We start from the raw sequence: 273179 nt of genomic DNA, 5'->3' as shown, positions 1-273179 counted from the left end.
TAAATAGTTAGCCCCAACCTCAATAATAAACTAGGCAGCTACGTAGTTATCCCCAAACTCAATATGAAGTTAGCAAGATAAATAGTTAGCCCCAACCTCAATAATAAACTAGGCAGCTACGTAGTTATCCCCAAACTCAATATGAAGTTAGCAAGATAAATAGTTAGCCCCAACCTCAATAATAAACTAGGCAGCTACGTAGTTATCCCCAAACTCAATATGAAGTGAGCCAGCTAAATAAATAGCCCCAAACTAAATAGTAAGCTAGCTAGCTACATAGTTAGCTTCAAACAATATTAGTTTGGAGCTACATATTTTGTTTTCATAATATGAAATTCAGCCAGCTAATTAAATATTAATTTGAATATGAATGAATAACATGGTGAAAATGACTGAAAAATGAACCGCGATTTTTTTTTCTCTTATGACAGGCTGAATAATCTGAATTATTGCTGTAAATCCCCAAAATAACGAGGTACTGTTCACATTGAAACATGGAACTATACTGGTCTGCAGCACAAATTATAGCACTGTGGTTTATTTTATCATCAACAGCAAGCAGGTATTGTTTGGACTTCCGGTACTTTGAGACATCTGGACATTTCAGCCAGCTGCAGTACTTCCAGTGAACTGTGATTGTATCTGTGCAAAATATAAACTGTTAACTCAACCACTAACAAGCTTTGGTACAAAATCTGTGAACTAGCTACTCAAATTTATGCCAAACCCTTTATGCCAAATCCACCTTGAGACTCTACCCATGCATGGCTGTGCTACTATTACACCACAAGTTATTTTGACAGAAAACAGATCTCTTGCTCACACAAATGCGATGCTGCACACACATACATTACCATAACTGTCCAGACTTGGCTTGTAAAGGAGGTAAGTGAAGAAGGCAGCAAAGGTGAATCCCAAACTTCTGTCTCAATGTCAGACCCTCAATCTGTTGGCATAACAGGTGATTTTCTTCCCGGAGAGAGAGATTTTCTTCCAACACCAAATCATTGCAGGATCAGGTTCCAGTGCGTAGCTATGTGCATATGAACGTCATATCTTGCCTGGTCCGCTGTATCCTCCCCATCAACAATATTTTCTTTCTCCCCCAAACCGCCAGTCTTAATGGAGGAAGGAAAAGCATTCTGTAAGTCTACGGTCAAAGAATACTCACTAAGTTTAGTTGACCAATCCCTCACCTCACCCCTAACCTCATCACTCTCCTCTGTCTAACCAATCCTCTTCATCTCTCCTTCACACCCACTTATTATGTTTTCCTTCTACTAACTGTCATTCCTCTTTGCTCCGGAGAACACCTCCACTTCTCCAGCCTCTCTTCTATACACATCACAATGTCATCTGCAAACATGACTTCCTCTGTCAACCTTTCCAACAATATTGCAAACAGACTTAAATACCAAGAGAAATCGTACAATTAGATGAGTCTAAACAAATCTGTTCAGCAAATTCTTACCCACTCTTTGCTATTTTACTCGTTCCTACCTCCTTTTCGTACCCATGTCAGATCCCGTATGCATTTTAAGTTTTTGAAGTTCACTTTCAATCGGAGTTGGCCAGATTATCCTTCTGAAATAAGATAAGACTACAGAGCAGATCAAAATAATTTTGAGTGGTCATAGTTATTTCTTGGACCATGAGTTGATTATACGAAATCACTAAACTTTGGATACCATGTGACTTACATGGTAAGTGCTGAGACATGCAGGGTTTGACTCCTGATCCTGGACAACTTTAGGAATGTCTTACCCCTCTCTCTCTCTGCTCCCTTTCCTGTCAGGTTACTAACAACCTACTAGAGGCAGAAAATCTTTAGGAAAGTTTATAAAGAAATAGACGTCAAAGTGGGTAACAGAATTTCCCTAAACTAAGTAGGAACTGACGAATAGTCGGCACAAAATGACAAAAGTGCAAAGGTTTGACCAATGTTCAAATTAAACTAACCTTAACAGAAGGTTTCTATTCTAGTATGTTTGTGAAATGGATTTCCAGGACTAATATTTACTTTTGTCTGAAAGGCAGTGATCTCCTTGGCAACCATGGGTAACCCTGGTTGTTGGTTATTATTGTAAACGGCTTGTTTTAGTTTCAGTCCTGATGGACAGACACCGTCAATCAGTTCTACAACATACCAGGCATGAAGAAATATCCCCCAAATAGTCAAACCTTCAGTTCAACTGTGTGTGTTAGAAATGAAAGGTTTAGATTATTTTAAATCATGGCACTCAGTCATGTACCTTAATACTGATCCGAGCTTGAAGGATCCATCTGTCACCAAACTCAACGCAACCTAAACTTTTGGGATGATTTAACCTTGTTTGTGGGATCTCTAATTTTTTAACATCATTTGTACTTGTCTTTTGATAATTGTATAAAATCAGCTCCTCTCTTGGCTGACAGCAAAACTCAAAAGATAGTCCCTCCATAATGCTTCAGTTTGTCACGGTTCTTTCGACCTCACTTTAGGAAAAAACAGAAACATTCACATGGTGGTTTTTAAGCATTGCTAAAACACACAAACAGTCGTTTAAAGGTGTTTTTATTCCTGATAGTCCGGTAGACTCGGTTCGATTAAGGACCGAAACTGCAACATTTGTTACATTTTCATCTGCTGCGGTTCGCTTTCACACTGCATTGTGTCAAACAAACCAAACACTTTGAAAAACCTGTTCCTCCCGTGGCCTGTGGTGGCGCTGCACCAAGAACTCCTCTGAAGACAACACTGAGCACAACTTCCTTCTTAACGAATTGTAAACAAAATAAAGTGGTGTCAGATTTTAGCAGCTGTAGGGTTTCTCTTTTGTCTTTGGTAAAGAAAAAAAAAAAGCACCATTTCTCCCGCTAGTACGGAAGAGGATTAGAGCCACCAAAAAAAGAAAAAGAAAAAAAAATTCTGAGCTTAAACTCAGAGTTCTTTATTTACTGTATTTATTTATTTTTTCGGTGGCCCTAATCCTCTTCAGTACGCTAGCGCTAGACTCACACATTTGTTTTGGTTTTATTTACCCAGAATGCCCTGCAGTCTCTGATCTGCTTGGCATTCACATGCATTTGAGTCGCACTGGAGTTCACTTCAACCAGAAACCCAGGCTTTTGGCGAACTAGTGTTTGCATCAGAGTTTGATTCACAAATCCACAAACGAACTGGACTCTGTAGACAAACCAGTTTGGTTAAAGTGGACTAAACAGGTTTGGTGTGAATGCACCCTAAACGCCACATTCCACTTTTACATATGCTGTAAAGTGATATTTCTTGTGCTGTGGACCAGTATAAGAAACATCTTTTGAGGAGAAAAGATTAGAACAGTAATTAAACACACAGCTTATGTTGGCAGATGTTAACAGACTCCTCTAAAAAAAGATATTCAACTTAATTAGGGACATGTAAGACGAAGGCACACAGCGATGAGTCAGGCAGGTGAATAAAAATACGTTTGGTAGGCAAATGAAACACCCATTCCAGAAGCAGCAAATATGTTTTCACTTATAAAAGGGTTCTTCTCTCTTTTGCTCGACTTCCAGCATCATCTTTCTTCTAAGGTTTCCCCTTAGGGGGGAATTAGTCAAGCTAACCTTACCAGAGTACCTCCGAGCCAGCTCACACACATGCAGTACGACACTTTAGATAAAACTAATGTACGTCATTTGCTCATAAAGTCCTTTCACAGTGTATTTTTCTATTCAGCTATTCGAAGGCGTCACAGCATGTGTAGAACTGTGTTCTTGTTGTGCAATGTTCTGTTTCATCAGTTGAAAAGTCGGGACTTTATATTTTTCTAAATACTATCGCTTTAGAAGGTTTCTATGTATTTGAATATTGTTTATTTTAATGTATCCTGCGCTGTCAGTGGAAGCGACTGCAGTGGCTTTGTGGTGTTTGAGCATGTTTGCAGACTTGTACCTTCACACACGTCGTGAAAAAAACCCCCAATAAACTTTGCTTGTTAAGTTTATTCTGTCTCTGTCTTTAAAAGTCAACATCAGCTTAGAGTAAATGGTTAATATCGATTATTCCAGATGTATAAATGTAGCAGAAGTACTTTATTATGTTAAAACCAAATGGGTTCCTGATTTTTAATCTTTTATTTTTACTAGTAAAAATTTAACTCCCTTTACACTGATAATAGATCAAATCCAGTGCAATTAACTAGCCACATATATTCTTATCTTTTCACCCAACAAATTAAAAAAAATCAGCTTTTTGCCACTTCCATACTAAATTGGACCAATACTTTTCAAAGCATCAAAGTTGAAAGAGGTGGATGGAGGAAACATGCAGTTTTAAAGTGGTAAAAGTCGATAATTTGATTTTAAAGCTAATGATAATTTTTCAGTTTTTCCTATAAAAAGCACATATTTCTAATATGTTAAAGTTAGAGTATACCTCCTAATTGTTCTAGCAAACAAATACACCTTTTGGACATTTATTTATAAATAACTAATATTTACTTTGTGACTAAATAAATACAATTCATTGAAGAGGGCTGGTAAAATGTGATAGAATGTGAACAATTTTGAGGTGTGTGAATACGTTGCAAAGCGCTGTACTTTCATTCAGATATCACATTACAAAAAAAGAAAACTTAAGTAATTAGCACCTGACTTCTGTGACCAAGTCAGAGCGTTCAATTTCCCTTCTGACTGCTCTGCCTACAAAAAAACCCCAAAAACATTGCATCCACGTCATATCGCCTGGACAAAATACATATGCAGCTGTAGGTTTCAGGGTGTGCAAGCGTAGAATTGAAATAAAGTTCTTGATTGGGAAAAAAGAAAGAAAGAAAAAATGCTGCTGCAATCAGACCAAGACTTGGTGTTATTCTCTTGACCTAAACCACAAGTGTAAATCAGAATAGTTGTGCAAACTTATAAAACTCAAAATACAAGCTAATATTTCCATTTTGACCGTAATTCAAGCAGTTTTAAAGGTTACCAGATAATCAAGAAAGAAAAATAAAATTTCATGAGATCAAATTAGCTTTTTTATTTTATTTGGCTACTCTCTTTTTTAATCAAAATGTAAAATATTATCTTACCTTTATGCATACATGAAATCCATGCATCTACCCGTTGCCGTCGCTTTGTTGTAAAAGATTAACTTCATTGTTAATTGTGGTCGAGTCAATGGAAATGACCGCCAATGAGGATTTTTCCGGTCGAAATCTTTTCAATTCGTAGAAGAAAAGCTTCCGGTACTCCGCACTGCCCCCTATCAGTGCGGAGTGGTACTTTCGGCCTCACATTGTACTTTTCCCCGCGCATTTATGGTCGATCAGAAATATCACTCCCTCACCTTATCCTTTTTCCAAGCAATAATTAAATTCAGCAAGTTTGAGCATAAAAATGTTATGTTGAAATCTTACAGAAAACAAATTAATAAAACAGTAAAGGTGACTGTTGGAGGAAAACACATTGTAGGGAAATCTTTTCAAGAAAAGATAAAGAATTTATTCTGCATTTTAAGATGGACCGCCTGTGAAGTTTTGCTTTTATCACAGAGAAATCATTGCTTGGATAAAAATAACTCTGGCTGATAGTTTTGCTATGTAAATTATGCAGAAACATGAAGCAAATAGTATGTTTTTGAAAATGCATTTTCTGTGATGTTCTCCTTCAGGGGAAGACTCAGTACAATTTATTTCTGAAGGTTCAGTTGACCCCAGTCCCATAATTAATCTAAAAAAATCAATATAAAAAACAAATGAGCTGGGATGAGTTTTGTGAAATAAATGATTATTTTTAAAATTAAGTAGATTAAGTACAAAATACTATTTAAGTACTATAATTTACAATGCAGACAAGAGCAGCAGCCACTCAAGGCATGAATATTACATTAATTTTTGCACTTTAAAGATGCATTTCAGCCACTGTTTTTCTAGGGTGGAATGATAATACAACTTCAATAACATTTTTAAAAAACTAGAAATGAGAGCACAAGTTTGTATTCACTGTGATGGACTACAGAAAAATTTACAAACACTCAGAATTATGCACACAGGCTCATATAGATTAATTAATCCCTGGTAATATTTAGCTGAAGGCTCCCCAGAAAGTTATACCTTAATTACATTTTTCATCACCATCAACAACCTTCTGACATAATTCTGGCTGGCATTGTGGACATTGCTAACTAAACCGTTATTTGCGCTAACCCTAAAGCACTGATTATAAACATTTGTTTAAGTGCTATACCAACATAGTGTGTAATAGAAGCCAATGCTAAAGTCCTATAAAACATAGTATTTAGCAGAAGCCAATGCTAAAGCAATATAGTATCATATTTAGCAGAAGCTAGAGATAAAGTACTCTACCAACATGGTATGCAGTGGAACCTAACACTAAAGTGCTATAAAACCCAGTATTTAGCAGAAGCTAATGCTAAAACAATGTAGGAACATGATATTTAGCAAAGGCTAATAAAGCACTCCATGTCATTATGGTATTTAGTGGAAGCTAATGCTAAACCCAGTATTTAGCAGAAAGTAATGGTGAAGCACTACACCAACATGGTATTTAGAAGTAGCTAATGCTAAAGCACCATGCTAACATGGTGTTTAGTGGAAGCCAATGATAAAACACTATGCCAAAATGGTATTTAGCATATAATGAAGAACTATACTGGATACCTACCATGTGTCAATGACTTGTTGCAACATTGTATATCGCCCTCTACAGGATGAAAGCATGTACTGACCACCTACCTGTATGGTTTGCGCTTCAGGAAGTGATTCTTTGGAACTACCTTTAAAGATGTTCAAAAAAAAATATGTGGCTAAAAAAAATCTTGTGATTCTGGCATTTAGCAAAGAGAAGTGAATAAGGTAACCCTAACTGACCGGAAACCGGAACGGTTTGGTGCGATTTTCTGTCTTTCTATAGATACATTTTATGTGTGTATTAAAGCTTCTGGTTTCAACTGTATGTCGATGATGAATGCATGAAAATGTCAGATCACAACAGGTTTAGAGATGGCAAATATATGGCCATTTTTTATATACTTCACAGAGATGTTGTCCAAATATAAATGCAAATACTCTAAAGTCAAGATTATATATATATATATATATATATATATATATATATATATATATATATATATATAACACTTCACTTCCACCACATTAAATTACCATTAATATGATTATAGCTGATAAAATAATGTAATTTAGTAACACAGGATAAAGTAAAAACAATAATATGTATTATTTTACTGAAATATTGTAAGTATTGGGTAGAATCTACTTGCATTTAGTTGCTTCAGAAATCAAAATTTTACATAACTATTATGGGTCACAGCTGAGGAGGGTAAAAAGTGAAGACAAAAGTAAAAATGCAAATATACAGAAGAAAGTTTCAGAGCGTGATTTAGACAGTGTTAGAGTCGCGGCTGCTTCGTCATGGTCTGCTGAACAGCTCAGAACATCGCAGGAGATCAAGAATGAGGTTTTACCCGGAGCCAGTCAGCCTTTGATAAACCACAAGCATTTCAAAATCAATTTTCTGGCCTCCTGTGAAGCTGCAGCACCGATCTGTAAACGTCCTGCATTGCTCTAATGGCACACACTCATCACAATGGCTGTTATTTTTTATCTCTTGATGTTAAAAAGATTCTGCTTTCTGACTACAAACAAAATGTTTTCTATCTTTCCAGTCACATACTGCTCTTAAAATCTAATTTCCTCAGCCAAACGTGAACTTGACCCAGATAACCCAGCTCAGCACGTCTCCAGTCTGCTTCTGCTCGGCTTAGACACTCTGTGTAGCAGCCCCGCTGATTCGAGAAGAAATAATTAAAAGGAACGAGATGTAAATGTTCTTAATCAATGATTAATGGTTGTCTGTTCGCCGCTTGACGCTTCAGGCGAGACTTTTTCTGGGGCTCCAGTGGGAGGTTCACGCAGGGAAGAAGACACAGTAATTTATTCACAAACTTTAATACCAAGCGCTGGAGAAACTCGTGGTTTAGTCTGAGCAGGGTGGTAGTTTGAAGTCCTGATAAAGAAAATAAAACATGTTTTGGTTAATCTGTTGTAGTTGGGCTGAAAATGTCTCTATCATCTGCTGTGAATCAAAGCAACGCTGCAGAAATCAATGTTACTTCTCCGGGGCCTGGCGTGATAATAGAAACCAAGCGAAACAGGTAAACAACATCACGAGGTTCAGAAAACAGAGGGTTGATACGACGTGTCACCATGGCGACACATTTTCTCACTGCGACTTATTGTCATTTTCAGGATGCAGCTGCATGATGCCCAAACACACCTGAACAAGCTCAAACATTTAAAGTCAGCTGAGGATGGTGGCACATCAGGGTGGACCTTCCCTCCAACAGGAAGATGGGGTTTGTTTAGAAAGGAGAGAATAATCCTGAAAAAAAACTTGTCACCTGGCAACCTCTCAGCCAATAAAATGTAAGTGCTGTATGTACTGCTTTCAGATTGAAAATGTATGCTCTCGAATTATGGCACAAAAATTTCCCCATACATTTTCCTTACCACATCAGAGTTCATTACAGCCGAACCCATACCTAGATTTGTAAGGGACTAGAGTTTGTTTTTTTGGTCCGTTAAGACGTTCACGCCTTCCCAAACAAACTTTCTAAACAAACAAACTCAAATTTAATTACAGCGGACTAAACGGGGCTGGTGTGAATGTACCTTTAATACACAGAAACTCTCCACACAATTTGACTGACTGACTTCTTTTACAAAGATAGATTGGTAAAAGGTTTTGCTATCCAGTGCTCAGCTGATGGAGACAGACCACAACAGAGGTATAACTGTAATGGCAGCCATAGATGATTCTATTTTTCACATTTCTCATTGAAAATTCTGCTTTTTCTTTCCTCTTCACAGTACGATCTACTTTGTGTTGGTCTATCACATAAAAATCAAACAAAATATGTCAAAGTTTGCATTGTCAAGTGTGAAAAATCTCATTTTAGAAAGGCTGTACTCTCCATCTCCTGTCTCTCCACTGATTGTAAATGAACTTTCCATAATAAAAATTGTGTATAAATTCCCTCACTGATTGGTTTTTGTGAGCAGGTGCTGAGGGTTTCTGCGAATCGCCAGGTGTTCTAGATATAATCTGACACAAATGATTATAAATTACCTCTGTGTGTCTCAGCCTGTTTATTACAGCTGGTTATGAAGCTCCCACAGACTAACATCGAATGTATGATGCTGGTAATCAGCGAGGCGTCCTCAAAGCTGTGCAAATTTAAAGTTTAACTAGTTTCACTAAAGTGAAATCCAGAGGAAACAATCTAAATAGTCTGCTGCAGCTGTTTTTACACATTTTGTGTATTTTGTCTCCTCCTGTTTACCTGTTTCTCTTTACAAGCTTTGTGATCAAACAGGCAGGTTCTCATCTCAGTCCAAAAGCACCGCATGCCGTCAGTGTGCTGTGACCAACGTAAACATCGGTCAGACGCTGAATAAGCAGAAGCACAAACTAATGGAGTAAACAAAGTAGGATGAGGTTTTTGGATCGTGTCAAGATCCGAGTATTTCATAAAACACTTTTTTCCATCATATGAGTCACACGATCAGCAACTGAAGGATGAAGGAGGATCATGGCACTGCATTTTTTTATATAGAAAGAAACAAGCTGATTTAATGCATAATTATTTTCATATGTAATTAATTAATCTTACATTAGCAGAGTACCAACAAAGTTTTTCCCATATTTGTAAAGCAAATGCAGCTACTATGTCACCTAGATGTATATTTTCTATGTAATGTAATTAATTTTATAACGTTGTGCCTTCAGTCATGACGGACTGAACTACAGGAAGATGGCATAAGTACTATTAATCCCACAATGCACTGGGTTAATTCTTTGACCCCGCTCCTAAACTTTTGTTGCTCATTCCTGAGTTTGACTCCAGTTAGAGGTTGTGTCTGGGCAGAGATAAATTAGCTAAAGATAAACAACTACAACATTGTTTGTTTATTTCACTGCGTTTCGATTTGTTCTGTAGGATTTTAATCCTTCAAAAATCCTACCAAACAATACTATAAACAATATTTTATAAATATATTTACCAGTAAAGGGCAGGGTCGGATTTAGGAGGGTGTGGACCCCTGGGCTTGAGCCAAGGTGTGGGCCCTACTTAATCATGGTTACAGTTGCACATAAACATGCACACACACACACACACACACACACACACACACACACACACACACACACACACACACACACACACACACACATATTTCCATCCCTTTGGGTAGTTGGCGCTTGGACGTGACTTACTTGTGGAATTGATCCTATCCACCAACCTCATCTACCTACAATGTCACAAAAATCAGCCATTGTCCACCATGAGAGGGCTGATGGACAGTCACCAGGTCGTCGTCTCCCCATGGAAGTGTTACATCAGCTGGAATCCGCTCAATTCTTCTTCTTCTTCTTCTTCTTCTTCTTAATGATTGCTTCTTAATTACTACACTGTAAAACATTTGAAGTTGGTTTAACTTGAAAATGAAAGTCCACCTGCTGCCTTGAAAATGCAATTTAAGTCGACAAGAAAATTGTTTTGGTTTTAACTCAGAAATTAAAGTTCATTGAGTTGATTTAACAACAAGAGACAAGTTGTCTAAACATTGACTTTTAAGTTCATTAATCTTGAATTGTGAGTTTTTACTTAATGCTACAATTTAAAACAATCATTTCACAAAATGTAAGAAAAAAAACTGTCTTTGCCTGGTTAAAGAGCCACATTTCTCTATTATTTCACTCACAATATCAAGTTAAAATAACTTATTTCACTTTAGAATAATTTAAATTCTTGTTTCAAATTGCATGAACAAAACTTATGATCTGATAATAAATTTAATTAAACATCACAATGAATTCAGCTCAGAAACATTTAGTGTGAACAGGACATTATCCTCAAGCTTTAAAATAAACCTTTGCCTTAATAAAACACAAGAGTCAGATCAATGTAACGCTCTTCCATCTCAGGATACAGAAACAAGCCGCTGAGCATTCTGGGAAATAGTTCCCACTCCTATCTTTTTCTTCTTTCAGTTTTTTTTAAGTGTTAACCTAAAAACTCCAGTTTATTAAACTCTTGGAGGTTTGACAAAATTAATAAAAAGTTAACACAACTTACTGCTGTAAGTTTATCTTTCACAAACACATTTAAAATCTAAAACTGGATAAATTTATTTGACTTTAAGAGTAGAATATAGTAAACACAACTAAATGCAGCTCTAGTGTTTTACAGTGACCCTTTAGATCAGCAGCATCATAGTTATGGAAAGACACCAAACATTTCTTGGCCGACGCATTTCGATGTTTTTCACGCAGGATCACAACACATCCTGTTTAGGCGACAGTCTGCGCAGCAGCAGATTGTTTCTGTTTCTTCTCGTTGACAGTCTTTTCTTATTTTCATTACTCAGTAAGCCAGTTAAACCTTTTTTACACTTCCAAATCCACTTTGATGACCTCTGAACGGGAACAAACACCCTGACAGCATAATCAGGATGGCTATAAATACTCACACATCAGATCTTTACCCGTCCTGTTGGACTCGGGTTATATTTCTTCTGGGCAGCGAGACGTGGATCCTCTGAAATCCGTCACGACGTTAGTCAGCGAATCTGCACAGCGCATACAGACAGACACTCACATGGAGGGCTTCAGGGAATGTCAAGTTGCAGCGATGTGGCTGTGCATCTCATCTGCAGCTTTGGGAAAAACTCATGCCACCTAATTGGAAAAATCTCCAATTATTCAAACTTTGTGTCAGTGGAGAGACACTAAGAGATTCCTGACAATTAGGGCTGAAGCTTCACAGAGCCGGTGTTTTATAAAAACCAATGGCTCAAAGCAATAAGTGAGTAATTCTGAGTTTCTGCATAAAGTTTAAAGTGATGCGAAAATATATTTGTTCTATAAAACAATTCTTTGGTTTTTGTGAAATGTTTAAAATTGAACAAACTTGAAGAACATATTTTTAATTCAGTTTAAACCTGCCTGACACTGTGAAAAGCTAAACTGTGTTTATCCTTATATTTTGGTTCAATGCCACTCCTCAGATCAAACAACATGAAATAAACTACGAGATCTCAAAAAGCAACACATTGCAGCCACATCTGAAGAAATTCAAAAACAAAGGAATTAACATCTATAAACATGGAAAGGATTATGCCAGTACCAATACCGAAATACAAAATCTCACCATTTTCAGTCTAGTTTACAGTGTAAATATCTTATTGCACTAGAAATAAGACAAAACTAACTTACAGGTAACTTCTCAGCAAGATACAGCATATTGTTTTAAGTCAATAATTTCTTAATATTGATGAAAATTACTAGTTCCATTGGTAAATTATTTCACTAAAACATGGGGAAAGTATCTTGTAATAAGTGAAATGATCTACCAGTGGAACAAGCACTTTTTAAAATCAATATAAAGGAATTATTGACTTTAACAAGCTCTTATATCTTGCTGAAAAGTTACTTGTTAGTTAGTTTTGTCTTATTACAAGTGTACCAAGATATTTGCACTGTAAACTCGACCAAAACTATGTGGTAAGATTTTGTGAAGCATCTAGAAATGGAGAGAATATGGAGCAAAATTACTAAAAGATCAGATCAAAATTTCACAAATGACTCCAAATTAACAAATATTTTCAATATGTTAAGATATCGTGTTATCGTGGGGGCAATTTCAAGTTGGTCTGCGAGTGTTTATTTAAAACAGAAAAATTATTAGTTTATTACTTTTACAAAGTGTGGAGTACGTATTACTTAAGGCCAACGTTCAGCTTTATGCTTTTAATACAAGCAAGACCCAGAACAACTCCTGTTAGTTTACAAATCTAGAACCAACTTAGAAAATATTTAACAACCCAGAACATGCATCAGACCCGGAGAACCAAAAGTTAGTTTAATCAGAACAAGAATCCAACTTCTATTTATTTGATATTTGAATTGAGGTTGGAATATAAGTGCTAAGATTTTTCTTATTTTTAAATTATGAGGATGAAGTCACAACATCACATGAATAAAGTAGTAATGTCTTGAGAATGTCAACACAAAAAACGAACCAAAAAAACTATCCAAGTTTTGTTTTCATTAAAACAGCTTTTTTGTATTTTATAAATTATGGACTATTATTCTTAGTAAACAAGGGGAACCAATATGTAGCTTTATTCTTTTACCTTTTTGTCTCTGGTTTTGTTGTTTTGTATTTCCTTCTAAGTCATGCAAAGCACGTTAAACTGCCTTGTTGCTGAAAATGTGCTACATAAATAAAATACCTTACTTTAAGTGGTCCTAGGCATTAAAAGGTTTGAGGAAACTGTCTGTGATATTCACTAACCTTTCCTGCACCACATTTGCCCAAAAAGTCTCATAAAATCCTTAACAGAAGAAGTTGTGAACACATGAAATCAGGATGAACATCTTGAACTAAACATGTGGGTTGGCTGAGTCAGAGCAGTAGGCGGCTCATTACTGTAACAAGGTGCAATCACAGTGAAGATGTTGATTAAAGACTCTGAACATGCAAACTGTGAGTGATGGATGCTCACACACCACACAGTAGCTTAGGCTGAATAATCTGCTAATCCTGCTGTGCTGCTGATCCAAGCAGCAGGACAGAGGAAAGACAAACACCTGCTGGCAGGAACAGTCGTCATCTCTGCAGTTTGGATTGTTTGCAGCATGGATGGTTTGTGTTGAAGCTGCTGTGTTTTTGGAGAGTTTTGAGAACCATGTGCACCACCATCATGGTTCTCTCCACTTTGGCCTTTTTACTGCGCCAGCGTCTCTTCAGCCGAGGCAAAACGTGAGTGGCTGCTTGGTTTTTGGTAGCAAATCTTAAAATTTTTATTCAAGTTGCACATTAATTATGTTTTTCAATCAACCAAAATCACAATTCAACATGGTGTTAGCCTACAACCAGGTCTTGGCGATGCGACTTAAAAATAATATCTCCAATTATCTCCAGATCTGATTTCTGATTTAAATCGATTTTTTTTCTTGTCTTTTACTTCAATCGTCCTTTCTGAGAGTTTTACGGCAGAGTATGAGGGCGAGACTGTAAAGTTTTTTGTTTAATTACAGAAATATAGTTGTAAAATAAGCAGAATAAAGACAATTTTATCAGAAGAAAGTCCTAAAATTAAAAGAAAAAAGTTGTTTCAATGAGAACAAAGCTTGGATAGTTTTTTTATTTCTTGTGTTAAAGTTCTCATAACATTACTGCTTTATTCATGTAATATTGTGACTTTATCCCCATAATTTAAAAATAAGAAAAATCTTAGCCTAAATTTGACCTCAATCCAAATTCCAAATAAATAAAAGTTGTAAAAAATAAATGGTAGTTGTAAAATACGCTTGTCATTTAAAATGGCCGCCTTGTGTGTTCTGATATCACTCTGTACTACAAAACCCAATGAGTGAATTGTAGAAAAAAAAAATCCATATTGTCCATAAATTAAATCTTCAAAACCCCCAAATTCTATAAAATTATAAATTATAGTCATAAAATCAACTCATCTCAGAGTCCTACCTAAAACCCCTTTATTGGACGTAAACAGGAACTATGACTTGTGTTTATAACCGTTAACGTTACCGTATTTTCCGGACTATAGAGCGCACCTTACTATAAGCCGCACCAAGCTGCATCATGTGAACGTCTTCTTGGGGTTTCCATGATGAGTTTGAAGAAATTTATCCGTCGTGCCTGCTGCTAGCATGTCCTTGTTCTAAATGAAAATTAGAGCTTTCTTCTTTGATTTCCAATTTTGACTTCCAATGAATCACTTCCTGCTAAAGAGCCCCCTGGTGGCTGAAGAAAAATCTGCTGAAAAGCCGCACCGGGCTGTAAGCCGCATGGTTCAAACCGTGGGATAAAAGTGGCGGCTTGTAGTCCAAAAAATACAGTAAATATTTTTATTAACTAATTTACAAAGTCAAGACAAAGTAGGGTATGGGATAAAATTACATCTCTGTGCTGATGCAGATTAAACACGTTCAAACGAAGCATCAGAGGAAAACTGACCTTCGTTTACAGCAGGGGTGTCCAAATCATCACGTCCAAATTGCAAAATAGCAACTAAGCACAAGAAAATAAAGTAGACAGATTTATTTAATTTTGTAGAAAAGAGTCTTATTCTAACTAGGATTTTACACATTTTCTATACTACAAGAAAATAATGTAGTTTTCACATTATTTTGTCCTCGTTTGAACAAATGTATTCTTAGTTATAAAAACAGAATTTGGGTCACTTTCTTTCAAAACGCTTGTTATTTTTTTTGCCAAGTTAAATAACTCAAAAAGAAATTCAGTAAAAGTCTCAGGATAGTCCTGGTTCTACTCATTACAAACGTTTGGTTGAAAAATGACAAATACTTTGTGCTGTACTTAACATTTTCCATTGCATCAAAACCACAGGAGTGACAATTTTACTCTGATTTAAAATAAATCAGATGGGAGCCACAAGAAATCAGCCCAAGGGCAACAAATGGCCCCTGGACCGCACTTTGGACACCTCTGATTTGGAAAAGAAAAACAAATCCAATAGTCAAAAACTAAATGTGTCTGACCTGGTCAAGGACAAAATATGAATAAAATCTGAAACCCAAAAGTAAGAAGATTACCTGCTTCACAAAAAGAAAGCAAATCTCTTTTTATGTTTCATAATTTCTACAAACCAAAGCAGCTCAAAGTATTTCACTCAGAAAACACATAACAGGAACATCAGGCTGTTCATAAAGTAAATCAAGAAAAAAAAATCACAAAGAAATAAAACACGTTAATTTCTCCTTTTCTACAGATAGTGGTTCACATCCAGAGGTTAATGAACAGAACTGAATAAATTAACGTTGTAATTAGGATTTATCCTTATCGTGTAAAATGGATCGGGCCCACTTCAGGCGACAGAGTAAAACACAGCTCTGTCTGAGAAAACAAAGAAATGAAACGATATCTAAAATAAAACAGCGTATGAACTCTGTAAAGCATTTTCACAAGTTTGGGATTAAAGGAAATGTGTGTAGAGGTTTAGAGAATCCAAACATTTTACTCAGAAATGTCCATCCAGAAAATTACTCAAGAATAAAAAAGTATTTGGTAGAAAGGCTAGTTGAGTAATTGATCAAAACATTTCATATTTTAAAAGTACATCATCATTAGGACTAAAATATAAAGTTATGTGGAAATTTTCATATTTTAAAGACCAAAATGAAAATAATTAATAGAAAAAAAACATAATTACAGAATAAAGTCGGGCAAAAGAAACAAAATCTGCAGGTTTCTGGTGAATTTTTGGTTGAAACAAATTTGTTCTTCGTTCGGTGAAGTAAAGCACAGTGAGCAGAGAGTCCAGAAATTAAGAGCAGTGATGTTCAGGGCCGGCCCAAGACTTTTTGGGGCCCTGAGCACATTTTAATACCAACAAGTCGACACCAGACGTGTTAACATTTCTAGGCTAAACTATGTAACAGAACAGAATATACTTAATAGATCCCCAAAGGGGGGAGGTGTTAAACATTAATAATACAAATATAACCATAAGAGATAAAGTTAATAATATATATGTAAACCTGAGAGTGATGCAAGTAATTCAGTATAACTGAATATATAAAAAATACAAATAATTAAAAAAAAACATTTAATAAATATGCATTAACATGCAAATATGTTAATTTATAAAGGAATGCAAAGAGAAAATTAGACTTAAGTTACTCAGACTTGGGGATTGTAAAGTCTAATGTCTACAGGCAGAAATTATTATTATTATTAGGCTACATACTTATTATTATCGTTGTTTGTGTTTAGTTTATATCATACCGGTGTTATTACAGCTGCTGATTTCAACCTTACAGGAGAAGCAAACAAGCAGACATGCTCTACTTAATTCCCATTTTGAAATGCAGAGTGCTGTTTAAGTGTGGCATATTAATTTAACTATTTGAAAATATGAGCTGCAGACAAACATTTAATTTACAGTAAACGAGTTAGCAAGTTTGATATCTTTTTTTTAATTTTATTTGGAAGAGATGTGTAAAACATGCAAAACCTGCAATCTATCACTACAAAATAAAATACATTTTATTCCTGAGGGGCTAATTTTGGTGCTGGGTCCCTAATCAGCCACTTAGCTCGCACATGCCTTGGACCGGCTCTGGTTATACTTCATAATAAAGTTACTCAAGTAAAAGTAAAAAGTACAGCATAGTAAAAATACTCCTAAAAGTAAATTTTTCCCAAGAAATTACTCAAGTAAAGGTAATTTGTATCAAACTCTGTGTGTAAATAACATTCTGTCCAGTTTGAACACAGAGAGCCTGAAAGCTTTCGCTCACGTGTCAAACTCAAGGCCCAGGGGCCAAATCCGGCCCGCCATAGCGACCTATGGCAGGCCATAGTGCATTTTGACACTATGCAAAAAACTGATTTGATTTTTATGGCGTTCCAAAGCAGGGGTGCCCAAAGCGCGGCCTGGGGGCCATTTGGGGCCCTTAGTCTGTGTGGCCCTAAAAGCAGTTTGAGAATGATAGAAGTTTGGCTTAGTTGACTTTTTATTTTTAAATCAGGATGAAATTATTACCATCGGTTATAAATAGAACTGTCAAGATAACAGTGTGCTTAAATATTATTTTATCAATGAAATCAAAGCAGTTTTTAATCTGTTTACGGTCAAATTACATCAATCAGTCGCTCCACTTTCTTGCAAATTATCGTGGAAATTCACGCAAAATCAACAAATCCAGCACTTTTTCACACTAATGCATAATTACATATTTTACTGCAGATTTTTGGCAAAAATGGTGAAAAATTTTGGATCCAGGTTGGATCTTTTGTTTCTTACTTTTACAAAACAGCTACCTCGGCCTAACATGATGTCAAGTTATAATCCATAATAACGAGTAATAAAAAGACACATTGCCCATCATACATAAGTGCAAATATTTCTTAATTAGTACCACAAACACTTAGATTTTTATCGCATTAAATCCCAAAAACAATCGGAAAATCCTGGAGGGACTGAAAAGATGTTCAATACTATTTAATTTTAAGAATTGATTTATATTTCAACAGTCCGTTAACGGTTTTTTAACAGTTTCTGGCACAACCGGCCCTTTAAGAGCATTCATGATCTTTATTTGGCCCAAAATGAAATTGAGCTCAACTCATCTGCTGCTTTAGCTCCTTCCTGAGCTTAAACTGTCATGATGTGGTTTGGCGGACACAAAAGCAGCAGGTAAAAATGTAGTGAATATTTAATTAACAAAAACAGAGTTCAACTTACAAAAAAAAAAAGAACATCCAAGGGGAACACAAAACAATCCAAAGTAAATCCAAAACAGAGACACAAGGAGATTCTAAGGAGCATAAGGGACATGACAGGCAGGGTAACAAGACAGACTGGCCAGTTGTGACTGGGATAGAGGAGCTTAAATACTGGGAGGTGCAAATGGAACAATGGACCTAACTAGATGAGATGATTGATTGCAGGTGAGAGTAGCTGGCGGGGAGAAGATGGCGCAGGGAAGCTAAGGAGAAATACTGCGGAAAACAAGAGGGAGGAAACACCAGGGAGCTGGAAATCCTTCTAAAAGTAAAGAAACACTAATATTAAAGAAAATCTGATAAACTAGAAGAGAAAAAGACATGAGGGAAAGACAAACAAACCTAAACAGAAACCAGGCAGATCTAACAACAATAATAGACGGGCTTGAATGCAGACATAACAGAACTCAACCTAAAGTAACCAGACAAGAAAAGATAGAAACTTTACGGCGGGAGATAGAAGGACTAAATAACTTAACTGGAACTACTAGAAAGGTATATCTAAACTTAGACATGTAATAAATAACTGAACCTAGAGTGATGAAATAACTAAGAAATAAACATTACTAGAAATACTACAGGGAGACTGAAATAAGGGATCACTAGAAGGACCAAAGAATTGACTTAGCTAGAATCAATGAAGAAAGAGATACATAAACTCAGACATCTAAGAAGAACTGAAACTAGGATGAAAAGTAAACATAGCTAGAAATACTACAGGGGGACTGAAAAGAGGAAAGCAAGTTACATCCAAATAATAACTAAAAGGACCATGAAGGGCTAAGCTAACGTGAACTAAAACACAATGCTAAAGAAGATCAAAACCAAACCCAAAAACCCAGAGTCCTGATATAAACTGGTTTGACCTTCCCCAATCTGTTGATCTTTTCCTTTTCAAAGTCGGCTGCAGCTTTGGTCATCCTCAGGTGGTCGCATATTTTACGTGCAGATCTGTTTATGTCAGCGCGTGATGAGATAACAGCATGAGTCATTTTCTAAGAGCTCCTATTACCTCACACACACACCCTGATCCCCCCAGGCCGACTCTGACCCCGGATCGTTACCTCAGTGCATCTTTGGAGCAACAAAGCAATTATGAGACGTGAAAAACACCCCCGTCTAGGACCTGAACTGGATCCAAGATCACTGTGTGTATTTTTAAAAAACAGGCCTTGATTCCAGCTAAATGTTTTGGATGTTCTACATTAATGAGCCTCATTGTGTTTTGGTGCTTGGAGAACATGATGCTATTCTTAACCAACTAGAAGGTGGCAAATACTAAACACTGATGCGACGCTCTCCTGCCTGCAGCTGCAGAACGACTGACTCAGATTGATAACGTTGGGTTCCTGTTTTTATCAGCTTTAAAGGGCCAGGCGATACATAAAGCGATTTCCATAACAACGACTTTTATCGAGCTATAAATGTCATTTCTGTTGTCAGATACGAGCAGAGTTTGGTAGAAACTAGTTACATTTACTTGAGTAACTGGGTTGAAAAAAATATTTTTACTACAATGTACTATTACTTGAGTAATTTTATTATGAAGTACTTCTACTCTTACTTTAGTAATACTTCAGGATTTTCTACTCACTGAATGAATAAACATGTTTTAACCAAAAGTACACCAGACACAGACACACACATGCAGCTTTTGTTAAAGTTTCCCAAGTTTTTTATTGAAAGAAAATGATTTTGAAAATTTTTATTTTGCCTGGATTTGATATATTTTGTTACTTATATGAATTATTGTCATTTTTGTTCTTAAAATACCAAGATTTCGACTTAGCGTTATATTTTGGTCCGTCTGATGACATAATTTTTAAATATTAAATGATTAATTATTTAATCAGTTACTCAGTACTCAGTAAACGTTTTACCAAATACTTTTCTACTTTTACTTATGTAATTTCTTGGACAGCTACTTTTTACTTTCACTTGAGTAAAAATAAGTTAAAGATGCTACTCTAATTTTTTGAGTACTTTACCCTCATCTAAATATGAGACGTTCAGTAAAGAAATTATTACCAAGAAATTTAACTACAGTGATCTGAAATTAAATCAGGTTTAACTGGAGGAATAAAAAGCACATGTACGGGTTTTGGTTTGTAATGTTTCATGTTTACCTAAAAACTCCCAGAGTCAAGTTTTGATTTTTTTTTTTTTTTTTTGCATTGATGTGTAAATTGTTTTTACATTTTTGAAGGTTTCATCTGGTGCAGAAAATGCTTCTTATGGAGCAGCAGAAATAAGTTGTGCACCACGTATTTATGGGCAAAAATAGAAAATGATTTAAAAATGGAGCAAGAGCTGGAAACCAGTAGCTAATTAGAAAAACGTCAATCACACGTTGACCTTTACGAGTCATTTTCACTGTGCAGCCTAATGAAGGTTTCATCTCAGACAGTTTTAAAAAAATAATAACAGCAGTAACTAAAATCAGTGGAACCTTGTAAACACCAGTAACTACCAGCCAGGATTATGCTGAGACGCAAAGTTGTTGTTTTACTTTTCCAGGAATACGTTTGCTCTTCTGGTGGAAGCTCATTTTGCGAAACGATGCGAGGACATTTCTCGGTCCAGAGATCCTCCTCCGCTTTGTTTCTTTGTGTTCTTTGAAGAAGGAACATGTCCATTTCTGTACCTGAAGAATTAACCTCTGGGTTAAATCAATTTTCCCAGGAAATGTAATCTCATCCTTGTGTTGCTGATGAAACCGAGACAGAGCGACTCTGCAGCAAGCAGAGGAACCGATGCTGCAGCAGAAACAACGTTTACCCAAACCTTTGAGCCTCAGCAGAGAGGAGAGGTTGTTGGTTTCCCTCGCTAACTGGAAACAGATCGCTGTCTTTCAGTGTAAACACCTGGAAGGTGAATTTAAAAACGTAGGGATGTTTTAGTTATGGCAAAATGTATTGATACAACTACCTTTCAACAAACTGCCTTAGCTTTCTCAACATATGATGAGTAGGTCTTAAAATCACATATTTAACATATTTTCACATTGTAATTTGACACTATGCAAAAACTGACTAGATTTTTATGGCGTTCCAAAGCAGGGGTGCCCAAAGTGCGGCCTGGGGGCCATTTGTGGCCCTTGGTCTGTGTTTGTGTGGCCCTAAAAGCAGTTTGAGAATGATGGAAATTTGGCCAAGTTGACTTTTTATTTTTAAATCAGGATGAAATTATTTCCATCATTTTCTCATAATGGGAAAAATTAGTTATAATACAAAGTGTTTTTTTTAATAACCAAGCTTTTATTATAAGTAGATTCTTGTTTAACAGAGATTTTTACTGACTTTGCTGAAACACAATAAATTTCTCTTTAATTCACTAAAATTGGCTATAAACAGCGAGCATTTCAAAAGGAAGTGGCCCTAAAGTCTGCTCTTATCACTGATAATAAATGTGTTATACTGAGCACAAAAGAATGTGAAAACAAGATGCCTTTCTTTTAATTTAGCAAACATGCGAAACCTTTTTTATTTAGAAAAAAATTGGACTACTTTATTTGCTTGATTTTAATTTTCATTCTCTTATTTTTGGGTGATGACCAAAAATCATGATGACAAAAAGTTTCGACACCCCTGCCCTAGAGCCTTGAGGGCCACATAAATAGTTGCGGTGGTCCGGATGTGGCCCGCGGGCCTCGAGTTTGATACGTGTTTTACATCTGTTGTCTATCAGCTTAGCTGACCCGTTCATGTTTTAACTGAGTTTGCTCCTTCATCTCCTTCTGTTTCTAAGATTTCCTAAAAACGTGGATGGAAAAGAGCCGCCCGCAGTGCAGAGCCAAGATCCTAAATGAAACGGCGCCACCAGGTGACACACCGATTACATATTATTTAACGATCACGTCATGATTTCAGTAGCGCGACCAGCAGCGTTATTAATGAGCTGCAGCTGGACGACTGACGTTGGCAGACCTGTGAACACACTGTTGGGTTTGACATCTTAAATGTCCAAAAATAAACAAACAAAACAACCAAAAGAAATAAAATGGACCCTGAACTCTGTGTTAGCAAAACTGTCCTTCAGATAACAGGCTAGCTGGAAGAAAACAACCAATAATGCAAAGAGAACGCATCGAGTTTGTTTTATTTTATCATGTGGTTAATTGATTTATTGCAACAGGCCTACTTATAAGCCCATATTTTATTTTTATTTATGCTTAAAATACTCAAATACAGGGCGTGCTGTGGTGGCGCAGGGGGTTAGCACGCACCACGTTTGGAGGCCTTAGTCCTCGACGCGGAAGTTGTGGGTTCGACCCCCGGTCCCGGCGACCTCTGCTGCATGTCTGCCTACTGTCACAAAAAATACGAGCCACTAGCGCCGCAAAAACTCTTCGGAGAAATAAATGGAATAAATTCTGAAGATAAAATTTTTTGGGACCAAGATGGAGTCCTGTCAGATGGGATGTTTTGAAACCTGCTGATGTTGTACACCTTAATATCATATCATATCATATCATATCATATCATAGTGAAATGCTTTTTCTTTGGGACCAAAACTGGCTCTAGCCCAGGGGCCCTTATCATTCTAAATCCGGCTCTGGCTGCTGTAATTAATTAAACTAAAGATGAACACATAAATGAATTTCTACACTGTAAAACATTTGAGTTGCATTTAGTTGTGTTTTCTATCTCCTACTGTTTAAGTCAAATAAATTGATCCAGTTTAATATTTTGAAGCTAAATGTGAGTTTGTAAAAGACAAACTTACAGCAATAAGTTGTTTTAACTTTCTATTCATTTTGTCAAACCTCCAAGAGTTGAATAAACTGGAGTTTTTAGGTTAGCACTTTAAAAACTGAAAGAAGAAAAAGACAGGAGTGGGAACTATTTCCCAGAATGCTTAGCGGCTTGTTTCTGTATCCTGAGATGAAAGAGCGTTACATTGATCTGACTCTTGTGTTTTATTAAGACAAATGTTTATTTTAAAGCTTGAGGATAATGTCCTGTTCACACTAAATGTTTCTGAGCTGAATTCATTGTGATGTTTAATAAAATTCATTACAGATCAGAAATTTTGTTCATGCAATTTGAAAAAAGAATTTAAATTATTCTAAAGTAAAATAAGTTGTTATTTTAACTTGATATTGTGAGTAAAATAATAGAGAAATGTGGCTCTTTAGTTTTTTTTCCAAATAATTATTGTGAAATAATTATTTGGTTTAAATTGCAGCATTAAGTTAAAACTCACAATTCAAGATGAATGAACTTAAAAGTCAATGTTTAGACAACTTGTCTCTTGTTGTTAAATCAACTTAATGAACTTTAATTTCTGAGTTAAAACCAAAACAATTTTCTTGTTGACTTAAATTAAATTTTTCAGGGAGCAGGTGGACTTTCATTTTCAAGTTAAACCAACTTCAGATGTTTTACAGTGTAAAGATCCTGCTGGAACATTAGTTTTTTAATCCTGGAAATGTTCCTCAGGTGATAGAAGGCTGATTTTGTAATTATCTTTATGTGACTCTGAAGGTTCAGGTCTGAGTTCATCACTACATCCAGAAGAAGCTGTGCCTGACTCTCTTTGTTTACAACCATGTTTATTTTTCTATTTGCGTTGCCCGGGTGTGATGTCATCAGCCACAGAGCGGATTACTAAACATGTCATGTTGTCATAGAAAAAGGTCAAGAAGGATCGATTATTCTTTCAGTCGCTGTAAAATAAGGTTTCATAGGAGAGTAGAGAAAAACAGGAATCAGCTGGATGAAGACTTCAAGACCATAACAGACCTAAATAAACAATTTATTACAACAGATTTATATGAATTACTATTTTATTTCATTTCAGACCATTTCATGTAAAATGGTCTGAAAAGGTTTGGAGATTTTATGACATAGAAGAAAATGCAGACTATGGTTTTACAGAACAACATAAACATGTTGTGGTTGCATTTACCAGGAGAAAAATGTTTCTGCTTTGTATTTTTCTTTCTCAGTGCTGTCAATGCAAACTCATTTAGACGGTCGGTTGTGTAATTGGACAGGTAATTGAGCAGAAGATCAATCACTGCTACACTTTCTGTCTCTAAGGAACAAACCCTTTACACTCAGGAAGAAATATATGGATAATCTTAATTTGCTTTTATGAGCTTTATACTTGAATATCTTCTGAAAGATGAAGCCTTTAAGAAACTTTAAGAAATACTTAGAAGTAACTGAATTGGTTACTTTAGAGAACAAAACAAAAACAATTTTTTTTTTTTTGAATATTGAAAAGAATAGTTAATCAAAGCATGATTTAGTTAAGATAATTCAATGGCAGCTTAACAGGATTAAAGTTTGAACTGTGACTAGACTGCTACAAAATCTTTATTTATTTATTTTTTTAATTCTGAAATGCTCCTTTGATTTTTCTTGAGCTGCAACAGGATGAAGAAAATATTTTTAAAATCTTGGGAATCATCAAAATGTGTGTTTTTAAAAAACTTTTTGTTATTCTTGACCAGCTGTGATTTTCCCCTGCGATATTAGATGCCATTTTAGTTTGTCGTTTGTTGGATAACAAACGTTGGTCTCAACTGAAGTGCCTGTTTTTAATTTTCTTAAAATAAAAACTTGTCGTGTTGCTTTTTGAGATTTTTTTTAATTTACTTTGTGTTGTCAGTTTCTGTTTAGGAGAAATTTTAATTGCAAAAAGTTTTGAAGTTATTATTTTTTTACTCAGTTTGACGGCCTCCAAATCAGAAAGGCAAGTATTTTCCAATCGGACCAGGTTGGTTTGGGTAGCTTTATTTTACCTTTATAAATTGAATCATCATTTTAAAATGTTTTTTGTATTCAATATAGTAATTTTTTATTTAATCATTTAAAACATTACAACGTGCCAAAAAGCAAAAGCAGAAGTCTGAACGGAGGCTAAAGGTTTTTATCACGCTGTAAAGTCTTTTAGTAGCAAAACAGAGACTTTGTGATTGCCAATATAACACCAATTAATAAGTTAATTAGCTTTGATAATTATCTAATGAAACTGTCTAACAAAGCTGACCATACACAGCAGGTTGTGGTTAAAACTAATGAAGGAGAACTCAGCCCCTCGGCAAAGACATGCGTCCTGCTGCGTGTAAAAGATTATTAATGATGTGGATAATAATGTATAAAAAAAACCTTCATCCATTGAGAAACAAACAAGCTAAATTTTAATTATAAGTTGTCAAACGTTTCAAAAATATTACAAATTATATCGGCTGATATGTTACTGGGTCACTGTTTGAGAATAGTCTGAATTTTAGGTTTTCACTGATGGCAGGACATTAAAATATTTAAATGTTAAAATGGAAAATGTGTTGTGCAACACAAAGTATTCATCCAGGTTTTGCTTTCAATTCAATGTAATTTATTAATAATAGCTGCCAAAAAATATCCAGTGGCTTTTACTGAAATTTCGACCATTTAATGAACTTAGAAGAAATCAAACAAAATTGGACAAAATCTAGAAAAATATGATCAGTCTTAAAGTATAAGATATGGTTTATTGTTTACTTTTAAATTTGGCAAACCTGCAAAACGCTTTTTTGTTCAAACTCTACAATAATTACATAATTCTGATTGCTTTGCTTATTTCATTAAAATACTGTACTGTGAGTTGAGTTTATCGTTTATAGAGCATGTAAAAAAAATAAATAAATACAATAGTTTCTCCAATCATAATTAAATAAAAACATACCAGTAATTGTGTAGTTTCAACCTGACATTTATGACCGGTGTTACAGAAAGTTTGGACACCCCTGAGCGCTCAATATTTTATCAAAAATCAGAAGCAGACCTGTCTGCTCTGAACTGACTCTGTAGCAATCAAAAGCAGCAAGAACAAGAAAAATCACTGCAATATTTCTCTGTAAATGATGAAACTCTTCATCTGCAGCACCCTGTTTTTCCTTCTCTCTCTCTCTCTCCTTAGAGAGATGAAACAGGTGAGTTGATAAAATGCGGGATATCTGCGATACAGGAACTATGAATAATACTTCTGCTCCGCCAGGAGCGTTTTTAAATAATGTATTTTATATGGTAATGTTGGTGGGGAAGTGTCAGTCTGAATTATCCTCCTCAGTTTCCAGAAAGCCTCTCTGTGCTCCGAAAGTGGAACCAGCTGAGCCGCAGCACCTTTCACGCCCTGCCAACACGCTGATCTGGAGGGAAGACCGTCAGCATGCTCTGCTGAAAAGCCTTTCCTCCAGAACCAGGAGAGGAACGGAGAGGACATCCTGGCTGATCTCGTCTCGGAGAGAAGCCAGTGTTGGTGTGATGCACGTTCACGGCCTGCTGCGTCTCCATTTGAGGGGAAATCCACTCCCACGCTCTCTGCAGCTCCTAAACACGATGCTCGGATTGTCGTGTTGTGTCACCGGAGATTTCTCCCTTTGCGTTGTTTCTCATGCACATCTCCAGCGATGACTAAAATGTTTACAGTAACAATTGAGCTCCTGTGCAATTAAAGCTGTTTCCAATCTCGTTTTACGAGCCGAGTCATTTCCGTTTGCCTGTTTCCTGCCTGAATGAGCAAATGAGTGACTCAAAGTTTACCCTGAGGTTTTAATATGATTCAAAATTCACTTTTGGAATATTTTACAACATGCTGGGGAAAAAAAATATTCCCAACATAGTGAAATCTCCTGATCTGTTACAGGAGAAATAAAAATCACTGAGTCTTACTGATTAAAGGGGACCCTATAAAGCAAAATGAACTTTTTTGCTTTAAAAGCAGCTTAAGCGCTTAAAAAACAAAAACAAAGCAGTTTTCTGGCATGAAGGTAATTAAAAAAAAAATCTCATTTGGTGTCTGGAAAATGACTTGTTCTCACATTTGACGGGCACTGCACCGTCACCTAGCAACCCCAGTGAGTCCAGCCCGTTACCTAGCAACCCAAGTGGAGTTCCAGTACATTTGTTGAGCTGGTTTTACTGTCATACGTGCTTTACAATGGCTGCTGGAAAAGACAAGTGTTTTGGTGTTGACTTACTATCCAGAAACCACTTGCTGCATTCTTGTTGCTTGCGCAGGAGGCCCCACTTCTGCTTTTCAAAGCTGGTACAATTTTATCATTGTGCATCTTCTGCAGACATTTTCACAGTGCAAATGTTGAGTTGGTTGCTCATTTGGATTTAAAGTGAAAAGAGGCCCTAAAACGGCTCATTCTGAAATGAGCACAAAATATTAATTAAAATCTCATTATCTGAGGATAAAAAATGTTATGAACATCTTTTGTATCGGCCATAGACTAATAGGTCACTTTTAATATAAAATTTTTTCCTGTTTGTGGTCTCAGTGAGCAGACCGTGTCTGGGTGTCGTTCATCCTCCCTGTTAGCGGCTCGGCTAGCGTTTCTCTTTGTCTCCTGACGACTATCAGATCCCTCCACCTGCAGGAGGCTGGAGCCTAATGAGCGTGATTCGTTCCCATGACCATCGGCTCTGCCAGGCATGCACTCTATCTGCTTGTGTAATCAAGGCGTTGGAGGACACAAATATCTGCCGATAGCAGCAGCAGCACTCTCCCGTCTCGCTGTTGTCTCCTGCCCCGATGAGCCTGTCTGACTCAAATTACTAGGTGAGAGCGGGGTTTCTGTGCACTCGGCACAGCGGAGCAGCTCGGGTAATAACACTCTGGCAGACCATGGGAGTTAATCCAATGACGGGGGACAGAGCTCTGGTTCCTAATGGGCACACAGAGATGCAGAAAGAGAGGGCACTCATGGCGACTCTAATACGCCGTCCTCTTTTCTCTGTGCCGATCGTGTCTGTAGTTTGAGATCAAGGCCAACAGAAAAACCAAGAGGGCAGACATGAAAAGGGCTGCTGACAGCGGGGCTGTTAACTGCACTGGAAACACGCTGTGCAGTTAGACATCAATAATCTGGCCTGTTTTTAGGTTCTCATGCATCTCACACACGTCGCCTGCAGACATTGTTTGCTGCATGATTGTGTGTCGTTGTACATGGGAAGGAGGACATTTTTCAGTCATACTTCAGTACTGAAGCAGATTTCACTGACTGTTGCTGTTTTAAAAATCAGGTAGGATTAGGATTAGGATTAGATAATTTCTTATAAGAATGTGTTTGTTGCTTTTTTCCAAATTTGTAAATTTACATAAAGGTTGTATTATGTATTTAGAGGCCAAACACTCAAATTCACCATGTTAAAGCTGAAGTATGTAACTTTTATTTAAAAAAAATATTTTTACATGCACTGCAAAACATTTGAAGTTGGCTTTACTTGAAAATGAAAGTCCACCTGCTGTATTGAAAATGCAATTTAAGTCGACAAGAAAATTGTTTTGAACTCAGAAATTAAAGTTTATTCAACAACAAGAGACAAGTTGTCTAAACATTGTTTTTTAAGTTCATTAATCTTGAATTGTGAGTTTTAACTTAATTCTGCAACGTAAGCCAAGTAATTATTTCACAATATGCAAGGAAATAACTAAAGAGCCACATTTCTCTATTATTTTACTCACAATATCAAGTTTAAATAACAACTTATTTTACTTTACAAATTCTTTTTTCAAAATGCATGAACAAAATTTCTGATCTGATGATGAATTTTATTAAACATCACAATGAATTCAGCTCCGAAACATTTAGTGTGAACAGGACATTATCCTCAAGCTTTAAAATAAACATTTGCCTTAACAAAACACAAGAGTCAGATCAATGTACAGGATACAGAAACAAGCTGCTAAGCATTTTGGGAAATAGTTCCCACTTCTGTCTTTTTCTTCTTTCAATTTTTTAAGTGCTAACCTAAAAACTTCAGTTTCTTCAACTCTTGGAGGTTTGACAAACTGAATAGAAAGTTAACACAACTTACTGCTGTAAGTTTATCTTTCATAAACTCACATTTAGCTTCAAAATATTAAACTCACTACATTGATTTGAGTTGCATTTAGTTGTGTCTAAATGCAACTCAAATGTTTTACAGTATATTTGTTAAAACTGTCACAATTTTGTGAGACAAATAATCTAATTGTGTTTTCCTCGAATTCAATTTCTTGACTTCAGAAGAAAAGCTGCTCTTGACGAATTATCCGGATCAATGACTTGTTAAAAATTTTTCAAAATATTATTATCACATCGATCCAAATGCACAGAAAGAAAATCGTATGATGGCATTTCATCATTTTTAACCAACCAACACTTCATTTTTTATTTTGTTCAGAACATCTACAATTTAAAGGTCTCCTGCTGGATTTTAAATAACCTTTAAAAAAGCAGCAGAAAGTTGTGACTCCCTTCTATCAAAGCCAAACTCTGACAGGATGTCACTCAGCCGCCCACATGCAGACGCTCACCAGCTCTCCGCTGCGCCGGGCCTTAATGGGTTGTAGTTTTGTCGGAGGGACTGAGTGTGTTGAAGAGGTTTTGAGATTCCTGACGTGTCCTCTCCAGCAGCATGATATGTTTGTTCTCTGCTTTCAACACCAGCAGGACGCCTCTTGAGAAAATGAGCAGGAATCCACAGAGGAGCTCTTCCTCATGTTGTCTAAGTGTGGTGAGAGTTGACCCTGCGGTTGACTCTATAATGGAGGAAATTAGATGATGGGAAACCATAACAATGTTCTGTGAGAAATCATTTCTAAGAATAGCTGCTGCGGCCTGATAATGACTGGGACAACGACAGATGAAGATGAGTTAAGTCTCAATTAGTAAGATAATTTCCCAATGATTTATTTAAATGCTCAATTGTAAAAGTTTTCAAAGTTAAAGAAAGTGCAACAAAAACCACCATCATTGGCATGTGATTATTGAACATAGGAGTCAACATCAATCTGACCAATCAGTGTCTACACTGTACAACATTTGTGCTGCATTTAGTTGTGTCTACTATCTGTTACTCTTTAAGTCGAATAGATTTAAAGTTTTATATTTTGAACCTAAATGTGAGTTTGTGAAAGATAAACTTAGTTCTGTTAACTTTTTTATTAATTTTGTCAAACCTCCAAGAGTTGAATAAACTAGAGTTTTTAGGTTAGCACTTTAAAAAACTGAAAGAAGAAAAAGACAGGAGTGGGAACTATTTCCCAGAATGCTTAGCGGCTTGTTTCTGTATCCTGAGATGGAAGAGCGTTACATTGATCTGACTCTTGTGTTATTAACCAAATGTTTATTTAAAAGATTGAGAATAATGTCCTGTTCACACTAAATGTTTCTGAGCTGAATTCATTCTGATGTTTAATAAAATTTATTATCATATCAGAAATTTTGTTCATGCAGTTTTAAACAAGAATTTAAATTATTCTATAGTAAAATAAGTTGTTATTTTGACTTGATAATATGAGTAAAATAATAGAGAAATGCGTCTCTTTAACTAGGTGAGGACAGTTTTTTCTTGCATATTGTGAAATAATTACTTTGTTAAAATTGCAGATACATTTTGTGTATTTTCTCTGTCTTCTCAAACCACCAGTCGGTGGAGGCAGATGGCAGCTTGCATTTAGTCAGGTTCAGTTTCTCCTCTCCACTGTCGCCATGTTCAGTACACAGTCCTGCATACTGAACTGAACTGTATACTGCTTTAAAATCAACAACACATCTGCTAATCCTTACACAGAAACATTTTGAACTACTTTGAATAATTAACCAAGCTTACTGTACTGTTTGATAACTCGGACCAATTGAAACGTATGTGTGATTGAATTGAAATTATTTCTGTAAAGTGCCTTGAGATAAAATTTGCTGTGAACTGGTGCTATATAAAAAAAACCGAATTGAGTTGCTTTGAAAGTAACGTCCTGGGGAGCTCTACTTGGGTTGCTAGGTTACGGGCTGGGCTTCACTGGGGTTGCTAGGTAACGGAAAGTGCTTGCTGATTTGTGACGTTACACTTTGGAGGTTTTTGATCTATTGCCAAAACAAAAGTTTTGATGTCTTTTTAAGAGTTTGGGTTGTTTTTAGAAGCAGTAGAAAGCCAAATGGAAGTACAAAAAATTAGAATTTTGTATAAAAAGTCCATTTGAAATTATTTTAACAAATTGGTTCCTGGACTGTCGTTTTTTTCCCCCCAAATCCACGTGAAGTCACTAAAACACTGCAATGTGTGGACAGAAATTGAAAATAAAAAACTATCTTGGTTATGAATTGTATCATTTTAAGATGGGTCTGATTTGGTGGCAATAACTGCTTCATTATGTAAAGGTCATGCATGCGGCCTGGAGAAATTTCAGTCTATTTCACAAGCAGAACTTAATCTAGCTCCGTTAGAGATAATGGTGAGAGGCAGGGAGTATTTACTTGCATAACACACCATGGATAATCTGGTACTATAAATGCATAATTCACTCCAAGACTCCTTTTGACAGTTTTTAATTATGATTTTTAAGTTGTTACCATGAAAATATGCGTTGAAGTCATAGCATATTTCAAATGGTCAGGAATGTGTTGTCAAGGTTGGTAGTATAAAAATGGTATCATCTGTCCATTTTTCAACTTTTGTTGTTTTTAACCCTATATTTTGCACTCTTTATCTTAGCTACAGAACAAAACGTTTAAAAATGACAGGAAATAAACTAACCAGCTGATTTCTTCCCAATATGTGATGAAGGATAAAACCGTCATCTCAGGCATTAAAACGATGTATTCCCTTTGCATTCTGAAGTCAAAATTTACGAGTTTTCAACTTGTTAAAATCATCAGTGCAGATCAGCCATCATTAATGGACGCTATAAATTTGGTGAAATCTGAATCAGTGTAATTCGGTGGCTGAATTTTATTTAGTGTCATCAGTTTAATCAGGGTTAAATACAACTGTAAGCAACGCTTTACTGTTTAAAACCATGTACCACTTTACTTTTACACACTACTCTCTGTTGGTTTATTATATAAATCCCATTAAATATGCCAAATATGATCAAATGTTTAAATGTTTAAGAGGGGTGGGTGGCATAATTTTGCAAAGCAGAGCAGTTTTGTGCTTCTGTCTCATCACTTTGTAATTTAAAATGATCTTTGTCAGTATATTTATCTTTATGCGCTTATCTTTGCTTCCCAAAGCCACTTGTTTCTTAATCTGGGTATGCTAAATGTGAATTACAGACATTGTTTTTCTTAAAATCATTTTCATTTCATTGGTTTTGATCACATACGTTTCAGTATTTTCTGTTTAAATGATATGCAGTGCTTTATTTTACGTCTTGTTTGAGTTGTTATGCAGATTCTAAGTCATCTTTAATGCATAACGTTGCTGCCCGTTTGCATTCATCATACTGTCTGGCGTCGCTGGCCACAATCAACCCTGCAAATTAGCAGTCTGATGTAACATCAGAGACGTAAGACAGTCTTTAACCACGGCATCATCACAACATCGAGCTGCAAACTGTCCTCAGATGACTGATTGCTAAAGTCTAGAGCCATTTGCCCATTTTCCAAAAGAGCAAAAACAGATTGGATGAAATAATCCTTTTCAGTTCTGCATGATTTCAATCCCTAATTTGAAAATGATTGGATTTTAGTGAATGAACATCAGCTTTCTCTTTTTTTGTTTTTACAAACCACCAGGTTCAGTTTGGAAAGGATTTAGTGTTTATTTTCTCCGGTGTTCAGGGAGAGAGGAGAGCAAAAAAAGGACAGGCAATCCGACCAAGCAGAGCAAGAGGTACGAAGTGAGAAAATGGCTTTTCAGATTGTATGTTTTTTTTACGGTGTTGCAGAGAAAAAGCAGAATACAGGAGGTGAAGGGAAGGGAACCGGATCAGTTGTAAGGAGAAAACAGCGAGGTGAGGGAGAGAGGACAGCACAGAAATGAAAATATGTGGGCAGAAAGTCGCAGAGAATCTGAAGGTGAGAAAAAAGTGTAACAATATGCAATATGTCTGACTCAAGAGTATTTATTATTCACTCGGCAGCTTGAAATTGATCACAGTGTTTTGTAAATGCATTCATACTGCTTGAACTGTTCCACATTTTTCAATCTTTCCATCTGATAATTGTTGAATGCATTTTCACATATCCCTCTTTATTCTGATACAACCAAAATAAAACCCAAAATCCAATCTGCCACTCAATGAATACCTAAAATGCAGAAAATAAATAATCTTCTCATGACTAGCTTGAGGCCAGAGGAGGACAAAGAACCCAAAAACTGTACTCAAGTATGACTAGCACTACTTCAACATATTTTTTTAAAAATTACTCAAGTAGCAATAAAAATGTATTTGGTAAAAAGGCGAATCAAGTACTGAGTAACTGATCAAAACATCAATCGTTTAATATTTTAAAATTACATAATCAGACAAATCAAATTATAAGGTTACGTGGAAATTTGGTGAAAAAAATGAAAAAAATTCATACAAATAACTTATGAGACTAAGATAAACTGTGTGCATGTCCAAATACATGTCTGTATTTGGTGAAATTTTGGCAAAAACCAGTTTGTTCATGATTCAGTGAAGCTACTCACACTGGGTAAATGACCCAGAAATCATAGTACCATAACATTACTCAAGTTAAAGTAAAAGGTACAAGATTGCAAAAATAAAGAAGAAAAATACTCAAAAAGTTATTCATCTAGAATAAGCAGTTTGGAGGAGTTACAAAGAAAATGTGGAGACTTATATGGAGCTAAATTTGGGCCATAAAGTTTGTTCAAAAGAAAGAAAAAATTTACTGAAAAAAATATATACATTTGAAACTGAAAAATTATTTTCAACTGAAAAAATATTTGAAACTGAACATTTTTTTAGAAACTGAAAAAATATTTGAAAAAGAAAACAATATTTTGAAACTGAAAAAAAAAAACAGAATTTGAAACTGAATAAAACTTTTTAAACTGAAAATAAAACAGTGTGAAACAGATTTCTTTTTCCAGGACTACTTTTTAGATTTAATGGTGGGATTGTTCCAATTTCGTTTTATTCTTTTAACAAAATTTATGGCCCCAATTTAGCTCCATAGACTTGGCTTCACTCCGCCTACCATCTGGCTCGCCCATCACATTTCAGTGACGCTTCCTGACCAGAATATCGCTGCCATTTAAGAGTTTAATATTGCACAGAAACAATTTAGCTCTTTCTCGGTGTCGAACATTTAATTTCTTTTCCGCTACTCAATCAGCTGTCCCTGATTGTTTGCTCTTCCCCCCATCCGGGGAGCCTTTCAAAAATAAAACATTTTACATTTTCATAACTCCAATTTTCACTCTTACGATAACATCAAGTGTCTGTGCCGGTGTCACAGCCCAGAAACCAGGCTGTAAAAATGGAGGTGACCCACAAAAGCCCCCAACATGTAACAAGGAGTGATTCCCCCAGCCCGCCTCCCGGGGCAGAGAGGGAGGCCTGGGCTTTCCCCCGTCTCTTCCTCTTGGCATAACTTCAGCTCAGTGGGTGAATCAGGCCTGTGGATGTCCCAAAGCTGCTGGGTTGCAGCTGCACCAGAGCTGGACTAAAATCGCTCCCGATTATGTCCAAGTCAAGGGAACCTCAGAGAAAGCAGGTGAAAGACACATGGGGTTGAAAATGTTGCGATTTTTGTTCTCAATCAAGCAGTTTACTGGACTATGAGGTGTAAAAACACCAATAGATTGTTGTTTTTGTGTTTTAGGAATGCTTAAATGTCTAAAACCATGTAAATGTTTTAGAATGGATTGTGAAAAGGTGAAGAATTATGGAGTTTGAATTCATCTCTGCTTCCAGTCCAGAGAAGAGCTAATTTTATTAAAATTAAAAAACAAGTGATTGGAGAGAGCAACCGCTAAAGTCTGATGCCACTGCATTTTTGTTTACGCTTTGTGAACGAGAAAGTTGCGCTCAGTGTCTTCTTTAGAGGTTTTTGTGTTGTTTCCATCAGCAGTTCTTGGTGCAGCGCCACCACAGGTGAGGAGGGTAAATAAGTTTGTCAAAGTGTTCGGTTCATTTTATGCCATGCAGCTTGAAAGCGAACCGCAGCAGCTGAACCGGACTGGAGACAGTTTTTTTTTTGCATTTGTTCAGCATTATCAGAGTAAAATAAAGGATAAAGAAAGTGCATGTCATGCTTTTCAGGTTTTTTGTTTTTAAGAACTTTTAAAAATCGCACATCCTTCGCTCCCTGCTTCACCACAATGCACTTCTTTGAGTTGATTTATCACACAACATCCACCAAAATATGTTGACGTTTGAGAAAGAAAAAAAAAAAACAGTATTTGAAACTGAAAAATTGTCACTGTGGTGACAAAATGTACAAAACTTCCAGGAGTTGTGAATAATTTCTGCACAATGTTAGTGTGCAGAAATTAACATTCAGCTCAGACCCGACTTCGGCTTCACGTCGCCGCTGCATAATACAGAAACATATGAGCCTCGGAGATCCTCCCCCAACCGTGACAACTTTATTAGTTTTAAATGATAAATTTCACAAAGCGTAGGCGAACATTTCTCACTGCTGTCACTGTGTAAAGTATCGTCTCAAAGCAAGACATTCCTCACTGTCTGCCAGCTAAATAAAGGTTTATGTAAGTCTTATATAATTATGGCAGCGCCTTGACAAAGAGTTGGAGTTGGGGTGGAGAGTAGGGGAGCATCTGAAGAAACAGAGCAGAATTAAGGGGCAACTGAAGGAGAGCCAAGCAGACAGGCGAAACCTCCCTGCAAGCCGTCAGTGCTAAGCGACCCAGACGGGGAATCTTTCATGTTCCATGCCAATGCGGACAAAATGCTGAGGTATATGACATTTCTTCCTCCCACTCGGTTTTCTGTCAGCGTGTGGGGTGCTGATGGGGCACAAACAGGATTATTGAGCTCTGTTACATAAGCAGTAATGAGGTTAATGTGTCGACTCCACTGATTTGACATCTGAATTTCCCTAAGAACAGCCGATTATTGGACATTATGAGTCAGTAATGTCAAGATATGGTCACAAAAAGTAGAACATAAAGAAAATCTGGTTGTTTTTTTTATCAATCTTTTAAATCTGCCTTTTAAAACACCATGCAGCGAGCAGTAGAGCTCCCAGCTGGAGAACATAAAAATGAGATTCCTCTGTCTCCATTCATGGCTCCTCTGCCGTTCCTCAGCTGCACCACTTCCAATCAATAGCTTTTAGGAAATCGGCGAGTACCCTGCAGTTTGGAGTGAAAGGACTCTTTTGTCAAGAAGTGATGATCTCAAGCTGAAGAAAAGTGTACGTATTTCAGAGGCCTTTCCGCCCGTTGCAGCAAATTACATAATATGCTAAAAAAACAAAAAAGGAAGATAGAGTGAACCCTGAATGTGCTGGGGAAAGATGCATTGCTATCTTTGGTGTTAAGTAGATGGAAAAAAAGCAATTTCACAAGCATCAGACTTGCATGTGAATAAGATGTTTCTTCCCCTCTGGCTTCAGGTATTTACTGGGACCAATAGTTCCCATCTGCATACCAAGTCGCCTCCTCCTTTTCTCCTCTCAGTTGATCATATATCATCGCCTGGAGCCAAACTAGTGAGTAGGGATGACTTTGATGTCAACAAAGGAGAAGTCAGGACACTTCTCGCTGATTTCTCAAAAACATCGTCTTTGCAAGGACATAAAGAATTAAGATCAGAACCACTGGAGTAATGGTTCTGATTGTTTTATGCACAAACTAGGAATCTCTAGTGAAGAATGAATCTTTACTGGTTTGTCATCAAGGAAAAACATGCTGTAGAATGCATATTAAAGTAAAAATTATAAATGTTCCACTCTTTAAAAGGCAAATTGCAATGAAAACATTTGACTAAATTATCAACAAGAGGAAAAGAGCCATGAAACAAAGTAATCAGAGGGATTTTACAGACATCTGGTTTGAAATGTGGTGATATAGAGGTGGTCTAAGCTGAGACTGCCATCTGCTGGTTCCTTTGACAAGACAAACATTTGGTTTCATTAGCAGAAAATGAGAAGCAGAAGGAAAATCAGATGAAACAGTTCAAGAAACCATTTCTATGAATTAAATTAAGAGGATCACATTAGAGAGATCCATTCAAGAGAAGCTTAAAGACACAAGTTGAGACTGAAACGCCATTATCTTCTGTTTGTTTTGAAGTCAAAGCCTCACGTTCAAATGTATTTGTACAAGACATTTTAGCAACAAGGAAGTGCTTTACATCATGAAAACATAAAAACATAATAAACATTTAGAAAACCAATAGCAGACATTAAAATGATCAATACACATCAAATATGTTTGTGCCTGGGAAAGATCCAAAACGTTCAAACTGAGTGGCTTTAACCATTTCTGGTTCAGTGGGAGTGGAGGGTGTGACTGACAGCCTGCGGTAGTGGGGCCTCCTTCAGGTGAAGCTTCCTGAGAAAAACAATAAATAAATGGAGGAAATTTCACAATAACCAGAAGCAGCTTCTCTGGAAAACAAACCACAACCAACAATCCCTGATCACCTGGTTTAGATGTTCATTCAAATCCTGTTGTTTGAATATTTACAGTTTCATCAGAGCTACAGATTTTTGATTTATTATCTGAATTTTCTAAACAAACTGATTTTGTCCCATCATATTTAGCTGTGGATCCTGGAGGCCTGAGGACAGAACCTCTTCTGTTCAGCTCCACAGGTTCTGTTCTGAGTGAGCAGGAAAGAACCCGGTTGTCCTGCAGGATGAAACTCTGTCATGGTTCTACTCGGGAAACACCAGGCAGTTCAGAAAGACTATTTAAATGGAGGAGCTCCAGGTAATGAAATTAAATCAGACTTATATAGTGTCTCAAAGGCATCATTACCAGCATAGCTTACGATTTTGAAATTGTTGTCCAACCAGAGCCAATATATTAACAACTTAATCCTCATTATAGTCCGCCATGGCTGTTGTTTTCCTTCCGGTTGCACATATCAGCAGAATAGTGCCGTTTGTCGAGTATCACCAGTGTAGATCAGCCATCATTAATGGACTCTATGAATTCTGTGGAATCTGAATCAGTGTAATTCGATGGCTGAGTTTTATTTAGCATTATCAGTTTAATCAGGGCTAAATACAACTGCAAGCAACGCTTTACTGTTTAAAACCATAAACCACTTTACTTTTACACACTACTCTCTGTTGGTTTTTAATATAAATCCCATTAAATATGCCAAATATGATCAAATGTTGAAATGTTTAAGAAGGGGAGGAGGGTAGCATAATTTTGCAAAGCAGAGCAGTTTTGTGCTTCTGTCTCATCACTTTGTAATTTAAAATAATCAGTAGGTTTATCTTTATGCGCTTATCTTTGCTTCCCAAAGCTAGGCGGGATGAGTGCGACCTGGCCGTTCAGATTCAGGACACATTTGAATCGGACACGTATCGGATACCCAAGAGGCCTGGGTCGCATTCGAAAAGAATCCAACCTGTGCTGTTCAGACTGACATGAAAAGATCAGATACAAGTCGCATTAAGGCAAAGAAATCGGAATTGGGTCACTTCAGGCTGCGGTGTGAACAGAGCCTTAGACTTAGCAATAAAACAACGTAGAGGGTTTAAAAGTGCAGAATAGCTGTACTTTTAAACATAGAAGTGAGTAAAACAGTATGTAATCTGGCAGAAAGTAGTAAAATGCAATAAGAGCAGGAACCAAGAAGAGATCAGATAATAAATGTGAATCTATTCTATTCTATTCTATATCACCCCTACTTTTCTCAACAGTTAGTCAAACTACATGATTATAAATTTTCATCAGATTTATAATCAGAACAGAGCTGGTGTGTATAAACTCTTTCATTCAGGTAAACGACAGCGTCAGGATATTTCGCTGGTGACTTTCTGAGGCTCTTTTCGGTGGTACTGGATCCGTTAAACATATTTCTACCAAACAATCCAGTTTCTGTGGAAATACACTTGCAGGGTGTGGAGATGTCAAAGATTACATCAACATAGAACAATGTGGGCTTTTCTTTCAGTTCCTGGTAATTATCCTACACTGTAACTGCAAACATTGTATTTAATTATTAATAATGAATCAGTTTAATCAAATTCCTAACAACACTCACTTTTAATAAGTTACTTGGTCTTTGTGGATGAAAAGTCTCACCAACTCACTACTCAGGTTAATTTAGAAAGAGCACGCCTTTGATGATTGTGCGTCTTTTTGTCTTGGAATGTATCTTAAGAATACTATATCCACGTAAAAAGAGCTTTACTTGAAGTTTTTTCCTCTTTGTGTTACTTTCTACTTCTCCCCTCACTAAATTTCAGAGGACAACATTGAACACTTTGCATCTCTGCGACATTTCAGTTTAACAAAATTGTTTTCCATGGAAAAGTCTGGACCTTATTCACTCATAACTTACAATGCCAAGATGTCTTTGCTATTTGCTTTATGTACAGATAAACAAAATATATCAAGTTATTTTAGGTTTGTAATACTTAAATCGCACAATATAACTTTATTATTTTAAGACGAAAACACAGACTCCAAGCCTTCTTCTATCCAACCAGTTAATCAAGAATGAAACTTTTCAGAGCACTTATTCGCTAGTTTTTAGCATTTACATTTGCGTGAAACTGCACCATGAGTGAGATTTATGTTCGTTTTCATGACCACCACTCTGCTTGATGGTATATTTATACATGACAGCGAGCCATCCTGTCCTTCCAAACAGACTCCATGGATGCTGCTTGGAAGAACGGGACGGCTCCGAACTTTGTATGGAGTTACCCTGGTCCTGCTCAACTTTTAAACATACAGAGATTTTTGTTTCAATATTCTTGTTCTTATCTTCTTTTAATTTAATTGAGGATTTGTATTTATTAAAAGAAAAGTAAAAACTTCTGTTTAACTGTACAATGCCATGTTTTAAAAATTGTCCCAAGCAACAATAAAATATTTCAAAAAACAAACAAAGGAAAGACCTGTCATGGATGGTGGCTCATGGGATCCTCCCGGTCAGAGCCGCTATGCTGTCCCGCGGCATGTCGGCGACGTCCATCTGCCCCCGACCCGGTTGTGGTGTGCCGGAATCGGTGAGGCGCCTGCTGTAGGAGTGCAGCAGTCCCAGCAGTGGCGGCCTGGCTCTCTGGATGAGGCAGGTGGGAAGGACGGGATCCCCTCTGAGCACCAGCGCTGCTTGGAAGTACCGGACGGCTCCGAACTTCGTAAGAAGTCATCCCGGTCCTACTCAACTTTTAAACACACAGAAACTTTTAAAAATGTAATTTTCTTATCTTCCTTTAGCTTAATTGAACTAATTGTTTTTATTAAGAAAAAAGTGATCATGAAGAAAAGAATTTCTGTATAATATTGCAATACCATGCTTCAAATGTTTTAAGTATCAAACTGTTTTCAATATTTTCTGTCAAAGTTTGAGCAGAGAAGCAAATAAAAAACAGAAGCCATGAAATGTTTCAATCAAGTAATTTCTTATTATATAAGCAGTTTTAGTAAACAAAAGCTAGGCTTTGGTTGTTGATTAAGTAATTACAATATACTCAGATTTATTAAGTTAACTTAAGTTATGGTCACTGAAATTTCACAAGTTAATGGAACTCAAAATTATAAACTTGTTGGGGTTTTTTAGGCCGTGAGTTTGCATATTTTTAAGTAAGGTGAACTAATTAGATTTTACAGTGTATCTCTGGACCTGAGATGCTACTCACACATAGAACCTGGACTTCCTGCAACAACTCAAGAAGTCTGACCTTCCACTGTCCAGCCTGTCCTGTGTTCATCCATCACTATGTGGTCTGGATCATCCACAGACGAAGATAGGTTCACACTGCAGGGAACAGTCAGTTCTTTAGAGAGGATTATCAGGGCTCAACTTCTCTAGGACTTGTAGAGGTCTAGATGGGAAGAAGGTCAGGCTATTGGCCCTACGTCACTAATCATTCAAAGCGTCATGACGGACGTCGGAAGTGAGGATCTGGAGTGTTGAACTGAGCGACTGAAGTTGATTTTGTCAGTCTATTCCTGGCTTCTTCTTGTTCGAGTTGAGTTCATTTGTCTTTGCGCGTAACACACCTGGTTGGGGCTCATAAATGGAGGTATTTACAGAAGCGTGAAACAGCTAGCTACCTCCTCCCTCCTGACGTGTTGACCAAATTACCGACTTTGACTGAATTCACACCAAATGATTTATATCACTATGTCATAAACAGCGGTTCCCTTTACACCGGAGCAGCATTAAAAACGTACAGAAGACGCTAACCAGTTTTTTTTCTTCGTACATGCTAGGCTACAGGACGGTGGGGGACTGTTTCCATGGTTACTGACGGTTAGACGCGTGCCTTCTCCATAATGCGATAGTTGATATCTTTCTAAGCATACATACATATAAAGTATATGGAGGTTAATCTCCTTACCTTGTAAAAATAAAAAATAAAAATCCCCGGTTACACTGCCTGCCAACATGACCATAATGGTCAAGTTTTTTTTTTTGACCGTAGTGGTCAGGTTGGCTCCTATCCATCGCCGCCGCATCTTTCCTTGTTAAAAGTTATGAAATAAAATGACAAGTTTGTTTTTCACCCCTGTCTTTTTGTGCAGCCGACCGCGCAGCACCCTGTGACCATTTTTACTTCGAAATCAACTAAATAACAGCGATGTTAGGCTACCAGATGTGCGGGGTTTAAGGCAACGCATTGATAGTTTTGACGTCCGTTATGGCGGAGCGGGCAGAGTTTCGAAGAGAGTGACGTCACGTGTAAAGGGTCAATAGAAAAATAAATAAAAAGGAACAGAAGTCAGTGCAAAAGCCTTGGGAAGATAGAAAGACATACTGTGTGTAGAAGGATTCCATGCTGGTCTGCCTGAACTTGGCCCATAAAGCCATTTCGGATCATTTCTCTTGAACTCATTTCTGTACATCATAAAATCTTTGCTTAATCAGCAGGAAGCAGTTTAACTCCCGAGTTATGTTTTTAGTAACTCAAAAGTTCCTGCTCTCACAGAAAGTCCAGTAAGAGGATGTTGGATAAATTGTATTTTTAGTAATTATCAAATATTCGTTGTATCATGTAGCCTTGTAGGAGCGGTTGGAGATTTGTAACTGAAAGCATATCTCCGTCTGCTCTCCTCGCGAGAACAAAGAATTTAACTCTCTTGTCTTTCCTATGTTTGTTTAAATTGTTTTAATAGGTATTTAGACCTGACAGAGGACCTCACTGGACCCAGCTAAGAGTAGGTTTTATGTCTCTGTCAGTTTGACCTCGTTTTCCTTGTTCTCACCCGCTGTGATGCCACAAGGTTAATTTTGCTGATTTTACTCGTGTGTTTGAAGAGGAAAATACAAATTTCCACAGCGCTCCAATGTAAAGATGTAAAACAAAAATTTATTCCACAGTTTTTTGCGCCATCCTTTGCAAGAGCAAAATTCCAAAATAACCTCCACAAAACAAACTATGGTTGGAAAACCGTGTGGCTCTGTCGATTTTACTTGCAGCGCCTTTCCTTCTCTCTGCTACCCTCTTACCGTCGTTAAGGCACACCTCATTTACATAAATTGCAAAATGGCCAATTAAGTTATAAAGCATACAAACTTAAAATTAAACACTTATTCACAATAAAACATTATGAAATTAGCTACATGCAATATAATACTGATACCTAAACCTCAACAAATGCACTTATTAAATTACTAATTAAACAAATAAGTTTTGACAGTAACTGAATTTTTTGAACATTAACTTGGCCTCCACACCCGCATTGCCCCATCCAAGCTATATGCTGAGGAAGGAGTGATCCAGTCAAACCAGCTTCTGTTGAGCAAATGTTCTGAAGAATGAAATTTCAGTTGAGTGGGAGTTATGTGTACATTTCTGGGGTATTTCAGTTGACGTTTTTATTAGTAACTATTGGCCAATATGACTGTTTCAACCAGACCAACCCCACAGTAACTGAGAGTATAAAAAGGCTGATCCACTACCTGGTCTTATATCAGCTACATCAGCTCAAGCAGGACTTCAGAAAATCATCTTGGTCAAGTTGAGGCAAGTAAGAATTATCTGTTGAACAAACAGGTTTGTATTGATGCAAGCCATAATTTCTCCTGAGATTAATGTTGGTTCTTGGTTGTTTCTCTGTCTGGTTTCATCTGTTCTCTAGGAAAACATGGTGGACTACTCAGTAACCGTCTACACTGGAGATGCTGCTCATTACAGCACTTTCCATAGTTTCTACATCACATTGGTGGGGACAGATGGTGAGAGTGACTGCCAGAAGCTCAGCACCTGGGTCCCATCCTTTACACACAATGTAAGGCTGAAAACTCTTTCTCCTCATCTTCAAACTCTACACTTTTCATTTTGCTTTCAGTGATTTAAACCCTGACCACTCTCTGATATGCTCAGCCAAAGCAGGCTCTTTCATAAGTTTGGTTCACTCCACTGAGGTTTCTCCTCAACCACTGGGATAAGTTAGTTGAATCTTGGGGAATTCATTTGAGATGTTTTCCTTGTTTTTTCAGCCGTATACTCATAAGGTGGAATGCACCAAGCCACTTGGTGACCTTTTAGCAATCATCATTCAGAAGGAATACCATATCGTGTTCTCCAAAGGCCCGTGGTTTGTTGCTAAGGTGGAGGTGAAATCTCCAATGGGAGACATCTACCAGTTCCCGATCTACAAATGGATCACTGACTGCAAGGATCACTATTACCAGGAGGGATCAGGTTGGTTCACGTTGAGCACCTTGCAGAGAAGGAATACACTGACAATGTGAGGAAGAAAAAGCTCCAACAAATTTTATTAAATAACACTTTTCCTTCTTTAGCCAAGTTTTTCAGTCAAGAAAAGCAGAACATCACCAAATTATGTTGGACAAAAGATCTTGAAGAACAGCGGGCCCTCTATTGGTAAGAACCATCCAACCCTTTAATCCTTTATACCTGCTTATCCAGCCTGCCCCATCAGCAAGGGTTAATAAACCCTCTGAAAGGGGAAACATTTCTATAAATGTAGCTCTATTACTGAACATCATCAGTCATCCTGAAAACATGACGTTGATTTCTCCTTTTCTAAAACCAGTTGTCTCTTTTCTGTTTGTCTTAGCTGGGATCAGCTTAAAGATGGATTACCACACAACATGAAAGCAGAGTCCTATAGTTCACTGCCTCTTGATGTGAGTTTCTACAAGATCAAGGAAATAGAGATGGAGTACACTGGAGCTAAAGCGTAAGATTTCCTTCCCTGGTTTTCCTCCCATCTTAAATGGGTTTTAATTGTTGAACTTAATGATTATTTCCATTGTTTAGGCTTCTTCAGCTAAAACTGGCAGAATGGGCTGAGCACAAGACGAAGTGGACTAATATTGAAGATATAAAACATCTGTACTGCTGCCATCGCACTGAAATATCTGGTACTACGTCATCACTAAGCATGTTTCTGGTTCTGGTAGACACTTCATCATTCACAAATTCACAAATACTGATTCCAGTTTCAGGAATGGCATTCTGTACTTTGACCCAAGGGTCTTTGCAGTTTGGTCAGATTTAGACAGCAGTGAAGGATGTTTGTTAAAACATGAAATCTTTTTCAGATTATGTCTGTCAGAAATGGCAGGAGGACTCCTTCTTCGGCTACCAGTTTCTGAACGGAGTAAACCCGATGATGATCCAGTGCTGTAAAACTCTGCCTGAGAACTTTCAAGTGACTGATGAGATGGTCTTCAAGGATGGGAATCAGAGTCTGACAGATGAGATGCAGGTGGTTATCTGATGGTGAGTCATGTTTTTAGACTGTTAAGCCTCCTGGTAACTAACTTTCTGCTGAAATTTACAAACAGAAAGGCAACATCTTCTTGTGTGACTACAAGATGTTGGATGGAGTGAAGGCAAACATCATCGATGGGGAGCAGCAGTATCTGGTGGCTCCTCTTGTTTTGCTGCACAAAACTCCTGATGACAAACTGATGCCGATTGCAATTCAGGTGAGGTATTCGTCCAAACTTAGGTGATAGATTAGATAGCCCTCATTTGCTATCAGCGTAGCTCTAAGTCAGGGAACTTTGCTCAACATTTTCAAAACTCTCCGATATGCTCAAAAAAGTAAAGTACAAGTCAGAAAAGTCAGTTAAATTAATTTCTTAGAAGTTTCAGTAAGAGATTCTGCAGTATACATAAAAAGGTATTTCAAGTTTAAGTCATGCATCATTAGTATATAGGTGGGGGAACTGCTGTATATCTGACAACTGAAGTTCTTTCTTAAGTCTGCATCAATGACAGTTTGTGAGATGAAACTCATTTCCCTGGACTTAAGGTGTATATGCATTGCTACCTGGATCTGCCTTAGATCCGTTTTACATTTTGTACTGGTTCATTAGCATAGATCACTTTGGGTCATCAAGTGGACCAGAATGATTGTGGATCATTTTCTGTGCTCATCCTGCAGCTGAAGCAGATTCCAGCAGAGGACAACCCTGTATTCCTCCCCACTGACTCACGGTGGGACTGGTTGTTGGCAAAGACGTTTGTGAGAAATGCAGATTTTAACATGCATGAACTCAGTTCTCACCTGCTGCGCACCCACCTGCTGGCTGAGGTGTTCGCAGTGGCTCTCCTGCGCCAAATACCCATGATGCATCCTCTCTACAAGGTATTGGGAGCTCGTTGGTTGATCATTAGTTTGAATGTTTTCACACAAAGGTAACTCTGGTGGCGTTGCTAATAAATGATCTATTCCAGCTTCTTATGCCTCACACTCGCTACACGCCGATGATTAACTTCTTGGCACGGAAACTTCTCATATCTGATGATGGTGTTTTCACCAAGGTAAGTAAGGGAAATCACTGAGTCAGAAACTATGTCCACACCTACATCACTAAGTTACAGACACTCTCTCCCCGTAGTTTGCCTCTTCTGGTGGTGAAGGGATGTTCACCATTCTGCGGAAGGCGCTCTCCTCCATGACCTACAGATCCCTCTGTTTACCGGACGACATCTCTGACCGCGGGCTGGAGGATGTGCCCAACTTCTTCTACAGAGACGATGGACTGAAGCTGTGGAACATCATCTACAGGTACAGACCGTTTGCTTTTAACCCTGAGGTAAAAAACAACAATCAACTGAAAGTTCTGGTCTAGAACAAGAATTTAAATTATTCTAAAGTGAAATAAGTTGTTATTTTCACTTGATACTGTGAGTAAAAAAATGGAGAAATGTGGCTCTTTGACTAGGTAAGGACAGTTTTTTTTTCTTGCATAATGTGAAATAATTATTTGGTTTAAATTGCAGCATTAAGTTAAAACTCAATTCAAGATCAATGAGCTTATAAAACAATGTTTAGACAACTTGTCTGTTGTTTTTAAATCAACTTCATGAACTTTAATTTCTGAGTTGAAACCAAAACAATTTTCTTGTCGACTTAAACTGCATTTTCAAGGCAGCAGGTGGACTTTCATTTTCTAGTTAAACCACCTTCACATGTTTTAGAGTGTATTTATAAAGTCCCTCTGTGATCTATTGAGGCTTATTTTTGGAGAAAACTGCACCTATAATTCAACCTCAAAGCAGGCAACCACTGTAAAAAAAAAAGGAAATATGATGAAGCTGCCATAGTCCTTGGGTTTACTGTGAATACAAAATGTTAAACCCTTTTCATTTCTTCTTATAAGTTAGAATATAAGCAAGTGTTGACAATTTTGCTCAAAAAATGATAAAAAGTTATATACATTTTGAAAAGTATTTTGGAAAATGTTTATCTTTCTTTTATAAAACATCAGCCTGGCTTTGGGCTGATGTGCTGAGTGTGAACTGCAGCAGGACTGAATCCTGAATGTTCCTACAGCTTTGTGAAGGGAACCCTCCAGTATTACTACAAGAGCGATCAGATGGTCCAGGAAGACCAGGCCCTGCAGCAGTGGATCGGTGATATATATTCACATGGGTTCCTTTCTGAGAAAAACACAGGTCGGTAAATGTTTTCATCCTGGCTTGAACAGTCGGCTTTCTTTCAATACTGAACATGACTTTAACTAATTTCCAGGTATTCCAATAAGATTCGACACAGTAGGCGAATTGGTGAAGTTTGTCACCATGGTGATCTTCACCTGCTCAGCACAGCACTCGGCTGTGAACACCGGACAGGTGAGTTTCTCGAACTGCTGAAGTTTACGTTAGCTTGTTCAGGAAGTTTCTGACTGACCATCTAAGTGGAGATTCACAGGGATGGTTTGGTATTCCTCCTGGTAGCTGTAGTAACCATAGAACCATTTCTGCTGCTTACTGATTATTTTCTATGTGGAAAATTTTTGTTTTTGGCCAAACTGATTAAATGAGCTAATAGATAAATTATCATAGGATCACATTTAACATTACTCTTAATTATGGATAAAAAGATATGTTTCTTGCATATCTGATGTATTTTTATTCTAACTGTAATCATCAAAGGAAAGTCAAGACTCATCTAGTCAAACAGAGCATCTTGCAGCTGGATCTGATTGGTGTCTGTTGGGTTTGGTTCCTGCAGTATGACTTCATTGGCTGGATGCCCAACACCCCAGTGACCCTGAAATGTCCACCACCTTCCAAAAAGGGAGAAGCTACGGAGGAAACGCTACTGGACACGCTGCCTTCTATAGATGTCACCGTGCATGGGATGGCCACAGTTTGGCTGCTCAGCAAGGAGTCCACTGACGCTGTAAGTAGCCCTGGTTCTGTTAACATGTCTCCAACTGATACCTGATCTCCACCAGTTGGTTCTGGTCACAAACACTGTGTGATCCCGCCAGGCGGCAATAACGTTGACATTAACCCCATCAGATTCTGACAATGACTATGGTCTGGCCCCAATGCTCGCACTTCCACCCTTGTTCTGCCCTCCAGCCCTTCAAATGCGCGTTTTTGTTGAAGGGTTTGAGTGCGTGGTCTCTAGCACCGCCCCATTTGGGCCCTTGATGCACACTTTGGCCAAGACGCAACCAGGCGGACTTTGGCAAAAACATTCCCCTGCATGTAAGGCTTTTAATTAAAAGGCGGAAAGTATGCCCACGTCGGGCAGGAGTGGGCATACTTGTTGCTCCCCATCTCGGCGCCTGTACGTTGGGGTTTACCCCGGTGAACGAGAGGGTAGGATCCCTCCACCTACGGGTGGGGGGACAGGTTCTGACTGTCGTTTGTGCTTACGGGCCGAACGACAGTTCAGATTACCCACCCTTTTTGGAGTCCTTAGAGGGGGTACTGGAGAGTGCTCCTCCTGGGGACTCCCTTGTTCTGCTGGGGGACTTCAACGCTCACGTGGGCAACGACAGTGAGACCTGGAGGGGCGTGGTTGGGAGGAACGGCCCACCCGACCTGAACTCGAGCGGTGTTCTGTTGCTGGACTTCTGTGCTCGCCATGGATTGTCCATAACGAACACCATGTTCAAGCATAAGGGTGTCCATATGTGCACTTGGCACCAGGACACCCTAGGCCGCAGTTCGATGATCGACTTTGTCATCGTTTCATCGGATCTGCGGCCATATGTCTTGGACACTCGGGTGAAGAGAGGTGCGGAGCTGTCCACTGACCACTACCTGGTGGTGAGTTGGCTCCGGTGGCGAGGGCGAAAGCCGGTCAGACCTGGCAGGCCCAAACGTGTTGTGAGGGTCTGCTGGGAACGTCTGGCGGAATCCCCTGTGAGACGGAGCTTTAACTCCCATCTCCGGCAAAACTTCGAACACGTCCCGGGGGAGGTGGGGGACATGGAGTCTGAGTGGACCGTGTTCCGTGCCTCCATTGTCGAGGCGGCCGATCGGAGCTGTGGCCGCAAGGTTGTCGGTGCCTGTCGCGGCGGCAACCCTCGAACCCGTTGGTGGACACCTTCGGTGAGGGATGCCGTCAGGCTGAAGAAGGAGTCCTATCGAGCCTTTTTGGCCTGTGGGACTCCGGAAGCAGCTGATGGGTACCGGCGGGCGAAGCGGCATGCGGCTCGGGCGGTTGCTGAGGCAAAAACTCGGGTGTGGGAGGAGTTTGGAGAGGCCATGGAGAAAGACTTCCGCACGGCTTCGAGGCGATTCTGGTCCACCATCCGGCGTCTCAGGGGGGGGAAGCGGTGCAGCACCAACACTGTTTATAGTGGGGATGGTGTGCTGCTGACCTCTACTCGGGACGTTGTGGGCCGGTGGGCAGAGTACTTCGAAGACCTCCTCAATCCCACCAACATGCCTTCCACTGAGGAAGCGGAGCCTGGGGACTCTGGGTTGGGCTCTCCAATCTCTGGGGGCGAGGTCGCCGAGGTGGTTAAAAAGCTCCTCGGTGGCAAGGCCCCGGGGGTGGATGAGATCCGCCCGGAGTTCCTTAAGGTTCTGGATGTTGTAGGGTTGTGTTGGTTGACGCGACTCTGCAATATCGCATGGACATCGGGGGCAGTTCCCCTGGATTGGCAGACTGGGGTGGTGGTCCCCCTGTTCAAAAAGGGGGACCGGAGGGTGTGCTCCAATTATAGAGGGGTCACACTCTTAAGCCTCCCTGGCAAGGTCTATTCAGGGGTCCTGGAGAGGAGGGTCCGTCGGATAGTCGAACCTCGGATTCAGGAAGAGCAGTGTGGTTTTTGTCCTGGTCGTGGAACACTGGACCAGCTCTACACCCTCAGCAGGGTCCTGGAGGGTGCATGGGAGTTCGCCCAACCAGTCTACATGTGTTTTGTGGACTTGGAGAAGGCGTTCGACCGTGTCCCTCGGGGAGCCCTGTGGGGGGTTCTCCGGGAGTATGGGGTACCGGGCCCTTTGATACGGGCTGTCAGGTCCCTGTATGACCGGTGTCAGAGTCTGGTCCGCATTGCCGGCAGTAAGTCGGGCTCGTTTCCGGTGAGAGTTGGACTCCGCCAGGGCTGCCCTTTGTCACCGATTCTGTTCATCACTTTCATGGACAGAATTTCTAGGCGCAGCCAAGGTGTTGAGGGGATCCGATTTGGTGGCCTCAGGATCTCATCTCTGCTTTTCGCAGACGATGTGGTCCTTTTGGCTTCATCAGATCGTGATCTGCAGCTCTCGCTGGATCGGTTCGCAGCCGAGTGTGAAGCGGCCGGGATGGGGATCAGTGCCTCCAAATCCGAGGCCATGGTCTTGAGCCGGAAAAGGGTAGAGTGCCTTCTCTGGGTCAGGGGGGGTGTCCTGCCCCAAGTGGAGGAGTTTAAGTATCTCGGGATCTTGTTCACGAATGGGGGAAGAAGGGAGCGGGAGATCGACAGGCGGATTGGCGCAGCGTCTGCTGTCAAGCGGGCGTTGTACCGGTCCGTCGTGGTGAAGAGAGAGCTGAGCCAAAAAGCGAAGCTCTCGATTTACCGGTCGATCTACGTTCCCACCCTCATCTATGGTCATGAGCTTTGGGTCATGACCGAAAGAACGAGATCGCGGATACAAGCGGCCGAAATGGGTTTTCTCCGTAGGGTGGCTGGGCTCTCCCTTAGAGATAGGGTGAGAAGCTCAGTCATCCGGGAGGGACTCAGAGTAGAGCCGCTGCTCCTTCACATCGAGAGGAGCCAGTTGAGGTGGCTTGGGCATCTGGTCAGGATGCCTCCTGGACGCCTCCCTGGTGAGGTGTTCCGGGCACGTCCCACCGGGAGGAGGCCCCGGGGAAGACCCAGGACACGCTGGAGGGACTATGTCTCTCGGCTGGCCTGGGAACGCCTCGGGATTCCCCCGGAGGAGCTGGAAGAAGTGGCTGGGGAGAGGGAAGTCTGGGCCTCCCTTCTGAAGCTGCTACCCCCGCGACCCGACCTCGGATAAGCGGAAGAAGATGGATGGATGGATGGATGGATGGAAATATAGCAATGGGTTTTTCTTTTTTGATAATTGTGACCAGAACCTCTGCTCCATTCGGCCATCATAGAGCAGTATGACAGTCTTTTTGATTATGTGCATTAATACAGCGCCCTCAACATAATCATCAAATATCACAGATGTATTTTTACTCTGACCTGTATGTAAATAATGACTGAAACCATGATGGAAACCAGACCGAATGTTCCTCTGATGTCAACAGGAGTATCTGGGTAACTACCCAGAGAAGCGGTTTATTGAAGATGTTCCCCTGAACAACATAAAGGTCTTCAAAGAGCAACTTCAAGAGCTGAGTCTGCAAATCGAAGCCAGAAACAAACAACTTGAGCTGCCTTACACTTACCTGGACCCGAAGGTGGTGGAGAACAGCGTGAGCGTGTAGGGTTGGATCCTTCATCGGTTCTGGTTAAGTTAATCCTGAACTAGACAGCATGGTATAAGTTAGGGTGATTCTGGGTTGGTGGAGGGAAGCTGCTGCTGGTTATCTTAGAAAACTTAAATGATTGTAATAAGAACCTTGTGTTTCTGTAAGAACGCAGAACCAGCAGGAATTAATTGTGACCTTTGAAGCTGTTTGGAATAAAATAAAAATAACATATATTCTGATTTTTTTATAGTGATTTTAGAGCTGCAGTACTGTCTTTCATGTTTGGGAGCTTTTCAACCGCAGCTTGATTAATGGCTAGAGATATTATTCTGATGTTCATTGTTCCAGGGAATTGAATAACATGTTGAACTTGATTACTTAATAAACTGATTTTAAAATGGCTTCATTAGAGTCTGTCTGGACCTTATTGGGCTTAAAGTTTCAAGTTATATAACTTTGGGCATTCATTTAACTCAAGGAAGATATTAGTCAGCTGATTCTTTGCTGGCCAATTTATTAGCAGAACTAAGTTAAATTTTTATTAATATTCATGACATTCATATTTGCCAAGTTAAACTAAAATATGAGGCTACAGAATAAGAACAGTTTGGGAACAGAGCCAAATGTACCACCATTAGCATGCTCATAGGAGTCTCTTTACATCCTGAAACGTAAGTTTGCTTTGACTCTGAAATAGTGTTTAAATGTGTAAGGAAAAATCTGCAAGAGGGAAAAAGTACCGTACCAAGCAGCAGAACCGAACCCCAGGAACATAATTTCACATTGCATTCATTCCGGTGCCAAAGAAACCTCAAGTCACCTCTTACAACGATTACCGGCCTGTGGCACTGACTCCCATCATGATGAAGTGCTTTGAAAGGCTGGTAAAAGAACACATCGTCTCCAGACTCCCCCTCCACATTTGACCCGTTCCAGTTTGCCTACAGCCGAAACCGCTCCACCGAGGACGCTATCTCCTCCGCCCTACACCTGAGCCTGGCTCACCTGGAGGAGAAGAACACTCATGTGCGGATGTTGTTCCTGGACTTCAACTCAGCGTTCAACACAATCATCCCACAGCATCTGGCAGGAAAACTGGGACACCTGGGCTTCAGCACCCCCCTGCGCAACTGGCTGCTAGACTTCCTCACCGACAGACCTCAGTCAGTCCGGATCGGACAACACACCTCCGATGTCATCACCCTCAGCACAGGCTCCCCTCAGGGCTGCGTCCTGAGCCCTCTGCTGTTCACTCTGATGACACACGACTGCGTCCCCAGGTTCGCCACCAACCACATCGTGAAGTTCGCGGACGACACAACGGTGGTGGGCCTCATCAGAGACGACAACGACCTGGACTACAGAGAGGAGGTGGAGCAGCTGGTGGACTGGTGCAGAGACAACAGCCTGATCCTGAACGTTGACAAGACGAAGGAGATGATCGTCGACTTCAGGAAAAACCGGCCCAGCCACGCTCCACTGCTCATCAACAGCTCGGCTGTGGAGGTGGTCAGCAGCACCAAATTCCTGGGGGTGCACATCACTAACGACCTCAGCTGGACTGTGAACACCACGTCTGTGGTCAAGAGGGCACAGAAACGTTTGTATTTCCTGCGGAGGATGAGAAGAGCACACCTGCCCCCGCCCATCCTCAAGACGCACTCTAAAACTGGTCTCCACTTTATACCTTGCACATGTACAGAGCTAAATAACTTCTATGTTACTGTCAGTCCTGCACTTTATATTTTATATTTAGATTTATATTCATATTTTATACTGTATTTTATTTTATTCTGGAGTAACCTCACAACATTGGAACCTCAACACACTGTCCTGAGCCGTATGCAACGAAATTTCGTTCTGTATACACCCTGTGCATGCAAAATGACAATAAAGTCAGTCTAAGTTTAAGTCTAAGTCTAAATGTTCTTGGCTCAGCCTTTATAACAATAATATATACAATATGTATATATGATTACATGCTGCCTGATCATATTAATGTTAGGGACTACTCACAGTAGTTATCAGTAATAATTTACCATGGCAGATATGGTTAATTGCTATATTGTGATCAGAAGTTCTTGGCTCAGAGTTTTAAGTTTGATTCCCTTTTGCAGATTTTCTGTGTGATTCTAAATTTCCCACCAGTGACTGAGAGCCTGGATTGGTGCTGCAGCTGCACGGCTGGACGAACTGAGTACCTTGAGATTTTCCTTTGAATAAAAAAAGAAAAGAATAGTTCTTGTTTTATTATCTAACCCTCTTTACTATTAACAAAATTGTGGAGAAAAAAAGGTATTTTGTGTCCAAAGATATTGTACACACAGCTGTGTAGAGTCTGTGGGGGTGAGGTGGGGCACAAAGCCTAAATCTGATTGGTCAGTTTGCTTTTGTTTATTTCACGGGTTGGCGTTTTTCTGTAAGCTAAACATGAATGAGTGGAGTTTGAACCTCCCGTAGTTCTAAGATCCCACCTGAGCTTCTTACAGTGTGCGGTTCTGGCGGGTCGCCGGTTTATTTGCTTTTTTGAGGTTTCGCCAACTGAATAACTGACGGGTCACCCGCTGGCCGACACCAGCAGATGCGCTGGGGGAAACCCTGGATATATGTATAAACATCAATGACTCCTGGATTTCTGGGCTTCTGACCCTTTCTCTAAGGGAGCCCAGAGACCCTGCGGAGAAAACCCCTCCAGGATAACAAGGCAGTTCCCAGGAGGGGCACTCTCCAGTACCCCCTCCAAGGACTTAAAAAGGCTGGGTAAACAGTCAGAACCCGACCCAAACCCGTAGGTAGAGGGAGAGGCTGTCCTCTTGTTCACCCCAACGCACCAAGACGGGAGGCAACAAGTCAGCCCACTCCTGCCCAGCGCCTCTCACAAGGCGCAACTCCAGGGTGGGGAAACATCCAACCCGAAGAGTTTTTGCGGCGCTAGTGGCTCGTATTTTTCTGACAGCAGGCAGACAGGAAGGAGGGCGAGGAGAGGGGGCAAAGGTCATCGAACCCGCGACGTCCATTTCGAGGACTAAGGCCTCCAAACGTGGTGCGTGCTAACCCCCTGCGCCACCACAGCACGCCCCGAGTCCGACTATTTCTAGCCGGAACACATCGGCTCTTTTCGGGCTGAGCCCGGCCGGGCTCTGTGGGTTAAAGCCCGGCCACCAGGGGCTCCCCCAACGTGCCCCACCCCCAGGCCTGGCTCCAGGGTGGGACCTCATGTACGGGCGAGCAGAACCACTGTTTCCAATGGTCGTTTTCATCATAAGGGATCTTTGGGCTGCACTTGGTCTGGTTCCTCACCTTGGACCTGTCTGCATTGGGTGGCCCAACCAGAGGCATGAAGCCCCGACAGCAAGACTCCTAGGATCACTGGGACACTCAAACCCCCCCACCACGATAAGGTGGCAGCCCATGGAGGGGACGTGTAAATGTGTGTGTGTGTGTGTGTGGGTGTGTGTGTGTGTGTGTGTGTGTGTGTAAATATGAAGTAACCTGTTAATTATGTAAGACAGAGAGAAAATGAGAGAGAGAGAGGAAGAAAGTTGTTTTATAAGATGAGGAAACAAACTCAATGTGGTGGGAAGCAAATTCTGACCTTGGGTCCAGTTGTGAGGTGAAATGTATCTTTGTAGTTTTACAAAAAAGATTTTTAGGCTCTAATAAAGTTTTTAGGCCGTTATTTAACAGGCTGAACAGGAAATTGGGAGGAGAGAGAAGGAAATGACATGCAGCAGATTCCCCAGGACTGGGAATTAAACCCAGGTTGACAAACAAAACCTAGAAGTAACGTCCTAAACAAAACATAATTTACAGTTTTACTGTAAATCTGGTTAAAAAAATAACTGAATTATTCATTTCTTAGCCCCTTTTCCTTCTCTTTTATACAAGCAGACAGAACATAAGCTCAACAACACAAAAGCTTCATATTTATAACAAAGTATTGATCTAAGAATCGATTTCTTCCTGTAGTGGAAATGATTTCTGATTAAGTTCTCTGTTTTCATACTTTCATGGATTGTTCTTCTTTTTACCTTTTCTACAGTTTTTCATGTTAAATTGCACTTTTTTGTTAAGTTTCTAATATTATCTTGAATCTGTATTTCTAAATAAAGACTAACTGAAAGATCCCACAGTAACTTTTATTTTTGATAAAACCTGTTTTTTCTTATAACAAACAAACCAGATAAAACAAGTCTGGGCTTCTTCAGGGTCCGGAGTATTAAATTATGATTACAATTATCATCTATTACTATGTACAGATTAAACTCTAATCTTCATTTAACATCCTGGAACCTGAAGAAGTCCAAACCTGTTAAATTAGCTTTTTTATGTTTGGTATAAAGAGAAAAACAGGATTTATCAAAGAAAAACCGGTGAATGGACTGAACTTGTGTCGTGCCTTGCTAGTCATGTTGACCACTCAAAGCGCTTCACACTACAGTCACATTCACACCGACATGCAGGTTGGAGGGCAACTTGCCGCTAAGTTCCCCGCCCCGGGGCAGCTCAACATGTGGCTGAGGAAGCTGGAATCGAACTTACAACCTTCTGGTCACAAGACGACCACTCTACCCACTGAGCCACAGTCGCACTAAAACAGCCACTGCATGATCCTTTTGCTAGTCTTCTTTAAAATACAGATTTAAACAGTTTAATGAGCTACAATTCAGTGCAATTTAATATAAAAGTGAGTAGAAACGGTAAACTAAAGGACAAACCATAAAAGCACAAATACAGTGAAAATAAACAGAAATTATTCCTATTAAAAGAAGACATTTTAATTCTTAAATCAATACGTTGCTATAAAAATTGAGCCCAGTGTTGTTGCGGCGCTAAAGCAGCGAAGGGAAAAGGGCTAACGTACGGCTAATTCAATTAATTTGACAAGTTTAACAATAAAGCTGCACATGTGTTTGGGGTTTCTTCAAATCTTTGGGGGCAATTTGCAGTGACCAACTGACCTGACCGACATGTTTTAGGAGATGTGGGGGGAAACCGGAGCACCCGGAGAAAACCCACGCAAACACGGGGAGAACATGCAAACTCCACACAGATGGTGTCTGTGAAGACGCAGCGCTAACCGCTGCACCACCGTGCTGCCCACGTTTTTTCCAATTGGGTTGGGAAGGGATCTATTTTCTAGTTTGTCAATGGGGGGAAAAACTTTTTAAATTTGGTCTTGACGGAGCGTGGCATGGCGCCCCGTTCACAGAGGCTACAACCTCCATGCCTTTGATTCCAGTCCTTGGTTCGTCTCCTGCACGTCTTTCTCCTTCTCTAAATCAATCAAAATCAAGAACTTTAGACATGATCTTGATTGTCTTTACTCGTTTGTTTGTTTTTTGGCTTCTTACATCGCAGAAAGTTTCGTACCTTCTTCCAAAAGGAAATTTTAGATTTTTTCCTTTTACCATCTGGATTGTCCAAATCCTCCAGGATGGTTTCTCCAGCAACCTCAGTCTCTTCTGAGGATTCTGGATCAGTGGAAGAACCTGGTAAAGGTTCTCCTGAGAGATCCTCCTCTGAAGAAACCTCTTGATTTAAGACTTTAACTTGGTTCTGTGAGTTTTCGTCCTTCTCTTGGGAAACCGTGATGGGTTGTTGTTGGAAACCTTCTTCCTCGGCTCTGAGACTGTCGGCCAGCAGTAGATCGTCTCTTTCTCTTTGTAAATCATTTTTGTAAATCTTCTGTTCGTATGTCTCAACCTGTTGCTGTATGTCCATAATGTCTCTTTCATATCTACATTTTAGCTCCTCGTAGAGAGTGTGAATCTGGTCCAGTTCATGCAGCATTTGCTTCTCCCTCTTTTGCCGAATTGAGATTTCTCCTGACATTTTGTGGAGGAGCTCCTCCTTCTCAGCTCTCATATTGTCCAGAAGCTTCTTGTTCTCCTCTGTTTTCTCCAGGTGAGCTTTTCTCTCCTGCTCTACCTGATGCTGGTATGTCTCGATTTCTCCTGACATTTTGTGGAGGAGCTCCTCCTTCTCAGCTCTCATATTGTCTAGAAGCTTCATGTCCTCCTCTGTTTTCTCCAGGTGAGCTTTTCTCTCCTGCTCTACCTGATGCTGGTATGTCTCAACCTCCTGCTGTAAATCCATATTGTCTCTTTCAAATCTACATTTTAGCTCCTCTTGCGAAATGTGAAACTGATCCAGTTCGTTCAGCAGCTGCTTCTCTCTCTTTTGAAGAATAGAGATTTCTCCTGACATTTTTTGGAGGAGCTCCTCCTTCTCAGCTCTCATATTGTCTAGAAGCTTCTTGTTCTCCTCTGTTTTCTTCAGGTGAGCTTTTCTCTCCTGCTCTACCTGCTGCTGAAGTTTTTCGACTTCTTGATTCAGCGCAGAATGTTTTCTCTCTTGGATAAGCTTTTCTTTCTTTCCTTTCTTTGAAAGAGCAGCTTCCTCCTGCTTTACCTTCTGTTCGTATATCTCAACCTGCTGCTGTATGTCCATAATGTCTCTTTCATATCTACATTTTAGCTCCTCGTAGAGAGTGTGAATCTGGTCCAGTTCATGCAGCATTTGCTTCTCCCTCTTTTGCCGAATTGAGATTTCTCTTGACATTTTGTGGAGGAGCTCCTCCTTCTCAGCTCTCATATTGTCTAAAAGCTTCTTGTCCTCCTCTGTTTTCTCCAGGTGAGCTTTTCTCTCCTGCTCTACCTGATGCTGGTATGTCTCGATTTCTCCTGACATTTTTTGGAGGAGCTCCTCCTTTTCAGCTCTCAGCTTGTTGATGAGCTGCAGATTTTCGTTGTCTCTTTCTATGTTGGCATCTGTCGCATGTCTCACTTCCTCCTGATATCTATCCATGTCTTGCTTCAATCCAGAAACATCCCTTTCGTATTTACAATTGAGCTCATTGTATGAACATTTCAGCTGAATTAATTCCTCCTGCAGAAGTTTCTCACTGCCTTGCAGGAATTTGATCTTTTGAGACATTTCTTGATACATTTCATCCTTTTCAGCTCTCAAGTTCTCCAACAGCCGTTGTTCCTCACTAAGCCTTGCTTCATCATACTTTTGTGTCTCAGCCTCCTGCCTCAGCAGAGCATCATCTGCTTCATACTGGGAACGCAGCTCCTCGTATGAAGTCTGCAGTTGGTTCAGTTCTTCTTGGAGGGCCAGACTTTTCTTTCTCTCAGCCTGTATTTCAGCTACAAACGCTTCCCGGCTGAGGAGGTGGGCCACCTTTAACTCCTCAAAGTCTTCTTGCAAGTTCTTCTTCTTCATGTACTTCACATCGTTGTGAACCTTGGAAGCAATGACCGCTGCGTTAAGGACTGCTGGATCGCTGAACTTCTCTAGTCTCTCAAGTTCCCTCTTTGCCTCCTTGGCCTCGTTGATAAACGTTTCTTTGAGAGCTTTCTGCTTCTTTAACTGGAGTTTCGTCTCTTCCAGCTCGGCCTCCAGGTGGGCCAGTTTCTGGTTGTCTTCAACCCTCCCGGCTCTCTCCATTTCCAGGGCGTAGCTGAGTTCTTGGATTTCCCCGTGAAAGATTCTCGGGTGTGCAGGAGGGAACCTGCCTTGGGGGTTTTGCTGACCTCCCCTTCTCGCGTGGGGTCCCATCGTTCCACTGCGGTATCTCGGCATATAATGAGACATTTTCTCCTAAATACAATCACTAAAGTTGTCGATCGGTAAACTACCTTAAAGAGCTTTGCGCACGTCTGAACTGGTCAGTGATATTGCAAGCAATGAAAAATATGCAGAATTGTGTTGCATACAATTCTGCAGTTGATGACATCACAGACTGCACCGCCAGTGACATCACAGAGTCTTCCTTTGCTGGTGGTGTGACATCATTCCACCACCAAATATCTCACTCTTTATTCTTGTTTACATTCAAAATAGTCCATGATTCACTCGTTTTATCCCAAATATCAGGGCATCAAACTCATTTCCATTTTGGGCCAAAATCTGAATGTTCATACAGGGCCTGTTGCACCAGATCGTACTGATAAAAACCAATTCAGTTGTTAAAATATCAATATATAGGTGTTTCAGCATTCAATAATTCTTAAAATAACATCATATTGAACATCTTTTCACACTAATCAGTCCATCCAGGATTGTTTTTGTGGTTTTCTGCAATCATCACAGATTTTGTGGTGCTAATTTAGAAATATTTGTAAGGATTTTTTACGATATTTGAGCTAATATATGATGTTAAATGTTTTCTTTTATTAATCACTCTATCGGTCATGCACTATAACTTGACATCAAGCAAGGCTGAGACAGCGGTCACCAAATGTTTTTGGCCAATTTTGAGAAAAGGTTTTGATAAACTCAGAAAAAATGTGGGGATCTGTTGATTTTTGTGGTTATTTATTTATAACAACATGAAAAAGTAAAAGATAAAAACTATAACTATTGATTTCTAAATCTTGTTGAAAGTTGGGTCGGATTGATTAAGCCTTGTTTTTATTATCAGGCTTAAGACTCAAAAATTGTAAATGAGCGATAGTTGTACTAGTATTGTTGTCATGTTTATTGTTGTCATAGCAACTGAATAACAAGATGGTTGTCAGTTAAAATAAAGAAAGTTGTAATCTATATTTTCAGTTTGTTTTCATTAGCTTTTTAAAGGCACAATGTCGTTCTTATTATAAATAGTTTTTCTCCATTAATTCCCGTTTGTACTTATATCAGCAGAAATGTTTCAGTGTTTATTTTGTTTCAGTGTTTGTTGTTTTGTTATTTTGCTAGCAGCAGACGATGCTAGCCCATATGTGAATGTAGCATTACATTATGTATTGTAGCTGCAGACAGAACAGCTTCTGTACATCAATCGGACCAGAGACCGCTCCAAAAGCAGGAAGTGAACTACAGTGCAAGGCATTCTGGGTAAACACAATCAAAACAAATGTGCTAGCCTAGCGCTAGCAGGAGAAATGGCTTATATATATAATTGATCATAATAAGCAGTTGCTGAAAAAAGTCTTTTAAGAGGAAGGAATTATTAAACAGGACATTTTAAACCATTTTTACTGCATTTAGAGCCGCTAGCATCTCCATATGCACTCCATGGAGAATTTAAATCTTTAAGGATTAATTGGCTGAATCTCAAAATAAAATATCCTCAAGCTTGACAGTCTTCAGTTTTCCTTGCTGATGTTTACGATTGTAACTCAGTGGGTTCTCCCAGTTTGTCTGAAACTGGGACACACTGATAAATAAAACCAGAGTGCCATGCAGTTTGCTTTCACTGTCGATGTTCTGAGCTAAAGCAAATCTTTCCATTTCAGTTCAACCACAACAAGCACAGAGTATTTCTGAGGAGGTACAACGTTTATTTTTAGATGAGTTTTGTTTTTAACTTCTGTTTGGCGTGTGTGGGAAAAAAAAGGAAATGATGGGTCAGTGAGTTGTGATGTGAACATTTGCTGATCCTGAATGCTGACTCACTTTGTTTCATTGTGTGTTCAGCCGAGGACTGTGGCAGGTTTCAGAGGAACGGTCCGCTATGCCTCAGTAAATGCCCACAAGAACAAGGTCAGTCTTTCCTGCTTCCTCGTTCGACTTTGGAGTTTTAGCATTTGAATTAAAGGGGAATTGGTATGTAAAACCAACTTTTCTAGAGCTCTTCATCATATTACAATGTTATTCCCTCGTCAAAACCATACCTGAAGTTTTGCTTTGATTTTTTCATGCATGTTTGAGAAATCCTTTAATCTCCGTGGCAACCATTCAGCTGTGAAAAACGCCTGGTTGGACCTAGCCCCTCCTCAGAGCGTCCGCCCCACAGAGCAGCCCTTTTCCACTCAGATCATTCAGACTAGCTAGCAGCAGTTAGCAAACACCTGGTGGAACTGCACCTCTGCTGAGTTTACAAGTTACAGTAGTAAAACTGTTAACAAGTTAATAGAGGAGCCATGTTGCAATGAATTCCTGAAGGCGCAGTTCCAGAAAGGACAGAAGTTTTAAAAGAGACAGAAGCCCAATTTAAAGGAGTTAAGTTATGAAGTAAAATTTCTTTAAAGTCATTTTTCTTTAACAATGAGTTGTTTCTCTGCCATTAGCACATTTATGAGCGAGTATATGAGGTTGATTGACAGTGCTAAGACCCTCCTCCTGGCTCTGATTGGTTGTTTTTGGCTGGGAGCGGTGGATTTCTTCAGACATTAGCAGCACAAGGAGGAAGTGGAAGAGATTGATCTTTTCACAGGTAATCTGTCTCATATTAAACTGTCACATTGTGGTGCCAGTTTTAACAAATTTGTGAACTTTGGGTACGGACCGCCCGGTACAGGAAAGACCCTGCTGGCCAAGGCTGTGGCCACCGAATGCGCCATGACCTTCCTCAGGTGGGTTTACGTCATGTACCAGGTGTGAACTTCCTCTTTTTATTTCTTTAAATGCTGTTTAATTGTTTCTTAAGCTGCGGCTCTTTTCTGTTTCAGTGTCAAAGGTCCAGAGCTCATCAACATGTATGTGGGTCAGAGTGAAGAAAACATCCGAGAAGGTTTGTGTCTCATCTGTTCCTGTCACAGTAAATCAATTATTTAAAACCAGCTGGACAATTTCCATTTGCATGATTTATTGTTTTTCTCTTTTATCTCTTTCTACTGGTCTGGTGCTTTGGTCTCAATTAGCCATTTTTTAAGGTCAATTTTGTTTACAGAGACTTTATATTCCATTTTATATGTTTTATTGTTTATTTAGCTTGGATATTTAAAATGTTATAAATTCCAGTGTTAAATGTTCATTAAGATTTGAAGATTTTTTAGAATGTTTTTGCATTATTATGCCATTATTACCATGATATTACTTGAAAATTGTCTCAAAACAGCAATATTATTGTTTATTGCAATGACTTCTGGAACAATTTATCGTCCAGCAAAATGGGTTATCATGACAGGCCTCGTCTCATCATTTGATCTAATCATCACTGCATCTTTTGTATTTATTGATGAAATTTGTATAGTCCCGTCATTTTAACCATTGTTTATTTTTTCAAGACAAATTACTCATTATCCAGGAACGACAGCTGGAAAAACGACATTTACAAAAATGTTAATATGCATTGTCCCTACCAACTAAATTAAATTTAGACATTTTGCTTGGAAGATCTTGATGGTTAAAGGGAATATTTGTCTAGAAGGAATAAATACTTTGTTCTTCTTTTCCATTTCAATTGTTTTGATTCATGTGTCTTATTACCTATCAAAGTAAAATGGCTGCCTTACAGCCGATTGTCCAGATTCTTCATAATCATGTTTACTTTTACGATGCTCACTCATCTGTCCCATCTTTGGAAAAGCTTGTCATAGTCAATCTGCCCATTTTCTGATTTGACAATAATTTCATACGTGTCTGTTTAACTTATTAGAAGGATCTTTTTTTAAAAATCCGTTTTCTGTTTAAGACAACAAAGTGGGCTGCGTGTCTTTTCTAAATGAGAGAAACAATCCAGGGGACATTGTCAGGCCCAAAGACTTTTTTATATCCAAATGTTTTGAAATGATTTATCCGCTTTGTATTTATTCGTTTCACATTTTAAAGATTTCTAAGTTGTCTGGTTTATAAATATATTTAACTCTTCGTCACTGTTTTTGCAGTTTTAGATCTTTTTTGTGTGATCTTGATGTTTCATCCTTTGGTCTTTTGTAATGTTTTGTTTGTGTTCAGTGTTTCACAAAGCGCGCTCGGCTGTTCCCTGTGTCGTCTTCTTTGACGAGCTGGACTCTCTGGCGCCCAACAGGGGGCGCAGTGGAGACTCTGGAGGAGTGATGGACAGGTGAGCGTTGACTTCAGTCGGGAATCTTTCTGGTACCTTCTCTCTGTGTTCTGCTTCATGAACATAAATAAATCTGATCTTCTGTCCTCTGGTCAGAGTTGTGTCTCAACTGCTGGCTGAACTGGACTCGCTGCAGTCGTCTGCCGGAGTTTTTGTGATCGGAGCCACAAACCGTCCGGATCTGCTGGACCAGTCGCTGCTCAGACCCGGAAGGTTAGGAATAATCAAATAAGTGATGATAGTGTTCATAATGACAAAACATATTGAGATTAATTAATTATTGAAACAATCATCAACTAATTCAGCAATCGATTAGTCGCTAACTGGAACACACAGACTCAAAAAAAGGCATTTTGCTTAAAGAAAAACAATATTCAGAGCAGTAATTCAACCGAAACTGTATAATATATGTAGAGAGAGTTTACATTTGAGATAAAAGCACTTGTGTGTAAAAATGTTTTACCCAAAACTCCTCAAGTGGCATAGTTTTAGCATCACCCAGTTCAAATTTACTAAAGCAATGTTGCTGTTGCATTTCAAAAAGAAACTGAATTATTTGTTTATTTGCATCTTTTACCTTATTCTGAAATTGTACTAAAAAGGCTGGAGTGGTAAAATGAAAAATATGTAGAATTTGCCTTTTTATGTGATTAATCAGATAAAAGACAAATTTCAGATAACCATTTAAGCCACTTAACAACTTGGATGCAAAATGTGAATAGTTTTTATAATTTATTTTACCTAATTACTGCTTTGAATATGATGTTCTTTCAGCAAATTGACTTTTTGGAGTCTGTTTGCCTCAGTTAATTAATTGATTACTAAATTAGTTGACAATTGTTTCGATATTCGATTGATCATGATTAATTGTTTCAGCCCTGAAACATGTGGATGTTGCTAATGCTAACTCAGCAGACTTTGACATTGAGGTGATTTTTTTTTTCATTAAACTTCCACATTTTGTTGATCATAACTGCTTTTTCGTAAAAGCAATAAAAGGGTAAAACATCCAAGAGGGTGAATACTTCTTTATGCAGAGATGAAGTATGAACTTCTCTTGGACTCTGTCTCTGCAGGTTTGATAAACTGGTCTATGTTGGGATCAATGAGGACCGCGTCTCCCAGCTGCAGGTTCTCCAGGCCATCCTCAGAAAGTAAGAACAGTCCTCTGAAGGCAAGAGGAAAATAAAATGTCTGCATCTGCAACATCAACTTATCTGTGCTGTATGACAACGTATTAGGGCCTTTGGACATAAAAAATAAAGAGTAAATTTCCACCAAATCTTTTTTTCTGCGTTTCTGTGAACTCTGGAATGATCTTTTTTTTTTTTTTCTAAAACGTTTATGAACTCAATCTCAAAAGTTTTTTTTTTTCAATCAAATTTTCAACTTTTTCAACTCAGAAATTTTCTTTTTCTGTGTTTTGGGGGAAATTTACTCCTTTTTATTTATTTTATATGAGGTTTATTGTCATTGTACAGTATTTTCTCTACAATGGCCCTAATACACCTTCGTATTGGTATCATTTTTGGTGCTTTAAGCTAAAATAATAATAAAAAAAAACCAGACTCCCAGTTTGAGTTGAAATGTCTTCACTGTGTGTTTAGGTTCCAGTTGGATCCGGCTGTGAATCTGCAGGACGTGGTGGATCGCTGCCCGACTCGCATGACCGGCGCCGATCTGTACGCTCTGTGCTCAGACGCCATGACGGCGGCCATCAAGAGAAAAATCCAACAGATCAACGATGGTAAGAACAGAAAAATGGCTTTAAAAGGTTCTGTAAAGCCTTCATGGCATTTTTTAAGGTAAGAGCTACACTAAGTTTATTTTGGAACTATTTATGTATTTTATTAGATTTTTTCCTTTCTCATGTCCACATTGTCTTTGCCTTTGTCCTCTCTTTGTTGGTCAACATCAGCAGTTATTCCCTAATAATCTGTAATCTCGCCGTTCTGTCCTCCAGGTCTGGATTCAGAGGACTCTCCTGTCCTCCTCTCTGCAGAGGATTTCTCTTCTGCTCTGAAAAACTTTAGACCTTCTGTTTCCGAAGCGGAGCTGCTGCGGTACCGGAGCATTCACCAGGAACTCTCCGGACAGTAGAAAACCTCTGTGAGGCGTTTCATCAGGCGTAGCTGCTAAATGTAACATTAAGACAACGTGCGAGTTCTGAGTTGACGCTTTTCACCGTTTTGATTTTTCTAACATGTAAATGACACGAAGAAAGAAGCGCATGCTAATAAATCAGTGAAAAGACTTTAAATATTTACTGTGGATATCTCTTCTTTTTATTTTTATTTTCTAAATGACTTTGAAATGGTTACATTGAATAAGATTTCCATTAATATTTCAAATTAAGAGAAATAAATATTTTTGATACTGATATTTGACACTTTTAGGTCAGTTATAATTACTAAAATTATTTCAGTTTCCCAAATGTCACAATAATTATTTTTTTAATTAATAATTTAAGCATCAGTGATTTGATCTTGTATCATTTTCCATCCAGTATAAAAATGCTAGAGTAAAAATCTAAATTATATAATTAGAAAGTTGCCTCTTAATACAGGTTCACATGGCAGAAACATTTTTTCTATGCTTGTTTTTTTTTGTGTGTTAAATAGAGTCCGAATTAGCTAATTTTTCAGGTTACCACACTTGTATTAAGCCAACATTTATGTATTAAAATGTTTTATTGGTCTAATTGTAAATATGATGCATGTTTTTTTCTTTAAACTTTAATAGTGAAAATATTGTGTTAAAACTGCATCAGAGCAAAGTAAAGCTAAACGACGGGGAAAATCAATCAAATGCAACAAATGTAAAATTTTATTTTAATTTTTAGCAAAGGTACTTTTAAGTCTTAAAAATGTACTGTATTTTACAGGAAAGTTAAACTCGCACAACGATTTGTAATACGAACAAAATTGATAATTTATTACAAAATATAACACTCGTCAAGAAAAGACCAAACTTCACAATGTAGAAACTGTTGCTGAAAACTGAAACCGACATTCAGTTTGACTGAATTTACAACAGCGGAGTAAAACTACACTGCAATTACAAAAATATTCAATTCAAACAACGTCCTTAAAAGAAAACGAATAATGGCATTTTTCTTTTAAACGTCACTGTGGAGCAAAAATAATGAAGCTGCAAATCTTCAACATAATGACAAAAAGTTACAGTATTTGTGATTTGGACCAATTTTAAAGTAAAATGTTAAACTAAACTTTCGTACATGCTGAACTGTGATGGGTGACTTTCAAAAACAAAACCACAAAACAAAAATTTACGTTTTGTAAAAAACCAAACTGCAACAGTATCAAGTGATGATGCATCATAGCAACATGAAATTAATGTTTTAACATTGAAAATCTCAATGAGCGAACACATCTGTAAACACCCCGTAAATTACATTCAAAATGTACAGAAAGATACAACAGTGTACCAGGACCAGCAGAGAATAAATGCATTTCTGCTAACGATGTTTGAAAACTCAAATTTGCTAGAAAAACAAATCTAATTTTGAGATTACTCAGAAATTATTTTTTAAAAACTCGGACATTTCAGAAATTTAAAAAAAATTCGACTTTTGGAAAGTCCCTCATTAGCAAAAGGCGAACATTTCTAACTTTGGAAAACAAAAAATTATTCAAGATTTGTTTTCTAGCAAAATTTGAATTTTGTTTTATCTACAATGGCCCTAATATGCTCTCATACTAACTCAACGTAATCGCAGAAAGAAGCATTTCTCTTCATGGATAAAGTTTGTTAAAAGTGACGGAATGAGCTCTTATGTGTTGAAGTGTTGGCTCTTAAAAGAGCCTTTGTTTAGCTGATGTCTGACAGGGATGGAGTTCACTTCTTGGCTGCTGCCTTCTTCACTTTGGGCTTAGCGGTCTTCTTCGCTGGAGCTTTCTTAGCTGCTGCCTTCATAGGGCTCTTAGTGGCCTTCTTGACCGCCTTCTTAGGGCTCTTCGCTGCCTTCTTGATGGCTGCTGGCTTCTTGGCCTTCTTAGGAGACTTCTTGGCAGCAGCAGCCGCAGGCTTCTTGGCTGCTACTTTCTTGGCCTTCTTGGCCGGCGCCGCTGCGGGTTTCTTGGCCGGCGCCGCTGCGGGCTTCTTAGCTTTAGCAGCGGGTTTCTTCGCGGGCTTCTTCGCCTTGGTGTCGGCCTTGCTGCCCATCTTGAAGGAGCCGGAGGCCCCGGTACCCTTGGTGTGGACCAGGGTTCCCTTGGTGAGCAGGCTCTTGATGGCGGTCCTGACTCTAGCCTTGTTTTTGTCCACATCGTATCCTCCGGCGGCCAGAGCCTTCTTGAGGGCGGCCGCCGACACGCCGCCTCGCTCCTTGGAAGCGGCCACAGTTTTCACGATCAGCTCGCCGACGCTGGGGCCGCTCTTCTTGGGCTTGGAGGCCTTCTTCTTGGCCGCTTTGGCCGGAGCGGCGACGGGCGGTGGAGCTGGAGCGACTTCTGCCATCTTCTGTTGGCGATTCAACGACAGTCCGAGTAGAAATGAGAAACCCGGAGCAGCGCGCTGCACTTAAACACACCATGAGAACCGTGGAGACTCAACCGTGTCCGGGGCTCCTCGCAGCAACATGGACGGCTTCTCTTTGTGTTTTCTCGGCGGCATAAAGCAGCTGAAATCTCCGTGTTTTAGCAGCGCTGCGGGCCGACAGTGAAGCGGCTCCGTCGCGGACTAGTTTCTCTTCGTGTTCAGCTTCTGGAAATCTCTGAGGCTTTCTGCTCTTTGTTACCGGAGCCTGAAAACTGCACCGGTTCACGGCGGAACACGATGATAATCGCTGTGTTTTCCGTCCTTTCTCCTCGTCAGATCCTATCATCCTCATCAAATACTGTCTGATCGCTTCCCGACATGTTCATGTAAAGCCTGGGAATAAAAACAACCAGCCGCTGAGTCTCATTTCGTCCTAAAATGAAGATATTGTAGCAGCAGCAAACACACTGATGATGGCGTCTCGTGTTATTGCCAGACTTCCTAGCAGTGATAATCAAAGTCAGATTTTCTGCTCTTAACATCTGAAATTAATAATAAAAAAACTTCTGGATTATAACAGAGCTTGAGCTGAATGTTGGTGTCTGGATAAAGTATTTTCTACACTTTGTCAGGGCTTTACAAAGTTAGTCTGAAACAGAGTATTTGTGTTTTTAGCTTCCTTTATGTGCCTGAATAAAATGTGACTTAAACGTATACCTTCAGTTGTTTTGCTTCTTAATTATCTCCAATTTAATCTCTTTTTAAAACTAAGCTGGTGATTGTCACATTTTCTATTATATCCTGAGATAAAAATGAGGGTTTTAATGAGACTTAGTTTCATCATTGATAACTATCAAGGCTCTCACACATTGAACTAGATTACCTATTTTTAGGGACACATCTGAAGCAGAGAGGACATTGAATCCTGAGGACCAGAAGTTGAAATGTGGAGAAGATGTGCAATGATTATAATTTCAAGTAAAATAGTTAAGTTGATGTATATTTTTTTATTATTAGATGAACTCTGAAGATTGAATTGGATTTTATTCCTGGCAAAATGAGGACTGGTTGTTTTTGTAAATTACTTTATCACTTTCCTTCCACCTCACAAATATTTATTGCCGTTTTGTTGGTGTGCTATCAAACATTTCAAACTTTTTTTTAGTTGTAACATGACAAGATGAGAAAACATCCAAGGAGGTTTGGAAAAATTTCACTCATGAGCAAAATCATTATTCTAAGAAATTTTTATTGCAAAACAAGGAAGTCTTTTTTCTCAAAGCAACTTATAAAACTTGTACTAAACATACATAAAATATCTTGCACAGACAGTTAATTTTCATTACATTTGTTTTGAAGTTATACAGCACCTTAATTATATTCCATAATTCCTAGAAAAAAAGCACATATTCTCACCACTGCACATTTTATTAAGGAATCACCAACAAATCCCAAAGCATGTCACAGAAAGTCCAAAGCTTACTTTAGTAGTTATGTAGGGAAAACTACATGATTCGAGCAAAATGTGGTCAAGACCAGAAGCTTTATTTGCCGATGATACGCAACTGATCTTGTTGGCGGCAGCATCCAAAGCGAACTTTGTAGTTCCTGCAGGTTCCAGTGTTCTGGTCGCTATTGAAGCAAACAAACCCCTTGGTGGGACTGTAGCTGAAAGTGAACAGTTGATGTTGAGTTAGCACACGTTATTTTACTATTTGCAAAAGCAGTTTAACCAATAAAATCCTGTAATAAGTAGTAAACAGGTCCATGCTTTGTCCCCATTGAAGTTCAGCTAATTATTTCCCTAAAATTTCAAATTGGTGCCAAAAACAAGCGTAATCTTTGCTTCCAATCACTGAGAGGAAAGTAAAGGGAATGTGTTCTGTGATCATTTTAATATGAATTGTCCTTTAGTATGGAGTTTTTCAAAATGAGCCACCAGAGGGCGCTAAGGAGGGCAAGGAAATTGGAGAAAAGACGAGGAAAAAAATACAAATATAAAAAAGTTAAAGTTTTGATAATTAATTTTGTAATCATAAAATATAATCTGATTTTCTATCATAATTATAAAATATAAGTTAAAATAATCTTACTACTCAGTTTCACATCTCTTGAATTGAAGTGCTTGTTCTATTATAACTGCATAAAACTTTTCTATTATAATTTTTGACTGTATATTATTGTCATTAAAAATGTAATTTTTTCTTTATATATTTTAAACTCGTAGCTTTATGCTGCTGTTACAACTGAATTTCCCCACCGTGGTCCACCAGAGAAATATTTATATTTTATTCTAAAATAACTTATTGAAACGTTGGCTGCCAGGCTCTTCTTTCTGATTGGCTGATTATCAAAGCAAGAGCAAAATGGAAAAGTTTCGGTCAAGAAAACAGACTGAAGGAAAGTCCAGCAGTGGAGAACATTGCTGCAAAAAACCCAAAAAACTAAAATCAGAGAATATGGGGCAACATTCGTGCTAAATTGATGCAATAATTATTAAATAGTAAAGAAAAAACATTGCAAAAGTTTCTTTCCATATTTTGTAGCCTTGTCTGTTGCAGCCAGAAGCTAATGCTGCCAGCGGGAACATGGCATGGAAAGGTTTGGGAAGTCCTGCTGGAGGATGACTTACTCCTGTTCTGATGGCTGGGATCTCGCCGTCGACAGTAACGGCTTCGATGTACACAGGTTCAGCACAAAGGCAGATTCTAGATAATTTCTGAAAAAAAGAAAGTTGTAACATGAATTGCACACAAAGACACAAACTAAATTCCCTTAGGTACATTATTTCGAAGTGTCTGTGTCTCCAGATGGAGAAAACAGAACAATGTTAAGGTAACTAATCTATAAAATTTATTCCAGAATGTTACAAAAACACCTAAAGTACTACAGGATTCAAGATAAACCATCGTAAAATGGCATCAGACTAATATATATATAATTTCATAAAAAAGGTGAAATAAGAGTTTTGCTTTATTTTTATCTGGCAGATTCTAAATTTGATCATTCTTTGAATTTCTTAACATAATAGTTTAAAGATTAAAGTGTCAGGACCAGCGCTCTTCAGACATTGTGGGTGGCTCTTAAAAGAGCCTTTGGTTGAGTGAACTCCCACAGCGGAGTTTACTTGGAGCTGGTGTACTTGGTGACCGCCTTGGTGCCCTCAGACACGGCGTGCTTGGCCAGCTCGCCGGGCAGCAGGAGCCGCACAGCGGTCTGGATCTCCCTGGAGGTGATGGTGGAGCGCTTGTTGTAGTGAGCCAGACGAGAGGCCTCGGAGGCGATGCGCTCAAAAAATGTCGTTGACGAAGGAGTTCATGATGCTCATGGCCTTGGAGGAGATCCCGGTATCAGGGTGGACCTGCTTCAGCACCTTGTACACGTAGATGGCGTAACTCTCCTTCCTAGTCCTTCGCTTCTTCTTGCCTCCTTTGCCGGCCGTCTTGGTCACGGCTTTCTTGGAGCCCTTCTTGGGCGCAGACTTGGCGGGTTCAGGCATTTCGTCTCAGTCTAAATATCGAGTGAAGCTCTGTGGTCTGGGAGACCGTTATTATACACAGTGCATGTAAATTCAGCTGTAGCGTCCCTTGACTGTGATTGGCTGAGCCGTTCAGCGGGCTTCCAATGAGAGGCGGAGGATCATTGGTTTGAAAATCCCCGCGCGCGCGAATTAACAGAACATGTTAAAACCAGGATGAAGAGGTGAACCTGAATTATTGCAACATATTTACTGATGAAACTGAATCAGCACAACACTGTTTAATCTCAGACACGCTACAGACAGGATTTCATAGTGAAGCAAATGAAAAACTTCATTAAAACTGAGATGCTGCTTCTAGATTCTAGTTGCTAGAGAACATATTTACTGTTCTACTCATATTCAGAATTTTTTAAAGCTTTTTCACTTATTACAATGAGTGTTAAACTCTGCAGTTACACAGCACAAGTTGTATGAAAAAAACTGAAGAGTTTCAGAATCACTAATACTGTTTTAAATCAAACATTAACAGGACGAAGTGTAAACAAGTTAATATATTTTAAGGATTTTTGGGATATTTCACATTTTTACAGTTAGCTTTGCAGAATACCATCACCTCAGCTTAGGTTCTACCTACGTTTCTAACAGGACCAGTTCGGGAGAAAGTAAGACAAAGATTTTCTTTTTTTCTATAAAAACTTTAACGTTGGCTTTATAAAAAGCAACAGTTGCTACGTAAATTGAGGTTTCATTTGCCACTAACATATCACTACTGTTGGTTGCACGGTTATTGTTTTTCTTTTTACACAAGGCATTTCCAGATGCTTATTAGTTATACTTAAAAAGTTTTGGGTTGTTTTCATGTTATCACTTACTTTAGTTTGTGGTTTCTGCGTTTTAAGTGGTTTATTTATTAAGTGTACTGTGGACAGAATGAAAGATCATTAAATGTTGCTAACTGGTGGTGTGCAGGCCTCGGTTATTTAACTCAAATATATAGTATATGTTTGTTACGTTATAAGTGTTTAATTTGCGTGGAGTGAAGCAGCTGCAGTTTGGTCTCATGTCCACTAGAGGCTGCTGTAGCAGTTGCTATAAATCTGCCCCGTCAAAACAAAACTTTTCTTAACCTAATAACTTTTTATGTTGTTTCGAATATACAAGAAAATAACTGTATATGTATATATTTCTGTCAGATGAACATATGCATTTTTACGAGTGATGTGATCATTAATCGTTAATTGTTATCGCTTCTCAGCTTCCTGTTGGACTTCAGTGAACCGCGTGACTAGAAATAAACAAATTATCTTGACTATCGTTTCCTTTTTTTTAGCTTGATGTAATTTACTTGCGTTAATTTCTTGATTAGGAACAACAAATGTTAGTAATTGTAATTTTATATAGTGAATGTTGGTATTATGACTTATAAAACAGTATAAAAACAGTTTTGGAACCATGAGTTAAAGTGAGGCCAATCAGAATGACTTGGTTTCCTCTGCAGTTATGTGGCATCGCTTCTCGGCCTTTTGGCTCAGATCAGTGTGTAGTTTCTGTTCTTATCAGTTTAATATCTGATATGTCTCCACTTGGAGACTGTATATTAAATTGATTTTTGAAGCAGGGAGCTGGAATAAGGGCTTGCTCTGTCCACTCCACGCATCATCCTGGTATTGCAGTATTTCCAGCAATGGTGCACTTTCCTAAACATGTGAAATGATAATTTATTGCTTAAAAAACAGCAGAGATTTTTAAAGCTGTCATAATGTTGTGACAAGATATGAGATGGATAATCTGTGAAAATATTGAGGTAGATTTCCACCTAATACTGCTACTGGAGACTGCAAAAAAGCACCGCTCTCAGTCAAAACCAATCAGAGTCATTAGGAAGGTTTTAGCGCTGACAGTCAGGCTCATGTACATGCTGCTCAATGTGCCAATGGTAGAGAAACAACACACAACCTACAGACACACCCTTTTAAATTTTAAATTAGGCTTGATTTCAATCTAACTTTGCAATAAATATTCTTTCATGAGCTACAACAACATTTAATTTCCCTTTGGGATAATTAAAGTATTTTTGATTTTTAATTAATTTAGAAAAATTCTCCTGCCTCTTTCAGCTGAACATTCGAATATTCAGTTCAAATTATTTAGACTGAACATTTAAAATATTGACTGTGCAGTTTATTGTTGAGTAAATACAAACAACAAATTTATTGTTGAAATTGTGACATGAGTAAAAATTTTAATTGTGGGACATGGATGAGACATGGGGTAGGATTTCATAAGCCTTGTCTTCTTCCTCCTTTTTGAACTGGATATTGACGTTCTTTTAAAAAAAAAAATTTAAGATATGATTTTTTTGTTCTCTTCTTATTTTAATTCAATCTAATATTTGACTTGTAAATAAAGATTTAATTTCAGTTCAAAATTCACAGTAACATTTTTGTATTCATAAATTTAAAAATGTGGGGTTTGACTGCTTTCTGCATCAAAATTTTCTCCCTCATCACAAAACAATTATCCATTACTGTTTTATAGAAGCATACTTTGGTTTGACTCGACCTCGATTAGGTCAGCAACCAAGATTACAACAAAGCTGGGTTTTTAAAAAAATCTTTTATACATTTTCGCAAGATGGGACATACTGCCTTTTGTCCTTAAGTAAAGTGCTGCATCACAGCAGAAATCCTGATTCTTCTTTTCCACTCGGTTATGTTTTTCTCAAACTTGCCACTAGGGGGAAGCACCACCTTTCTTCTTCCTTATCTGAAACCACAATGAAGATCTGCAGCTAAATAAAGTAAAATTTTAGGTTTTCTTTCTACTGATATGAATGATTGATATATTTATAACATTTCTGATAAATTACTTGATCCAAAAATTAATCTGTGTCTGCTGATGACAGCTGAAATAGAAATACATTTAAACTAATGGCAAATAAAAAAGAGAGCGAGAAATCTTTTCCTTACTTTACAGAATGCAATCCAAAAATAAACAAATAAGTAAGTATGATTACTTTTTCTTCTATGGAAAATTTTGTGAAAAATTATGCTTAACAAAGCAAAGAGTTTCTAACCTGATGACAAGAAAAAATATATCTAAAATATATTATTATAGTGGCAATTTTAGTACCATTCGGTTGTGGAAAATCAATAAAATAATGTATTGAAAATCTGCTAAAACCTGCATTTGTAACTATATTTATATTTAAAATCATTAGTTAGCAATTAAATGACAACATTAAGTGTCAATGTATTCATTTCTCATCAGCTCCTGATCTTCTCTTGACGGTAATTTTAGGAAATTTTAGCCTACGTAGCTCATATTATCATTTTATATCCAGGTGTTAATCCAGAGCCGGCCCAAGGCGTAAGCAGCTGATTATGTACGCTTAGAACAAACGAAGAGAAAAGAAGTAAAAACCAAAATTAAATACCTGCAACAGAGTTGTGAGTTGCAGTTAAAATAATAGAAAGGGGTAAAATATATTTTGCTGCTACTGTGTGAAATATTTATTGAAAACACGTTGTAGTCACAAATGTAATTTAATAGATTTAATACATTTTACTAACCAGCAATTGCAGAGGTACCAAAAATTGCAAGGAAGAGCAGCATGTCAACATATTTTTACTGAAGTAAATGTAAAAAGTAGCATCCAAGAAAGTACTCAAGTAAAAGTAACTGCTGAAAACATCGGTTGTTTAATATTTTAACTTTGCATCATTAACAGCACCAGGATATGTGGATATTTTTGGAATTTTAAAGGCAAGAATGAAAATAATTTATATGATTAACGTAATTACAAAATTTCCAAATACATTTTTTCAAGTATAAAACTTATGAAAGTTTAACATACACTGCAGGTGTTGTCTGGTGAATTTTTTGTGAAAACAAGCGTATCTTCAGCCAGTGAAGCTACTCACAGTGGGCACAGTCGCGATACTTCATAATAAAATCACTGAAGTAAAAGTAAAGCGTACAGTGTGGTAAAAACAAATCTCCTTAAAGTACACTATTTTCTAAATAATAAAAAAAACTACAAATGAAATTATAACAAATTACTACCCAACTCGGGCACAATGTTTTATATCAACCTTGAATTTCTGGGTTCTCGCAGGTACGTTTAAAAAGGGGCTCTTAATTTGAAATCCAAGCGGATCTGAAGGGTTTAATTCCATGTTTCTTGACAAAGGTCCGGGTAGTGGGAGGCTGTCAGTCGCAGTCTCCGCTCTGCCCGCATCATTTTCAGTAATGTGACAGCGCAGCCGGAGCTGTGTCCCGGTCCGGATCCCGTCCTCGTCTCACTCTCTGACATCCGCTCAGGATGGATCAGAGGAGAGCCGAACCCGACTTTCTACCCTCTGCCACTCCAGTCACGTTGTACGGAGAATTTACCCAGACCAGTAACCGAAGAGGCAGGTGGGCTGTAAACCTGACCGAGAAGGACCTCGTCGTCCAGAGGCTCGCGTCGGCACCTGTCGGCCGGAACAAAGTGGTGCTGAGTCTGAGGGACTGCGTCGGCTGCCGGGCTTACCGGGAGGATGACAAGGCGGACCCGTCGGCGTACTTTGCAGCCTACTTTTACCCACCGAGGAAGCGCCGCTGGATGACTTCTGCTCCGTCGCGGCAGCGCGTGGAGCAGTGCTTTCGGCTAGCGGCGCTCCAGGACCCGCACGCGAACCTGGAGGAGGCAGAGAAGTGGGCTCGCGCCGTTCGAGAACGCTCTGCCCGGCAACAGCGCCTTAGAGACGGTGAGTAACCGTTAGAGACGAGTCGGGACCTTAAACAACTGCCTTTAGGTTAAACTTTCTTGAAGACTAAAATCATCACGTTGATAGCATTTAAGGGCCACGTTTCTTTTTCGTTTTTCTTTTTTTTTTTTAAAAGAAAATTTTCGTTTCTTCTCCCTTTTCTATCTACACCAATAATAAGCTAAACATGCAAGATCGGGGCGGCCCAAACCTTTTTGGGGTCCTAAGCAGATTTTAATTCGTGACCCCCCATACCAACATGTCAAAACCAGATACTTTATCATTCCTAGACTACAATATGTGTGTAAGATAACATTTAATTTCCCTTTGGGATCAATAAAATATTTTTTAATTTGAATTGAACTACAATTGCTAGTGTCATTTGGTGATATTATGGCTATTGATTTTAACCTTTCGAGAGTAGCAAATAAGCAAAAATGCTCTAATTAATTTGCATGTTGAAATGCAGAGTGGTATTTAGGTGTGGTATATTAATTTAGCTATTTGAAAGTACCATCTGCAGGCATACATTGATTTTACAGAAAACAAGGTAGAAAGTTTAATATGTTTTGTTTTTAAAATTTGGAAGACGTGTAAAATGTGCACAACATGTCATTGCAAAATAAAATCAAATGATGCCCCCTTTTGGTGTTGGGGTCCTAAGCAGCCACTTAATTAGCACAGGCCTGGGACCGGTCTGTGGTTTTTATAAGTTATATATTTAAAAGCTGCTCTCTATAAATATCTGACATATAAACCTTTGTGTATTATATAAATGTCTGAAAAGCTCATAGTAAAGATTCGAGAAACAGATGTGTGACATACTGTGAGGAGTACTTTGTACTCTGTTTTTATTTTTCATATATTAATACATTTTTATGTCATTCCGTTCATCGTGCCTCTTGAATTTGTGGGGATATAAACTGTTGTAATCGATTAAATCACCTGATATTTGGAGGTATGGAATGCGTAAACGTACAGATTTCTTGAAGATGAAAAATAATTTTCATGTGTTGACCTAAACGTCCACTGTAACAATTGAGTAAAACTCCTGAAATTATTTTCTGTGTTTCAGTTTTTGGTGGGCTCCCTCAAAATTACTAGTTGCCCTCATCTCACAAACTTTGTAGAGACAGCCCTGCCTGAATCAATTACAGAGTCACAAATGAACAATCACCTCCAGTGAGATAGCTCATTATATGTTAAGTTTCTTATCATACTTTGTGCAATGAACTATTTGCTCAGTGAGAAGTCGTGAAAAGCAGTGTAATTGTGCTCAATGAGCATTTTTGCCTCATCATCTCTTTACTCTGTATAAATAAACTGAAGTACTCATCGTCTTTATCTGTAAAAGACAAACATGATTGTTTTCCTACTTCAGTCGTGTGAGTCCCTGAGCCAGGACCAAGTGTAATGTTTTCTTCACAAGTGGTTGATCTCCTGGCATACGGTAACAACGTGTGATTCAAGCTCAAAGACAAGCAGCAGAAATAATAAAATTAGGTTCAAATCATCACTCTGTTAATATCTATTGGGACCTAAACAGTTTTAAGATTTGCTTACCTTACACTGGTTGACTATAGTTAGTAAACCAAAACCAACATTGTACAAAGCAGTTTATCATACAAGGCATCTCAGAAACATGTATCATGTTCAGGTAACAGAACCAGGTGTGACAGGTCTATTGTTTGTTCCCTATGGGCTGAACTTCCTGCAGAAAAGTGATCCTATTATGTTTCCTCCACTCTGTCCTACTCCAGCACACAGACAGCACTCTCTGACTCACTTAGCTTTTCTCCCATGAACAGGTTTTCGTTTTTAGAGAAACTAAACATGCTGCTGTTCTTTGCTGTCTGTCATTGTTTACTTTGAAACATATTGTGATTTGACTGTACAAGTTACCCGCCATGGGACACAGAACGTAAGATAAATGTCTCCATTAGCTGCTCCTGGCGTGCTTTTCCCATCACTGCTTTAATTCAAGTGGAAGGAGTTTTTTTTTTTTTTTTGCATTTGTTGCTACTTTTGAATTATTTACTTTGTTGAAGCCTAAAGAATTTAGTTTTTTCTCAGATATTGAACTTGTAATGATTTCAAAGAAGCACAATATCTGTGAGTTGAATTAGGGATGGGCGATATGGACTTAAAGTTTTATCACAATATTTTGTGGTACTATTGTAATAACAATAAGAATAATTTATGCTTTCTTTTTTAGGCAACTGTATGCCTGTGACTTCATCATAGCCCCGACAAACACATATACTGCTGCTCTTGAGAAACATGCTCACTTATAACACCAGTCACATGAAGAAGTGTGATTTGTATCACTAAATTGCACACAATAGCTGGATTTAATATTTAATTTATTTATATTTATTGATACTCTCATTGAACAAACTCTAGAGAAAATAGTAAAAAATTGGTTTTCTTTAAAACACCATCACTTGGAATTTACTGACAACAATAAATCAAAATTGATCACGATAAATGATTAACAATGCGATAAATGCCCACCCCTATGCCAGAGTGTAAAAATGCATAGAATGAGGAGAAAAACTTACCAGGTTATTTTTTTAAAATAACTCCACAGTTCATGTCAATGAGTATGAATTAACATTTAACACATCAGTTAAAAAAATGCATAATGAGCAGAAAAAAACCCATATTTAAGTCACATGACCAGGCAAAATTTTAAAAAGTACGGAAAATATGGTATATCATATACTTGATATATCTGGTATATCAAGTCTAAAGACTGGGTGGTGTTGAATATGAGGTAAAAATTAGCTAATTTTCGTTTGGTGGATGAATCGATAATTCAGTAAGCAAACAAATAATGTTATGTTTTTATACTGTTATTCATTTACACTTACACCGATTCATGGTATTAGTTGTGATTGCTGGGATAAATCTACACAAAAAAAGCAAAAGTGCTGAGCAGAAACATGGACTACATGTATTTTTCTCCACAAGGCTACATGACATTGTGTTAAGTGTCTTTTCCAAGGTTGCTGTTGTTAATATCCAACCTCATTTATGCCATAGGAGCCTTTGGTATCTGAGGAATGTTTTAATCGAAAGAGGACCTTTTCAATCAAGTTGTTCCACCAGTGGCCTTGGGAGCCACCGTTAATCATGCTAATCTAGGATGTCTGCATACGAACCATTAGTCTAAATAAGGTCTGGCCTTTTTGTCAGTGACTTCTGCCATCCTCCCAGAATTATTCAGAGAGCATCTCTGTTTTCCTCAGACAGGTAACTGCATGCTGGAGCTGTAATTCAAACCCCACATCTAAGATTAAAAACTACCTGAAAGAGAGAAGCGTGTTTTCCAAAAGCTTGTTATCCACGTCTAACCAACTGTGTCTTTTGATCTCTCCTGAGCTGTTTGCTCTGCTTGGATGTGAAGGAGAAAAACAGAAAGGTATCTGGTGTGTTTCACCTGCTCACAACGAGCAAATCTGCATCAACTGTTGCTAATCTATCGGTTTGAGTATCAGTAGTAATTTGCATTATATTGATCCCTCATAAAACAGATGTTAAAGCCCTGACCCGGAAAGCCACCTGCTCTCCCTTTTTTTTCTTCTTTTTGCGCTTTACAGAAGGATTAAATTACATTTATTCCAATTTTTTTCCAAAATAAACTGTTATGATGATGATGATGTTTATTGCTCTTTGTCTGACCCTGCTTTAATCAGTGAATGATGTCCTCCTTCATATAGAGGAAGTGGAGAATAGTGCAGCATGTAATTAGCAGCTGGTGGTTGCCTCTGTGGTTTGTCTGCTCTGTGTTAAAGAAGTAACACAGCCGTAGACGTGATGTAACGCATGCATTACCAGGTCATGTTACGTGTCAGGAAGCTGATGTCTTATTCCACCTGATTTCATTCCTGCATTCTTGTTTCTGAGCGAAAGCTTAACTGCGCTGCATTTTTTAAGAGCATTGATCTGAAGGTTGCCCATGAAAAGATGAAATGCCTCTGGGATGTCATTAGCATAACTCAGGGAGTAGCAGCAGGCGTGGAGAAGTATTGATCAAAATAGCCCCATAAGGGCTTTTGCCTTCTGTGTATTTTAGTGTAGCAGTAAGAATCAGTTGATTCCAGGTTAAAATGGTCATGACTGGTCAGTCTCAAAGCAACTTAATGGAGAACCTCTAAAGGTAAAGAAGCACCAATCTTTATTGGCTGATATCAATTTATGGCTTTCTTTTGAGTACAATTGTATTTTTTTCCCCAGACGTATTGTAAGACATGAATGAGAAAACGTGTTTCAGATGTTAATGATGGTTTTAGTGTTGAACTTAAGAGAAAATTAAAAGAAATCAAGATTATTCCCAATAACAACACAGAAAAAAGGTTATAACATTTTTGATACTAAAATACCATTTATATACAATATTGGGTTCATGTGTTTGAATCAAGAGAAGATTTTAACAATATTTTAGGGAAAACTAAGAATCCAGGGTTTTTTTTCTTCACAAAAATGCTTCATGGATTACAAACTGTGTTTTAAAGAATATGCAATCACTGTAAAATATTTCAGTATAACTTTTGACTTTTTCTTGTTATGTCTTATTCTAAGATGCTTGAAGTTCTGAAAAATAAAAGTAAGTTGTTTGGCTAAATGTCCTAATGTTTAGCTCCATGTCAGGACTCTGAATATTTTGTTTTCCCTTCATCCTTCTTGATAGAATTTTCTTATTTTTATGTGCAGATTTCTCCCAACGATTCCCAACAAACAAACTTGGCACTATTACTACTGTTTTCCCCATTTACGTGTGTCTGTTAATTGAAGTATTCTTTTAACTGAAACACAACAACATTATAAAATAATGTGGTTGTTTGGAAACCACGGGAATTATGAGGTTATGCAGGATAAGTGGTGCAGGACGTCCTCTGGAGGACTGGTGTTGCTGCTTTTCCCAGCCAAACACAGGCCTCTGGAGGACAGACAGCTCTATTAATACTTTACCTCTGGCTGAGATGGAAATTATATGAAAGCAATTTTATAATAACGTCTTTTTGACATCGTTTAGAAAATATATTACTAATTTCGGATTGGGAATATGAACACTTACTGTACATTCTGATTCGCTTCATAGATTAATTTTCAAACAGTGAAAAAAAACAGGTGTATGCGATATAGTTTTGCAGGTAACAAAACTTTCTTATACATTTTAATGTTTTCTATTTTTTAGGCTTTTGATTTTCTCAAATACATCAAGTTTAAAGTCTAGTAATATCTGACTGGTCTAATAATATCCTTCCACCGAATGCAAATAAACCAGATTATTGGCTGAAATATAAAATCATCAGATTGTTGAAGGTGTGTATGTTGTTGGATGAACAAAATGGAACGTCAGTCAATCAAGTTTATTTGTAAAGCACATTTCAGCACCAAAGCAGTTTAAAGTGCTTTACATTAAAGTACACACACACACAATTGTCAAGTCAACAAAAAGAAACAAAAAGATATACTCTTCACATTAGTTATTTTTTGCAGTTTATCATTGAAGGTTGCATATAAAACAGTGGAAATGCCCACTATGAAAATCTAAAAGAAATGGCAGTAAAGCTTGCCTTAGAAAAGGCAGAGATAGACAGAAAGTGGAGAGAAATTTTCAACTTGAAGAGTTAATGCTTTCTTCAGATCATGGCAGCGAGCTCTTAAGTTTTTAAAGCTGATTGCGCATGAACTTCGGGGGTGTGTGTGTGTGTTTGGTGGTGATAAGTGGGAGTTATCTGGTATCCACACCAAAAATAAATTGCTCATCCTGACATCATGTTTTTAAACACACCCATTTCAAGAACCGTCCAATTACCAATAATCACACTCTGATTCTCAGGAAAAAAACGCACAGCTCAGTCCTGCTGGGCTCTGGCCCGGTTGTTTGTTTGTGTTATTGAAGGGAAAAACCAGCTGGTTCCAGTGGCTCTATCAGTGTTTTCTATATGGTATTAAAAGCGTGTGTGTGCAGCCAGGCTGCCCCAACAGCAGCTGATGTTTCCTTGAATTATCAGCAGTTCCTGAAACATTTGAAAGCTGAATGGGTATGATAGCACTTTGCACTAATCTGGTGAATAAATAACCTTAAAAACAGACTAAAACAATAAGTATCTTTGTATTTGAACTAACATGTATATTCATTCAATAATTAAGAAGCAGACAAGCCTTTTGAATTGGAAGTGTTGCTTATTTTGTCATTGTATTGTTTTCTGTTGCAATGTGATCAGTTGCAGTTAATTATTTACAAATGCAGCAATTAATCAAGTCCCATCACTAATTATAAAACAGTGAGGAAGTTCAAATGAGTCCAGAGATCATTGGCGTATATAGTAGACCTCAGATGATTCACGTCATTAGTAGTGAAGTGAAACTCAGTGTTACACAATAAAGCGCAGACATCTCAGTTTTGTTCTGGATAACCTTTTGCTCATCATCCATCCTGTTAGTTGGCATAATATTTCCTAGCAAGTGTTAGTGAATCATCAATGAACATACAGCAAGTAAGACACTTTTTACAATTAAATTAGACCAAATTTCTCTTGTTTTAGGTCTGTTAGAATTACCAAAATTATTTCTGTTTGCTAAATACAACAGTAGTTTGGTGACATTGTCTTGAACTGCAACTGCAGGATTTGACTCAAAGGTTTCAGATAGTTATGATTTGTCTTAGAACAGTGGCAGCTCATATATTTTTCTGTCTAGTCATGTCTAAACTTCTTGAGCAGTGTGTGTGGCACAAGTGGAAATTAGATCCTAGTTAGGCAAAATCAGAAGTAACATAAATAAATTTAAGCTGTCTACCACAAACACAGCCCTAGTAAATATTTGAAATCCAATAAAGAGTGGACACAGGATTTGAACAATGTGTCATCGTTCATTTGATCCAGAAAGCAAATTAGCTAACCACTCGGTCAATCACCAGATATGACAACTTATACCTGCTATTTTTTACAAATATTTTGTATTTAGCATTTATTTAGTTTTTCCTTTATAACTAGATATTAGTAAAACCTAAATTGAGTGTTTGTTTTCACTTAATTGGTTTGTTGTGGTTAGAAACAACATTTGTTTGTTTGGATAATTTATAGATCTGATCACAAAATTCCCCTGGAAATGGAGTACTAAAAAGGTTTTCTGAATATGTTTAGACTAAAATTAATCCTTTTAGCATTTATGTTTTCCTTCAGAAAAATGAAAAACGGCAAGAAGCTATTCTGGAAATTGCAAAAAATGTCCTAAGAAAACTAAAAAGATGTGAAAAAATTGATTTAAACAACTCTAAAGAATAAAAATGTTAATTTACCTTTTTAACAACCTCTTTGTATGATTTAAAATAACAACATAATATTAAATTAGCATGTTCATAAGTTCATGTCTTCTGTTTTTCATCTTTCTGCGGTTCAACACTTAAAGTACACACTATGAACATAAATCCACCGTGTTACACGCAGCTTTTATGTCCAATCTATTTTCCAATCCTTCCTTTGTCTCTCAAAGCACACATCTTTGTTCATAAGTCAACTTTGGCTCTTACAGAAACAACAGCTAGATTCACAGTGCGTTTCATTTTTAAACTCGCGTCCCGTAAGTTCTCTTTATTCCTTAATATAGATCTACAGATGCCAAACCACTGCGTCCTCCTCCTTCCACACCCTTTGTGGTTCCAACTCAGCAAAAATCTGCTTGAGGAGCTTTCCCTTCCTGATGTAAACAGAGTACACAATGCAGGCTTTTTATATCCTATTCTATTTTATTATATTCTAAAATGATTAAAATATTCATGCTTGCAGTGACTGCTTGTATTTCTCAGTGATACCATATATGCTTGAGTATATTTATAGCAAAATGACTTTGTTTTGCTTCAGTAATTATTTAGGTATAAACAAGTATAAAGACTGATAAGGGTAAGAGTGTTTGGTAATACATGATAATCCATTAATCCCTTAAATGTGAAAACTGGATTCTGTCCCATCTGGAGTGTATCTGAGCTTGGCTTAGCTTTCACAGCTGGGCATGGGGCAGAAACTTCACCGACATTATCTACGATGTTTGACTATTTAACACCCTGCCTCCTTGGCAGAAGCGATGCTTCAGCATTTGGTTGTTAATGAAGATGGGGCATCCTGTTGATGCATTAGTTTGAGTTACAAACCGGCAGCTTTAGCTTGCTGGTTTTGAATCTAGCAGTATTGAGAGCAGAAAGCTTTTTGAGGCTTGTTCGGTGTTTTCTGCTTCTAAAAATCAGCCATTTGTTAATGGGTAACACTGCGTGTCTTTAACAAGCAGCCTCAGTGTGTTGCTCCTTATAAAAAGTTTTTGTTGGATCTTATTTGACTACCAGTGATAATCTATGCCATGTCTCCAGTGGCTTATGGTTCTTCCACAACTCATTTATCAGGTGCAATCTGTCACAACTGTCAAATTCCTGCCTTAAATCTTCACTTTCTGACAGGCAGATGTTACGATCAAATCATCCTAAACACCTACATATGGAGCAAAACGCATCCCTGCTCCTTTTTTTCTCTCTTTACATCTGCTACAAAGCTAAACCTTGACAGAGCGTGACAGCTCCATCTAAATTGCTAAATTGTTCTGGCAAGATCGGAGCAAGGTGAGCCCAGCTCAGCAGGATGACATCTTGGCAAGTTTTAAAATGACTTTTATCAGGTTTTGAACATCATTTTCAGACACACACACTTCAGTTTGCTGGTAAAGACAGAGATGTCAGTAGAGCTGACAGATGTGTTTATCATATGTAGTTACTGGGAACCAGATACACCGAAGGAAAAGACAATTTTTTCTCAATGTCTGAATTTATCCCAAAACTTCTCCTGTTTTAGTTTAGTTAGAAATACCAAAATTATCTGTATTTACTAAATGCCAGAAAATCTAGTGAGAACATTTTTTAGAGAACTTTTTGCAACTTTCTTCAAATTCAAAAGTTTACATTTGATCAGTATGATGAAAGATTTCAAAGATATCCAACCATATATCTCTGAAAGGCACAAGCACAAGAAAGACAGCAAGTGGTTTCTGGGTGGTAAGTCAACAACAAAACACCTGTCTTTTCCAGCAGCCATTGTCAGCGCATACAGTGATAAACTAACTGCTGGAATTCTGCTTGGGTTGCTAGGTAACGGGGCTGGGCTCGGCTGGGGTAGCTAGGTAACGACGCAGTGCCCATGGAATGTGATTCAACGATCGGGAGGTTTTTGAAAGGGCTCATTTTCCAGACACCAAAAATTATGAACTTATTGATAAAAAACGGATGGGTGGGTTTTTTAAGTGCTTGGGTTGTTTTTAGAAGCAGTTGAGACACAAAGGGAAGTATAAAAAATCGGCATAATAAATCCCTTTTAATAACTCTATCAAAGCTTTTTTGTTTCTTGTAATTCTACATTTTCCTTCTAGTGATACTGTATTTCTATTCTGCTTATATTGTGAAAATATATACCCATATTATGGTAGCTTTCTTCTGAGAATAAAAACAAAGAAATCTCTTAGTTGTTAGTATTCCGTCATAAAAAAGTATCCTTATGTTGGATATATAAATAAAATAAAAAAAAGAGGAGGAAGTGACATTTCCTAACATAGACTTTCCCCTCACAGAACGCTTTCCCACAAAACCTAAAAAGTCATGTATTCTCAGCACCCAGAAACCTGGTACGGGGTTCCCTTTCATTTAGGTTATTTCCTGTTGCAAGTACCTCAGCGGTGTCTTTCCATCAAGATCTGGGACAGTTCCCATGCCGTCGCCTGGAAGGGAGCAGATTGAGACGCCTGTAATCACAGATCAAGTAAACATAGTTGAGATGCTGCTTTGTTGCTGTTTTTTGTCATCTTATGTTTTTCTGTTACAGTTTGTAAGGATGGCAATTCACTTCTTCTGAATCTGTTCACCTCTTCATCCAAGACATGCAGTGACTTTTATTTTGAAGGCGTTTTTAAAAACTGTGCATTTTTCCTAAAGTTTTTAACCACAAAATTAGTGTGCAGACAGATATACATCAGTTAACATTAGTGTCCACACCCAGCCCTAACAAAACACACCACACACATTATCTGCTGTCATGACAGCCTGCCCACCAAAATATAACTTTTACTTGGTTTATAAGGCTGTATTGGGTAGAGGTTTTAAATAAGTTTCCGGTCCAATCCTTAATTAGAAATATGTTCTGCCCTGCCCGGCTCCCATGATGCCAGTGCAGCACAGATGTTGAAGGAGGAAAACCCCGAGTTTGAAAATGAGCTGACTGGAATGTTCTGAGAGGGGAAGGGCTGGCACACAGGAAGTGACATGACAGTTTAGTCAAACAGGGCTGTTGTGTACATGATTACACACACACCACTCCACACAAAGGTCAGGGCGTTCTCTACCAGCTGCCATGCCAGCTGATTCACGAGAGCATCTCTGTGCGTTTCCCAGAGGAGTCCAGTCAGGATTTTTAAAGGGGATATATTGTGAAAAATACACATTTTGCGCGTTTTTGTACGTTCCTTTCGGTTTCTGCTGCTTTTAAAAAAAGGCAAAGCGCTAAGTCAAACCACCCACCTGGTTTTTATTGATGACTTATTGTTTTTTGATGTTAGGAAAATGAGCCGTTTCAAAAACCTTATGTAACGCCACAAATTAGCAGGCACTGCCTATTACCTAGCAATGCCAGGGAAGCTCAGCCTGTTACCTAGCAACCACAGCAAAACCCAGCCTGTCACCTAGCAACACAGTTGGAACTCCAGCATGTTTTTACTCATATGTTGTTAAGTGAAAAAATCTGTCAGCGGGACTAGTATTTCTTTATTAATATTAAGAAATTATTCACTTAAAACAAGCTCTTATATGTTTCTGAAAAGGTACTTGTAAGTTAGTTTTGTACTAAAATAATTGCACTAAAACTAGACAAAACACAGAAAAACAATTTTATTTTTGCAAAACAATTTAACTTCGCAATTTGACACCTTAAAATGATAAAAATACCAATGGAAACAGGCAGTTATGAGAAAGGTTTGATTGTTCTAATGTCAGTAAAAATATTTATATTGCCTATTGAGGGTTATTTAATACTTGACTTATTTAATATATACAGATTTGTGTATTTGCCATTTTACAGGATTATCCTGTGAGAGATGACTTCCTCATTTTCTCATTTTTTGTCTGAAACCTTTTGATATTTCCGATCTTGGTGAGAAAACTCAGGGAGAGTTGGGCATATTTTGAAGATGGAAAAGAACCATTACCTTTATGCTATTTTTAAAAAAGTATTTAATTTGACTCATTAAACTAATTATGGTTTTAATTTTTTTACTAGTTAACATAAATTCAGATTCATACTGCAGTTGTACATTTTTTAATACAATTTTTAAATATCCAAACTTTTTCTATGTTTGCGGCTGGAAATGCCCTGACATGAAAACCATGTAATAAATGTTTTATGTATTTTATAAATGAGGTATTTTGATGAAACCTTACCTGTCCTCTCCTAAAAGCAACATATAACCTGCAGAGGTTGATACATTAGGCTGCATTTCTTCTACAGGAATCCAGTAAATAATTTGCTTATCCACTATAAGATAAGTGCAAACATGATTGTGTCTTAGTGTGGACTGATTTTTCTTTCACCTGTTTCTCTGCATTCCTGAGATGCAACCTGCAGCACAGTGGATTCTTGAAAACTGGTTTGTAACTGGAGCTGCTGTGCCTCCATTGTGTCTCACTTATCAGCTGTCAGACTTCTTATGACGGCTTTTCAGCAGAGTGCAGAACAAAGAAAGATCGCTGTCCACGAGGAATACCACTGCAGGTTTTTGTTTCTCTCACTGACATGAAACTTACTGCATGATAGAGTCAGGTGTGTGTGTGTGTGTGTGGGCATGGGCGGGTGCGTGTGTGTGTACATTTTTCTTCTCTGAATGCACTACAAGACAGTTTCAAATGATTGCAGAAAAAGACAGTATTAAGGGAGTGAAAGACGAGTCTCAGTTTTATAAAAGGTTAATTTTTGGATTCCTACAGGAATTCACTTGGACTTTTCAATAACCTTCGGTGCACCATCACATTATTTTTCATTTGCTTTTATGTTTCATAACTTTCATACACTTTAAGTGTTTTAATTTATTTTATTCATTCAATTCAATGTATTTGTACATTGTATTTATTAGCAGAAAATGAGAAATGGTCACAATAACGAAAAAAATGCAGTGCTTTCAGACCTCAAAAAATGCAAAGCAAACAAGTTGATATTCATTTAGAAACAACAATACTAATGTTTTAACTCAGGAAGAGTTCAGAAATCAATATTTGGTGGAATACCCAGGAGGTTTTCAATGGGCTTCAGTGCAGTGGGCTCTACATTTTCTCCAGAGCAGTATATGGATGGATCATTGGTTTTACACTCAGTTACATCAGTAAAAGAATAAAAAAACCTGTTTGCGACATGAAGTGATAATGTAATCAACTGGTGCAGAGGAAATGCATCAACACCAGATTATTAGTGAGCCAACAGTTCCCATTATCACCATGATGTGCTGAGTAGTCAGAGCTGCAGTCTGTTCAGTGAAGCCTACAGCACAGAATAAGTGTTTCTGTTGCAGAGGACATCAATTACTGCTTCTTCTGGTTCCTCTGGGTGCAGACAGTACATTCAGGCTGTACTGCAGTGGTTTGTTCTTGGTGTAAAATTTGTTAAATGAGTCCTTTAGCAACTTCAGCAGCTGCGATAAGAGCCCAGATAAAGTGCAGCAGGAGGTCCAGCAGTCCTTTGTGTCTCTTTGCTGTGGAGGAACATTAAATGGATTGTTGCCTCACATCTCATTGCTTTTTCCTGTTTCATGCAGTACAGTATTACCTCACATGAAGATGGGTCCAGATTTTTCTAAACTATATGAGAAATTTACATCAATTGCAAAAATAAAATGCAGGTGTATGTATGGTTACTTTAATGTGTAAATTTCCATTAATTTATTAGATTTTAACTCGTAAAAAATGTAAATGCACTTATTTTTTTTATCATAACAAAAGAACAAAAGGTATTCAAGCTTTATCAGTTTCAGAGTTGCTTTGAGCCATAATAAATGAAATATTAATCAATATTTTTATGTGTAGCAATGGCACTTGACAAAATGTAATATTTCAGTCGTTGTATCTGTGACTTTATATTTTTGTGTTTTTTTTGAACAGCCTCATTGCTGAAATGTGCTATACAAATAAACTCGATTGATTGATCAAATATATGTATATATTTATTTATATTAGGGTTGCAAGTAACAATTATTTGTGTAATCGATAATTCTGTCAATCATTTCGTCAATTAATCTATTAAACAATTGCACATTCTGCAGACTTTAAGGAAATACATTAATAGATGCAAATAAAGCAATAATTCAGTAAAATATAAATATATACTGTAAGTATAAATATAAATGCAATGGCAAAGTTTTTCTTTGCTTGGAGATTTGTTTTAAAGAATTTGAACCAGGTGAAGCTAATACTATGCCACTCGAGGAGTTCTGTGTAGAACTGTGTAGAAAAAATGATGTTTTTCATCTTAAATACTAAATATATATGCTATTTGCACAGTCTGGCCTTAATTACTGCTCTGAGTGGGTTGTTCTTTTAGTAATTTACTTTTTTCTTTTTTTTTGTATTCTCCAGTTAATGACTAAAATGTTACTAAATTAGTTGACAAGTATTTAACTGCATGATTAAAGTCTTTATTCTGGTGCTTTGGTCTCAACTTGCCCATTTTTTGAAGGACAATTTTGTTTACAGAGTTTATAATTCATTTTATTTGTTGTTTTTTATTTATTTTTGGATATTTAAAATGTCTTCCAGTTCCAGTGTTAAATGTTCATTATAATTTATAGTTTATTGATGTTTGAGAATGTGTTCCTGCATTATTATGCCATTATTACAACTATATTACTTGAAAATGATCTCAAAACAACAATATTATGGTTAAGGCAATAACCTCTGGGACAATTTATTGTCCAGCAAAATTTGTTATCATGAGAGGTGCGTGTGTGTATATACATATAAATATATATAATGTGCACTACTGAACTGCTGAGTCATGGTTGTGATGCTGATCCTGTTATGTATGTTGAACCTGAAGGAGAACCACTTGGCTGTGATTTATTATATTTTCTCTCTCTCTCTTATCCAGGTGTGTTGCTGAATTCGTTGCCCCGTCCTTGCCGGATCCTGCTGTTTGTGAACCCGCAGAGCGGGAAAGGACAAGCCCTCACCTTGTATAACAGCCACATCCAGCGGATGCTCAATGAGGCGGGAGTCATACATAAACTCATTATCACTGGTGAGTCGAGTTGCTGGCTCAAGTTTCTCAATTCAGCTTCCACACCATGCTACAGCCTTTACCCATGCTATCATTTTTGTTTTGATTTTTCATCTGAAAAAGCCAGAGACATTCCCAGCTTCAAGGAATGTGAAGGAGAAAATATTTCTTAGCTAGACTTGATTCTCTGCGAATCCTGGGGTTATTGTCAGCAGAGATCTGCTTCAACCCAATGCAACGATAAACAGAACAAAGCAGCAGTACACTAAGTGGAGTTTTGCCTCGTTGGGAAATTATGTTTTTTTTCCCCCTGTTTTTATTTTACAACAGTTGTAAAGGAGGTTGGGGGTGACAGAATGAGGTCACAATGCACTCACATAGTCATAGAAATACTAAGAAGCAGCCTTCCTTACCATAACATGTTTATTTTGCAGTTCATACATGCTAACGAATATGTGAGATACTGAATGATAGAAATACTCGGGGCAGAAGGGCTGCAGCTAACAAATAGTTTAGTAATCAATTATTTTATTGGTTATTCTGATGGCTGATCATTATAATAAAAAAATGACATATTCTGTAGATTTTTTATTTAATCATTTAACCCTTTTTTTTACAATATTGGAAATAATTAAAAGATTCAAATAAATAATTCAATTCCTTTGTTTAAATAAGAAAATGTTACAGTACGCTTGATTATTTGCATCTACAATAGTGTTGTACTGATCTCTTGATTCATTTTTGATTAACTGATTAATAACTGTATAGCAAAAGGCGATCAATAGGAGATTTTTTTGTTTTTACAGAATTTGAATGACGTGAAGCCAAAAATATGCCACATGAGGTAGAATATATTTACAGATATAGATGTTTTTTTAATATGTTTTTGCTCTGAATGTGTTTTTCTTTTAGAAAATTTTGACTCAATTGTGATTTCCAGTTAACAATTAATCAATTACTAAGTCAGTTGACAATCAGTTCAATAATCACTTCATCATCATTAATCCGATTAATCGCTTAAGCCCCAGCTTGCATGACAACATGATTCATAATACTGGATTCACAGGACAAGACAAGACTTGAACAAAATATTAAGAAAGCTTTTAAAATAAGGGCATTACAAATTATTCAAGAATCTCTGTTCAGCATAAAGTTATACAGATCAGGTTTGATCATGTTCTGTGTTTTAGTTTTTGAACTAGAGTCGATGAAATTCTGTAAAAATTGTTAAAAAAGAGAGCTCAGCAGAAGCTATTTTACCATTGTTAATGGATAACAGTTAGCTTGTTGTGACATCAATTACAAATCTTATCCATTCCCATGTGTTGCCAGCTCATTTTCCACAACCAGCCAATCAAGTTCTTCAACAGGTTAATCTCTTGAATTCATCAATATTTTTCTTAAACAGAATAAAAACACGATTTAGGAGTTACGGTCAGTTGTACAGCTTAGAATCAAAGCTTGAGAAAATGAGATTTTTCATCAGTTCAGGTTCAGTAGTGCTAAATGGTTAGCTAACAAAACAAATGATAAAATACAAAACCAGTAACTGAAAATCTCCAGTTATGTTTCAGCATTCGTCTCTCTGTATCTGTGTTGCACTCATCTAGATTTAATCCTCTTCCTGTTTTCATGTATTCGCCATCGTTATGCTGATCAGCAGCCGCCAACCCATATGCAAAGCTGTTATATAATAATTATGTTTACACACTGTTAGATACACTGAGTGTACAGAAACACACAAACACCAACACTGAATCCCTTCTACACATAAAATGTTTTTTATTAGTGGTGGGACTTGATTAAAATTTTTAATCAAGGTAATTGCCGTATCCATAATTAATTATTTGCATTTTAAATGAAACAACATATCAGCAAGTTAAGCAACATTGTCAATTCAGGAACCCTTTTTGTTGCTTATTTATTGAATAAATAGACATATGAACTCAACAACAAAGATATTTATTGTTTTTGATTTGTTATTTAGGTTATTCAACCATCAAACTGGTGCAAATTGTTATTAAACCAATTCAGCTTTCAAATGTTTTAGGAGCCATTGATCATTTATGTAATGTTTTTAGAAAAAATATTTCATTAGAAATGCAGACTGTGAATTCTGACCGGAGCGTTGGGGATGTTGAAATGCTAATTTTAGCCTTTAATAGCTTCACAGATAGACTAACTCCTTTTTGCACAACTTGCACACAATTGTCTTTTCCAACGTACCATCAAATAGTTTTTTGAAGCAACAAATAACCCCAAGAGGAGCGAGAGAACCAGCTTTGTGTGTTGTTTGTGCGCCAAATGTACGGGCGTACCAGAAACACAACACAAAGGTTCCAGCTCGGGAATTTTGGATGAAAAATACCAAAAAATTAATAATTGCATTAAAAATTTTAACGCGATGATTCACAATAATCTTTCATAGCACAATGAAAGATCACATAGTGACTGATCTAAAAAATTCAGATAAGTCCCCAACTCTGACAACTCATCTGCAGATTGGCTGTAATTGGTTTTCCTCTGGTTTCTGTGTTTTTTAGTACAGGAGAAGATGATGACCAGTGAATTCAACAGAATCACTGGAGGTAGTTTTAAGTGTATATGAAGAAAAAATAATAATAATTGAGCTTCTTTTTGACCTGTTAATCATAAAGAAGGCATAGATTCTTCATTAAGTAAACATCTATGCGTCAGTATGACCTGTAATAGGGACAATTTGATCCTTCAGTAATTGTCAATCTTCTAAAATAAATCCTTTTTGCTTAATCTCTCCCAAGTCACTCTGACTAATGGCCCCCTGCAACAGAATTAACTCTCCTCTCTGAGAACCAGAACAAATCTCTCTTCAACTGAATTACATGTAAAGGCTTTCTCAACGAACAAATCCCTTTACACTTGCTTTTTGAAATGCCTTTATTTATTTCTGCGACATCACTTTTTCAGATATAAACAATATTTTCAGAACAGATGTTTAATACACAACTAATCTGAAGATAAATTGAGCAAATCTGGATTTTAGATTAAACTGCCAGTAAAGATAAAAAAGGCAAAACTCAGAACTATTAATACTAGAAGGATTTTTAAGGTCCAGCCCAGTTTCTCTCCTTGAATTAATAATGCTATTTCCTTACTGAACATAGAGTATTGTGAGATTTTATGAAAACCTTGTGTAAAAGAAAAACTATTAAGTAAAAAGAACTTAATATTTATTAAAACTAACTGCTTCCACTGACAGATAATTTAACATACAACAAAATATTTTTCCATGTTGTAAGTGAATAGTACTTTTTCGTCAATATTAAGGAAATATTTACTAAAAGAAAACTCCTATTGTTATTTGCACAAATACTAAACTATAAAACCTATCATTACATCTTAATAGCAGAAATAAGTTGAAATGACTTAGATTTACAAAAATATCCTCATCACTCATAAATTAAAAGCACAAGTTTTGCTGCGTTTTCATTAATGATAAATAATTGATAAATGACAACTAGAATGTTATAATTTAATTTGAAGTAATAAAACTAAGAAACTTGACCTGAATTGGATCCTCTTTAAGTCAATTTTACCATCTAAAGTTAGTCTCAGTGCAGATACATTTTAAAAAAGTCAGAAGTAATGAATATACGAGTCTGAAATACTTACTATAATTCAGTTTACTGAATGAAATGTTACTAGTAACTTAAAATATAAAATTTTTGAGGAAATGTGCTTAAACTGAATTGTTTAGGTTACTAAACTTAAACTGTTTAAGGCAAAATGTTTGAGTACAATTAACTTATCAGGTTTTACAGTACACTGTAAAACGTTTGAAGGTGGTTTAACTTGAAAATGAAAGTCCACCTGCTGCATTGAAAATGCAATTTAAGTCGACAAGAAAATTGTTTTGGTTTTAACTCAGAAATTAAAGTCCCTGAAGTTGATTTAGCAAGCGACAAGTTGTCTAAACATTGTTTTTTAAGTTCATTAATCTTGAATTGGGAGTTTTAACTTAATGCTGCAATTTAAGCCAAATAATTATTTCACAATATGCAAGAAAAAAAACTGTCCTCACCTAGTTAAAGAGCCACATTTCTCTATTATTTTACTCACAACATCAAGTAAAAATAACAACTTATTTTACTTTAGAATAATTTAAATTCTTGTTTCAAATTGCATGAACAAAATTTCTGATCCGATAATGAATTTTATTAAACATCACAATAAATTCAGCTCAGAAACATTTAGTGTGAACAGGACATTATCCTCAAGCTTTAAAATAAACATTTCCCTTAATAAAACACAAGAGTCAGATCAATGTAACGCTCTTCCATCTCAGAATACAGAAACAAGCCACTAAGCATTCTGGGAAATAGTTCCCACTCCTGTCTTTTTCTTCTTTCAGTTTTTTTAAGTGCTAATCTAAAAATTCTAGTTTCTTCAACTCTTGGAGGTTTGACAAAATTAATAAAAAGTTAACAGAACTTACTACTGTAAGTTTATCTTTCACAAACTCACATTTAGGTTCAAAATCTAAAACTGGATCAATTTTTTTGACTTAAAAAGCAGAAGATAGTCGACACAACTAAATGCAGCCCAAATGTTTAACAGTAAAATACTTGGTAATATTTAGTGTTTTTGCAGTGGAACCACCTCATGGTTTTCCATCATAACAGCCTAAAACCAAACTGTACAGTGAGGCTGTGATCCTGCCTCTCCCAGTATTTTTAGTGAACTGGACCTGGGATGGCTGACTGAGCTAAAACACACATTTCCTCTTAAAATGTGCATTATAATTGCATTCTGCAGTGTCGCGTCCTGTGTAGCTATTCATGTGTTTCCCAGGATCTGCACACGGCTGAGAGTCTCTTGGATTATAACAAAAGAGCATAAACTCATTATTGGGTCCTTGGTTCGGTGGTAGCTGTGGGTGCTGCCCAGAGTGTTGCTGAATTTGTGTTTATTGGAGTATCTGAATGCATAAAGAGGATTTCTTGATCCGACTCAGACTTTATGGGACGTCTGTCGGACAGAATTAAGTAAAGCATGTAGTTCTCTCTGGTCCAGAGTCGCATTTGATACGATTTGAAATATTTATCAGAGGAGACGCATGTCCCCTGAAATCCATCGTTGTGCTGCTGTGATCTTAGTTCTGTTGTTTATGAGCATCTACTGGCTGTTAGGACGAATCATCGTTGATTGTTTAAGATTCATATCTTCTATGTTGGAGGTCTCTGCCTCGACCCATGTGGTGATGCTTAAGCAATTATTGTATAAGCATAAAAAAACACAGGGCTTCGCTCATGGAAATGACCTAGATACCACAAAACTATGCAAGGAAGCCATTAAAAAATGTATAAACTCCCTGCTGAGAAATCTCACTGGAGCAGGGCAGCAGCGTTGCTGAAACTTTGACAGCTCTTGTAGACAACTTTACAACATAGGTGTCAACTGCAAAACTTTATCTGAACTGAAGAAAGTCCAGGAAATAAAATGTTGGCTCAGCATTCGTTGAAGTAGCTTAAAGCTAAATTTACACAACGTTAATTTCCTTATTGCAGGTTTTTATGACTGAGAACTTAGAGATTCACTGACCAGCAATTTAGTGGCCAACTTCCAATTATTTTATTTATGTTATTAAATTTATTTGAGAGGAACTACATAGAAAAACTGAATAAAACAGCAGTCCTGTAACTGTTTTATGGTGCTTGTAGTGTGAACTTTAACAAATAGTATATCTAAGATACTACTAACTAAAAAAATGGAATAAAAGTAAAATAATTAAAGTGATGATAACAACGTAAACAGAGTCCTATTCATGAATTAGCGGGATTAAAACAATAACAGCCAAAGTTTGGTTTGTTGTTTAAACATTTTAAATTTAACTTAATACTGATTTTTGACCATTAACTAAAACACTTGCCTTTATCTTTATTTAAGATATGAAATGAAAGAATAGCAAAATAACAATTTTTATTTTAAAAGCAGCTCAAAGTTTCAGAGCAGACTCTCTCTGTATAACTGAAAATAAACTAATACAGTCAAACTTTACAGGGCTGAGCTATCTACAAAGACAATGACATAAGAAATTAAAGCTTGTTTCCTTAGTGAGAAAGAAATATATTCTTTTTTTTTCATCAAGATCCTTTCAGAATAAATAACAGCTGTGTTTTACTTAATATTCATCAGCTCAGATTTACCACAAGCTTTGTTGGATGTTAAATTATTAATTCATTTGCTGTGTCTATAAAGGAGCTATTCTGTGGTGAACGGTTATTAATTAATTAGGACATCATATGAGAGGCGGCTGCATGTAGGAGAGAGAAGTCGTAGAAAATTCAACTCTGTAGTTAAAAGAATTTCACTAATATACCAAAACTTTTCACATTTTATCAAGTCTTTGCCATCTTTTAGTAGAAAGCATCAACCATACCGTATCATTGTTCTATAGATCTACAGGTGAAGGAGGTCCAGGAATGATGCGGGACGGGTCGGTTGTATTAAAACAGCGTGAAGAACCGCACTGACAGCTTCCAAACGAGGCTCTATGTTCTTTTTTCTAAGTGCTTCTCTGTTTTTCAGAGCAGCTGAATACCAAACAGAAGTATAAAAATAAATAAAATCCCATTTTTGAAAATATTTTCTGTCATTTGTTATTTCTTTCTAAGAAAAGAAAGCAAATTGGTTTGAAAAAATATAGTTTTTAACCCATATCACCCAGCTCCAATGGGAATGTTAACCAGCAGAAGAAATTCAAACACTCTATGCAATCAGTTCATCAAGCACGCCCAAAATAAAAGAAATTCTTGCTTACATTTAATGTTTTTGTTACTAATATAAGACCTTTTCTTCCTAAGCTAATTTCTGCCACATATAGACAGAAAATAGTCATGCTAATTTCTTCCCTAAAATTAATTGATGCTGTTTTAATGATGCAACTTGTTGTTTTAGTAAAGCCAAAAATATCTCAAGTAGAATGTAATTATCCTTTAGTTCATATATTTCAGATCAACTTGAATGTTTGACATTGAAACTGCTCTGAGGAGTGAAAGTTTTTCCCTAAAGGTTCATATTGTTGTGTCTGTCCTCTCATACTGCAGCAACACATTGCTTTCTATAAGCATTAACACTAACAGGTCTGACTTTGATGCAAAGCGGCAGCATTTCACCTACTAGCAAATATCAAATCCACTCTATTCTCTGGGAGAAAATCACAACTGACTGTTGCTTTTCACTTAAGTCCTCTGCAGCTTTAAATAAAAAAGCTAAACTTATGTATTTAAAGCCACACAGCCTGCGCAAAGAACAGTGTTTGTGAGGGAGGATGCCATTTAGCCTTAATTAAAGCTTACAGTCATAATCACAACCTCTGCGTTCAGCCATATCTCGATATCCCTCAGTTTGGAAATTTTTCCCAGTGGCTCGCCACAGAGTGGCCACGTTTAGTCATGTTAGGAGATTTTGTTTAGGCTGAGGATTATTATCAGAGCAGGAAGTGTCTGTCAGTGCTCGGCTCAACCTTTTGGAGTCTCAGTGGATCTGCAACGGGGCGTCAGTCTGTTCCTGCAACACAGACAGAAGAGTCGGGTCAGTGAAGTTAAAGTAGAACTGCTTTGTTGGTTACAAAACACTTTTATTCTTGATTTCAATTCAATTTCTCTTCATAAACTAAATTTAACATTGTGTTTAATTCGAAACAGGATGATCGCTCCTGTTTTGAGCGATCATTTACAGAGCTGCAAGTAACGATTATTTTAGTAATCAATTAATCTATCAATGATTCTGACAATTAATCAATTAATTGGATTAAAACATTCTGCAGATTTTTCATCTAATCATTTAACCCTGTTTTATCAAATACTAGAAATGTATTAAAATGCAAATGAACAAACAATTCAGTTAGTTTTTGAAGTAAGAAAATAAACATTTTATTGTCTAACATCATTTCTTGATCAGATGCATCTGCAGCTAAAAACAGTAATATCAACATTTTAAATAATTCAGCTCTTTCTGCTCACAGTTTAGGACCAATCTTGTGATTATTTTTTGATTAACTGCTTAATGATTGGATAGAAAGAGGTGCATAATAGCTGATCATTTTCTTTTTGCAGAATTTTAACAATGTGAAGCTGAAACTGTGGGACTTCAGGAGTTCTGAGTTAAACATTTTACAGACAAAGATGGGTTTTTTTATCTTCTATGCGAAATTTATATATTTTTTGTACAGCTTTGGCTCAGTATCTACTGTGAGTATGTTATTCTTTCAGAAAATTGCTTTCCAGCTCAATCTCTCACAGGATGAACAGAAAACCTGTGTGAGATTTTCTGCTAAGCAAGATTGGTGGCACTTGGTTGCCACCAATTGGTTCCCTAGCAACTCTTTCACGTTGTGGTTACCTAGCAACGGGCTGTTGAGTAACTGGTGCAGTAGCAGTTTCAAGTTGTGCCTCATAACTGCTTAAAAATAAAAAAACAACAGTGTGGAGTGAAAAACTGTGGATAAAATAACACAAGTTTGGAAGTATTTCCATCCATCCATCCATCCATTTTCCGTTCACCCTTGTCCCTAATGGGGTCGGGAGGGTTGCTGGTGCCTATCTCCAGCTACATTCCGGGCGAGAGGCGGGGTACACCCCGGACAGGTCGCCAGTCTGTTGCAGGGCAACACAGAGACATACAGGACAAACAACCATTCACACACACACTCACACTTAGGGAGAATTTAGAGAAACCAATTGACCTGACAGTCATGTTTTTGGACTGTGGGAGGAAGCCGGAGTACCCGGAGAGAACCCACGCATGCACAGGGAGAACATGCAAACTCCATGCAGAAAGACCCCGGCCGGGAATCGAACCCAGGACCTTCTTGCTGCAAGGCAACAGTGCTACCAACTGCGCCACTGTGCAGCCCACAAGTTTGGAAGTATTTTAGATATTTAAAACAAAACAAATCTAATCAATAATTATTGATATTGACTGATGTGCTTGATTTGTTTTTCAGCCATTTTGCTCAGAACTGGCACCATCTAGTAGCTTTTAGGTGATCAGAAAAAGTTATTTTTAAAGTTTCTGACCGGTCTCCGGGTCAGTCAGGGTGGAGCTGATTTAGCTGCCAGCGAGTTTACAGTGTGAGGCTCACAAACGCATATTTTTAACGCTAAAGACAGAGCAGTGAACGTAACAGACATCAAAAATCCATGGTGGTGGTGTTGTCTTTGCATATTAAACTGTCACTAACTAAAATATAACACACCACAGAGATTTACTAAATGGCGACAGAGGCTCTGGGCAGTAGACACAGAGATGAGCTGGAGTGTGTTTGTGGGTTTTTGTTTCTTCCCATTTCCAGTGAGCCACATTAGTCTCTATGGAGCAGTGGCAGAAAAACACTGCTTGCTGCAGATACACAAGAAGAATTTCTTACAACCTCTCAGAAAGTATAAAAACTTGTAGTTTTTTAAAATTTCACACAAAATGCACAGCTAATGAACAACTAACTGGAGTTTCAACATGGCTGCAAAATCCAGTCTGACAGTTACAGGAGATTCATTACATAATTGCTAATTGAAACTTCTTGAGAGCAAACTGTTTGCTAATTTTAGTAATACAATGAACAAACATGTGATAAGAAAAAGAAAAAAATCCACTAAGACTTCAGAAACGTGTTGAGTCATCTGCTACCATTTCTCCTGAATTAACTTTGTTTCATTCTTACTGCAGACTTTTTGTGTAAACTTCCCATTTTATGAGTGAAACAACCAGCAGGTAAAATGTGACCCAAATCTGACTTTTTCAGTCTGATCGGCCCAATTTTGATCTTTTCACCCACAAAAATATCCAATTTGTGCCACTTTCATATGATACGTAACCGATTGTCAGTCAGAACGGTCATTTCCCATTTTACCCGACTTTTACATCATCGACGTGAGACATGCGTCATAATTCTGCACCAGAAGAAGCCAGATGTGGTAAATTCAGACGTAAACAATGAGTTTCCTTTTTTATAAGCTGCCTTTGTCTTTTTCTGATCTTGTGACAATACTGTCTTTGAAATCGATCCATATTCGGCGGCGGCCATTGCTACTTCTGTAAACAGTGCGCTGCTGGGTGACTTCTTCTGCACATGTGAGTCGCTTTGAGGTCGTAAACCGTTCACACAGAAGTCTGATTGTGGTCACATTTAATTAGTAGTATGAACGACCACACACAAAAAAATCTGATTTCTGCAAAAAATCTGAACTAAACATCAAGACCTGCTGTGTGAACGTAGCCAGAGATGCAGAAAAATCTTCTATTTCAGGCAGTTTAAGGTCTAAATATACAAATGTCTATTACAAATATAGCTTCAAAAAGTACAAATTATTTTGTCCACTTTACTAAGATAGTTATCTGCTTCCAGTGGACAGGCAGGTCAGAGGTTTCATACTGTTTCAGGATGGACTTGTGTAACATGAGAACGCTGCATAATATTAATAAAGCAGGAAGTCATCAAGATCCCCCGACTGTGTGGGTTGGAGTGTCAGACAAAGCAACAGTGTTAGGTACTGTGTGTCTCTATTTGTGTACACAGGAACAAATTTATGTTTATTTTCACCTTCAGCCTTCTGGCTGCAGCTGAGTAAGCCTTGTTTTGCCGGTTTCACTGTACAGAAAAAACTAAAAAACACATTATATATATATATATATATATATATATATTTATATATATATATATATATATATATATATATATATTGTATATATGCCTGTCTGTCTAATAGAAGTGGGACTCGATTTTTGCATTTTTAATCAAGTTAATTTCATTGTCAGTAATTAATTAATTAATCACATTTTACAATAATCTAAAACTATGTTTACAAAATAAGCAAACATTTTTGATTCAAAAGCATATTTTCAGCTAATTATTGAATAAATAGACATATGAGCTCAACTACAGAAATATTTATTGTAAATTTAAATATTTATTTAAAGTGTTATTTAGGTTATTCAGCCATCAGATTGGTGCTATTATACCTATTCATCTTTCAAGTGTTTCAGGAAGCCCTGGTCAAAAATACAGTACACCGGTTTCACATACTTGAATAATTTCAATTAAAATGAGTAACAACAACATTTAATTTTCCTTTGGGATCCACAAAGGACTTTTGAACTTTAATTTTGAATCTGAAAACCATCTGAAAGGCTTGGAGGTCTAATATTATCACGTTCAGTCTCTGTTTTGATATGACTTGTTGATAACTCAGCCCGTAACATATTTCCCTGAAGCTCCACTTAATTGTGTATGCAAAAAACTGATTTAAAAAAAAAGGTTGTTGTTCTTCGTAAAATGTACATTAACACTTTTAAATATTGTAACACCTGGTGTTTCAGCTGCTTTCTGCACAGCTTTTCCAGGATGCTTGGGCTTCCCGGCACAGTGTGCAGAGCAGGTCACATGATGCAGAGAGACAAAGTAGCCTCTTTTTCATCATCAGCAACTTTGTAGGAAAAACAAATTTGTATGATACAAAAGAATCTGAACATTGTAAAATACAAGTTTTACAAGCTGTGCGCAAAGAAACCTAATTGATTTTTAGGAAGTTATACAATAAAGGGCTGAACGTTTTGCTGTGGGAGTGGCTGACAGTGTAACCTGCTGGTGTCAATTATTTGCCAATTGCCAACTCCCAATTAGAGAAGCTCAGCATGCTCTGCATTGTTTCTCAGTGATTCAGTAGAAGAGCCCTTTTATGTCTTATTTTTATGTTATCAGAGAGTCTTAAATAGTGCAGAGACAAGGTTAACTGAAATCAAAAGTTACAAACAACCGTGATAAAAAAAAATATCACAACCACAGTAACAATGTCTACCTTCTAAAATCCTATCGCTGCACTTTGTATCTGCTCTACTGGCTTTTTGCTAATTGATCTTTTTTCAGAGTTCAGTTTGTGCTCAGATGTGACTGCAGCCGATATGAGAGAATCAGTGCCATTTATTTAGCAGATTTTAGGGAGGAAAGGTTAACAAGAGAAGGGAGGAAACTTTCTCTATCTTCTGGAATGAGATTCAGGGCTGAAGGTCAAAACACAAAATCTGAAGTATTTTAGTCTAGTTTCAATTGCAAATATCTTAGTACAGTTGAAATAAGACAAAAGTAACTTAAAAGCAAGATATGGGGACTTGTTTTGGAAAAAGTGGCAGATTATTTCAATTATTCTTCCTGTCATAAGTAAAATAATCTGCCAGAGAAACTAGCACTTTGTCATTAATATTAAGAAATAATCAACTTAAAGCTTTTATATGTTGCTGAGAAGTGACTTTAAGTGACTTTTTGTTTTATTTAATAAGATATTTGCACTAGAAGAAGGCCAAATCTTAAAAATGTAAGATTTTCTGTTTTTGCAGTGTACATTGGAAAATCACAAATCCTTCGTAGGTAACTACAGCTCTCCGGTTTGTGTTGGCTGAGGAGAACTGCCAAGACTTTGCATTTGTTTTGAGATGCAAATCCTGACGTTTTCTTACACTGAAACTTCCTGCTGCTTCAGCTGCCAGCTGCTACCTCCCCAGGTTTTATTTACTTATCAAGTCATAAAACAATTTTAAGTTACTGTTCTACAGAAAATTCCCATCATGCCATTCCTGTGGTTTAAAACCATTTAATGAAATGCTACAGAGGAACCAGAGTGTTATCCTGCTGCTAGGTGTGCAGAATAGTACAGAACTGGTCAGCTGGCTGAAAGAAGGATTCTTCCAGATAATTGTCTAGAAATATTTTCAGACAATTATCTTTCACACATATAAGGTTTTGAAACTACAATCAACGAGTTGTTAGCAACAGGTTTGCTAAGCAGCAGGCTTCATACTGGCTACCTGAGCTGATAGCCTGACTAATTAAAGCAGGTACTATTATCTTATTAAACACTTAATATTCTATGAACTAGAACACAACAAACAAATAAAAGATATTCTGCAATATAAGCACTCAAAACCTTCTAGTTTTCATTCTCTAGCTTGGTTTAGTTTTTTTTATCAACTTCAGAATGACTGTAATATTTGATGTGTTGAAGGTTTTATTTAGCAACGGAATAAATAATTATTCAAATGATTATTCAAATGTCGTATAAATATCTTTATATAGTCATATTTTAGTACAATTTCATTAAACGGCCATAAACATGTAGTAGATAAATGACTTTGTAACATCTCACAGATTTTTGTGTTTAGTTTAATCAGCTGAGGAAACAGATTCAGCATGTTCTGAAAATGTAGAAACATGTTGGTGATTTACCCAATCTTGAATGTAAAAATTCAGTTTTATTTGCATACAAAGGATGTTTGATGTCTTTTTTTTATTTTAATGAAGAGTTTTGCTGATATGATAAAGGATTGACACTGATTTGAAGTCCAGCTGATCTAGAGTTTGAACAAATCCATTTTTTTGATCCGTTTTTTTGTTTTATCTTACATGAACCCATTTTGGACCTGCCTTGCATTTCAATGCTACAGAAAAATACAGTTTTTCAACAGATCTGAAGCTGTTGCACTAATACCTCCATAGAGTTACTAAATACAAATGTCATGATTTGCAGTGGTGATGAGGAAAACGCAGCGGACTCAGGTTATGGTTGGAGAGTGATTGATGATGAATTTAACGATAAACACAACAATCCAGAGTCCAGGAAGCACAGAATGAGCAGAAAGCTAAGAGCTCATAACTGGAAGCAACTGGTAGTTCAATAGATATCTGACAGCAGACAAGACTCCAAGACAAGGACCCAACAAAGAATGTAATGTAATTCCAGTCATTTCCAAACTAAGTGGGAATCATGTTTCATTATATATTCATTTCTTTAGAGTTTAAAAACACTGAAAAAGTTCTCATTTTAAAGACAGCTACTGCTCTGCTCTCTCAAATTATTCAACCTCAGATTCATGGGACAAAGTGCATCTAGTTAGTTAGTTAGCTTCAATTTAATCTGCATTTTGGTCGACGCTTCATTGAGGATGCAGATCAACTTTCCTTCCTTCTGCGATTCCTTAATCTAGGAACTGAAAGGAGAGGAGATTAAAAGTGTAGCACCCCACGCATCTACTCTTACGTTGGATCTCAAACCTTTTGTGTCTCACATTACAATAGACCCATTACCACACACACACACACAGAGAGGGTTTAATCTGGCTGAAACATGAGGAGGTTGACCTGTAAGAAGACGACCCCTGACCTGTTATGTGATGAACAGGGAGTGGGCAGCGATGCCAGAGGAAGAACACGACTGCTCTGAATCACATCTCTTCTACTTCTGCTTGTGTGTGTTTTACAGAGAGGCAGAATCACGCCCGGGAGCTGGTGAAAGATGTTGACCTGTCACAGTGGGACGCTTTAGTCATCATGTCAGGAGACGGACTGCTGCATGAGGTACAGAGAGACAAGTCCGTCCCTGCAGCTGAATTTAGTTACAGAGAAAGAGCCCGTCTAGAAATGAGTTGAGAAAAATACTTACGGTTAATTTTAGGGCCATTGTAGATAGGAAAAACAGAAGGAGGAATAAGCTTCCACTAAAAAACTTGGACATTTTGAGAATATTCTCAGAAATTTTCTGGAAAAACAAGAACATTTCTGAGCTCCAAAAGTCAAAAATTGGTGAGAAAAAACTTTAGAGTTTTTTTCTAGAAATCTTGGAAACTCAGAAAATTTCCAAAAGTCAAACATTTTTTTATTTTTTAGAAAATTTCTGAGATTAATCTCAAAATGTGTGAGGTTTTTCTAGCAAATCTTTGAGTTTTAATACTCTGAAAATTTTAAAAAGTCAAACAATTTTGACTTTTGAAATGTTTCTCTTTTAAACATTATATTTATTGAATTTTATAACATAGAACAAGTGGCAGTAATACATTTGACATAAGATTCACAACAACAAAAAACAACCCAACAGTACAAATATCAGAAAACAAAAACAGAGAAATAAAGAGGAAAGACTTTTGAAAGTTTTTTGGACTCCTCCTTTTTTCTACATACAACATCATAGGTTAAAAAAATAGAGAAAGATATAAATATTTTTATTCAGATGGAGATGGAGAACGGTGGGTTGTTTAGGGGGGAAATTAACGAAAAAAATAAGTGTCAGCTATGAGAACAGAATTTTGTTCATTTTTTGGAACATATTTGCTGCATTTAGTCAAGTTCAATAAATTAAACCGCCTAAGTCTACTTTTGTGTAAAAGTTACTAAACAAATGTCTTCCGATTTACTATGAAGTCAAAAAAGCACGGTCATTAACAGATGACTACTTTCTGCTTCGTCAAACATTTTCCAATATGAAAAGATTTATAATAATTTAGCATCAATTAAAAATGAGAACTCTCCATCTGTTTCAACCATCTGCTGTCATTTGTTTTGTTGTTGAGGGCCACTAAAGAATTAGTGAAGGGGCCACATATGGCCCTCGGACCACACTTTGGACACCCATGTGTTATTAAACAATCTGAGCAACTACTGGAATCTAAATGTAACAGAAAACAGATTTTAAAATGATATTTACTGGAGTAAGGTTTTATATAAAAGTACTTTCATGAGTAGTTTTATTACAACGTACTTATTACTTTTATTTAAATAATATTATTATGTAGGATTGTTACTGTTACTTGAGTAAACTTTTAAATGCTAAGTTTAAAGTTTGCATCATTTACTGTACATCCAATGGTGTAATTTTATTACTTCTAAATAGGAATAAAATTTTCCCCACCATTTTTAGCACATTTAAATAGATTTATGTTAAATTATATTACTAGAATATGTTTTCATATTTATTTAAATAGATTTAATGGGATCAAAGGGTAACTAATCACTAAATCCACTTGGTTTTACTGTCCTGCATGCTTTAGATGTTTCTCTGCTCTAACTCACATAGTTTCAGATAATGTCTTGACAGATTTCCACAGAACATGATGGTGCAATGTTGACGTAATTCATTTCCTGGAATCAGGTGTTAGAGCAGAGAAATATCTAAAATATGCAGCAGTATAAACATAAAGCTGCACTATACCAGACAAACATAAATCCTAATGTTATACTGTTTACTTGCTCTTACTCCTCTGCTCTTAGATTATGATGAAAACTATTATGGTTTTAACCTTTACTTTTTTGTGAGCAGCATAGAGGTCTGTGCTGCAGACAATCTACTAATCCAAGCTGCATTTTCTGTGTTTCAGGTGATAAATGGTCTGCTGGAAAGACCAGACTGGGAGGAGGCCATCCGCACTCCGCTGGGTATCCTTCCTGGAGGGTCAGCCAATGCCTTGGCTGCATCTGTGCATTACTACTCTGGGTGAGCCGCAAGCAGGGAAAAATACTGGACTGGGATGCTTTTCCAACCATTTAGGTTCAGATCTTTCACTTTGATCTGAATTAATATATCGAAAACATTCTTTATTTATTCAGGTCAGAGCTTTATTGGTAACACTTTATTTGACAGGTTGTAAATAAGACTGTCATGACACAACCCGTCTTAAACATGACATAATGCCTGTCGTGAACATGAGTTAGTCTTTGAACTGAACAAATACTTTTATAACAAATTTATGGCAGAACATGATTTCCTGATTAATGTCAAGTTGTCATAACAAAGACATTTTGAATAATGGCAACTTTGTATTAAAAGTGTCATGATTTACCGAATGACACTTTATGACAAAAGTCATAAATATTCATGAAGACTTACTCATGTTCATGACAGGTGTTACGTCAGTCTTATTCACAACCCGTCAAATAAAGTGTTACCGCTTTATTTTGATTAATTTTTAAATGTTTTCACTGTTTTGTTGTATCACTTTGACATACTTATTTAAAATATATACAGTATATACATATATTATTTCTATTATTAGCTAGTAGCACATGTAGCATTTTCATTAAAATATGACAATCTGCACCACTTTTGCATCTAAAATCACATCTTTGTATATTTCCGCCACCATCTTCACTTATTGCATGTTCAATTGTTCGTTTTGCACAGGTAGAACTCCTTATTTGGAAACATTTGAGATCAGTACGTCACTGCAGAGTCCAATAGAAACCAGTCAAACCAGACAGGAGGGTAGGGTTAGCAGTGAGGGTCACACACGTTCATGCGGTATGCAGTTAGAGCATACTATAGCAGACTGAAAGCACTCTGTGCTGAGTAAATTAAGAACCATTTAGCTAAATATATCATCCCAAATTGCATCAGGATGAGTCATTCTTCATTTGTAGCTCCTTTAAATGGTGTTTGTTTATTTTTAATGCCGTGTTAAAGCAGCTACACCTCCACAGATAACCTGCAGGCTTTTGTTGCTTTGCCGCGGTTGGAGGTGTGTTTGACCAGCTGAGGCTCCTGACCCTGTGTCAAACTAAAACGCTTTTCTCTAATGGCTTTTAATTATTAATGGTCTGCTCATCCGTGGGAGTTTATTCACCCAGAACAAAGAGAAAAATTCAAGGACAAATACAAAGTTTTTTAAAAGATGAAAAAAATTATTTAATCTCTGCATTCCTCACTCCCTGAAACAGCGCCGTCGACAGCAGGTTGTTGTTTTAGTACCAAGAATAAGAGAGGAGCTGCATGAAAAGCTGCAAAACAGATAATCATTGGCGCAGGAAGTGGAGGCTGCTGGAATTGCTCCACCTTGTGGTGGTTTAGGGTTACAACAACTCAGTTTTAACAATTTTACACAAGAATATGAAAAGAACTTTGCATTTTTATAATACTGTCAGTTGTAGCACTAATACAATAAAAGAGAAAATAATCAGAAAACATATTTAGCTGAATGTGCAGTAGTTACCAATCAGGTACCACTGCAGCACAGCTAGCTAAGACGGGAAGTTAGAAGATTAAACGTCTCATGTAGCAACGTCTCATGTGGCAGCATCTCATGTAGCAACGTCTCATGTAGCAACGTCTCATGTGGCAACGTCTCATGTGGCAACGTCTCATGTGGCAACTCATGTAGCAGTTGCCAGAACTGTAGCAGTTCTGGCAACTGCTACAGCTGGTTAGTTATTACAGTGTTTATTGGCTGATTGACTGATTAGTTAACATGGTGCTGTCTCCATAATTAGTATAATTAACTAAACCTAATGAAATAGCAAAAAATGAAATAAATAAAAACTGTAATTAAATAGGAAAGACTGAAGCTAATTGGAGCTATATTGTGCATTTATAAAACTAACTAAGATATATTAAAATTATAGATATAACATCCTTTGTTGTCATGTCCAAGCATTGTTAATGCTAACAGCAGTTAGCACCAAGTAAATAGCAAATCCTACATTTGTCCAACTTGCAAACAGAATAAAATAGAAATGTCCTTTATTGTCCTGAAGTGGGAAAATTAAAGGTAAATTAAAGATGAATAGTATCATGTATATTGAAATTAAATTTTAAAAATATGTAGAGGAACTACTAGGAAAAATAAAACAAATGAAAAATAAAACTACTGCACAGTTTTTAGAAACAGTAGCAGATATGTGTTTAATATTTAAATAATATTGCTATACTAATATATTTAATATTTAAATAATGTTGATATACTAATATATTTAATATTTAAATTATATTAAATATTGTCACCTTACTAAAATAATGGCCAAGTCTTTTGTTTTGTTTCCCAAGGTGATTTGGGGGAAAAAAGACCCGACTTTTGGCAAAAATTGACATAGGACATTATTTCAGTAAGGTGATTAAATTTGATATATTTTATATATTTTCTTTATTGTAGATTAGATTGATAAGATTATGTGAAGCCCATTTCAGCTTCGTAAAGTAAAATACTTCTTTCTCTGGAGACTTTCTGGGCTGAGTTTTGGTTACAGGCTGCAACACAAGTTATTTTTTCAACCCTTTTGAAAGTTTTATTTAATTTCCTTCATAAAATCTGCCGCTCAGTTTCTTTTTGACGTTTGGCGCTCAGATGAACTTTGTGTTATTCTGTGCAGCTTCTATGAAAAGTTTTGATATGTTTCTGCTGTGGGATTCCAGGAAACAAACTGACAAAAGTAAACAGAGATATAAGTAAAAACAGAATCTCCTCTTTCTGCCACTTTCATTCATCACCTGAATGTTTGTGCCAGTCAGCGTCTCATCAAACAAAGCGCCTCTGTCCAGAACCGAAGGGTCCAGACTCGGCATTGTTCGCTCTCCTCTGACTTTCCAGAAAACCCGTGTGCGTTGTCCTGCTCCGGCCTGAGCCAGATTTCATTTGGTATTATTCCCAGCTGAATGCTGAGGCTTTGAGAATTAACCGAGCGGCAGCTACAACGTGTCTGCTGTTATGCAATGATCCGTTCTCGGCCTTTCATGTGTTTCTGTGTGCAAACAGAACAAGCAGGGCAGGTGGAGTCGTCCTCTAACGCTTAGAGCACATGTTCCAAACTCAAGGCCCGTGGGCCAAATCTGGCCCGCCACAGCTTTTTATCTGGCCCTCCAGGTTCTAGACCAGGGGTGTCAAACCTCAAGGGCCATAGTCCTGCAACTTTTAGATGTGCCTCTGCTGCACCACCTGAATAGAATAATTAGGTCATGAAGGCTCTGGAGAACTGATCTACACAAGAAGGAGGCAATTCAGCCATTTCATTCCAGTGTTTTGTGCCTGTGGCACATCTAAAAACCGCAGGACAGCGGCCCTCCAGGACTGGAGTTTGACCTGTGATCTAGACTAAATGCTTAAATATTATGTTATCAATCAAATCAATGCAGTTTTTATCTGTTTACTGCCAAATAATATCAATTAGTCCTTCCACTTCCTTGAGAATTATTGTGGAAATCCATGCAAAAATCAACAAATCCCCGCACTTTTTTGCTCTTACAATTGGGAGTTTACAGCAGATTTTTCTCAAAAATTGTCAAAAACTTTCTTACTTGAACTAAACAGCCGCCTCAGCTTTAGTTTATGTCAGATTATAGTCCATGATCCCTAGAGTGTTTAGTCTGGACTCGATAAATCCTGTAAATAAATGTGATTTTTTTGTTGTTAGAGTGCATCATTGAAAAATCAAGACAAAATATTTTCTGTTTTAGTTGCAGGTTAAGTTAGAATCGCAGGCAGCAGCTTGTCAGCAGGAAGTTTGGACAGAAGCGAGTTTCACAGCGTTGCATCACCTCCGTCCTCTGGACCAAATGCTGCACCTTTAAAATTACACAAACAGCAATCCTGTTGGATTTAGAAGATTATCAAAAGACGTGATTCATTTTGACTCATTCCAGGCCGAATCAAAACAGATCTAATATGTTTCACTTTGCTGTGATGAAATGTTAGCAAGTAAACTGAGATTTTGTTACTAATTGACCCAAATTTAATCTGATTTCAAAGAAAAATTCTTCTGTTTTCTACAGAAAATTTAAATATCTTAGCAGACATAGTTTATTGTAAGATAAAATACATACTTTCTTTTTTGCACACATCAAAATCTAGTAGTCACTGTGTCAAGATGTTTATTTTTAATCACATACATTAGAAATTAATAAAAGTCAATATTAAAAAGAGTTTGTAAATGAAGTTTAAACATTTAAAATCCCCCAGTGAAGTTTATCCTTCTTCAAATCAAATGAATTTTGGTGTTTTATATTTTTCTTTGTGTTCCTATGATTTTAAAGAGATTTTTAAAGTTTTCCAGAGGTCATAAAAGGTCAACCAGTTTGTCCACATTTACAAAATCAGCTGTGCTAATCGGCCCCTGAAAAACAACGGCTCAAACTACAGGCAGACTACAAAACTAAAACAGCGCAGAAAAATCAACGTCATCGTTCATAACTTCTGCTTCTGTTCTCTGATTGGCTCGGTTGGAATTTTATTGCAGGAATCCAAGTGAATGGGAGAAATCCCAAACAGCGTGTGAAGTGAAATTTGAACAAAAAGTCAATGGCCAGGCTAATGATTAATTGACCAAACTTCAGTGAAAACTACAGAATATTCAGTGATCAAATGAAATAAAGTGGAGTTTTTTCCCTCTCTCCTTCAGCGTCTCTCAGGTCAGAGGCGAGGAGCTGCTGGTCAGCTGTGGTTTCCTGCTCTGCAGAGGACTGGTGTCTCACATGGACCTGGTCTCCCTCCATCTTTCCTCCGGCCAGCGCCTCTTCTCCTTCCTCTCCCTGGCCTGGGGCTTCGTGGCCGACGTCGACATGGAGAGCGAGAAGTATCGCCACGTCGGAGCCGCCCGGTTCACCGTCGGCACGCTGGTGAGGCTGGCGTCTCTCCGCATCTACAAGGGTAAGCTGGCTTACCTCCCCGCCAGCAGGGGGCGCCACACGGACAAAAGTCTGCAGAACGGAGCGGCGGCATGCTGCAGAAATTCCGCCTCCTGTTTGACTCAAACTTTGGAAGATGACTTCCCAAATAACACCTGCCACTCCAACAACTCCCTGAAGCTGCGGAGGTCAGAGGGCAGATTGTCTAGAAGTGCTGCCAAAGCCCTCCCCGGGCCTCCCGACGCCCTGCTGCCGCCTCTGGATCAGCCGCCGCCGTCCGACTGGGTGCTGGTGCCGGAGGAAGACTTTGTCCTCATGCTGGCCATGTATCAGTCCCACCTGGCCGAGGACCTCCTGGCGGGGCCAGACGCCCGCCTGGCCGACGGCGTCATCCATCTCTTCTACGTCACGGCGGGGATTTCTCGGAGCGCGTTGCTCCGACTGTTTCTGGCCATGGAGAAAGGCGCACATCTGGACACGAACTGCCAGCATCTGGTGCACGCGAAGGTGCGGGCGCTCAGGCTGGAGCCGGGCGCCGGGAAAGGGATCATAACGGTGGACGGAGAGGTGGTGGAGTACGGTCCGATTCAGGCCGAGGTGCACGGAGGCCTGGGGAGGGTGATCGGCGGATGAGAGGAACAAAAACACAAAGTCTTACCAATTTTGTTTTATCTAGTCTTGAGTGCAAATATTTTAGGCTCTGTTTACAAGAGACAACTGCCTGGAAACTGCCGGTATTTTCAGATGTTAATTGTGTCTCCAAAACGCCTTGAGTCAGCAGCTGTAGTTGTCATGTCAGGCCACTAGATGGCGCTGTGATGTTAGCATGCCAGCAACGCGCATGCGCTGCTTAGCTTCCACCTTATTGCAAACAGAAACTTCTCTCCCAAAAATGAAATCCTCATGTAAAATATATGCTCCTTATCAGAACTTATGTTAAGTTGAACAGATTCAGTAGTAAAACTGTCGCCGTTGCTCTGGGTTTCATCTTCATGCAGATTAACAGATTAACACAACGGCAGATCAGGGTCATTGTAGATTGGACAAAAAATTCATACATTTTTCTAATTTCAGAAATTTACTAGAAAAAACATTCAAAAGTTAAAATTTCTAAGTTTTCTTTCTCAAAAATTTGAGAGATTAACCTTAAAATTTTTGTTTTTTTCTAAACTATTCAAACTCAGAAATTTTTAGATCAATCTCAGAACTTTTTGAGAAAAAAGCTAAAATTTCTGAGTATCAAAAGTTAAACATTTTCTACTTTTCAAACTGAGAATTGTCCCTGTTTCTTTCTAGAACATTTCTGAGATTGATCTCAAAGTTTCTACATGATTTCTAGCATTTATTTTACTGTTAAACCTCAGAAATTATGTGATGAATCTCAGAAATGTTCTATAAAAAACATGGCCATTTCTGACTTTCAAAAGTCAAACATCGACTTTTCAAACTCGAAAATGTTCATGTTTTTTCTAAACAATTTCTGAGATTAATCTCAAAATTTCTGTCTGAGTTTTTCTAACAAATCCACAAGAATTTCTAAGTTTTGAAAAGGCGGCGGGGAGAGACTGGTTACTGGTTACTGGTTACTGGTGTCGTATAAAAGCGCGACTGGATTGAAACAAATACGCTACGGTTTAACTGAGGAGCAACTCTGTGCTTGAAATAAGACAAAATTAACTTACAAGTAACTAATCAGCAAGATCTAGGCACTCGTTTTAAGTGAATCATTCCTTAATATTGATTTAAATAAAATTTTGTTCGACTGGTGGATTATTTCACTTGAAGCAGGGCATTTTTTCCTTAAGTGAAATAATCTGCCAGTGGATCTAGAACGTTTTGGGGTTAATTGTAGTCAACGATTTTACAGAAGAGCAATTAATTCAACATGTTCAAATGATACACAACTTTTTATGAACTGTGCGATGCAGAAAGCTCTAGACATTGCAGGAAAACAAAAAAAAAACCCATCATCCTTCTACTACTTCCTGTCGTCCTCTTCTTTGTGGTTTTTGCCAGTAGTATCGTCGGGGCTGTTGAACTAATGACTTGTGTGACGTGAATATTTAGGAAAATACGGCAGAAAAATTTTGCTGGCGTGAAATGCTTTTTTTAATAACAAAAATTGCGTTTTAGTTTTAATTAGCGTGTTTCTATTAAGCTGATTTTTGTTTGCATTTCAATTTGTGCAATTTTATGGTTAATAGTCGTTAGCAGTTAGGTTAAGTTTAAATCTTAACATGCTTTTTACCAGGCAAGCCGCTGTAATGTCAGACTGTTCAACAGGTCTAAACAGTCCTTTATTAATCTACACACATCCATCATCCTGCCTCACTGTTCTGAGCCAAGCTTTATGAATTATTAATGAGTCTATTTATTTAATATTAAACACTCGGCCGCTCAGTCTGGCGGCGCCACTGGAGCTAAAACCCAAACAGACGCAGGCGAATCGTGTTCGCCGCTATTCTGCAGTGGCTCGGTTCAAGATTACTTAACAGAGGATTAGTTTGGTTTTTATTGGTGCTCTGCAGGACAATGAGCCTCAAACACTCAGTCAAACCCAGAAGATTCTGCTTTAACTGGACAAATCGCTGCTCCAAGTCGTGGTTTAGTCTCCGCAGACAGGAAACAGCGGCTTCAGAGTATTGAACCAAACTCCTGCACCTGTCCTGATAGATTATTTCTGTTTTTAAGTGTTTTTCGTGATGCTGCATCCTCCCTCCATCTTTCCAGCCACTGCTTCCAGCACCAATATGTTCGTCTCTGCTGGACGCCACACACTCTCCATCTTTACCAAAGTGTCTTTAACATTAAACTTTGAAAGTTAGAGATGCTTAAACATTATTATTTTCGTCCATGTGGAAACACTGAGGAGCCTTAAACAGGAGATGTTAAAACAGGCACTGATTGTAGCAGGCTGGGCAAGACGGCGACGATTTCTTTTTATAACTAAATCTGATTTTATTTAAATTTTTTCTTGTTTTCTTTTCTAAAAAAAGAAATATTAAAAAGTGGCTTTTATTTCAGTCAATTGTTTCTGTGTTTTATACTACTGAGTATTAGGACCAGGCTTTGGCAATGTTTGTTTAATTACGAGAATAAAGTCCGTTTGCTGAATAAAGCCTTAATTTTACCTGAAAATATGAGAAAAAAACTTGAATATAACGTGACCAGTCTGCAGTTTTCTTCAAAATAAGACTCTTTACAGGATCCTTTCAAAGTCCTGATAATAATTTGATTCTGATGTGTTTAAAATATGAAGTACTTCCTTATCTGTAAAACTTATACCAAAGTATAACTTCAAAAGATGAACAGCATTCCTCATTTTATTTTTTGTAGTGGAGTTCTCAAAAATTACAACTTTATTCTCCTAATATTATGACTTTTTCTCGTAATTGAAAAATAAAAACTTAAAATCCAAATAAATAGAAGCTGTAAAACAAGATGGCGGCTCTAGCTGAGCTGACGTCGGAAACCCAAAGAGCTTGTTGATGGGGAAAAAAATTCTGATTTTCCAAAAATTAAATCTTCAAAAACCAAAAATGTGATAAATGTGATTTATCTCCCAGACCCAGATTGCAAGTACGGACTTCCTGGTTTGTAAAGATTTAAGGTGCCTCTAAAAACAAAACTCACATATTGTAATATTTTGTCTTTATTCAGATTAACTGACTGCTTGACTGTTTAAGACCAAACTTTATCTGTAGAGAGCTTGTTGCCGTCTTTGGTGAGACATAAAGGTGATCAGGAAATGACATCAAATTCTGAAGGACTCAAATGAGAATCTGTTTCTTACCATAGTCAAGTTAAAACGTCTGATTCAGAAAGAGCTCCACCTTTATTTAGCTGTTGCTTGTTTTGTTTGTACTGGTCCTTTAACTTGTTTGACGTGCCTTGAATCTGCTGCCGCCTGGTGGTTGAAATGCGCTGCTGCATCTTCTTTGTACTGCCTGCTGAATCCAGGAAAAAAAAAAAAGTTTCTTTCTTCTTTGATTAGAGAATAAAAATGAAACATGGTTTTGTTTTGAAGGCATTTTTGCAGTGAGGTTTTTAGAAACCTCCACCTCATCGAGTCCAGCTGCTCTCTGTAAAAAAGAAAAAGGTTTTCATGTCAGAGCCGCTTTATCTATGTTATTGTGCGTTTAGATCAGAGAGCTTCAACTCTGGTGTCCTGCGACTTTTAGATACATTTGTCTCTGAATAAAAAACAAAAAATTTGGGTTGTTGGATCTAAAAGCTGCAGGACGCCAAACCTCGAGGACTGGAGTCGGTTTAGATGTTTACGGTGAAGGGAAAGCAGCTGAATCTTTCTCTGCAACACTGACAACTGAATGATTCGTATTTTTATTCAAAGAGATATATATTTTTTATTTTAGACCAATGTCTGTATGTTTTCTATTAAATTAAAGAATCTGCATGGGTGTTTTTGATTAAGACTTAAATAAAACAAAGACAAACGACCAACCTGTGGTCTGCCTCGTTTGTTTTTGCTCTTTACTGAAACAGGCGATGCAGAAATCACCGAAAACGGAACAATTTTTCTGCCCAAGCATCCAAGTGAGATGGACGATGTTATTTAAAGGGGATCTAATATGAAAAATTCACATTTTGTATGTTTTTGTACTTTCATATGGGTTTACGTCTAAACAGCTCAAAGCACAGAAAAAAAAAAAAATCAGCTGTTTTTGCAATAAATTTGTTTTTTGTTGTCTGGAAAATGAGCCATTTCAAAAACCTTCTGAATGTAACGTTACCTAGCAACCCAAGAGGAGAACTAGCACATTTGGCCAACTAGCTGGTTTTACTGCTGTATGTGGAGTACAATGGCTGCTGGAAAAGACAAGTGTTTTGTTTTTGACTTACCAAGCACAAACCACTTAATGCATTCTTGTTGGTTGTGCAGGAGGCTCTACTTCCACTTTTCGAAGATGTACGGTTGTGTAATTGGAGCCGTTTTCACATGGAGTGTAAACGTTGAGTTGGTCGGCGTGGCCAGCGGCAACTTATTTGGATTTAGAGACAAGAGCAAACTTAAAGACTTATCTTGAGAATGATTTTGTGCACGGTAATACATGTTTTATATAGGCCATGGACCAAGGAAGCCTAATTGGTTACTTTTAAAAGAAAGACGGCCTCACTGTAGGGCAGAAACAATCGTCAACTGGAGTGTATTGACTTAAAAAAAAACATTCAGAGCAGTAATTAAGCCAAAACTGTAAAGAATATATACTATATATATATAAGATTAAATAACTGTAAATATGAGCTACCTGAAAATCAATTGGGGTAGATTTAACTAAATTTGGTTTAAAAAAATAAAATAAAAATCTCCTATTCAGCACCTTTTTCTAAGCAATTATAAAAAAAAGTCACCCGTGGTGTCCAAACTTTTTGTCCCTTTGGCCAAATGTAAACAACTTGTGAGCCACAATATTAATTAAATGAAATTAAAAATGCAAAAATTTAGCTTTTTGTGATTTTTTTTGAAAGTTTCACCTGCTTGATAAGCTAAATTTTAATAAAATCCACAAATCCTCAACTATAAATTTCAATTTCAAAATTTTGGGGTCAACTGTTGATTTCAGTGGGCCGATGAAAATCCTTTCAGGGGCCACAAATGGCCCCCGGGCCACACTTTGGATGCCTCTTCCCTACTCAGTATTGATGTTAAATCAAGTTTGTTGAATGAAAACGACGTGAAGTTGGTGTGAGGATGAGAAACGTTGAAACAAACAAAGAAAAGCCGAAACGCTTTCATGGTACTGCTTGCAAAGTTTAATACATCACTATACGGTCGTCTTAAAGCAACAAATTAATCCATTAAAAAAAAAAGGAAAACAAGAAATGTTTAGTACAGTACACTCAGCATTATGTACTTATACGCCCCAAGCATCCCGATGATACAACCCAAGTTTGTGTTAAATATATACTGTAAGTAACTGTATGTATTTCAATAGAGTCATGATGTCTGTACAGAGAATCAGGCTACAAATTATACTTTTATTAGCTCTTTTTTTCTTTAAATATATCAACAACAGGCCACTGTGGAAATGCAGACATCATACAGTCAAGTTCTTTGTGGAGCCAAAAGAGGCTTAAAGCAACAAGTTACATGCTTTGGCTGGAAATCAAACTGCTTGCAGTAAAAAATAAGAAGAATGGATTAAATTGGGAACAATTTACACACACAGGAAACTTTACAGGTTCGACATCCTGCCGGACTTTAAATTCACATTTTCTGCTTGTTCATGAGGAGAAAAAAAAATCAAAGTGTGCATCTAGAGTGTTAGCTTTTCTTTAAAGTGATCGGCGTCGCCTCTTGGCGTTAAAGGCGTACAAAATAAAACGCAGAGAGAGAGAGAGGAATGATGGGAAAAAACACGGAAGACGACGCAAAAACACGCACTCATTCATATTTTTATTCGTTTTAAAATGCAGCAGCTCTTGGCTCGTAGTTCTTCTCCGAGGTCCGAAGTGGCACCGTGTGCTCTTTATCAAAAACGTCTCAGCATCAAAGTTCAAGTACAACATGAGAGAACCGGCGCTCTCGGATCAGAGCGAGTCGCAGACGACGGGGAGGAGGGAGTCATGATGTGTAAAATGTTAGATGAATCTAAAAAGATGTAAACAAAGACTGCTGATTCCTCCAGGAAGCACCCAAAGGCCATTTCACAACACATTCTGCAGCAAAGCAATGAAAAGAACAAAACAAAATGGGTTCACATTGGATCACCTCTGAAGCCCCGCCCCCTTCGTTTGTGTTGTGACGTTTTGCCTGCATGTGCAAACAGCCAGAAGGACGACGGGAAACCACTGGAGACTTTACATTTCAGTGTTTTTTTCTTTTTCTTTGTTTTAGTGCGAGTCAGTGATCAACGTCTGAGATTCAAGTAAGGCAACATGTTGACGTGAGATCACCATGGAGTGGACGCTGCTGACGTATAAAGCAACTTTTTACTCTGAAAACTATGAGGAAAAAATAATAATAATCGGCTGAATCAAAGCACAAAGTTGCAGCTCATCAAACGTGTAAACGTTGCCGCTCCGCCTCGGAGAGGTCGGCCGGGTGGAAACCAGCAGGATCGGTGACGGAGCGAGTTTCTGGGGATTTTGGCAGAAAGCTTCCAGCCGGTGAACGCTCACAGTTTGTGCTCGCCATGTTTCCCCCCAGCGGGTCGAACCGCGGCGGCGTCCTTCAGGTGCAGCTGTGATGTCAGGAGTGCTACAGAGAGCTGCAGTTCCCCCAGCGGCCTGCAGGGGCAACCCAGTGACGCCCCACCCAGTCAGTGGAACCAGTTAGACAGGTGACAGAGGGGAACTGGTTTCTACCTGCTCTCACAGGAAGGTGTGTGGGTATGTGTGTGTGTGTTAGCCATCACACTCATCTGAGGGGTAACTAAAGGAGAGAAAAACACAAAAAATGAGGGGATATTGGAAAAACACAAAATCTTACCAAGTATTTTTTTATCTTGTTTCTAGTGAAAATAATTTATTGCACTTGAAATAAGACAAAATTAACTCACAAGTAACTTTTTAGGAGCTGTTTTAAGTAAATAATTCCTTTAATTTTGATTACAAAGTGTTGGTTCTACTAGCAGATTATTTCACTGATGTCGTCTTATAAGTGCAACTAATAATTTTTCATCAAAGTCAAAGAAATATTATTCTGAATTCTGATTTTGCGTGCTTTGATCTTTCCATTTGTGTCTCAACTCCTCCTTAAAACAGCCTAAAATGCTTAAGAAAAACCATGAAGACGTTTTTTGACAATAAGTTAAAAACAATTTTTGGTGTCTGGAAAATGAGCCGTTTCAAAAACCTCCGATTATTATAGTCACATTCCATGGTCACTGCCCGCTACCTAGCAACCCCAGAAGAGTTCCAGCCCGTTTCCTAGCAACCTAGGCTGAGTTCCAGCCTGTTTGTTCAGTTTATAAGGATTTAAAGTAACAAGACACACCTAAAACAGCTCAATCAGAAAGGAGCTAAAAATAGAAAAGACTGAGCAGACTAAAGCCTCATCATCTAAGAACTATTTTGTGCTAAAAAAGGCTGAAAAGTTACTAGTTTTCTTATTTTAAATGCAATAAGACATTTGCACTGGAAACGAGACCAAAAATACTTGGTAAGATTTTGTGTTTTTGCAGTGAAACCCACAATAAGTCCAGACCCGGCTGCTTTCAGTGAGAGGAAATGTTTTAGAGGTGCGGGCAGCAGGAGCAGAGAGGTGGAGGGAAGAAGGGCGGTGGCGGCGCAGCACAGGAGGCCGACAGATGGAGGCAGTGACCATCCTCCTCTGAGACTTGAGGAAGGTGAAAGAGAGGAAGAGAGCGGGAAGCAGGTGTGAGTCGGAGAGGCACTTACTTGTCCTCTGTGTGCTCAGGGACGGCGGCGGCGGCCAGCGCGGCGCGGTACTGCTGCAGCACGCCGCGGACGCTCTTCACGAAGCCCTTGGAGAGCGGGAAGAGCGGGAAGCCGATGTCCGGGTAGCCGCTCCCCTCCGGGAGGAAACTCCGGTAGCTCTTCCGCCGCTTCTTTGGTCGCACCACCGGCTGGCTGGGACCGGACTCCGGCGCCGCGCCGCGTGCCGCGGAGCTGGCTCTGTCCCCGCCCAGGCAGGCGCCGCTCTGAGTGCCGTCGCAGTCTGAGTTGAGGCTGAGGTCCAGTGGCGGCGCAGCGGTGGTGGACGGGCTCAGCCCCGAGTCCTCCAGCTCCTCCTCCAGGATGCTGCTGACGCCCGGGACGCCGTCCTCGCCGGGCCTTCCGGGGCTACTGTTGGCCACCAGCGCCTCGTCCTTGGAGTGGAGCCCCCTGGCGGCCGGGTGTGGCGCGTGGCTGCGCTCGGCGGCGTCGTTAAGCTCCAGCCACGCCTCCAGACGGTGGACGAGCCGCCAGCCGCTGCAGGCGAAATGCTCCTGGACCTCCTGCTTGAAGACGTCCACAGGGTTCTGCAGCAGCTGCGTCATGGACTGCACCATCTTGATCAGCGCCATCTCGTTGTAGCAGCGGCTGTTCTCGTAGCCCTCCTGCAGGCCGCGGTCGCTGTCGAAGCCCGCCTCGTTGTAGTACGGCTCGTTGACCAGGATCAGACCTGCAGACACGCGATCAAAACAGATTATCGCCTCTGCTTGATCTACTTACCGGGTCTTAAGCACCTTTTCCATTATTATTTGGTAACCGTTTGCTAAGCTAGCTGTAGCGTTGCATTTGATCTGACGTCACGGCAAATAAACGGTCGTTTACATGCAGTACCTCCCGTCCACTAGGGGGCGTCCGCGGACCAGTTTTAGACACACTGACTTAGAATAAGGGTAATAGGACTTAAGCTGACAGTATTATGTGTTTTCCAGCTACATAGCGCCATTTTGGAGTATAATGAAGTAACTGTGTTTTCTTCATTTTCAGAACCAAACATGGAGAAGCAGCATTCAGCTTCTATCCACCACAAATCTGGAACAAGCTTCCAGAAAACTGCAAAACAGCTGAAACACTGAGTTCCTTTAAATCTAGCCTTTTTAGACCTGCTTCTGATGAATAAGAAATGAAATATTGACCAAAATATTTGATGTGTAATGATGATTTTGGTGACGACACTCATCAAGATGTTATGTTTGTTATTCTGTAATAGAGACAGAAAAAACAGATTTTTACTTCAATCATCTCTTTTGTGAGTCGACCTGAATTCAAAGTCCAGCTATATAGAAGCTGTAAAACATGTTTGTCAAACTGCGGCTCACTTAAGGTAATAAATTATTAAATATTGCCCTGTTCCTTTTTTTCCATTTGTTCTTCTTTTGTTTTCTTCTTTCCTGTTTAATCTTTTGCTGTTATTTTCTCATAATAGAGCAGATAACACCAGTTTTGGCTCCCTGTAGCTCAAAGAATAGACTTTAAAATACTGTTGTTAGTTTATAAATCACTGAACGGCTTAGCACCACAATACATTAAAGATCTGCTGTTGTTGTATGAACCTTCCAGACCCTCTCAGGTCTTCTGGTTCTGGTTCTGCTCTGCATCCCCAGAACCAGAACCAAACGAGGAGAAGCAGCTTTCAGCATCTATGCACCACAAATTTGGAACAAACTTTCAGAAAACTGTAAAACAGCTGAAACACTGAGTGACTTTAAATCTCAACTGAAAACCCACCTGTTTAGGATTGTATTTGAAATGTAATCAATTACGAATTTATTGATGGAACTTGACTTAATGTTGTGTTTTGATTATTGATTCTATGTTGCTATACAAATAAAATTGGATTGATTGATTGATAAACTAATGGGCGGTGGAATGTGCTCATCGCTGCATTTCACGTGTCATATTTGCACCTGATCAATTTAATCTAGAACCGCTCCTGCTACAGAAGGATGTGGGCTTTTATTTTTCAGATTTGGGCTCTAAAGTTTGCATTACAGACAGGAGAAATAAATAAAACAAAAAGGATTTTATGTCTTTGTGGGAACCAGATATTTTAGCTGAAGGAAATAAAGAAAGAAAAACGCTCTAACTGACCTTGAATGGAGATGAGAACCTGCAGCAGACTCGACTTGCTGGTCCATCTCTCGGTTCCCTGTGAATCACAGCAGAACCGGAACAATCAGGCATCGAGAGCGGCTGCGACCCGTCGGGAGCGGCGGCGGCGCAGGGCGGAGCTCACCTTGCCGATCCAGGTGCCCAGCAGGCTGACGCACACCTTGCCGTTGTCGTACAGGTTGGGGTTGAGGCGGCCGCTGCACTGCGACAGGTAGCGGAAGAGCGGCGGCACGGCCGGGTAGATGTTGGGCAGCTGGATGTCGAACAGGAAGAGCCCGTCTTCATAGGGGGTCCGAGTCGGGCCTTTGATCAGCGCCGAAAACAGATCCTGGGTCACAGCAGAAGGAAGACGTTTTGAAATATCGTCAAGTTCACACTGAAAAACCACAAAATGTTACCAACCAAGTCCAGCTTCTAGTGCAAATCTCTTAGTTCACTTGAATTAAGACGAAACTAACAAGCAACTTTTTAAGACATAGAAAAATTATTAATATTGATGAAAAGGTTCAAGTTCCACTGGCAGATTATTGCACTTTTAAAAAGACTTTTTCCCAGGCTGTAAGTGAAATAATCTGCTGTGGAACTTGTACTTTTTTTAATCAATATTAAATCATTACTAATTAAAAACAAGTTCATATATCTTGCAGAAACATTTCTTTCAAGTTAGTTTTGTTTTATTTCTTGATATTTGCACTAGAAATTGGGCCAAAACTACTTGGTGATATTTAGTTTTTTTTGCAGTGAAGGACCAAATCAGTGAAAATAAAACTCACCATTCGGTCCTCAAATGTTTTCACCATGATCCCATCAGGCAGCGATGTGGCCAGCAGAGCCATTTCCTTCCTCACTGTGCTGAAAAACTTCTTGGCCTCTGCTGGCTGGAACTCCATTTTCTTAAACGAATGAGTCTCTGTGAGAGAAAAAGATGATCGATCAGGAAGAGACAAGATAACAGAGTTCCTTCTAAAAATCTTTAATGCATTTAGCAGAATGCTCTTAGGAATTGGAAGTTTTTCTTTGAGAATGTGTTCTTGCATCTGATTACCATTATATTACTTAAAAATGGTCTCAAAACAACAATAATGTTGTTTATATTGCAAATGTTTCATATTCCCTTGCGAGACTTTTGTGTTCTCTTGCAATAATGTACTTAGTCAGTTCATGCAGCATCTTGACTACTGAAAGTCTGTGCAAGGCAGGGGCATCAAACTCATTTTCATTTTGGGCCAAATCAGAAATCTGGATGTTCTTAACGGGCCGGTTGTGCCAGAATATATTGACAAAAATAAATTAAACTGTTAGAATATCAATAAACAGCTGTTATTCCAGGATTTTGTGATGGTTTTAGTGTTTTTTGCAATTAAAATCACAGATTTTGTGGTGATAATTTGGCAACTTTTCAAAGGAATTTTTACAATATTTGTGCGAATGTCTGATGCTGAATGTGACTTTTTAGTATTCACTGCATCAAATAAGGCTGAGCAGTCACTTAAACTCAATGTTTTTGACCAATTTTGAGAACATTTGCAGTAAAATCAGATAAAAAGTTGGGCATCTGTTGATTTTGTGCGAATTTTGCAAATTTGTGAAAAACGGGAGGGACTTGTTGATGTAACTTGGAGTCTAGAGGGCCACATAAAAAGCTACGGTGGGCCAGATTTGGCCCCCGGGCCTCGCGTTTGACCCCTGTGGTGTAAGGTTTGTCTGTGTATGTTTATATCTTGTTAGTGAGATTTTTCAAGTTTTATATATTTTTTCTTTAGGATACGAACAAAACCTATGTGGAAAATGAAAAACATATATTTCCATTGCTTTGAAGAAAGAAAGAAACAAACAAAGAAAGAACCATTATTTATTTAAAACCAGCTCCTATGCATTACTAAAAAGTTACTGGTTTTGTCTTCAAAGTTGGGTAGTTACATTTACTTAAGTAACTTTTTAAAAAAAGTACTTTCATGAGTATTTTTACTATGCTGTAAAATTCACCAGACAGAGAGACACACCTGCAGTTTTTCTTAAAGGTTTTAAAAATCGGTTATTGGCCAGAAATCGGTTCCTCCCTCGTTATCGGAGGAAACAAAGGAAGATCTCTGATGGAGGAGTGGTGGATCTCTCACCTGGTGCCCACTCCAGCACTGAGAACACTTCTCCCTTGGCGCTGGTGAATGTCACGCCAGGCTTCCCTCCGCTCTGCTGGCACAGGACCGGAGTGTCACTCAGGAACTCGCTGGGCCACTCCTGCCCCCCCACCGGCGTCTGCGGCTCCTGCTGCGGCTTTTCTTCTCCGCTCCTCTCGGCCTGAGGAGCAGCAGAAGCTGAAAACACCTCCACACATCCGGCGACGTCACAGCGATGGCGACGCTCACCTCCGTTCCGGCGCCTCCGCTCCCCACCGCCTCCATCTTCTCCTCCTCCACGATGGCGACGTTGTCCAGCGTCTTCCTCAGGTTCTCGTGGAGCTTCTTGATGTCGTCCAGGAAGCGTTTCTCCTTGGTGGGTTTCTCGGGCGCCACCGGCGACAGAGAGCTCGCCACGTTGGCGGCGGAGGCCGGCTCGGCCGAGGTCGGGGAGGTCGGCGAGCCGCCCGTCCACAGCTGCTCCACGGTCATGTTCTTCAGGCTCTCCAGAATCTTCAGCGCTTCCTTCAGCTCTCTGAAGCCTCGGGAGGCGCCGTCCTTATTGGGCTTCTCCGCTCCGTTTACTGTTCCTCCTGGAGTCGTTACTGCAGGACGAATGTTACAGGAAAAAAAAAAACGACAAAATGATGCAACCAGCAGATAAACCAGCAGAGATCTAGCTACCAGAGAGGTTCCAGTTCTTAAATGCGTTCACACTGCAGCCTCAAGTGACCCAAGTCCAATTTTTTGTCAAATTGGATTTTTTTTGCCGGCTCTGTTTACACTTCCAAACATATGCAACCTGTATGTGATCTCCAGTGTGAAGGGGCAAACAACCTGAAAGTGTCCCGCATGCGCAGTAGAGGGCGCAATAGCGTCAGTGTTCTGCCAACTGCCATAAAAAGAAGAAGCGCTCAGTGTTTGCGGAAGTAAACATGGAGGCTAACGGTGGAGCATAACTTACACATTTGAAGTTGTTGTCCGACCTGAGCATGGTTGCTGTTTTTCTTCCCACTTGCGCTTATCAGGGTGCAGAACGTTTGTCGAGTATCAGTGACGTTCAGGTCGGATGAATTTGACCTGGACATTTGGTCGCATTTAAATCGGATACCCAGGAGGCCTGGGTCGCATTCGAAAGGAATCCGACCTGTGTTGTTCAGACGGTCATAAAAAGATCGGTTTTCATTAAGGCAAAGAAATCTGAATTGGGTCACTTTAGGCTGCAGTGTGAACGCAGCCTTATTATACTTCCTTGAACAGGTTAGGACAGATCAATATGCTGAAACACAACATTTTTATCACATTTTTTGTACGACATCATTCTTAGATAATGTGATTTTGAGCTCCTTCCAGAATGACCTGTTTTAGGACGTCCTGTCGATTTAAATTAATAATCTTCTGCTGGTCACGACCCCAACTGAACGTTTACACGCACACGTAAAAATGGCTCCAAACAGATGCACAATTATACAACTGTGCATCTCTGAAAAGTAGAAGTGGAGCCTCCTGCACAACCAACAAGAATACAGCAAGTGGTAAATCAGTTGGCGATTCAATAATCAATTCATGACGATTAATTGCTTTAGCCTTAGATGTGATGGCAAAAACAGATTACACCTAAACATTCTCCACAGATCAACAGCTGTAACAAATGTCTAATCTGATCCAGCAGACTAGGATAGCTTATACTAGGAACGGAAACATGGCCGCTGCTCCCCACCTCCTCCAGACGTGGGACTGCCAACAGACGCCTCCCCTTCCTCTCCCGGCGCTCCCTTGGTGGGACTCGTCACCTCAGCCTTGCTGCCCTCTTGTGGTGGGATGATGAACAGCGCAGACCCTGATGGCGTCGGGATGGGCGTCACCGTGTAGGTGGCCTTGAAGTTGTTGGCGTGGCTGTCGTCCTCGGTGGTGACGCCGTTGTCCGTCTCCCAGCTGTCGCTCTCGTCCTCCCACTCCTCCGTGGACAGGACGCTGCTCGTGTCCTCCACAGAGTCGTAGTCCGTCTCCTCGATCTCAGACTCCACGTTGTAGAGGTGCTGAGAATGAAAACATCAGACTGTGAGTAAAGTAGGTCTTACCGAATCAATCCAGGTTTAAAATGTGAATTTTTACTTGTGGCAGGACGATGGTTTTGGAGTTGTCGGCCCAAACGACCTCCACTTTACTGCTCACATCCACCCGGGACACCTGACCCACTGACGTCTGCAGACAGAACAATTTGTGCGTAAAGATTTAAATTAAACTGAAACAAATTAACTTTATGATGATATTCTAACTTACTGAAGTTCACCTGAACAGAACCTGCATTAGCAAGACCCAGTTTTAGACTAGTTAGCAGCATCATAACACTGGCATGAAGCTCACTGTCTGAATAACACAGTTGGATAATTTTACTTCCATACAACATGGAAGTCTAGTCCAAGTAAAAAAATGTTACCTCATTCTCGCAGTCGTTCTGTCCGTTCTCGGAGTTCCATATTCTGATGACGATGTCCGCCGTGCGGAAATGGAAATCTGGATGATCTGCGATGTCGTACACACTGACATCCTCCTCCACACCAATAACCTAAAACAAGAGGAAAAGATAAGTCGTTTCTGTTTCCAGCAGATTTCTTTTACGTTCTCCAAAAGCAGATATGTTTCCGTTAGAAGTGCAAATATTTCTCAATGTCAAAAAAACACAATTTATCAATTGTGGTGTTTCCATTAAGTCAGAAATGCAATTAAAGTCAAACGTGAATAAGCTTGTTACTATGAGTTATGAAAGATCATGGTAGTGAAGAATATGAACAGCTACATTAAATATATTCATATTTCAGACACGGTGCTAGAACTCATCGTCTATCAGAGGAAACATCAGCGTTTTATTCAGGCGTTGGAGCAACAAATCGCTAACAGGAGTGGCTACGTCTGCAACGCTTTGGGGAAAATATCAGCGATTTTACAGAAGAGCTTTGGATTCAACACGTTCAAATGAAACAACTTTTTATGAACTGCTCGATGCTGTGAGAGCTCTAATGGAGCCAGCTGCACAATGTCAAAAACAAAACAAACAAGCCATCATCCTCCTACAACTTCCTAGGGCGTTGTTGCAAAAAAAAAAATTGTTCTTAGTATCTTAAATTAAAACATTTTTTAAATTACTTGTCACAATATTTTTTTTACCTTTAAAAGTCCTCTACTACGGAGCCCCCTAGGGGACATGGGGAATTTTTTTTCTTTTGCGTTTACTGTACTGGTCAGTTATGCAGCATAATTGAACGCTGTAAGCCTTTCTTACGGCGGGCGCCGTATTTTCTGCTTTAATGGTTATGTGAGGTTTTTCCATGAATGTTAGTAGCCTATCTTTTTGTGAAATATCTGAAGTTTTATATCTTTCTTTAGGATAGAAAGGCGCCACAAAACTACGATATAAACAGAAACTTTCTGTAAGTAGGAAAGAAATAAAAATACATTATAATTTGAACTATTTCTGAGTTATTATCGCGGGTAATAAATCATCTGACAGTTTTGATTGTGTCTCTGTTGTGTTCGTAGTCTGAATGGTTTTATGAAAGATACTAACATTCATGGAAATACCTCACATAACCTTATATTAAAGCATAAAGTACGGCGCCCACCGTAAGAAAGGCTTACAGTATTCAATTATGCTGCATAACTGACCAGTACAGTATTGCGATGTAACGCAAAAGAAAAAAAAATTCCCCATGTCCCCTAGAGGGCTCCGTACTCTACAGTAGCAGAAGGGACTGAATACTCCTAAGTTGCTTTTTTCATCTGTCGGCCATATTGGATTTAACAACATTTTCTTGCACTTGCAGTGGATGGCCAGTAGTTGGCAGTGTGTTGTATGGTGCACTAGTGTCCACTTCAGTGATCTGTGTGCATTTATAACTTAAAAATCCACCAGAAACACAAGAAAATGGCTTTTAGATGTCTGTTGTCTGCACTGCATGCATAAAAGGGTTAATCAAAAAACCTGAGTTTTTTTCTAAACTGGCGCGTTTCCATTAAGTGAATTTATTTTTGTGCTTTCAATTTGTGCAGTTTATGGTTGACAGAAACGCAGCTAGCGTCGTTAGCTCTGACTTACCTCGACGTCGTCACCTGTGGAGTTCAGTTTGATCCATCTGACGACGCACGTTCTGCCTTTATGGTCCCCAGACTGGACCACGCCGTACACGCCTGGATCCTGCAGCGCTTGGGCTGAACACACACACACACACACACACACACACACACACACACCCGCACACACACACACACACACACACACACACACACACACACACACACACACACACACACACAGAGCCAGTTCAAATAAAACACAGAAACAATAATGTTGTGTACAAATACAAGGACAAAAATAAGAAAAAAATGTTCTAAACTGTATTGTTAGAAAACAAAACATTAATTTTTGTAGTGATGACATCATGTGGATAAAATGACCCAGAATAAATTCGGCACCAATAATGAGTCACTTGGTTTGTAAGTCAGAACTAAATCCAGAAGAAAAACCACAAATGTAGCAACATTTCCTACTATTTACACTTGAACCCACATATATCAAACTAGACTCAGAAATATAACTTCTACACTTCAAGATTAAGTATTATTTCATCAGTCAAATCAAATCAGTTTTTATTTGTATCGTGCCAAATGACTTCAATATTAAATAGTCTTTGTTTTCAGCAGGACAAATTTTGAATTCCCTGCTTTTGGCTAATTCTGGCACATTTACAGAAATGTTAACTAATGTGCAACATCCACAGCAAATAAAATAAATTTATTTTTCAGAAGTACTCATCGAACGCAGAGAAAGCTGTAGCATTTTAACAGTTTCATAACGGGTAGTTTTATTAACATTAAGACTCTTTGAGGACATGCGTGATGCCAGAAATGAAACTGAGTTTGACATCCCGGCTTGTACTGGAGCAGCTTTTACAGAACATTCGGATCAGTTACTTGTAAAGTAAAAAGAAAAAATGTGATGTAAAATCAATAAGTATAAACTGTTAATCTTAGGTGTACTAAGAGCAACAGGAGGTATGAAACAGGAAATAAAAAAAGACCTTAGATACGCATAACACACGAAACCCAAGAATATCGGACTAAATTTTCATGCCGGTGCATCCCTACTGGGTATCAAACTATTTCACAGACAAGCTTGAAATCACTTCAGCCTCTGACCAACATACAGTCAGAACAAATTAACATAAAGAAAAATAATCACTGCGCTCCACCAATACAGAAAGCAACAAAAAGCTGTGCAGACAATAAAGTCGACTCACGTCGTTTGTCAACCACAAAATCTCCGGGGCAAAACTCGTGGCTGTCCAGGTGCTGGATGGGGATGAGGTCGTTGGACCTGATCGCCCTCTCCACCCGTCCGTCCTTCCACATCACATCAGCGGTGGTCTTCGTTGATACAACTTCCACTGCCACCCTGATGGCAAAAAACACAGAAAAACAGAAAAAAAACTTTGCTTTAGAAATGTTGAAAATGGTTTAATTTTCATATTCCCCCTGACATGTTGGGAAGTAGCGAAGAAGCGTTTTCAAATTTCAAATTAAAATGTTCAAAAATACTTTATTGTTGTTGTAACTCATTTAATTTAAACTTTGTTTTAAGTCAGTGTTTCTCAAACGCTTTAAGGCCGAGGACCACTTAACCCATGTAACAAACATTCATGGACCACCTACTGTACCTTGAAATTGCCCCACAATGTTCACACATGCAACCCAAAAATGAAAATATTAGTCTCTTAAGTATAATTTTAGAAAATAAAAATGCAGGTAAGCTCCAGCATGTTTTTACACGGATATAAGTCTACTGTTACAGTCATTAAGATTTCTATCTTCATGTTGGGATTTATAAATACTCTCATTTCCAAACAAGCATGCAACAAATCCTTGTGTTTCTGCGGTTTGTAACATCGATCCTTCATGTTTATGTGGCGATGAAATGTGAACCACCCAACAGAAACAAAACTCCTGACTCTTTAGTTCAGCTAGAAACACCTGATCTCTAAAACAGGGCAGAAAAACATCCACTTTCAGAGTGGATGAGGAGATAAAAAGGCAGAGGATAAAAATCCATGCTAACCCACCGGTCTCCACGCTTAAACTCTCGGGAGAACTTGGTCCTCTTCTTTTTATGCTTCCTCTTCAGGTTGCGGATGGAGAGCGGGATGCTCTTCTTGCGGTTGGTTCCCAGGCCGCTGCTCTGAGACGAGGCGGTGGAGCTGGCTGACGATGTGAGAGAGCTACACACACAGGTAACGGTAATTTGTTCATTAACTCACAACCTTCAGCTCATAAATAAAAATAAAAAACAACGAATAAAAACACATGTTAAAATACTAATAAAGGAAGGTAAAAATGTTCTCTGAATGCTTAATTACTTGATTAAGTTCATATAACAGAAATGAAGTGGGATGGATGTAAAGAAATTTAAAGTTTATGCTCAGATCTTTCAGAGGTAATCATTAAAATTTCAGAAAATGAATAGAAAATCTGCAACAAATAAAAGATTAAACATTAAACGAATTTTTCAATTTGCTTCATATTCAATGATTTTCATTCAAACATTATCTCTAATTTGATAGGATTATATTTTGTGCATTTTATCTTAACTATACATAATAGTTAACTTTTTTTCCTGTGTTTTTGTACAAATTATTGAATGAGATGTTTTCAAATGTATGACGTCTTAAACAAAAACAAAGCACTTTTTAGAGTGTAATATGCTTTTAATACTCAAAATCTGACATTTTTATTTATTTAATGCAACTATTGTTTTTGAATATTTGCTGTTCTAGAATAAAATTTACTATAAAATGTATCCAAGTTATGTTTGGGTAACTCAATTTATCTTGTAGTTGTTCTTCTTTGTTTCTTTTAAACTAAATATTACAATCTGTGTCCGTTTCGACTTTGATATCTATTCAAAAAAAATTATTATTTTTTTAATTAACTACAATTTCAACTTAATTTTCATTTATTCTTGTAATTTATTTCAACTGAAATTCCTTTAAAATGTCTTGTTTTAATATTTTCCATCGGGTGAAACCGTTTTTCATCTACTGTAAATGTAACAATTTGGACACATTAGATGAAAAGTAAAAAACGTTTTTTACAACTTCTGAGAATCAATGCTGCTTTTAAAACAAAAAAATTTAGACTCATAATACAAATTTCTGTTTACTGGACTCATATATTTTGGGTAATATTTTTCTCCCTAAACCAGAGAAACATGAAGTTTACTTACATCAAATAAAAACTCATATTTTAAATAAATAAATCTCTGCTAAATGCCACAATAATGAGAGAAATGATTTCTGGTGATTTTAACTGAACTAAGACAACAATAAGACGTCTGTACCTTTCTGTTTTCACCTGTTAATAAATTCAACCCAGCATGTAAAATGACCATCAGAGCCACCAGATGTTGGTAAACAAACCTGGTGTCATCAGTGTCCTCCGCGCCTTCGTCATCTGCATCCTGCTCTCCGTGTTCAGCCATGTTGTCGTTGGCGCTCTTTGGATCCACCGGGTTCTGACCCACCGTTACCGGGCCGTTGTTGAGATGGGGCGAGTCGGTGTGCTCCGACTTGTGGTCACCTGTTGGAAAGCAGAGAGAGTAATGATTCAATCAGTGAATAAGGCGGTTTTTGTGACTCATCTGTGAATGCTTAATGGATACCTTGCAGGTCAGCATGTTCCGTTTTCCTTCCAGACTCCTTTTTGAAAACTCTTTTTAGCTGCAGCAGGAAAATAAACCGAGAGTTTGCATTATAAAACCACTTTTCATTTTCACAATAAAAGCATTCACTATTCAGAATTTTTTTATGGTTTATTTTTCAAAATAAAACAAAAAAAAATAGAGATTCACAGGTATATGTTGCATCTTATCAGCATTAAGTGTTAATATTTCAATCGCAATATTTAAATAAATTTACAGTCTTTATACATTTTGGAATAAAACAACTATTTTACACTGTTTATCTGTTAAATTGGGCCAAACTAAATGATGTACATCCACTCAGTGAAAGTTCATTTAGTCAGATGTGACTTGGTTTCCTAATTTAACAATTTCAAATTATAATTGTTTTTCTTTTTTTAGGGCTATCAATGTTAATGCAAACGATTAATCTAAAATGTTTAATGAGTTAATATTACATAATGCAGATTAATCAAACTATTTTGATCTAAAAGCCTTTCTCCAGTGGAGGGTTCGAAGCAGCCCGTTACGCTGCGGTCAAAAATGCAGCGTCGCAAACATGAGAGAAAAGATGATGGAGGAGAGTAACTGAATAATTTCACTTTAAATAAACACAGTGATGTAAGTCCTGATAAAACCAAGGTAGTGCAACAATAAATTATCCTTCCACTGAAGCACAATCAGTTTACAGCTCACATTTCTAAATTAAAATTTAAAACAAAATCACTTTTTTAAAATCCTTCCTCAATATGAAGACCTGTAAAACAAACAATTTTATACGCAAATTTGCATGTTTATAAGAATGTTTGTTCAAGCTTACAAAGTTGAACATAGTAATTATTTCAAATTCAAAAATACTTTATTGATCTTAAAGGAAATTAAATGCTCATATTACTTGAAATTCTTCAAAGAGTTATTGTAGATAGTAATGGGTATTGGCAGGAAATGCCTCCTATAGCAGTCTGTATTACAGCAAATTTGAAAAAGCCTCTGACTGAAGACATTAAGATAGTCTAATGGGGAGGATTAAGCTTAAGAAGATTAGCAGTGATAAATCACAGTCAGAGTAAAAGTAAAAAGTAGCCATCTAAAACATTACTAAAGTAAGAGTAAAAAAGTTTTAATTGATCATTTGAGAAACTGGTCAAATTATCAATCATTTAATATTTAACAATTACATCATAAGACGGACCAAAGTATAAAGTTGATTGGAAATTTTGGTATTTTATAGACAAAAATGACAATAATTCATATAAGTATCAGAAAAATAACAAAATCAGGCAAAAGAAAATTTTCCAAATCAGTTTCTTTCAATAAAAAAAACTTTAACAAAAACTGCAGGTGTGTGTCTGTGTCTGGAGAATTTTTAATTAAAACATGTTTGTTCTTTATTCAGTGGGTAGAAAATCCAGAAGTATTACATAAGTAAAAGTAGGAATACTTTGTAATAAAATTAAATCAAGTAAAAGTAAAAAGTACAGTGTAGTAAAAATACTCCTAAAAGTAAATTTTTCCAAAAGTTACTTAAGCGAATGTAACTGAATAAATGTAACTAGTTACAAGCCAACTTTGATCACAGATGATCAACCTGATTAGGCTTTTTAATGAATAGCAAGAGAGGATTTTATGCTTTTAAACTACATTAACCACAGATAAAACACACAGGTGAAAAAACTTAACTGCACCTTTCTGGCAATCGGGTCCTCTGGTAGAAAATGGGCCCCTTCGGGTCCGTCACAGGTCATGCATGTGGCGCTGCCTTTGGCAGGGATGATGTACAGGGCTCTTTCTCCCAGCTCCCTCTGGGTGTGGTCATAGTAACCCAAGCGCCTCACCCTGCAACCAATCAAAGGGCGGCTTTGCTCAAATACGACACAATCACAAATGAGAAACGGCCTTTCAATGTAACAATGTTTACACCTATAAAGGAACACGAGTTCTTTTAAATCTAGACTAAAAACCACCCGTTTAGAGTTGATTTTGAAACATAAACCAACATTCTGATGTGTAATGATGCTTACACTTGACAAAGTGTAAAGCTTCATTTGTTTCCTGTGTGTTCTATGATTTTGTATTTTTATGACGTAAAGCACTTTGAAATGCCTTTTTGCTGAAATGTGCTATACAGATCAACTTGATTGATATACACAAAAAATGAATCCCTCAAATCATCAGTGCTGCTGTCTTGTGTCACTTGGTCCAGTACTTCAGAAAACCATTTAATTAGGACTCGAGTAAATTGATTATTAAAATTCCTCAAGGAAAATGTAGCTGCCTCAAAAATTGTGTTTTATTATTTAGCGCACCGTGTTCTGGCCGGATCGTTCTTTGTGTTGGTCAGAACTCTCACTTCTGCCTGTAAGTTGTTATTAAGGGTTAGCAGCATAACGTCGAATTTTCCAGGTTTTCATCGTTTTTTGGGGAGCCAATATGCATCTTTAAATCTGCCGCGATGCTTGGAGCACGACAGCTTTACGTTCTCCAAAAGAGGGCAAAATTGTGCCGCTCGTCTTGCTCTGCATTGTTCCAAATATACAAATATTATCACCATGAAGCATTAGGTTGGTTGAAAATAAGGCACAAATTTCCCTTTTACACATTTTTAGAAATACTGTACTATATAATCAGCTTTTATTTAACCAAACTTGACACAATTTTAATACAAGATATGCTTTAAAAGGTTGTTTTACTCTTCCACCATGTAACATGAATCCCTTCATCTGTAATAAATGTAACAAATGCTAGACATTTTAAAAAGAGTCTTGCTGTCTTGATGTGTTGTGGTGGCGCAGGGGTTAAGCACAACCCACATAAGGAGGCCTTAGTCCGCGACGTGGCTGTCACAGGTTCGATTCCCGGCCTGGCGACCTTTGCCGCATGTCTTCTCCCTTCTCTCATTACCCACTTTCCTGTCAATTAACTATCAAATAAAGGCCACTAGAGCCAATAAAACCTTAAAATAAAGAGTCTTGCTTAATTATTTTATTACATAGTATAATTGTGAAACTAATTAATGTGACTTAATTAGTTTATTATATAAATCAATTACATTTATTTGCATAGCACATTTCAGCAACAAGGCAGCTGAAAGTGCATTACCTTATAAAAACACAGAAAAAATACAAAGTTGTATAAAGTGTGATAATTACGCATTTATGAATTATGTGCTCTGTCTCTAATATTGTATTAAGTGTGTGTAACTGGTTTTGTAATAAATGTTTTTATGATGTGGACCCCAGGAAGCGCAGCCATTGTTACGCCAAAGGCAAATGTTGATCCAAATAAACAAATAAACGCATAAAGCCCACGTCTCCTTAAAATCCTGATAAAATCTGACAGGAAGTTCAGGAGGAAGTGTAAACCATCCAGACGTCGCATGAAGGAGAGAGGGGGCGGACGCAGACGCTATGTGAAGAGAAGGATCGACTGACCTGTGAAGATTTTCCTGTGTGATGGTGGAGGGAGGTGGATACACGCTGTCAGAGCCTTGAGGAGAGTAGCTCTTGGTGATCCACGTCACTTTCAGCTCCACGACTTTCACCTGACAGAAACACAAAACTCCAGGATTTAAAACATCCAAATGTGCAGAAACACATGGAGATACATTTAAGATGTCTGTTGATTTCTGGTCACCCTCTCACCTCTTCCACCACCACTCTGAACTTGCACTTCCTGCTTAGGACAGGTTTGACCCCTGACAGCCACTGTACATTAGAGAAGACCTTAGCGGGGCCGATCAGAACCTGGCCCGGGTAGAAACCGTACGCCTCGTCGAAAAACAAACCCTGAAGAGGAAACAGAACAGCAATAATGTGAACAAATGTTACAGTAAATTTAATTAAGTTTACAAAACAGCATTTTTCAATTTGTCGACATCAAATGTGAAACAAAAAAAAAAACATCTTAATTTTAAGACAAAAGAGGAAATAAATCCGTTTGTCTTTTTCTTCTCAAACTTATTAAATAAATCCTAGATCAGTGGATTTCATTTTGGTGGACTAGATTAATTACTGGTACATTTAATTATCCAGCAAAATTTAGTATTGAAAAAATAATAATTAAATGCATTTTTTTTTTTTGCCCCATCTTAAATTTTTTTTTTTTTTTTTTTGCTTTTGCTTCACATTTCCTGAAAATGCTCATAAATTGATTACAGTTTCTACAGTTCTTACTGACCAAAAGCAGAAAAAGTTTTATCTGATTTAATGTCAGACAGTGAGAATAAAAAGTCTGCCTCCAGCTGTTCATTAATAACACAAACTAAGATGAATTTAAAAGAAAAAGTCGTAAATCTCAGTGTATGTGAGCAGCTATTTTTATTCATAGAGGTTTCAGACAAGTTAAACTTCCAGCCCTGATTTTAAATTAATTATTCATATTATGACCCAAATAATTTCAAATAAGCAGATAAATTGAGAGTTAAAAATACTGCTCAGAAAATAAAACTATAGAAACAGCACTCTTCTTATTTTCTACTTTAGGAACATTAATAAAAATAGAGCTGCTTGCATGCACTGATTTAAAGCTCCTTTTAGCAACGTCTTTAGCTCAGGAGAAACTGAATCCACGTGTTAATAAACATCCAAGGCAAAATGAAGTAAACAAAGGTGACAGAAAAGCTCACAGCTACATACCGAGTCGCTGACATGCGGACAGACGTCGTACAGCTTGGCGCCGTCTTCGACGCTCATGGAGCATCTGCAGGGAAGCAGAGAGACGGAGCTGAAGCTTAACTGATGGGACACTCGTGAATCCGACTTAATTTGCTCGCACGTTCTGAGAGACAGACGCACGGTCGCACTGCGCGCCAACGTGACGTCACGCTCATGCAGGCGCAGGCAGCCTACCTGGCTCCATTGGAGAGCTTGAGGATGATGTGATTGGTCAGATCGTAGACTTTACCCAGCCAGAAGTCATAAGCGATGTAGTCGCCGAACATAAAAGACTGGAAGAAACAAACGCAGTCGATTTTTCATGAGGTGTCGAACTCATTTTCATTCTGGGTCATATTAAGACCAAAGGGACGGCTGTTCCAGAATGTACTGATAAAACCTATTAAACTGTTAAAATAATAACAAAGTATTTCTTAAAATTAAATTATGTTAAACATTTTTTCACACTGATGAGTCTGGAAGGATTTTGTAAATGTTTTATGTTGCTAATTTGCAAATACTTGCAATGGATTTTGTGATGTTTGCACTTATGTCTGATAGCGTATTGTATATTAAAAAAAAAGAAAGAAAGGAAACGTAAATTTCCACCTAAAAAATCTAGCAAAAATAAGATTTCTGACCTTGGAAAGTCAAAAGAATTGCTAGAAAAAACGCAGAAAATTTTAGATTAATCTCAGAAATGTTCTAGAAGAATAACCTGAAAACCGATTTTTTCCTTAAAATGTTTTTGAGATTAATCTCAAAATTTCAGGGGTTTTTTCTAGAAAATTTTTGTACTCTGTTTATTCTGAAAATCTAGTTTTTTCTAACAAATTTTTGACTTTAGAATCTGAGAATGTCCTCATTGTTTTAAATTAATCTAAAAATTTCAAAAATTTTTTTCTAGAATTAAAAATAAAAATTTCACTTTTTTCCCCGTAAATTTCTGAGATTTATCTAAAAACTTGAGTTTTTTCCCAGCAATTTTTTGACTTTTCCTTGTTATTTTTCAGAAAATTTCTGAGATTCCTTGGCGGAAATGTATTTATCCATTTTATTTCAATCTACAACAGCCCTAATACGCCGTCCTATGTATGATAGTAAATGTGACTTTTTGTTACTCTCCAATAGAAATACAAAATACTGCCATCTGCAAATGTTCACAGGTGTCAAACTCCAGTCCTGGAGGGCCGCTGGCCTGCAACTTTTAGATGTGCCTCTGCTGCACCACACCTGAATAGAATAGTTGGGTCATTAGCAAGGCTGGGAGAACTGATCCACACAAGGAGGAGGTAATTCAGCCATTTCATTCCAGTGTTTTGTACCTGTGGCACATCTATAAACTACAGGACAGCGCCCCTTGAGGACTGGAGTTTGACAGGGGTGTCGCTCTACTTTTTTCCTTTTACAGAGACTAAATTTTGTAAAAAAAATTACATTATCTTTCTTAATCCACTTTAAAAATAATATTTTGATGAACATAAATGCAAGGCTTTTCTATAAAAACTGCTATTACAGGTTTTTTTTCACCTGGTTTTATGAATCTAAAATGACCAGAACAATAACAAAAGAGACCAAAAATATTAGAACAACAAAGCAACAGGTAAGTATGAATGAGATGCAGCTGCAAAGTGACGTTAATAACTCTCTTACCCAGATGTGCTGCAGGTCCTTGCTGTTTACTGGGTAAAGAACACAATTTGTTCCCACAAACTTCACAGCACATTCAATATCAATGTTGGTCACAATACCACACTGGTTGTCCTGAAATAACAAAACAGAAACATGTTGATAGTATGAAATGATTCCCAATTCTGCTACAAATTGACTTTGAGTCTTTTTTGTGTCTAAAAGGAGATGAAATAACTCAGATAGTCCATAAATGCTACAGATTAATAAAACTCACAATAAAGTGCATTAATTGGGGGACAGAAAATTTGATTCCATCAATTATTCTGATCTAATCTGCTAACAGAAAATTGGCACCTCCCACACATTTTTCATTTAATCAGTTAATCCTTTTTAGACAATATTAGAAATACATTCAAAGATGGAAATAAACAAATAATTCAGTTTCTTTATTTATTCCTTTAGTGTACACTTTGAGATTTGATTTACAGAATTTGAAGCAGGTCATGCTAAAGCTATGACACTTTCTGGATTTCTGGGTCGAACATATTTACAGACTAAAGTTTTTTTTGTAACCTTAAACACTAAACTATATTTTTGTATGGTTTTAACTTAATATCTCCTCTGAGTGTATTCTTCTTTCAGCACATGGCCGTTTTTCAGTCCAAGTTGTGAATAATCAAATACTAAACTTACTTGAGGATTATTTTAATAACTGATTAATCGTAGAGTTCATTTTCTGCTCAGTGACACAAAGCAGCCTCATCTCCCTGCACCTGACAGATGTTTGGTGTTTCATGTTTTTTATTTTTTTAAGCTGAATTGTTGCAAAACTAACTAGCTATATTAATTTATAGCTAGGATGATTATTTGCATCAAGAATTACATTTTTCAACTTCCTGACATTGATGTGAACTTGATGGGATGTATAACGTCTTAAATGTTTTTGTTTTTTTTACAAAACAATTTCTGATCTAAGAATAAAGGACGATTTTGGGCTAAAGATTTTCTAATCCTTTTCCAGAAACTGCTTCTCTAAAATCTAAAATTATGCACACTTCAATTTATACTTCCAAAGTGTATTAATACATTTGACTACTTTCATCTGTCTACAAATTATCATTTTAAATCCTACCCGATCACCAACAACCACATCTATTTTTCACTAGATGCTTCTGTATTTTAAACTAGGCCCGTCACAATAACACATTTTGCTGGATGATAAATTGTCCAAGAACTTATTACGATAAACGATAATGTTGTTGTTTTGAAATAATGGCATAATAATGCAAGAACACATTCTCGCAGATCAATACACTTTAAATTCTATGTAACATTTAACACTGGAACTGCAAGACATTTGACATATCCAAAATAAATAAACCAAACAACAGAAACAACAAATAAAATGACTTATGAAGTCGCTGTAAATAAAATTATCATTCAAAAAAAGGGATAGTTGAGACCAAAGAACCAGACTGAAGACTTTTATCATCCAGTTTTTGGAAAAAGAGAAAAAAAGGGAAAACAATAAATCAAGCAAATGAAAATTAGTGAGTTTCTTTTAATTTATCATGCAATTAATAGATTTATTGTTTATTGTATACATTTCAAACATTTCGTTAAACAATAATTTGTCATATAATGTGCTACCAGTTGAATTTCTAAACTATTACATGCAATTTTGTTTTAACTGATGTAAAAGCTTTAAGGTTTGAAGGCAGTGCAAGTTAATGACATCTTCAAGCAGCAACTTATGTTAAATTTTTGAACTAAAAATCCACTTCAAATCTTAACGCAGCGTTAGGGTTCAGGCTGAGTTGCTGAATAAAATTAAGAAAGACCCCCTGCTCTCCTGGAAGTGGCTTGTCCCAATAATATTCCAGTCGTGTTCAGGAAATGGAAGTCTGAACTCTGTCATGACTCATAAATAGAGGGAGCTAATTGGAAAAAAGCGCTAAAATGACAGAAAGAAAGAAGAGCAGGAAGTATGTAATAAAAAATAAGGATTTCACTTACAGCAGAATTGTTCCGACGCACGATGTCTCTAATGACAATAGATCGGTCTTCAAGTTTCAGCTGGAGAAGAGAGAAAAATGGAAAATGGTTAGCAAAGCAGGCTCAGAAAGAAACTGCAGAGTGCAAAACCGGATCAGTACTTTCCCATAGAAACGACATAAGAACTCCAGTTACCAGAAGAAGAATTCACTGTAGTTTCTGCAGAAATGTTTCCTTTATAGCAATATTTCCTTTATTGAACATATGCTACATTTGGTGACCTCTGACAGCAGCTAAATAATTTTCTCTGCAGGAAACACATTTCGATGACCCAACAACCAGAGAAGTGAAAACGTATGTATTCATTTAACAGTTATTCAACCGGCATCTTACCGTTTTTTTAATGTACTTTTAGACATTTTGAAGAGTTAAACATGAAATAACAACCAGGTTCTTAGCGGGAGATTGTGCAAACGTTCCTCATATATGAAGTTACACTCCGGAACAGAAGGGGGCATTATTTTCTGTATTATCTGGGGTATATGTTATTTAAATATTATATTTACAGTTTTACCCTTCGCTTTGGTTCAGCTGACCTACTGCATAACATTTAGGTCTCTGCACGACAATGTAACTTATCACTTATGGTTCCGCACATCTCAACAAATGGTAAAGTTGTTAATTCAATAAATAAAAAAGAGCAAACCAAACCAAAGCGCAAAACTAACAAACTATGATTGTCGTATTATATTGTTCCTTAATAATCTTTTGTTTAAAAAGAAGCTCCCAACTATCTACTTCCATTTACGGTGGATGGAGGCCTCTTACCACATTAGGGCCTGCAGACATTTTTCATTTTTGTACCTTTCCCCAGATTTGTGCCTGGAGAGAATCCCGTCTCTTTGACAAGCACCGTCCGCTGTGGGAGATTATTTAGACAGGTGTGTGCCTTTCCAGATTCTGTCCAATCTACCGAATTTACCACAAGTTGGTTAAAATGAATCTGTAGAAACATCTGAAGGAGGATCAGTGGAAACTCGATGCAACTGAATTAAATTTTGAGCTTCATAGCTCACTTTTATTTATAACATTTTCAGAAAACAAGCTTTTAATGGTCAATATAACTGTTTCTAAAATAAGGTGTGGGCATTTATCATATTGTTTATCATTTATCGCGATAAATTTCTTATGGCAAGAATAATAAATAATGTTTAAATGCCCCTAAACCTGTCCATATTGTCAGAAATGTTTACCAGTTCTCCATTGTTCAATGAACGCCTTAAGGAATACCAATAAATTTGAAAATACAGGTACTATGTGAAGCTTAATTACACCAATCACTTTTCTTCATGCGACTGGTGTCCGAAAGAACCACATTATAACAGTATCATTTGTGTTTCTGAGGCTATAACTACCTAAAAAACAAGATGTTGTAAATACTTCTTATTAGAGATGCACAATATATCGGCACCAACATCTGTATCGGCAGATATTAGTCATTTTTTAACACATCAGTGTCTGCCCGATAAATAAAACAGGGCATATATAAAGCACTGATATTTATTTTTATCCGTTTCTGGTGGAGGGGGTTTCCCCACAAGTGTCGAAATTGTAATGAAATATATGCAACATTGGTAAATATCAGTCAGAACAGCAATATTAACATCAGATATCAATATCAGCCCTTCTTCTTATCGCTTTTATTGTTATCACAATATCACTGCAAAGTATCATCATTAAACTTTAAGTCAATATCGCCCTAGTGATATTCTAAAACATTAACTCGTTTATTTTTAGGATTTTTTTCAACCTGTCAGTAAAATGTTTTCATTAGTGAACTAATGTAGCTTTTTGCCTCTGATTTTGTAAACCAAATGTAAAATAATTAAGCAGCTAATTATTTAATTTAAAAAACTGAGCTGGTTAAATAAACAAATTTGCTTTTCTTTTGGGGTTAGTGATGTCTCCATCTCCTCCTGGGCAAAACTGAGCCAGTAAAAATGGAATCTAGTAAAAAATATAAAATAAAAATAGGGGATTCCTGACATTATTTACATTATATAGCTGGGAAAAAAACATTTATTGTTTTATAACTGAACTTCTTCTTACAGAAAGGGACTACCACAACACAGGAACTAACCACACTAATCACAGAAATGCCTTATATTAGATACTAACTAATAAAAGAGGCTGCAGACGGTTTTAATTGTGGGCTCTGTAATCATGTTGCCTTTGTTGTGAATAATCAGTGAAGTCCTGTTTAACCGTACAGCTGTCTCTCTCTCGCTCTCTCTCAATGTGACGCCGTCTCTTCGCTTCAAACAAAAACGGCCGATCACGGCCAAACGGCTCCGGCAAAATTATGTAAACTAAATAGCAGCAGCTTTTTCCTTTCACGTAATAAATTTGACACATTTTGGTAAACAATAAATATGTTGTCTTACAGTGCTGATTGCATTTCAGGTGAGAAAAAAAGCTATTGAGCATTAATTTATCTTGTAAAGGTGTTAATGAGATGTGTTTATTTTTTTTATTTGTTGATTTCACTTTTCATTGATGCAGGGAAGACAGAGCTCTGTAACACCGAGCTGTTTAAAATAAATTATTATTTTATTTCACTTTAAAACATGTTAATCTTGACATAATTCAATTCTTAATTTATCAAGAATATAGAAACAAAGAAAATGATTGTTTATTGTTCTTAAAAGTAAACCTGAATTGAATCAAATCTGTACTCTTTGGACAGAGTTTTAAAAAACGGATTAAAGTCTCGGTGATCAGTGAACCTCAAACTGACTCAGAAAAATCTAAGTGTTTCATACCTGGAGCTGGCCAGTATGGCTTGAAATTAAAATCTCAGATTTTTACATAGCAAATCAGATCTCTGTATAAAAAAATTGCTTCCCTTTATTTTCCCAAATGAGACAAATCATGAAAAATACACTTTTTAGCCCCTAAACCATTTTATTGGGTACTTTGAGTCTCTCTGCTGGTGCTGCTGAGATGTATTTAGGTTCTGTTTGGATCATATTTTTCAACCCGTTTAGCTTTCTCATTTCAAATGAAGTCATCTATTTTTACAATAATGTCAAAGTATTTGCTTTTTTAGCAGCAGAACTGTTAAAAAAAGGTCATTAAATTCTGGCTAAGCAATTTTGCAACTCCGTAATTTTTATTTCTTGCAACAATTGTTTTTAGTCCAAGTTCAAAGCAGCAGAAATTACCAGTAGATAAATCAAAATGTAGGATTGTTGGGTGTGTTAACCACATAATCCTTTACACTATTAACCAGCATCATTTTGCTGAACAAAGATGACTTTTCCCACTGATGTGGGAACATTTATAAGAAAAATAAAATGTATTCACGCATTTCGAAGAGGTTCTCCCCATCATCAAAGAGGATTTACTGAAACTCTAGTAACAAAAATGTTAAAGATTAAATCTTTATGAACAGCAAATTTGATTAATTTATCAAATTAATCTATCACCCAGCCCTAATAATTTACTTAAGTCACCTGGCCTTCTTGAAAACAGAAGTTTGAACAGAAATATCCCAGACAATATTATGATCATATTATAAATAAAATGATTGAAAAAGGACAAACAACCTGATAAAGAAGGCTGGTTCTGTTCTGGGGGCGACTGTGGAACCTCTAAACATGGCGAGCCAAAGAATGATTCTTCATAAAATCAAGAAAATTATGGACAACCCTGACCATAGACAAACTAAGTCTCTCTTCAGTCAGGGGCTTCTTCAAATGTGTTGTAACACAGACAGCTACAAGAAATCTTTCCTACCAACAGCCATCTGATTGTTGATTCTATGTTGCATTGTGTTTCTGTGTTTGTTATGATGTAAAGCACTTTGAAATGCCTTGCTGCTGAAATTTGCTATTCAAATAAAATTTGATTGATTGATTGATTGATTGATCTCCGTCTACGGTAACTCTTTGAAGAATTTGAATTAAAATGAGTTACAACAACATTTAATTTCCCTCTGGGATCAATAAAGCATTTTCAAATTTGAATGTAAGATCACACACCAAAACCAAGTTTCTGTGAACTGAGACAAACGAGAAATATAACCTCAGCTTATTCAGAATGTGAACAATATCCGAGTAAATTGGGTCACTAAGGAGTACTGCGGCAGACACAGAACAAAATTAATCTAAAGTAAATGAATAAATCAAAGGTGATGCGTCATTAAACATTCCTCTCTACCTGTGAGAGAAGCTTTAGGACCAGATGCTCTGCTTCCATGAACAAGCAAACACAGACAAGAAGAAAGCAGAGGAAGAGACTGTGATGAAGAGGAGCTGCTGAATGTTAAATATTCAACGGCAGGGTGAGGCTGTTTTCCATGAATTTCACCAGACTGAGGAAACAGGATCATAATATTGGGTAAGCAGAGAGGAAGGCGGCTGAATAAACCAGAGAAACACAATGAAAAATGAGGATTCAAGGAACCAACTACAACTGAAGCTATTATCGACTAATTGTTAGAAGATACGACTACATGATGAATCAATAACCGGAGGACAAAGTGTAATTTATTAAACGTTGCTGGTACTTTTAAAATAGGCAATAGGTTGTAATTTTAGAAAAATGTAAAAATGTTTAGTTCTAAACAACAGGAGTAGGCCTGTCACAATGATAAATTTTACTGGACGATAAATTGTCCCAGAAGTTATTGCGATAAACAATAATGTTGACCATTTTCAAGTAACATAAAGGTAACAACATAATAATGCAAGAACACATTATCAAAGATGGATAAACTTTAAATTCTAATGATCTGGAAGACATTTAAAATATCCAAAATAAATAAACAAAACAGAAACAACAAATAAAATGAATAATGATGTCTTTAAAAAAAAAAGTGTCCTTCAAAAAAAGGGCTAGATGAGACCAAAGCACCAGACTGAAGACCAGTTTTTTTGGGGTAGAGGGGTTCTCCCCTCCAGGGGGTCTTTTGTGGGCTCTAGTGTCTTTTATATGACAGAAGGCTGACAGGAAAGGGGGAAGGAGAGGGGGGAAGACATGCAGCAAATGTCGCCGGGTCCGGGAATCGAACCCGCGACGGCCGCGTCGAGGACTCGAGGTCTCCAAACGTGGGTCGTGCTAACCACTACGCCACCACAGCACGCCCCTGAAGACCAGTTTTGGTAGAAAACCTGCTTTACCCGTTTTAATTTACCATACAATTAATTGATTTATTGTTTATTGTGACAGGCCAAGACTTGGATGCAATTTGCATCTATTGGTTCATGCATAGCATTTGTTGGTGAATGCGATGCAGCCGATACCAGGAGTGTTTGGGTCGGGATGACTGGACCTTCAAAGTGTTTAGAAAGGCCACTTCTGTAAGGCAACGCTCCCTCTGTTACGCCGTCAAAGCATAGAACTGCAAACAAAAACACGCCTCAGTTCTTGGCAGTAACTCTGATTTGTCATTGTAACCCAATAACACTGACTTCTGGGAGCAGAAGACTGTGTGTGTGTGCGTGTTTGTACAGAGGATCCAATCGATCAGTCGCCATGTTTTCTTGTAATCTGTTGAACAACAGACGACCTTTCTCTCAAGTCTCAACTGCTTGACGCCTCAGCACACACTTACACAACACACACTCACACCTCCTTGCCTGCAAGCCTGTCTAAACCTTTTAGCTGAGAGAAGCACCAACACTTGGAGCTCTTCTTCATTAATATTCTTTCAATGCATCATGCTGCATTGCGCTACTATAGTAACACATTTTCTCACCTTCAGACAGGCAGTGTTGAAATCGGCTGCATTTAGCCTCTCTCTGAAACCCAAGAACAAACTGATGGAGCAAACATTTGGCCTTTCAACAACGTGAACAACAGAACTGTCCTATTAAACCGTTACTAAAAAGAGAAAGAGCCAATTGGCAGTAACCAAAGCCTAGAAACTTGAGACTTTAGACTTTCCTAAATTAATGTTTACAACCTACTCTTTTTCGCTTTCTTCACATTACTTTACTACTAGTTCTTTTTATTAAAGAACTGTATTAGTTTGCTTGAATTATCTCATAACTAACATGTCAAAATGTTTTAAGGTTATAAACAAATCAGTATTCAACTGTTGAGTAATTTTTATCACACACTCAAATCAAACCAATAAAATTTCTGATTATTCCTGAGCAATAAGATTTATTTAGGATTAACAATATAATGGCTAAAAACAGCAGTTAAAAATTACTACGTTCCTGTATGAGTGAGTATTCATACAAGGAAAGTCCTTTGGTCCTCTGCTTTGGTCCAGACCAAAAGTGGAAAACAGCAGTGCACCTTTTGTGGAAGTAATAATGGCCGCCGCCACCTATGGAAGCCGACAGTGTTGTCGTAATAAGACAAAGTTCACAATAAGACAAAAGAAGACACAAAAGAAAGAAAGCACAACTAGTGATTGCGTTTCGTAGAGAATTAACTGCTACCTCTGTAGGGAAATGATAGTTTTCAGCCATTGTTTATGTCCAGAATAACTGTGTCTGACTTCTTCTGGTGCAGAATTATGATGCATGTCTCACGTTAACGATGTAAAAGTCGGATAAAATGTGACACGACCTGGTTACCTGGTTCTGTTCTGAGTGCAGATACTTTGAAAACAATTGGATATGTAACTGATTTTGCATCACATACAGGACTGGATAATAAAGCAATAACAATATAACTTGTGACAGACATGTGATCAGTATCAATACATCATACATCTGACAGAGTATTCATTAATTTCACTGAACTCTCACAACTAACTCACTCGCTCGCTCTTTGGTTACCTAGCAACTCATTCATTCTTTAGTTACCTAGCAACAACCTGTTGAGTAACTTGCGCAGCAGCAGTTTCAGATTTCGCCACCAAGCCTCATAACTACTTAAAAATAAAAGACAACAAAGCGGAGTGGAAAACTGTGGATAGATCAGCAAAGCTCACTGACTAGTTTGGGAGTATTTCAGATATTAAAAGCAAATCAATAATTATCGATAACGATTGGAATGAAACATTTGTCAATCATCTTGTCCATTCATATATTTAAGAGGCACAAATCTGATTTACGGCAGGTGAATAGATCAGAATTGGGCCGTTCCAACTCCCGTGAAAAAGTTGAATATGGACAAAATATATACAGAAAAAGAAAAAACTGACTTTGGGTCGCATTTGTCTGATGTGTAAACATAGACAAAGGATAATTTTTATGGGAACTTCCTACACTCATGTAATATAGGAGCATGCGCTTCATGGAAAGGAGTCATCACATGGCACTGAACAACCAATTAGAGGGGTATTAAGGGTAAAACGAACACCATGCCACACTGGGCTTCTATATTTAAAAAGTAAATAGATTTTTTTTAGCCGGAATATCCTTTAATAACTCAAAAAGTCATGTTTAACATTACTATGTCTCTAAAACATTTTTAAACAAAATTAATTACAAATAAAGTTAATCATCAATATCTATCAGATGCTTGTCATAAAGATGGCACTCACACAATATCAAACGTTTTAGTAACTGGGGTTACTAAAACTGAGAAACCTAAAAAGAAAAACGAAGGATAAAGAGAGTTTGGCTGTCCATGTCAAGGAGAGGATGATAAAGTTCACTTTAGCCGCTTGTCACCAAAGGTTCACCTGAAACCCATTACTGTATAATAATGAAACAACTGTTTTAGCTGTGCCTTGATGAAGAAGAAGGTGGGCAGCCATGATGTGGTGGCCTCTGACATGTAAAAGCAGGAGAGTGTTTGGCATTTGGTTTGAGATGAAAACTTGCACATCTGCTTTTCCAACCAAGCTGATAATGTAGAAGGAACCAGACTGATTACAAGAACTGAGACCAGGATTTTTCTTTGTCTTCCCAATCTAATTTACATGAGTCGTTATTCAGGTGCAGCACAATGGGGAAGGAGAAAGAGACTGCAGCAAACTGCAGCTTGAGGCCACGCCTGTTGGCTCAGGCGGTTTTTCCACTCATGGCTCACTTGTCATTCACTCTCATCTTCAGAACGTGAAGAAATCTGAACCATGGAAGTAAAAAGCAGCACAGACTAAGTCAGTATTTTAAAGGGAAGAAGCTACATTGCACTGCACACACATTTACCATCCTTGGTGTGTTTTTCTACTAGGTATGTCCCACTTAGGATATTTTAATATGGACCTGGACACTGATCCAGGTCGTTTAAGATTAGTCATCTGTTGATAGAGAGTCCCAGTCTGACACTGCAGTCTCTCTTATCTGTTCCTCCAGAACAGAACAGATATTTCATCCTGGCAAGAGTTTGTCCAGGATCAAAACGCTGCTCCAACATGGGGTAGACAGGGTTAGGAAAACCACCGACACACACCCTCTTCTGAGTTAATATTTGCAAATTCACATCCATGCATGTCTGCTTTGTGGTGCATATAAATATTCCCTTTTGTACTCTTAATAGAATACAAAAAACTTTAAACGTATGTAAAAACAGACAAGCTCAATTCCCATGTATTAAATAATTTTTTTTGTAATCTGAAGACTTTACCAACTGTCTAGTTGAGTTATAAAATATGACCAATTATAACCCCATATCAAACCAAAATAGTCTGGTAGACTGCAACATTTGTTACATTTTCAGCTGGTGCAGTTTGCTTTCACGCTGCACTGTGTCAAACCAACTAAATATTTTGGAAAACCTGTTCACCTCTTCGCCTGTGGGGGTGCTACACTAAGAACTAGAGACGAAAAACAACATAAAAACCTTTAAAGAAGGCACTGAGCGCAAGTTCCTTGTGTACTAAATGTTATCAAAAATGTAATGGTTTCTCTTGGGCAAAAGACCACAAGTAACTTCTGCCGCTAGATCTAGACTCCTATGTTTGTTTTGTTTGTATTTACCCAAAAGGCCCTGAACTATATTCTGCTTCCTGCTTTTGGGGCAGTCTCCGATCCACTTGCATTTACACTGCACTCAAACCGCACCAGAGTTCACTGCAACCAAACTTAGACCGAGGTTTGTAGGTGGACCAGAGTTCACTTTTTCTGGTCCATATCAGAGTTCGATTCAGCAATCCCCAAACGAATCGGACTTTCTAGACAAACTAGAGTTTGATTAAAACGGACAAAGCAGGGCTCGTGTGAATACACCGTTAATACTCTTCTGCTGGTAGATATCATTTAGTAATGTAAAAAATTACATTTTCTTACAGTAGTTTATAAGTAGATAAAAAAATATTTCTCTGAATCATCTGATATGAACAAAAAAAATTATAGGAGTAAAACTAGCAAGGTTTGAAAGAGACTCCAACTCCAGCTACAAAAACAAAATCTTTTGCTATTTAAACCTTGTTCAGGGTTTTAGTTCAATACTGAACTAAAACTCTAATTGTTGAGCATTAAAATACCAACTGCTAAAAACGCATCCCTGATATTCTGCACCTGCATTGCATCTTTCACTGTCAACAGGAGCTGGAGCCTGTTCCAGCAGCAAACAGGCAGGGGGTGGGCAGGCTTCCTGTTCATCACAGGACCAACACAGAACCACAGGAGACATAAGAGCACAGACTCCATTTGGACAAATTGACCTAACATGCAGATACACTTCAGCTCAAAAGTTTCAGGGTGTTGAAAAACTCGATTTAGATTGGGAGTGAGAGGTTTATACTGAACAAGCCACCACACAGCAAACAGACACTGGATACTGGATCATTGGTGAGAAAGTCAAGATCTATATATAGTTTTCAAAATGTAATAAAAATTCAATAACTACTTTCATCTCCTCCACTCCCACACATTTTCAGTTTTCATGGGGAGCAAAATTGCAACATTTGTTGCCTTTTCAGTTGCTGCGGTTCGCTTTCACACTGCATTGTGTCAAACAAAATAAACCCTATGAAAAACCTGTTCACCTCCTCAACTGTGGGGGCGCTACACAAAGACCTACTCAAGAAAACCTCTGAAAAAGACACTTAGCACAACTTCCTTCTTCACTAAATGCAATCTAAGAGTGGTGTCAGATTTTAACGGTTGCAGGATTTCTCTTTGGTCTTTGGCAGACGACTATGAGGCATTTCTCCCTCTAGCGCTAGACTCACACATTTGTTTTGTTTGTTTTTTCCCAGAATACCCCATGGTGTAGTCCATTTCCTGCTTTTGGAGCGGTCTCCAGTCCACTTTGCATTTACATGTTGCAAAACTTGCTAGAGTTCATTTTAACCAAACCGAGGCTTTGGTTTGTAGGTAGACCAGAGTTTGCTGTTTTGGTTCGCATCAGAGTCCAATTGTGCATTCACACTTCCCCAAACAAACCGGACCTTCAAGGCAAATGAACCAGTTTGATTAAAACAGCTGGTATGAATGCACCCTTATTGTCTGTGTGGTTTAAACTTTTACTTCTTCATTGTGAAAAATAAATAAATAACTCTGAACTTCAGGATAGTCAAAGCTGGCTTGATCAGACCAAAACAGGAAACTGAACAGTTGTTGATTGTCACTAATTATAGATGTACTATGACTAGCATCAAGTTTCTCAGCTCTAACAGCCCATTGATTCAGCTCCATGCTGAACCGGGAGAACATCAGCTAATGCTGGACGGCAGAGATGCTTAAAACGTGTTAGCATTCATGTGTTTGGACAGTTTAATTTCCCCTCGTTGCACTATGATGTGTGCTGGAAAATGCTGACTCGGACAACAGCAAGAGAGAGATGAGCTGATGGACTAAACGGGAATCAGGAGCAGCTCGGTGTTTCTTTACGATTCCCTACAATGCAATAAGGCCGAAAAGAAGTCTCCTCTTTCAGCTTCGGTCAATAACAGACCAACTGACCAAGCACCGCTGCAATCAAACCCCTGAGAGTGAAGCAGGAAAATAAGAGCAGGATTTACTCTTGAAATCTAGATATAGATAGATCTGGCACAATAATAGGGCTGCCACTAATGATTATTTTAGTTATCACTTGTTCTGATGATTAATTGGATAAAAAAATAACACATTTTGTGAATATTTTTTATACAATATTAGAAATATATGAAAAGATGCAAATAATGCAGAAACATGATTGAGTGCTTGTTTGGTTATTTGTAGCGAAGGACGTATCTGTAGAAAAAAAGAAATACTTCTAACATTAACGTGAAAAGCTCAGCTCTTTGTGCTTGACTTAACATCAATATGATGAAATTAATTTGATTAACTTCTGGATTTAGTGACTAATAATTGGATAATACTGAGAAGCTGACTGATTTTTTTTTTTAAGTTGAGTTATTAAACTCGGCTAAATATAGCAAGCATTTTGAAAGAAAGTGACCCAAATCTTGTTTTTATAACAGAGAATAAATCTGTTCAACCAAGCCCAAAAGAATTTGAAAACTATATTATTTTCTACCCTTTCCTATAAAAAGAAATAAACAAATCTGGTAAGTTTATCAACTTTAATTTTGATTTTGGACCACGTGACTAAAAGTTTGTACACCCCTGAGACAGGAGGAAAACAAGCAAGCATGCAAATGGAAAAAACTGAGCTCATTTTAATTTATGTGATTAACTGATTTATTCCTAATTACAGTAGGTTTAGCTCTCCCTATTTCATATTTACTCACAAACTGCTTTCTGTCCTCCTCTGGTCCTGACACATTTACACCTCAAGCCTTGAAATGAATGTTTTTCTGAAAAGAGTTTTTGGTTTTTTATAACAGAACAAGCATCATCCCCCTTGCTGCTTTGTCACCCAATTCCAATCAAAGCCAAATTATTTCTGCCTGTGTTTATGTGTCCATAAATGTGAATCATAAATCTCAGAGGAATGCCTCTCAGCCTCCTGCAGTCTGACTGAAGCCTATTGATTGGACTACACAGGAAGGATGCAAAGCTCTATTAAAGAGAGAGCAGGCACAAGGCCTTTTATCCAGAAAGTCCAAAGGGAAATGACGAGAGGACTAATGGCACAGACTGTCTATTACTGAGCAATCTCCTGACTGTGTAATATGAACCAATAGAAAAACTCTCATCAAAAATAGGAAAAATGTACCACAATAGGCGACAGAAAAAAGAATGATACAAAAAATAAGGTGGATTAATGATCAATTTGTTTAATCGTGATTAATGAAGTATTGAGATAATTGTCAACTAATTTAGTAATCAACTAATTATTAACTGTGTATAAAGACTTTAAAAAAAGGCAATTTGTTGAAGTAACAACACACTCAGATCTGTAATTAACACAAAACCGTACAAAAAATACAGATTTAAAATGAGAAACCTTCTTTATCTGTAAAGATGTTCTACCAAGAACTCGTCAAGTCCACTCTGTTCAAATTCTGTAAAAATAAAATCTCCTAAGCAACTTTTTCTGTCCAATTATTAATCGGTTAATTTAAAAAAAAAAAAAGCAACAGATCAGTCAAACACTGTATTGATGCCAAGTCAAGCAGAAAGGTCTGAGCTTTTCACATGTTGCTGCTAAAAGTAATGTTTTTGGCTCCAGATGCATCCTTTCCTATAAAGAATCAAGGCCTGTCACAACAAGTCCTAATTTAATTAATTGCATGATAATTTCCATTTGCATGATTTAGCAATATTCTTTTCTTTTTTCCATTTCTACCAAAAAGCTGGATGATAAAAGCCTTCAGTCTGGTGCTTTAGTCTCAACTAGCCCTTATTTTGAAGGACAATTTTGTTTACAGACTTAAACAAAAAATTAATTTTCTTTTTTTGTTTCTTTTATTGCGTTCATTTATTATGGATATTTCTCCCAATGTTTATGTTCAAGTCTTAAATGTTCATTAGAATTAAAATTTATTGATCTTAGAGAATATGTTCTTGCTTTATTATGCAATTACCATTTTATTACTTAAAAATAGTCTGGGCGTGCCGTGGTGGCGGAGGGGTTAGCGCGACCCACATTCAGAGGCAACGTGGCCTCGACGCGGCTGTGACGATGTTTACCGCATGTCTTCCCCCCCTTTCCTGTCAGCCTACTAACCCTAAAGGAATGCTATGTTATTACATTTCTGTTTATTTTCTTATTTAAAAAAGAAATTAAATTAATTTGTTTCCATCTTTTAATGTTCATTTCAAACAGGCAAATTCTTATCAACCTACAAACATTTAAATCTCCAAATACCAGATAAACTTAAATTCTTTCCACATTGTGGAAACACTTAAATCTCACATTCTCATCCTTAAATGTACAATTATTTATACATTTTTAATATCATCAGTAGCACTTTTGGTCTTTGAGGCACCCATATTTCCCAATTAGCCCCTTTTTAAACAGCTTTTAAGCAAATTTATATTTATACTTTTTTTTTACTCAATCTACACCACACACCAATAAACAAAAACTCTATTTGGTTGTTCTAATACATTTTTTTTATTTCCTTCTCCTCTTAAATTATAACCCCACTCTCTGTCACAAACACTTTTTTGTAAATGTATTTCTAATATTGTATAAAAGAGGCTTAAATGAAGATTTTCCAGAATGTGCCAATTTCTTTAATCCAACAAATTGTCAGAATAATTGTTGAAGGCTTTACCTTCTGCATAGCAAAAAGGTAAAGTCAAGAAAGAATCATGAAGATGGAAAGAGAAGATGGCGACATGGTGCAAGGGAGGGGTCAGAGAAAAGCACAGAAGAAAGTAAAGAAGAGGCAGCTGCCTGTCCAACAAGTAGGATATCAAGACAGATCCCAGGAGGAAGATGGAGAGCGGAGAAACAAGAAAAGCAAGAGCCAGAAATAGACAAGAGTGCAGTAGATGGTAGTGACAGTAAGAAAGGTTTGGGAGGGGTGCGACTGGGTAGACAGAGAGTGCACCGTCTCCCAAATGGGCAGGACCAATACTGCGGAGGAAGAATAGGGAGGATGAGACGATGGAGGACGGAGAGAAACAGGAATGAGGGCAAGTCATTGCAGAATCTATAATAATTTCCCTCTATGTGTGCCGGTGTGGTGTGAGCAGCGGGAGGAGGATCTATTATCGAAGGAGCTGGACAACTGGCCAGTCAGCAGCACATTACATCAGCGCTGGCCTGCTGGAGCGCTGAGAGGTGAGGAAGGTGCTGAATGTGGGCTGGGAGGGAGGGCAATGGGTTAGGGAGAAAGGCTGAGTGGGGAAGGTAATAAATAAAGAAGCAGGGTAAAATGGAGACGCAACAGAAGGCGTAGAGAGGAGGAAGACGAGGGAAGATTCTGGGGAAAAGAAAGCAGAACTAGGAGGATAAAATTGTTTAATTGTGAAATTGTAATGGAGTGACGTCACGATAAATTTTACTGGACGATAAACTGGCCCAGAGGTTATTGCTATAAACTATAATATTGCTGTTTGGAGACAATTTTCAAATAATATAATGGTAATGGATTAATAATGCATGAACATATTCTCAAAGACAGATAAACTTTGAATTCTAATTACACTGGAACTGGAAGACATTTAAAATATCTAAAATAAATAAAACAACGAGTAAAATGAATTATGAAGTCTCTGCAAACAAAATTGTCCTTTAAAATAAAGGCTAGTTGAGACCAAAACACGAGACTGAAGACTTTTATCATCCAGTTTTTGGTACAAAGAGAAAAACAATAAATTATGCAAATAGAAATCATTGAGCTCATTTTAATTTATCATGCAATCAATTGATTTATTGCTTATTGTGACAGACCTGCTTGTCCTGTTACAATAAGCTAAATTTTGATTGATGATAAATTGTCCTGAAGTTATTGCAATAAACAATAATATTGTCATTTGGGATTATTTTCAAGTAACATAATGGTAACTGCATAACAATGCAATCATATTCTCAAAAATCAATAAACTTTCAATTTTAATAAACATTTAACACTGGAACTTGAAGACATTTTAAATACGCAAAATAAATAAACAAAACAACAAATAAAATGTATTATTTAGACTTTGTAAACAAAATTGTCCTTCAAAAAATGGGCTTGTTGAAACCAAAACACCAAACTGAAGATTTTTATCATCCAGTTTTTGATAGAAAGAGGAAACAAATGGTAAATCATGCAAGTGGAAATTATTAAATCAATTAATTGTGGATTAACTGATTTATTGCAACATATTTAGTGACTTCAATTCAGATTTATAGAAACTAGGAGTTGCCTACATCCCTCTGTAGTGGCTCAAACGGGCTGAGTTTACCGGAGGGCTTCGATTTATCCCATGTAACAAGGCAGAAGAAGATCTGTTCAAGAAAATCACATTTTTACTGGAACTCACAACTTGATTATACAACAATATGGGATCTCACAATAATAAAGCACAGCAGCAGAGGAGTTGGTTTCTCAAAGCGCTATCCGTTTACTGTCAGAATGTAATTATATCTGGTGAACTAAGTATGAGCTGTTACTGTATTATTGGACCCAATTGTGAATGTGTCATTATAGCTGCAGCTACACTCACCAACCACTTTAATATGCACCTTGTACTGCTTTGGGTTTGGAACCCTTTGTTCCTTCAAAGCTGCTTTAATTCTATATATTTGATTCAACAATGTGTCAGAAACATTCCTGAGAGATTTTGGTCCAAATCACAATGTGAATGTGAATCTGATGTTGCTCTGGAGTACAGAGAACTCATTGTCATGTAAGCCTGCAATTAATGATTATTTTAATAACCAATTAATCTATCAATTATTCTGACAAAAAAATTGGCGCAATCTGCACATTTTCCATTTGAATACACAATATTAGAAATGCATTAAAAGATACAAATAAGAAATTCAATTCTGATTTTTACATTTTTTATTTTTGCCTAAAATGCAACATAACATTCCTTTAGTGTATGTAGGCTGATGCATCTGGAGCTTAAATAAAATCCTTTGAACATCAGAATGTGAAAAGCTCAACCCTTCCTGTATGATAATTTTTCAACAATAATAATAATTGGTGCTGAAATAATTGGTGGTCTGAATAATCAATTTGAAATTATTTGCAGAAAATGAGAAATGGTTAAAATAACAAAAAAGATGCAGAGCTTTCAGAAATCAAATAATCCAAAGAAAATAAGTTCATATTCATTTAGAAACAACAACACTAATGTTTTAAGAGTTCAGAAATCAATATTTGGTGGCATAACCAGGAGGTTTTCAGTGATTTTTTTACAGACCTGTAGATAGTAGAACATTAGCAATCTTTATCAGACAATTATCCATTTAAAAAATGATACTACATACAAAACCTACAGAAATACTAGTTTTATTTAGAGCACCACTATATGTGTTTCATGTTTTATTTAGCTACATTTCTGGGGAAACCCTGCATTTGAAAACAGAAACTTCAACTCAGGACATACAATAAGTGTTATGAGATCAATCATAAACCAGAAGCGTACTTTATATAGGCGACAGACGAAAGTCATTAACACAGAGAATTTGCTCATTCTGTCATATTACAGAAGGTTTTATGACACTGAAGTCGTTCTTCACAGCATTCAGAGACATAAATCTACACATTTCTTAGAATGTAAACATGCATGTAAGTTGTATTTTTCACAACAATGCACACATTATTTAAACAATGAGCCAGAGTGACGCTCTATGTTTGATGGATATGGATGTAATAAAAGCTTGAGATGGATGAAACATCACAGTGGTGTAGGGTGATTGTATCTGTAATGTGATTACAGTGGGTGATGATACTATTCTCTGTAACAGCAAAAATGAAAATATGAACACAATAAATAAACACCGTTATAAATAAATACTTCACCATTCCAAATTTCTACAAAAAGTAGTTTTAAATAAATATTTCATTTATTTTGGTGACAGCTATCCGAACCACTAATGCTTAATTACTGCCTACTCTGTGGAATAATCACTTACATAGAACCTGTTCAAGGTTTACTAAAGAAAACTTGCTAAGCCTGCTGGGGCACTAGGGCAGTCATTCTTCCAGCGGCCCGTCGTGTTTTTGGGTTAAAAAATGTTTAAAGTTGACACAAAATTTTAAAATATCACATGATAATCATGTGTTATTGAAAGACTGGAATATTAACACATGAACACCAACTATAAAGTCTTAAAAAATGCAAACATTTTAAAAAGACAATGCTTAGCCTGGTGTAAAGCCTGGTGGCCCGCCAGGCTTATAATACACTGGGGGAAAACCCTGCTGTTTGACAGCATGCAGTAGGCTGAAACTGTCACAAAGAATCACATCATACCCCAATTAAAAAATTTCAAGAAGACATGGGAAACAAAATCATTGTCAGTTTTATGTGTGGAAAAAGGTAACGAAGCCATTACTACGTTTTCTGTATTTGTGGAGGACCAAATTATCCACAAATACAGAAAACATGGAAGAGTGGTGAACCTTCTGAGGAAAGTCCAGGCCTACCATAATTACGCCGACTCATCCAGGACTCAAGGGGTCAATAAATATCTACAGCGCTGCAGGCCGCACTTAAGTTGAAGTTCATGTTAACAAAAGGGAACAAAGTGGGCGAAAAAAGACATTCATCCATATAAAATCCTGAATCCTAGTTTTCTCTAAACATAAATGGATATTTTGATTTTGAATGTGGTCAACATTACACACACAGCTGTTCATAACAGTGTATATCCATGTTTAAGTAAATGTTATTAAAAAAGGAAAGGAATAAGTGTTGCATATAGTCCAAATGGCAAAACAGTACAGATTAAAGATTCATAACCTAGCAGCGTTACAGGCAAAAAAAAGATGACTTGACCTTTAAAGGACTTTTGACTGTGTTTATGATTCAAATTCATCCTTTATTTATAACAGATAATACAGTTTAACACCAACAGCAGCTGCGTTTCCATTGACTATATAATTACGCCAATTGGAATTATGAAAATAAATGTGTTTAATGAAAACACATCAATAAAAAAAAAAACGCTAATTTTTTAACAAAAAGTTTTTGAGCTAGGATGAGGTTGTTTGTTGGCCATTTTAAAATTAGTGTATTTTGCAAAACTGCTATGAAAACACTTTGCATCACATGAGGAACTTGATCAACAAACAGATGTTACTACTGACGGAAAAGACAAAGACGAAGACAGGAAGCGGATGGAGAATGATCGTGCAACATGGTTTTTAATGACATATCGCATTATTCACGTAATTTTAACTGCATCTCTTATTTAATGGAGACACTGCAATTGAAAAATTTCTTTTTTACAACATTAGTAGAATACTGACAAAGTTTTGCACACATTTGTAACGGCTAATGACGGTCATCTCTCATGGTTTCAGTTCACAAATAAAAAGATGTGCAACACAAACTTTCCAGCTTTCTAACCTGACTAGTGGTGTAACAGGAGGATCCGGTTACCAGAAAACCAGGTGAACATTGGTAAGTTATGGAAAACTTCTGTTTATTTCTATTCTGGATAATTTATCCAAATAATGGGATCTGGTCAAACATGTTAGCAGAGTAAAGGCACTCAAGTCTCAGTGAGTTTTAAACAAAACAATGAGTCACGGAAATCCCAATCGTTTGCTAGTCCATATGATGACATAACTAGTTCCTGTCCTGAATAAATAGATACCCGATTGACGCATTCCACTGTTAATTAAGACTGTCTGGATGCTGCTCTGAACATGTTTCTCATTCTCTCTGGTACATGTGTAGATAATCCAGCCATAGCATCCCATCAGCTGAAAGCTCTTCCAGTCAGGTTTGTTGAATTTTTTAAAAAGCTGAGTCACAGCTGACTGCTCTGTCGCCTCAAACTGGTGCTCAGAAAAGTATCCATACATTCTTATAGGCATCCACACCTACATGTTTATATTGAGTTATGCATGTTTACATGTTTTAACCAATCATTTTCTTCATCAGAAAGCCTATTATTTAAAATGCTTCTTTCTACTCTTATGTTTGACTCCAGCCAACATGCTCCACCAGTAACTTGTATTATTTTATTAAGTGATAATCCTTAAAAAAATGGGTCTTACTTGCTTTCTAGAAAAACAAGATAATATCTATAAAGTATTAAATTCAGAAGTTTGTACTTCACACAAAGTGCTAAATCTAAAACAACACGGTGTCTCAAAGAAGATGTCTTTCAACTCCACTTCTTCACCTTGTGAACAACTTCCTCATCTCCAACAAATCCTGCGTCATCCCGACTCAGTGTCTGATGACAAGGACACGACTACAGCAGACGGAGGGCGCAGCGCTTCTGTGTAATGCGGGACAAGACAAAACTGGTGCAACAAAGTCAAAAGAAGACTTTTGTTTGTCCTCCATGCACTAGTTTATTCTACTACAAGGTTTCCCCCAGAAAACTTGCTAAACCCAGTCTTTGGCTGGACGACAGCCTTTCATATAGCGACCAGTCGTGTTTTTGAGTTAAAATGTGTTTAAAGTCGAAAGGAAATTTTAGAATATCTCTTGATAATCGTGTTATTGAAAGATTGGAAGATTAATACCTGAACACCAACTATAAAGTCTTATGAAAGGCAAAGATTTTAAAAAGACTTTTTGGAGTTACAAAAGCTGAACATTTTTGATTTTTGAAACTTAGAAATTTCCAAATATTTTCTAAAAAATTTCTCAAAATTTCTTAGTTTTTTCAAGCAAATGTTCGACTTAAACTCAGAAATTTTCACGTTTTTTCTAGAAACTTTCTAAGTTTTTCCAGCAAATTAATGACTTTGGAAATTCAGAAATTCAACTTTCTTTTCCTCTGGAAAATTTGAGCTTAATCTCGAAAATTCTTTGTTTTTTGGTGGAAATTTACTCCTTTGTTTTTTCTATCTTGTTGTAGATAGCCCTAATGCGCCGTCATAGTTTTGCTAATTTAAAGAAAGTTGTAACAGAATACAATAAAATAGGAGTAGGTCCAGGATTTGGTTAAAACCAACAAACTGATGAGAATTTTAAATGAGTCAGAGAACAGAGGGTGGGATGATACCATTTCAAAAAGCAAAAGCACATTACCATAACAGCCATCTGGTACCAAACACAGCCTGTCAGTCAGGATTTTTTTTTTTTATTCTATTACATTACATTTCTCCAGACAGTTTAGAGATGTTGGTTGCATCTACTATGAGTAATGAAGTCCAAGTTGTTCCCTCTCCCATTTGCCCCACCCATATTTCTCAACCACAATTACGTTCCCTTTCAGCCCATTTCTGTCAGCAGCACCCACTGCGACCTTCCTGTTATCTTCATTACCACACTCGCCTCCTCCTCCCTCTACCTGCTCCACCCATAGAAAAGCTGCTGCTGCCACACAGGAGATTCTGCCTTGGTCTCAACTCACCTGAACTCACAACCATCTACACAAGCAGAGCAAAGTAGTGACTTTGGACTGGGAAATGGACCGACTGGTCAAATGTTCTGTTTTTGAAGACTTAACTTTTGGAAAATCTGGATTTTTTTTCACCAATGCACTTCTTGGGTTTCCATATTTCAGACACCAAAGTGATGCCAGAGTTGCCTTCTCGTTTGACAAACATTTTCTACAGCTTCTACTTATTTGGACTTTGAATTCAGGTTAAGTCACAATTTTTTAAACAAAACCCTGTGTTTGCAAATATTTGCAATTTATTTTCAAAAAACAAGAAAAAAGCTATTAAAATCAGAAATCAAATTTATTTTTAATCCATATGGTCCAGCCATTCAGTGAACTGACATGTGAACAACCTGCACCAACCATCTTGTTGCAAAATCATCAACAATAAAATGGCATAGATGTTATAACAAGTTATGTCTCCATATGAAAAGGAGGCATTTCCTATTTTAACGTGTTACTGAAAATAAATATAAGAATTTCAGAGACACAGTACATATTATAATCTCACCATAAAATGTCACTATAACCTGATGTAAACAGATTTTCTTTGTTAAAGTTATCACTAAGATATCTAAATGAGCAGAGCAGATTTCTCTGTGAAAAGCTTTTCTTTTCCCTCCACTGCAGCTTAAATCCCAAGTGATGTGAACGATCATCCAGCACAATAACAGCAAATCCTTTCATAACATTATTAAGTTAGTGCTCCTTCCAGGTGTCCTAATTTCTAACCACACCAACTCATCTTACATAACTGACTGTTGTATGGTATGCACACATCAGCTAATTAAAGCAGGCTAGCAGTGAGGTGTTATTAGCAGGAAACAATCCTCATGCTTAATGATTTAGTAAGTTTCAGTGGCCACACCCACAGGATTCGCAACAACTAAAAAATTTATCTCAAGTTTTAAAGTAACAGAGTTAAAACAAAAGACTAGAGACAAACTGAAACACATGAATTGAGAAACATTTCTTATATAATTAAAGTGCTGCAAATGTTGTGCAATAACTTGTTATTCTATTGCAAGTTATCAGCTCAGCAAATTGTAGAGCTTCAAGTTAAACCAGACTGTCCAGCGCAAAATTGTGCAGAACTGCACAGCTCAAAATAATGTCACAAACTTTCTCAAACGTGCAACACAGTTTCTCCTTCAGTATCCAGAAATCATGCCTCCATAGAGGAACTCTTCTGTAATACTAGCTTTATCTATAAATCCCAGTGAATTATTGGAAGACCAAATCGACAATGACAACCCATTAGTCTGCAATTACACATTAGAGATACACAGCAACAGGCTTTTTAAAGATCTTTATATCTATTCTGGGTATTGTGTTTATTAAAGTTCAGCCTAAATAGTGGACCAGCAAACTTTGCATTAAAGAAATGTTTTTCTCTTCAATCCAACTAAATAAAACTTGTTCAAAGCCACAAACGTTCTGTGAACCTTTGAGATTTGGGGGGTCAAAGCAAACAGGAAGTTGCTGTACAAAAAGTAAAAGTGAGTTCTGGATGCTCACAACTGGACAGTAAAGGCTTCGATGGCCGCCTTTACAGGACATATTGTGTCCGAATGGTATTGTTGGAGTAACACTGATAAACCTTTGTTATGACAGGCTGAATGACCAACCAGAACTTTACTCATTCATTAAAAAAAAACACAACAGTGCAAAAACAAAACTGAGAGTTTAAACAGGCTTCTTCTGGTGCCGTCCAGAAAAAGAAAGCATGCTGTTCAGCCTTTCCAGACTCATTTTTCTTTGAACCTGTTGACTCTTCCACTGGTGAAGGGAAGTCCTAGCGATTGCACACAAACTAAAACAAACGCTTCCCCATTTCTTAATTAGCAACAAGGAAAACACTAAAAAACTAAAACATGTCAATCAGGAATTGAGCAGAGGCTTTAAAACGATCTTATATTGAATCAAGACTACTTTTCAAGTAATGGATGACAGATTTGCTCAAGCAACACAATCAGAACTAGAACAAGTAGTAAATAATTACATTTAATTGGGTAACTTTAGTGAAAAAAAATTATTTTGGGGAATAGTTTTACTACACCATACTTTTACTTGAGTAATGTCATTATGAAGCTTCACTTTCATGAGTGAAATTCCTAGATACTTTACCCACTGAATGAGAAACAAGCACATTTTAACTAAAAATGACATAAACCTACATGAGACTTCCAGTTTGTACAAAAACGTTTTTATGTTATTTCATATTTGCTGATCCATTTGGAAGTCAAGAGGATACAAAAAACATCATATATTGTAAATGGAAGTACTTCACCCTGTTCTAACATTTAAATATTAATTTGGTATTTTGTAATTATGTTATTTATTTTGTATTATTGATTTTATTTTAGTCTTTAAAATACCAGAATTTGATACGTCTACTTTGTATCCATCTTTGACAATAAACCAGTACATCAAGACATAGATCATCTGATTAACAGATTGGTGCATTATTTTCCAGGTTCATCCAGATACCATAGTCATGCTTGGCTACCGAGGAATCTACAGATATGTAAACAACCAAATCATTTCGTAACAGTACACCGCTAACAAGCTTTTTTTTTTTTCATGTCAACACTAATTCTGATGTTGACTCTGTCTCTGTGTGATGGTGTTTCAGGACCGTCAGTCCATTCAACCAGTTAGCATCTTCAACAGATAGTTTCATTAGTAACTGCTCATCTCTTGCTACATAGCCTGGTCACACCCAGCTGAGGAACTCCAGAATCAGGATGAAGTAATCAATAGGTGTGATTTTACAAGCTGGACACCTGCTGAAACATGGACACCTGCACAAAGTCGACTGTTTACTGAATACATTTAGCTTAGCAAAAAGAAAACTGTGAGATAGAACAGCCCTGTTTAGCTGAGAGATAGGCAGCTAGCCTGCTAGCTAGCTTGTGTGCTTACATGCTAGCCAATTAGCGAGCTAGGTTTGTAGTTCCAGGCAGATTAGGGGGGGGGACCTTATCCCTGACTGACTTCTGCGCAGATTTATCTCCAGAAAAAACACAAACAAACTGGCTAGCGTTGAGCAGCATCGGAGTCAGGCTGGGACAGACACCCGTTGTCAGTGTAAGCAGTTAAAACAAAAGCCGGTGGTACCTTTGTCTCTCTGATGTCCTGCTTGGCTCCTTCGGGGTACCACTGCACGCGGACAAACCCCCTACCGAGAGGCCGACTCGGGGTGTCCACGGCACTTTCAGTATCCGACCCACACGGGATTCGTCCTCCGCCTCCTGCGCCGCCGCCCCCACCGCCGCCGCCTCTCCCTCCGCCATCGTCGAGTTCCGAATCCGAGTTAAAATCCTCCTCCCCGTGAATCATCCGAACGATGCCGTACCGGACTGAGCCGCGATACCGTCCGGAGACCAGGTCGTGGGAAAACAGCAGCCGCTGCGAGCCGTCTGCCGTGGGAGACAGAGCCATGGATGGAGGTTCCGAACCCGGGCTCGGTGCGGGAGAAAGGCCAGGTGTCGGGGATGCAGCCGTGTGCGTTTCGTCCGTTGCTGCTGTCGCCGCATCCGATGCTACGGGCTCCGCCATCGCTGCTGTTGTCAAGGAGTGATGTAAGTAGCGCGAGGATGACGGTGAAGTGAAAGGGCTGAAACTGGAAGCAGTGAGGTGCACGTGTTTACGTAGAGGCGGAGGGGATACGTGATATGTAGCGGTTCGGAGCGTCATCACGTAGTACCATTTGCCACCACTAAGAGGCGCCCTTAAACACAAGTTTGAGAACAATAATTTTGAAAGTGTGCCATTTTATTCTACATCGCTGCTATTTTAAGGCGAAAACATACACTCCCCAATAAATTTAAAGGAGAGTAAATCATATTTTTAATATTGAAATATATATGTATATATAAAGCAATCTATAACTGTTTCTACGTATCAAAAACTTATAAAACACAGCACTGGTTAAATGATTTAAATTGGAAGGTAGTTGCATATAATTATTTCAATATTTTAAAAAAAATTTAAAGGTTATAAATGCACTAAGGCTGATACACTAAACATTCATTTGATGGTTTAATTTATTGCACTGTTGGGCCCCACTTGTCCACAAATTTGTTGATTTACAACATTATTTGACAGGAAATAAAAACAAGAAGAGATAATAATTCTTTCTATCTATCTATCTATCTATCTATCTATCTATCTATCTATCTATCTATCTATCTATCTATCTATCTATCTCAGCAGTCAAGTTTCTTGTATACAAAATGTTGACAAATAATTTCAAATTCTTTAACATTCAATAAAACAAGAAGTGCACCAACTTGATGTATTCATTCCTTTAAATGCTTCTTGCATTTTTCTCCTTTGAATTTCTCAGTATACTTTGTATATTTTTACACATTTTATTATACTTGAAAATATGTAGAAGAATGTATGTGCTCAGACAATTTAGAAACCTATTTTATTTTTGAATACTATTACAATTATTCAAAAATAACTTTGAATTATTTTGAATAATAATACAAACATTCGATTAAAAAAAGGTTTCAACACGAGATTGCCACAGCACTTTTCGAGCTTATTAATCCTTAGCAGCTTGTGAGCAAAAGATAGCCGTTGTCGGAAATAATATTACCAAAAACTAATTTCTACTTTTGTTTTGAGACTACTTCAACATTTCTCAAATTGTTCGGTAAACAATTCAAATTGACGATGTCTCCCTGGAGAAAAAGATATTTAAAAAGTAGCAGTAAAATGGACTCTACATTAAAAAAAGGCTAAATTATCTCATAGTTTGAAGCAACAATACGTGTTTGATAAAATATAATTAAACTTCCAGGAGCATAGGGAAGCATTAACATCAGCTACAGTGATGAAATATACTTTTTTTATACATAATTATTATTATTTTAGATCTTTACTTGCATATTGACACACTTTACTTTCCTTTTGTCCTCTTGGCCCCCAGTGTAATGTTCTGGATTTTCTACATCTTACATAAATAATGTTTGTCCAGAAAGATCAGTGCTTTTAATGCTAATGAGGTGACAAACAAACTCCTACACATTCTGTAATCCTCTTACAGAACTGGAAAATAAAGCAGCATAAACTGAGCTTAAAGGAGCAACATTCAGCTGACTGAAAGTCTCCTACAGAAAAATAAGATCATGTAATTAAGTCCTTCAGAGCTGCCAATTAGGCAAGACCAGCAGAGATGAAATCAGACTGGTTGTGTCACAAAATTGACTGGAAAAATACAGTTTATCGCTCTGAAGGATTAATGCACATATCTGCTGTCCTGCTGTGACCCAGGGTCACATCTTTAATAGACAAAAAAAAGCTTAATTAGATACTGCAACTCATGATCCAGGAATCTAGCTCTGACGCATGACAAGGATCATTCTAAACACACGGTTACCCCCGCTGACCCCGGGTAAATATGTTTATTGTTCAACCTGCTCGCCAGGAAAGGAGGCTTTGGGCTTCCAGCTCACCCCGGGATTAGAAACAACCGCCCCTGCGCACGGATATAAATACTCCCGGCGCGCCACGTCCAGCTCAGTCTTTACGCACAAGTCCGGCAACGCCTGGAGGAAACTATCTGCGAAGCTGCTGTTCAGGGGTGAACGCGAATAAAACAGTTATAAGTGGTATTATCAGTGTCTTTAACCCGACTGCTTCTGAAGACAAACAGGACCGAAGGGATGTCCGTGTTGGGCGCACTGCCGTTCATGAAGCCGCTGCACCATGTGCGCTCCCCGGTGCCGCAGGGCCGCCGCCACACGCTGCCGGCCAGCGAGTTCCGCTCCCTGAGTCCGGAGGACGCAATCAGCGTGTTCGAGATAGAGAGAGAAGGTAAAACGAGCTTTTTACTTGGAGAGTCTCAGCGCTAAGGTTGCTGTTGTTGTCTAATTCAACCAGTAGATCACAATTACGCACACTCCAACTATATGTTTTCATGCATATAGTCAAGAAAGGCATTTTTAGAAGTAATACATGTTAGTTATTTAAATTTGGAGTGGACCGTGGTTGACTGTAACACCTTTTACTCTTGCAAAATGTATTTGTGACATACAATGGCATATTAGGGCCATTTTATATATATATATATATATATATATATATATATATATATATATATATATATATATATATCAGGGCTCCATTATGAGGAAGCAACTTCAATATAGCAAAAAGAAAGAGGAAGGGTGTGAGCAGCATATACACAAAGTTGATTGACAGTTCTAAAACCCCTTCCTGTCTCTGATTGGGTTCTGAGCAGTATAGTTCCGCGGTAGGACTACAGGGAGGAGGTAAAGGCACTTGATTTTTCACAGAATGTCTCTCTCATAATAAACCGTCAAGACAGTAAACGTATTTTTATCAAAGTTACATACTGCGGCTTTTTTAATAAAAATACCAGACATTCGGACCTTAATCCCAACATCTAAGCTCAGTAAAAGTTAAGAAATATTCTAATATTTGTGGTTGAAAAAATTTCTGAGTTGTCGGAGCAAGACTTTTTAGCTTTATCTCCAACTTTAGCCACAGCGCTAATGCTAGAGCCAAGCTTGCTAGCAAGCTAAGCTTCTTAACCTAAAGGGAGTGGTTGCCAAGGAACGGCGCGTGAGGAAGTGGTTGCTAAGGAACGGGCACATTCGAGGTGAAATAGTTTTAACGTTTAAAAACCCACTCGAGATTCTCTTCTGTTGTTTTTCCACCTACAGCCTTCATCTCAGTGTCCGGAGAATGCCCGCTCCACCTGGACGAGGTGCGTCACTTCCTCACGCTGTGTCCCGAGCTTTCTCTCGGCTGGTTCGAGGGGGGGCGGCTGGTGGCGTTCATCATCGGCTCTCTGTGGGACCAGGAGAGGCTGACCATGGTGAGACGGAGCTTAGCGCGCCTAGGATGGCTGCCTGGCCGGGAAAACGACTAACAGATTTATGCGTGGGGGGGGGGCGTTTATAGCGATTGTTAATTGAAATATTTCTGGAGACACAGACTGAAAGAGATTTTTGATTCTTTTAAAAAAAATATTATTCACCAATTTGTTCATACAAAACAACCGTTATTTACTACCAAAGGTTTTGATCTACAAAATATCCAATTAAATTAGTAAAGAGAACAAACAACAAAAAAGAACAAAGGAGTGTGAGAGAAAAAAACGAAAGAAAAATGTAATTAAATTGGATAAATTAAAGACAAACACAAATCACAGAAGATAACCAAGTGATGTCATAACAAAAATGCAATTATTTAATATATGTAGGTTAGACTTTATTTTTCTTCTTGGTAGTTTTTTTCACCTCATTCCTATCTAAATTACAATGTAAGTATATTACAACTATTAAAATTTTTGCGGACTCTGTATCATACTATGATAAATATCAGTGGTATTTATTGTAGTACTTAATACTGAACTAGCAAAATTAGCTCAGCTAATGTAGGTTTTATCTGCTAGCTAAGATGGGCTTATAGCCTACATGTACTGACTCTGCCAGCCGCTGGAGCCTTGTTATTCACACGAAGAGTTCGTACATCCCTTACAAAACCGTTGAAACACTGATTGTATACGTCCATAGACTTCAGACGCTTCTCCATGGTGTAAACACTCTTTGTTTTACACGAAGAGTGTTCACTAGTGAACAATGTCCTTAGATCAGAAGTAGCTTGTCCACATCGTTTGAAATGTTTCCATTATCTGTCTCATATGGGTCGATCCAGACAACACAGATTTTGTTGGTATGTCTTTCTCCTGCACATTGGTCAAGAGTGTCAATATGGTCTTTTTGTTGGTGTCGAAGCCATGGTTCATCTTTGCTTTTAGCTTGCCTACCAAGATGGCGGTTCCTCGCCTGTTGGACCTATGTATTCATCACCAGTAACCTGATCAATATTTCAGCCCTAATAGTGATACTTGCGCTGATTAGTACAAATAAAAAGACAGGAGAAGGAGATGTTTTGATTTTCATTGGTAGTAACCAAAGCAGACAGAGTTAAAAATTAGTGGAAGGGTTACTCATGTTGGCAGTATGGAAGGAGGCTAACTCTCTATTACTTGCATAATCCTACATGTCTCCTGTTGCTTCTCTGTTCTCCAGGATGCTTTGACTCTCCATAAGCCTCATGGAGCCACAGTCCATATCCACGTCCTCGCCGTCCACCGGACCTTCAGGCAGCAGGGGAAGGGCTCTATTCTGATGTGGCGCTACCTGCAGTACCTCCGGTGTCTGCCCTACGTGCGACGCGCTGTCCTGATGTGCGAGGACTTTCTGGTTCCCTTCTACCAGAAGTCAGGGTTCAAGGCTTTGGGCCCCGCTGAGATCACGGTGGGACCCCTCAACTTCATCGAGATGTTCTACCTAGTCAGGGGCCACGCCTTTATGCGGCGCAACAGTGGATGCTGAAGGAGGGGACTTCGGTTTAACGTTTCCAAAAACAGGATGCATTGACACTCCTTAAGCCTCGCGGAGTGGAGGCATGTGAGTGGAGCAGGGATTTGTCTAATCTCTGAGTGAAAAATGTTCAGCAGCCGGTGAGAAGAGAGCCTTCGTGAAGCTGAAAACAAAGAGCTGCCCACCAGCTTTCAGCAACTGTTGGACACGTCGTTTATGCCTGGAAACCGTCAAGATTTGTGCTGAAGAGAGAGAAGTTGCCATTGGAGCAAAGAGTGGGAGCGGCAACTTCATGAAACTTTGAAAAACTAAACATTTGTTCTGAAAGAAAATGTTGGACATTTAACAAACTGCAAGCTGCCTTTTCCTTCATCCGCTCCTTGTTCTAAATGGTTTGTTATGGTTCGAACTACAACTCGGTAAAAAAAAACAATAAAAACTTGTCTATCATACAAGTTTTTCATGATAAACCAGTGATCAATATCAATAGATAAAACATCCAATTGAGTTTTTGCACAGCATTCTGGGGGATGTAGGCAGAGAAAAGGTTTTAGTCGCTCAACCTCTAACGGCTAGCTAGGCAAAGTTGATAGAATCAACTCACTCACTCACTCTTTGGTTGCCTAGCAACTCACTCACTCTGGTTACCTAGCAACAACTTGTGGAGTAAGCAGTAACAGTTTAAGGTTTCTCCATTTGTGCCTCACAACTGCTTAAAAAAACGGAATGGAGTGAAAACTGGATAAAACAGGAAAGGTCGCGTCATCAGTATTTCAGATATTTAAAACAAAAACTATTCAATTATTGATAGGAAGATATAAAACCGTTATATCGCCCATCTGTAGTTCAGACCTTGAAACACCTTAAAACATAAATGCTGAATGCTGGGTTTTTGAAGCATTAAGACGTTTATAGTTTAATAGATGAGAACAAATTTACTGGCACTTGTGAAAAAGACGTGGAAAAAGCCTTACAGTAAACGCCTCGTTCCTTGTAACCAACCGCCCATAGTGGAGTTGGTTAAAAACTATTTTACTGTTACTTTTCCCCACAGATTAAACTCAAAAGTTATTTTAAACTTTTATCTGAAATATTACAACTGATATAAAAGATTATGTACTTTAAAGCATTTTACAAATCTGTAACAGATGAGCTGCAAAATGTAACATCAGTATTGTAACAGCATAAATACATTGCCAAAGTAATGAAGTTAAATTGTATGATGAATGTAATTATGGATGAGTGATATCAGCTATCAATGTGTCATTATGGATCTGATTGTATTTTGCTTTTCTTTAACACATCTGTGTTCCTGTTAGCAAACATCCTGTCGATCTGTTTACCCATCAGCTGTGAACACAGTGTATAAAAACAGATCTCAACTCTCGTAAACAAGAATTATATAATCACAGAACCGTAAAATGGAAGGAAATTGTAGTTTTTCTTGTAGGATGTCACCCAATTTGCCTCCTAAAGCCTCAGGGGTTTAATGTTTTTGTTGTACAGTTTGATTTTTAAAGTATAAAAGCTTTATTTTCTGACTTTTCTGAATTTGTTTTCTTGTGTGAAAATGTTTATATATGAACATTTTTTCAAAGTTTTTATCAGAGCTTCCATTAGCATGCTGTTTTGGGTGAAGATTGCAGGAAATTTAAGGGGTAAAAATTAGTTTGATATTGTGAAACATGTAGGTGTAGCAAAATTAGACGACATCTGCAAAAGAGGAGTACTTTTCACAACAATGTGGATTTAAATAGTAAAATCTGAGCAGTTCTGAACCTCCACAAAAGCTGATTTTCAGTAAAAGATTTGGATTATATTGATATGGTAAATGAAATTATTTTAGTAATCTATTGATTATTCTGACTGCAAAAATTGGAAAAACTTATCTAAGCAGTGTAAGGCTGATTGTAATTTTTGATTAACTGATTAATAGCAAAAGTTACCAGACTTTTTAAAATATTTTTTTTAGTTAATCAATAATTAAATTGGCAGTTATTTCCATCAGTTTATCGTGATTAATCCGATTGTTTCAGCCCTAATAGATAGCAATGAAAAAGTAATGAGAAAAAACTTGAGTCAAGTATATCTAAGTGTTTATTTTACCATGGCTTCTTTAAAATGAACATTTTTTACAGATTTATCAAAAGTGGAGCAAAACAGAACAGTATCAAGGCCATCACCTTAGGTTTAATCAAAACATTCCCTTTTTCCCCTCAAATAAATAGAAAAAACAACAAATGATTTGGTCCTGACATAAAACAGCAGAGAAACTGCAGCTTGCATTCATCATGGCTGACATGCTCAAATATCCAAAGGCACAGTAAGGAGGCTTCCTAAACAACAACAAAAAATGCTATTTAACCAGGTTTATGACTCGTTTTCTCATAAATACCAGCTGATCAGTGAGCCAGTCTCACCGACTACTGTAATCTAAACTAAACCCACATAATCCTTCTCAACATTACTGCAGCTTTTCAAGCAGCTGCAGGCCGACACGTTTTTAGCCAAATACTTTTAAAAAAACAGTCAGATGCTGTTAGAAATGTTTCACTTGTCAGGGGTTTTACCCAGACCTTGCTCACATTGTCAGGGAGCCGATAAAACAGCAACACGGATCGAGCAGGGCAGGAAGCTGCGACGGAAATACACTGAAAAACACTAAATACTACCAAGGATCTTTAGTCTAGCTTCAGGGAAAATATCTTAGTACACTTGAAATCAGACAGAACTGACTTACAAGTAACTTTTCAGTTAGAAATAATTCCTTAATATTGATGAAACTCACAGTACGGAAATATTATAAATTAAAATATCTAGCTGTAGTGGCAGATTACTTCATTTATAGGTAGTAATTTTTCATTAATGTTGAGAAACAATCGACTTGAAACAAATTCATACATCCTGCAAAGTATTTGTGAGTAGGATTGGGAATTTACCGTATTGTTTATCATTTATAGGGAAAAATTTTATTTATTGTTTATCGATTTTAATTAATGATGTTAAAAAATTTATCGGAAATGTTATTTTACTAGAGCAACAATAAATAGTAAATTTGAAAATACAATTAAATAAAGTTACTATGTACAGTTTAAATCACACTTCTTTAAGTAAGTGGCGTCGTGAAGACCATTTAAAATAGGATTTTTTTGAAGAGTATATTGTGTTTATGGTGATATCAATGCTTTGCCATGCACTCATAGCCATACAGTTACCTGGAAAAAAAACCCCCAGTAATTTTTAGCATTAAAATACACAAAATATCACAATATTAGCGTTAATTTTATATTTCAAGTGTGCTAAAATATTTGTACTGTAAACCAGACTAAAAATACTTAGTAAAACGTTGTGTTACGGAGTGTAAAGAAGGCGAAACAGACCAATCATCTTACCTCAGTGGTCAAAAATATTTTGATTAGACAAAAAAAAGCCATGTAGAGTTTAATCCTAAAATAAATATAATCATGAGGAGTTTGAGGACAGATTATGGGGCCAAAATGTTTGCGAACGCATAAAAAAAGCAGCATGTGAAGTAACTTTGGTAAGGGAGCCACAGTTTGCCTTTAATAAATCCACGGTTAGTGAGGCGTCTCTGTTGGTTTAAGGCAGGAAGTGGTTTCAGACCAACTATTCCAGCTGCATACTGAGAGTAATGCGTGCAGCATACTGTTAGGAGGGTTTACGACGATGAAGTCTGCATTCAATTAGTGAGCTTCTTCAGATCCAGCAGTCGGGAAAAGGGCATAGTAGTTTTATTCACCCCTGAATGGCTGCCAGGAGATTAAAGGAATAAACAAATCAAATAAACACTACAGGTACTTTTCTCCTGGTTGGTAACATTATAACAAGATGTAAAGTAAAATTTAAAAAAAGATTTATTTTAAAGAATACTGAACTCTACAGAAAAATTGCTTTTAATTTGTGGGCACAAATAAAGGGATCTAAAAAACAACTGCATGACACGCAGAAAAAAAACATTAAAACTACACATTTTCCCCTTGTTCTGAATTAAGTGCTACTTAGTGTTGGGTGGTAGAATAAAAGGCTGTTGGTGGCCGAGTCTGAATACTCTTGCAGAGAACAGTACCGCATTTAAGGTAGTATAAGTGGTGAAAACCTGTAAATTTACCCTTTTTGAAACAATAGAAACAGATGCCATAAAAGGTTCAAGGATCCCCCAATACATGTAAAAAAAACCAAGATGGATAGATTTATGTTTTTTAGACTTGTAAAAAGAACCTCCAATAGTTGCTTAAATATGACTTCATCAATCAAATCGAAGATATTTTTATCTGTATATTATTACCAAATTACATGACTATGAAAAGACGTTCAACGTTATTTAACTCTAAGACGTACTAACTGAACACAGAGACAGATTTTTATTAATATTTTAACAGTTTGTTGGGCTGTTTTATCAATGCATTCTGCCACCACTGACGCTTTGATCTTCATATGGTTTAAAAATAAAATGAGTTTCAAAAAGAAATGCAGAAATCCTTCCGAAAAACGTGAAATAGCCCTTTACCCTTGGATGTCTTCGGAGCATTCTCCACTCTGCATTCATACAATGGGCAAAAAAAAATCTTTTAAACATATTTTTACTTTATAAAAGGAAAAGTAGAACCACTGACTGCTTCTGTAGTGTTGAAACCAGAAGTTAGTCCAGATAAATTTAATATTCCTCTAAGCAGACTTAAAGGGACGGCAGCTGCAGACCAGAGACGCTCCCATCTTCTCTGTTGACTCAAACCTCCATCAAGCTGTATTATCTTGATTCTGATGAGTTATTTGCTTGTGAACAAATGAAAAACCCGGATCGGATCATGTCAGACCTGCCTGAGGACTGGAGTGAGTTCGCAGAGAGTCAGCAGATTGGTGAGAGGGGAAGCTTCCAGTTTTCAGATAAAAACTCATTGATTGTCAAAAAACAAAACAGACGACCTGGAAGCAAACTGTCTCAAAGCAGAGAGTAGTCCTGAAGATCAGTGCTCCACGTCGTTGACGTTGTGGTCTATGTCATACTTTTCACAAAACTTGCTTGTGAAGGGGAGGCAGGTGAGATGCTCCAGCCAGTGGAGGTTGATGGGGTAAACATAAAACCAAACCACGAGGGAGGAGAAGAGCCCGACGTAGAAAACCAGCGACACAACGATCAGGATCCGCTTGCGGTATTTGTCGAAGGTGCCGAAGGTGACATAGGGCAGGATGGCGAAGGAGAGCAGCATGCCGCCTATGAAGCCGAAGATGTGGGCGATGTTGTCGATCCACGGCAGGAGGCCACACAGGAAGAGGAAGAGCACAACGCCCAGGAGCTTGAGGAAGGCCTTCCGCGGCTTTTCCAGCATCTGCCAGCCTTGGAAAAGCTCAACGAAGAGGCAGGCAAGGAGTCCAAACTGGGAGCCTGCTGGACCCACCTGGAGGGAGAGAGAAAAAATGAAAAGTTCAGTCCAGTTTTAGCTCAAGAGGCTTTAATTGGTGACTGGCTTGGTGGAAAATCGTAATTTTTTTCTGGTTAAAAACACACAGAGCATCAGCAGCACCTGCAGCTGTACGGCTGTGAGACCCGGGTTAAAGCAATAATTCACACGTTAAGCTGAATCAGAGCTTCTTACTTTTTATTTAACTTCTTAAGACAGTATCTTATTAAGCAAACTGAACTTGGAGAAAAGTCGCTAGTATCAGGTTTTATCTGTAATAAAAAAAAAACACATCTTTTTTTTTCCTGAAAATTAGTTGCAGCAGTCAAACAGGAACTGTTTTCAAAGACTATTTTTTTTTCTGACCAAGAAAAGCAACATACTTATAAAATAAATGCATCTTAAAAATGATACTGATCCTACTTTGCTTTGCAACACTGCAGTGTGTGGCTCAGTTATAGATACAGTTCTGGTACAGAGCTGCAGAATGGGTCAGGCAGGAAAGGTGAGCAGATTAATATGACGTCAGCGCTGAGTTTGGAGGCTTGGCCTGGTCAGCTGGCTAATCAGATGGGTGATCTGTGAACACATTAAACACCAGCAGCCTAAAAAAGGACGTGGCACTCCACCCACACGTCACAGACACACAGAAAGACATGATCCACTCACAGAGGGCAAAGGTCATTCACACTCAGTGGCCGGAATGGAGTCACTGTAGATAAAATGCTAGCCAAGCTACTGTTTCAGAGTTGCATTTTGGCTAAAACTACATTTTCCTTAAACTAACAATCACTTCACAGGATGTTTGTATGCTTGGGAGGAAATTATATTTTTCTTGCTTTAATGTCATGTTGTGAAAGGACAAAAGCAAAATGTGAAATTTCTGCAAGTCAGTGAAAGTTTTTTCTTAGATAAAAACTTTTTATACCAATCTGAATAATAAGCTGAGATTAACGACCTGTTTAATAACTAGAATTAATTGGAATAAGTGTGTGATTGAACTGAAATTATTCTTTTTTTAGGTGCCTCAAGACGACAGTAGCTGTGAATTGACACTCTGCAAATATACTGAGTTGAATTGAATCAGCTTTTAATGTTATTCCACAAAGACAGCCAAAAAGCTGAGTTGATGAGAGGGTGTGAAGTGTATCTTCACACAGGTTACACGATTAAAGGTGACTTATAATGTTTCCTTGAACAGGCTAGGATAGATTGATGGGCTTTACAAAACTTGTTCATCATATTTTCTGCACAAAATTATTCTTAAATAAAGAGATTTTAGTCTGGTCAGTTCTGATTATATTAGCTGTTTTAGGGGGTCCTGTCACTTTAAATCCAAATACGCTGCTGCTGGCCACACCCCCAAACGCTACATTTACACTAGGAAATAAAAATGGCTGCAAAATAGAGCGAAAGCGCAATTATGCAATTGTACATCTTTGAAAAGCATTACTAGAGCCTCCTGCACAACCAACAAGTATGTAGCAAGTGGTTTCTGGATGGGAAGCAAACAACAAAACACTTGTCTTTTTCCAGCAGCCATTGTACAGCGCATACAGCAGTAAAAACCAGCTGACCAAATGTGCTGGAACTCAGCCTGGTTGCTACGTAATGGGCAGAGTTCCACTGGGGTTGCTAGGTAACGGTGCAGTGCCTGTCAAATGTGACTAAACAATCAAGAAGTTTTTGAAGCGACTTATTTACCAGATACCAAAAAAAAAGGTTTCGGAGTAAAAATTTCAACCTGAGTAAAAGATGCAGCTCAACCAAACAGAACAAAAGTCAAAATTTTAACAATCTGAGCCTTGATGCTCAGATTGTTGACCAGAATTTCACCTGTAGTCACTTTGAGGATGAATCCTGTTTCTGGAGCCGAGTCGAGGCGCTGCAGAGAATAATTAACCAACCAGGTGAACAGAACGTCCTCCTCTTTCTAATTCCTCCTGGCCAGAGACAACAACTATAATCTCCACTTCCGGGCGACTGTTTCCACACAGCGTTGCTCAACGTGTTTTCACTACACATCAAACTGGAACACTGAACGAATAAGAACTTGCTTTGGTAAACAGAAGCAGGATTAGGCGCAAAACGGGCCATTTTCCAAATGCATGCTTCAATGTTTTAAATGTTATTAACAAACTCTTGGAATTAAAAGTGCTTAAGCATCAGTTATTTACACAGAAATGAAACTACTTTATGACTTTATGCAGTTGGAGTCGAGGAATTATGCAGCAACAAAGAGTTGTGCACATAAAACAGCTCGATTATTGCATTACAGTATTTTAAAAAAATCCTACATCCTTATCGCTTTAATGTCTTGTTTTATTTTAGTTTAATGTTAAAAAATTCCACATTAACAAAAAAATTAAGGGATTAGGCACCAGAATCACAGGGACCCTCATGATTTAATACATTAAACTATGAAAGTACTGCAAAAACTATAATAAAGCTGCTGCTTATACTTGTATTTTGCCGGTCAAAAACGCTTGAGAATCAAGACTGGAGTTCAACCTTCGAACTTAAAACATGTCAGGAAAATCTTCTCTTGCGTCTCTGCATGTATCTGACCTGCAGGCAACTTTCTCTCCTTTGACCCTGCAGCTAAAGACGTTCAGCCATCTGTTGCTGCTTCCAACTGAGGTTACGTCCAATTTATTTGCTGAAATCTGATACTTTTGTGTGTTGTTCATGTTACTAATTTAATGCAACCGCAATCAGACGTATGTGTCAACCATTTATAACCCTAAAGTGATCAGTGTGCAGGAGAAGGACGTTGACGTTTAAAGAAGTAGGTTTATGTTGAAGCTTAACAGCAATGAGAGTCAACCAACAACAGCAGCGTTTTGTGGAGCATTAGCTGTAATTTTTATAGAGATACATTTTTGAATCTGGTGGAGTGGTAAGAATATGCACTGTAAAACATGTGAAGGTGGGTTACCTTGAAAATGAAAGTCCACCTGCTGACTGGAAATGCAATTTAAGTCGACAAGAAAATTGTTTTGGTTTTAACTCAGAAATTAAAGTTCATGAAGTTGATTTAACAACAAGAGACAAGTTGTTTAAACATTGTTTTTTAAGTTCATTAATCTTGAATTGTGAGTTTTAACTTAATGCTGCAATTTAAAACAATTATTTCACAATATGAAAGGAATAAACTACCCTTACCTCATTAAAGAGCCACATTTCTCTATTATTTTACTCACATTATCAAGTTAAAATAACAACTTATTTTACTTTAGAATAATTTAAATTCTGGTTTCAAATTGCATGAACAAAATTTCTGATTTGATGATGAATTTTATTAAAATTAATAATTTATTAATTAACAGAAACAAGCCGCTAAGCATTCTGGGAAATAGTTCCCACTCCTGTCTTTTTCTTCTTTCAGTTTTTTAAGCCTAAAAGCTAGTTTATTCAACTCTTGGAGGTTTGAGAAAATTAATAAAAAGTTAACTTACTTTCACAAATTCACATTTAGGTTCAAAATCTAAAATTCACAAAATTTATTTGACTTAAAGAGTAGAAGATAGTAGACACAACTAAATGCGGCTCAAATGTTTTACAGTGTGTTGTGATGCTCTATGCGTTCAGATTTTCAGAATTATAATTTTCTGCCATTACTTACACTCTGATTTCACATATTTGGTTTCTGCTGATGCAGAATTTGACGTATTTCTCACATCAATGATGTAAAAGTTGGATAAAATGGGTCATGACCGTTCAGACTGCTGACACCGGAAACAATCTGACACATGTCTGAATGGGGGTGAAAAGGTCAGAATTGGGCCGTCCGGACTTCAATGTGGATGTAGCCACAAAGTAGCAATGGAGAGTATTCTGGTTGGCATTACTTATTGTAATAATTAAAACAAGGACAACTGGCATAGATACTTCTCCATCTCTCATTTAAAACAAGAAAGGAGCAATGTTACAGTCTATTTTAGGTTCCTATCCTTGACGAATCTAAACTCACGCTCCTTCCATCCTAAGTGCTGCTGTTTGCGTTATTTTTCCATAAGGCTCCATGACTTACCGCTGACAGTATAATCTACTTAAAGCGCCTCTTTAAGTGGATTGACCGGCATGTGTCGTGTGTTGCATGTGCTTCCTCGGGTCGCTACTGGTATTTAAAGACCTGCGGGACGGTCAGGGATGAGGAGAGTTGGGTGCCGGCTCTCGTGTCACTGTACGCCACACGCCACCATCTTACAGAATCGATAAAATAACATGTTTTGTTTTTTATTTAAGCCATGTTTAAGTTGAACAGCATCAGAGAGGGAACAAGTCTCAGGATTAACTTCTTCTTCATCGACACGTGTGGAGCTAAGGGAACCCAGACAAGGCCGGACTTTGCTACAATTGTTTTTATTTAAACTGAAAAAGTAATCCCATTCACCAAGCACTGAGGCAGTTGCCTTTGTTAACCCACACAAAGGCATTAGGCTAATCTCCTAATAAGAAAAGTGGGCTTTCCAACCTCACATGTGGGTAAAAGAACCATAATCAAGACTGCTATTTCTCTACATGCCAATTTTATTACTATTTTATGTTTTTCCCCTTTTATGGGACAAAAACTGGTGTTACTAGTGAGAAAATCTACTTATCCAGAGACGTAGCCTTGGCTGACTCTGATACTTTCTCTCACGTTTTAATCTTGTGAACTAACAGAACGGCTTCTCCTTTCCATCAGCTCACCTGACCAGACACTTTGGAGGAGAAATTCTCCCAAACAAGTGATGTAGTTTCGTCATGAATGTAGTAATGAGTTAACCTAAGTTATTACAGGAAGTAACTAACAAACCTTTTGACACCAAACAGCATAAACAAACTCACAGAATATCTCAAAGTGATTTTGAAAAAAAAAAAAAAAAAAAAGAAAAGGAGCAAATGTTACTGTTTAACGTCACATTTCTTCATTTTGCAGGTTCGGCTTTCAAGAGACGTCGTGAAACAGGAAGTTAAACTACAATTGGACAGAATTTGTTTTTACATTTTGCTGCTAGGATGAGATGGTTTTGTTGGCTGCATCAAAATTGGTTTATTTTGCATCACACAAGTCACATGACCAACAGCCGGATGTTGCCACTGGGGCAAACCACAAAGAAGAAGCTGACAGGAAGTAGCGGGAGATTGATGGCGCTGCAAGTTGTTTAATGGGTTCTTTCCATGTCAGCTTCCGCGTTCGGGGAATAGCGGCTCGGTCGTTTCCGGTCTATTGAACACACACAAAATGGCACTTTCCACTCGGTGCTTGCAGGGCTCGTCCAAGGTAACAATTAATGATATACATCAATCCGAAGCCCCAACAAGTAAGCTGGAAAAAGGTTTTAAGATGTACGCCTCGTTATACGTTCACAGATACGAAGGCGAGTTTTACTTTCTTTAAACTTTGTGGCTAACATTAACTTTAGCTTATGCTAGTAGGCAATATTCTCGGACATTTGTCTTGGAAAAATATGCTATTTAAGTATCTAAACCTTTTAATCCATTCTAATGGAGATGTTTTTACCTTATTTTGTACTTATTTTCAAGTATATAATATGTGTTTATTGTCGTTAGTGTCAGAGACTAACTAACGGGGGATTTTAGGTTCAGGCTTTTTGCTTCTGAAGCAGGAGGAACAACAAGCCCATAGCTTAACAGTAGAGCAGCTCTGGTGTCGGAGTTCTAGTTCAGCTGACTGTTCAGGTTCAGAGTTGTTGCTTTTAGAAAAATATGGCCGTGTTCCTTAAGGTCTCCATGTTATTTAGATTTATTACTTTTGAATGCTCCTTGTGAAGAGCTCAAATAGAATGGTTTTTACAGCGGTGTGTACAGGCGGTTGCTCGGCTGAATACAGACGTGATTCCATGGAAATAACACAGAGACGGCTCCTTTATTTACCATCCGTCTCCCCAGGGTAGTTTAAGGCTGAAGAAGTTGATCCGGAGTGAAGTTAAGGCTGTAAACTTTGCTGTGCGGCGTTAGCTTTAACTGGTAGCAACGAGCCACCGTCTTATTAATTTATTATCGCTGGGCAATCCATGAAAACTTAAAAGCCCATTTTGTTTGGAAGACAACAATGTTCATAGTATTGCTTTATTTGCGTTTGTAATACGACTTTGTCTTTTCTAGCTGTCATGGTAACTCAAAGCGGAAACAAGAAAGACGCATTTCACTCATGCGGATGTGACTTCAGCGCTGTACGTGCAAAGAGCCCATTAATTATCATGTCAACAAACCTATTCACACTTGATTTTATTTGTGTTTCTTATTCAGTGAAAACACAACAATTGCAAAATTATGTTTATGCAATATTACTGGAACATCAACAAAGTTTTGCGCACATTTGTAACGGAAACGCAGCTGCTGACGTGTTTTCACCGTCAGGTTGTGTGCGACCTTTTGCACACACAAATTCACGCCGAGAGCTCACCTCGGCTCTGTAGGGGAGGAACAAAGCAGAGGCCAGGTTTCCGGTGATGCCACTGAAGATGTAGATGATGGAGATGCGGGCCCAACCTGCCAGCTTCTCCAGGTCTCTGAGTACGGTCATCTGGAAGATCACCGACACGGCACAGTGAAAGAGCCTACACACACACACACACACACACACACACACACACACACACACACACACACACACACACACACACACACACACACACACACACACACACAGAGAAATCTGTTAGAAAGAAAGTGTGCTATGGTTGCTCAAATCACTCAAATCACTAAGCTCTTTGCTCTGCTTGTTCAAATTAAAAGGGGTAAACGTGAACGTGAGGGATTTCCCTTGTGCTCTGAGTATTATGGAGCTCATGTGAGTGAACTGCTCACCTATTTGATTAGGATAGCTCCATGGGCTTTACAAAACACATTCATTACATTTTTCTTAGCTAATGAGATTTTAGTCTGATCAGTTCTGCCTATTTTCAGCTGTTTTATGGCCTCTTGTCACATTAAATTCAAATAAGGTGCTGCTGGCCACGCCTCCAACTCAACGTTTACACTCGCATGAGAAAATGGCTGCAAATAAATGCGCACATATGCAACTGTACATTTTTGAAAAGCACAAGTGGAGCCTCTTGTACAACCAACAAGAATGCAGCAAGTAGTTTCTGTATGGGAAGTGAACAACAAAACACTTGTCTTTTTCCAGCAGCCATTGTACAGCACATACAGCGGTAAAACCAGCTGACCAAACATGGTGGAGCTCCACTTTGGTTGCTAAGTAATTGGTTGCTAAGTAATGGTTGGGATTTGCTGTGGTTGCTGGGTAACAGCGCAGCTCCTGATGATTTGTTACTTTACATTCTGGAGGTTTTTTCTGGAGCTCATTTTCCAGTCACCAAAATTTGTTACCTTCTTGCCAAAAACCAGATGGGTGTTTTTTTTTTGGTTGTGTTTAGAAGCAATAGATTCACAAAAGGAAGTATAACAAACATTCAAAATGTGAATTTTGCATAGTAGATCCTGTTTAGCTTCCAGAAATCAAACAAGTCGTTTTATTTTGTGAGAGTTCGTCGGTGGTCTGCCTGAGTCGCACCCAGCATGGAGGAAGAGGGAAAGCCACAGCCGGTAGAACTGATCGGGAACGTCTGGATTCAGGAAGGGCAGCAAACCGCAGACATCAGCCAGACAATGGACCTGCGACAGAACACAGCGATCAGAAACAAAACTATCTCACTAACAGAAGCACAGACACACAGTCAGTGAGGTGCGGTGAGGTTCATAGCTGGTGAGGCACTGACTTAATCATTATCACATTTACAAATATAGACCCCCTGCAAGCTATTGTTTACATATGGAAATTTCGCGCATGCGGACAACGCCGGAGGGCAAAAAGGCTATTCTTTAACGTGTCATGCATAGCCGCGCTGCCGCCGTAAAATAATTCCGTTAACTCAATCAAACTTGGACATGTAGATATTATTAATTTCGTGCTGTGCTCCACAGCAAAGGGAACCCCGTTAAAGTACAACTAAAAACCACGTCTTTATCACTCTCTGTATCAGCGCAGCTACGAGCAGACTCGTTGCCATAGCAACTGACAACAGCGCAACAAAAAACCCAGATATTTCCCACACAAAGAGCAGAACATTCAGTCTGTTGTAGTGGTATGGTTTTAGGCTTATTGTTTATTTAGCTATTATTAACAAGTGATTGCTGTGGTAAGAGGAGAAAACTATAAATATATCGCTGCACTTGACTCTACTGTATGGCTAGCTCCATGGCTAGCCGTCTCTTACTCTGCGGTTGTGGAGTCACAATGTCTGGGATCATGAGCGCCCCCTGCCATGAGGCAAGAGAACTGCCTGCCTCACCTCGAATCTGTTCTCTGCCGTTTCTGATCGCTCCTCAGCACACGAAACACGTTACACACACAGTTGGTGACACAAAAAAACACTGTGCATTATATAAATATGCAAAATGATGTAAAATCAGTTCATATATCAAATGTTTTTTAACCATTTTATTGGCGACGTACAGACAGGAGGAACATGCTCTCATAGACTGGCAGCCAGTGAAGTTAGCGAGAAGTTGCGCAATCAGCTCGCTGCTGCCTCACCTGCTGTGCTTTGGAGCATTTGAATGGGAAAATGAGAAAATTCAGCGATTTTGAAGAAAAAATAATCAGAATTGGTTAAGCTAAATGAAAAATAGGTACTTTATAGTACAAACTACAGGATGAAAATAGCAATATAAATTATATATTATATAATAATATATATTATTATATAATATACACTGCACACAGTACCTGTGAGCAGAGTGTGGCCTCCTCATGGAAGTAGCCATGCATGAAAGTGCAGTACTCTCTGGTTGTGATCTCACATCTGCAGCAGGGACGGACAAAATGGTGAGGTGCACAAAATCACAGTTTGATATATTTTCACAAATTAAAAATTGATACCATAGAACTGACTGAAGATATGTTTTGATTTTATTTAATTAACAAACAATAAGCAAGAAAATAAATGTATATATGGATGAAACCACTTGTAAAGAGTCAATGTTGTTAATTATTTTTTGTAAGACTGTGCAGATATTTGAGAATAATCAAGGTTTAAATCACTTTGGAGCTGTTTTGAACAATTATTTGTGATTGATCAATTATTCAAATAATCCTCAACTAATTTAGTAATCGATTAATCATTAACTGGAGCATACAGACCTGAATTTGATAAAAGAACAACACAGTCAGAGCAGTAATTAAGCCAAAACTGCACAAAAACATATACAATTTACATTTTAAATTAAAAATCTTCCTTGTAAATATTTCCTGCCTACTATGCCCCTGGTTCAAAGAATTCTGACTCAGCCGCGAACCGCTCCAGTGAAAGCTATAGATCACGACCTGATGAAGATCACGGTCGTAATGAAGACCGTGATCACCAAAACGGATCATGTTGAGGGGATCCGTTTTGGATCACCAAAACGGATCCCCTCAACATACACGCCTCCAGGTGAACTTCTGTCCATGAAAGTAATGGACAGCATCTGTGACAAAGGGCAGTCCAACTGGAGTCCAACTCGCACCGGAAACGAGCCCGACTTATTGCCGGCAATGCGGACCAGCAGATGACTAAAAACTGAAGAGATTTCTGAAAATCATTCCCACCTGCCCTTAGTGCCTATGCAGCAGGGTCGACCTTTAATGGTGCAGTCCATGTGTTTGAGGCCTGTGTTGTTGAACTTTCTGGGTTGGGTGCAGATCTGCCAAAAGAAATGATCAGAAATTTAAAGTTTCCTCTGAAACCCTTAAAGAACATTAGTTTAAATTAAACAGGGAACCACAATGTCTGAGGTTATTTCATAGCCATCAGTGTGTTTGCTCACCGGCCACCTGGTGATGTCGTCTGGCCATTGGTGAGGCGGAGACGAGGCTGGCTCCTCACACACGCTTATCAACACAACAGATGAGATTTTCAGTCAACCAGCATTTTGTGTTTTTATACATCAGTCGCAGCAGAAACATTTTCTGTCCTCACTTGGGATCCTGATGGCAGACGACGCCAGAAGACCGGTCCGTAGTTACATTATTAGACTTCGTGAAGGTGGCCAGCGTCTCCTGCATGAAATTATTCAAACGTTTAGAGTTTTCAATTCTTCACAGGATAAAACTCTACAAAAAAATGTACACACTGTAGAAAGTGACGAACACCAACTTTGATGTATTTTGTCTTTTTAAATTTTGTACAAGAAAATCTAAAAATATTAGAATCTTCAACTGTGACACCCTAAAATAAAATCTAGGGAAATTAATTCCCTTCAAATATATTTGGCTGCAACTTACGATTACTTTAGTAATCAATTTTTGGAGTAAATAAAATTTACAAAATTAAAAATTAACTGAACCCCATTAAAAACCTCCTCCTTTTTCCACCAAACATAGATTTCTGAACTCTTCCTGAGTTAAAACATTAGCATTGTTGTTTCTAAATGAATATCAACTTGTTTTCTTTGCATTATTTGATATCTTAAAGCACTGCATCTTTTTCCTTATTTTGACCATTTCTCATTTTCTGCTAATAATTACTAAATTTTTGCTTGGAATTTCAGAGACATGTTGTCAGTAGTTCATAGAATAAAACAACAATGTTCACTTTACTCAAACATAAACCTATAAAAAGTAAAATCAGAGAAACTGATACTTTTAAGTCATCTCTTCATTTTTTCCAGATCTGTATATGTAACACAGAATGCCTTAAAACTATAAATGTCAAGTAATTTACCAACTGAAATAAAAATAATTTTCTGTTAGTTGCACCACCTAATCTACCACACTTGGTAATTTGATAAAGGTAAATCAGTGTTTCAGGAAAGAGCATCACAGCAGAGAAACTATGTGGAAAATCTTGAATAAAATACCGAGCAGTCGGCCATGAGTGTCTGGACACATCCAGAGTTATCATTCTGAATGCAACATCCAGATTCCCTTTCCAGATCTTTGTCTTTCTGGATCAACCGGACTATCTGCTCGTCCTGCCGCATGCAGGGCGAGAACTTTGCCCCGAGGTGGATTAGATCCTCCTGGAAGATAAAACGAAACATCGTAAAGTTCAACAAATGAAGAAACTCAGAGAGATCTACTGTGTCTACATAGAAAATCCAGCTGTTTTGCTGAAATCAGATTTTTTTGCGTGGCTCGATCACAATCAGATTTCTGTGTGAGCGGTTTACATCCCCAAAGCGTTCAGGAGAAAAACGTCACACTGTTTACTAAAGCAATAATGGATGAAGCCGTTTATGGATTGATATCAACATTTATTCAGCTGAGGGAGCCGATAGTGTCGTCACAAGATCATAACAAGAAAAAAGCTAATAAGAAGAAAGCACAACTACTATAACAATGATCTTTGTTGGAGAATTGATATTATTGATTAATTATCATTTACATCTGCAGTTGGAACAAATTATGATGCATGTCTCACACCAATGACAAAAGTTTTATGACCATTCAGACTGCAGATGCTTTCAAAAAAGCATTTGCATTAAATAGGATACGTATCCAATTTAATCCAAATTATAAGCGGCACAAACAGATACTTTTGGGGAGGAAAAGGTGGAAATTACGCCTTTCAGATTATCGTAAAAAGTAGGATTTGGGTTGTATTTGTCAGTTGAAATAACTGGCAAATGCCAGCTGCTGTAACATTGAACAAATATTCTTAGCAACATCACTAGTTTTTAGCAGTACATTAGAAAAATGCAAAACTCGGGAGACAAAACCATACCAGAAAAATTATGCTTATGACAACCAATTTTTCATAAACATTTTTTTCTCAGCTTTGAGGGAAAACATGGTCAGAAATGATCATGGTGGAAACCTGCACTAGAACAAAAATATCTCACCTAACAGTGACTACATCACACAGTTTCTCTGGACTGGAAGTTTATTTCAGGCAGCGGATGCTCGTATTTTAATATCTGTAAATATCAAATGCATCCTGATTGTGGAGTGAAAACAATGTACAGTAAAGCAGCAGACTCACAGAGCTCGGTCCAATCCAGAAGTTCTCCTGTTGGATAAACTTTACACTTTCATAAATGCCTTTGTTCTTCAGCACCTGTAGAGGGCGACAGAGTGCCATAATTAACCAGAATAATTGCGCAGAATAATGTTTTAAAGCACAACTTATTCCTGGTGGTTTGGGGAAAAGAAAATTCACTCACTAGTTCAGTTTTGGAGTGCTGTGAAAACCCCACAGGGGCAAAACCATATGTGCAGCAGGCCAGCAGTGTGATAATAACGTGGACAAATGTTATCCAGTAGGTAAAGTAGGGCCTGGAAATTCATGACAGAAAGTCTCAAATCACTTTAAGGCAACAGAAAGAGATTAAAACTGTGAAAAATGTAGTTTCAGTCATTTTAAATGTCACATTACAGAAGGAAATTACAACAAACCAGCAAAGAACTAATGTTATTTATCAATCTCTCTGCAAAATTCAGATTTCATCAAGTTAGGTTTCTCTCTCTAAGCTCTCAAAATGTTGATAATTAGTTACAAGATATGCGAAAAAAATGTTAATAAATAAAGATATATGATTATAGTGCCATAATTTTACACTGAAACAGAAAAATCAAACATTTAGTTTGTGTGCTTTTATTCAGAGGAGACAATAAATCCAGATTTAGGAAAATGTTTTAAAATAAACACCAGTTGCACAATTACTGGAACTAAAATAAGACACATTTTATTTAATTTAAGTACATCATAAATTCTAGGAACTTATAATTGTTGATTATTTGTTTCTTTGGGGTATAATTATTATGTGACACATAGACTTGTTATTTTCTAACCGTTTCCAGTGAATCAGATGTTGAAGAAGCTGAAATAGACGATGCACCAAATAGAAAAATCCATCTTTCTCCAAGGCCTTAATTTTATTTGTGCTTTTTTAAAACACAAATAGTTTAAAAAGTCAAATGTTTCTACTTTTTCAGTGTCAGATTATGCTGCTGCAGTAAAATCTAATTTATTTTACTAGCATTGCTAACAAAACTGTCTAAGTTTGAGCCAATTAACTGATTACAGTATGTAGATAATCATTTAGTTTGCAGTAACTCTGCGTGGTTTCTGACCTGTGGCTGTGGAAGTCGTCCAGCTGCTTCTGGACGTTGCTGCTAAGGCTGCGTCGGTAGTTTCGGTTCAACCATTTGCCCACCACGCCCATGCCGTAGTCACGCTTCTTTTTGTCAAACGCAAAATGCTTCACCTGGGAAGCGATGCGGCGGCCGCGAGGAGGAAGAGCCTTTTCAGGCGCTGCGATGGGGGTCTTCACAGAGGCATCCTTACTGCAGACAGACAGAGAAAATATTCAGATTAAAACACTGAAGGACTGGGGCGTGCTGTGGTGGCGCAGGGGGTTAGCACGCCCCACGTTTGGAGGCCTTAGTCCTCGACGCGGACGTCGCGGGTTCGAGTCCCGGTCCCGACGACCTTTACCGCATGTCTTCCCCCCTCTCCTCTTCCTGTCTGCCACTGTACAAAAAATACGAGCCACTAGCGCCGCAAAAACTCTTCGGGGAAAAAAAAAAAAACACTGAAGGACTTGGTTTTTATTTGTGCAAAAGCTTTAAAAGGAACTGCAATTTTTTTGCACGTTAAACTGCAACCACCTTTAAAAAATTACCGGTATTGTAATTTGTATCCATCTCTGCATTAATCTCTAACTATTAGCTCTATGAAGTGACTATCACCTGTCTGATCTCTTTACAATCAGGTTACATTAACATTTAAAACTAATTTTCAGTGAAAGCTTCTCACAACTGGAATAAAATACCAGACAGCGTAAAAATGTGCAAGTCTTTAAAAACAATTTTCTACAAAGCTACAAATACACAAGTACCACACTGGACTGTTTTCCTATTTCTCTTTTTCTCCCTATTATTGTCTTTCATTTACACCCATTTCTAAGACCTGTATTTATATGTCACAATAATAATAAAAAATAATAATAATGTCTACCACCTTAAAATCATGGCTCCTAGATAACCAAATATGCAGGAACTGGTCGTATTATTCCTAATTTTATTCATTTTTTTAATGTATTGTGGTGAACGTTTGTGACTTTTAGAACTTGATATATTCCTTTTAGATAAAAAAATGCTTTTTATTTATCATCATTATTATTCCTCCTTTCTTTAAGAAGCCTGTCAAGTTGTCTGTGTTGCACTGTAATATATTATAAGCTGAGAATCCAAACTTTCAGAGTCTGTAAATAACTCAAAACAACTTGTTCATGGATTTATTGAGGCTGGTCACATTCACAAAACAGCCCCATCCTTCTCATTAGGAGGAACAAAGACAGTGAGACTAAGATTTTAATTTCAGCTTGTGTGGTCAGTTTCAGGTTAGTTGTCCTTGGCCTGAGAAAGTTTGGTTTAGATTTTGTTGGATTCGGCTGCTAACTCACAGGCTGGGGAACTCCTTTGTGGATGCGGGAGAGGCCGACATGGGAGGTGATTCAAACACATCATCCGCCATAGAGTACATCTCAGCATCAACCTGCACGTCCAAGACCGCAGGGCGGGAAAAGGTCAAATAAGATGATACAAAAGTGACTCCAGTTTTAGGAAACTGATGACAGGATAACAATCGGTCGCTGCTGACCTTGCTGAAGAAAAGCGATGCAGAGGTGGTGTCTGCTGAATCCACAGTGTCTTCGTCCATCCAGTGGGTCTGGATGAAGCTCTTCCTGGGGAAGAGCTTGCCGTGTGAATCTGCCAAGCCGCTACGACCCTGAAGAGAAAAAAACGCCACGAAAAAAGTCGGATGATGCATAACGAGCTGGTGCAAACTTTTATAGATGATAAATTGACCCAGAAATTATTGCGATAAATAATAATATTGTCATTTTGAGACCAGTAAAATAATGTTAAAGACAAAACAACGCACAAAAACAAAAAAATCAAACGTTGGTTTCTAAAGAACACCTAACTCTGGAGCTGGGAGACATTTCAAAACATCCAAAATAAATAATCAAAACAATAATAAAAAAAAAAAGGATTATGACTTTACTGTAAAACAAAATTACCTTTTAAAAAGTATTATTGATTAGGCTCAGACAGAAAAAAAGGCAGAGCAAAAGAAAACGTGCAAACTAACAAGAAAACTTCTCCATTTGAATAACATAACTAGTGTTTCTCCTGCTTGCTAGGAGGAAAACAAACAATTATGCACTGAAAAAAAGAGGATGGAAATCCAACTTTAAAAAAATGTGTTAATTTGTTACGTGTAATCAAATTGTTATTTAATCGTATATTTCCTTGGATAAACTAAATTTGATTACTTGCAATAAATTCACATTTTTCATAAGTTGGATCACCTGTTTTCTTTTTTTAGTGTGCAAATTAAAATTATCAAGCTCCTTTTAATTTATTGGACGATTAATTGATTAGTTTATTATCCAATTTTAAAAGTAAAGTCATGTGAAAAATTTGTTTAGAAGTCAAGCAAGAACAAAGAAAACAAAGACAAACGATGAAAGACTGTTCACATTTTTTTGTTGTTGTTTTGAGTTATTTTTGGTGCACACACTGCAAGTACTTTTGTTCCTCGTCCAAGGGCAAATGTCTTAGCAAACTTGAAATAAGACAAAACTGACATACAAGTAAAATTTCAGCAAGATATAGAGGCTTGTTTTAAGTCAATAATTCATTAATATTGATTTTAAAAAGTTCTAGTTCCACTGGCAGATTATTTAAGTCGTAACAAGACATTTTTCTCATAAGTTAATTTATATGCCAACAGAACTAAAACTTCTTCATCAATATTAAGGAATAATTTACTTAAAACAAGCCTCTTTATCCTGTGAAATGTTACACTTAAGTCACTTTGTCTTATTCCAAGTGTAATAAAATATTTGCACTAGAAATTAGACCAAAATTACTTGGTAAGATGTTGTGTTTTTGCAGTGCAGCTCACCCTCAGCAGGTTGGATGCGGCTCGGATGCTCATGCGGGCGACGGACTCCCTCTTCCGCCTGGGCAGGCGGCTGTACCCAGAGCGCTGGCTGGTGAAGGAGCTCAGAGAGGTGACCCCCGGCGTGAAGGGGCCCCCATGGACCGTGTGTGGCGTTTTGGGTAAACTGTCCACCTCGTCCGGGTAACGGAAAGCTCTGCCTCGGGCCAGGGGGTCCACAATCTGATTTAAACACAAAATGAAGACAGGTCTCAACACAAAAGAAGAAGCAGGGCTGCAACTAATGATTATTTTAGTAATCAATTATTCTGATGATTAATCAAATAAGAAAAATGGCACATTCTGCAGATTTTTCATTTAATCACTTCAACTAATTTTATACAATATTAGAAATACATTTAAAAAGTACAAATAAATTACTAATTTCCTCTTTTAAATAAGAAAATAAAGGTTTTATTGGCTAAAACGCAATACAATAGTATTCCTCTAGTAAACAGTTGATCATTTGTAGTAAAAGAAATAAAAATACTTCTAAAATCAGTTACTTCTGTTTGACTAACACCAATACAGTGTTGGGCTACTCTGTTGATTATTGTTTTGGATTGTTAAATTATTATTGGATAGCAAAAAGTGCTCAATAAGAGATTAGGTTTTACAAAATTTTACCTTTTAATTTGAGGAGTTTTGGGTAGAACATATTTACAGAATAAGAAGGTTTATTCCTTTATTCTACATGCAAAATGTGATTTCCCCCCCCACAGTTTTTACTAAATTACTACTTAAATAGATTTTTTCTTTGCAATTAATTGGTTAATTATTTCAATAATATATTCATTATGATTAATCAGATTAAATGTTTCATCCCTATAAAGAAGGGAATCTTCAGTGTAAAATCTCCCATTTGAGTTCTTGTGAATGCTGGCACTCAGCTTCAGAACATGTTGAATGTAGGTTACGCCGAGTCACACAGCGACAACAGTAGCCTACCCTCGGCAGCTTGGTGGTGGCTGGTGAATCTGGGTTCTGGTCCAAGGTGGATGCCGTCTCTGGTTCCCGGTACTGGGCCTTTAGCTTGCCGTAGCGCTGGCTGCAGTGGCGCAGGCTCTTCCTGTGCCACAGCTGCTGCTTTGTTTCACAGTCTTCACCAACGCCAAACCACTCGGCCGCATTTCTGAAAGTCAGAGGAGAGGTCACAGGTACAATAAATACAGACACTCAGTGAACACTCAGTAATGCCACATGCCTACTTGACATTGTAAAGCCTTATAATATTCCAAGACCTTACAGTGGATTAAGCAATCTTTAAAATATTGACCCTTTGCTCACGCTCTCTAGAACTTCACCCACTCTGTGCCATGACAGATGTCAAAACAACTAAGGCGCTCCTTTAAAGCTAGTCTAAAAACAGACATCTGTAACCTAATATCGCTTCTATTTAGTTGATTTCACTTTAAAAACGGTCACAGGATGCTGCGCGGTCGGCTGTACAAGCAGAAAAGGATGCAAACCAAACCTGTTATTTCATTTTCTAACTTTTAATGAGGAAAGATACTGCGGTATGGAAGCCTGTTTCCGCCACTCTGTTAAAAAATAAAATAAAATAAATTCTCAGATACTATCTCATCATTTTGAGATACATGCATTCTCATATTTTGAGAAATAATGAGATACCATCTCGTTATTTTTGAGATACTATCTCATTATAATGAGAGAATTTATTATTTTATTTTTTTTAACAGAGTGGTGGAAACGAAATTAAATACTGCGGCAATGGATAGCAGCTGTTAATTATAACGACTTGCAGTGAAAGCTTTTTACAAGGTAAGAAAATTAACATTTATATACTTTATAAGTAAGTATGATTAGAAAGTCATCAAACATCGTATTATGGAGAAGGTATACATATAATATATGGTGCGGGATTGTAACCATGGAGACAGTGCTGCACCGTCATGTAGCCTAGCATGTATCTGGTTAGCATAGCGTTTCTCAGCGGGGGCGGTATTCCTCCCCGATTCCTTTGGGGGGCGTTTGCTCAAAGGTAAACTTTACTCCTTGTAAGCACAACAATACCAGTTTAGACTTTGAGCAACTTGCTAAAATTGTATTGTGTAACATTAAAACATGCTTGGCTACGACTGTATCGATGGCAGCTCTCCTTCTCTTCAGTGTTTGTAGCTTCTTGGCGCAGCTCCGCGGTCCTGATACTCTTAGCTTCACCGCATCAGTTCAGCGTTACAGCGGCTGATGACGTTGCTGTGATTCACTTGTCTGGTGTCTGATTTTCAAATATTTTATGTTTTATTGAGGATTTTTGTACATATGTTTTGCCAGTGCTGTGATCATGTCAAAGCAACAACTTATATTAAAAAGTGTTTTATTGTCCGTCTGGATGCTGCAGGCTTCCATGGAAGGACAACAGAATATCGCTCTTATAAACATGTAATGTCTAAAATCACGATACTCACCGTGTATCCCTCAGAAAAATTAACTAAGTTAAATAAAGAAATCCTTCCATGGGTGATACCATAGAGAGCGTTCATTTTATAGTTAACATCGGTGCTGAAAGCGATCCGGTATGAAACGGTAGTACTACAGCACTTTTGAATTTTAATTATCAGAATACCGGAATTGATTCCGTTGTTTTAAAAGGTTTAAAACAAAGGTCAGTCTGCTTTTCTCCATCGATACGCTTCCCGACCGCGGGTAAAAAAAACAAACAAAAAAAAAAAAACGACGCGCACGTTGCGCAAAACTCTGAAACAGCAAAACCAGGACGTGGAACGGAGCAGCAAACTAGATGTGAATCAGGATCAGAGAATCCGGCGCTGGACAGTGAAAAATCAAGAGCTTATAGTGACAGATCAGGTGAAACTCATGATGATTAAGCGGCGCAGCAGGTGAATGGCATGATGAAGATTACTGGTGGTGAGAGTCAATACAAACGGAAAAATAAAATAAAACTAGCAACAGGAGACATAATAAACCAAGAGAGGACAATAGTAATCACAGAAAAATAAATGGAAATGAATGAAGAACAAAATGTAAGAATAAACTAAGAAACTAAAGACAGAGGAATAAAGTGGTATGAAGACCTTTCGAGCAATAATTAATACAGAGGACTGTATAGCAAGAACAGACTGTTTTCAGATAAAAGGTAAAATAATATTGTTGAAGTGCCATGAGTTTGTTGAGACCACATCTATTACTTAGAAGAAATATATTTTACAGATAATAACGGTAAAAATTAACTTATTGCTTATTTGTTTTTAATTACAATAGATTTGACATATTTATTTCTTCAATATTATTTTTCATGTCAGTGTTACTGTATTGAGGCCGGTCAGTGACTCCATGACACTTTCAATTTGACTGATTAGGATTTGATTAAGAACCAGCTTTGTTCTTTGTAGTTTCTGCCAAACTATTAATCTATAAATCAATAGACGGGTCTAAAGATATAATCCATATTTCTGTCCCATGCTTACATGGCATTAAAAGGATCTGGAACTTTTGCTTTTCCACTGAAAGCACTGGTTTACACAGTAAATGCCATGTGAGTGAAATTTTATGGATAATACTCTGATGTCCCATTCTCTCGAAGGCAGCACAGAGCTGCACCATCAGAAACTGACAGAAACACTGAAGAGAAGAAGAGTTACGATTAATATAGTTGCAGTTATATCCATATTTTAATGTTGCTGAGCTCAGTCTTTATGTATAAAGTTCAAAGTTTAAACTGGCATTGTTGTACATCTTTCATCTGGTCATTTTGTGCAACATTTAACAACTAACATCAGAAAATGGCACAGAACAAAAATATTTTTTTCCACTCTGGCTGCTGATAGGCCTACCGATTTTAACTTAATGTCCATTCATTGCATTTTTTGTAGACGCTTGTAAAAATAATTTCTATTCCCATTGCTTTTTTTGTTATCTGGGAAATTATTTTTGATGATAAATACAGAAACAACCATAAAAATCAAATCAACAACAATAGTGATAGTAATATTAATAATAAAATAACACTCAGTGCAAAGTAGCCTACAAATTCTTTGATGGGGGCGGTGAGGAACCTGGATAATGGACAGGGAGGCGCTGGCCCAAAAAACGTTGAGAAACACTGGGTCAGCATCTCGTCTTTTGTATGTTTTTAATCCCGCTCCGGTGTAAAGAGAGACGCTGTTCATGACATAGTGACATAAATTATGTGGTGTGAATTCAGACAAAGTCGGTAATTTGATCAACACGTCAGGAGGGAGGAGGTACCTGTCGGTTTCTAAGCTAGCTGTTTTGTAAATACCGCCGTCTATGAGCCACAACCAGGCTTGTTATGTTCACAGACAAATTAGCTCGACTCAAACAGATAGAAGCCATGAAAAAACTGGAAAAAGCAACTTTAGAAAACAATTTCAGTTGCTCAGTTCAAAACTCCCGACATACGTCATGGCATCTCAAATGATTTAGTGACGTAATTGCAAAGGGTCAATAACGGATGCATTTTGTTTCTGCAATAATTTGTAAAAACATTAAGTATCACATAATATCCAGCTTTTTAAGCATTTACCAGCAGGAGCAACAGCTTACTTTCGGATGCTTTGTGACAGGGACGTTTGTCTTCCAAACTTCGACCTTCTGTCTCTGGCTGAGAAGTCGCCATCGTCGCCTCCAGCGAAGCTGTCGGATGTCGAACCAGGACCCCGGTGGCTCACGCTCTTTTTCAGCGACGGTCTGAGAGGCTGAGCAAAACAAAGCAGAAATGAGGCAATGAAAGGCCATCTTAGGTTGAATGTTTCCTTCCTAAAAATACACAAGAAGCTGAGTTGAGTCATGGAAAATTACACTCTCAAAACAAAAGTTTAGAGCATCAAACCGTAAAACAAATTGAAAATTGTCATTTTTACAAAACATGATGATATATTTCACCTTGTCATTATCAAACAAATAAAATTAAGCTAAAGCATAAAAGTAAAAAAAATAAACCTTGGGCATCATTCCTTTCTATGATATTGAAACACAAAGAAAGATGAACACATGAATCAAGAGCTATCTTACAGAAACAGAGTGAAGTTAAATCTAAAAATTCAAAAATACTTTATTAATCCCAAGGAGAAATTAAATGTTGTAACTCATTAATTCTTCAAGAGTTATTGTAGAGGCTGATGGCTGTTGGCAGGAAAGATCTCTTGTAGCAGTCTGTATTACAGTGAATCTGAAGACGCCTCTGACTGAAGATACCCTGATTTCTTAAGACAGTGTCATGAAGAGGATGTTCAGGCTTGTGCATAATTTTCCTGAAAGTTATGGTGGGGATGGTGCCGTCCACACAGAAGCTTAGATAGTCCAATCAGTTTCTTCAAAACGAGCCCTGAGATTGTTAGAGAACCGCAATAGATGCAACGCAGAGAATCATTTGCAATCGACAAGCTGGTGGGAGTTGAGGGTGGAGTGGGTGGATGTACAACAGTTTGAGGCTCATGCATGAGTTCACATTACATTTACATCTTAATTGCTCTACTTTAGGAAGTAGTTAAACTGCAGCTTCCTCGATTGAACCCTTATCCACTGCCTGCTTGTGCCTGTGTGTGCGTGCGGCCCAGAGGGGAAAACGAATCGTTTTGTGTTCATTAGCTACCAGACGGCTTTAAAATATGTCACTTTGGTTGAGCACAACACAAATGAAGGTAGAAGAAGCATAAAATGTGACTTGATTAAGTTTTAAACCTTCTTTCTGGTCTGCTGAACCAGCATGCTCCCTAGCTGGCATCTATTGAGACATTTGTGCAGGTAGAAGTAGCGACACTGTCTTATTTTGTTTCTTTCGTCTGGAGCCGCTGGACATTCGGTACTGACCGTGCTTCAGTTCATGTTTGATAACTGATTGATTGGATGATTACCCGACTTGGGAACATTTTGTACTTGTAAAGTTTTTTATTTTGGACCAAACTAAAAAGGTTAAGGTTTCTGCTGCAGAGTGTAGGAAGAGCTTAACATCTCAAAATCAGATTTGTGCTTCTGGTTTGCTCAAAATGAATACTCATCTAATTCATTGATAATTAAATTTATTATTTAGCTTCAGAAAGCTAATTTTGTTTCTTTTTTTTTAAATTGTAAAAAGCCAGGTCTTTGGTTTTGTAGGCAGAGGAAAGGCTTTAGCTGCTCAACCTCTCACAGCAAAGTTGGTGGAATCAACTGACTCACTCACTCTTTTGTTACCTAGCAACTCACTCATTCTTTGGTTGCCTAGCAACAAAGTTTCTCCACCATGCCTCATAACTGCTTGGAAAAAAAGTCAACAGTATGGATTGAAAACTGTGGACTAAAGAGGAAATATCACACCACCAGTTTGACAGCATTTCAGATACTTAAAAACAAACAACAAAAATCTACAATTATCAATATCAACCGACATGAAACATTTATGTTGTGATTTATTTTTTTCAGTCATATTGTCAAGCCTTACTTAAAAGTGAAATAAAATGGTTCTTTAAAAACAGACTTCCTAAAGTTGATATAGTTTTTTAAAAGGCTATGAAACACTTGTGGCTCTAAACGAGTTTTATTTAGTTAGCTAAATAAAACTGCATTTACGGCAAAACTGCATCTGGATTAACCCAACTAAGCAACAGAATTTCCTCTGTGAAAACGGTCTTCCCTTTCAATATGGTGAGTCTCAAACGTTAACAAAACAGTAGAGATTGGAGAGAACGTGTAATGACGAATCAATGTTTGGGCCGACCTGTCTGGCAGAATCAGCGGCCATGGTGTCGCTGGGCGGAGGAATGGCTATCGTAAGGCTGGGAGGCTTCTTGCTCTTCAGACGACTGTCTCCTTGTCCTCCGCTTGGAGGCGGCTCGCCCCCTACTTGAGAATCCATGCTGTCAAAGTGCTGAAAATGGAGAAATAGTAAAGAAAGTTAAGTTTTTACTGCAAGACATAGCAAGTTCAGACAATATGGAAAATTATGCTAAAAGGAACCAAAATTATGAAAGAAGAGCCATGTGAATGTGAGTTACAAAAAAAGAGTAAATGTCTCAGATTACTCAGATTTGATACAACCTATTCATATATATATTTTATTGTGTATTTGATAAGAAATAAAGATCAAACAGTAAAAATAATAAAATGAGGAAAAAAGATATAACACTACTTAATCAAAACAAGTACAATATTTAAAAATTGGTACAATTCTGGTTCATCTTCTTAAGCCTTGAAACAAATATTTTAATTTCAGTTATAATCTTGAAAAAAATAAATAAATAAAGGCCTATCTATAAAATTAAGACAGAAAAACAGAAATGAGCCAAACTGAGTTCACACAGGAATCAGAATGGAAAATGTTAAAAAGAAATTTAAAAAGAGCGATATTGTGGCTATCTTAACTAGCAAAATGGAGGGTAAATTATACAACAGTAACGGGGGAGAAGTGACTTAAAAAGAATGCAGACTTTATTTGGTCTTAGAAGTACAACTCAATAATGTTAAGTATTAAACTGAATTATTTAGCAATAAAATGTGCTTGAACAGATGTTACACTGTGTGGAAGTCAAATGGCAGAAATTAATATTTTTCTACACTAAATGTTTTTATACTGTAAGCAGTCATAATCTTGTCTTATTTACTGTCTGTAATAATGATTTATTAGTCAACGTTTATTTTTCCAGATCCATAACACAGCAGAGACCAGTCAGGATTAACAACCAGTCAGGTTTTTCCTGGATGATACCATCCACCAGTTTTCTTTGGAGTCTGAATTCAAATCTTAATCTTAAGTTATTTAATTTTTTTCTTCTAAGGACAATAATATAAAAGTGAAGAAAGTGGCGCAGTTTGCTTGAAAGCAAATCCAACAGAAAATGAATATACAAGATTAGCTCCACTTGAGCATCACAGCATTTGTCTTAAATATTTATCAGACGTCTTATTAAACACAAAAAATTTATTGATTGATCGACCTTTATTTCCCTGATTTTGGTTGATTGGTGATCAACTGACACATGTGAAACCGACGTTCTCTACTTCTGCAAACGTCTAAAAATCAGCTGTTGTCCACTTTTGCTTTGCTGTGAGAAATGAATGCTGAGTCGGCAGGTTGGGTTTTTTAAAGATCGGCGATCGGCCTGAAAACTGCAATCGGTGAACTGTAGGTTAAATGGATTTAAATAACCAGTTTCCTGATGCATATTTCTTGCCGAAGCCACTGTTGATGATTAATCAGCAGTGGTTTTGACATCAAATATCCAAATGTACGGAATTGAGTAACAAAATCCTACTGAAGGAAGTACCTAAAAAAATAAAATCCGTTACTCAACTTCAGCTGCTTAAGCGATTTAAGACGAATTGCTTCGACGGCTCACGAGCAGAATCAAAACAAACTTACATATTTCAGCACACCCAGCATGTGAAACACCAGCCAGTCTATTCCTGCAGCTCAGACTGCATCGTCAATGTAACAAATAAAATATTTTAAGCAAAAGCAAAGCCGACGTGAACCCACCAAATCACAAGCCTTGCTAAGAAGCCCATTGTGGTCCCGAGTCGACGGCCTTCAGAGTTGCGGTTTCAGAAATCAATGCGACGGCCTGCAGGCCTGCATCCGACAGGAACGACAGCAGCGCCGAAATCTGAGCCAGGCTCAGATCACATGGCTGCCATTGCAGAGCGGAGGAATGGCTGCACGCCCTGACATTTACTATGACCCACGACCCAAACACTACAGTTCACCAGTCGCTTTACAGTCGGGCCATTTTTTCATTTATTTTTTCCAGTTATGCGTATTAAATAATTTAAGGTTTATGCAGAGCTGATTGAGTCCTCTTCAGGCAGAGAGGAGGTTACGGGAAATCCAGCCTGCGGTTTGGGGGGGAGGCAGCAACCCACCCACTTAGATAATGAAATAGAAGGAATTTGGCTAATGGACAGAGAGCTGGAGTGGCAGAGAGAGAGAGACTGCTGCTGCGCGCAATTTATCAATACAGACACTAGATAGGCTGCTGCTAGCATCCACAGAGGAAAGTTTATGCTTCTGTAATGCAGACTGTATTCTCCCAGGGCAATACGGCAAAAAATAACAGAGAACCAAAGATCTGAAGTGAAGCTGAAGATTATTTCTGCATATTTAAGAGTATAAAAAGGATCATTACACATAGGTGCTTTATCTTAGAAATCAATACAATAAAATTCATTGACTGAAATGTTTGGTTTTAAAATAGAGGTAAAATTGATCTTTGAACATTTTTACAGAAATTGCTTTTTCACAACTGCATTTGTACAGTTTAACCAGCAAAGCCAATCCAGATACTTTTATACTTTTATCATCCAGAGCTACATGTGGCTCATTTAAATTCAAAAATATTTAATTGATCCCTTCCACCGGCTCTTCTCTTCTGATTATACATGCAAGAAAAAACATGTAATTTTAGAAGTTTTTCCCGTATGTTTTTTTTTTCTTACAAACTCTGCATTTAATATCTACACAGGCTTATAAAAGTAACTAGCTTCAAGCTATTTGTTCTCTACATCTATATTTTTCAATTCTGTTATTGCAGTTTCAGGAACTGACTTTGTTTCTCTTCCAGGAAGAGTTTTGCAACCGGCAGACCAAAGAGGCTACAAGGGCAGACCCAAACGGGAACTCAGTCTCAGTTTCTGTGCAGAAACTGTTGAAATGATGAATTTATGAGTGAACGAACATGAAATCACCACATACTTCTTTTCTGAGATTTGTATGAAAGTAATGAGATATTAATCTTTTAGTTGTCAACATCCAAATGGTGCAGAGTGACATTAAAACCTGCTAACATTTAGCTTAAATTGGCTAACTATGGAATAAAAACTACAAACATGGCCTAAATAATGCAACATTTAACTATAGTCTACCAATACAACAGGCATCAACTGACCAAAATTATGAATTAGCTGAACAAAAACAACAACAAACAACCTAATAGAGTGAATAAAGTAACGACTCATTCTGAACTTGGAGACAGTATAACGTCAGGCCTGAAGGTAATAGCAGACATTCTCCTAAAAGAATGTCATCAAGGTGGTTGATAATTTTTCTTTGCATTTCCAGGGACCTGTTCAGATGTAAAATTAGGTCAGAAGCCTTTTCTGTAAAGTCCAGAGGTCAGAAGTCTTTAATCGTCTTAAATCCTGAATATTTCCCATGGCTTTCAAGTGTCATCTTGATGTTGTGATGTTTGGGGTTTTTTCGGTCATTAGCAATTGGACTGATTATAGAGTGAATTATTGATTCAATTAGAACTGAAAACGAACTCTGTTTATCTGAACTGTTAATGTTATTCACTGTTACATGGTGTTTGATAAAATAGGGCTGGACACATGGTCAATATATGATAATAATAACTATATATATTGTGCTAGACACATGATCAATATCAATAGATAATAGATCTGATAAAATATTTAACAATTTCATTGAACTCCAATCCAGAACCACACAGCATTCTGGGAGATGTAGGCAGAGGAAAGCCTTTAGCTGCTCAACCTCAGCGAAGTTGGTGGAATCAACTGACTCACTCTCTCTTGGTTACCTAGCAACTCACTCATTCTTTGGTTACCTAGCAACAAACTGTTGAGTAACTGCCACAACAGCAGTGTCAAGTTTCACCACTGTTCCTCATAACTGCTTAAAGTTAAACGACGGCGTAATGAAAACTCTGGATAAGAGAGGAAAGGTCACGCAACCATATTGGCAGAACTTCAGATATTTAAAAACAAAAACCAAATCACTAATTATCAATAACAATATGATATGAACTGCTTATATCGTGATATGTTTTTCAAATATATTGTTCAGCCCTACAATGAAACTACAATCTCCAAATGAAGAATTCATCCTCAAGGACTGATTGTTTTTTTAGCATTTGTGAGGCTGATTTGATTACACCAGACTATCAACGCTAAAACTAAAACACTTCTTTGAACTATTCAAACTTTTAGCATTTTTAATTTGATAAACAAATTAAACCGAAATATGTCCTCTGAACACATCCGTTTTTCAGTTTTAAACCGTGGATGCTGATTCATCCTTCTCTAGCGGTGACGTCACACAGACCCATGGCTGCGTGCAACCAGGTTCCAGTTTCTCCCTGCTGGGACGGGAAGACCTGACCATGGAAATGTATTTATTCCCATCCTCAAGCCAGTATAATCCTCTATAAAACCTAAAGGAGGACTGGTGATTCAGTCAGAGGTATGCAGCGTCTAAATTAGTACTATAAAACCTAGAAGCACAACCATGTTCCAATTTTCTACATTACTAAAGACACCAAAACTAAACAAAAATGGAGATATTGGCGAGAGCTTTTTGTTCAGACAACAACTCTCTTCCACTCACTGTGTATTTTTAGGATTCTTCACACATCTGAACCAAGGGAATAGATGAGAATGAATACTATCCGCCTTCAAAGCAGTAAGGAGCAACGCTCTTGCTGCTTTCTACATGGAGGGATATCAGCAATCCTTTCTGAAGTGCAGTGTTGCGACTGCCAAGTTCAGGCTTTTGTCCTCCTTTCCACTTCAGGCCTTTACTTGGCAGAGAAACTGGATGTGGTCGATCTGAGCTCACAAATTACATAGGTGAAAACAAGTAGTACTGACATTTGTACGCTTACTACAGTGGCTATAGCTGTTCCTGTGAACAAAAGCTGAGGACAAAAGATGATGCATTAAACAATCAGCAGGCAGACTGTTATGAATATTCATCATCAACAGTCAGACTCATTTGTTCACCACTTACCTTGATTCATCAAGCCTAAGCTTTGTGATCAATTTATCACTAAATCTTTAAATCTATTCCACAGCATATTGTATTTCCAACAAAGAGGAGAAAAGAGGGAAAGAATAGGAGGAGTAGACTTTGTTTGTTGATAACGTCTGCATGATAAAACGCTCTTTACAGCCAACTCCTATTTCAGCATGTTCCCATTTCGGCATGTTCCTATATTGAGATTCAATCTGAAAGCATCCATGTGTAAAAATCTGTGCTTACTGCGACATCCGTGCCTTGATGATAAATCTTGCTACGTACACATTAGGACTGGAAGATAGGGCTGAAAAACATACCACGAAATAAGCGTTTAATATCAGTCGATGTTGATACTTATTGATTAGGTTGTCAAAATGGTGATGTGACCTTTCCAGTTTTATTCACAATGTTCACACCGCGCCGCTTTTTAAAATTATTGTTAAGCATTTACGAGGCATGGTGGCGAAACCTTCAACTACTGCTGCGTAGGTGACTCAACAGGCTGTTGCTAGGTAACCAAAGAATGTGTTAGTTAGTTAGTTAGTTAGTTGATGCCACCAACCCTGCTTAGCTCGCTGTGAGAAGTTGAGCAGCTAATGTGTATCCTCTGCCTACATCTCCCAGAATTCTGTGCAGTTCTGGATCATGGTTGAAGGAATATTCTGTACATCACATACCTACTGTGATAAATATTGTTATTGGTTTTTTGTTGAACCCCACTACAAAAATGTATCAGTATGTTTAAATGCTGGGCACCATTTTATTATATCACGGATCTAATTAACTTTTTTTGCTTTATAAAAACAGAAAAAAAGAAAAGCTCACCTTTTTGTGTCATTAAAATATTGCTTTCTGAGTTTAATGTTGAGCACATTAGAGTGAAAACAAACAATAAAAAAACAAAAAAACTGAAATTAGTTTTGGATTTTTATCTAATAAAGTTTCTCTGGCCCAGCAGTTCTTTCCACGTCACCACTGACTGCATTGATACTGAAACTAGTGAACTCTGTGGCTTTCTACCACACAGTACCAAACCAAAGGGTGTGGTTGTCAATGAGGCCTACTGGCGTCTACGAATGGTCCCTTCACCGACTGCAAAAAGGCTTTGAGTTTCCACCAGGCCAGACCTCAGTCAGGGTCAATCAAGCTGAAAAAAGTCAGTTCATGTCAACAGCCGACCTAATCGGCATGTCTTCTTTGCTGCTGATTATTCAGAATGTCATGACTAACCTGAATGTGGTCATTAAAAATACAATACTGCTCTGGTTTACCTCATAAGCTTCAGTAGACTGACTCTGTCCTAATATATAGTGGTGTGTTTAAAACAATGCTGCGTAAAAGCACTTGCCTAAAGATATGAATGAACAGAAATAGCTGTCATAGATTTGTTATTTCTTAAACAAGTTTTCTTATTTTTGAGCAACATACTCAGATGACAGCAGTATGATAGTCTGATGTGGTTTGTGACTCTAAATGAGGAAGCGACCTTGAGATTAACTGCTTCATCAGTTTCTCAAGAGAGTCCTGAATACTGAACTTCTCATGTGAACTAATGTATAGCCTGTAGTCAATGTACAGGCTGTAATCCACTATAAGAGTGAGTTAACTAACTAGCTATCCAGCTATTTGTCCATCTGTCTAGCAAGACAGATGGACATGGACTAAAGTGAAATTCACATATCCAGTGGTACCAACCTCAAATGATTCCACAAAAATGCAATGAATAACAAAAAACAGTATTAATAAAACTAATGAGACTGAAAAAACACAAAATACCCCGCTATAATATAGTAGAAAAAAGCCTAATTGCCCTGGGAACAAAACATGTTCTCAAGTCTTCCAACACGTTGCTTTGGCAATGTTAAGATGAAGACATTTCCTGTTGCGCTAATTTAAAATAGAATTGGCTGCGATAAACACACCATCATTATACTAATGTCAACACAGAAAAAAATTTCCCATTATAATATGGGACATGTCCTGCTAAAGATGCAAGGACCAGCAGTATAAAACATACATGCATGTTGACTTCCTGAGTTCACAACAGTCGAAGGCAGAAGAAACCAACTGCAGATTTCAGTCTGACAATATTTTATGTTCATCAAATATATCAGACGAATGCATCAATGCTTTTCACGCTGCTCTAATCATCAAATAATCAAAACTGAGGATAGGCCTGTATGTTTGCATATTATAAACAATAAATCAATTAATCGTACGATAAATTAAAACTATCAACCTCATTTTAATTATTGGCATTATCGTCTCTTCCGGCCTTGTTCTCTTTCTGTTAATGACACTGAATGAAAAAAGGCTCTGCTCCGGTGCTCTCCACTGACTCCTCCCTTCCTCATTTCCTCAGTGTAAAGCCCAGCGCACACGAAACGATCTTAGAGCTGTCGGCCGATTGTCGGCCCATTTTTAAAACCTGACAGACCACACATTAGCCGACAGAAATCCTAGGTAGGCCTATAACGGTTCGATCGGGTTCGGTCCTGCCGGTTGGTGTCCAACAATGGGCACAAAATAATGGCTGCAAGTTCAGTGAACTAATATTAAAACCAGGCATTAATCAATGCTTTACTACAATCTACCTGCAATGCATGTGGCTAGTGTCAGCGTAAAGTCCTGACTGAATGAAAATCATTATAACCTATTTACGTCACGTTAACGAAGAACAGCTGAAAAGTTACCGGGTTTATCAACTGCGGTAGCAATTTCGCTCCAACTCCTCCTCTTGTCATTTCTATATTCTTTGCATGTTGAATAAACATTAATGTTGTTTCCACATATTATCTCCAATGTCAGCTGGACTTTGGTTGCTCCGTGTCAGCTGTTTGGGATTCCCCTCCGTAATTTACCCTCAGAAAGCGTGGAGGGAATCCGCGCTTTCTGATTGGCTACCTGTCACATTCAACAGGCTGCGTTAAGATCCCAGTCCTGATTTGTGTCGGAGCGGCAACGATGATCTACCATAACACACCACACACTACAGGATGATCGGTTATGAAATCGTAAACAACAATCTTCTAAGATTGTCGTAAGGGGAAAAATAGGAGCAAAAAATCATGTAGTGTGAACTATTGCATCAGGTAGTCGATGTGCCCATCTTCTCTATTTAAATCTAATTATTATTGAAGGGCAACATAGTATACAGACTTCATAATCTGCACTCTTTTGGTTGAATGCAGTATTTATTTCCACTTTGGCTTTATGTTGTTTAGTTATTATTCTAGTACATTTTTGTTAATGGAGACTGAGAATATATTTTATTATTGTTTTTGGTTGTTTTGTTTATTTTGTTTATCAGTTCCAGTGTTTAGTGTTCTTTTGAAAATAAAGTGTATCTATCTTTGGCAGGAAATCTCATGCATTATTACATCATTTCCATTAAATCAGTGTAAAAAGATCTTCAAACAATATTATCGTTTATCGCAATAATTTTTGAGACAATTAATCGTTCAGCAAAATTTGTTATCGTGACAGGCCTAACTGAGGATGCTACACAGTATTGTCCTTTATTTAATCAGGTAAACCCCGTTGAGATCTAGATCTCATTTTCAAGAGGGACCTGAAACAAACTTCACTCCCCGTAAATGATGTGCTGCAACCCTCAGATGTGTCAAGTGTTTTTCACACCTTGCAGCAGTGGTCATCATCATTTAGGAACCAAGCATAGGTGTTCAAACGTCTAAAAAAAAAAAAGGCCCACATTTACCAGAAACTGATTGATGCATTCACAATCTCTCATATTGACTCTCTGATGCACTCTATCAATATTAACAATGCATCTTGACTTATTTAGCAACTCCTGTGCATTCTTCTCAGTCCTGTTCTGTTTGCTTTCACATACTGACTGCCATCACATTCCTGTTTAGTTTTACTCTACACCTTCCACAAACATTCAGCTCTGTGTAAGACTGTGCAAGTTTTAGCAATAATATTTAGCTAAAAAGCTCTCGCTGGAATGTGTGAGGCAACCTCACAAGTTTAGAAAGACTTGCATTTGATATTATCAAGAAAATCAAGAGTCATGGTGTTCTGTATTACCACAGTTATTGGGGATATTAATTGATAAAAACAGAGCTTAAATTATTTTCTAATTCAAGAGGAAGGTTTTAAAAATTGTCTGGTCTTAAATTTTTTGTTTTTATGTTCAGATTTTGTTCTTTCTCTGCATGCAAAACCTCTTTTCGCTATTTTGAAAATTATTTCCACTCTCTCAACTGAAAGGGCATCGTTGCCTAGCAACCGTTCTGGCCAATAGAATGACAGTGTTCCTCAGGGTGGAGCCAATCTCCTTTGGGGTGCGCTTGTTTCTTCCTAGTGGGTGTGCCTGTGTGGCTACAATAGAAAGCTGCATCGCCTCTTCTGGCTCTCCCCACTGGATATATTGAAAACAACTTCAGCTTTTTTTATCCGTTCTACAATTATCAAGAAGAATAATCATTTGTTTTTGTCAATTTAAGTGTTTTCCAGTCTGGTTAAACTTAGAGAAGAAGAAATAAATGCAAAAGTGACAGGTACTCTGTGCTGTCTCCGTCTCTATTCAACCAAGCGCATCTTAAACTGCTGATACTCATTTTGATTTTTTAGGTTTGATTTTGCTATTGAGGAATAAACTTTTGAATATAGAAGACATTGGAAAGAATGTTTTAACGCAGCACCGATAAAGCCAGTTAAAAAAGATCTAATTTATTTTTTCTAGGTTTAAATATGTTTTTTTACATCTAACAAATGAGCTGATATCCATATTAGTTACTTACAGGTGCTGCATAAGCTAAGATTGTCAGTATGTTCAGAATGTGTTCTTCTGGGATTTTAAGGAAATAAAGTTATAAACAGAAAAACAGTTATAAAGTTACAAAAACAGAATATAGAAAGCACAACTTGCACTAAAGCATTTTATTGATGGACTTTGGAGTAAAAATTATTGTAAAATGGCAAATGTTTGATTAATTTGATCATCTATGTTCACACAAACGTACTTCAATCCCAAAGGTTGTTGCATGACTGAAAAATTGGCTCAAAATGGGCGAAAAATCATAGCATATACTCGTCATATACTCATATAAACGGCCAGTTTGTGTTTTTTTGAGCTTCTACTATTGTAATTGTAATGATATGGTGAATGTGGGAATGTTGGCAATCTTTTGGAAAACTTTAGATTAAGATTAGGTTTGACTTACATGGGAAATACGCATAGAGAGAAGCTGTTTATATCTAACAATACTCCAAATGCTAATATGAGAGGCCAGCTAAAATATCTATGGCTTAAGAATAACTTTTAAATCCAACTTTCCTGTAAACTGTCCTGACACACACATGCATACATGCAGCAACACCGCCCGCACTCATAATATGAATAATTAATGACAATTCACCACAGAAAGGCTTTTTAAAGGCTTAGATCAGATTTTCGGGGGTCAGAATAGTGGGAAGAATCGACAGACGATGGCTCCAGTGGTAGCAGGAGAGAGTTTTATAGTCGTTTTTGTCTTTTACTGTTAAAAAAAGAAAAATAAAAGGATGTGGATAAATTACAAGCCAACATAGCCATCAGACAAGCAAATCACTTTCAATATTTGGTAATAGTGAGTGTTATAATTATGTGGCTCAAAATATGACTAAAAATTATGTTATTGACCTACTTGCCTTTATAGAATATAGTCCAAAGTTTGAGTCATTTTATTTCTGTTTATTTATATATCCAAGTTGCACTTTGGTTGTTGCTGTGGGCGAACACAGATCATTACTGAGACTTTTATGGATTTGGAGAAATGACAGCCTGTCACACAACCTAAGAGTTTAATCAGGAAAGAGCGGTTCTTCTATTCAGAAAACACCAATCAACTTAAAACTGGTGACAGAGAAAATGATTCATGTGACTAATGAAGCATGGTGCTGTTGCCCACAGATTTAACCTTTTCAGTTTGATAAAACGGGATCGATCCAAAAACTCTTAGCAGCACTAAGAGACTTTATTAATTTTATGCAAAATCAAATGATATCTGTCTGCTACAGGTAAGTGAAATATTTAAAATAACTTCATAGAAAGTGTTGAAGAAATTGTATATATTATCAAACATTTGCTATTTTATACTTCACATTACTTTTATTGTTTCCTTTACCATAAACATTAATGATGTTGTTGTGCTTGAATTGCTTTAATTCTGTTTCTGAGTTTATTTCAAGGAGGCCACTGAAAGGAGAAGTGGAGATGAGGTCATTGCAGTAGGTGGTGGTTCCGGCCGGGTGCAACAGATAAACGCTTGGCTGGAACTTCCTGTCCTCCTTAGATGCAAGGCCGAAGTGAAGATTGTATAGCTTGTTTAGATGATATGTGACCCTGACTCACGCTGCAGCTGTGTGATTAATTTGCTTCTTCTTCTTTAGAGCTGCAGCGTACATTTAACCTAGGGAATGTGAGAAATAAAAAGAGAGGGTGCGGCAGAATGTGTTTTCAGAGAAGGTAGTGATTGTAACTGAAACACATCTCTGTCCGTTCTCCTCGCGAGTAAAGACAATCAATCTAACTCTGTTTTGTCTTTCCTGTGTCTTGTATTTTGATGTTCTAGGTGATTCAAACCTGGCAGAAAGTTAGTTTGAAAAACCCAAAGTATCCTTTTAACTTCTTACAATAAATAAATGATTTATCAATCATGAAATACATACTGTATATGTGCCTGTCGAAATAAATCAATTAATTACATTAAGTGAAATAATTTTCATTTGCATGATTTATCATTTTTCTTTTTCTCTTTCTTTCTACTGAAGACTGTGAGACAAACGCTTTCATTTCGGCGCTTTGGTCTCAATTAGAAATTTTTTTGAAGGACAATTTTGTTTAGAGAGTTTATAATTAATTTTATTTGCCGTTTCTGTTTTGTTTATTTATTTTGGATATTTAAAATGTCTTCCAGCTCCACTGTTAAATGTTCATTAGAATTTAAAGCTAACTGATCTTTGATACTGTGTCTCATAACAACAATATTATCGTTTATCGCAATATCTTCTGGGACAATTTATCGTCCAGCAAAATTTATTATTATAGGCCTAGAAACACATAATTATAAATTAGAACTTGTTCCACACAAATAGTAAGCTGGACACAATGGATTATGTTAGATAAATATAGCAAGATATATATTTAATTTAATGCAAAATAGAAAGTTTACAGAAAAAGTTATGGATTATTATAATTTGTGTTAGTGGGGTTTTATCTGTTCAAGTATGTCTGTCTAATAAGCTGAAAGATTTTACTGTGTCCATGAGTAAAACAGTAAATGTGACTGAAAATAGTCAAAGTTTCAAGTTGCTTTTCCTGTGTCTACTTTCCACCACAGCAGCAGTCACCGATACAAAATGACTCTCTGACGGAATACAAATATTTGTTTGTCTATTTGTTCATCTTTTCTTTCTTCAAAAATTCAAATAATCCCAATAAAAACCCCCCTTGTCCAACAATCTTTCAGTGGGATCCCAAGCTGTTAACGGTCGGCCAGCAGGGACGGAGTGAGAGAGAGCTGGACGGTCTGCAGGCGGCAGCCAGATCGCTCCAAAAGCCAGAGAAGAAAAACGACCGTTTGACTCAAACGTCCAACCTTTCTAGGACAACCGCGTCAACACACGAGAAACTTCCTAAGATTAAGTTTCACATGATGGTTTGAACAGCAAGCTGGATGTAGAAAGTGAAAACAGATCTGTAAAAGCAGCAGCTGAGGGAGAGCGAGCAGAGAGCAGAAGGCGCGGTGAGGAAGAGCAGCAGAGTGCAACAGCACTGCAAGCCGGTACTATTTCACAAACAAATCAAGTCTGAAACTGAAGGATCAATCATGGCGCAATGCAGATATTAACAACAAATTCAAAGAAATTTTGAAAGACAATGTTTATTTTAATTATCTCTGTGGCTGACTCTGGAATACAGCTATACTAAAATTTCAACTTTTATACCAACAAAACAAATTCTGCCTAACATAGAGAAGAAAAATGTAAACAAAAACACTCAGTAGATGTCCTGATAGTGCTTGGGATTCTTGTGTGTTTTTACGTCTGTTAGTTTGGTGAATACTCTTGTCCATGTCAGTATCCTTTAAATTTAAATAAATCTGTGTCGCCATCTGCATTTTGGCTCTCCGCCTTCATCAATCATAACAGTAGAAGAGAATTCAGCACCAACTGATAAATAACATATCATTAAAAAGTTTTACTGTATTGAAAAACTGCATACAAGATAACAATTATACCACTTTACAATAAGACTCCCCCTAATACGCTGGTTCCCAAAGATTTTCCCTATGGATTACAATAAAATCCCCCCCGCCCCAAAAAAAGAAAAAATAAATCACCTGGGCACACACATCGTTCAGCCAGACATAAAGCGATGCACATATTTTGTTTTCAAACTTCATTGAAGTTTATTTCACACTTCTGGTTGCAACAAAACACACTATAAACCATCTTTACAGTGAAACACTTTTGTGTAACTGTTTTTTTTTATTCATCCGTACTGGTTCCCCGCCCCCAATGCAATGGCACTGGGGGCGTGGGAACCACTGCCCTAATAGATGGCTAATAAATAGTTTGTAGAGATGTTATTTACCTCTAAACATTTTATAAATCATTAATAACTGTTTTATGCATTAATTAGGGATGAGAAGGAGACAAAATCTACCAGTTTCTTGCCAATGTATCTTACCCTGAGCTGTAATGCTAAACATTTCAGACTACCTTGTAAGCACAATAAGCATTTGTAAATGTACTTTTATACAGATGTAAAACTTTAAAAACATTTTGAAAGAAAGTTGTGGTGTGGAAACTAAATTAGAATCACCCCTCAATCATGTTAATGTAACGCTGTTAAAGCTGGTAATCTAGGAGATTTATGTTTGTTGCATTCATCCTGAGCCGATCAGCTGTTTGATCAACCAATCAAACAGCAAATATCACCTTATTATCCAAGTGCTGCTTCACTAAGGACAAAATGACAACATTGAATAATATGTGACATAAGCAGCTGCAAGTTGTAAAATATAGAAGAGTTTATTTTATATATTTATGCATATCTTCACGCTTTGTATTTTAGTTTTACACCAAGAAGCTGTGGTATTCCGCCGTTAAAACTCCATTATTAAACCAGCCTGTGACAAGTTATGACATCCCACAGTAGAGGAAACGCAACAGCTTTCTGTCACCTACAAAACTACTGTGGAAAGTCATGAGTTACCTCTTGATGAATGAATCACAAAGAAAACAACCTTCAAAGCAAAGACTGACGGCAAGTTTTAACAAAGAGCAACTCGATTTCTGCTTAATGCTCAACTCAAACAAAACTGGGAGTGCAGATTAATTCATACTGTGCTTTAGTTTCTAAGCAGCACCAGTGTTTCAAGGATGAAGTTTTGTTATCTTTATTTAGGGATGTCATGATAAATTGTCCCCGTAATCAACAGTAATAGTCAGAGGCTTCTTTGACTTTGTTGTAACACAGTCTGCTACAGGAGACCTTTCCTGCCCACAGCCATCTACAATAACTCTGAATAATTTTGTTTCAACAACTTTTAATTTTCTTTTGGGGTCAATTAAGTATTTTTTAATTTAATTTGAATTCAATTATTGTGGTAAACAATAATGTTGTTTTATGACAAATGTCAAGTAATATGTTGATAGTGATATCGATTATTGCTGTGGCTCTTTGGTAGAGTAGTCGTCTTGCGATCGGAAGGTTGTAGGTTCGATTCCAGCTTCTTCCTGCCACATGTCGATGCGCCTCTGGGCAAGGCACTTAACCCCAAATTGCCTACCGATCTGCGTATCGATGTATAAATGTGTGTTTGTGAGTGCGACTGGGTGAATGTGACTCTAGTGTTGCTGTTGCTCTACCATTTAGTTCCCTCACTATCAATACAGACCAATAAACTTTAATTTGGTGAAAACATTTAACACTGAAACTTGAAGACATTTTAAATATGAAAAAAACTGCAATAACCAAAAATAATAAATAAGACAGAAATAAAAAAACACACACAACTGGAACTATTAATATAATAGTTTATGATGTCTCTATAAACAAATTCCTCCTAAAAAATATCAATAACCAGAATGGAAGTCATTGAGTTAATTTAATTTATCATGAGATTAATTGATTCATTGCAACAGATTAATCTATAATACCAACTTTTCTTGAGTACTTTAACTCGTTACAGTTTAACAACTTCTAAGTTAAGAGAAATTAAATTTCAAGTTCATCTTTTTTCACTGTTGACTGAATATTTTCCATCTTTCTCTTTATTTCAGTCTGTGACACTACAGTATTCAAACCCTTGATGACCGACATAAGATTGTAGGTGATAGAAATAAGTTCCGACTCAGCTGACCCGACTGAATTTGGTGCCAGCCTGTTTGTGTGCTCGGAGACGGAGCAGCAGAGGAAACCGCCTCCTCACACTCCAGTATTTTTAGGCGATGCCTTTAAAGAGCCAATGTTGCAGATTTAAAACAAAACCGTCTCTTAGTTCAAACAAAGCGGATCCATGTGTTGCACAAAGTCAGAATTCAGGTCCAAAATGAACCAACAATCCAGTAAATGAGAAAAGCTGCACCTTTTTCCATGAATCTGCATGCCCAAACATGCGTCGCTGCATGCTGCTATAACGGCCTTGATCCCAATCCAAGAGTTCCTCTCAGTCCTTCACATCCCACCTACATCACTGCAGCGTGCGCTCACTCCGACATACACATCATGTATGTATGTCGCAATGTGTCACCCAAACTGCTAATCTGAGACATTCATGGCAGAAAGTCTTGTTAGCTAGCCCAGCTTGCATTGTGTTTCTCACTCACAGTCAGATACTGACAGCAGCGCCAGACAGAACACGAGTGGAGACGTTCTGTCCTCCAGGAACCGACGAGGAAAGAACAACTCTGCACCAACTCCCTGCAGCTCAGAGACTTTAAGATGCTGCTGGTAGTTTATAAATCCCTGAGCGGCACAGCACATTAAAGACCTGCTGCTGTTGTTTCAACCTTCCAGAACCTCTCAGCTCTTCTGGTTCTGGTTCCCCAAACCCAAAATCAAACATGGCAAAGCAGCATTCAGCTTCCAGAAACAAACTACTTTAAATCTAGACTAAAAACCCAGTTTGTGTTTAGAGTTGCTTTTGAAACATAATCAATGAAACTTCAATCAACAATCTGATGTGTAACGACGGCAAAATGTAATGTTTCAATTATTCATTTTGTATTTTTGCCTCTTTATGATGTAAAGCACTTTGAAAATCCCTGTTGCTGAAATGTGCTATACAAATAAAATGTGATTGACTGATTGAAAACTTTTTCTAACTGTCTGTACCACATGTGTCAAACTCAAGGCCCGTGGGCCAAATCTGGCCCGCAGCAGCTTTTTATGTGGTCCTCTAGACTACATCAATTTCCTCCAGTTTTTTACTAATGAGCAAAATTCACACAAAATCTATATTTGTTCTGATTCTACTGCATTTTTCTCTCAAAATGATTCAAAAACATTGGGTTTAAGTGAGTGCTGCCTCAGCTTTACTTAATGTCAAGTTATAGTCTGTGATTGATGCAGCAAGTAATAAAAAGTCACTTTTAATATCATACAGTAGCACAAATATTGTAAAAAAATAAAATAAAATAATTTCTAAATTAGCACCATAAAATCTGTGATTTTGGAAGCAAAAATTACAAAAATCTTTCACAAAATCCTGGAGAGACTGATCAGCGTGGAAAGATTTAATTTTAAAAAACACTAATGGAAGGCAAAAACAAACAGCTACTTATTAATATTTTAACAGTTCAATGGGTTTTATTTATTGCCATGGAGACTAAAGGATTTTTCAAACATGCATGAAAGAATCAAAGCAACACTCCAGGTATGTTTTTCATGAGGGAATAAAATAAGATGAAAATCTCAAGAAGTCGATTTTACACGATCCTGTGCCTTTAATAGAAAATAAATGTTCTGTGTAGTCTGTAGATGAGGTAAAAGTGAAACAGACTGGAATGAACATAATGCAAGTGGACGGGAAAATTACTAAGCACAACCTGCCATTTTATTTACCGTTAGTAAAATGAAGTGTGTGTTGTGATGCTGCAGATTGCCGAGTGCTGCTCTATTGCCCTGATTTCAGATCCATTGACTTAAAGAGCAAAGTGTTTGTTCATTTCACTTTGGGTAAATTTGAGTAAAAAAATACAAATAACTACATTTTTTCTAGGACGGACACAGACACAATAAGTGTACCATTTCTTTCTGAATGCGGTTGTCCTTCAAGTCTTTTTAGATTGTAGATAGTTTTCAGTGTTTCAGGTTAAAACATGTTCAAGGCTTTAAATAACAACCACCTGACCACCTCTTTAAAAACAGGTTTAACCACAAAAAACATCCAGTTTCTGTACAAACCCAAAACATTGATGGGAACAACGCACAGCTAACAACACAGGCGCAGCTCAACGCATCACAACATCTCTCAAAAGTTAATTACTTTCTTTGAAATATAATTCCAAAAGGAAAACTTTTATTTTTAAACACAGTGCGATTTAGATGAGTCACAAAAGGTCACTGCTAAAGAAACTGGTTGTTGAGTTTCTGGGAAAGTCTGAATATTACGGAAGACCAAATAAATAAATGTTCATAAGGAGCTGCGTGAAAGCACATTGGTGGAAAGTTAAGTGGAAGGATAAAGTGTGATACAAAATTATTGCTTTTAAAGCAATAATTAGTCAATTCAAGGCATGGATGTTGTTCTCTACACGTTGTGATCAACGTAAAAGTCCCAACGTGGGATGACACGTTGAGGTCGAACACCAATGTTACCCTCTGGGAGGGTAAACCAGTGACCTCTGTGAACTCCACAGGAAATATTGGATTGCAGAATGAGTGTGATGTAGTAATTTGATGCAAAGCGAATACAGCGGCTGCAACACAGAGGAAAACAGCTGCATGATCAGAGCGACGCATTGCTCAACAATCTGATTCTGTCAGCAGGGTGACGATGTTGCACAACGACTTTCCTTGTTTTTAAACTGCACTGAATGCATTTGGACAGCATGAATGAGGAACATAAAGTTCAACCCCATGTGGAACATATCCTCAGGGGAAAATCTTCTTCTCGTTTTATTTTATTTATTTATTTATTTTGAACATGATAGTAGTATAAAATCATGCACAAGAACAAGGAATGCAAAAGACGCATATATACGTTTAAGCCACGCCTTTTTACAGCAAATCAGCCTGAATAAGGAGGAGTGGGCATAATTTATCGTAAATCATTTATCATGATAAACTTCTTATGATAAAACTTCAGATTTACCATCATAATAAATTCCAGTTAATGATGTTTAAAGGGATAATATTGTGTAAAATCAACTTTCTTTGAGCTTTCCATCATGTTACAATGTTATCTCCTCTTCAAAAACATTCCTGGAGTGTTGGCTAGATTCTTTCATGCATATTTGAAAAATCTTTTAATCTCCTGTGGCAACAATTCAGCCGTGCAAAACGCCTGGTTGGACCAAGCCCCGCCTTCGAGTCACCCTCCCCTGCGACTCCCTCAGCTCCTTCAGACTAGCCAGCAGCAATTAGCAAACACCTAGTGGGACTGCTCATTACCGGAGTTACATCTCAGTGAAACCCTGGTAAAAATATTGTTAAAGGGTTAATAGAGGAGCCATGTTGTGGTGACTTCCAGAGGGAGGAGTTTTAGAGAGCAGGAGTTTTTAAAGAGACAGAGACCCAATTTTAAAGCGTTACGTTACAAAGTCCATTTTCTGTCAAGTCATATTTGATATACATATAATTTTTATAACAACTTAAGTTAATATTTATTGAATATAAAGGCCTGGAAAATAAACAATTTAGCCGTTTTAAATTCCCCAAAATTGTCCGTACTGTTGGGATTTTTCCTTTTGTCATTTTCTCCAGTCTGTCGAATAAAAGCATAAATAAATACCAATAAAGTTTAACATATTAAACACTGATACAGCTGGTGTTAAATAATATAAGTCACATTTCTTTACAAGCATGAATGTTTTTCAAGACACTCACAGCCATATAGTTACGGTACCTAAAAAAGTAGTAATTTTTTACTCTTGTCACTTTCATCGTTATCACAATAGTGGCACAAAATATTGTGATAAAACTTTAAGTCCACATGATGGAAGGACGTGGTGATTTGTGGTTTTGGTGTTTACTGTAAATCTGTGAACAGACAGACACGAGTGCATGATTTTAGATAACCTACCAGTTCAACACGCCTGACTCAAACAAAAGGCTCGTTACCAGCCGTTAATGAAGTTGTGTTGAAGCAGAAGCGTACGTAAACTTCTGACTTTTAAGGAAGGGAACCATTGTTACAGTTTACCATAAAATTCCTTTACGCTTCCCTGTGCTGACAGGATTTATGGAGATGTTGATTATGTTTCCAGGCAGGACTTGGCACCTGTTTATATTGACAAAGGTACTAATACCTACTTTAATGACCATAGTATCACTGTGATACACTGGCAGGAAACTGGCATAAACAAAACCCTAAAGAGTTGTTGTAAAAGGGGAAGTTGACACACCAAACACAAAAAGGCTGAAGGCTGTTAAAGGGCGGGTATTATGTATTTTCCAGGCACAATGTGCCAGTTTACAGCACAATCAAGTTAAAGTTTAAAAATGGGACAACATGTAATAATGAACAATTACATGTAAATATATAATATTATAGCTAGGTGGCTAATTTCAATCTCTAGTCCCATTGGTTCAATTCTAATGAACATTTAAAACCAGAACAGGAAGACATTTTAAATATCCAAAATGAATTAACAAAAGAACAGAAACAACAAATAAAATAGATACTTAAGTCTCTGTAAACAAAATTGTCCTTCAAAATAAAGGCATTTTGAGACCAAAGCACCAAATTGAAGACTTTTGTCATCCATTTTTTGTAGAAAGTGAGAAACGATAAATCATGCAAATTGAAATGATTGAGTTTGATTTTTCCTGTGACTAACTGATTTATTGCCTATTGTGACAGGCCTGACTTCACAATTTGACACCTTGAAAATGGGTCTCTGTCTCTTTAAGAAGCTTTCCAACACTCACAACAATGCTTCTCATTATGCCGTTTACAACATTGGACTGGGAAGTAGATCCAATGATGAGCTCACCAGATGTGCAGGTCCACCAGGTGTTTAACTGCTGCTGCCGCTAGTCTGATGGAGCTGAGTGGGGTTCACCACACTGACGTTTCTGTATACTTATTTTTATTTGTCTACAGCAGCTGGATTTCCACTAGCTGTGTAGCATCATCATCAAAATAATCAATAATCACTTGAAGTCATCACATCAATCTTATTTAGCTAATGTATACGAGTTGTACTTTCTGACCTGAATTACTGGGGTATATAACTGATTCCACTGTAGAAAAAAATTTAAGGATTTTGCCTTATTTCACAGTTTTCTGCTCTGTTTTCACAAAAGAAATTTTGAATGCGAAATGTTGAAAGAGATTTTGACAAACTGTTAATAACCCTGGTATAAAATGAAGTATTGCATAATCACCACTGTGCATTTCCTGCAATTTAAAGCATCATGCTGTCTGTTGAAAAGAAAAAAACCTGCTCACTCTGTGCGCCTAATTTAAACAGACAAAATTTGCATGTGCACACAATGAAGCTTTTATTTTTTTATATAACTACTTCCAACACTTGCAGAATATTATTAGATGTGACAAAATGTTGCTCCTTGTTGCATGGATGTAAAGCAGAAAACAGCCAATGTACCCTCTGAGGTAGAAGTAGCTAACTAAAACAAATGCTCTTATTCCCTGTTTGTATAAAGATTCAGCCTGATCAACACTTTGATCAAAATGACGGCTACAGAAACATCTACAAACAATAATAAGCCAGTTATGGTAATTTTTGCAAAGCATAAATCAATAGTGAACTTAAAGTTTCTCTCAGAAAAAAAAAAAACCAGAAATGCTTTAAGAGTATATGGTGTCTGACGTAATAAAAAAATAACTCCAGTAAAAACAAATATGTACTGCAGTTCTTCACAGCTCTGAAGCGAATGTTTGTACTACTTTAACTAAAAAGCACAAACAAAAGCAAAGGCATTGTTCTGCACCAGTAGGAGGTGATAACTCTCAGCTCAGCCAGAAGATTATAACACTTGAAAGACAAAGTCTCCATCCTTCACTTCAACCAAACCAGACAAAATGTTTGGCTTGTTGTACAACTTTATTATGAATAAAACAAACATAACATATTATGATGCTAACGTTCCCAAACTTGAAGATCTGTTGGTCAAACTCAACAGATCTGAAGACGCTAAACACAATAAACGTAATTTTACGGCTGAATGCCAATCGGTGTGGAAGAAGCCACAATTCCAAAGCAAAATTCAAATTACTGTTTGAAAATGCAAATGTCAGCTGATTAAACTGAATTTAACAAATACTTTAGTCATATTTGGATGCTTTGAAGCCTGAGAAACACCAACCCAACTGTGAAGCACGGTGGTGGCAGTATCATGTTGTGGATATGTTTTACAGCAGTGGAGAGCTGGTGCACTTCACAAAATACCGGAGAACATGAAAAAAGGAAAATAATGCAGGAATATTGAAGCAAGATCTAAAAAAAATGAGGTAAAAGGTCAAGGCCTAAGTGTTGATGAGTTTCCCAAATGGACACCAATACTAAGCATATCACCACATTATTTGCAAATTACCATAAATCATATGATTAAAGAGGCCATCACAAAGTCTTGACCTCAAGCCCATAAAAAATAGTAGCAGAGACTATTGAACGTGTGTGAACAACTTAGTCTACTAGCTTCATTCAGCTGCACTAGTTTGACAGAAAAATGGGCCAAAGTTTCAACAAATTATTGAGAGGAAATTGTGGAAGAATGACCTCAAGTCATTCAATATAAAAGGCAATATTACTGATAAAAATCAGCCCGTTGTTCAACACTTCACTTCGTATAGTTTCTATATTCTCTGCCATTGAGAAATTATTTTTTGATTGAACTTTTTAATTTTACCAAATCACTAATGTTTGTCCGTAATGTATATAATGTGAAAGTTCGACACTATAAAGCTTACTGGAAGCAGCCTGCGCTGTAAACAACCTTCCTCCACTGCGAAGAGAGATGTGCCGAGTCAAAAAAAATGGAGTTTAATGTTAAATATTTGGCCGACACGGACTGAACGGCTTTGTTTTCTTCCTCCGCTGCCATCGCTAAAACTACACACTATAAATCTAAAACGGCGCAGAAAATCAACATTATTGTTCACAACTTCCTCTGTTCAATGATTGGCCTGGTTGAAATTATACCAAATGAATCCAAGTCAATGAGAGGAATCCCAGACCGAGCAGAGAAGGGAGATGAGAATCCAGTGAAATTACAAAGGATGGCAAAGGCTGGGCTAGAATACTAAAAAATGGCATGAAAACTAATATATAAACTAATAATTTTGCTAACATGCACTGAAATAAAGCTTTAGCTTCAAATGTATGCTATAAATTCACTTGCACAAATAGAGATGAGACAACATAAAAAAATTCCCACTTATTTTCATTCTATTCTAAATATCATAAGAAATGAATTCAGTTGCAATTAGCATGTAGGAAAAGGTACAAAGTTACAACATGTTTGGATCCAATCCTGATGCAGAAGTTGTTTTTTGTGAAACTGTGCTCTAATTAATAAAAACGTTCACCGTCTAAACTGATACAGATCTGCTTTGTGGTTAAGTGAAACTAGTTAAAACTTTAAGATGTCTGCTGCAGCTCTTACCGTGGATAATCTGAAACCAAAGGTTTTTTCTTTGCCAAGTAATTTCAAGGTTTGCAACAGGCTGTTGCGGTGTGATTTTCTCAGCCTGAGCGGTTTTCATTTTGTTAATCAACATTTAGTCTTAAAGGAAGTCATCTCACTTAGTTTTTTTGATGGCTGTACACAAGTCCATCAGTGGTTGTGGTAAAATACAGACCAGAGAAGGTCTTTCCTGATTGATACCGCCATAAGACTACGCCCCGAACTACCAGAGAGCCTCAGTTTCACACCAAAAATGCAGTTTTTCACTAAACTCAATGGCAGTTACCACAGCAGAACCTGGGAATCGGACACACAGCAGCAAAACATAAACAAGAACTCCCTCAAGTTCTGCTACTTCTACTTTTTGACATCTCCCCTGATGTTGCGATGCATTCTTACAAAACATATGCATGAATCTGCAAAGATCTGAGAGGCTGTAGCATCACTTGTCACCTTCACACTTACAATGCAGTTTCCATAACGCTTTTTTCTGCTCTGTGTCTTTAGACAAATGGGTAAGAAAGAAACTGACCTCATATAAACAACATTTACCTAAGAATCTGTCACTTCTGTTTTCTCAGCACTAATATATTTATATTTTAATTGCTCTTTTGAAGCAGTTTTGATTTTTATGTCTGAAAGGTGATAGGTATTATTACTTACTACATTAAAATATAACACAACTACCAAAGTAATGCCACAGCAGCCATCATTTTGACAATGCCACCCACTTTCAGCCACAAATGTCAATAAAACAAACAAATGCCACTGTGGGAGGAAAACGAAAGTACACATTTCCCCTGTGAACACGGAGATTAAAAATAGACCCATGTGGTTTTTTAGCTACTTCTTATAATTATATAGCAAACAAGTAAAACTGCGCACAAATTAAACTTCACTAGAAATTGTTAAGTATATTTAGTTAATGATTTTAAAATGCACTCCCAAAACACAAAGAGGACCATCTGACATTCCCTTTAACAAATCTACAAGGAAGTATTGATTTGCACCTCTGAACTTTACAATGAAAAAAATTTCAAACAGCACACTGACCCAAATATGAGTTCATGACATCACAAGAGGTGCAAGAACCAAACCAATTGAGGGTTTTTATTGGAAAGCTTTGAATATTCTCTCACCTGATAGACCGGTGGATTCTGGTCAATTGGGGACCAAAGTTGCAACATTTGTTACATTTTCAGCTGGTGTGGTTCGCTTTCACACCGCACTGACCTGTTGCCCTCCGCGCCTGTGGTGGCGCTGCACCGAGAACAACTGACGGTAACGACACGAAAACCTCTGAACAAGACTTTCCTTCTGCACAAAAGGTGGAGTGGCATCAAATTTTAGTGATTCTAGCATTTATTTCATGTCTTTTGCAAAAGACCACAAGTCATTTCTTCTGCTAGTGCTAGACACACAGTTTTGTTTTGGTTATATTTACCCAGAATGCCCTGCGCTGTAGTCCCGGTAAGTAATATACGTAACCTGTTGGACGACCGTTCACTGTGAAACTGAAAATGAGAACAGATGGAGGGCTGTAAGGTGGGCAGCGCAGGAATATGACAGACATGGCGCCCAGAAGTAACTTTAACATTACGTATATTTTTATTGGCTGTGATGTTTAAAAAAAGTAGCGGGTACGTTATGATGAAGGAAAAGAACAAAAAAAGTCAAGGAAATGTGTTTCTGTCACACAAATAGTGTCTCTTTTCCAGGTTTTCAGCAAACGTTACAGTGGCTGATCTGGACAAGACGTGAACCGGCTTCGTGAGACTGAAAATCCAGCGCTAAGTCTGAAGCCACTTCAATAAACGACAAATCCGGCTAGCATTAGCAAACACCTAAAGACTTCTGACAGATTTCTCCAACGATGCTGAACAAATAAAAGTCAACATAGAGCTTCGAATTACAGAAAACAACTAGAGATCAGGCTTGATGGACTCAGACCTGAACCTTCAGGGCCACATAAAGGCGATTACAAAGTCAGCCTTCTATCACCTGATAAACACTTCTAGGATTAAATAATTAATATCTCAGCAACCCAGGGGCTTTTTATCCCCTCATTTACAGCTCATAATTTTAAGAAATTTTCTGTGTTAGTCCACTGTAAGAAAATGTAGCCATGTGTCACTCAGACTCATTTTGGTTCAATTAAAAGTTTAAAAAGAGGTGAAAGACCAAAAATGGACTCACGGTATGTTAATATGTCTTATGAAATCACAGAGAAGTGGTTTATATGATACTTCATCATTTATGATTATCTCCAGAATTAATTGAGATACTTAATAACTAGCAATAGAAATAAAAGAAAATGGTTTTAATAATACAGATTTCATATGGAAGCAGGAGGGGATGAAATTTAAAAACAATTTAGAAAATATTTTTTTCTTCAAACTCAGAAATTTCCCAAGGTTTTCTTTTTTAAAATATTTATGAGACAAATCTCAAAATTTCAAATTACTGATGTTTTCCCCCAGCAAGTTTCATATTTATAAGCTCAGCAATTTCCTTGTGGGTGTTTTTTTTTTCTTCTTCTTTTAGAAAATTTCAGATTACCGGTAATCTCAAAAGTTTGGGATTTCTCTTCCAACAATGTTTTGCCTTTCCCAAGTCAGAGATTTCCAAGATTCACTCTAGAGGATTTCTGAGATTAATCTTGAAACATCTGAGCTTTTTCTAGAAAATGTTCCACTTTAAAAATTTAGAAATAATAATAATAATAAAAAAATTATTTCTCAGATAATTCTCATTTTATTTTTTAAACCAATTTTTGACTCCATCTTGTACAATTCATTTGTACAATACGGATTTCTAAACTGACCTGCAGATAAAAAAAATTTATATATAGATATACAGTATATGCACACATAAACAAACACACATACAAATGTCCTACAAAGATCAGCTGCCTTTTGTGACGTCATCCCACACCAGACAAGTGGGCGTGTCCAACTTGTTTTTGGGAAAGCCCATTTAATTCAACACATTGTTAGAAAATAGCAAAACAAGACGAATTTTTTACCATTACATCACATTGTATAAGTAACAACCTACATTTAAATCAAGTTTGATTGAATAACGTAGACCAGGCTGGGTAGGTGCTTTAAAAAAAAACAACAAAAAAACTGCTGTATAATTAGATGACTTCACAGTAATGAGCTGTTGAGGGGAATTACACTAAACAGCAGCTATTTTTACTCTGTTGCGACTCACCAACTTGTACGCTGAAATAAAACCGTTCCAGGATCTACCAAGTCACAGAAAACATTCATGTACAACTTTTAATTTGTGTCTCCATTCAGCTGAGAGCCTCAGTTTTCAGTTGGCGTCGTGTGTCTGCAGTGACTGTAAACATAACCTCCTACTGTCACTGGGAGCAGATGGAGGGCAGCGCAGGGATATGACAGACATGGCGCCCAGGAGTAACTTTAAATGGGGCAGCAGATGGAAAACTCAAATGAATAACTGGACTTGTTTGGGTTTGGACGGGCGGGTAGAGCAACAAAGGGCTTGCCGAGGCTTGCCGACAGCTAGTTTCCCAGCGGTGGGGTAACAACGGCAGTTAGAACCGAACATTACCGCCGTCAGCTTGTTTTTACTTTAATTAATGGAGGTGAAACAAAAGGTAGCACACAATGAACCTGGTTACTCAACACTCTCTACCCAAAAACACATTAGCCGCTCTCACTTAAACAAACAAACACGACGAGTTCCCAGTCAGTTGCTAAACACACCAAACGTCTTTAAATGTTTTACTCACCTCCAAGCAAAAGTAGTTGGCTTTTTATTCATGAGCAGCAGGTAAATGTCCGACAAACTACAGTTAGATTGTGACAAGTGGCGTGTCACACACTTCCCTCTTTCTCTCCTCCGACATCCTTATTTTTTTTGTAATGCAGCTCCAGCAAGCAGAGCTCCGAGGAGGAGGCGGAGCCAGGTCTTATCTTCAGAGGGGGAAGAGTCTCTGCCTGGGTCCGTTCCAACCACCTCCAACACCCCGCAGCGGCGTGTGGAAACTACCCGCCGTAGTTACTCCTACACAAATATGCTCCGAGCTGCTGCCAGGCCAGGCTGTGTTCAGTTCCTACTGACCAGAGGCGGTCCCAGAACATGTGTACCAGGGGGCCCACAACCCAATGGGCCCACAACAATACCACAGCGTTTTTGGGCCGTTACATATAGAGAAAAAGGGAGTAGATTTCACCCCCAAAAAATGTCTGAAATTCTTAGATTATTCTCAGAAATTTTCTAGAAAGTTATCTAGGAAATTGCAGAGTTCAAAAAGAAAAAAAAATGTTAGGAAAAAAAAATCCGTTTTGACATTAATTTAGAGAAAAAAATACGGAGTTTAAAATGTTTAACATTTTCTGGGGAGAAAAAAAAAAATCTGAAATTTTCTAGAAAAATATCTTGGAAATTTCAGAGTTTGAAAAGTCAAATATTTGTTAGAAATCAAAGTCAGAAGTTTTGAGATTCATCTCATAAGTTTATTAGAAAGAAACGTGGAAATTTCTGACGTTTTAAAGTCAAACATTTGCTAGGAAAAAAAAAATCATTTTTCAAAGATTAATCTCAGAAATCTTATGGAAAAAAATACTACAAATTTCTGAATATGAAAAGTCCCAAAAAATGTTAGAAAAAAATATCAAAGTTTGAGACCAATCTAAAAAAAAAAAACAATAAACTTGCTAAGCTAAAAAAAACAAAACAAAAGTCTAAAATTTGTGATTTGCATCAGAAGTTTTTAAAAGAAGAAAACCTTGGAAATTTGTGAGTTTGAATAGAAAACCTTCTGGAAAAGAAAATCCTGCAATTTTTAGGTTATTCTCAGAAAAATTCTCAAAAACAAAATCAGGAAATGTATGTTAAATTTGCTAGAAAGAACTCATTTTGAGATTCGTCATAGAAATTTGTCCTTATTTTTTCTAGAAAATCTGCTAGATTGTACTATAAAATGGTCCTATGTGGCTGCAGAACACATAAAACTGCCCCTTTAAATATTGGCAATTAGTCAGAAAATTGCAATCAGTGCAGTCCTAGTCTCTATTCAGAAATATTGATAAGAATCTTGCACTTTGTTACATTATTTTTATTGATTAAATTCTAACAGTATTACCAGTGTAAATCAAAATTCATCAAAAAAAAAAACTACACAGCATCAGGAAAAACAATACAATCATTTCTTTATTTTATTACATTCTTTTTTAAATGACTACATTTTAGATTAGCACAAAATAATTTGAAACGCACAAAAATCAAACAGCATGAGATTAACGGTTTAGTCAGTACATGACAATAATTGTTAAAATCACAAGTTCACCACTTGTGAAAATACAGATGCTAGTGTGCAAAAACACCTTCCTGTTAGATAATGAAAATAACATTTCATCAGGCACATATTGATACACTAATCAGTTTTAAAAGTTATAGTGACAATTTAGAGCAAATTAAAATGAATTTAATTCGGTTTACTGTAATATAAGCACAAAACAAGAATCAGTCTGGTATTGGTAAAGTAAAACTTAGCAAAGTGAAAGTATTCTTTAAAGTCCTGAAATGTGTCCTGTTAAAAGCAACAGCTTTAAAAATGAAGCTATCCAGATGTGCAACTTTTTAATGCGTCAGCCCCACATAGTAGGGATGGATAATACTAATGCACAGACTCCACGCTGCGCATAAAAAGTGGTTTCTGTCACCTTTTACTGATGCCAGGAGTTCAAAACGGCTTTCCTAAAAGATTGTTTTTGCACAGGACACATTTTACCTGCCAATCAAAACAAACTGTGATTTTCAAACACACAGGAACATTCATAATTGAAATAAAAATGCAAAAAGGGGAACTAAAACTATAATCCCAAAGTGCATAATTTAATCCCCAGCATCAAAGTGTTCTCCTGTTATCTTCTGGTGAGCCTGCTATTTGTGCATTGATCTTAACTTTTATTAACTGGATTGTTGGAGGAAAGCCAACAAATTCAAACTGATCAAAGTTCAAAGAAGAAAGGAGGAGAAGTTCAGAGTGGGAGAAAGGTTAGATCAACTCCTTCCTCAAGTTGACGATGCCTGTGACTCACCAGATGTTTGGGAACATATATATATATATATATATATATATATACACACGAAATGTGCAATATTTCTAATGGAAATCTGTTGTTAAATGGAAAAAAGCTTCCATATTTTCAGTCTCAAACACAATACTTTCATTAACTATTTATTATTGGAATCATATCAGCAGAATTTAAATAAAACTGTTTGACTGTTTATCATGTATTCTTAATTGTCATTTCTTCTTTGTTTGTTTTAAAAATGTCTGTATCTGGTGATGAAAGACATTTTTGGTCTATTTCCCCATCACCACCATGACGCTCCAGAGTTATCTGCCGTCTACCAGGAATTTAGTCGCGTTTGTTGAGTTAAACTGACATGGATGGAGTGCTAAAACTGCGGTAAATACCAGCAGGGAAATCCATCACAGAGTTGATTTAACTAGTTACTATAGAGGAGGTTTGTGCAGCTAAAGGTTCCCAGCCTTTGGTGGAGGTCCGTTTCATCAGCTTACAGTTTGGACCGCAGCGGCTTCAGGTACTTCTGGAAGGATTCATGGACCTGAAGGAAAGAGTAAAGGAGGGAAAAATCCACAAATATCAAAAACCAACATGGACGTAATCATACAAAAACGTTTCAGTTTTTATTTCTATATTCTTCCTGCAATCTGAGTAATGAGATCAATGTTCACTAAGAATAAAAGCATTCTTGGAATTCTCTGAATTTTCTAAGAATTCTGAAAAAAGTAAGAATTCTGGGTAAAACAAAAGTCATAATTCTGAGAATTCTCAAAATTTTCTTAGAATTTTGAGAAAAAAGGTCAGAATTCTGGGATTAAATCAGAACTTGCAAAATTATGACTTTTTTACCCAGAATTCTGACTTTTTTCCTCAGAATTCAGGAAAATGTCTGCAAATTCTGACTTTGTTTCTCAGGATTCTGAGAATATTCAGGTAATTCTCAAAAATTTAAAAGAATTCTGAAAATTAAGTGAGAATTTTGATATTTTCCCCAACAATTGTGACTTTTGGTCTCCTAATTCTGAGATTAAAGTCTAGAGAGTGTGGTGACTGTTCTCTTTTTTTACCTCTGCGGCATTAAGAGGTGAGCGGCGAGCCCACTCGAACATGTTCTCGTAGACGTTTCCGTCGTAGCGTCCCAGAACCGAATTCAGCTTCTTGTCGTGGATGTCGAAGGCATCGACCAGCGCCACAACGTTGGGTCGCAGCTGGGACAGAAGCTCTTTGATACGAACCGAAATCTGCAGAACCTGGGGCACGCTCACCAGTCCAGTCTGCAAGACAGAAAAAATGTTTACCAGAATCAGCTTTACTAGCTACTTTTGTGCACAAAAACAAAAACAATATTTTTCACTTTGCTCTCGATGTACAAACATCTCAAATATAAATATACAAAATTTGGAGGAAGATAAAAAAGATTTTTTTTTCTGTTTATGTAGGCTTTTTTCTTGTAAATATGTATATATACAGAATGTTTTTAACAAGAGAAGACAAAGTTAAATTAGTGCAAATAGCGCTGTGTAAAACCAAAATAACAGTAAATGTCTAAACATGTTGTGTCCAGAATGTGTGGGGTCTGCAGCTATGCTAGCTACACTTTTCCTGAACCTAGATCTGTAGAAATCTCGCAGAACTGATTGTTCGTTACAGTATTTACTAGCGGTACCCAGATACAGATTATTACTTACAATAAAATAGTAATATTTGCAGCGTTGAGTAAAAACGCTGCAAATATCGTATCGAGTATTTGTGCTGATATCAGCGCAAATCAAATGCACTTTTATTACTTATTTTGTAGTGTGGAATGTTAGAAAAGGTTAAGAATAGTCACCCAACCGTTGCCAATTTAGCAAAAGTCGCTATATTTAGCAACTTTTCAGACATAAAAATAATCGGAACTGGAAGGTCAGGCTTCTTAAAGATCTGTGTTCGGTCAGAAAACTGGAATCGGTTCACCGCTACTTAACGTACCTGCAGAAAGTCTCCAGAGTTCTTTGTGATTCCATGCATGGCGTAGAGCAGAGCCAGCGTTGACAGCACAGAGTGTATTGCTGTGTCCCCAACGCCTTTTAGCTTGTCATTAAAGACTTTCACCACAACATAGTGACAGTGGGCCTAAAGAGAGACGATATCAGGGAAAAATAATCAATAAAATGAAGTAGACACTGTAGGATAGAAAAATCAGACTGTTAAAGGCAAATTAAAGGAATTAGAATCAGTCAATACAGACTCCTCCCAACAAAACACAAGAAAAGTTTAAAAAATTACAGCAAAATATCTGAACACAACAACACATTGGTTCAAAATTTAAATAGAGGAATATGAAAAAGGTAATTTACATATTAAATTATGTTTGTAAAAGCAGCTCATTAATGTGTTTTCAAATTAATTCACTATAATTGAATCAATGAGTCAGGTTTATCTGTATCACACATTTCAGCAACAAGGTAGTTCAAAGTCAATAAATGAAACATTACATTTTGTCAAGTGCCATCGTTAAAAATCATCATTACACATCAAAATGTTGGACAATGTTTCTCTGATTATGGTTCAAAATCAACTCCAAACAGCTGGGCTTTTAGTCTGGATTTAAAGGAGCTCAGTGTTTCAGCTGTTTTTCAGTTTTCTGGAAGTTTGCTCCAGATTTGTGGTGCATAGAAGCTGAAAGCTGCTTCTCCTCGTTTGATTCTGGTTCTGGGGATCCAGAGCAGAACCAGAACCAGAAGATCTGAGAGGTCTGGAAGGTTGCTATGACAACAGCAGGTCTTTAATGTATTGTGGTGCTAAATCGTCCAGTGATTTATAAACTACCAGCAATATTTTAAAGTCTATCTTCTGAGCTACAGGGAGCCAGGGTAAGGACTTTAGAACTGGGTTGATGTGCTCTACCTTCCTGGTTTTAGTCAGAACTCCAGCAGCAGCGTTCTGGACCAGCTGCAGCTGGAGGATTGATTCTTTAGATTTCTTCAAACTACAAACTGATAGACATGAACTTACATCCGAGGCTCTGACCAGGTCGATAGCGCTGTTGTTCCAGGCGTCCTCCTGTGACTTCCTGCGCTGCAGCTCCTGCTGGATGCTTTTTGCCGCCATTTCAACTAAACTACAAACACAAACCTCCATTAGTAAACGTGCCGTTCAAAAAGAAATGCAGTCTTCTCCTAACTACGCTCCATATGAAGATAATTTAATCACAGTACGTTTAGGAACAGTTCAGAGGCTTGTTAGAAAACATCAGAGGGCAAACTGCATCATGGAGACCAAGCTTAAAATCGAAAGCGTATGGGAGGATTTTGATGGTTTCCAAGACGATGGCTGCCTGTCTAAACTGAGCACAAGACAACCGAATGGTTTGGATTCATGTGTAAAATGATCCAGAGCTAATTCTCCATTCAATCTGTCTGAGCTTGAACTACTTTGCAAAGAAGAACGGACCAAATTTTCAGTTCCTAGATGCAAAATGATGGTAGAGAAACACCTGGAAAGATGCGATTACAGTAAAAACTTGGTTTCAAAAACAGTTATTACCTCAGGAAGCTGAATACAAGACATGTAAATTATAGAAAACTATCAAAACTCACTTATTCTGCTTAATCTAATTTCTTTCTACAATTAATTGTGTTTGATATAGTTTTTACTTTATTGTTTCCATTTCTTGTTCGGTGATCTTAAGGTGCTTTGAAAGCCACCTTCAAATAAAATGTGCTACTACTACTACTACTACTATTAATCCTTTTTTGTCTACTTCATAGTCAAGAACTACTTTGAGTTGGTCGAATAAAATCCCAACAGAAAATGAAGCATCCAAGTTTGACCTTTGTGCCTACGCAGGGTTCTGACATGTTTTCAAAGGTCAAATTCAAGCAGTTCTAAATTATTTTGTACACCATAAAACACCTCAACACCAACAAATACTGGACTAATCAAAGTTTAAAACAGCTCTCATGATATGGCTGTCTGCATATAAATAAATATGTAACAGAAACAAGCAGGATAAATGCTTATTTCTGCATTTATCCTGCTTGTTTAGTTGGGTTTCGTTCATCTGATATCTGAAAGTAAAGCACCACGTTTGGTCTCCCTCCGACAGGCTGACAGAGACTCTTTGTGCTCCGCACAGCTGATACTCGCAGCAAATGGATTTAGACTTGACTAAAGTGAGCAGCATGCAGTGATGTAATCGGATATCATCTTACTCCGAGAAAACAATAGAGGCAGAACTACGACTGAAGCCAATTAAACACCATCGTGTAGAAAAACGTTATTCCATTACAAATGACCAACTTTTGTCCCCTTGCTACTTATTGGGTGGAAATAAAGATTTCATTATAATGAAAACCAGGTCAGATGTGTTTTTTGATGCATGCAGAAAATTTTTTCTTTCATCAATTAAAAAACAAACATTATATTCTAACTAACAGAGGCATTGATCTACAAAATAATAACCAATTAGAGAAGAGAACGAACATCAACAAAAATAAAATAAACAAAACAAACCACATTAAAAAGGATACATGTAGGAATAAGATAAAACACAGAATATAACAAAATGGCAAAATGAAATTGTTTAACATTTTTGGGTTAGGATTTATTTTTCTTTTAATCTTGGGAGTTATTTTCTAATTTGCATTATTATTTTCCTTTTCCCTAATATTCCTTGTTTTTCTTAGGTCACATATTTTGAGAATATGGGAAAGAAAAAAAAAAAAATAATAATAATAATAAATTATTTAATAATTATCTATTCAATTATTAATCAATACTATTATAATTAATTTATTAAATTATATTAAGCAATAGTTTAATAAATACATTATTTATTTTTTAGTCTGAAAGTCTGAATTTGACTTTAAGATTTTGATCTTTAATCTCAAAACATGCCAAAAAAAGACTAAATAATTAGATAAATTATTTAGTCTTTTTTTGGCATATGTTATTTTTATTTTGTTTGAGTAATTAAGTAATAATTGCATTAATTATTTATTCTTTTGAGATTTTATTTGTAGGTTCTTCCATTTCCCCTTTGAGGATAATAAAAGGTTAAACTTTATTTTTGCTCTCAACCTTTTCAGTCAACAGGACGTTGGCGCCCCCTGGTGTTGTGCATTAAAAGGAAATATATATTTCTGAATCTTTGCGTTGCACTGATCAGGGTAATTCTGCTCAGTGGAGGTTGTGACTTACGTTGCGGCTCTCTGCTGGTAGACCTGCACCAGGCTGCTCAGGTCATTGATGTCCACCAGGGGGCGCCTGGAGGCCACGGCCTGCGGCTGGACCCTCCGGTTCTGGGACTCGTTCAGGTACGACACGATGCCGCTCAGCTGCTGGCCCTTTTCAGCCTGTCGGTAGCTCTTCACCAGATATCTGCACACATGAATATTGCAGATACTCACACACACGGATATTAAAGCTTAAAATTAAATTGAGGAGCTTCTGAAGTGAGATTATCTAAACAGAAAAAGCCTGGTCGAAAAATATTTATTGTGTTTAACAGGAGCTTGGATGAGGTAGGAAAAGGATTATGACCACTGAACAAAAAATATTCTAAATTTAATCTATGAATTCTGAGAATAAAGTCAACTTTCAAATATTAAAGTCAGAATTCTGAGAAAAATAACTTTACTTTTCAAATTCTGACTTTAAAATTCTGAGAAAAAAATCTTGAGTTCAGATTTTGTTTTTCAAATTTTGAAAAAGTCTAAAGTATGATATTAAACATAGAAGCTAATTTTTAAAATTCAGAAATGAAAGTTAAAATGTTGAGAAAAAAATAAAATTTGATTTTTTTTCTGAATTCTTATTAAAATTTCATTTCAAAATTCTGAAAAAACTCAGAATTCAGAATTAATTTTTTCTGAATTTTAACTTTTATCTCAAAATTCTGATATTAAATTTAGATCACAATTTTTTTTAAATCAGAGACTGAAGTCAGAATTTTGAGATGTCAAAAATTTTGAAAAAAGGCTAAATTATAATGTACTTAAAAAGGTGATTTTAAAAAAAATTCAGAGATTAAAGCTAAACCTTTGAGAAAAAAAAATTTAATTAGATTTTTTTCTCAGAATTTTGATTAAAGTTAAAATTCTGGAAAAGGTCAAAATTCTGACTTGAATCTCAAAATTCTGTCCCCAATCTCAGAACTAAAGTCTGAATTTGACGCTTTTTCAGAATTATGAAAAAAATTCAGAATTCCGATTTTTTTTCTTTCTCTGAAAAACTAAAAAAATTCTGATTTGAGAATTTTGGCAAAGAAAATGTCAAAGCTCAAAGAGAAAAGTCAGAATCGTAATTTATTTATTTTTAAAATTTTTCTTAGAATTCTGAGATTAAAATCAGAATTCTGACTGGCTTTTTTTTTCAGTGTCCCTAATCATTTTCCGTACTTGGACTGAAAAAGCATGTATCTGTTTTAATCAGTGCCGCATGTCTGGATCTGTACACTGTGTTCAAGGGGATGGTTTAGTGTTGCAACAGTTCATGTTGGCGGTGTTGTTGACACTTGTTAAGTTTACGTCATAAGAAGTGTTGAGTTGCATTGAAACACCAGGGAAAGCCACAAGTATCTACATGAAAACAGTTGCATCATTTTCAAGTCATTTGTTCCTTTGCAGAGCTCACTGCAAACTGACTCTCCCATTTCATTCCCTCCCTTTCACTCCAGCTTTGTTCCGTCTGTGTGAACGCCATGTTCAGGTATGAACTTCCTGTGAGGGGGAACATTTCTGGAACTGGTTGCGGATCCTCAGAGGGAAACAAAGACAGAATATCATCTGACAGGTTTCTGAAACTGATCTGCTGGCCTTTACAAAAAAAACCCAGCCGCCATGATAAAGGTCGGATTGTTTCTGTGTCCAGCTGCTTTTGTGTTAAACTCAACCCAGGCAGACTGGGAGCTTTACCTTGCAGTCTGCAGCATCATGACTGTGTTCTCGCCCTCATAGGTGCAGGTTGGGGTAAACTCTACGTAAATATCGGGCAAGGCACTGCTGCGGGAGTAACCGTGGCCGCCGCACGACATGCGGCACACCTCGATGGCGGAGTTGGTTTCCCAGGTGGTGAAGGCCTTCAGGCCCGCAGAGAGGGCATGGAGCTGCAGAGCAGAGGGAAAACCAGGTCAGAGGCTCCGTTCAGGATGAATATTATTAAATACTTTAAGATAAATTAGTGATTCACGGTTCGCACACATCTTTCCCACAGTAAAATTCAAGCATTTTCAAAGTAAGTTTTCAGATTTTTTCACCTTCACACTTTGGAGATAAAATAAACAAAAACAAAATAACTAATGAAGACAGTTTTAATTCACTATTACACATAATTGATTACTGTTATTAATTATGTCTTGTAAAAGTATTCTACGTAGCAAGGACAAAAGAAATTTAACTGTAACAAAATTTTACATTTTGAAAATTCTCTCAGACACAAAACACAAATTTAACAAAAAAGATCCCTCAATTTCAACAACAGTAACAAATAAAGACTGGGCAATATATCATGACAAGTTTAAGCCATAAGCATTTCATATTAGGCAATATTGATAGTTATTGGTTTGTTTTTTATTTTAATTATCTAAAAAATAAAACTCCCATTCACAATGCAATTTGAATAAAAATACCCACATTTATTACACTGAAACTCTTTACATTTCATTCTCTTCAACACTGCAGAGTTCTGGAAACTTTCCCAACTTTTCTTCTTTGATTCTTGAAAAGGCACAAAAAGTTATGTGTTGCATGTTGAATAAAAAAAGGGGCCTAACTATTGCACCACCAACCAAACGTAGATCAGTAAATATCAGTGATCCGACAGGTCCGTACCTCGGGCAGCTGGTTGAAGTCTCCCTGGCTGATGTCTTCAGAGATCCGGTGGTATATCTCTGTCATGTACTGGCCGACAAACGTGAACGCGTAAGCCATGGAGAGCAGAGGGAAGAGCTTGTACTGCTGCGTCTGGTAGTCCAGGATCTGAGGCTCTGGTTCTCTGCAGATTGGAAACACTGAGGTTAGATTTTCCTCTGCAGGAGGATGTGGCAACAAATCAGATATCTAAAAAAGACACAAACACACGGAACAATTTCCACTTCCTGCAGCACGCTGAGGATTCTTGATCCAGTTTGGAAAAATAAAAAACGCTAAGAACTGTGCTGCAGGTGGAGATTCAGCACCCAAACTTAAAATAATTCACATTTAAAGCCAAAAAACACTTCAGGTTTATCATAATAATTTAGTTAAAGTGATGTAATGTGTTTTCCAAGCACAAACCCCCATTTTGCAGCATGATCACGTAGCTACGTTACTTGATATATTACATCAAGTAAAATTATAAAAAATGTTACGCCTTGAAATCACAATAATGCTCCTCCATTATGTTTGGACTGAGAAGTTGCATTTACAATGAGCTTAGCAGATGCACAGTTTCAACAGGTTTTTGCTACTTGCTGCTGGCTAGTCTGAAGGAGCTGAGGAAGTGTTTTGGGTAAATAGCCGGCGCTTGGTGACAGCAAGCCTTTGGGCATCTGAGCCAGTAATTCAATGAGTCCCCCAAACATGGATGAAGGGATCAAAGCAACTCCAGGTGTGTTTTTGATGAGGAAATAACATTATAGCCTGATGTAAAGCTAAAGAAGTTGTTGATGTTATGTAATACTTTTCAAACTCAACCCAAACCCAAACCGTTTTTAAAAAAAGCCAGTTTTGCTCAGATGTCAACTTCGAGCCACTTCACTGTCTTTTCTTCACATCTCTGCTAGTCTTGCTAAATCATATTCATAATACAATTAAAAGGTTCAATCAGACAAATAAAAGCCAAACAATACAATTAAGTACCTCTGCGTTTAATAAGTATCATTAGTCAAAGATGAGATAAAAATATGAAAAACCAAAACATTTCCCCCCCATCTTCAAATTTCTTTTTTGCCCCTAATGTTTTTCAAGATTGGAAAATGATCAGAGTGGATTCCCAGTTGTGTGTAAATTACAAGTTAAATACACGTAAAGTGATTTCTGTGTGAAACCGTTGTGGTGCGGTGTGTGTCGACCGACCCCGGACGGATCTCAGACTGGTGGCGCACGGCGCTGTAGCGGATGGCGATGGTGCAGGACTTGGACAGGGTGCGAGCCGACTCGCCTACAATCATGGAGCGGACGAACACCATGGTGCCATAGGTCAGCTTGGAACTGGGCGGCTTCACGTACGTCCCGTCCGGCTCCACCTGGTGGGGAAAGGATCCCCAGTTTAAGCTCAGGATTACTGCCACTTACTGGAAACAGCATTTTAAGGATTTATCTAAACAGCAGGGTGGCAACAACGTTAATATTTTACATTTGGTACCAATCTGAAGAAAAATATTTGATACTCAATTACAATTTCATAATTTTGTCCAAAAGCATATAATTAACTATAATTTGGTAATATTTTAACCTTAGTCATGGTAAAAACAATAAGTAGAAGAGAATTTAGCTCTCATTTAATAATATCTATAGATCTAGCCATCTAGATCAGGGGTCTCAAACTCCAGTCCTGGAGGGCCGATGCCCTGCAACTTTTAGATGTGCCTCTGCTGCACCACCTGAACAGAATGATTAGGTCATTAAGACTCTGGAGAACTGATCTACACAAGGAGGAGGCAATTCAGCCATTTCATGGCAGTCAATGGTCATAAAGTGCAGTCTCTTATCCTATTTTTATATTTTTTTTACTCTAGTCTAAATTTGCCATTTGCATTTATCTTGAAGTTGCTGCTGGTACATCTAAACTCGGGACATTAGAGAATATTTCTATCCTATTTTAAAATCCTTTATGGACATTCTTTTCCATTGTGTCCCAAGGGTTAATAAAGAACAACCAAAAGCGTTGTGAATTGTAAAATCTCAATCAGATCTGGCAACCCTGTTTTCGACATAACTGAGTTTTAATGTTTTCAAGATCTCTATGAATATTATCTTTTCAGGAAGACAATCAAATCACCTTGGAGTATTTCATCATCATATTCTCTCGAGGAATCCTCACATTCTCCAATTTCAGAAATCCGTTATCAACTTCATTAAAGCCAAACTTGGGGCCAATATCACCGACTACGATTCCTGCAGCAGAGAAGCAGAAAAGAGCATGAGAGACGGGTGGATTTTCTACAAACGCTACGTCCAAAGAAACCAGACAAACTGAGTTTACCCGGCAGAGGTTCATGAGTCTTCATGTCACGGATGGGAACGATGAACGCATGCAGACCGTGGCAGTTTCCCAAACTGTACAGCTGGGCCAAAACGATGGCATGGTTGGAGGTCTTCCCAACTGGAACATGACAGATGACAGAGAGGGGATGATTTCTGCCTGAAAGCCCAGACCATCGGAGGGTGGGGTTATCAGGCTGCAGATCTGTGGCTGTGATTGCACTTACGTCCTCCAGGCCACCATTTGATGGAGCTGACGGTGGGACTGTTCAACACAAACTCCTGGGTGGCCGGATCGTACGTGGCTGTGGTCTCCAGGCCTCTCAGGTGTGTCCCTGCATCCAGAAAACGTATAAATCCCCACAGAGCTTTGGTGAAAGTACAGTAATATGGAACATTAGGGATGCACGATATTGGATTTTTGATCGATATCCGACATGACGATGTACTAAAACTCATTAATGCCGATATTTTGTTCCTATATTTATTTACTGAATATATATATGGCTTTCTCTACTGGGGAATTATACTACTGTGTTATCTTTGTCACTTTAGCCTGCTAAAAAAACGCAAATACTAAAAAAGAGGCTGAAAATGATGCAACACTTTCAACTTGCATTACGTTTAATGTAAAATTCATGACACCTGCTCTCTCTAAGACAATGACAACACTCAAACAGAGCAAATTTGACTTTGTGCTGCAGCCATCATTGTCACTGGTTTGTCACATAAAACCAAACCAGTAAGTCACTTTTATATCAGTGAGTTATTTTGACGGAATAGCCGATGTCTGATATAAAATTTTACAGCTGATATTTGCCGATACCATGCCAATAATATCGTGCATCCCTATGTAATATATTTCACAGTTGGACAGCATAACAACCTGCTAAGGCCACTTGGGTTCAAATTATCCCCAAAAATGTATCAGAAATTATTTAAATTCAAAAAGCCTATTCAATTTGTAGGTACAACACAAAGGAGTGATGCAGCTTGTCGTGTTTGACAGATCTCAACGTAATTAAACGCCATAATATGGCAGTAACAGGTAAACACCTGTCCTTAACCAACACTTCGAGGTGAAAGAGAGGAAAGACGGTTCATCTAAATGAGGCATTAGATGCAGCTGTTATTCTAGAGGTGTAAGAGCAAAAATTAAGGGAAGAAACGAACATTTAGCTCAAAGTTTTTAGTTGCTGTAGATGGAAGATTATCAGCTTTAGTAAATCAAACTTGAATTTTTCTCATTAGAGGTAATAAACAAAAGCTACAACAAGCTAAAAATGAGTTTTAGAGTCAGTCTCAGAGCTGAAATGTTTTACTGTCAAACAGTAATCCTGAAAAAATTAACCATAGATCAGGGGGTCTGCAACCTGTTTGAACCTTTCACAATGGCTCTTTAACACAGCAAATCATAAATAACTAACTAATGTTTTTAAATATTAACAAATGCTGGTAGTTTTTCCAGTTTCTTCATGGAAAAAACTAGAAAACCTTCTGCAACAGAATAACACTAAAAGAAGTCGTTATACTCTTTAGACGCATCGTTGGAAACTATATGCTGTTTCTTTTTTTTTTAAACAAAGTTATTTCAACAATGTGATATCAAAAATATTATCCACCTCCTATTAAAAAAGGTTAAATACAAATAAAATTATGGTTCTTTAAAAATTTCCTACAGTAAATATTTATCATGAAAATTTTGCTGCTCTAAAAATATTTTGTTTAGAAGCAAAAAATGTCTCTTTGAATCATCATTACAGCTTTGTAAGTGTTTTACTACAGCAGCCTGATAAGGCAAAGCTCACTATTGTTATTAAAATAATTTATAGTTTGTTTATTTTAATTAGAGATGCACTGATCCACTTTTTTCACCTCTGATACTGATATCTGAGGTTTAGAAATGGCCGGTACTGAACCGACACAGACAAAACAGAGCTAACCTGACTTAAAACGTTTCTTTTTTTAAACACAGACATAAATATTTTATAGCTCTGCACCAGTACAGCCAATGTAAAATAAATGGTAAAGAAACTGAAACTGACTAAAACTACATGTTTTTGTCAGCAAATCTGCTTTCAAATGATTCATAAAGTGCAATTAGAAATTCTAAATATAAGGCAAAATAAATAAAGCATGATGTCACTCAGAGCACAAACTATACACTGCAAAAACACAAAATCTTACCAACTATTTTTAGTGTAGTTTTTAGTGCAAATATCTTTGGACACTTGAAATAAGATCAAACTAACTTACAAGTAACTTTTCAGTAGGAGCTTGTTTTCAGTCAATACTTCTTTAATATTGATGAAAAAGTATTAAGTACATTGGCAGATTATTTAACTTATAAGTCATTTTCTCTGTGTTATAAGTGAAATAATCTGCCAATGTAACTAATACTTTTTCCAATAAAAATAAGGACATATTGACTTAAAACAAGCTCCTACATCTTGCTGGAAAGTTCCCTGTAAGTTAGTTTTGCCTTATTTCAAAAGTCCTAAGATGTTTGAACTAGAAACTAGACTAAAAATACTTGGTAATATTTTGTGTTTTTGTAGTGTAGAATGAGCCTGAATTGATCGTTGTCACCAATACCAGATCTGGAGGGGTTTTTTCGATATTGGGACCAATACAGATATTAATATTAGATTGGTGCATCTCTAATTGTAATGGGATTAAGCACTGGGAAAGATCCTGAGAGTGGGAACTGTTCAACACTATAAGGAAAAAAAAAAACTCACCCTTTAAGTTAAATTTTAAAGATCCATAAATTTACTTCTTTTTTTTCCAAAAAAACCCTGATCAGACAGAAACTTTTAATTAACTCTGATTTTATCAAAACTAATCACGAACTTATTGAGAATCGTTCCTTTAACAAAAACACTGCCGGTTTGGACGGCTCCGCTCTTGTTTTACCGTGGCCGATCTCGGTCTGAGCGTAGGTGCCGATGATCTCTAGGTTCCAGGCGGGCATGAAGAACCGGTCCATTTGAGCCGGGCTGGCCTGGTTGAGCAGCGTGGGCAGGAACATCGCCAAATGGAGGTCCAAGGGCGATGGCCTGCCGGGGTGAACACAACTAGGCCGCGCAAGACGGGGGCGGGGGCAAACAGAACAGAAGAGCAGGAGGGAAGGATGTGGAAAAAGGTGTGAGGATGGAAGGCATCCCATAGAAAGTTTAAGCAAATGAATCAGAGAAAAGAATCAATTTTTTTTAATCCCCAGAGGAGAAATGTGAATGATTTGCATGGTTCAAGGTGACGGAGAGGAAACAGTGAAAAGAGAAGACAAAACAGCTTGTGAGCATGACATGCATATTGGAATAGTTGATTCAAGCAAATGATTGTCATTTATTGAAACTTCACTCCTTCATGTTCCATTTAAATCTCCCCTCAGAGTCTGAATGAGTCTGAAATTTGGTCCTGAACCAGAGCAAAAACATTTACAAATCACCAGAGCATCAGTCCAAAACGTGGAAGTAGCTTCTTCTCCTCTCGATTCGGACCTAAAGCAGGCAGACGGTGCACATTCAGAGGCCTCATTGCCTCCCCGATCACACAATGCTGCCTGTTTACTCTCTACATCCCATAATCTCTGGTCGCCATGGATCTCAGCAGCCAATCCAAACGCAGACTAGGAAGGCTCAGATTATTATTAATGTGAATTATTTGCTATTTTTCCATGATTTGTAAAAGATGGAAATCAATTACGAGGCACCGATCAGAGCACACAAAGCGTTGTGAGTTATTATAATACAGAAAAGAGAGTAAAATAAGAGGAAGTTTTTGAGCTAACTGATGACGGTAGCAGGCTCTGAGTAAAACTGACACTATATTATGATAATTAGTTCACTATGTTAACTCTACAACAGGTGCAGAGGCATTTTAGGACAGTATAGTTAGAGCATCATCTCTTATTAGCAGATAAGATGCCGTCCTCGACTACGTAATTCAGATTTGTCAAACACGCACAAGAACTTTCCATCGCTCCCCATTAGCACCAATCAATTTTACATTTAAAAAATGTTTGTTTTCAACGTCAAATAAGGGCCTCATGAATCGATTCAGTACATAATTTAGCTTCAACATCCAGGACTGACCGTGACCCATCTCAGTTTGGGCATATGTGCCCAAAACCTGGAAGGACTCTGCCAGAGGCAGCCATTTCTTGGCCTGCTGGGGGTCGCACAGTCTGCGCAGGCTTGGGATGAACATGACAACATGCAGCCCGAAAGGTTCCTGCTGGTTCCCTCTAACCATACTGGATGAAGAGGAGTTGAAGTTCAGGTTCAATAAATCAACAGACAACATACACATTTACTGCTATTAAACAAGATATATGAAGGTAAAAGTGACCTATTGAACATTAATTCAGCCTGACGTAAAAAAGACGTTTCAGTGGTCAATAATTTAACTATTATTTACACTGATGGAGAAGTTCTATCAGCAAAAATAATAATAAATAAATTTTATAATTGTTAAAAACTTTATTTTGGTGTCTTTTCTATTTATTGAAACGTCAAAGGACTAAAATTCCCAGTGATAACATCTATAACTATGTCTTTTTTTTAATATGTTATGATGTATTCATCCACATTTTGTAAACATTTTGTTTTTCTCTCTTCCAAAATGTAAAAATAGAAATAAAATGGTGGTTCTGTAATAGGGGTGGGCATTTATTGTATCAGTTACCAATTATTATTACGATTATTGTGAAGAATTTATCATCATGATAAAAATTTTGATTTATTGTTTTCTTGATAAATTCCAACTAATAATGTTAAATAAAAAACAAAGTTAAAAATGGTATTTTTTTTATTTTTCGCTAATGTTCGTTCCACAAGTGCCTCAATAAATATGCAGCTGTGCAACTTAGTGAATAAATGACACTTTTTTCATCCTGAAAAAGCGTATTTCAAATGGGAATGGTTTTAAAGAGCAGGATTTGTACTTGTTGAATTACAACAAATACAAATGTTGCAATAAATACTTTATTATAAAGTTGCATAAATTGTAGGTAACTTTATGCAAAGTTTTCCCCAGAAGACTTGCTAAGCCCGGTGGATGGGCGCCAGGGCAATCATTCATTCAGCGGGCCGTCGAGTTTTTCAGCTAAAAATGTTTAAAACATCACTTGATAATAATGTGTTATTAAAAAAATGAAAGATTAACAACTGAACACCAACTATAAACTATAAAGTCTTAAAAAATACGAACATTTTATAAAGACTTAAAAAAATAAGCATTGCTTAGCCTGGTGGGGGCACAAGTAAAGCCTGGTGGCCCGCCAGGCCTGTAATACACCGGTGGAAACCCTGTTTATGCATTGACAGCCATAAAGTTACCTAAACAAGAATTAATAAATATTTTTATCATATTTTTTTTTGCTATCACAGTAGTGGTGATAAAATTCTAAATCAATGTCGCCCACCTCTATTCTGTACAAATTACAACAAATTTCCTACTGTAGAAATTTATCAAAACTTAAGTCTTCTTTTTCCACAAGGTTGTGTAACTTTTGCATTTCTAAAATAGTTTTATTTAGCTGATAAAAATGGCAAACCAGTGATTTGTTCCACAAAATCCCAATAAAATAGATTAAAGTTTTGCAACGTGACTTATGTGAAAAGGTTGAAGTATGAATCCTTTAGCGAGGCACTGATTAAACTTCTCTACTCTTCACTGTAGAAGTGATACAAGCTGGCAGCCACTCAGCCTTTGACACACTTTTAATCTCTACTGAACTTTGCTCAGACTTTTGTTTGCTTCAAACCCACAGACATTTTTCTAGACTGTCCATTATGCTGAATATCAAATTAAAGCAACCAGTGATTGTTTTGTTATGGCGACTGAAAATCTGCAGCTAACCTTCTGACTAAGATGATTAGCTTCCTGAAAAATGGGGCCTATTTGGAGAAAATTTTAATCCATATTGCTTCCTGATTTTAGTAGTTATGTCATTTATTGTTGGGTGGGTTTGGATAGCAGAGAATTTGACTGTAATTATAAAGTTCATTTAGTGATTTTAGAACAGCTTTGCACTGTAGTTACTTAATGGTATACTGTCACAACAAACAATAAATCAATTAATCACATGATAAATTAAAACAAACTCAATCATTTCCATTTGCATCATTAACCTTTTTCTTTTTCCTATTTTTTTCTACCAATATTGGTCTTCAATTTGATGCATTTACCTCAATGTACCTTTTTTTAAGGACAATTGTCCTTAAAAAAAGAATCTTAATAATTCATTTTATTAGTTGTTTCTGTTGTTTTGTTTATTTATTTTGGATATTCAAAATGTCTTCTAGCTCCAGTTTTAAATGTTCATTTGAAACTAAAGTTTATTGATCTTTGAGAATGTGTTCTTGCATTATTATGCCATTATTACTTTTATATTACTTAAAAATGGTTTCAAAACAACAATATTATCGTTTATTGCAAAAACTTCTGTTCAGCAAAATATGTTATCATGACAGACCTATAGGTACACTGCAGTCCTGTCTGGGAAATATTTAGTCTGCTTGATTTGAAAATAATTTCCTTTCATAGATGAATCTATAAACAGCGTTTCTTTTTTGAGAGCTTCAGTTTTTGGTTAATGTTGAACTTTTTAGCGTCACTTTCTCACAGTGATCAGACGGCAGAGAATCGTTTTCTTGTTAGCGTCGTTCTCCGTCTGCGTACCTTTTGTAGTAATAGATTTCCTCCGGGTCGGCGATGCCGTACTCTCTGAGCTTCAGGACCATCTGGGCGCTTTTTCGAACGGCCTGGTCGTAGCGTTCGCTGCGAGACAGGAAGTTTGGGTCGTCCTCGTGGAAATCTGGGTCACTGAAAACCAGCGCCTCTACACAAGACAAACAAAACATTAAACTACATGTCAACAGCTGAGAGAAGGAAACTTATGAGTATTTTTTAAGTATGGTCATACAAATCTAATGAATCACTTTTTACTTTTGTACATTATTTGACAGTAAATTTCAGAAAACCAAAGAAATACCAATAAGAATATAGTGTGTTTGAATGTAAATTTTAACTAAATGTTGACATATTTATTTTCTAAAGCTGGTGTCAGTATTAAAAAGCCTTTGTAATCAAGGGTTTTAATTATCTCCATTTTTTATTTTATTTACCTGATAATTCCCCCTGCTGTCACTTTCGTTTTGCCAGAGAATCAGAAAAACACAAATAAAGGACAGAACTGAGAAATTTCTCCTTCCTTTCGTCAGTAGCATTCAGGTCAAATGCTTCAAAATAAATCTAAATTTCTTTTTTCCATTGGTAAATATTTTGATGAGAATATTCCTACTTATTTATTCCTCATCTGTGCTTCCATCATCTGCAACCTTTATCATTTTGGGCTTTGGAAACTGTCCAGTGTGAACATCTGAGACAGAAAATACTACATCATATGTAAAATAGAAGTTCATAAGCCTTGAAATATACTACACAATATTTACTGCACTCCAAACAGTTCATAAGGGTACAAATATTGTACACACATGTTACCCTTTTATATAAGTCAAATCATTTCTTCCTAATCTCCGTCTGATTTTAACTAAGCTGAAAAAAGTGCAGAAAAGTCCATAATACTGTCTGCTGAGTTTACTTTATACAACAAAATTTTGAGAGTTTTGATGGATTTTATTAATGAGGGGGGGGGGGGGGGGGATTATTTAATAAAAATCATCTTTAAAAAGTCTAATTAATTTGATCTCCAGTTGGTTTAAAATGTTCAGCAACAGAAATAATTATGTAAAAAAAAGAAAATACAACATGAATCAAAATATTTTTGATAGCAAGAGACCAAAAATGCTAAAAGAAAATGCTGCTCAGTTCTTTAAAATATCCGCTTTAGCTGTTTGTTCTTGGCATTTTCATGTCTTTCTAAATAATACTTTAGAAAGACTCATAACATATCCAAAAGGAATAACATTAACAGTGTAAAGAACATACTTTTTAATTAAGCCATTTTTCCTGTTTTTTTTTTATATAGAAATGTAACATGCCATTGAAGAAACTGTACTAAACATAAAAACATGTTCTTCAAGTTAAAAATCTACACAAATTTCTATTTTTCTTTAGAGTCTTGGATCTTTTCTGGCTCTAAACACGTATGATTTGCTGAACTGATGGTAACTTTTATGGTAGTAAAGGTTGCTGTACCATGATAATGCATTCTACTTTACAAGGCCTATTCAGTCACGATCCAAAAAACAGAAAAAAATATAACGTTAAACATGAACTTGACGTGACTCAGTTGACTTATTGAGTAATAAAGATCTTTTAACCTTGGTAATAATAATTTCTACTTGTACTAGCTGCAGCCTGACTTACATATTAAAGCTAATTGGTAGATAACAGCTATTCAAATTAATGTAGCAGTTTCTAATTGCAGTGAATTTGATAAATGTGCACAACGGCAGCTGTAAAAACTACATTTCAAGCTCACCAATTTGTCGTCTTCTTTTAGTCTTTTCCGGGCCTCCGTCCAAAATGTAGGTAAGTTTTTCGACGTCAAACGAAGCATTTTGACGTTCTCGTGTGATATCAGGATTCATGGCTCTGCGAATTGAGCGAAAGCCTCGTCTTTACAGGCGAAAAATGAGCTAAAAGGTGTTGAATAATAAGTGGAGGTACTCCGGTAACCTGCTGGACCTGGTTAGTGTCTCTACTGCGCAGCCGCAGAGAGGTGGGAACGGTTACGTACGGTTACGTGACACACATCCCGGAAGTGTTTTCCCGAGAGCTCTGTGATAGGTTAACTTCTTTACCGTTAATAAACATGTCGATGCTTCCTCCAACCGCAGTGTTTCGTCTTCCTTGGGAAGTAGACTCAATGACAGAAGGAGAATCAGTGCGGACATTTGGCAGGTCGGGATTTAAGTATCGGTTCTGACCCATAAGTTCTGACCCTGTAGAGCCCCAGGATGGTTGACTAAAATCAGTCAGAGTCTACCTGGGTTGGCTGCAGGGCAAATGTCCAACATTATATCTTGATGTATTGTATTGTATTTATTTATAACTTGAAATTGTTGCCTTTCCAGACTTGTTTGCTATCAGCCGGATGAATCCAGAGCCACCCTGACAGCCCAGCATGCTTCCAAAGAACACCGTGTGTTTGTCCAAACCCAGTTTGTTGAGCCATTTAACCCAATAATTGGAGCCCAGTACCTGGTTCTGGGTGAGACAGAAATGTATGAAGGTAAAAGATCCCTCTGTGATTTCTCTTGGAGTTTTCATTTAGTTTAGCTTCTCTGATGCTCTTATTAAAGAAGCTGGTTATGACCGAGAGATACAAAGTTATTGGCACACTGAAAAATGTAGTCATTGGGATGATAATGGAGTGAATTTAGCACTGTTTCATAACTACACTGGTCCTAATAAGGAAGAACTCAATTAGCTGCATGATAAATTAAAATAAGCTTGATAGTTTTCATTCTGATGATTAATATTTTTGAAGACAAATTTTGTTTACAAATATCATAATCCATTTTTTACGATTTAAGTTGTAAGTGGTTTTTATTTATTGTTTTTGGTTGTGAAATATCCAAATACACTTAAATGTTAAGTGTTCTTTACAAAAAGTGTCTTGGTCTTTGATCGGGCAAACTCTCAAAGACCAATAATAATATAATAATTTTTATATATTGAAAATTGTCTCAACAATATTGTCACTTATCGCGACAATTATCGTTATTTGTTATTGTGACAGACCAATCAAAGTACTTTACCTGAGAGCCACATAATCACACAATTGAACTCGCATTCATACAGATAAGCCCAAAAGTTTGCAGATTTATGCTTAAATTAATCTTTTTATTATACCGACAGCTTTCTTTTGACTGGAAATCGATTGTTTTGGAGTGGTCCAGACATCCTGTACTTTAATCTGTTAAGAGAGTCACATTGACTTGTGCCAAGAGGAAGCTGACATTGAACCCACAATCTTGGGATAGCAACATAACCACTCTTCTCTAATGCTTCTGCTAACACTGCACATGTAAAAAAAGAAATGAATAACTAAATAATTTTTCATAGCATCTTCCACAAATATCAACATCTCATAGAAGAAAATGTATCAGTTCACTTTATTTCAAAAATGTTGTCTTTCTTTAAAAAGATGGTTCTTGAAACATAACAAATGTTCGTTAGTAGATATTTTTCAGAAATTATAAGAAGTCTTTTTCAAAACATCATGTGATATTTGCAGTTCTAAATAAGTTTCATTTAGCTGGACTGAGGGGAAAATGGCTCTTTGAATCATAAGTTTTGAAAACTCTGACCCATCCACATCCGTTTGTCTGCAGGTGTTGGTGTGATGGTTCGCGCCCGTGTGCTGAACTGTGTTGACGGAGTAAACACTGCACTTCTGCAGAAGGCTATCACTGAGCAGAGGAGCTTCTTCGCAGAGAGGGAGTGCAAACAGGGGGAGGTTACACAATCACAAGATGTAACTTGATAAAGGTCTTCATGCTGTAATGCTAGGAAGCCAACAGCAATGTTCAGAGACTTTTGTACCCATATTATCTTTATCAGTTACTTTGGGACAATGAAGCTAAGAGTCAGTCTAGTTCCCAGAATATATATTGGGTCCATATGTTGTATTGTTTGTCAATTTTTGAGGTTTATGATTGTTTGTAGCAGATTTTTGTGCTAATTCTGCTTGATGTTGTGATTTCACAGCTTGTGAACAAATGTTATGTCAAAGTTCATATACAAGTAGCAGATTCACATACCACCATTATGTGGATGACAATAAACTAGGAATATTTTCTACTGTCAAAATCTGGTATATTTCTGTATATATTTGTAATAAAAATAATATCCTGGTTAAACGAAATGAAACATTATAATAATGGGTGATGTCTTATTCTGGAATATGCTTCTCTTGTATTGTTAAGGAAATTATTCTTGCATGGTGAACGCTGCTTCTTATGAGTTGTGGTCTGTTCGTATGGCCATCTATGCTTGAAGCTGAAACGACTTGAAGCTCACACTTACAATTTGGTTTCAGAAGAGGATCACACATTTAAATGAACCTGCTAAAAGAAACACAAACTACAGGATCTGGTAAAAAAAAATACCTAAAGACAAAATAATGCATCAAACCTTTGTGGAAACTCATGAGGACAACAGTTTGATGGATAAAGCAGTATACTAGATGGTGACAGAAACAGAAGATATTGTCAAAATTCAGACAGAAAATGTTCACTAAAATGAAGGAGATGTAACACTTCAAAAATGTGTCCCATTAGTGATTACTGTGTATTTTAAAATGGTCGTGTCAAGGGTATTTTCTTAGTATCTAACTTTAAAATGGTTAGAATTTTTTCTGAGTACCATCGAAGACAGCCAAAATACCAACAGGAGTTATTGTACCTCAATTTAGAAAACCAGGGCTTTAAAGGAACAGTGCAGCTTGATGTCATCTGCACAGATATGACAGTAATGATCTTTAAATCTGTTTATCATCTGCACCTATACGGATTGTTCTGTTTCTACGAATCTGCAAGGAAAAGCAAGTTTTGACAATAGATGAATGGATGCATTTAGCAGAACACTCATAATAAAAAGTGAAGAGTCAAATGCTTTTTAACCATCATAAGTTAATTTTAATCATATCTGATTCTTCATAAAATATCTAACAATTTCAAGTTTTAAGTGAAGAATTAACACAGAATCAAATCAATCTATAATATTATGCCCCGATATCCCCAATAACACAGCAATATTCACAATAAACAGTACTGATGCAGCATTGGTCACTTCATTTTGATCCAAAAGGCATCAAACAACAAATATTCCTATGTATGACTCTTGGCTAAACAAATGCAACTCAACAGCAATCATCCTGACAACTTGACAAACAGTTTTATACTATATGTCTTCTCCTGAGTTAATATGTATATGTAGTAGAAGCTACATACTGTATATATGTAGTTGAAGCAGCAGAATACATAATATATTTTATTACCAAGCTAAGAAAACAACCTTTAGTAGTAAACATAAATTTGTTGTGTGTAGTGTAAGAAAAGAGAATAGCTTAGTAACAGTCAATAGCCTACTCAGACCGTGGCCCAACTCAGAATGTCGGCACACTCGGTTGTTGGCATTCACGATTTAATTTTCAGGCCTCATAAAGAAAACAACAGGCTCAGTTAAACCAATCTACCAGGTTTTAACAGCAGAAGCAGAAATAAAACCTAAAATAATTGTGCTAAACAACAGCAGCAGCAGTTACACATGCCCCAACCCACCAAGCCAAGCACAGGTGCAAACTACATTTATGCATCCTTCAATTGTTTAATGTTTTGGTATATTATCTCCCACAAATTATCTAAGCTTTTTACTATGCATGGAAACAATCAGTGATGGTCTGGATTCTGGTTTGACTGTGCTTCTCAACATGCAACATGCTCATGGCAGCTACACCTGTTTTAAGTAACCCAATCTAGCAAACACAACCACTAGAATAAATCCACAAACAAAAGTTTCAGGACCTCCATTTCCAGATATTTTGAAGCTTATATGCAAGCTCATATTCAACTGGTTAATAACTCAACTGGTTAATAATCCAGATGCCACAGGGCATAACTATTACATTGCAGACGCATTGTAACACAATAATCTCCAACAAACATGAGTGTCACTAGCTTTTTGTTATCAATTAAAATTATCTTATTCTAGCCAACTCTGGCACAGTTAAATAATATGTTGATTAATGTGCACTGTCCCTTGACAAATTAATAAATTTGAAAAGCCTTAGTCATTTTTCATTGCCTTGTTTCATAGACTCACCCAGCAAACCTTACTGACAGGAACATAAACTTTACAATGCATTTGGTCATGTATTTTATGTAGTAACTCTATCTTCATTCTTTGTTAGGAATGGATCCTTAAGTTGTACACCTTCAATATGCTCTTTTTCAAACTGTACGCAACTGCATGTCCACACAATAAATGCTCCTTGACCCGAAGCAGCAATCATCGTGGCCTTGGATGAGTTTATTTTTTCTTAACTCTAAATTCAATTCCAAACATTTTTAGGGTCCTAAATTTTCGATGTCGTTCACCTACTGAGTCAGGAGAGCCACTGAGTCTCCTCACAAGCCAAACATCAGGAGACTTCCCAGTTAAAGCCTGACCTCCTGATTAATTTATTCCCCCTCTTCTCTTCTCCTAGTGACATCAGATAGTTATGGTGTTAACTGCAAGTGAATCTAGAGATTAAAATATCTTGAAGAGCAGTATGTTGGAAAATAGCTTGGCTCTTTGGAGGAGGCAGGTAGCATTGGTAAGCCAGACGCTGTGTCTTTCCTACAGCGATCCAGAGCTTGCTTGTAGTTGATCTTCTCCTTTGTGATAGGGTCAATGATATCTCTGACATAGTGTTCGCCGGTTTGTAGATCCTTTTTTGTTGTACTGTCAATCTTTTTAGATTCAATGGCATCCAATAAGCTAACTCTACAACCAGTGGCAGGATCTACCAGCCCCCCAGTCAGGTGTTGTGCCTCCATGTATCGAATTGCTGACTCTTTTGGCATCCAGCCTTTCTGAACAGCTTCTCCCACAGACAAACACTCTTTGGTCATGGGGTCTTCAACTCCAGTGAAAGCTTTCTCTGCATTAAGCAGCCGTTGGATTTGGCTGTCCTCGATAAGGCCTCGTTGTGCTGCCTTGCTAACTTTGCATCTTTCTTTGTTGCTGATGTCAGTGATGCCACCTGTTGCTGCTTGAGCCTCCAGCAGTCTTTGGGCAGTGGTAGGGTCGATCAGTTTGCGCAAGGTGGCATTGCGGATTGTAAAGCAGGTGTCTGTATATGTATCCATTATTCCAGCAATTGGCTGTGTTTCCGTAGCAGTGGTAAGGTCTAATGATGGAGATTTCGCAGATGAATTTGGTGTTTGGGTGACTGAGGTGAATTTGGGTTGCTTGGTTTTGTCACCTGCAACAAGAAGGGCAAATTCTGAGATAGGAAGTTTGCCTTGTTTGTATTGTTGCAGATCATCATTTGTTAGCCTTCCTTCCTTGATAGCGTCTTTGATAGAGTACTGCTTTCCACTCTTGCGATCCAGCAGCACAGATGTTTCTCCATCAGGACCCTTGGACGTTATCTCTTCCCAGTCACATTCTAGTTCCTGCAGATGAATGTACTGCTGGCGATCAATGAGGCCCCCAAGGTAGGCATCATAAGGAGACATGTCTTTACCAGTATCTGGATCCAAAATGGTGATTTTGGTCGAGACATTGGTTTCTTTGGTCCTTGTCTCTGCCTGTTCCTCTTTCTGCAGGTACATCAGAATCTCACGAATTGTGCTGTCTCGTTCATGAATCTTATCTTTCTCGTCCAAGATCTGTCTCTCCAGTCGCTGGACATCTGACTCCATCTTAACGCTCTTCTGCCTGTTCATCTGTGATCTTTCAGTCATCAATCGACTTCGCTGCTGGAAAGAGAGATGAATGTTGTGTTTCTTTGCTTCAAGAGTTCTGAGTTCTTGGGTGAAGTTGTCATTTTCCCTTACTAGAGTATCTTTGTTGAAACTAAGAAATGTCTCTTCTCTTGAATTGTTAGATTTGGTGCTCCTCAAAACGCTAATTTTGTCATAGAGACGCCTGATTTCATCCTCCAAGTCTTGTCTAGCAAATTTGTTCTGAGACACCTGCTCCCTCAGACGGCGTCGCTCAGCTTCAACAGCCTGATCTTTCTCCACACGAACAACCTCCTTATACACCGTCTTTTCACCTGACTTCTCTTTCTGCAGAATCTCAAGCTTTAATTTGACATTGCGGATTTCCCTCTGGATACGTAAGATATCATGGGTTTCCTTGTCCATGTCAAAATGCAAACCATTTGTCAGCCTCTCTAGTTTTGGATCTCTTTCAACCTTCAGCACTTCCTCAACTACTATGCTCTCAACAGGAGGTGGGGCATTTTCCAATTGTGTGATACGTAGTCGGATCTCTCTAAGTTCAGATTCAGCTTGAATCCTTTTTTGGTGCTCATCACTCTCTCTTATGATGCACTCCTTGTCTTCCAACTTTGTTCTTAGTTGCTGTAACTCCAGATTCATCTGACGGCGACTCGTTACGACTTCATCAAGCCTCCTACTGAGTCTGTCATGTTCCAGTGTTTGCCTTGGGTCCTTCTGAAGGTGTACAACCTCCTGGACAATCAGTTTCTGTTCTGGTTTCTGTCTTTCCAAAAGAAGGTATTTGTGTTGGAGGTCAAAAACCATCTCCTCAATATTTCGCCTCAACTGTGCTTCTTCCAGCACACTCCTGCGCAAACGATCCGCTTCCTTCTCCAGTAGTGGATCAGACTCATATTTAATTAAGTCCCTGGAGACAAACTGGGTCTCTATCTTGGACATTTCTGCCTTCCTTTCATCTCTTTCTTTTCGCAGCTGTCTAACCTGGTCTTCAAGAGAGGTACACTGGCTGTCTAGGCGGTTCACCTGATCATTTAACCTCTGGATCTCTCGCTCGTTTTCAGGGCTTCTTTCTTCTTTCACCACCTCTTGGAGAACTTCTTTGAATTCTACTTTGGGTTTCTCTGAACGAAGGGCATTCAGATCAGAGGTGACCTGCGTAATCACCTTTTCTAGATCAGTATTCTGCATATTTATTTCCTGTATTTCTTTGCGGAGGTGCTCAATTTCCATCTCTGTATTTGGGTCTATTAGGTAGATCTCATTTACAACTTCTTTCACCTCAAAACTTGGCCTCTGGGCTTGAACTTCTCTGTAGCGCTTCTGCAGCTCCATCACTTCTTGAGACAAATGGCTGTTTTCAGATCTCTCTTCCTCCATGCTCGTTTGGAGCTTGTTGAATTCTGCGATAAGTTCAGGGTTTTGTTCAATCTTTTCCACCTTTCTAGCGATGCCTTTAGACTGGATGTTGGGAATCAGCTTCTCAAGGGTATTAATCTGATTTCTTGTCTGGAAGATTTCATCATTGAGGATCCTGCATTTGTTTTTCTCATCAGAAATTTCAGTCTCAAATGTTTTAAATGCTTTCAAAATCTCTAGATCTTGTTCTGATTTACCTGCTTCCTTCTTATCCTCGCTCTCTTTCAGGGGCGGTTGAATATGCTGGAGAATTGCGATTTCTTTCTTCATTTGGGCTTGCTCTCGTTCCTTCATTTGGATTTCATGTCTTGTCCTTGCGATCTCATTTCGCATGTTGGCAGCCTCTTCTTCCAGTTGAGGATCTCTTTTAAACTCAATCACCTCTCTAGTCACCATTCTGGGGTATGTGTGTTTAATGGTGTCTTGCAGATCGCCAATTCTCTCGTTTACTGTCTCAAACTCTGAATGGGTGGAGCTCCGTTTCAGGACTTCAGTGTTCAGTTTGCTCCTACGGTCAGACAGATCACCTACTAGTGTAGGATCCTGGTGGAACCGCAGTGCATCGTTGTCCTCCACATGATCCACACCATGATGATTCTTAATCCTGTTTTTGAAGGTATTTAGTTTGGTCTCTGCTTGAGCTGTAAGTTCATTCTCGTCCACTAATTCCCCAAGCAAGCCATCTAATTCAGAGCTACTCTTTTGTTGGTTTTCAAGCTCCGTCTGTTGCTGTGCCACCATCTGAACCTTTTCTTCATTCTGCAGCAATAAAAACATATTAAGTGGGTTTAAGTACACGTTTTCAGATGATTTACAGTGTAGCTTATTTTTTTTTAATTGGTTATAGCATAAATAGTGCAAAACAAAGATAAGTTTGACAAATTTGTGACCTTAAGCCTTACTTGAAAAATGAGATTCCTAGCCAAATCGATCCGTTTCTGACGCTGAGCGTTTTCTGCTGTTGCTTCTGCGTAGTGATTTATCAATTTTTTTTCCTGTGATGAACAGATCTTTAATCAAATTCTTATCTCTTTAAAAAACATAAATATACAGTAAAATAATCTGAATGTTACCTCTCTCTGAATAGCATCACTGAATGTGAGGCTTTGGGTCGTCTTTGGAAGAGTCATCCCGACATCTTCAAGTGTACCGTTGTATTTATTAGCATTTGTCTCATAATCCTGCAGGCATAAAAATGTTACATATTTTATTCCTCCGTCTCTAAAAGTTAAAGGCACATCCAAGCGCGAAGAGGAATGGATCATTTCAGTCTGCCTGAACTGAAGCTAAATATTTCAAGCATAAAAAAAATAAAAGTTGGGTTAAAAGTTCCTTTGTTTTCTTGTATTTCCTATTTCAGAGTTGTACTGTTTCAGAGCTAAAAACAAAAGATTATTGTTAGAACTGTAAATATCTTTTATCCCATATATACTCAAAATTAACTTTAAGAACTGTGCGATTCTTTTGTTTTCTCCTATGTGTGTTTTGGTGAGAGATGTCTGCAGGAAACTGATAAGAGTGCCAAATTGGAATTAGATGCTAGTTACTTTGGAGACAAATCTAAGAACTGGCCTGATGAGGAAAACACCCAAAGGCTAAAGGTCAAAGCTTGTGACCCAGAGACACGGGAACTGCACTTGAGACCTCACATGCACTAAGACAGGAGATTCATTGTATAGAAAAATGTATGACTGTGTGTTAGCAGCTGGGTTTTGTTTCCCCACCCCTTTTCTAGGCCAGCTGCTGGCCAATGTAAATTAGGACGTCATGATGCAAATAAAGGAGGAGAAGCAAGAGAGGATTTTCAGAGCGAATTTGAAGACTGTGAAAATCAGACCCTCCTCTCTGCTCTCCTCGCGAGTAAAATCCAATTCTTTTGTCTTTCTTCTTTTTGTCTATTAAGGTTGTAAACCTGACAATTATGAATTTTCATTTTCAATGCAAGATTTGACTAAAATGCTTTTAAAAAGTGTACCATACGTTTCCCTGAGCTGGGACTTATAAACAAGGTGAGGTGACACAAACACCTCAGTTTGCAGGTAATTAACCTGCTGTAGTAAACATTATACTTTATACTTATTAGTGGAGTACTTCAGCTCCAAAGGGGGAAATGTTCCTAGTTTGAACAGCTCTGTAAAATACAACTACAAACCATTATAGATGCTAAAATCCTTGATGACAAGGATATTAACAACATTCAAAACTTAAAATGTATATAAACCTGATTATAATCCTGTTTAATGTTTTTCTTATTCTCCAATCATAAATGCCATATCGTACTTTGGATGCAGTAGGAATGCTCTACTATGGAGTTTCTATAACGGAAAACAGGAGGGTACCTTTCATGATTAGTTTCTTTGTCTGGCCCAAGAGTGAACGATTATTTGAATGATATTGTGAAACGTATGCAGTTCTGCTTCTCTTTTGTTCTTACACTGAGTATGCACTGCAGATCTTGAGAGTGGCCAACCACTACGTCCATGTCGTCCTCCTTCTGCTTTAGATCCTTCATCACTCTCTGTGAATTGAGAAAGGTTGCATTAATCCTTTAAACACTATTTAACTCAATTAAATGATGCACAAATATGATTTTTTTATGTATAGTGCTTCACTTTTTCCAAATTGTACTAAATTATTGTATTTTCTGAAGATTCTACACACAAATGCCCAATTATGACATTGTGAAAGTTTGAGTGTTTTGCAAATTTATTAAAATTACAAAGCCTATTAATCATATTTAAATAAATATTCACAGACTTTGCAACAAGGTTCAAAACTCAGACCACGAGAAACAAGATTCTCTGGTCTGAAAGCTTGAACTCTTTGTGAATGAAAAGCGTCATATTTAGAGGAAACTAGACGCACCAATCCAATATTAATAACTGTATCAGTCCCAATGTTGAAAAAATTATAGATCTGGTATTGGTGACAATGTGACTGATTCACATGGGCAGATCTATTCAGTCTAACTCTACGCTTTGTGCTCTGAGCTACGTCACACTTTATTATTTGTTTTACTTTATATTTAGAATTTCTAATTTCACCTTCTGAACCATTTGAAAGAAGATTTGCTGCAGTTTATTTTTTACATGTTTGACTAAGGTATAGTTTTTTGTCAGATTCAGTTTATTATTTATTTTAGATTGGCTGTTGGTGGTTCAAGGTGCTTTACATGATAAAAACACAAAATTAAAAACTTTTAAATTAAACAAACAAGTGAACAAACATGATTAGCCATCACCATGATTATGCAATGCTTAATTTATTATGGCTCAAAAGCAACAGCTGGGTTTTTAGTCTTAATTTGAAGGAACTCAGTGTTTCAGCTGTTTTGCAGGTTTCTAGGAGTTTGTTCCAGATTTATGTTGCAATTCTCCTAATTGCACTGAACAAATTCAAGTTTTGTTGTTTTTACATGTTTGACCAAGCGTGTGAAGCTTTAAGTAATGTACTGGTGCAGAGCTGTCAAATAAACGTGTAATTAAATTAAAAAGATAAACGTTTTAAGTCACTTCAACACTGTTTTTCTGTATCAGATCGATGTCGGTCGATGCTAAACCTCAGATATCTGTATCGGTATTGAAAGTGTTCAAAAAGACTTGAGGCTGTAAAAGCTGCCAAAGGTGGATCAGCAAAGTATTAAGCAAGGATGTGAACACGTATGTAAATGTAATTTCTTGGTTTTGTGTTGTTAATAAATGTGGAAAAATCTCAAAAACATTTTTTCCAAATGTAGGTATTTGCATGTAGAAATTTGAGGAAAGAGATTGAATTAACAATTTGCAGAAAGGTGGAAAAAGTTAAACACTGAATATTTTTCAGATCAGTACGTCTCTAAGGACTTTCATACCTGTTGGGAGATCTGCTTAGCAGTCACCTGCGACAGTCCATCGTTGATATTTATCTGATTTGTTGGCAGGCTGTCCAAGAAAGAGTTGAGATATTTGCACAGGTTCTGGAACTCCTGGTACGCTGACGAAGCCTCTTGCAAAAGGTTTTCTCTAAAGGATGTCAGAAAAAAAATGTATTAATTTTCTACACATCTTTGCTGTTATAAAATATATTTCTTTTTAAGAGCATTAAGTTTTGCTTTTCCCTAAAAGATATTTAGCAATATTTAAAAGTAAACACAGAATTTATGAAATGTTCTTTCAATTTTTGTTACTATCAAACTTGACGCCATACTGGGATTAAACAAATCCCAGTATGGCTAAATTAACTGAACTGAAAGGCTCTCGGTTTTTCTAACCTTTCCTTCAGCTGGTTGGCAACATTTGTGTAGCGACTCTGCAGCTGTTTGACATCATTCCTCTGGCGCTGGATGTCAGGGCAGTACTCCTGGTGGTCTTTCCGAAGGGAGCTGCACAACTCCTCAGTCGCCTCCAAGTCCTGATTCAGTTTCGTCATGTCATCCTGGATCCCTGCTACTGATTGCTGCTGGCGCTAAACACAACAAAGGGGACATCCAAAACAAAATATACACTGTGCTGCCAAAAGTTTTGAGTTGTTCCAACTGTGTACCTACAGCCCACAGCCATAGGTAATTAAAGGTGACCTATCATACTTTATTAAACAGGTTAGGATGTTTCTATGGGCTAGACAAAACATGTTCATTACATTTTTTGCACAAAATGATTCTTAGACGGTGAGGTTTTAGTCTGTTCAGTTCTGACTATTTTGAGCTGTTTTAGGGCGTCTTGTCACTTTAAATCCAATTAAGCTGCTGCTGGCCCTCCGGCCCCCAACTCAACATTTACACTCAAAAGTGAAAATGACTGCAAACAGATACACAATTATGCAATTCTACATCTTTGAAAAGCAGAAGTGGAGCCTCCTGCACAACAAACAAGTGGTTTCTGGATGGTAAGTCATCAACAAAGCACTTGTGTTTTCCAGAAGCCATTGTACAGCACATAGCGGTAGAACTAAATGTGCTGGACTCAGCTGGGGTTAATATGTCGGGGTTAAAATTGTTAATATGACTTGACAATTAGGAGGTTTTTGAAATGGTTCATCTTCCAAACACCAAAAAACATTAACTAATTGCCCCAAAACAACCAGTTTTTGGGCAATAAAGAGCGCCAAAAACGACACTTTTTTTAAGCGCTTGGGCTGTGTTTAGAAGCAACTGCAACCAAAATGAAAGAATGAATTTTGTATAATACATCCCATTTAAACGTCAAGTCATACAGAGTGCTTCTACAAACATTTGTAAAAGAATGGATCTCTCTCAGGAGCTAAGTGAACTCAAACTTTGAGAGGATGTCATCTGTGCAAAAAAGTCCAGCCTAAATATTCCACATTTAACTGTTAATGGCATCTAAAGTGGAAATAGGAGGAAACGACAACAACTCAGATATGAAGAATCCAAAAACTGAATGGAAAGTCTTATTAAAAGAAACTGTTCTAACTGCAAAGATTTCTGTGTTAAAGCCTTTGTCTTAAAAACAGGATGCTGTCCTTACAGTTTGTGTGTTTGTGCAGAAGCTAATAGTGATCCAACATACAGTAGTGTACGTCATGGTGAATGTTTGTACCAGCCTGTTGTACATATCCTCACCTGAATGTTTTCAGAGTGAGTTTGAATTGCATTTGGTATGTCAGGAATTTGACTGTCTTCACTGAGGTTTCTCTCAAGGCCATAAACAAGATCGTCCACCTTCTGAATTTGACTCTCCAGGCTGAGAGACGCATTCGCTCTGAGAGAAACAGATAAATACAGCAAGCTGTGATCTAAAAAACAAGAACAAAAGCCTAAACTTTATAAATACTACCACTGCTAATAATAATAATAATAATAATAATAATAAAAACATACTTTTTACTGTAGAGATCCGTCAGAGCGGCTAAGCTATCATGCTTGCTTCTAGCAGCACTCAGTCTGAGCGGCAGCCCAGGCAAGAAGCTGCTGGACTCAGCAGAGAGGAAAGGCTGCAGGTCGGCCTCTGCGGTCTGGATCTGCTGCTCCAGAACCTTCAGTGCCTCGGCAACTTGCTGTATAAAACAAATATGATTTAGAAGACTTTGAATCGCTTCACAGTCCTCTGAGGGTGCTTGAGCGCACTTTTTCCTTCCACTCATCTTTCCATGAACATGTTTGGACTGAACTCCAAAAACACAAAATTATACCAAGTATTTTGTCTATTTTCTAGTGCAAATACCTTATTAAACTTGAAATAAGACAAATCTGGCTTACGAGTAACTTTTCAGCAAGATATAGGAGCTTGTTTTAAGTCAATAATTTTTTATTTTGATTTTAAAAAGTACTAGTTCCTCTGGAAGATTATTTCAATTATGACATGGGAAAATGTCATATTGTAAGTGAAATAACAATAACAGAGGAAATAGTACTTTTTAAAAATCAATATGAATAAATTGTTGACTTAAAACAAGCTCATATAACTTGCTGAAAAGTTACTTGTAAGCCAGATTTGTCTTATTTTAAGTGTATTAAGATATTTGCACCAAAAACTAGACAAGAGTATTTTGTAAAATTTTGTGTTTTTGCAGTGCGCAGCAATGCAATTTAATGGCTTAATCTTCTTGTGCAGTGAGTCGGTGACTGTCTGCTTTAAATTGAATAATATAACATTTATTCATAAAAAAAAATCTTCTTTTAAATTGGTTTGATATTATCTATTTGAAAATAAGCAGATGAAATAAATCCGTCTGTATGGTTGAAGTCTAAATATTAAAAATGTAATTACTTAAAATGAGCTTTTGAAGATATTTCAATTTACTTAGTGTACCTCTAAGTGTCACAATCAGTATCAACATGCAACAAAATGAACTTTATGAAAATAAAGCTACATTTTTTTCCCCTCATGAACTAAACTTAAATATAATCAGATCCCTACTGAGAGTTTCTTCCCACTGAAACCATCAGTGTTTGTGTTGACTCACCTCCTGCTCTCTCAGCTTCTTGGCCAGATCTCCGGTCGGGTTGGTGCGGCTCACCGGGGTTCGCAGACGGCTCAGCATGCCCTGCTCCGTGTTGGCCAGGTCAGAGTCCAGCTGGTCCAGCCGCTGAGCCACAGCGGCCAGTATGGGGTCTGCTGGAGCTGAAGAAACTGGAGTTGAGTTAAGACAATTATTTTCTGATTAATCTTACCTAAAAAACAGGGACGTCTTTGTGTCAGTCGGTAATTTCTCGTCATAGAAATCCCATATGAGGTACCTCAAGGTTCAATCCTGGGACTCCTCTCATTAAACATAATAACTGTATAATGTTTTTAATGGTTTAAAGCACTTTGTTGCTGAACTGTGCCATGCAAACAAACTTTTCTTGATCTCTGTGGACCCTGAGGCATTTTAATCTGCTCACAGATTAGACATCATGGTGGTAAAGAAGTGAAAGACAAACACCTGACTGCTGAGCGATAGAGACATCTGATCTGGGGTTCTTCAGGGACGCTGCCAGAGCCGCTCTCTTTTTCTTGATTTCTGCCAACTCACTCGCCAAACTGAAAATACAAACACAAAGAGAATATGAGTATAACACATGTTTTAATAGCAATGCATTCCATTTCCAATGCAGCTTTCCATTACTTACGAGTCAACTTTATCAATGCCGTCTGGGTCAGGAGGTGAGATTAGGAAGCAAACTCCTGGGAAAGTTTCGGTTTCTCCATCAGCTGAGATTACATCCCAGTTCTCGTTGTCAGAGAGGGATTTCAGGGTGAACCTTTCCCCTCTGGACAGAGAAGCCTAATGGCGGAAAAATGAAGTCAAATTATTATCATAAAGAGATCTGAAAACAATGAATCAGACTGAACAATTACAGAAAGAATCTCAACACTCAGCCTTGTGGGTTTTGCTTAATGAAGATTCAATAAAAAATCATTTTGGACCTGGTCAGTCTTCCAGTGACACAGCGACTTCACTGTGATGGGAGTGTTGGAGGAAACGCGACGCAGCTTCAGAGGAGAGATGGTCGAACTTCGTCTCCTCAGGACGGTCAGCAGCTGCTCACAGTTCTGCACCGTCTTCTCCTCTGCCTAAAGAGAAGCAAAGCCAGTTGTCTATTGATTTTCATCAGCTGAGCCCCCATTTCTTGCTTTTATACTTTTTTTCATTGTATTTTCATCTTGTCTGCGATTCCCCCTAAATTCATCACAACCTATTGCCTTCTAATGAGTCGTACAAAAATCACAACCTTTTATAACAATGTACCAAACCAATCCCTCCAGAAAGTCGCGATTCACTGATTGTACACAAATTTTGCACTGACTAACAATTTTTACCAGTGATCACAACTTTTCTGCAAATCTGACCAATCACCTTGTTTTCTGTATTTCCTTCACTGTAAAACATTTGAGTCGCATTTATATACATTATACATAAATATATACACTATATATAAATATAGATTTATATATAGTGTATCTACTATCTTCTACTCTTTAAGTCAAATAAATGTAGCCAGTTTTATATTTTGAACCTAAATGTGAGTTTGTGAAAGATAAACTTACAGTTTATGTGTTAATTATTTTATTAATTTTGTCAAACCTCCAAGAGTTGAATAAACTAGAGTTTTTCTCAGTTTTTTATTCCTGCTTTACCTTGTTGTTTTCATCTTACCTCCATCTGCAGAAGTGTCTTTGAATTACTCTTCTGCCTGACGGACTCTGGGGCCAAAGTGGTGCTGAGTTCAGTCAGTGTCTCTGACAGCTGCTCAGCGTCCATTTGAAACTGGAAAAAATGGTACAAACACGTTCATGTTGTGGTTTGAGAGAAGCTGAAAACACGTTGGACCGCTAAAAAAAAAATCATCCATGCTGTTACATACTTTTACCATCTTTATTTCTTACCTTTTTGAATTCATCCACATTTTCCAGATGTGTTTCCTGACAAATGCAGAGATTCAGGAACTTCTGCCATTCGTTTCGCACCGTTTCTATTTGGGCCTTAAAGTAAAGAATCAGGCTGCATTTAATAAACATTCGAATCTTAAAGTTTAACTCAGGTGAAATCTTTAAAGGGGACATATAATGCAAAGTCTACTTTTTGCACATTTTGATCAACTGCTTCTAGAAACAACCCAAACGCTAAAAAAAAACATCCAGATGTTTCCTGGAAACAAGTTACTGTTTTTGGTGGCAGGGAAATGAACCGATTACCCTTTGCATGTGACGTAACTGTCTTCGAAACTCCGCCCACTCCGCCATGATGGATGTAAAAAACAACCAATGCGCTCCTGTGAGCCTGTGAAAAAGCGCACCTCTGGTAGCCTAATATCGCTTCTATTTAGTTGATAGTAGTGATGTAAAAATGTTCATAGGGTGCTGCGCGGTCGGCTGCACAAACAGACAGGAGTGAAACCCAAAGTTATCATTTTATTAACTTTTAATGATGGAAGATCCGGCGGCGATGGATAACAGCCGTTAATCATGACTGTCAGCCATCGGTGTAATCATGGATTTGCAGCGAACACTTTTTACAAAGTAAGAGGATTAATGTTTGTGTACTTTATAAGTAAGTATGATTAGAACATATCAAATATCGCATTATGGAGAAGGTACGTGTCTTACCATCAGTAACCATGGAAACAATGCCCCGCCATCATGTAGCCTAGCATGTACAAAAAAAAAACAACAACTGCTCTTCTGCACGTTTTTAATCCCGTTCCGGTGCAAAGGGAGACGCTACAAAGTCGGCCTTCTATCACCTGAAGAACATTTCCAGAATTAAAGGACTAATGTCTCAGCCAGATCTAGAGAAGCTCATCCACGCGTTCATCTTCAGTCGTATTGATTATTGCAACAGCGTCTTCACAGGTCTGTCCAACAAATCAATCAAACAGCTGCAGCTGATCCAGAATGCTGCTGCTCGCGTTCTCACTAAAACCAGGAAGATAGAGACCATAACACCAGTTTTAAAGTCCCTCCACTGGCTCCCTATAGCTCAAAGAATAGACTTTAAAATACTGTTGTTAGTTTATAAATCACTGAACGGCTTAGCACCACAATACATTAAAGATCTGCTGTTATTGTATCAACCTTCCAGACCTCTCAGGTCCTCCGGTTCTGGTCTGCTCTGCATCCCCAGAACCAGAACCAAACGAGGAGAAGCAGCTTTCAGCATCTATGCACCACAAATTTGGAACAAACTTCCAGAAAACTGTAAAACAGCTGAAACACTGACTTCCTTTACATCTCAACTGAAAACCCACCTGTTTAGGATTGTATTTGAAATGTAATCAATTACAAATTTATTGATGTAACTTGACTTAATGCTATGTTGCATTGTGATTCTGTGTTTGTAATGATGTAAAGCACTTTGAAATGTCTTGCTGCTGAAATGTGCTATACAAATAAAATTTGATTGATTTGATTGATTGCTGTTTATGACTTAATGACACAAATCATGTGGTGTGAATTCAGGCAAAGTCGGTAATTTGATCAACACGTCAGGAGGGAGGAGGTTCGGGTCGGTTTCTAAGCTAGCCGTTAACAATTTCTGTAAATACCGCCATCTATGAGCTCCAATCAGGTGAGTCAGTTCAAAGACAAATTAGCTCGGCTCCATCTAGTAGAAGCCACGAGTAAACTGACAAAACAACTTTGGAAAACAACTTCAGTCGCTCTGTTCAATCCTCATTTCCGACATCCATCATGGCGCTTCGCATGATTAAGTGACGTAGTTGCAAAGGGTCAATAAACCCAAGTAAAGGCCAACACCATTACGAGCCCAGCCTCGTTACCTAGCAACCCAAACAGAACTCCGGCAGTTTGGTCAGCTAATTTTACAGCTGTACAATAGCTGCTAAAAAAGACAAGTGTTTAACTTATCTTTTAGGGAGCACTTCTACATTTTTGTTAGTTGTGCAGGAGGCTCTTCTTCTTCAAAGATGTACTTGTACATCTCTACAGCCATTTTAATATGGCTTCAAACTCAACTCAGCATTTATGAGTATAAACGCCGAGTTGGGGGGAGTGGACAGCAACTAATAATTTGGATTTAGAGTGACAACAGGCTCTAAAACATCTCATTCTGAAGGGAGCAAACTGAGATGTCATTATCTGAGAATGATTTTGTGCTAAAATGTAACAAGAACATATTTTTTTATAGCACATAGACATATTCTAACTTGTTAAAGGAAGCATAATAGCCAGGTCTCATTTTTAGACTGACTTCAATACCTGTATTGTTTCGCTGGCCGGGTGGTTCAGTTCGATGAGCCTTTCTCCTTCATGCTGGAGTCTGTTCACTTCACTCTCATGGAACAAAAGACCGTTGTTCTTGAAGTTCTGATTGGGAATAAGTCAAAGCTTTTATATCTATCGTTAAAATGAGATGCTAATTTAACTGTCTTTCATTTAACTAGTGCCTAACAGATTATCTAACTTCTGCCTTAAAGGTTTAAGATCTCTAAACCCCTCTGTTGAACTTCCTTTGGTTTATTTTGTCTAGGAAGTCCTAATTAGGCTGTCATTTTTATCTGTTTTATAATGTTTATGACAAGGAATCTGCAGTTGAAACATATGAACACCCTAAAGGAGGGTAAAAGTTATTATTTTATTTAATAACACAGCATATAAAGAGAGATTAAAACCAAATCTTGATTTGCTCTGACCTCGTAGTGCCTGCGGATGTCAGGAGGATGCAGCATTTGATCGCTCCAGTCCTGCTTCTTGATCTTTTCCTGTTCGTCTCTCAGGAAGTTCAGCAGCCTGCAGCAGCCCTGCATGTACTCGTAGAGGCTGTTCAGGTAGTGGTGCCGCCATTTGGAGTTGTCCTCAGAGACAAAACCAACAAAACAAAATTAAATCTCAAAGGTTAGGCTGTATTTTCATTTTTATTCATGAAATACCTCTAAAAACTATGAAAGTGTTGAAAAAAAAAAAAAAACCTCAGAAAATTTAAGATTAATCTATGAAATACTTCAGAAAAAACAAGAACATTTTTGAGTTTAAAAGTAAAAAAAAATTGCTTGAAAAAAACTTTGACATTAATCTCAGAAATTTTCTAGAAAAAACTTGGAACTTTTTGGAGTTTTCAAACTCAAATATTTCCTTGTTTTTCTAGAGTTTAAAAAAAATTTTTTTTTTTAGCAAAATTGCACATTTTCAAAATCAAAAATTTCTGTTTTCCTAGTACATTTTAAAATTATCCTTGAAATCTGAGTTTTTTCTAGCAAAGTTTTGACTTTTCAAACTCAGAAAGTTCCTCTTTTTTGTCTTTTTTCTTTAGAAAATTTCTGAGATTTTTTGCACTCCTCCTTTTTTTAACATGCTGTTGTAAAAACCTAAAATAAGTAAAAAGCAACTTACCAGCAGGTTGTTATGTTGTTTCTTAAAGACAGCATATTTCTCCTGAAGAAAAAAAAGACAGTAACGCAACATTAATTGTCTCTACCAAGATTTTATTGAGAATGAAAAAGATGAAAAAGCTTTATTTTCATAAGCAAACATCACTTTTAATTTGTTCAGTTTAGAGTTGCGGTTACTGCCTAAAACATTGATTTTAGATGCACTCTTACATGTATTTGTTGTAAAATAAACACATTTCCACCACATCTTACTACCTCCGATATGAAGAGCGGCCATATTGAATTGTGACGTCTGTCTCATAAGTTGTAGCTGGATATTTCTAACTCAAAAGTCAGAATTTCCCATTTTCAAATACGACTGGGATGGAGCAAATGTCTTCTTACTCCTTTAACTTTTCACATTTTGTCATATTGCAGTCAGAAACTTCAATAAATCTGGAAGGCTGGTATTTGGTGAGAGAAGTCCACCAGTTTGTGACTTAATCTCACTCTAAATCCAGAGTTTCTCTGAAGGACGGCACACAAATCAGGGAAAAACAATTTAGGCAAATTTAAAATTAGGGTCAGGTAATACCGTCTTGGCAAGGAGGGGAATAAGATCCACAGAGTCCAGAATCCATTTATGTGCTCCATAAATCAGTTTTTTTATGGCAGAGCTGTTGTTGAAAGAAAGCCATAAAAAGTTTGCAGTTTGTCGCAAGCTTTGTAGTGAAAATTCCTGTATTAAAGACCTACGTCCATCTGAGAATCTCCAGACTTGTTAGCATATATTCTCAATCCAATTTTATTTTGCAAAAACAAATGTCAGATAATTCAGTTTCTCTGATTTTTGTTTGTAAAAAACACAAAAATTGTTTTATAATTTTTCTTTCACTTTGCAGTTAAGCACTACTATAAGTGGCTATAAGGAACCAATAATGTGAAAAAGTGCACTATGTTTAATACTTAGCCAGTCACTGTAAACGCTATTGTGTTGAAATAAGCATGCCGACCTCGCTGCCTGCAGAGCTGACACAAAGCTGGGAGCTGTAAGCTTTGATCTCTTTATGCAGGATGCTGTGAGCAGCAATCTGCTTCTCCAGGTCGGCCATGTTGGGGCCGTACTCCTCTCCATTCAGCTCCTTCTGAAAGCAAAAAGCACAAGAACAGCCCAGTTCATGAAACTGCTCAAACCTTGTCACATTCTACAGGGTGGTCACAGTATCTTAATGGCAGATTCTTTAAAGCTGCAGTATGTAACGTTAATAAAAAATATGTTTTTACATATCTGGTCAAATGATCACTATGTTGTGACAGTACTGTGAAAAATAATCAAGCTCCTCTGCGTTTTCCCAGGGCTTCTTTCTCTGCCAGTAGCACATTGAGCAGCGTGTACATGCGGTTGATTGATACCGCTAAGACACTCCTCCTGGCTTTAATTGGTTGTTTTTAATAGGGTGCAGCGATTTTATCTATACAGTAATAATAGCTTGAAGAGGAGGTGGAAGAGATCAATATTTTCACAGATAAGCTTTCACACAATACTATGATGGCTGATTTAATAAATATGAAAAAAATGACTTATTTTCGTGAAAGCTACATACTGCAGCTTTAAATTCAATGATTGCCATCAGCTTGTGAAGAGCTGTGATGTTTTCTCTACACTTACTTGCTTCTGAATCAAAATGGGCCCCCAGTTAATTCTGGGCATCAGTGACACGTCGTCAATCTGGTCATAGATGTCTCTGTAGAAGCTGCAGTCCTTCAGCCACCGCTCATGAAGGTGGCTGATACTGTAAATTCACACAAAGAACAGTAAAATATTAATTAAATGATGTCATTTATGACCTTATGTTTTGGTCTGGATGCTTTAGTTTGATTATAAAGGCTGAAAATGGAGGAAATCAAATGTCTATGAATCAGTTCGTAGTATGCTCATCCAATGTTCTCACTCATTTTCAATTTCTCTGGCTTGAGGGTGTTTGAGCTTCTTGGCTTTATCGACGTCCAGGAACAGATCCTTCAGCAGGTTCTCTGCCTTGCTCAGTTTGGTCGATATCTCATTTTGATGTTTAAATGGAAGGTCTTTCTTTTCATTTTCAGCGTCCTGATAAAATCACAACACAGAGAAACAGATGGTTTGATGTGTATTTTGTTTATTCGTGCGGGTATCACCATAACAATTTACAGTTTAAACATGCTAAAATAAGTTTTCTAATGTTTTTTTTTTGTATTGATCATGGATAAATCCATATACATGTACTCTGGTAACATGTACGCTGTATAGTTGGATTTAAAACATGTTTTTTGGTACTTCATGGCAGTTATGTGGGTTACCTGCATAAACTGAACAAATGAGCACAAGCTTTGGATTTTACATGAAGCTTTTCTGTGTAATAAAACCTAATTTAATAGGTTAGTTCAGTGATTCAGAATAGGTCTTAGTGAAAACTATAAAAAGAGTAAAAAAAAACCCACAAAATCTTACCACATACTTTTAGTCTGGTTTTTGGTACAAATATCATCCCATACTGGAAATAAGACAAAACTAGCTTACATGTAGCTTTTCAGCAAGGAATTGGAGCTTGCTTTAAGTAAATAACGCCTTAGTACTCATTTAAAAAATGTCCTAGTTTCACTGTCAGATTATTTCACTTATAACAAGACATTTTCACATGTTTTTAATGAAATAATCTGCTGGTGGAACTAGAACATTTTAATCAATATTAAGGAGTTATTGACTTACAACAAGCTCCGATTTCTTGCTGAAAAGTTACTTGTAAGTTACTTTTGTCTTATTTCAAATGTACTTCGATATTTGCACCAGAAACTATACCAAAGTACTCTGTAAGATTTTGTCTTTGCAGTGAGTAGAAAAAGTCTGTTTAAAAAAACGTAAAGTTCCTCAAGACATTTTATTTATAAAAGCCTTTTGTTAGTGAATCAGCTAAATAACTGATGCTGATGCTCAAGTTCGTTACGTTCCCACGAGGCCCGTTTGTCAGATTAAAAGTACATTTTAGAATAAAAACCTTTAAACATATTTTTTTATTAAGCCCACTTTTCTATTTTAAAAATAATTTTTATGAATGGTTTGTTATAATATTCTCATGTTAAATGTTATGTTTTCATTACCTGTAAGGAAAAACATCCATCTGTGTGTTATTACATAAAGTGTTTCAGTTAGTGATAATAAATGTCATTTTCAGCACCGTTCCAGCTAAATGGATCTGTATATTGGGTGGTGGATCTGGTTTTTCTCACCACAGCCAGCATCTCTTCTGACTTCAGGATGTCCTTCTCCACCTGGTCGGAGTCCGATTGCATCTTGGAGATCAGCAGAGCCAGGCTGCTTGCCTGGGTCCTACAGGGAGGAAATCACAAGCTCAGATGAAAACCATGAGACATTTGGTTCAGTCTTTTCAAAAATCATCCGTCTGAGATTAGCCAAAGTGACCAGGTTTTCTAAAACGATAACTTACAACACTGTTTTGTGACTTTTCTAGCCTGTAGGACACAATAAATGGAAAAGACGAAGCGCAGGTTTGGTTGGGCATAAGTTGGAAGATGTCAACATTTATTCTTTCTTACAGAGAGAAGATTTTTTGAATGAATGACAAAGTAGCTTGAAACATTTTTATTTTTGTTCACATTACTGTGTGAGCATTTTAGCTTTACTCCTCATTTTAGCTTTACACAAAACTGAAAAGTATGTAAAAGCAAGTTAGAACCAAAAGAATCTAACTAAAAGCTCATTATTGACCAAATTCCTCACTTCAAATCTGTTTTTATAAAATAGAAACTAATTTATTGGTATTCTATTCCATTAATATTTTGGTGTTTTTATCTTTGAGTTTGAAGAAAATGATCAAAAAGAAACATGATTTACATTCCAAAGTAAGAAAAATGAAACTATAACACTACTGTATGTCCTTTTACCAAAGCAGACATTGAAAAATAGTCTAAATGTGTGACTTTAATCATATTTAAGCCACATGAATTAGGAGAAAATAATGGATATGTGTTGTTTTGTGGATACAATGTGAAGACTGTTTTCTGCAAGCTGACTAAACCGTCTTTTCCACTGGTTGAACTTTACACCAAAGCGACTATAAACAAAGTGAATCAGAGGCGGTCCCAACCCAGATAGGAAATAAAATCCCTTTGGGTCTTCCCACTGGGACGTCTCACTGCAGAACCTCCAAGGACGAGCAATTAGATCTCGATCCAAAGCCCAAACCTCTTCAAATGTTCCTCAGCTCTGCTTGGTCTGACTCAGAATAGACTTCATTTAATTTATTTATCTATTTATTTCACACAAGTTTTTAAAAATAAGAAAACAAGTAATCAGTAAGACAAGAGAGAACATGTAACCAAGAACAAAATAATCAGCTTACCACTACTTCTCTGTTTGAAAAGGTGTAGGAAGACGTTAATAATAATTTTAATAATAGTAATAATGACAACTGTAAATAACAACTGGACATACAGCATCAAAATAATCACCAACTCCTTGCCAATATAAACCCTATAAATTCTTCATAATCTGTGTTATATAGCTACAAGAATATAGTAAAAATAAATAATAATGATCGTAATATAATAATAATTTACTATTAATGCCAATGGTAACACAGAAGAAAGGAAGAAAAAAACTTATTATATTTGTGTTAATTCCCTTTTCCCCCATACAATATGAGTTACATAGTTTTGTATTTATTTTTAACTGGTTGATGCTTGGACATTGTTTTCGTTGTTTGACTCCAGTTACAGTGATACAAAATCTTCTCATAGTTGTTCTGATGCCACGTATTTTTAAATTCAACGTTCCCCTTACCGTACCCCAAAATCCTGATCCCAGTTAATCTCAAGATAAAATGTATCCCAGACACTTGTGTCCGCCATGTTGGTGTTTGAGTCACGTTGGTTACAAAGCAACTGAATCCTCCCTATCAGCAGCAGTAACACACAGAAAAACCTGGTTTGGACAAAGCTGTGAGCCTCTTCAAACTCCATGAAATACAACTCTGTGAGAGGAAGTATTTGGAGCGTGATACATCCTCTAAGTGAAAGCAAACACGCTTTCCAAAGTTCACTAGTTGGAGCTTGCTTTCCAACAATGCGGTGTCACCTTCCCTGTGAAGGGTAGCCAGTGATCTCCTTAAAGTGTTGAAGCATGTTTGTCTGTCCTGCTTTTAAAAATTGGGATATGCGCAACTTGTAGTCATCTGTGAGACCCTGAAGCCGTAACAACAACCTTACACTCCAGTCCAGTAGGTGGCAACAATGTGTCTTTAAGTTGGGTGTTAGCCCACAACCGTCAGCAGTTACTTGAAAAGAAGAAGAAGCATTAGTAACAGCAGAAACATCAAACAAGTAGGGTGATAGACCTGTGTGTTATGGACATGGAGACACTAGAGCATGTAATAATTAATTGCGAGAAATATAAGATAAATAGACAAAAATTAAATCAAGAAATAAGGAAATATGGTGTGGAGACATTAAGAGTGAATAGTTAATCATGACAAGATAAATAAAACAATTGTTTTTAGAGGAAATGGGATTGCATATTTATTTTAGGTAGATAAGAATAATATTCCGGCACCAGTAGATGGCGATAATACATGTAAACGCTGGATGTCACCCGCCAATAGACGACGAAGAAGAAGAGGATGTAGCAACAGCGGCTAGCATAAGTAAAGACCATTAGCACTTATGGGGAAGGCAAAGCGGGAAAATGCAAAGAAAATGGTGTAACTGAGAAGGTAAGAGGGGGAAAAAAGCAAAATGTAGAGGTTGAATTCACAATCTGACCGAAATATTTAGCAGCAGATCTACGACAAAAGTTTACATTGATACTAGAACCAAAGAAATTAGTAAAGAGGAAAGTGTGAGCCAGATAGATGTGAACGTAAGACGGTCATCTGTGATGATGAAGGTAGGAAGGACAGGAACTTAAGATACAGAGTACATTTATTTATAGTTGTGTGAATTGTGACAGAGTGGATCACTTTTTTTTTCACATGGTTACTCTCTTCATTGTAGGTTGCCGCACTTTAATACATGAAATAAGACAAGATGCACATATATCCTGTAGGTCATGTGTATTTGCATATCACATAAAAAAAAAGTTATAGTGGGCCACCATGACTAGTTTTTGGTCCCAATTCAGCCCAGTCCTGGCTATTCTTTATATATACATAGGCCTGCTAATTAATCACACGATAAATTAAAACAAACTCAATAATTTTCATTTGTTTGATTTATCGTTTTTTTATTTTCTTTCTTTCTTCCTCTCTTTCTTTCTACCAAAAACTGGATGATAAGAGTCTTTAGTCTCAATTACCCCAGTTTTTGAAGGACAATTTTGTATACAGAGACTTCATAATTCATTTTATTTGCTGTTTCTGTTAAGAGAAGATAATATAAGATAAGATAATTTTATTAGTCTCCCATAGAAAAAAAAATCTTTTAAAGCAGGGGCAAAACTGCAATACAACAATAAAAGTCCATCCAAAAAGGACAGTAACCATGAATATTGCTTTGTTTATTTATTTTGGATGTTTAAAATGTCTTCTGGTTACAGTGTTAAATGTTCATTAGAATGTAAAGCTTATTGATATTTAAGAATGTGTTCTTGCATTATTTTACCATTACCGTTATATTACTTGAAAATGGTGTCAGAGCAACAATATTATTGTTTATTGCAATAAATTACAGGACAATTTATAGCAAATTTTGTTATCGTGACAATCCACTGTTTGTTTCTTAAATTGGCTTAGGATTATGAGATTTTTGCAACAAATAGTATATTTTAAGCTGTTATACCTAGTCGGATCTAACTGATAAAACAGCCGTTCACACCAAGCATAAGACAGATCAGCCAGCTATCAAATAACAGGCAATGCTAATGAGGCTTATGGAAAGTGCATTTCATAACATTTAGGTTTGTTTTTGTGAAGCTGTGATGAGTAGAAACAAACATTGACACACCCAGACGCCCCAGTTTGTTCACTGATACCACCACCATTTCATCCTGACCTACCCTGAGGATGAGGGGGCACATAAAATATTTAAATCCAATTCTAAAATACTTGTGAATCCTGATTGGTGGTTCAGTGCCTGCTAGCCAAGTTGCACCAAACCTTAAGCTTTCCCCGTAAGTGGCGCCTACATGGAGTAACATAAGAGCAGGTAGTGGTAATGATCCAAAGACCAACTCCACCTCACTCCTACGTACTTATCCTTACAGTAATCCTAGCTGCAGTCTTTGTACCAGAAAAGCTGCTTATGTTGTAGGGAGTTTCCCGAGTGTGAAAGCATATGCACTAACTCACTGGATGTCCAAATAACAGCAGCACACACTCCACTTGTTTCCATTTTAAAGAAAAGAGAACGTGACAAAAGGTGTGGGTAGCAATATTAGCTGGGATGGTAGTAAAATACACAAATACAAACCAATAAAAACAATGTTGATAATTAACTCAAATAGGAGCAAATCATGCAAATCATGCAGTTTTTTCCAAATCAGATGAGAACAAACAGTAAAACGTGTTTATTTGTGCTGATTTTTATGAGACTTCTTTGTTGACACGTCACACTGTGGTTGGTCATCAGTGATGCTATCTTTATGGCAATTTATTTGGAAACACTATAATATAGGTATATATACTTCACATCTTTATTGGTGAGGCAGTTCAAGATATCGCTCTTGCAATGTTGACTGTAAACATGTTTTGCGTGTTTGTGTGCAGCAGCACCAAGATCTTCAGCTGACATCTTTTTTATTTCAATGCCAAATGCAGCTTAGCCCATAACTATTCAATTGTTTCTGATTGGAAATGACACAAACATTTCCCAAAAGAGAAAAAGTATATAAATTCTAGTTTCAATTTACATTTTTACAAAACCAACTCCAAAAGAAATATTTATACTGAATAATTATTGAAACATAATTTATTGACATTACTTCAATCAAACATCACTTTTAATAGCTGACCAGCTTTTTGATTTTTATTTCTACTGGTACTATTGATGCTGATAACTATTTTGGAAAGAAACATGCTTTGTTTGAACCACTTTGGGGTTCTGCAATGCCACAAAAGATGGATAAATCTTGAAAGATATTCTTCTGTTTGTGCTACTTGATCCTCTAACTTGGGTACACATGATGTCAGGCTCTGACTTTCTCCATCCCTATAGACTAACTTCTCACAGAGCCACTGACTTTCTTTAACATTTCTGCCGGTGGCTTTAAGTAATCGGAGAAACAGAAAGAAGCTGGGCTAACACTCAGGAAACATGAAACACTCCCATTCTGGAAAACAACAGGAAGGGGATGCATGACTGGAATACATGCATATCATAATTAATACAGAGCTGCATGTATAAATTATCTAGTGGGAAAACTCACTTGCTGATGCTGCTTGAGCCCTTCAGCGAGCTGTCCTTGGTCTTCTTTGACTTTGACATCGCGGAAGAGGTGGAGATCCTAAGAAAGCTTCACCGTCTCAGTCGTACAGCTTCTTTGTCTCCAGCTTCACTTTGTCTCCCTCTCTCTTTCTCTGTCTTTGGTTGTTCTTAAAAACATACAAACACACTGACACATGAGCCAGTACAGCTCTAAACACTGCTGACTCCTCCCAGACAGGGTAACAGGCGTGTTAACACGCAGGTATCCTCCTGGTGGAAGAAGACTAGACTGACCTGTTCTTCACACTGCCCCTCTGTTTCTCCTCCTCCTGGTTTTCCTTTTCATATGGGTCCATGACTGTCTGATCTTGGACCAGCATTTCTCAAACTACTTGGCAAGCTTTCCTTTTACAGGAAAAAAACTATGGCAATAAAATGTTATTTTGTGATATATTTCCTATCATTCTACAATTGGCCTTCACTTAAATTACTTTAAAAAAGACACCATCCTCACAAGCAAACTACAACTTTTTAGTAAATACCTATGCAGCTCTAGAAGTGATGATGGACAACCCTTAAGGCCATGGAGGTACCAAGTTAATTCATTCAATCTTTCTAGCTTACTTGTAGACACACGAAAAGTAAAGCAGGAATTGAAGAGAAATATCAACCAAGACAGTCCATAATGTCAAAGTATTTAACCACCTCTGTGACCTTTACCTCTTTCTTTGATCACTGCTCAGACTATAGAGAAAGATGCACTTTAACAATCTTTGAGATTGTTAGGGACCATAATTGCAATATGTTGAACTTCTGAAGATGCCTTTTGGTGGCCAGTTGAAAGCTTCCTGTAGCTTGATCTTAAAAATGCAGAATGAGAGTTTTACTGAGACCAATGAGGAAGAATACTTAGTCTGTTTGAGGAAGGGCCAAAAAG

General features: G+C 37.5%; 12 protein-coding genes, 1 long non-coding RNA gene, 1 other non-coding gene and 1 pseudogene across 19 annotated transcripts; 7 read left to right on the top strand and 8 right to left on the bottom strand.

Moving 5' to 3' along the window:
- The first annotated feature begins 13542 nt into the window (after positions 1 to 13542).
- LOC114145126 (uncharacterized) lies at positions 13543 to 26802 on the top strand. The gene is made up of 3 exons (XR_003595617.1): positions 13543 to 13828; positions 22088 to 22162; positions 26402 to 26802. It is a non-coding gene; the product is annotated as an uncharacterized LOC114145126 (long non-coding RNA).
- Positions 26803 to 42878: 16076 nt separating this feature from the next.
- Positions 42879 to 51726, top strand: LOC114144052 (hydroperoxide isomerase ALOXE3-like). Its single transcript, XM_028016514.1, has 14 exons — positions 42879 to 43455; positions 43667 to 43871; positions 43973 to 44054; positions 44251 to 44373; positions 44454 to 44557; positions 44738 to 44904; positions 44984 to 45127; positions 45589 to 45792; positions 45882 to 45968; positions 46046 to 46215; positions 46984 to 47105; positions 47182 to 47282; positions 47665 to 47835; positions 51160 to 51726. The coding sequence occupies exons 1-14, from the start codon at positions 43312 to 43314 to the stop codon at positions 51337 to 51339; spliced, it is 2004 nt and encodes a 667-aa protein (XP_027872315.1). The 5' UTR covers positions 42879 to 43311; the 3' UTR covers positions 51340 to 51726.
- Positions 51727 to 56092: 4366 nt separating this feature from the next.
- LOC114145078 (trichohyalin-like) lies at positions 56093 to 58890 on the bottom strand. Its single transcript, XM_028018454.1, has 2 exons — positions 57760 to 58890; positions 56093 to 57030 (listed from the first exon to the last, which is right to left on the bottom strand). Exons 1-2 carry the CDS (start codon positions 58888 to 58890, stop codon positions 56626 to 56628), a joined length of 1536 nt encoding a protein of 511 aa, XP_027874255.1. The 3' UTR covers positions 56093 to 56625.
- Positions 58891 to 60787: 1897 nt separating this feature from the next.
- On the top strand, positions 60788 to 66134 carry LOC114145076 (peroxisome assembly factor 2-like). Its single transcript, XM_028018452.1, has 8 exons — positions 60788 to 60795; positions 61530 to 61628; positions 61725 to 61786; positions 62953 to 63061; positions 63158 to 63274; positions 64138 to 64215; positions 64669 to 64808; positions 65025 to 66134. Exons 1-8 carry the CDS (start codon positions 60788 to 60790, stop codon positions 65159 to 65161), a joined length of 750 nt encoding a protein of 249 aa, XP_027874253.1. The 3' UTR covers positions 65162 to 66134.
- LOC114145195 (histone H1-like) lies at positions 65975 to 68020 on the bottom strand. The gene has a single exon (XM_028018657.1). The coding sequence runs from the start codon at positions 67538 to 67540 to the stop codon at positions 66920 to 66922; it is 621 nt and encodes a 206-aa protein (XP_027874458.1). The 5' UTR covers positions 67541 to 68020; the 3' UTR covers positions 65975 to 66919.
- A 2252-nt stretch (positions 68021 to 70272) lies between these two features.
- On the bottom strand, positions 70273 to 71060 carry LOC114145196 (histone H2B 1/2-like; annotated as a pseudogene).
- A 1489-nt stretch (positions 71061 to 72549) lies between these two features.
- On the top strand, positions 72550 to 72740 carry LOC114145659 (U2 spliceosomal RNA). The gene has a single exon (XR_003595746.1). It is a non-coding gene; the product is annotated as a U2 spliceosomal RNA (small nuclear RNA).
- A 2463-nt stretch (positions 72741 to 75203) lies between these two features.
- On the top strand, positions 75204 to 112250 carry LOC114145490 (sphingosine kinase 1). The gene is made up of 5 exons (XM_028019093.1): positions 75204 to 75793; positions 89962 to 90111; positions 104379 to 104473; positions 106267 to 106382; positions 111050 to 112250. The coding sequence occupies exons 1-5, from the start codon at positions 75367 to 75369 to the stop codon at positions 111906 to 111908; spliced, it is 1647 nt and encodes a 548-aa protein (XP_027874894.1). The 5' UTR covers positions 75204 to 75366; the 3' UTR covers positions 111909 to 112250.
- A 3856-nt stretch (positions 112251 to 116106) lies between these two features.
- ube2o (ubiquitin-conjugating enzyme E2O) lies at positions 116107 to 163995 on the bottom strand. 4 transcript variants are annotated; one of them, XM_028018952.1, is made up of 23 exons: positions 163310 to 163995; positions 139949 to 140008; positions 137954 to 138064; positions 136496 to 136593; positions 136283 to 136346; positions 135290 to 135433; positions 135080 to 135189; positions 133334 to 133484; positions 131631 to 131688; positions 131389 to 131548; positions 130036 to 130191; positions 129217 to 129371; positions 128016 to 128128; positions 126360 to 126488; positions 126035 to 126124; positions 125640 to 125958; positions 124169 to 124524; positions 123920 to 124100; positions 122576 to 122712; positions 121927 to 122130; positions 121782 to 121839; positions 119637 to 120363; positions 116107 to 116274 (listed from the first exon to the last, which is right to left on the bottom strand). In XM_028018952.1, exons 1-23 carry the CDS (start codon positions 163886 to 163888, stop codon positions 116229 to 116231), a joined length of 4206 nt encoding a protein of 1401 aa, XP_027874753.1. In that variant the 5' UTR covers positions 163889 to 163995; the 3' UTR covers positions 116107 to 116228. The 4 variants fall into 4 exon arrangements, with proteins under 4 accessions (XP_027874753.1, XP_027874754.1, XP_027874755.1 ...); XM_028018953.1 differs by lacking the exon at positions 116107 to 116274 and adding an exon at positions 117033 to 118668; XM_028018954.1 differs by lacking the exon at positions 116107 to 116274 and adding an exon at positions 117033 to 117885.
- A 698-nt stretch (positions 163996 to 164693) lies between these two features.
- On the top strand, positions 164694 to 169008 carry aanat1 (arylalkylamine N-acetyltransferase 1). The gene is made up of 3 exons (XM_028018958.1): positions 164694 to 166018; positions 166891 to 167045; positions 168265 to 169008. Exons 1-3 carry the CDS (start codon positions 165868 to 165870, stop codon positions 168568 to 168570), a joined length of 612 nt encoding a protein of 203 aa, XP_027874759.1. The 5' UTR covers positions 164694 to 165867; the 3' UTR covers positions 168571 to 169008.
- A 1629-nt stretch (positions 169009 to 170637) lies between these two features.
- LOC114145404 (inactive rhomboid protein 2) lies at positions 170638 to 223496 on the bottom strand. Of its 2 annotated transcripts, none has more exons than XM_028018956.1 (18): positions 223256 to 223496; positions 196629 to 196778; positions 194477 to 194628; positions 190877 to 191060; positions 189893 to 190111; positions 188579 to 188707; positions 188382 to 188473; positions 187048 to 187260; positions 186138 to 186249; positions 185957 to 186031; positions 184833 to 184994; positions 183953 to 184032; positions 183801 to 183864; positions 183583 to 183677; positions 182722 to 182797; positions 181507 to 181607; positions 180394 to 180547; positions 170638 to 173975 (listed from the first exon to the last, which is right to left on the bottom strand). In XM_028018956.1, exons 2-18 carry the CDS (start codon positions 196764 to 196766, stop codon positions 173544 to 173546), a joined length of 2478 nt encoding a protein of 825 aa, XP_027874757.1. In that variant the 5' UTR covers positions 196767 to 196778; positions 223256 to 223496; the 3' UTR covers positions 170638 to 173543. The 2 variants fall into 2 exon arrangements, with proteins under 2 accessions (XP_027874757.1, XP_027874758.1); XM_028018957.1 differs by lacking the exon at positions 223256 to 223496 and adding an exon at positions 198387 to 198504.
- A 1072-nt stretch (positions 223497 to 224568) lies between these two features.
- Positions 224569 to 244403, bottom strand: acox1 (acyl-CoA oxidase 1, palmitoyl). Of its 2 annotated transcripts, none has more exons than XM_028018247.1 (14): positions 244182 to 244403; positions 242417 to 242576; positions 239827 to 239987; positions 235957 to 236064; positions 235731 to 235850; positions 235527 to 235642; positions 234602 to 234771; positions 233378 to 233540; positions 232463 to 232653; positions 230748 to 230927; positions 228561 to 228666; positions 227535 to 227678; positions 226631 to 226837; positions 224569 to 226104 (listed from the first exon to the last, which is right to left on the bottom strand). In XM_028018247.1, exons 1-14 carry the CDS (start codon positions 244288 to 244290, stop codon positions 226054 to 226056), a joined length of 1986 nt encoding a protein of 661 aa, XP_027874048.1. In that variant the 5' UTR covers positions 244291 to 244403; the 3' UTR covers positions 224569 to 226053. The 2 variants fall into 2 exon arrangements, with proteins under 2 accessions (XP_027874048.1, XP_027874047.1); XM_028018246.1 differs by lacking the exon at positions 239827 to 239987 and adding an exon at positions 238646 to 238806.
- A 28-nt stretch (positions 244404 to 244431) lies between these two features.
- ten1 (TEN1 subunit of CST complex) lies at positions 244432 to 246572 on the top strand. Its single transcript, XM_028018248.1, has 3 exons — positions 244432 to 244603; positions 244777 to 244934; positions 246040 to 246572. Exons 1-3 carry the CDS (start codon positions 244515 to 244517, stop codon positions 246189 to 246191), a joined length of 399 nt encoding a protein of 132 aa, XP_027874049.1. The 5' UTR covers positions 244432 to 244514; the 3' UTR covers positions 246192 to 246572.
- LOC114145074 (envoplakin-like) lies at positions 246340 to 258890 on the bottom strand. The gene is made up of 10 exons (XM_028018449.1): positions 258881 to 258890; positions 258484 to 258677; positions 257399 to 257574; positions 257141 to 257279; positions 255830 to 256023; positions 255431 to 255581; positions 254015 to 254098; positions 252654 to 252761; positions 252483 to 252575; positions 246340 to 252339 (listed from the first exon to the last, which is right to left on the bottom strand). The coding sequence occupies exons 1-10, from the start codon at positions 258888 to 258890 to the stop codon at positions 248953 to 248955; spliced, it is 4536 nt and encodes a 1511-aa protein (XP_027874250.1). The 3' UTR covers positions 246340 to 248952.
- Positions 258891 to 258907: 17 nt separating this feature from the next.
- On the bottom strand, positions 258908 to 266173 carry LOC114145063 (envoplakin). The gene is made up of 12 exons (XM_028018409.1): positions 266168 to 266173; positions 265783 to 265937; positions 265500 to 265623; positions 264844 to 264975; positions 263853 to 263894; positions 263156 to 263317; positions 262722 to 262829; positions 260391 to 260486; positions 260161 to 260271; positions 259431 to 259577; positions 259133 to 259287; positions 258908 to 259043 (listed from the first exon to the last, which is right to left on the bottom strand). Exons 1-12 carry the CDS (start codon positions 266171 to 266173, stop codon positions 258908 to 258910), a joined length of 1374 nt encoding a protein of 457 aa, XP_027874210.1.
- Positions 266174 to 273179: the final 7006 nt, after the last annotated feature.

This window comes from Xiphophorus couchianus, chromosome 5, assembly GCF_001444195.1.
Source record: "Xiphophorus couchianus chromosome 5, X_couchianus-1.0, whole genome shotgun sequence".
NCBI lineage: Eukaryota > Metazoa > Chordata > Actinopteri > Cyprinodontiformes > Poeciliidae > Xiphophorus > Xiphophorus couchianus.
This window is presented reverse-complemented; position numbering and strand designations above follow the sequence as displayed.

Bases quoted from the DNA above. Each gene is read 5' to 3' on its own strand.
- LOC114144052 (XM_028016514.1), top strand. From the start codon at position 43,312: ATGGTGGACTACTCAGTAACCGTCTACACTGGAGATGCTGCTCATTAC. The intron at 43,872-43,972 runs GTTGGTTCACGT...TTCCTTCTTTAG, and splicing joins CTATTACCAGGAGGGATCAG to CCAAGTTTTTCAGTCAAGAA. The intron at 45,128-45,588 runs GTGAGGTATTCG...CTCATCCTGCAG, and splicing joins TGATGCCGATTGCAATTCAG to CTGAAGCAGATTCCAGCAGA.
- LOC114145078 (XM_028018454.1), bottom strand. From the start codon at position 58,890: ATGGGACCCCACGCGAGAAGGGGAGGTCAGCAAAACCCCCAAGGCAGG. The intron at 57,031-57,759 runs GTTGAGATATAC...ATACAGCAACAG, and splicing joins TTATGGACATACAGCAGCAG to GTTGAGACATACGAACAGAA.
- LOC114145076 (XM_028018452.1), top strand. The intron at 64,216-64,668 runs GTAAGAACAGTC...CTGTGTGTTTAG, and splicing joins CTCCAGGCCATCCTCAGAAA to GTTCCAGTTGGATCCGGCTG. The intron at 64,809-65,024 runs GTAAGAACAGAA...TCTGTCCTCCAG, and splicing joins AATCCAACAGATCAACGATG to GTCTGGATTCAGAGGACTCT.
- LOC114145195 (XM_028018657.1), bottom strand. From the start codon at position 67,540: ATGGCAGAAGTCGCTCCAGCTCCACCGCCCGTCGCCGCTCCGGCCAAA.
- LOC114145490 (XM_028019093.1), top strand. From the start codon at position 75,367: ATGGATCAGAGGAGAGCCGAACCCGACTTTCTACCCTCTGCCACTCCA. The intron at 75,794-89,961 runs GTGAGTAACCGT...TCTCTTATCCAG, and splicing joins GCAACAGCGCCTTAGAGACG to GTGTGTTGCTGAATTCGTTG. The intron at 106,383-111,049 runs GTGAGCCGCAAG...TCTCTCCTTCAG, and splicing joins TCTGTGCATTACTACTCTGG to CGTCTCTCAGGTCAGAGGCG.
- ube2o (XM_028018952.1), bottom strand. From the start codon at position 163,888: ATGACGCTCCGAACCGCTACATATCACGTATCCCCTCCGCCTCTACGT. The intron at 138,065-139,948 runs GTAAGTGAAATC...TTGTTATTTCAG, and splicing joins TGCGTCGGAACAATTCTGCT to GACAACCAGTGTGGTATTGT. The intron at 131,549-131,630 runs GTATCCATTAAG...GCTTTCCAACAG, and splicing joins GGAACATGCTGACCTGCAAG to GTGACCACAAGTCGGAGCAC.
- aanat1 (XM_028018958.1), top strand. From the start codon at position 165,868: ATGTCCGTGTTGGGCGCACTGCCGTTCATGAAGCCGCTGCACCATGTG. The intron at 166,019-166,890 runs GTAAAACGAGCT...TTCCACCTACAG, and splicing joins GTTCGAGATAGAGAGAGAAG to CCTTCATCTCAGTGTCCGGA. The intron at 167,046-168,264 runs GTGAGACGGAGC...TCTGTTCTCCAG, and splicing joins ACCAGGAGAGGCTGACCATG to GATGCTTTGACTCTCCATAA.
- LOC114145404 (XM_028018956.1), bottom strand. From the start codon at position 196,766: ATGGATTCTCAAGTAGGGGGCGAGCCGCCTCCAAGCGGAGGACAAGGA. The intron at 186,250-187,047 runs GTCAGAAACCAC...ATGAATTTCCAG, and splicing joins GACGACTTCCACAGCCACAG to GCCCTACTTTACCTACTGGA. The intron at 186,032-186,137 runs GTGAGTGAATTT...CGCCCTCTACAG, and splicing joins AGCACTCCAAAACTGAACTA to GTGCTGAAGAACAAAGGCAT.
- acox1 (XM_028018247.1), bottom strand. From the start codon at position 244,290: ATGAATCCTGATATCACACGAGAACGTCAAAATGCTTCGTTTGACGTC. The intron at 226,838-227,534 runs GTACGTTAAGTA...TCTGTCTTGCAG, and splicing joins ACTCTGGAGACTTTCTGCAG to ACTGGACTGGTGAGCGTGCC. The intron at 226,105-226,630 runs GTAAAAAAAGAG...TCTTTCCTTCAG, and splicing joins CACCTCTTAATGCCGCAGAG to GTCCATGAATCCTTCCAGAA.
- ten1 (XM_028018248.1), top strand. From the start codon at position 244,515: ATGTCGATGCTTCCTCCAACCGCAGTGTTTCGTCTTCCTTGGGAAGTA. The intron at 244,604-244,776 runs GTCGGGATTTAA...TTGCCTTTCCAG, and splicing joins TCAGTGCGGACATTTGGCAG to ACTTGTTTGCTATCAGCCGG. The intron at 244,935-246,039 runs GTAAAAGATCCC...GTTTGTCTGCAG, and splicing joins TGAGACAGAAATGTATGAAG to GTGTTGGTGTGATGGTTCGC.
- LOC114145074 (XM_028018449.1), bottom strand. The intron at 256,024-257,140 runs GTGAGGATATGT...TGTTGTGTTTAG, and splicing joins CTCACTCTGAAAACATTCAG to CGCCAGCAGCAATCAGTAGC. The intron at 252,340-252,482 runs GTAAGGCTTAAG...TTATTGCTGCAG, and splicing joins CTAGGAATCTCATTTTTCAA to AATGAAGAAAAGGTTCAGAT.
- LOC114145063 (XM_028018409.1), bottom strand. The intron at 263,318-263,852 runs GTAAGTTGCTTT...TTTGTCTCTGAG, and splicing joins AACAACATAACAACCTGCTG to GACAACTCCAAATGGCGGCA. The intron at 262,830-263,155 runs GTCAGAGCAAAT...ATTCCCAATCAG, and splicing joins ACATCCGCAGGCACTACGAG to AACTTCAAGAACAACGGTCT.